Genomic DNA, 288,358 nt, shown 5'->3' with positions numbered 1-288,358 from the left:
TTACAGAATTTTTGGTCTTGTTCTTTCCAAACTCATGATGGTGACCAACCACATCCATTAAATGTGACTCTTCATGATGGTTGAATGACGACAACACTTTTTCTATTGCGATTTTAAAGCATTCATGATACTGCATATTATTTAATAAAGCAATTTCAGTGGACTCTAGCATACATTCTTGGCAGACATTTTCCAGTGTGCTTGCTGTCTGAAGACTGGCTAGAGCACTGCAGAGTTCAGCTTCGCTATTCTTCTCCCTCAAGTTTCTTTCAACATCCATTTCATATCCTGAAGTCTTAATGGAAATTCTTTGAATCCTTAGATAGCAGTCATGGCAGCATATTTCCATTGCAACACAATCTCCAGATTTCACAGAATGATCTGTAAATCATAAAGGAATGACAATTGAAATACAAACTAATGCTATTCAAGTGTGTTTTGTAAAGTATTTAATAAAGAGTTTTCTTCCACTTGTTGGAGAATATAATTCATCTGTAAAACTTAATGCAGTTCAACAACACTTGACAAGCAGCTTTCAATAAACAGATCTACACTACACAAATATTTTATTTTAGCCATTGCTTGAGTATATTTATATAATATTGAGTCAAAATTAGTTATTTATAAAGAATAGTGTACTTAGTAATAATCCATCAAACTTGTCTAATTGATAAGTGATGTTCAAACTCAGACAAGTAATGGAAACAAAAGACCGAGTTGAATCTAGACATCACAAGTTAGTATTTGTGTAAAAATTACTTCAAAATCATATTTTAATGAAGTAGTTTAAAATGATAACAGCAAGGAAAGATGAGAAATGGGATGAGAGGCATTTAAACAGGTACTTAGCTATATAATACCCCTCTTTTTGTGACATTTGCATTTCAGTCTTTATCCAGGATAACCACCAAGTTCCCATAATCCAATTTCAACTTAATTCCTCAAGAAACGGAGCAAGCACAAAGGGCTATTATATTTATTAAATAATCCATTATAGAAAGCTCCAGGCATTACTAGAGGTTAGGTCTGTACTAACTGCTTACTAATCCAGAAGACTAAGGGGAGGCCTAAAAACAGCTGCACCAAGGTTGCAACCGTTTCAAAGGAAGCTGTTTCAAGGAATGGGTCCTTAAAGTGCTTCAATTAATTTGTATACACATGCGATTCAAAATTAACAATATATTCCTAAACACATTTTCTTGAGTTTAGATTCAGTATGTTTACTATCAGATTTCTGTGGCTTCCACCTGAGTGGTATTTTGGAAAACCTTGAAGACCTGATTGTTTGCCAGGTCTTTAACTAGATGGGTGTGTACTTTGTTGCTTTCCGGATTTTGTCATGTTTGTATTTTGAGTTCACTATTTTATTGTTGTATCAGTTTTATTGTTTTATAGTCTCATGCTTCATGTGAACCAACCAGAGTTGTTGGCAGTCAGCCAGTGTAAATAGGAATAAAACAATTATAACTTTTTTTGCTGACTAAAACCCACAAATACCTAAGTTATGAATAACTCTAGTTATGTATGAAAACAGATTATAAAGTTCCAGCTACAAGATTGAGTTAGAAGTAAAGAACATTGATAAAAGGGAAACCTATCTCTCAGTCATTCCAAATTCTTTATCACTCTCTCGAGTCCTAACGAAATATTTCGTTATGATTGCTCTTACTAAAACTATTCTAAATCTACACAAACTTAACTTCATTATTTGATCAAGAAATGACACTAATCTATTTCTGTAAAAGCAATGAAATCTTAATAAGATATGTAGTGTAATTAAGGGAAAATGACAATAAAATTTAGCTTAATCCAAGTCATAGGAAGATGCAACTCAAAACAGGAGGACAAATAGACTGTTAGATAGGTAGGAAATAAACCTTAAGTTCAAGAAACTTAAGGCTCTATAATTAGGGATAGTTATTAGTTCTGAAATTCTTTTAGTTATGGTTTCCTACCATAATTTAGGTAATAATAAATATTACTTATTATTACCTAAATAATAATTACCTAATTATTAATAATAAATAAACCTGCATAATGCAGGTAATTTCCTGCAATATATATTCTTATTTTATAGATCCCCAGGTATGTTTTAGTTTTACCTGAATAGGTGAAATTTGACAAGTTCACTATTTTCTACAATGGAGTTATTCATTACTTTTTTTCTTTTTCTTTAAAGAATAAAATTGTGTATTATAGGTTAAGTTCTGCTAAATCAGGTCCACTATGTGGAGTGTGTCTGGAAAGAGAAGAGAATTGAAGATATCAGCTATATGTGCAAGGCACCTCAACAATTGACCTGATTAAGAATGGTAGGTTGAAGCTAGGTTACTGATCACCTAACTCTCAGGGAGAAGATTTATTCTTTTATACAGAAAGCATAATCTTCTCTTGGAGGTTTTAATCCTTTGAAGTTAGATAACATCTTCAAAACAAAATAAAAGAATAACAGTCAAAGGGAAAGTCTAAATTATTTAAATTACCAGAAGGCAATTATATATTAAATAATTTTCCTTATATTCCAGTGTTTTGGTTCCTTTGGTTGGGGGAAAAGTGAAAAGAAAAACATTTTCTTTCATTAGAGAATAAACCCTGTTGGAGTCTCTTTTCCTTTTTTAATATTTTAAGTATCAGAATATCTAAAATTTGGCACGCTCTCCATAATCTGTGAAGCATGATGACTTTTCATTGTTCTCCTGTGATAACATAGATATACATGTGTGCAAGTATGTAACATAAAGTCACAGATCTACACCAAAGTCCCAAAGTTTGTGCGGCATTTATTTGACTGATTTGATGTCTGAATGCTGGATGCTGACAATACACCAAAACAATTTTTAAAAATGGCATAAGTCAAACAAGCAACAGAATCAGATTCAAACAAAGAAGAGAAAGCAGAGCAAAATGGTGAACCTGGCAACACCCCAAACAAACACCAATAATTGACCTCCAACAAATGGGGTACCAGCCACCCTGGGAAAACATGACTCTTTAAAATGCTAACGGAGTAGGTGCTATATAGATCTCAGGGAGAACCTTTATTTTTATTAAGTTCATGTAATCAAATGACATTGTATCTACGTATAATTTATATGATTAATTTCATTTTTGTCCATTTTAACCAAAAAAAGAGAACATTCACTCTTGGTTTTAAATAGAAAGAAAGACATACCAAGGAGACCTTGTACAGGATAGACTGCTTGCTCCCAACAGGTGTCCACATTTGGACTTGTAGAAAGAGTAAGTTCATCATCAAGGTGCAGTGTAAACCAGACTACAACAGCATCTAGTATTCCATCTTTAATAATGGGTATATTTATCTTGGATGGCTTACTAGTGGACAATTGTTTTAGCTCCTGGTCAAGTATAAAATGAAAACATGACGGTAAATTACAGTTCATTGTTAATCACTTTCTACCCCTGAACAAAACTTCGCAAGTATAGAATTTATTACAAAAAAGTAAATAGTAATAAGTCAAGTACAATATGTAATGAAATTTTTTAAAAAGAAATATAAACAATTCTTACTCACATTCTTAATATTGGAATAGATACATTGCCATATAAAATATGATCCAGTTTTTTCCAAGGAGTATAGAGCCATACCTAGAGTGCAGCTATGTAGTAGTCTCTAACCAACCTTGGTTGACTTGGGAAAGTTTTGCAGGGTTGAATTTGCTTATAACCACTAAGAAAAACCAAAGCTGTAGGCTAGATTGTAAGTCAAAGGAATATTCCCTAAGAAGATAGCAGCCTAATATTTCTGTGTTGTTCCTCAAAAAACAAGAGATGTGTTTATGGAGACATCAGAAAAATGTTACTTTATTTCTCTGAAGATCATCATAACCAGCTGAATACCTACTAATAAAACAAATATATTGAATATAATATCCAGCTGAATGTGTACAAACAAAACAAATATATTGATCTGCGAAACCCGCATAACCTAAGAATTGTGCTACTAGATTAAAGATGTTTCAACTGGTGAAGAAAGCTAAAAACTCAGTGACAATGATACTGACTGACTATATTATTGACTGACTATGTTGACTATACAATAATACCTGGGTTCCCAAATATAATTTGCATATGCCATTATTTGGCTGTCTTCGATCAGGGTGAGGGAAAAACACACCTAATTGTAATAAGACTTATGGACTGTACTTCTAGATGTTGAAATATTTCTCATAAGATCTACTTATCTGCCTAAGCTGAAGTGTTCTGCTTTACTCCAATTATTAATCTTAGATGTCAGGTTATGAGTAGGTGGATCTACTGATGCAAACCATTATGATTCCCATTTAAACATAAGAACCTTGCTTATGATAGAGAAAACATTCATCCTCTTTTAAGGCTGATTATTGGCTCATACTACATGCAATGATTATAGTTACTTTACATATTTTTTTTCCTTCAAAGAAATAAATGACTTGGTACAATTGTTTGAGCTTTCAAATTATTCTTTTTTTTAATATACAATGACCTGTACACATCTTCCATTACTTTATATTTTAGGTGTTTCCACCTCCCTGTTTTTCTATGCCGAAGTTATATTGCTGATTAAGCTTACATTTGGATTCCACAATTTTACTTTGATTAAATTTTGCCTTAAATATAAGAACTGATTTAAGTATCTCTTTTATTTGAGCAATGTTAATGTCATTAATACCATTAATATCAAGAGGTAACAGTAGCTGCGTGCCCAGAAAATGCTATTGTGATAGCTCACAAATAGATTCTACAAGATTAGGACAGAATTGGGTAAAGATCAGTAAAATTTTACTTATTAAGTCATTCATCTAAAACATGCATACAATGCTAATAATCCAAATATGACATTCAGATAAATGTTAAAATATTGTATGGAATAAATTTATCATCCTAATGAAATTCATTTTTCAATTCTATAATAAAAAAAACTAGTAATTTTTAGTATTTTCTTGTGCCAGTAAATTACCTGCAAATTATTAAAATTGACTGTCAGAACTTGAAAAATGTCTGTTAGAGCTTTATAACCACCAGGTATTCTGCTGAGTTTTTCAGTAGTGTAAGGTTCAAGGGTTTCACTGGACTTTAGAGGAGCAGAAGTTGGACTGCAAAATTTCAGTGTTTCTGGCAAACAGACACCAGCAATTTCTTTTACCTCCACTCTGAAAAAAGGAAATGATAAAGATTATAGTTGACAAGACAAATTGAAGCATACTTTATTTTCATTATAAATAATTTATTCTTCAATTAGATATGGTGTTTTGCATGTTAAAAAGTCTTATTTGGAAGTTTTGATAGCTGAAAAGCTGGAGGTTAATACTACAGTTTGGACTTTCAGGGGAGATCAGGTTTACAGTAAGGATGAAATATCTTTTTCCCTCAAGTCTGTTGTTAGAAATCTGATTTAGGTTATCTTTACTTACTGTATTTTTCGCCCTATAAGACGCACTTTTTTACTCCAAAAAAGAAGGGCGAGGCTCCGCTGGTTCAGAGCCCATCCGCGGGGGGGGGAGGGATCCCCCTCGCGTTCCTCATCTTCCTGGATGGGCTGGTAAGGGGACAGAAAAGGTTGTTCTCCAGTTGGGACGGAGAGAGGGACAGACAGACAGAGACACTCACAGAGAGAGAGAGACACACACACACAGAGTGAGTGATTGAGTGAGTGACAGACAGACAGACAGACACATATACACAGAGTGACAGACAGAGAGGAAGGGAGGAGAGAGAAACACAGAGAGATAGAGAGAGAGGGAGGGAGGGAGGGAGGGAGGGAGAGTGAGAGACAGACACACACACACATACAGAGTGACCGATGGAGGAGGGAGGAGAGAGAGAGACAGAGATACAGAGATACAGAGACAGACAGACACACAGAAAGAATGACAGAGAGAGACAGAGGGGGGGAGGGAGAGAGAGACAAAGAGCTACACACAGAGAGACAGACAGACACACAGAGAAACAGAAAGAGAAAGAGAGGCAGAAAAAATGAAAAAAGAAAAGAAAAAAAAGAAAGTGGGAGAGAGAGATGAAAGAAACAAACAAAGAAAGAAAACTTATGGCCACAATTGAGCCCAAAATTGAGTGGCAATTGAGCCCAAAAATCTTTTTTTTCTAGATTTTCCTCCTTTAAAATTGGGTGCGTCATATATTCCGGAGCGTCTTATATTCCAGAGCGTCTTATAGGGCGAAAAATACGGTAAATATAGCTGGTGGGAGTAGATTCCAGAAATTGGGAGAGAAATGAACATATCCTTTTCTGTTTTTAAATCTCTCTGACTAGGATAGGATAGGATTTCAATCTCATGTGCAAATCTAATCATGATTTGTAGGAGTATATACTCAACTGGACCTTAAACAGAACATTTTCCTTAGCCTTCCATTTTCTACTCATTGTCTTCAAGTAGCATAATTTGTAACTTGTACCCCTTAATATATTGTAAATCAATGACATTATTTAAAAGTAAAGCACTTTCTGTTTTTTGTCTAAAGAGTAAAGATTTTTTCCCCAACAGTAAAAAATATACCTATGATGTCTGCGTATCTCTTTGCATTCCACTGCCATGCCCCACATAGTAGCTCCTGCTGGAATAACTTTACCATAGTTTTTAGAATTATCTCTACCATTCTTGGGCTGTAAAATAGATTAAAAATGGTGTAACAAGATTTATTTACTGATCATGTATTAAGAAACAATACTCATATTTTAGCTTATAGAGTGCAAAAATGTCCCAAAGCAACTTTTCAGATTAACAAAAAATTTGTACAGGCATAAGACTTCATGAACTTTATAATATAAAAATAATGTATCTTTTTTATCAGGCCTTAGATAGTTAAGCTACTAAGATACTAACCTCTGGTGGTAAAAGTAAGTGTTCCCAAGCATGAATCAAACTTTCTACAATTCCCTCACCAAATAATCCAGAATCCACTGTTTCGGTGATAACAAGGGAAACTCTATTAAATACAAAAATATAGTTATAACAAGAAGTCTTAAACAGTTCAAAACTTAAATTCAATTATTCGAAATTAACAGTCCTTTCTTAGACAACTGAGTTGTGATCATCTCGCAAGTGAGCTTCTTCAATAAAATATGTCCCTTTACTTCTTATGTACCTGCTCTTAGTATTTTAATATAAAGTATCAAAATAGCAGTAGATGTTTGAAATTGGAGGCAAGATGAAAACAGTATAATTGGTACCCTTTTTACTTTAGATTTTACATAATATAATTTTATTTAAATTGTTCTTTAGCCACTAAATTCAAAATAAATGATTGTGAATTCAATATACCAGCTACTGAGTAAATATACTTCAGCTGCAGAATACAATGCTATTGTCAGGTTTCCTAAAAATGCTGTAATTGATTCATGAGTATCGAGTCAAGTTTCAATACAAAACTAGTCATTTATTAGAAGCATCATAGGCAAGATCTTTTCACAGTGGGATCTAAGCTTTATTTGAGTTATAGCTGACATTTACCCGTTCCTTCCCACCCGTCTGTGTCATAAATCACATTCCCCAATGAGGTGCACTCCTCCCAAGCCTGCTGCAGTAATCTGAGATCCGACTTCAGCCGACAGTATGCTTGGAATGCGCTTCCCCCTTCTCTTACTATGGCAATGTTAGGAGTTGACAGCTATTTCAGTAAAATATTAAAACTTAAAAAAATCAATTTCAATAGAAAGATAACACTTCATACAATATTTGCTCTTGCTATTTTGGAAAATATGAATAATATTATTCATAATGTTAGCAATGAATACAATATTACTTTAATTCAAAATAACAGAACAAAATATAAGATACAACCTTTCAGGTATGTGCTTTGGAATTTCTATATCAAAGGATTTCATGTGAAGAAGTTTGATTTCTCCATCCAAATTGTTTGCAGCTAGCACTTCACAAGCCAATTCATACATGGTCTTTGACAATTCACAAGCATAGACAGGAGATGCTCCAGACTTTTTAGCAAGCATACTGAAAAATCAGAAGATATTTCATAGATTTTTAAATATTTTTTTCGTTAAACAAAATACTAATAATAATTTAACTTTCATGTAATTTCTGTATAAAATATTTGATACTTATTTTTAAAAGACCTGGGGTGAGCATAAAATTCAGGTAATAAGAAATAATGTCATTAATTTCTTAAACTTTTTAAAACAAGAAAAAAGCTAGTTGTATCAAACACCATTTTAAACCAAAATAAAACCAGGATGATGATGAGTCTTGTTTAGTTGTAACCTCTCCTACTTTATTTGCTATGGAGATAAGACTCTGAAACTTTGTAACAGATGGGGATGCCAGGATAGCTAAAAAAACCTGTAAAAAACCAATATATTCAATCCTGCCACAAAGGTTGTGTTGTGGCCCAGCAGTGACCGGCTGAGCTGTTGGTGGACTCTGACAGCAATGACCATTTTGGGACTGCTCTGGAGGATGAGGAAGACTCTGGAGGGTGTTTGGAGTCAGAGCAGGAACTAGAGAGACCTGTTGGCCACCAGGTGGCATCTGAGTCAGGGATCAGTGAGGAGGAACAGAGGGAGGTTGTCCCTGATGTGCATGTGCGTAGAGCTGAGAGGAGAAGGGAGCAGCTGTGGAGAGGACGTCATAGAAGGAAATAGGGACAGCTGGCTAAGGTTGTTGCCCCTCCCAAAGAGTTTATAGAGTGAAGCGACAGGAGGGGAATCTTTGCAGGAAACAAAAGTCCATTTTACTAGCCATTGAGGAAGCATTCCGTAAGTTTAATCTTGGTTTCTTGAAGATAGCGTTCTAGGCTCCTAGCCAAGGGGTGGCTTTATCTACGTAATTAGTCGTGGCAGACAGCCAAGCCTGTGTCTGCATATTCATTAGAATCACGAGACAGAACAGTTTGTGGGGCTATAATAGTTGAAGCCTCTTAGCATCTGTTTGGAAGTATTCTAATAATATGCCATGTGAGTGCCATTTGGATTTTTTTTTAAATTGAACTTGGATCATTGAAATAAACATGACAATATTTGTATCGTAATTTTCAACAAACCTGAGAATTCCCGTTCCTGTTCCAATATCAAGCACACTTCTATAACCTGAATGAACTGCTTTCTGGATTGCTTTTTGATACCGCAAGTTTCTACTGTAATCATTAAGCATAATGAAATGCCACCGTTCTACCACCCAGTTGGCAACCCGATAAAAGTTCTCCTTTGCATCAGGAAAGTCAGGGTTTAACTTCACAGCTTTATGAAAATATGCAGCTGCTTCATCTCTGAAGCCCAGCCTAACAGGAAAAAAAATTACACAATCAATAAAAGCATAAATGTTTAATTTTTGGAACAACAGAACGCTGAGAAAATCTATATTTGTAGTGTGAAGACATATAGCAGTTTAAATTATTGAAAAGTGCAGATAATTATGGTTTACTGTTGGAAATAAACAAATGACACATGTACTGTGTAAATAAATCTACAAGTGTTTACAGGTAGTCCTTACTTAATGACTGCCCTGTTTAGCGATTGTTTGACGTTATAACAGTGTTGAAAAAGTAAATTTATTACTAGTCCTTGCATTTATGACCATCACTGTGTCCTTGTAGTCACATGATCCAAGATTTGGGTGTTTTGTAACCAGAAGATGCTTATGAGTACTGCAGCATCTTGCAATTTGCAATGTGTGCTTTACAGTCAGCTTCCAACAAGGCAATGGAGAAAGAAGTTGTAATCACATGATATTTTGCTTAATGAACATGGGGACTCACTTAATGACTGCAGAAGTGAGACTGAAACTCTATCACAGTGATGTGTTGACTCATTTAATTACCATGTTGCTTGGTAACCAGTTGCCAGTCCCAGTTATGCCTGTTAAGCAAGGACTACCTATATGATAAATTATCTCAATAATACTGAGTCCAAATATAGCATTTTGCTCTTGTGAAATCTTGAGTTGATAACAAACTACTGAGATACAGAGTTATTCATTTCCATTATGGAAGTTGACCTGGGAAAAACAGAAGATCCCTATACAAAAAATAGTCATGAGGATGAATCTTAAAATTAAACATAAAATACAATGGATACCAAGCAGCAGTCTAGAAATTATATTTAATGGTACCTTTGTATTAAGACCATGATGGCAAATCTATGCCACATGTGCCAGAGATGGCACGCAGAGCCCTCTCTGCTGGCACACACACTGTCACCCTAGGTCAGATGGCCGTGGCGTTTCTTTCGTGAGCTTCTGTTTCACTATAAACAGAAGCTCACGAAAGAAAAAGATCTTACCTCTTGCTGCACTGCCGGTGTTAGGATGCCCCACCTCCCACCAGCCAGCTGGTTTTGGGTCTCTGCTGCGCATTCATGTCCACGTATATGGCCAGGCCTGGCCACATTCATGCACATGCACCTTTCAGTTTGGGCATTTGTGCGTGCACAGTTTGGGCACTCGGTGTCTAAAAGGTTCGCCATCACTGTATTAAGAGTTTACTCTAATGAGTGAGCTAACAGACAAAAGAGAACTGCCAGACTCATATGCTTGTAAATACTTACACATGTAGAATTAAGAACACATATTCAGTTAAAACCTTTGTAATATATTTACACTGAAGTTCCTTGACTCAGAAACTTTATGTGCATTAGAATATTTAGTCAAATTACGGCTAATTAAGTATAACTTCACACCTGAAAAGATGTTCCCCCATACTGTTGTATATGACTTCATCATTAGGATATAATTCCAGGGCATGCTCATAGCAATCAAATAAATCTTGAATTCGTGCAAGAGAATCCAGTTCTTCTGCCCATTTAAAAAGGGTAAATTGAAATGTTTCCTAAAAAAACAAAAAAAATGTTCATAAATTTAGGGATTTATATGCAATATATCCAGTACGTAAATGTGCATCGGTGGGTTGTGTGCCAGTTACACTCATTCCTGGACTGATCACATCCACCCAACCCACTAGAGGAGGGAGGCAGAGTGTGTTGCATGTCCCGTCTCCTAAGGATGTACATCTGGCGGAGCCCAGAAGAAAGGCCTTCCCTGTGGTTGCTCCCTCCCCTTTGGAATATCCCTTTAGAAATTAGATTGGCTCCCACTTTGACAGTCATTTCATAAAGCCCTGAAGACCTGTTGTTGCCAGCGAGTCTGGGGAATCCAGAATGAGACGGAGCCCATCAAGTGGAAATTTGACCATGTGTTGTCACCACGGGTGGGTGGATATTATTTTCTTCTATAATTTTATTGTTTATAAGCAGCTATATAAATTTTCAAATAAATAAATCAATAAATCACAATGACCAGTGTAGTATACATGTGGCTCACATATTTATATAGGATAGGGGAAATATAAGCAGAAAATATCTCACCTTAACATCATTTTTCAATTCAGGAGCTATGTTTAACACCAAGAGATAGTGAGCATATGCAGTTCCAAAGTCGTGATTCTCCAGACAATGTTGAGCACTTTGCAAGGATCTGGAGACTAATTCACGCCGGCCAGTTTCTTGACTAACTTTGTGTCTATGCCGAGATTTGCTTTTAGTGTTAGGCATTTTTAATTAAAAGCAATTCCACTTTATCCTGCAAAGATAAAATTAACCTTTATTCTATGATTATGACCTGTTCTGTCCCGTGATTCTAATGAATATGCAGACACAGGCTTGGCTGTCTGCCACGACTAATTACATAGATAAAGCCACCCCTTGGCTAGGAGCCTAGAACGCTATCTTCAAGAAACCAAGATTAGACTTACGGAATGCTTTCTCAACGGCTAGTAAAATGGACTTTTGTTTCCTGCAAAGATTCCCCTCCTGTCGCTCCACTCTAGAAACTCTTTGGGAGGGGCCACACCCTTAGCCAGCTGTCGCTACTTTCTTCTATGATGTCTTCTCCACAGCTGTTCCTTTCTCCTCTCAGCTCTACCTACAGGCACATCAGGGACAACCTCCCTCTGTTCCTCTTCACTGCTCCCTGACTCAGATGCCACCTGGTGGCCAACAGGCCTCTCTAGTTCCTGCTCTGACTCCAAACACCCTCCAGAGTCTTCCTCATCCTCCAGAGCAGTCCCATAATGGTCTGAGCTGTCAGAGTCCACCAACAGCTCAACCGGCCGCTGCTGGGCCACAACATGACCAAATTGTATAATTTTATGACCATTTTAAAAATCAAAGTTATTTTGTCCCCACTGCAATTATTCATAAAAAAGGATCTATAGGTTAATTTGTACTATTTTGAACAGCATTGCCATTCTGTTCCTAACAATAGGAATGGAGAGGACTCAAAATATAGCATAATTCCTGTTTCTGTAAATGCATGAATGCAAGACAGTGATTGTCTTTAGAACATCATTTGTGTAAGAAAGGTACGTATTACCTTATTTAGCTTGGCTAGCAGTATTGAATGAAAATAATTCAACATCTGATTTGTAGTTCAGATAGTCCTTTGTTTATGACAGCAACTGGGATTGGGATTGCTGTTGCTAAGTGATGAACTCATAAAGTGCAGTATCACATGACAGCATCATTTTGTGATGACAATGATGGTTACCACTATAATCTCAAAATGCATAGGTTGCGGGAAACAGCTCCAGGTAATGACTGTGGGGGTGCCCTGGGGGATGGCAGAGGACCTTGGAAGCCCTGTGCAGGCTGCACGTGAGTGAAGGAAGTTAGAAGAAGATGCGGTGCCATGTGAGCGAAGAGTAGTCTGAGGAAGGATGTAACTTTGGGGCACTGCAACTGTCACAACTGCAAGTTGGTAACCAAGTGCCTGAATCATGTCACCGTGGGCATTGTGTAACGGCCACAACTTTGAGGACCAATTATAAGTATCACTCATTTAGGCTATGGCAACTATAAATGGTCGCTGAATGAATGCTTGTAAGTGAGGATTACTTGTAATAAAATTTACACGTAGCTTGAATTTTAATTTGAATTCATATTCAATATACTTTCATTGTGAGCTTTTCTATCAAATCTAATCAATCAATCTTTATTCTGTCATAAACCAGCAAATAAAACACAAGAGTCAGAATTAAGATAAAAGGAAAAATAACTATCTGAAAATGTTAAGTATTAATACTTTGGGGTACATTGCAGATTATAAAACAGTACTTGGTCAGGGAAATAATATCAGATGGATCCAAAAATAACATATCGCGATAAAAAAAATCTGAATGACCAGGATATTTAGTAGGGAATAGAAATAATTCGGGATCAGCACTTGCAGAGAAAGGGCAATACAAAATGACATGTTCCATCAGTTCAATTATTCCTCCACCACATGGACACTGTCTCTGATGAAAGGGGATTTTTTCTTTGTATCTTTCTTCAGTAACAGCTGTTGGGAGTGCACTGAATTTGGCTAAGAATAATATTGATATATCTATCTGGTTAGAGAAGTTATGCAGAGTATCCAGGGGTGGGTTGCTGTCGGCATTACTGCTGGTTCGGCGTGCAAAATATTTTGTGCGCATGCTTCGCTTGTGCGTCAAATGCATGCTCTGTGTGCATGTGCATTTGCACCTAAAAAGGTCTGCGCATATGCGCACAATGTTCGAAAAGGGAAAAAAAATAAAATGTGCAATGAAGATTGTTCTGCGCATGTGCAGAACCAAAAATCAAAATGGCGCCGCCAATAGAACCAATTCAGGGGCGTGGCCGGCCAAGTTACTACCTTCTCAGCCGAACCGGTCCAAACCGGTAGGAACCCACCACTGAGAGTATCTGAAGAAGATGTTTGTGGATATTGCTGGAAAAGTTGCTTGCAGTTTTAAATCAATGGCCCAGCTTTTCTGCTTAAAATGTTAAGCAAATTAGCCCTAAACTCTACTATTATTAGCTGCATCAAATTAAGTGCCCATCATGTTGACAAAATACCGTGTTTCCCCGAAAATACGACCTGTCTTGAAACTAAAGCCTTGCCACATTTTTCGCATGGGCAAAAATATAAGCCCACCCCCGAAAATAAACCCCATGGACAACCCCCCCCTCCGGCCAGGCAGAGCACCGCTCATTGACATAGCAGTATCCTGAAGGCGCCAAGCCGCAGGAGCCGGGGGGGGGGGAGAAAGCTGCTCACATTGCTTGTCGCCTTCAGGATACTGCTAGGTTGGGGAGTGGCGTTCTGCCTGGCCGGAGGGGCGAGTTGCCGGGCGGCTGCTCTCTACGGAACTGGCTCCCGAAGAGCCGGGCACAGCCTCAGGGGCGAAGCAGCCATGAGGTGATCAAGCTCATGAGCAGCTGCCCGGCCAAACCCCCTCTCCAGCCGGGCAGAGTTCCATGCACTGACCTAGGGGGTATCCCTAATGTGCCGTGCCGCGGAAGCTGGGAGTGGGCAGAGCGCCACGTGGTTTGGTGCCTTAGGGATACCCTCTAGGTCAGTGAATGGCGCTCTGCCCGGCTGGAGAGGGGGTTTGCAGGGCAGTTGCTCGTGAGCTTGGTCACCTCATGGCTGCTTCGCCCCTGAGGCTGTGCCCGGCTCTTTGGGAGCCAGTTCGCGAGCAGCCGCCCGGCAACCCCAAAACAATAAGCCCTCCCCTATAATAAGCCCAAGGCCATATTTTGTAAGTAAAAAGAAAATAAGACCCTGTTGTATTTTTGGGGAAACACAGTATATTAAATGAACAGATTAGAAATCACTAAAATCTGTTCAAGGAATTTCAGGAATCTTTGAAAAATACCCAAGACTGGCAAAAGAAATAAATTGATTAGATTATGTGATTAGGGTAAACCCAATGTCTTCTTTTGGGATCGATTAAGTGATCACCTTTTATGACCCAGCAAGCAAAGTCAATGGGAAAGCCAGATTCACTTAACAACTGTGTTACTAACTTAATAACTGCAGTGATTCACTTAACAATTGAGGCAAGAAAAGTCATAGTAAAACTCACTTAATAGACTTAGAATAACTTTTGTCACTTTAAATGTACATTAATCAGCATAACCAATTTCGTTGTATTTCAGTACAATGACAATAAAGATTATACTTACTTATACTTATACTCATACATTAAAATGCAATTTTGTTGCATACAGCTCTCAAAGGGTCACCACCTCCAATATCTGTCTCACTTAACATAAATTTTGGGCTCAATTGTGTTCGTAAATCAAGGACTAACTGTACTGAAGATAAACTGAAACATGGCTTTTAAGACATACTTCTAAAGGACCAGAGTAGATCTGGTCCGAGGCGACAACAAATTGTATTCTTCCCAGCAGCAACCAATCTGCCCTTACTAGATAAATAAATAAGACAAATAGGCAAGACATGTTTCATAGGTATTACCTATTTGATGGAATTACATGACAAGTGGTCCCAAATTTTCTAAGATTTAAAACTTGAAAAGTTAACATCTATACCTGAAATTTAAATTATATTGGAACACATAAACCCAAACAACAAAAGCTCTTTCAGTGTCCTACATTGTTTTTAAAAGTGAAAAGGGATCCTAGGGAAGAAAAAGGGTTGGGAATATTGCTATGTATAGCAATATTGTATAGAACCCCACGAAACTACGAAAGGCAGAATATAAGCCTAACCAATCGCAGTGCAATAACATGTAAAGTTTGTGTTTGTGAGGTTAACAAGACCTTTGCGCCTGGTATTTTCAATTTCCCTGGTGAAAAAGATGCCACGTAGTAATTCCGGAGCAGAATTCATCATTGGGTAAATCTACCAATTTATTAATATTTATTCAGAAATGCTAGTCTTACATGAAGGCCCTCGCACGCAAATCGCCCTCCCGCCCCGTGCAAAAACGAAGGACGCGGAACCTTACTTAACCTTTCAAACTGTTGACAGTTCAAGGCGAAGAGGAAGGGGGACCAAGATCTCCGCTTCTCGCTTACAAAAAAAAGCAACGCCGCGAGAGCAACCACTCTCTCGTGTCATGCATACACGCGTTTACGGCAGCCAGTGTAACGTTCCCGAATCACCCCGCGCTTCGCCAGAGCTTCCTCGGACAACACTGGCAGGTTCCGGGAAGAGAACCAGCCCAGGCAAGAGGAGGAATCAGGGCGCAACCGCCCACTTTCCCACGCACGTTCTCCGCTCCACCTCGATCTCTCGCCCCCTCCGCGCTGTGCGTTGTAGAAAGCGGAGCTCAGAGAGCCCGTCCGCTTTGAACGAGGAGCCGGCGGAGGCCTCTGTGAGGCGGGGGAAAGGGCGGCGCCACATGCTGCGTGGTCTCGCGGCGCCTGCCGTCATCGCCGTCCTGGCCGCCGTGCTTAGGAAAAGAATGTGGTGGTCTTAGTGCCTCTCTCTCTCTCTCTCACAGACACACAGTGCGGTTCTACGTGCGTCGATCCGTAGTTGTATTTAGTGACTTATTTAAGGCTTATTTCTCGGTAGATTCGCACACACGTACACGCGCGCGCCCTCATGCACGCTCATAAATCAGCCCCCAATGCAAGGGACTTACTCCAGAGTTTTAGGGTGTACCTTCCAGGATGAATTAAAATTGTAGGGCTACCACCAGTTGCGAGAGCTTCATTATTTTTTAATTTTATTTATTTCGTCAAAGCATGTATTAGATAACATAAGTATAAACCTGGTTTTGGATACATGAAATGGATACGAAATAAAAAGAAACGTTAGGACAGGGACGGTAGGCACGTTGGTGCGCTTATGCACCCCCCTTGATTAAAAGAGCAAGATTCGGAAAGCTGGTTTTATTCAGTGTAACTGAGGGGGGGGGGGAAGAGAAGTAAAGTGAAGTTTTGAATTCATTTATTTAGAAATCACCCTAATTTAATGGACAGACGCCAAGAATTGCAGCCCAACGGCCCGCTACCGCCGTTCATTGTTTCGGCTGCATAAGAAACAGAACGACGTTGGTGTGAAGGGCCGACGAGAGCGTCGCCGTTTTGTTTCTTGCGGCTTGTTCTAATCTTCTAAACCATCCCAGCCAGGCAGCTGGGAGAACCGCGGAGTCCCAAAGCAGCGGCTGAAGCTGACGCCCTGCTCCAGGCCCAAGGGAGGCTCCTCCGTTACCCTGAGGAGCGTGAGAGCGGCAAGACCCGGGCGGCTGAAGGGAGGAGCCGAGCCAGAAAAGCTCGGCGTCGGATTGGAAAAAAACTTGGAAAAACCGGAGGCGGGAAGGCCGGGAGTGGAGAATCAGCCTGGGAAGGAGGCGGGACCGAAGGAGGGAATGCAGATGCGGGCCAGCCTTAGTCGCCTCTTCCAGCCAGTCCGCGGTGGGAGGCTCGTCCGGGGAGCTTCTTCGGAGAAGTCCAGCTTCTTCTGCCTCGACTTCCAGCGGAGCACCCGAGGCGGTCCAAGGGTGCGTCGTGGAGCTGGTGGCGGGTTTCTCAATGACCAACTTCTTCCCCGCCAGTCTCCTTCCTGTGGCGTTGCTCGTCGTCGAAGCCCTCCGGTTCTCCCGCATTTCTTCTAAAGGGGTTGGGATAGTCCTCGGCGGCTGTCGGCTTTGCCCGGGTGAGGCGCTGTAGGGACCGGTTCTGGTCTGGAGGAGAAGGCGAGCGTGCTCCTCCTGCAGCCTCTCGGAGAAGGATTACATAGGCTGAAGTATTTTGGTCTAACCCTGCCGCCGCCTCAGCAGCAGCCATGGGACTGCAGCCTTTGGAGTTCAGCGATTGCTACCTGGACAGCCCTTGGTTCCGGGAAAGGATACGGGCTCACGAAGCGGAGCTGGAGAAAACCAACAAATTCATCAAAGAGCTGCTCAAGGATGGCAAGACGCTGATCGCCGCCACCAAGAGTGAGTCAAAAAGTTGGGAGAGGCGGGATCCAAAAGTATGTGCGGGGCGGGAGGGGGGGGAAGAAAGGCTGGATTTGGCACTAAGAGGCGCAAAGCAAATAGCCGACTTTGCGACCAGATTCCCTGGCGCATGTGTCCCGGTAATCTTTTCTTGCCCCTACAAGGTCTGGGGGGCGCCGAAAGCGCGATTAGCTGTTTGGATTATTTCTCCCGACTCCTCCTCTTGCCTGGGCCAAAACAGCAGATGGGAGCGCAGTTTGAGAAGAGTCTTGGGTTTCTTGAAGGATTGAAGCTCAGAGTAGATAGAAAAAGACGGCACTAAGAATGGCTAAGGCAGGGATCGTGTAAGGGGAAAGGGGGGCTCCCCAAATTCACGAGCATTCGGCGCTTTTACGCTAATGACCAAACCGATCAGCTTTGATATCGACAGCAATGCATACACAAATTCATACGGATTAATATTGAATTTAAGAAAAAGTTGCAGCTTTCCGACTAACATGTTTGATAATTTACATAGCATAAACTATGCATTTTGCTATTATACATTGAAATCCTGAAGTATACATTGAAATCCGTCTCGAAGCCGCGCAGCCTCTGGATAGGGGAACACAGGAATCCCACAAAATTTAATGTTTCCTCATATTAAACTTATTATTTTGGGCTTATCAGTATGCCTTGAACTCCTGTAGCACTTCGAATTATATTTCACTTTAAAAAAATCAAACATTCATTATTGAATATATATATATATATATTCCCACAGCTGCCTTTTCTGATTGTCAATTATAGGCCCTTGGTGCTGTAATCAGAGTTTACGAGATACATATTTATGCACAATATGATTTTATAGCTTGATTTATTCTTCAGTATTTGTATTGTGTAATCATTGTGTAATCATTAATTACTTGATTTAAATATTTTTGGAGTACACATGGTGGCTTCTTACTTTGCATTCATTGTAACAACCCAGATATGTTTAACTTAGGTCTGAAACCAGGAAACCAAATATTGTGAGGAAATTCAACAGATTATATAAAGTAAATATATCCACTTTTGTTTAAGGTAATCCTGTATATATATATCTGCTGTATCTTGTGTATATTCACATTTGTTTCATGTAATTTAAATGGATCTGTAAATGTTCTATGTGTTTGGTGTTTATATGGTGTTGGTTATGCTTGCTGGGTTTCAGGGAATAATACAGGTTTCTAATCCCTGAATATTTTGCTTAAAAGAATAAACCTTAAATAAAAATGTTCTTATCAAGTTTTCCTGGGTGTTTGGGCTCCATTCTGCTGCATTTGTGAGGCTGTAGAATGATGAAGCTATGCAAATCTCAGCCTTGTCAATCTTATTTCTAATTGTATCTTTAATGGCTTTTTAAAAATTAAACACACTTATTGCTTTTTTCTTCCTTGTCTTGTGTTCTATAGAAACATGGGTGTATTCCTTAAAACTGGAACTTTGATTTCTGTCAGGGTATGCTGTGATACTGAAGATTAGCTCATATCTGAGTTAATGATTTCCTGATTACAGCGTTGTATCAATTCAATAGTATGGATCAGATAATTGTTAATGGGAAACTATTTGTTCTAATTGTACAACAAATTGTAAACTTTCCTTACAAGTTTCTACTCTCCTTTCCTCTTACAACACAGTTTTGAGTTATACAATATATAGTTTTGCCCTGAACAACTGCAGGATTGCAATTGGGTTGTTCTTGCACTAGCTTAACATCCCAGATATTGTACTGAGTTAATTAAACATTAAGCCTTTTAGTCTCTGCAAGCAATTACATCCATCATTTCTGTTGTTATTTGCATCCATTTGTAAATTTGAGGAAGAGCCCTAAATAAACAACAAAACAGATTGGAGTGGAATAGAGCTCCACTAATAAAATATAGCTCCACTAAAACATTATTACTTGCTGGATATTCAAATACACTATAACAGAACTTTGGTTTAGCAAAATAGTTTTTAATACTTATTTCGGTTTTTCAGTAATGAAGAAGGAGAAGGATGTACATTTTTATATTAGTGTTTGTTGATATTGGTAAAAGATAAAATGTTTTTTTCTTTCCCTTTTGTTCTTATTTACACTTTGGTTCACCGTTCTAAATATTATACCTCCTGGTATTTTTCAGGAGTGTTCTTAATCACAATCTTGCATAATATTATGCAAGTACTCTATATAATATATAAGTATATATAAAGTACTCTATATAATTGCTATAGAACAGATGCATGAAAAATAATATTTCTAAAACTTGAGGATAATATACGTTTATTCTTTTTTTAGAATTCTTTCTGAGACATGGAAAAACACATGACATATTTAACAGACAATGTAAATATTAACACTGTCCTGTTGCATCTAAATAACACTTTTATATCCATAATGTTTAGGGCCTATAACTTCTGTTTTTAATAGTTTTTATCAAAAAACAGTAAAAGAGAATACAAACTAAACTCAGAAAAAGAAAGAATAAAGAGAAAATAAAATGTGCAAAGAAAGAAAAGAGAAAAGAAATATTAAACAACTGACTTCTCATCTTCATCAGAACAAGTACAGGAAGAATTAATAATTTTTCATCCCCTATATGATAACAATATTTATAAGAAATATTTCTTCTTCCCATAACCCATATTTATCCATATGCGAATCCATAGATGCAAAAACTCCCAGGTACACAAATATGTCTTATTTTAATGTTGATCAAACAAACCAACTTCATATTCTTTCCTTTTCTTCCAATCTTAATCTTTAATTTATTCAAATATTGTCATAGAATTTGATCTCTCTTCAGTTTTTCTTTTTCCATCTCAAAGGTTTCATCAAGACTTTAACCAACTTTTTTGTAAGTCCAGTAAGAAGTCCTCATCTAGTCATTCTCTTAACTTGTCATTTGTATTTCCACTTTAATCTGTTTCTGATCCATATTTTAAAGTATTTCTTCAATTTCCTTATGTTCTGATTTTTCTGCTTCAGGAAAACATTTCACTTCTTTATTCTGAAACTCCTTTTTCTAAAAATGTACTTCACCTCTTTTTTGCAAGATTTTTTACCCTATCTCTCTTACTTCTGTCATATTTTCTTTAACTCCCTTTTTTGGAAATAGTCTATCCATAGAAGCATCATTGCTGACATTGTAACTGCTGTTTTCTAATCCATTCTTCAAAGATCTGGAGTATTTCAAATATCACAGCATTTTCTATCAGTTTATAAAAACATAAGCCAGGCTTTTCATCCCCCACTTTTTTTCTTTCATCCTGGAATCTTTCGTTCCAATTTCTGAACTCATAAAGTCATGAATTTTTGTTAGGGTAGACTAAACAATTTAGCTCCCACTGTTTCTATGGCAGTGTGTGTTTATTTAATTGCTTCCAAAATTTTATAGTAAGAGTTCTAATAATTCAAATTTGTCTAGTATTTTAATTCATTTATAACTTATATCAAAATCTTACTTAGGTTTTTGACATTCATTTCCACTTCTTTACATTCTTAAGCATTCATTTATTGAAGGGTAAGGTAAATTTACAGGTAATTTTTCAAACTTGTCAATTTGAAGTTCTCTGTGTTCCTTAAAATAGTTAGATTCCAAAAAGTGAGGTTAATGAAACCAATATCCTTTCAAAGGCTCTGCCACGGTTGAAAGCATGTTGGCTTCCCTTTGTCTCCTACCTGTAGATTCAAAACTTGGGGGGAAACTGCTGTCTTGTCTGTTCATAAGGAGCAGCTGCCCAGAGCACAAATTAGTTATCTGCTTTTTAAGAGAGGTTCTGTGGGAACGATGTACTCTTCGATCCTTTAGTCTTGACCTGAGATGTTGTGTCAGCTGATAATGAAGATGCTTAGCTCTCTATTCTTCCCATGGAAGTATTTTCACTTGTAGTTAGTCAAAGATCCCATTTTCCCATTGCCTAGTGGCAGCTCTTACAGTTGGTGCAGTTACTCCTTGGGATCCAGTAATGGGTTATGAGTCTCCTATGATTTCCCATTTCAATTTTTTGATGACAAATGGCTTTATGAGCTTTTTAAAGTATCTCCAAAGTAAGCAGGGCATGAACTAGATTCTTTCCTTTCCTTTAAGGTTTAAAGGCAAAATTATCTCTCTAATTACTTACAATGAAACCTTGCTTGTCGACTTGAATGTTCACTCAAGCCTTTGGTGAGAATGACTAAGGCCTCCTTTTAATTTAGGTTGTTTTCTTTTGCTTCTACCTAGTTTTTTCTTCTGCCATCTATCATTTTTGTTTCTTTTTGTTTTTATTGTCATTTTTAATGTCTTAAATCATTTGTAAAGGGTCCAGAGCCACTGGAAATTGGTGACATATATTTTAATAACAATGCTTTTCCTAAATGAAGGGTTGAAAACATAGATTTTTCTAGCATTGCGTTCCTGACTGAAGAGACACTGTCCTACTGTTGTACAGAGATAATTCATAGTACTTAATAACATGTGGAAACATTTCCTTAAGGAATCTGTTGTATAGTTCAGTAATATAAAAGTGTGTTTTTCTATTTTTACATTTAGTTTTCAGAAGTAGGTTTAGAACAAAACTGAGAATTATGCAATAATAAATGGGAAGTTTAGCACTTCTAGAAATGTTTTTTGTAGAGCAACTTTTAAATTTGTATTTAGGACAGCATCTGTATACACCCACTTTTTGCTAACTTACTGAGTTCTTTCGTGAAATACTAGCTAAATGAAGACATTTCTTAGAAAAAGAGAGACCTGTGAATGGTTGATAATTAAAATAGTTGCTAAATAAGCAGTTACTGTGTTTAAGGCTTTATGCAGGCAAAATTCTTAGCTAATTTAAATGAGAACAAAAAGAAGCTTCTTAAAAATATAACGCACATTGTTCTTCCTGGGAGGTCAAGTACTTTATATGTAAATATGTACCTATTAATATGGAGAATTGGACCTCCATTTCCAGCTTTCTGTAGAAAAAGCAGACTTAGTCCTCATAATTGCAATGGGGTGGAAACATTGAGATGCATTTCTAGTGGAAACTCATAAACTAGAAGCAAAATACCTGATAATTTATTCAGCTTTGCTTTCCTTCCTTTGAATATAGTAATGTCTTTAACATGAAGCCATTCTGAATCAAGGAGATAGCAGTTCTTAAATTGATAAAACAGCAGGGAATGCTTCTCTATTCCTTTTCATATTTACATGAAGCTGCTGGATATGTTGATGATATCCAAGTTGTATATCTACAGACGGGGGCTCAGAAGGAGATTCAGTGGCAGTACAGTCCACTAAAGTACTAAATTTACAACCACAATTGGAACTGTAATTTTGGTCAGTAACCAATGCTGTTGTAAAGTAACACATCACATGTTTGCATCATTTAGCAATGGCAATCCCTATGGCTGTCTTGAAGTGAATCCTACTGGTCATTAACAGAGGATCCATCCTAATTCAAGCCATTCTGGGCTTGGTCCTTCTCAGCCCTAACTCTCAATGAGGTAAGAGATTACCAGCAACCCTACCTTCCTATTTCCCTCATCTATGCTTTTTTGACCACCTTGCATCTTGCCTCTCAGGACAGCAAGCAGCCTGAGAACAGTGGCTTTGGGTTGCTTTCCACATCCCAGGAAAGCTCAGTTGTCCCAGTCCAGTCCTAGTTGCCCTTGTTGCCCATTTGACTCCTGCATCCATCTTCTTTCTCCCACTGATGACAAGACATGCCCAACCTGGATGTTAGGTCATATGTGGCTGACTTTGCGTGGAAAAATGAAAAAGCACAAAGCAACTTAAAAGGGACTGCAGTGCATTCAAATGCTTCTTTGCACTGTTCCTTTTTCAGCCCTTTTCAGCCCCCCCCCCCACACTTTCCCTTTTTCTGCCACTCACAAGTCAGTCCATTCCTACCCAGGAACTCTTTGCCAAGAAATGTACCTTTCTCTACAAACAGCTTCCGGGCAGGGCTGGGGGTTGACTTTGTGCTGTGAAAAGGGGGGGAGAGGGAGGCTGCTGTTTGTTTGTTTTTTTAAGGCTGCTGTATTGGGTGGAAGAATACTCTCAAGAGGCAAGAGAAGGTAGAGTAAGGAGAAGTAAATTGGGAGAAGGATTGTAACAGTGAGCAGTAAAAACAATATTATGTGGAGCATTGAATGGGCTGTTCCAGGCAAGAAGGATCAGCAATTCAGTGCTATTCCCAATGTCTGTGAATCATACTTTGGTCTGTTACTGCTAAATGCAAGATATTTGTTCAGCAATGCTATATTCCTCTATTTAATCAAGGACAAAAAGGCAGTCCTAGTGTGTATTGCTGAAATCTGGGCAAGGGCAGGGGAAGTTGCTCTTTGGAAATTAGCCCAGGTTTTTTCTTCATTCTATTTAACCGTATTTAAAACTGCTGGGAAAGGTCGTCAGTCAGCTGAGATAAGATATCAGCAATATAGAATGGAATAGAATTCTTTATTGGCCCAATGTGATTGGATACACAAGGTACATTTTACATTTCTACCCGTGATTAAGAAAGGGCTTGAAGTGGGCTTTACATAGTGTCTGTGGAGAATAGGATGGGAGGAAACCAGTACAGATTAAATTTAATACAGAATGATGATTTATCAAATAATCATATGGATTAATTAAAACTTTGAAATCCTCACTTCTCTAGAAAGAACAGGATGAAGTCCAAGGGCTCTTCTGGGCATGGGTCCTACTTTAATAGTAAGTATAGGCTGTGACCAAGAATTTTATTGCTTTTCCCCCCCCTAAACATAGGCTAGTGCGCCAAATGTGGCCTTTTCTGAAATGAGATGCCCTCATACTTGCAAACAGCCGAATCTAAATGGACTCTGGGTGGTAGCATTACTACTATTGAGAATAACAGTTCAACAGCATCAAGAGTCGGTATAGGCAATCTTTGTTCGCAAAGGCCTCTTAATATTTTTTGGTGGGCCTAGAACTACAAAGTGTGTGGATCTATATTGCAGACCTTGAGTGGGGATCAGTTGGAAGAGGAACATGGGTTTTCATTGATATTTTAAAAGAGAAATACCTATCCTGTGGCTTAGATATGATTTCCTACGTCAAAACTTGTATTGCCAGCTTTCAGCTCTCATGATCAGAAGCTTTTCCAGAAACCATAAAAAGGGATTCAAACTAGTCCAACCTCTCTGTATTACCAGTCCCTACCCTGTCTGGGTGTTTGCAGAAAGTATCAGTTTAAGCTCTTGCATGTTGACTCATCGGGCCTTGTGAAAAGGTATAGCTTGTTATTTTTTAAAAAATCTGTTTGTTAACACTGTGTGGTGATCTGATAGTTAAGCAAGCTTGGCTTCCACAGGAACACTATGGTTGGCAGCATCTTGCCATCTAACGCCAGTAACCTGAAACTAACGTATACAAAAATTATGCCTAATAAATAAACCTCATTTATCAACATTATCAAAGGCATTTTAATGAGCTTTTTTGAGGCTCGTTTAATATTAACTCTTAATGAAGATATGTATATTTATTTAGATACAGGTTTTAATGATTGTTTAAAATATTTTCTCATTTCTTTCAGCAGAAATGAGTTAATAGCTTATTTTTAAAGCATTAACACTTTCATTTTCTTTACTAAGAAAGCAATATGTTTTTGTTATAATGAGAGTATCATTCATATAAAAATTGGGAGAAGAAAAGTTTTAGAATAAAAAAAGCTAAAGATAGCTCTTTCTAGACATATTTGTATTCTTGGGTTTTTTTCTATAAACAAAAAAGTTGCGTAATTTTTTCTCAGTTTATAATTTCTGTTGTGATCCAAGTATTTTGAATATCTTATTTTCTTCCAGAAATAAACTTCATTGCTTTCCCAATTGTTTCTGGGTTTCATTTTATTTAATTTTCAGCCGACTTGTTGATTATCTTAAGACCAGAAAGAAGTTTGCTTTGTCTCCCAACTATCCTAATGTGAAGTATAGACTTTTCCAAATTTATTTGGAAACAGTTGGCTTGGTTTTTTTTTTGATGTGGCAAGAAATTCTATGCTTTATTTTACCTTCGTATTTGTTTGATGTTTTGAGGATATTCAAGCATTTATTTGGATTTCAGAAAATGGTACTTCAGTCTTTCAGATTCAGTTTAATTCCTGTACGATTTCTTTTTTAAGCAGTTGTTGCTTCTGTTTTACCTACTGTATTTCCCTGAAAATAAGACCCCTGAAATATGGCCTGGGCCTTATTATTGGGGAGGGGGCTTATTATTTTGGAGCCAGCCTCTTTGGGAGCCCACTCGCAAGAGAGCAGCCACCCAGCAACCTCCCTCTCAAGCTGGGCAGAGCGCCACTCACTGACCCATTGGTATCCCAAAGGCGCCAAGCTGCGTGGGTGGGGGGACTGGCACTCGCACGCCTTGGCGGTTTCAGGATACTGCTGGTCGGTGAGTAGCACTTTGCCCAGCGGAGAGGGGGTTGCGCGAGTGCCTGTCCCTCCCCCACTCACGCGCCTCCCAGTCCTAACCACATCCTGGGCAGTTCTCTCGCCAGGGCCAGGACTTCTGCTGCTGCTCTGCAGGTGGCATGCATGCCATAGGTTTGCCAGCACGGGTCTATATTAATATAATTCATAACATTTCATCACCCTACATCCTGTCAGCAACCCCCAGCTTAGAATGTCCTCATAGGCCAGGGATCCAGGATAACTGGCAGAGCCAAGTTAGGCTGCTTTAAAAGAAAAGGAATGTGAGGTCCCTCTTCACCTCCAGCAGGGAAGTATTCAAAAGGGTGGAAAAGTAGACTCTTCTCTTGGAGCCGGCTAACTCAAATCCTTTGGCAGATGAAATCCAAAGTAGGTGTCTTCTGTTAAAGCGAGTGGGATGGGTTAATCTCATTAAGTTATATCTCTCCTTAGATATCCTGAACCCATGCCGTAAAGAGCTTTATAGGTAATAACCAACAGCTTGATTTGGACCTGGAAGCAAATTGGCAACCAGTGTGGAACAGCGATGTTACATTCACCACTAGAGGGATTTCCAGAACTATCTGCACTGCTGCATTCGGTACCAGTTGTACCTTCCAAATACCTTTCAAGTAATTGTACGATAGCGTGTTGCAGTAATCCAGCCAAGAGATGACCACATCTCTTGTGACTGCATGCTGAATGATAAAATGAAAGAGGCTGTGGATATTACAAATTGCATATAAGAGAAAGCAAAAAACTTTTACATTAAGGTCTCTGTGTGGCCTTTGTAAAAGGATTTCACAAATTTTCCAAGTTAATAAACAGTTTTGTGTAGTGAAGTACACTGGTTAAGGAATTAGGCTAGAAACTAGGAAATCATTAAAGCTGGTTGAGTGACTGTAGGCTGATCACTTTCTTCTCTCAGCTCTATTCACCTCACAAGATTGTTGTTCTGGAGCAAATCATAGAAGAAGGGCATATTAGGTACGTTCACCAACTTGAGTTATTTTTAAAAATAATAAACGCAGGCTAAACATTAAATAAACAAACAAATAATTGTTTATAAAACACAGGCATGGTTGTGCTGCTTGGTAGCATTATTTTTAAATAGATAGACCTCTGAATATTACATTATAAACAGAATAAATCCAATGTTGTTTGCCCTTTTGTGCAGTTGTAGCTGCAGATCAAGTGTAGATTTCATAGATTACTCTTTTCAGCATTACATAATTATTTTGTACAAATCCTGTACCTGAAAAATCCACAATTTTTAATATTTTGATGGATTCCTAGTGAAAAAAGTAGAACTTTAGCATACAATGATTGATGTTTTATTTATTTAAAAAATAACAAAATAGTTTAACAAGTATGTTAATAGTCAACATCAACTCCAGGAATGATGTTATGCTGGTCTGGAAATATGCAGTCCAGATTTCTGTTCTTTACTTAGTCACTCTGAAATACACAAATGTGATAAAAACAATTTGTACAGTTTTTCAAATAAAAAAAGTAGATAAAAAGTAGAGTAAAGTAAATAGATTTGAAGTGTAAAATGTTTTCCATGAATTGAAGGTTTATTATTTCCCCTCTCTGCTGTTCCCTATGCTAGATAATACACAAGGGGAGTTAAATGGCTGTCTGCTGGCTAAAAAGGTTCAGATCGTTGGAAATGAAGCCTTAATTTATCAGCCTTTCCCTTGCTTTAGCAACTCCTATCGCTACAAACTCACATTTTTTTCCATAAAGAAACACAATATATGATAACATAAGTATCTGATGATGAGAGCAATAAACAGATCATTATTGTTGAAGGTAAAATGAGTTACTCTAATATGTGTACTTATTGATATTTGAGAAGTTGTAGAGCAGTTCTCGTCAAGGAAATATTGAGCAGTGGACTTTGCGTTTTAAATATCTTCCACTCATTAAACATAAATGAGAGCAAAGATTAACAAAAAATAGTATTGTTACCTTTGACGGCTATGTTTCGCACTAGTACTGTCTCACCTCTGAATCCTAAAGGGATTGAGGTGTTAAAAGTAAATCCTAAACGTCTGGCAGAAGGACTTCATCCGTCATAAGAATTTATCCAGTTACATAGTTCCTAACTTGAATTGCATATAGGTATTTTACCTTTTTAGAAGATGAAAAGTCAAAAGGCTCTAAAAGAGACTGAAAAATGACCTGGAACATAATGAAATGGGTGGGGTGATTATTTGAAGGATAACTACTGTTATTCTGTTCATAAAGAGGAAGTATATGTCTGATGGAGGAAAAGCATAGAGGTGAAAGGAATGACCTAGGATTTCCAAAATATGGCTGTTTAATAAACTGGATGTTGTGATCTGAATATCCCAGAAACAGCAGAGATCCAGAAATCAGAAGGAAGGAAGGAAGGAAGCCACTGGCATCAGGAAATTGATTGGCCAATTGATCTGGCCAATGAGTTGGAAACTTTTACATTACCAAATTGAGAGAAATTTAAACCCATGATTCTGCCTTGGATTTTGCAGGCATTTTTTCTTATCTGCAGATATAAAAGCAGGACTTTCCTCATCTGATGTATTGTCAGACATACAATAAAGAAACACAAGGCTTACACAAAACTTTACAATATTATTTTGTGTTTTCTCTATAGTTTTGACAGACTGCAAGACTCACAAGTTTAGCCATATCTCAAAATTTGATTTTGCTTTTTGCTCTAAACTTTATTCCTTGTTTTGTTTGTGCTATCTTGTTAAGCATAGTGTAAAAAAATGATACCTCCTCTAAGTTGCTTGTAATGCTCTGGGTAATAATGCCTAACAGTTTAAGAACCCCTTGATATGAATGTGATGTGAAGCTAGTTAATCCATGGTTGTTAATATCTTGTGTAAACTCATCTTAATTGGGATCTGTCCACAAAATTTTAATTACATACTACACAAATCTGTAATTTATTATTACAAATAATAATAGTTAATATGTTTTTGCTTTGCTTTGCTTCCAGTGGAAGATAAGAAAGATGTCAGAAATGTAGACTAAGATTTCTCCCCAATTTTAAGTTGTTCCTTAGTAGAAGCCTTTAAATTATTTTTAGCCAATTCCATGAAATTCGGCAGAGTGGGCAAGCTGTTTAATGGAACTGAGAAGATACGCCTGTCCTTGGGAACAACATACTACCCAGAATTTGAATTGTTCGACTCTGCTGATCTTCAGTAAAGTCTTTAAAAAGTTGTTTTTCTCCTAAGCAATTGAAATTTAAATATGTTGTGGTTTGGCATTAGTGCTGATTTACATTGGCTTGCTGTGGTTCTTTTATGCTTATTGTTTATCTTTGTATTAAAACCAATGTCAGCTGTCCAGAGACACATTTTGTGATTTGGGCAGGTATACAAATTAAATAACATAATATAAACAAGTAAACTTTACGCATGGCAGGTAATACACTATGGATAGAATATATACTACAACATTCTGAATAGATACCAATATTACCTGGAAGTTTCTATAAAAACTTGCAACGTTCTTAATTGGCAGAGGCTTCGGATAAACAATTGTCAACCTTATTTTAAATATTGGAAACAGGAGAAAAGTTAGATGCAATCCTAAGCAGACTTTTGTGGAAGTAAATTGGGTAGTTATTAAAAGTGCCTAGGTAAAATGTTTATGTACTTTTCCAGGATAACAAGCAATTAGGAAAAAGTGGCACAGCTTTAATGTTGCATTATGCCTGGCAACTCTTCATGAATAATTATTCAATCTTCACTTCCACAAAAGTCTTAGAAATTTTTACATTACAGTTGAAAATATGTGTGAAATATTTCTAAAGAGTAAAGAACCTGCCCAATTTTGTCAGCCTCCAGTCTCCAACTTTACATAGTTAGATTTGCTAGGTTAGAACTTGGCTGCTAGATTTAAATTTTGCAGAATTCTCTCAGACTTAAATACAAAATAGCTAAGATAAAAATCTAGCTCATTGTTGTAAATGAGACTAAAGCTAAATTAAATAGTTAACTTATCTCAAAAGTGCTTTTTCAAAAGGCAACTGGCCTCTGTTTTTTTTTCTTGAAAAGGTTTCGTTTGTCATCCAAGAAATTTCTTCAGCTCTTCTTCAGAGCTGAAGAAGCTTCTTGAATGAGAAGGAAAATGTCTTCAAGGAAAAAAAACAAAGTCCAGTTACCTTTTGAAAAGCACTTTTGGGACAACTATGACCTGGTTGACTGAGAATCCCCATAAAGAGTTGACTGATCTCATTGTGAGGATGCACTTCCCTCCTAGATGACAACAATTTAAAAGCATTGTTTGTTCTTCCCGCTGTTCCCATCTTGTATATTGCTGCCCATTCATCACATGTCTTAGGATAACATACATGATTATACAAATAATGGTTCTTATAGAAAAACATATTGTGCCCAAGGCAGTTCAGAAAACTAGGTACAATCTAGATGAATCACCAAACCACTCAGGTCTTCAAGACAGGCTTAGTTGGAGCCATGCCTTCCAAAACCTGAATGTTCAGCTTCTGTAAGGCAATTGGTTAAATTTCAATACATTTGCTACTGAAAAAGGTATTGAATAAACAAGACATTTTTAGGGCAGAGGGGGCCCTAACAGGGAATGAAATAGGCCATTTTATCAGAAAGACTATCAGAATTGCATAATTTTATTTATAAGAACTACATATAAAGAATTGGAAGTCATAAAGTAGCATTATCAGTTGGGAGTTGTTAATAGGTTTGTTTTCTGTCTGACTCATTGCATGGACTTTTGGTTTCTTTTTCTAGCAAAAGTTTAGCAAAAGTAACTCATGTTTTTGGCAGTGTATGACTGATTTTGTATAATAAATAATATTGCAACAAATATTTTTGTTTTTCCTGTGGGCAACATCTTTATAGCTGGGCTACCAGCATTTTTAGCTAATGTAACTGAAATGTGAAATGTTAATATCAATTTTGAGAGCTGTACATAGTTTTCAGTCAATTTGGAGAAAGTTATCCAATGGAAAAATAAAAGATACAAAAATGTGGGGGAGGTAGATTATCTAGGGAAAAAGTGGTCCCACAAGTAACCCAGTCTTGCCCTATGGAGGGTGATAACCAGTACTGGCAAGTGCAGGAAATCAGAATTTTGGGCAGTTCAAATGAATATAAAGGTTTATCACATGTTAGTACTCTCTACAAAAATCTGAACCACTTATGGTCAAAGCAGAATGGCAGTACAAAGAGTCAACGGAATGCAAGGAGGGCTGTAGTTAGATCTCTTGTGGGCAGAAAGGAGCTTAAGACAGATGATGTGCTTGATCCCTTTCTTGGGCTCATCCTGCTCAACTTCTACAAGTAGCTTGAATTGTATCAAGAAGCCTATTGGGAGCCAGTGCAATTTGTGGAGTAGTGATATTACATGGACATAATAAGCTGCACTCAACCTGTGCCACAGCATTCTGTGCAAAATGACATTTTAATTATGAATGATTATATATTTCACAAGTTTTAGGTCTCAGTGCCTTCCTTTTAATTCCTAATCATAACTGAGCTTTTTCCTAATCATCATTGGCTTTTTACTACTTATGTAGGTTGTGTCAGTGTTCAGTCTATTCCGTCCTGTAATTTAACAACTAATGAATGGAAGAGATCATCTGTTGCTATGGGGTAGTATCAACAATATCCAGATCTACAGTGTGATCCTAAGCAAAATTAGCAGCGCAATGGAAATCTTGTTCCACTGCCCGCAGGCTTTCAAGATCTGAATAGGAGAAAACAGGATGAAGTTAAACTCAAGCAACATTGGGCTACTGTTAGCATAATAACATTTATGGCCAACTTCTGTCTTAAGGGAGAAAGGCTGCCCGAAAGAAGGAAGTTCACAACTTGGGATCCTCCTGAGTTCAGACTACCACTGGATAGGCAAGTATAGGCTGTGGCTGAGCAGTTGTTTGCCTAGTTTTGGTTGAAGCTCCAGTTGTGACTAGACGAAAACATGTGAACTTTTGCAATAGAAATCCATGACCTCATCATCACACAATTAGAATACTGCTGCTCTAAAGACCACGTGAAGTTATAGTTCGTACAAAAGGCGACACAATATCCATGGGCAAAGTCAACCAGAAGGACTTTATATCTGCACTTTGGTCTTGCTAATAGGCTTCCAAGTGCAATTCAGAATTCTGGTTTCGACCTATAGAGTTTTTTATGTTTTAGCCTCAAGCTAGCACCAGCCATCGTCTGCTAGTACGTTATATATCTCAAGGGAAAAAAGCTTGAGGATCCCATATTTTAGCAAATGACAAAGGGAAACTGGACAATTTTTGTGTGTGTAATGGTTTTATAAAATAGCCTCTCAAATTGCCATCCATAAAATGGATGGTATCAGAGGACCTTTAGTAGTTCACATAATTTTGCTGGCATTGGTTTATTTTGAACCATGTGGTTTTCTTTATAAATTTGGTAGGTGCAATGATTATTATTTAGGTGAATTGCAATTATATTATAAATTGTTATAATATACCTAGTTTTTTCCAAAGATGTTTTGATACTGCAGATGCTGATTTTAGATTTATTGCATATGCTTTTACCATTAATAAAATTGTGTTACAATATGGAGGTTTTTAAGTTTATTGTATCTCTTGGAGTTGGAGGGATATAAATCTAGTAAATAAATATGTAAATAATCTTTGCTAAATAGCATTTACTAGGCAGCAAAAAAATAAGGGAAAGTTATTACCTTGAAATGCTCTGTTATTTATTGATTACTGACAAAATCTAATTGGATAATCAAGCAAATAAAGCATATTGTTTTGTTTTATGGCACTCCCTTCTTTTAGGGGTGATAAGTTCAAAGATGTCCTTACTATCTCCCTACTTCCAGCCACTCCATAACTCTTGATCACAAATAATCATACTTGAAAGAAGAAACAAAATATTGCCCTTGATAAAGTGCAAGCTTGCTAAGTAATGATTTGAATTGATAATATGTTTTGCTTTAACTTTGCCATTTGTGCAATTTGAGAAAAATGTAGTTAACTGCATTGAGAATTTGATGAGCTATAATTAAGAGGATTATAACAATCTACAATTACAGCATTCTTTGTTCTCTTTTAGCATTCCCATAGAACAAGTTTTATTCAGCTCTATTTTCAGCTTCCGATCAGAGGTTGCCATCCCTTTTATTTTCTGGATGTTTTCCTTGGCAGCCTGTGAAGACACCCAACTCTTGTGTGGGAAGTATCATATCTTATATCAAGGTCTCTATTAAGGGACACAATTTGCAGATTACTGTCATGCATTTCTAATAGGTCCTTGATATTTCAACTAAAACAGTTACCTTAGCCTTTAATTGTGTATTTACCATGTTTGTTGTTGGTAATGGTCAATTCTCACATATAGTCTTGCATAATTTTAAGTGCAAAATCTTATATATTAACTCAGACTGTTTCACTAGAATATTTTGAGTTGAATATATTCTTTCTAAAGAAGGTAAATATTTTTAGGGTTCCACCAAAGCAAGTATATAGTTTCCATATTTTTGTAAAAGCTAACTTAGTGGACCAGAGGAATGCCGTCAATACAGTTTACTTGGACTTCAGTAAGGCATTTGATAAGGTAGACCATAACCTACCACTAGATAAAGTAGAAGAATGTGGGAACTAATGGGGAACTCATCAAATTTGAAGATGGCACCAAGCTGACAGGAATAGCCAACACTCCAGAAGATAGGCTAAAGATACAGAAGGATCTTGACAAACTTGAACATGGGGCACTATCAAAGTCAATGGGGAAGCCAGATTCACGTAACAATGGTGTTACTAATTTAATTACTTCAGTGATTCACTTAACAACAATGGCAAGAAAAGTTGTAAAATGGGGTCAAACTCACTTAATTGTTTCATTTAACAAAGGAAAATGAATTGTGCTCAACTGTGGTCATGAGTTGAGGACTACCTGTAGTAGAAATACAATTTTGGGGCCAGTAAGCTTTAAGCTTCTTCATAAATGCTTAAAGCAGGGGTGTCCAAACTTGAGAACTTTTAAGACTTGTGGACTTCAACTCCCAGAATTCCCCAGGCTGGTTGGGGAATTCTGGGAGTTGAAGTCCACAAGTCTTAAAGTTCTCAAGTTTGGACACCCCTGGCTTAAAGGTTTGCATAATGACAATGTTCTACATTGCTACAAAACAATGAAATGACATACATTTTGTATTTGGAATATCGAAAACTCAATAGTATAACAGCATATCTATAATACCTAGACACACAAACATACAACATGCATGTTTGTACTATTGCCATTATAGGAAATAATTTGAAAACGGTAGAGCAATTACTGCAGGCAGGCAGTAATAAAATGGTTCTCATTTTTGAAACAAGCACTTTAAAACATTCCCATTCTTACACCTTCTGTTCTCTTCACCTGAACCACAGAACACTGAGCTTTTTCTTGTCAGTATGCTTAATAGAAAATTACGACTCCACAGATAAAATAAAGAAGATATAACAGGGCTGAGTATTTGCTAAAATGTGACTTGAGGAAGCATGTTTACAACAATCTGTTGTTGGCAGAAAATTCTTAATGTGTGTTTAACCACTGTGCCACAGATAACCGGTTGTGAGTCCCTGTGTGTGAAGTGGGGCCCGGGGAAGCAGTTGGGCTTGCTAATTGTATACCTGGCTCCTCGCTATGCATCAGCAGCTCTGCCCGAGCTCCTTGGGGTGATCGCCGAGATGGCAGTTGAAACGCCTAGACTATTGGTCATGGGTGACTTCAACCTGCCATCGGTAGGGGAGGCATCCGAAGTAGCTTGGGAGTTCATGGCTTCCATGACGGCCATGGACCTGATCCAAATAATTCAGGCCCCCACACATGAGGGAGGACACACACTTGATCTTATTTTTGTCTCTGGCCAATGGAGGAGTGATCTGGGAGTAGGGGATTTAGCTATCACCCCCCTGTCATGGTCTGATCACTCACTGCTCCGGCTCGACTTTCCAGCCGCTACTCCCCACCGCGGGGAGGCGGAACCAGAGTGCCCAAGATGGTTCCGCCCCAGGCGCCTGATGGAACCTGATAGGTTCCAGACGGAGCTCGGGCCATTTCCTGTAGCCCTGACCCACACCCGTTCGGAGGACCTAGTGGTTGCATGGAATAGTGCGGCCGCTGAGGCCTTGGACCGGGTGGCGCCTTTGCGGCCTCTCTTGCGGCAGCGAACCACCCAGGCTCCTTGGTTCACCGAGGAGCTGAGGGTGATGAAGCGCCACAAGAGACGCCTAGAGAGCAGATGGAGATCATCACGCTCTGAGTCTGACCGAACTCAGGTAAGAGCCCATTTACGGACTTACCTTGTGGCGTTAAGAGTGGCCAAGTGTCAGTATTGTGCCAGTCTTATTGCGTCCGCAGATAACCGCCCTGCCGCCCTGTTTGGGGTGACCCGCTCCCTCCTCCAACAGAGGCCGCGGGAAGCTCCTCTGCAGGGCAGAGCAGAGCAGAGGAATTTGGGGAGTATCTGCAGGACAAAATCGCTCAGATTCGAAGCGAGTTGGTCCCTACTAGTGGTCTGGAAGGGACGTCGGAGGCGGGTCCTGAGGTCCCATTCTGGGAGGAGTTTGACTCTGTTACTTCCGAAGATATGGACAGGTTGCGTAGGCGACTGCGAGCCACCACATGTTTATTGGACCCGTGTCCCTCCTGGCTTGTACTGGCATCCTGGGAGGTCACACGAGGCTGGCTCCAGGAGTTAGTCAACGCTTCCTTGAGTGAGGGGTTTCTGCCGGCTACCCTGAAAGAGGCGGTGGTGAGGCCCTTCCTCAAGAAGCCTTCCCTGGACCCAGCTCTGTTAGCCAACTACCGTCCCGTCTCCAACCTTTGCTTTCTGGCGAAGGTTGTAGAGAGTGTGGTGGCACAACAGTTTCCGCGCCACTTGGAGGAAAATGATTATCTGGACCCGCGCCAGTCCGGTTTCCGGCCCGGCCACAGCACCGAGACGGCATTGGTCGCGTTGGTGGATGATCTCTGGAGGGCCAGAGATGGGGGTTGCTCCTCCATCCTGGTCCTATTAGATCTCTCGGCGGCTTTCGATACCATCGACCATGGTATACTATTGCATCGACTGGGGGGGTTGGGGGTGAGGGGCACCGTTTTGCGGTGGTTCTCCTCCTACCTCTCTGGCCGAGTGCAATTTGTATGGGCAGGGGGGCAGAGGTCGACCTCGAGGCCGCTCTCTTGTGGGGTGCCACAAGGGTCGGTCCTCTCGCCTCTCCTGTTCAATACATATATGAAGCCGCTGGCCAAGATCATTTGTGGGTTTGTGGTAGACTACCATCTGTACGCGGATGATACCCAGCTGTACATTTCTACCCCAAACCACCCCAACGATGCTATCGAAGTGATGTCCCGGTGTCTGGAAGCCGTACGGATCTGGATGGGAAGTAACAGACTCAAACTCAACCCGTCCAAGACTGAGTGGCTGTGGCTACCGGCGCCCCGGTTCAACCAGCTTACTCCATCACTGGCCATTGGGGGTGAACGTCTGGCCCCTGTGGATCGGGTGCGCAATTTGGGCGTCCTTCTGGATACCCGGCTGTCCATGGATGACCATGTGACAGCCGTGGCCAGGGGAGCGTTCCACCAGGTTCGCCTGGTGCGCCAATTGCGTCCCCTATTGGACCAGAGCGCCCTTCGCACAGTCACTCATGTGCTTGTGACGTCCCGGCTAGACTACTGTAACGCTCTCTACATGGGGCTCCCCTTGAGATGCACCCAAAGGCTGCAGCTGGTTCAGAATGCGGCCGCGCGGGCAGTCTCGGGAGTCTCTAGCTACTCCCACGTAACACCTCTCCTGCGCGGGCTACACTGGCTACCTGTGGCTTTTCGGGTGCGCTTCAAGGTGTTGACCATCATTTTTAAGGCGCTCCATGGCACAGGACCTAGTTATTTGCGGGATCGTATCCTGCCCCATACATCCCTCCGGCCGATTCGCTCACACAGAGAGGGACTCCTCCGGGTGCCGTCCACTAGGCTGTGCCAGCGGGCGACGCCTAGGGGAAGGGCCTTCTCTATGATGGGCCCGACCCTCTGGAATGACCTTCCCCCCAACATTAGAATGACTACGGATCTCCGCTCCTTCCGTCAGAAACTTAAAACCCACCTATTCCAGCTAGCCGGCTTGGCCTAATTCCACCTATCCCACCTCAGTTCTATTTCTAAATTTTAAAGATTGGTTTTAAGGTCTGTTTTTTTAATTTTTATAAATTGTACAGGGGTTGTTTAATTTGATTTTTACCTATGTGTATGATCGTTTGTATGTTTTAAATTTATTCCTGTACACCGCCCCGAGTCCCTCCGGGGAGAGGGGGCGGTCTAGAAATTTAATAAATTATTATTATTATTAAGGTTAATTATGCCTTTCGTATAGTCTATTCATTTTAGAAGGAAAATAATGTGAGATCTATATGTTTTTGTGATATTTTCTGAAATAATAATTACATTCCTTTGTAGACAAATGTATGAAAAATAACCAAAAATTAAAAAGCAGTCAATACATACTTTTAATCAAATTACAGGAGAAATAATTAAACTTTAAAAAATATTTGATGGTGGGGGACCACATCCCCGGTTACATCTACCCATCCCATTGCCAGAAAGGCAAGGTACATCTAATAAGGAATATTCATCTGATGGGACCCAAGAAGAGAGCCTTTTCTGCTCTTTGTAACCTCATTTCCCTGCAATTTAGATTGGCATCTAAGGAAGGACTTAGTCGTATCATTTTGGCTGTTTTTTGTATTTTGTGTGGGTTTTAACTTTGTGAGCCACATATGTGATATGAATGGTTAACTAAATCAAACAAATAAATAGATATACACATAAACTTAAAATTACAAAAGACCCATTCTAGAAGTAATAGCATAAACCTCAGACCAGGACACTGAACACATTCCTTTGATATTTATGCCAAGTTGATTTATTATACAAAATGTACACTTTTCTGCCCCTAGCTGTGACCTTTAAGGACTGGGAAATCTGTTTCTTCATACTTATCCCTATCTTACCCCCTTCTTTCTAGTGCTTACACTTCATTAAGTGCTGCTGGAATTAGTAGTAGCCTGGTAATTGCTCCCTTTTCTGAGTTGTTTCTCTGACTCTCAGTCCTTATCAGTTTATAGGGGGGAGAATACAATTAGTTGCTGTTAGCTGACTGTAACTAAGCTGCATCTGTGGAAGATTCCTGCGAGTATAGGATTCTGTTACTACTTTGTCAGTTGTAGTAGCTTCTGAGGTTTTTGACTCACTCCACCATCTATTTTCAACTCGTGTCTTTCAGGCATGATTGCATTTTGGTTTTCCAGTGCACTCTCGTTTCTCTCTTTCACCAACATCCACACCCTGCACTTTCAGTGTTTCTCTTGTTTTCCTGAAGTACAACTGATGCCCTTTGCTCTGTTAAAGTCCAATGAGCACAATCCATAAGGAAGGAAAACTCAGGTCAGCAGTTTTGAGTCAAAAGACAGTCTCTTGTATGTGTATTTTCCACTCTTTACTGTTGGAGACTTATCTTGTAATTACTGCATTATTGGCGCCTATAACTATTTTCTCTTGTATAAATATAATTATGGGCTATATTTCTTACTTGGTTTGGCTTTGCTTTTTTTCCCTAGCAAAACCTTTAATAACAACTGCTATAATTAGGCAAATGAATTTATTGTAGTTTTTTATTGTTTGAATACGACCAAATAAATGTATTGTCAAAAATGTGGAATTTATGTTTTATTAACTATGGATAATATTAGTGCACATTAGAACCACAAGCTGGTTTAGTTATATATAAACTAATAAACTTGATAGTATTAGTGTAATGTGTTTGGCTACCTTTGCCAATGTTCAGAAGCTGCAGTTAATATTAAATATGGCTGGTCCTATAATGACTGGGACAATTGAATTAACATAGATTACATCAATATTGAGGCTACATTCCTCAAATATGTATCTGACTAAAATTCAGTCACTGCTTTTGACCAAAAATGCCATTATATTTTGGTCCCCAAATTGTCTGAAAAGGTGCTTGTACTATATAATGTTAAGATTAATTAAGAATGACATGTGGAACGGGCGCGCAATTTGGGCGTCCTCCTGGATGCTCGGCTGTCCATGGATGACCATGTGACAGCCGTGGCAAGGGGGGCGTTCCACCAGGTTCGCCTGGTGCGCCAATTGTGCCCCCTATTGAACCGGGATGCCTTACGCACAGTCACTCATGCGCTGGTGACGTCTCGCCTGGACTACTGCAATGCTCTCTACATGGGGCTTCCCTTGAGATGCACCCGGAGACTGCAGTTGGTCCAGAATGCGGCCGTGCGGGTGATTATGGGGAGTACAAGGTACTCTCATGTGACACCTCTCCTGCGCGAGCTGCACTGGCTTCCTGTGGTCTATCGGATGCGTTTCAAGGTTTTGATTACGATCTTTAAAGCGCTCCATGGCACAGGACCTAGCTACCTGCGGGATCGCATCCTGCCCCATACATCCCTACGACCAATTCGCTCGCACAGAGAGGGACTTCTCCAGGTGCCGTCTACCAAACAGTGTCGGGGGGCGACGCCTAGGAGCAGAGCCTTCTCTGTGACGGGCCCAGCCCTGTGGAATGACCTTCCCCCTGATATCAGGACTACCTCTGACCTCCGCTCCTTCCGTGCAAAGCTCAAGACCCACCTCTTCCAATTAGCTGGCCTGGCTCAACCATAGTTTTACCTTATCGCTCCTGATGGGCTTTTTAAATTTTGTAATTTAATTGAGGGTGTTTTAAATTGTCAATTTTAAATTCTATTTTATATATTTGTTACCTCCTCCATGTATATGTGTACGTACGTGTATGTGTTTATTTTTATATGTATATGTATTATTCATTTGTATATTTTATGTGTTTTTATTGTACGCCCCCCCGAGTCCTTTAGGAGAGGGTGCGGCTAACAAATAAAAATTTATTATTATTATTATTATTATTATTATTATTATTATTATTATTATTATTATTATTATTATTATTAAAAATGTGTCTGCATGCTGAGAAGATCTAGATAGATACTATAGGATGGTCTTCTAGGATGTACCCCATTAAGAACTTCATATGCAAAAATATTTTCTTAATTATAATTATGCTGACCTGTTATTATTAACAGAAAACATTTTTTATAATTTGGTTTTATTGATAGCTATCTTTTTATTTTTATTTTTGTACTACCTCTCCAATGGCTCAAGGTGGTTTATGTAAATTAAACCATAAACACATAAAAACAAGACAGCTTTGTTGATCGTCATAAAGATCACATTTAGTTTATTTCATCACATTTAAATTATTTCATATAAACTACATATTATTAAAAGCCAGTACTTCTATATCATGTCAAGAAAACTGTATTAATGTCATTGAGAAGTTACCTGGAGTAGAATCAAGGTACTTTTATCGTACAACAAAAGGCAGCACTTAACTAACTTTGTTGATCTTGAAAAGCCAAGAAAGATTTGATCTGACTAGTACATAAAGGAAAAGTACCAAGAGAAGAGAAGACTGCATGGGTATTTGCCAAGGGTTTCCAAGTATCTTAAAGTCTGCCATGTTGAAATGGTACAAAATTGCTTCCAGTGTTTTAGAAGCTGTTACAAGGATTAGGTGAAATTATATAGATTATGGTTGATTGTAAGTAAAAATGCCAATCTAATTGCTATTCAACAAGGGAAAAGATTTCATCAGAATGTGAAGATTCTCCTTGAGTGGAGTTCTTGAACTGATCTAAATAACTAGTTGCTGTGAAACTTGTTGCAATTCAGAAATTATTAGCTTTTTTATCTATAGATCTTGCTCCATCTCATTATTTACATACATACTTCACAACAGAAGCTAAAAATTCTATAATAAGAAAGAAATATTCATGTTAAAATGTGCAATATTTTACACTGTTTCCTTTATGGAATCTGAATTTCATGAGCACAAATTATAATAAATCAATTGTTTTAAGTAGGCAAAAAAATCTGTATGGGTGTGATTGCCATGGCAGCATGGAATTTAAGTCTGTATAGTATAATAACATGGCAGAATGTCAGGAATTTTGCCGTCTATGAAAAAAAAACTGAGATTTTTTGAGCTAAAATATTTAACAAGTTCAACTCTAATTTAAACTATTAAATTCTATAAAATACCTGGCACTGCTTATATATGTTCGGGTATTCCTACATACCATCTTTTTGACAGATATATAACTCTTCAAACAACTATATTTAAAAGGCAAGATAATTTCAGTTGCCTTCTTACTTCAGAAGACACTATAAGAGTGCCTTTTGATTTGCACCAAAAGCTTTACTATAAAGTGTAAACCAATGCAGCACCCACAACACTAGTGTTATATGACTGTTACAGCTTTCAGCTGGCAGTTACAACTGGCTGCATTTTTAAAATAAATATGTCTGTGGCACTCAGTGCCTAATCTACGAGATTGTGTACTACAAATATAGTGATATCGACAGATTAAGCTCTAATGTGCCTTTTGGAGCAAAAATAAGACCCTGTTTTATTTCTGGGAAATACAGTAACATTATCAATGTTAGAAGGGAGTGGTGATTGTTTTCATTCTATGGCTTGTTAGTGTTGGTGGGGTGGTCTTGATGGCCCCTTGAATGGGATCAAGGAGCCATCAAGTCTAACTCTACCAACATTGACAGGACAAGCCACTGTACATAGAGAAAGATTCATTCTCTAGCCCCACCATTTTTCATTCTCAAAATGACATTTAAGACAGCTGTGGTTTGTACATACACTATAGGATATACTTAAGGATACTTCATATAGCTTCCACTTGATGTGTGCCTTCTGAGCAGCTGACCTCTGATGAATTGTGAATGTTAAATACATGTGATTCTGAGCCAGAGAACAATTTAAGGGGGAAGTAATGAACAAGTTCTTAATATAGCCAAACTGAATTCATAGTATCACCCGATAATTACAAATGATGCTTTTAGTCAATAAAAGGGCTTTTTAAAGGTATTTTTATTAATGTGTTTTTCCCGTTCACTCATGTCCAATTCTTAGAGATTGCCTTGACAAATTTTCCTTGTAGTTTTCTTGGCAAGGTTTTACAGAAGTGCATTGCCTCCTTCTTAAGTCTAAAAGAAGTCATACAGCTGTTTTGTGCCAAAGGCAGGTCTTCCAGTTTCTAACCCGATGCCTTGACAACTACATCTGATTTGCTACCTAATTCATAATACATTCACATACTTATCACAGGGTGGCTTTGATTTAAATCAAGTCGATTTAAATCATGATTTAAATCACTAGTAAAAAGGCTTGATTTAAATAAACTTGATTTAAATAATATTTTTTAAAGAGCAACTGTCATCTCTGTCCTGCAGCGGATCCTCTTCTGACCTTCTGTTGACTCACCAACAGTCCCAATATTGCAGAATATATAGTGTCATGCTACACAACTTAGCTCCATTTCATGCTGAATAAACTAAATTATTAATGTATCTTAAATAGAACACTGTCTTGAGATTTTTTTTACTGGAAAAGCATTTTATTAAAATAAATTTGATAAAATAAAAAAAATCAATTTAAATAGAAAAAAAATGCATTTATATATATATATATATTTAAAAAACTATTGGTTTTTATCCACCCTGCTTTATCACAATTAAAATTTCTGTTCCATTTATGCCCTCATGGAACTTCTATAGATGATTGAATATGCATATATTAAGTACAAATTATGGAATATATTTTGTCCAGAGAGCTTCAAAAGTTACTGAACAGTAAATAACAGTGTGAAATATTTTTCTTTCACCCACTTTCTCCCTCTCACACTTATACACAAGATTATAATACCATAAGTTTATTTAATCAATACAGTTGCCCGAACAAAATTAACATAGAAACAAAAACCATAGAAAGTCCTTTAAATAATGAAGAGTCAAAATTTAGGGGGTTTTGTTGTTGTTGTATCTTAATTATGTATTAAATTCTTGTATAAAATTGAAAAGCACTATCATGCATTTTCTTTTTTCTTTTCAGATCTTTCAGCTGCCCAAAGAAAGTTTTCTCGTTCACTGAGAGATTTCAGGTTTGAATGTATTGGTGATGCTGAAACAGATGATGAAAGATTCATAGGTATGTCAGTATAAGAAAATTTATACAGGTACTCCTCGTTTAACAACCAATCCGTTAGCAGCCTTTTGAAATTTCAACAGATCCCCCAAAAGCTTCTTATGATCTGGTTCCAGAGTGCCTGTGAATACACATATACTATAGTTACATGACTGCATTGTGGGGACCTGTATTCTGTGGTTACATGACCATGGTTTGCAAAAAAAAAATTGCCAGTTTCTATCCTTCTTAGTTTATTTCTAGCAGAAAAACATGCCCAGGAATATATGGATTTATTTAACAACCATGGTGTTTGCTTAACAGCTGTGGGGCTTGCTAATGACCTTGGCATTTGCTTAACTACCACTGCAAAAGAAGACATAAAATCAGATCACTTGGCTGCCTTGATTTATGAATGTCATTATAACAAAACAAAATCCAGGCTTTATATGTTTGTAAGTGGAGGACTACCTAGATGAAATCTCAAATTTTAATTTTTTATATTTTATTTGTTGCATATAGTATCTGATATTTATTCCTGTTACAGATGCATCCCTGCATGAATTCTCTAACTTTCTTAAAAATTTAGAAGAACAAAGAGAAATAATGGTGAGTTCTATTTGATAAAATATAGCAGTATGTAAACTGTCAGTTCTGCATATTTCTCATTAGTTTTCAAACTCCAAAAGTTTCTTATATATCCATTTAAATCTCTTGAAGAAAATCTTTTAATTTAACCTAATTTCTCCAAAAATTTCAACATATAACAATACTTGGCCAAGCTTGCCTACATTCAGAAACCAAGAAGGATTGGGCTTGGTTAATCCTTGGATGGGAGAACTCCAAAAAGCATCAGGGTCTATGCATTCGTTGAACCCAGATCATGTAGGTTGTTTTAGGGCTCAGTAAGCTGTATTGGTAGTAGTTTTTACACAATTTAACCAGACGTTCCCCAATCAATATCATCTCCAGGTCTGAGATTACAGTACTGTTCCTATCATTCTATAGCTAGTCCTTTCTCATGTGTTAGTTTCTATAGCTTCCTACCCAAGCAATGAAATAATTTGAAGAAATTTTGATCCTTGCAAATTGGTGTCCTCCAAATATAACCTACCTTGGAATGTTGGACTGATCTATCAACCTTTTTCCTTTGAGAATATACAGAAAGTACAGATCAGAAGTTCATTATGCATTTTCTCACTAGTGAAAATATTTTAGTACTTCACTGCACCATTCAAAATAAGTTTTAGTAATATGACAGGTGATTCAGTGGGAGTTTCTGTCAGTCTAAAGCTGCTGTTTCATTTCATGAATTGTTGTTGTGTGATTCCTGACAAAGACGTCTCTCTTATGCAAACATTTACACCCGAATGCTTAGAAAGTATTTTTATACCTATCTTGGAACAAAGAAAGAAATGTGAAATTTTGTTTTGAGCTGAACTCTTCCAATGCAAATATGTACTTTTATAAGATCGTGAATTGCTTGATAAAATGTATAGAGAAATCCTTTGCTCTCTGTTTTCATGTGGTAATATTCCATGCAACTGGGAAAATGTAATTGCTGTCTCATACACATTTAGATAAAAGTAATCCATGTTTGCTTCTTAACTCTTGGCATTTGACATTTCCCAGAGAAATTAAGCAGGATCAGGCTAAAGACTATCCGGGAATTTTGGAGGAGGGGGGCAAGTTCTCAGAAAAAGCAGTGGCAAATTATATCTTTATGTTGTAACCCTTCCCTTCCACCAAATCTTGACTATTTTTGTTTGGTCACTGATTTGAGCTCAACTTGAGAGACACTTTTCTTTTTAGATCTGCATAGAATTGTGACAATAGTCTTCCTAAAAACATTCAGAAAGAAATCAACAGTATAATCAGTTATTTAAAAAAACTGAGGCAAGGTTCATCTTCAAAGCAGAAATCCTAAATCTATTTTCAAGTGTTACAGAATTCTCCAGACAATAATAAAATCCACTTCAACAGTGTGAATGTTTGCTTTCATTCATTAAATCTATCACGTGTCTCTCTAGGTGTGATTAAGGCTATCTATATTTATTTAGTCATAGAGATGAAAGTTTTTGCCTAATCTTTATCATCATCATCATCATACCCCCAAACTTAATAATTGTCAATAAGTCAGGCAATAAAGCCTGGATAGTGGATGTTGCAGTACATGGACATAGCAGAATAGAAGAGGAGGTACAAAATACTAACACCTACCAATAGAAGAAGAGTGACTGTGTCAAAAGAAAGCAAAGATAGTACCAATAGTGATAGGTGCCTTGGCTATACTACCAAAACATCTAGAATGCCACTTGAATACTTTCTACCAGTATTGGTAGAATCTACCATCACTCAATTGCTAAAGGCAGTTTTATTTGGAACATCTTACATCCTATTGGAATACTTTTAACACCACATGCCTATCCCAGGTTCTTGGGAAGGACTCGATAAGTGGATAAAAATGCCAAATCCAGTCTATAAACATCTGGTTGACTCTGTGACCAACCATAATTTATTGAATTTATATGCCATCCAACTTAATAACTTTGGGTGCTTCACAATGATCAAACAAAGAATTACATTAAATTAAGAAAACATAAAAGATAGACATACAGAATGGCAACTGTCTGAAACAAAAACTTGAATGAAAAGCCATATCTTTGTGGATCTTCTAAAAAACAGCAGACGGGGGACATATCTGGAACATGCAGCAAATGTCATTCCAGGAATTCAGTTGTGTCTCATTATAAGTAATTAAGCAAAATATGTTCTGATGCACTTGATATATATCATAAATGCATTATTGTCAAAAAAAGTTATTAGAACATAGGAATGTATATCCTAGCCAAAACTATTTGAAGTCTGTTATATTTCCATCTGAGATAAATTTACAACTGATAGAATAATTTATATACATGTATGCTGTTTTTCTTGTGTCAGTGGTAGTTTATTAATAGAAGTTGATGTGGATTTATTTTTTAAACATGATATTTTCATTTGGAAAACACAGTCTAATGTTTTCTTCCTACTGTAGAATAATCTTAAGTATAGTTGTATTTATTTTCTTCTTCCTTGAAAGGCCCTAAGTGTAACTGAAACTCTTATCAAGCCTCTGGAAAAATTCAGAAAAGAACAACTTGGAGCAGTAAAGGTTTGTTAATTACTTTTGCTTTTGTAGCTTCATTTTCATTTTATCTGTTTTGTTTTGCAAGTGAAATGGTAAAAATTTAACTTGAGTTGAAGATTATAGTTTCTTCAGTACTTTATAGATACATGTGCATTAAGTTCAGTTAATATTTAATTAGAGATTTTATATATTCTTACAAAGCAATAACACTTAGACTTATATATCACTTCGCAATGCTTTACAGCACTCTCTCAGCGGTTTACAGAGTAAGCACACTGGCTCCAACACTGGGTCCTCATTTCTCCGACCTCGGAAGAATGCAAGGCAGAGTCAACCTTGAGCCATTAGGATCAAACTTCTGGCTGCGGGCAGAGTTAGCCTGCAATACTGCATTCTAATCACTGCGCCATCACAGCACTGCATTTTTGCTTTTCTATTCAGAACTGTTTGCAAACTTGCCCAGACTCCTCCATCTATTAACTAAGGCCTACAAAGTGATTTCAAAAAATTGATAGCCTCTCTGTTATGTTTTATATTTTATTGAACAGAAACAACTTATACCAAACTTAGATATTGTAGCTTTGTTATAAACTGCAGTATTCTTGTAAAAATTTCATTTGTGCAAAAACATGTATTTATAATAATACATGTTAAAAATGACAAAAACCAACCAATTTACAAAGTTTATGTTTCATGCCTAATTAATATAATATTTCTTTATCTTTACATTTGAAATATTTTAGGAAGAAAAAAAGAGGTTTGATAAAGAAACAGAAAAGAACTACAGTTCACTGGAAAAACATTTAAACATGTCAGCTAAGAAGAAAGAAGTACAAATATTGGAGGTATCACTTACACTATAGTGTCAAACCTCTGTCTGTTGTAAGCATTTGCAATAATAATACTTTTGACATAAGTTGCTAGCAGCAGTTTTTCCATTCTGAGTTGGAAGCAGGGAATAAATAGCTGAAATCTGAGACTTTCTATTGATAATAAATATTATTTGTTTAATAAACACAATTAATTTGCAGTAAAGTCCCCAATGTAGAAGATGACCAGGCAGAGCCCATAGCAGGGTCAAATGCGTTATCAGTTTGGAGTCATTACGTTCCCAGAAGAGACTTAAGTCCAGCCCTCCTCATGAATTCCATTAACACTTACTTAGTGCCAATTTGGCTTCACTGTTACTAGACCAGATTTTTGCGTCTAGGTAGCATGAAATAAAATGGCAGGGCTTTGAACTCTACTTCTGTTACTGGTTCCTTGCGCCGACACCTACCCTGTTTCCCCCAAAATAAGACCTCCCCGGATAATAAATCCAATCGGGCTTTTGAGTGCATGAGCTAAAATAAGCTCTTCCCTGAAAATAAGCCCTCCCCCAAAATATACACAACAGCTGCCATGAGGTGAGCATGCTCGCCACCTCAAAAATAATAAGACCTCCCCGATAATAAAGCCAAGGGCTTATTTGGGGGGGGGGTTTCAAAAGAAAATAAGACCCTGTCTTATTTTACTTGCATTTTGAATCCTGGAAAATACGCATACAATATAAGTAGTGGTGCCATGTTTTCCCGAAAATAAGATAGGGAAACACTGTACCAGTATTTATATTATATGTGTGTTTTCCAGGATTCATAATGCAAGTATATTAGATTGCTGTTTTTGATTATATGTTAGTCATTGTAATTTATTGTGTGAATGCAGGTTATGCATTTTAATAAAATGAAATATGAGGTCTGATAGTGAGTTTTCGGTGGAAATTATACCTCTTTTAATACACTGTTTCGATGCTTTACCATCATTTGGTTTAATTCATTGAGGAAAACAAAAATAGTTTAAGCCTAAACCATGATAACTTTCCTGTCTATTAATTTGTCAGTTTCCCCTCATTTGCTGTAAAACATTTTAAGAGAATTTTAACTTTTGCCACCTGAAATCCTTTGGCCATGACGTTTGGTGTGTATAATTATTTTTAAATTCATGCAAATGATTCTGTGTTAGATTGTGATCCTCAACGTAAATTTCTGTATAGAATATCTGAATCTTAAAAGAACAAAACTATGTTTTTTTTTAATGCAGGCAGACTACCAAATAGAGCAAAACAGAAAACATTTCTATGAACTGTTACTTGTATATGTGTGTAAACTGCAAGAGATACAAGAAAGAAAGAAATTTGAGTTTGTAGAACCTGTAAGTAAAATATTAAAAACATTTCTGAAAGAAGATAAATTTTAGAATAGAAAACAAGTAAAAGTAGATTTAGAAATAAGTAAACATTTGCACTGTACTGTACTTTGCTATTTTAGTGAAGAACATTTAATTACAGTATTCTGTGAATTATGAATGTACAGATTGTTATTTTTAGTGACTAAACAGTGGAATTCTATGATATGCTGTAAAGTCCCATTGAAGGCAGGACTTAATTTATTTAAAATTAAGAGGAAAGTAAAAGAAATTGAAAAGAAATCACTCCTCTGCCATATAAGCTAAAAAGAAAAATCTTATTGTGTTTTAGGTCTTGTTGTTTTTTCAGGGCATGTTCACATTCTATCATCAAGGTTATGAACTTGCCAAAGATTTTAACCATTACAAAATGGATCTGCAGATCAATATCCAGAATGTAAGTGAAGTTATCCTTCGAGGGTAAACTATGTCCATCTTTAACTCTGACCCTACTATTTCAATTTTGTATTTCTGTAATGCATGATGATTTTCTACAGAACTATAGAAATGTAATGCCATCTGCAGGCTAATATGCTACATGACTTGTTAAAACTTTCTGCGCATTTTGTATAAACAATTGAAAATAGTGAAATTATTAACTCTATTAATGTTTAATAAATAATGTTGCATTATTTTTAAGTGTGGAAATATATATTAAATAATTTTGTTGGCGGTTCCATACATTGGACATTGTGTATCAAATTAATTGGAAATTGTGATGTAAACTGTAAAAAAATTAATTTTCTTTATGGAAGATTGGTTTTATAATCAATTATCTATGATGCTTATGTTCATATTTTTGTATGAAATCAAAAGCACAGCGCCTAACAGCCTTTAGAAACTCAAATATTAAGACAGTTTTTATATATAGTATTGCCTTGTATTGTCTTACTTCATTACATTATATTATATGTTTGCTAAATTAATGTAAATTATTAATTATTTATATAATCCAAATTCAGGAGGAATTAGTACTGGTAACACTGTTATCAATTTGATAGGCTTTCATATGTGGGTTAGACCCAATAATGTCTTCAAAATGCATATCATCCACTCAAAATGTCTGTGGAGATTCTCATTCATCCAGGTCATGGTTGTTCCAAAAATTCTTTTCCAAAAGACAACTGTACTTTATTAAGTTTTTTTTCCTTTGAAAACATTTCACTTCTTATCCAAGAATTTCTTCAGTTCATGAACTTCAATTCAGTTCAGTTAGTTGGGTGACTTTGGTCTAGGAATTTATTGTCAACCCTAGGAAAAAGGCAAAGGAAAACCACTTCCAAAAATGTCAAAAAAAAAAAACCCACACCCTGAATGAACTTCATTAGGTATGAAAATCTGCTGGGTGATTTTTGGCCAATCACTTTCTCTCAGACCAACTTATCTCACAAGGTTATTATTATGGGGAATATAGGAGGAGGAAGTAATATTGAGTTGTTTGTAATAGAAGTGGTATATAATGTAAATTTAAAAAATGCAGTCTCCAAGAATTAAACACACACACACACACACACGTTTACGTAGATTTTAAAGCAACAAAGCCAACATTCCACACACACACACACACACAAACCTATATTTATAGAAAAACAGCAGCTCCAATCACGCTTTGCTCGCACAAGCACAAAGCCAAAGGTACCAGCCTGAAGATGACAAGTGTGACCTCGTCGAAACGTTGCCAAGATACTGTCAATCTTACATGGGAAAAGACCCGAATACGCCAAGACTTGTGTGTGTGTCTGTGTGTGTGTGTGTCTGTGTGTGTGTGTTGCATTTGTGCTGATAAATAAAGGGAGACTAATATAGATCTATTTCAAGCTATTCAGCTCTCATCAGCTAGCCATACCCTTACTGGGAATTGAACCTGGGCTGTATTACATATCAGGCAGTTGCATTAGCCACTAATCCACAGGCTCTCCTCCTTTATCAGCTAAGTCAGGGAAATAGATATGCATTGTGTCACAACCCCTGGTGTGCCCAAATATGGGAGGGAGCATACTGCTTCCCTTTTTCTGTCTTTCGGCTCACCCTAGGAGCCATCCATGTTTGTTCTGGATGGCTGTCAAGGCTTCTTTTATAGGCACTTGGGTGAAGAGGGATATGACATCGGAACTCACGAGTAGGTCGCTGGGTTGTAGGTTTTGTTTCTTTATTGTTTCTATGAAGTGGAGTGAGTTTTGTACGTGTGAGGTGATGGATTCTGCTTAGGGTTGGAGTTGTTTGGCGAGGAATTTGGCAAGATTCTGTAGAGGTGAGCCTATGGAGCTGACTATGGGTCTGAGTGGTATATAAAAGAAGAAGCCTATAAAAGAAGCCTTGACAGCCATCCAGAACAAACACAACCCCACTAAACACATCCTGGACCTGACCAACCACTGCCTAACCAACACATACTTCATCCATAATGGAAAAGATACAAATAGATAGAAGGAGCACCAATGGGATCACCCCTCTCACCTGTCATTGCAAACTTATACATGGAACATTTTGAAACCAACGTCTTAGACAAATATGAACACAAACCCAAACTCTGGCTTAGATATGTTGATGACACTTTCGTGATTTGGCCACACGGGAAAGAAAAACTGGACAACTTCCTCACACATCTCAACAGCCTACACCCCAAAATACAAATCACCATGGAAAGAGAAGCAAACAACCAACTTCCCTTTCTGGATGTCCTAATCTACAAAAAAAACCAATGGCTCCCTAAGATACACCATCTACCAGAAAAAAACACACACCAACCACTACTTAAATGCACAATCCCATCACCACCCTGCACAGATCAACTCTAGCCAAGACCTTCATCTCCAGAACCAAACGCCTAGCTGACAAAGACCACCTGAAAATTGAATTACACAAACTCACAAATGTATTAATCTCCAACGGATTCCAAAGGAAAACAATCACCAACCTAAGGAGACTCCCCCAAAAAACCAAGACACAAAACAGGACAATGGCATCGCCCTCCTCCCTTACGTTAAAAGCACCACAGATAAAATCAGCAAAATTCTCCACAAGCACAATATCAAGACAGCCTTCACCACTGACCAAAAAATAGCCAACATCTTAAGAAACCCCAAAGACAAAATCCAGCTAGAAAACCAAGGAGTCTACGAAATACCATGCAAAATCTGCCCGGCAACATATATAGGACAAACAAACAGGAGAACAAATGCACGCATCACAGAACACAAAAACGCAGTAAGAAAAAAAGAAAAAACTTCCTCCCTTTTCCAGCACCTTAAAGCTACAGGACATGAAATCAACTTTGAAGGAGCCAGGTTAATCTCCAAAACAGAACACCTCAACAAGAGAATAATTATGGAAGCCATCGAAATAGAGAAACACCCCCACAACATGAATAAACGTGATGATACCTCCCGCCTACCAAACATCTGGAAACCAGCACTAGTCAACAAACGAACACCACCCACCACCCAGGCCGTTACAATACAAAACAACAATGCACACACACCAGCACCAATCAGTACCAATCTACCAATCATGATACTACCACACAACCAATCATTCCACTTACTGAAACAAAGCCAGCACTTTATTTATATTTATAGATAGATAGATGATGATAGATAGATGATAGATAGATAGATAGATAGATAGATAGATAGATAGATAGATAGATAGATGATAGATAGATAGATAGATAGATAGATAGATAGATAGATAGATAGATAGATAGATAGATAGATAGATGATAGAAAGATATAGAGAGAGAGGGGGGGAAGAGAGAGAGAGAGGCATATTGATATAGACACACACACACACACACACACACACACACATTTCCTACCATCTCCAGTTAGTAAGTTTCAGCAACCAGTGTGAAACTTTGGAAGAGTTGTAATCTTCCATGTTTCTGTTATAGGGGAAATGGTATTTAGTATATTTGTAGCCATATACAATTGACAAAGAGATATTAAATTCCAGAGGTGGTTGTTTTAATTTTTTAAAAATAGAATTACATGTTTATGGTTTTCTACTGTAAATTTTAAAATCTTTTCTTGCAGACAAGAACTCGTTTTGAGGGAACAAGGTCAGAAGTGGAAGACCTCATGAACAAAATCAAGCAAAATCCCAAAAAACACAAAAGAGCAAATCAATTTGCAATGGAAGGTTATCTTTACGTGCAGGAAAAAAGTAAGCTATTTGCAATGGAAGGTTATCTTTACGTGCAGGAAAAAAGTAAGCTATTTGTTTAGTTTCATGGTAAGAATTTGTAAACATGTATATAAGTTGTTTAGCAATGTTTTTTATCTGCTAAAAGAAATTGAATAAACTGTGATTACATATGGCCAAGCCTTTCTTAATGACTGTTCTGCTTAGTGAGTTAAATTTAAGACAGATCTGAAAAATTAACTTTATGATTGCTCCTCATATTTACAATCATTGCAGCATTCCGGTAGTTATGTGATTGAAATGTGGGAGCTTTGAAATCAGTTGGCGTTTTACACTGTTGAAGCACCCCACAGTCATGTGCTTTCCATTTGTGTACTTCACAATCACCTTCCAACAAGCACAATCAAGGGAAGTGACAATAAAATCACGAGTCGCAGTCTCAATTTATGACCATGTGTGATTTGCTTAATAACTGCAAAAGAAGTGATATCATAAGTCCATCGTGGTCACATTCTGTTTCGCTTAATGCCCTCATAATTTAGCAATAGTGATGCTAGTTCTAGTTGTAGTTAAATGCAAACTACCTCCATAGGTTTTTTTTTCTCTTTTCATTTTAGTTCTGTACATTTGCTCTATTTCATTTCCCATGTTCTTATAATAATTTTACATTTTCTATTGCTTTTGCACTTGTGATTCTATTAACCAGAATACATACATTGGATGTATTCATTTGTTTGTTTTGGATTCATATGTAAGAATATGAAAAATAGGCTGAATGGAAAAACATCTGTATATAACTAACAATTTGAAGTTTTAATTATTACTGTTTTGTGAAGGACCTGCACCATTTGGTTCCAGTTGGATAAAACATTATTGCATGTATAAGAAGGAATCAAAAAAGTTTACTATGTTACCTTTTGAACACAGATCAGGAGGAAAAAGTGTGAGTATATTTCATATCAAAATAACCATAAAAGAGATAAAATATGTTCTGTATTGCTTCTCTGTGTAGTTGACATTTTCTTTTAAGTATAGTTAGATACAATATTGGGAATTACAAATAATAAGTAGGGAAGGTTCTGAAATGGATTTTTGGAGAGTGTTAACAAAATACCCATATTTTATCCATAGTAATTAATTAATACCAAAGATATTTGAAAGCTTATTTGAAACAATAACTTTCTAGAAAGGCACAAAATTACATTCCATTGACCAGTTCTTTATTACATTCATTATATTTATTCAAATATACAGTACCTTTGCACAATATATCTTTTTTCAGGAAACCTGTTCATATTAGTGATTTTCAAGTTCAAAAAACTGTTTGAATATTCCAGAATAGGCAGAATTTCAGTTTTCTTACCATATTTATCTTCCCATGTCCTCTCTAAATTATCAGTATAGCAATAACAATAGTATTTCACTATATAGTGCTTTACAGCCCTCTAAGTGGTTTACAGAGTCAGCATATTGCCGCAACAATTTGGGTTCTCATTTTACTGACATCAGAAGAATGGAAGGCTGAGTCAACCTTAAACCAGTGAGGATCAAACTCCTGGCAGTGATCGGAATTTCAAAATTAGCCTATAATACTGCATTCTAACCACTGCGCCACTATGGCTCATTGTATAGGCTACTGTATTGGTAGCAATCAAGGCAGAGTGATTTTTGTTGAAGTTTTGGTGAAAAGATTCTTCCTCTTCTATGCCCAATATCTTAAAAGGTCACTCAGCCAATTTAACTTGAGTGTCATACAAGATGATGAGGAACATTTTCTGAAGTACCCCATCTGTTACTCAGTAAAATATTTTGTTACCCCTGAGAAATTAATTTGATAATAAAGTGAATTCTAGGCTTGCATTATATATTCAATTCCAAAAATTCTACAATATTGATGGATGCTTTCATTCTAAAAACAGTAACAATAATTAAACTTCTGTTATTAATCACATTTTTCCTGACATTTTTAGTAATAGTCTCTTATGATATTCATGTAATTAATTTATTTCAGGGTGAATTGGAAGTCTATCTACTTCAGAACTGTACTAAAAGGAATACTGATTCTATAGATAGGCGATTTTGTTTTGATATGGAAGTAACAGAGAGGTAAGTCGGTCAGGTGTATCTTAATATTACTTTTAAGTGAATTTATTTGAACTTACTACCTACACAGTTCATTTGATACAACCATTCTTATAAGATGACCTTATAAGACCCTCTGATCATACAAACATAGATTTGAAAGGCACCTTAAAATCTATTTAGCAGTCCTGCATAAAGTGCAAGAAATCTAGAAAAAGTGCAGGAAAAAAGGAAGAAATACAAAGCAAAATAAAAGAAGGTTCAGAGATTAGATGAAATAAAAATAAATTAAATGTAAATGACATCAATATCGTTGACTTATCCATTTTCATACCTTTCTGTTCTTTCAAATTATACTTTGTATTTTTCTTAATTTATATTGCATTTCTATATTTATATTTTTCAATTTCAATAAACGTTACTATTAACTGCACCACCAAGACTCCTCCTAATATTTGAGCTCATATACTCTATTTGGTTTAAAATGTCTTTTGGAATTGACTTTAATTAACTTTAGGCAAGGCTAGCCATAATTTCAGGTTCAGATGAAATGACTTGTTTCATATATTATGCTAAACCATTGTTTCTAATGACTCTGTGTGTGTGTGTGTGTGTGTGTGTATGCTAGGTTTTATTTATTTATTTATTTATTATTCGTATTTATAGACCGCCCCCTCTCCCGAAAGGGACTCGGAGCGGTGTACAGTCACTAAAATGCATTATAAAATATATACATAAAACAGTTAAATAATTAAATACGTAGGTGGAGGAGGTTGCAAGACTGTATATAGAATAATAAATATAGTACATTAAAAGCTTATTAAGACCCCAAACCCAATTAAAATGAATAAATCCCCGGGAGGTAAAACTAAGAAAGTGCCAGGCCAGCTGATTGAAATAGGTGAGTCTTTAACTTTTGCCGGAAGGAACGGAGGTCGGTGGTAGTTCGAATGTCTGGGGGGAGGTCATTCCAGAGGGTTGGGCCCATCACAGAGAAGGATCTACTCCTAGGTGTCGCCCGCTGGCATTGCCTAGCAGACGGCACCAGGAGGAGCCCCTCCCTGTGTGAGCGGATAGGTCGCAGGGACGTGTGTGGTAGGATGCGATCCTGCAGATACCTAGGTCCTATGCCATGGAGCGCTTTAAAGATGGTAATCAATACCTTGAAACGCACCCGAAAGGCCACAGGTAGCCAGTGCAGCTCGCGCAGGAGAGGTGTTACGTGGGAGTAGCGAGTACTTCCCATAATAACCCGCGCGGCTGCGTTCTGAACTAGCTGCAGTCTCTGGATGCATCCCAAGGGAAGCCCCATGTAGAGAGCATTGCAGTAGTCCAGGCGAGACGTCACCAGCGCATGAGTGACCGTGCGCAGGGCACTCCGGTCCAGTAGGGGGCGCAATTGGCGCACCAGGCGAACCTGGTGGAACGCCCCCCCTTGCCACGGCTGCCACATGGTCCTCCATTGACAGCCGGGCATCGAGGAGGACGCCCAAATTGCGCGCCCGCTCCACAGGGGACAGCTGTTCGCCCCCTATGGCCAGCGATGGGGTCAGCTGGCTGAACCGAGGCGCCGGTACCCACAGCCACTCAGTCTTGGAGGGGTTGAGTTTGAGTCTGTTGTCCCCCATCCAGACCCTTGTGTGCTTTTTTTTGGCTTGTGTGCTTTTTTTTCTTTCACCTAGCACTATGAACTACATTACAATTTCAAAGACATCTGATAGTTTTAAAGATGGTTATGATGCATTTGTAGAGTGTAGTGATGAAAATATTACACTGCATGAAAATGAGTGTTCAGTTGTGATTTAAATAACTTTAAGTATTCTGCTTTTCCAGACCTGGTATGCCTTTCACCCTGCAAGCATTCTCAGAAGAGGACAGGAACATGTGGTTTGAAGCCTTAGATGGGAAGGAAACTGTAAGATAATTATGATTTTTACAAATAAGTAAACACAAAGAGAGACTATTAATGCAACACAGACTATATTTATTATTAATTGTATAGTTTTGTGACATAACTTATGCATTATATGCGTAAACAAAAAACAAAACATGTCACTGTTAAATACTAATGTGTGTCTACTGGCATATAATTTTATGGATCAGTTGCATGGAACTTTCCAATTTAAAACTACATATGTGTATAATTGTATGTACATCTGGGCATGTGCCTCTGTTTATGTGTTTTTAAATGTACATATGGAAATACATACAAAAAATACATCTAGTAATAAATGAATTTTCCTTGTAAGAGGAAAAGCTATAATGTATAAATAGAACATAGACTAAAAGTGTGAAAATTTGTTACTGGATTTTCTGAATTAAAAATTTCCAGAACTGTCACAGCATATTTTTGTGACTGTCATTTTTGAAGAAAATTATCCTAAAGTAAATTTGTTTAGAAATGAAGTTTAGATAACATTGGACAACAAAGATTTTGCTTCCAGAATGCTTTTGGGTGTATCTTGCAGAGTTTTGGTTACTAATCAAGAAAATAACGTGTAATTTAACCTAACATATTGTTTTATAGAAGTGTGTTTTTACATAATGACAGTGTACACTCTTCAGTACCTATTGACTTTGCTCCACTAATGAAAGAAACATACAAAAATAACATGGAATTGTTGTTGAAGAATAACCAGTATGCTAAGTATAACTGGAGGTTTTGTCAAAAGCTTTAAGAATTTAGAGGCGGGATAAGACATCTCTGGTTTGTAAGGCTAATCCAATTTGTTTTGTCTGTCCAACTCAGAGGACTTCAACTAAGCACAGTCTCTTTTTTATTTGAGAGTGTTTACATCTGCAGTGTTAGCAAAATTAATACCCCAAAAGATGCCATGTAATTGCTGACACTTAAAAGCAGTTTCTCCTCAAATTCCAGATGATGTCTGTAGGACGGTTTGGATTGGCCTCTGCCTGTAATGCCATTATTTGGATTATGGAGGGGAATTTTGAATCCAGTCCTCTGGCTTGATCCTGATGTAATTTGCATTGGTCAGCTATACCATTCACAACTACACTTATTTATGCATGTAGAAACAGATGAAAATTAGAAATACTTAGTTACAAGAAATTAATGGACCAAGTTGTATTTTGATTCAATGCTAAAAAACTCATTTTTTGTCTTTTAAGGGAGTGTGGAGTTCTTCCTTACCCAGATGTTTAATTGCTTGTATCTTGAGTGCAGTTAGAAGTTTACCTTTCTTTTTGTTTTATTTTGTTAGGTGTTTCTCAATTTGAACAAGGCTAATACACAAAAAGAGGGAAGTAAGTACTAGAGATAAAACAATATTAAATTAAAATTAAATTTTCCAGAATAATTTCTGAAAATAACTTTTATTCTGTATTTTTTAAAAGGTGTGAGCTACCCAGAGTTACTTACTTGTCATTTGGGTGGCTAAATAAATTTGTTAAACAAACAAATAAACAAGCTTTATTCTGTCTTGTGTACAAGTAGTCCTCACTTATAATTACAATTGAGCCCAAAATTTCTGCTTTTAAGTGAGACATTTGTTAGGTGACTTTTGCCCCATATTATAACCTTTTTTTGCCAAATTTGTTATGTGAATTACTGCAGTTGTTAAGTTAGTTACATGGTTGTTAAGTGAATCTGGGTTTCCGATTGACTTTGCTTGTCAGAAGGTTGTAAAAGGGGGTCACATGATCCCAGGACACGGCAACCATTATAAATGAGAGTCGGTTGTCAAGCATCCAAATTTTGATCATGTGACCATGGGGATGCTGCAATGGTGACAAGTGTGAAAAATGGTCATAAGTCACTTTTTTTGTAAGTGTCTTTGTAACTTTGAACAGTCACTAAATGAACTGTTGTAAGTTGATGACTACCTATACTGTTTCCAGCTATGAGATTAAAAAAACTCATTTGAAATAAAATTGTGTTCCAATTTTATCCAACACTAGCTTCAGGCTGTGTTTTAGAAAAAGCTCTGATGTCCCCTCTGATTGAAATCTAAATCTATCTAAATTTCAGTTCATAATTTTGAGGTTCCACTAAATATCAGTGGAAATAAACAAGTGATCATTTTATTGTTGTTGTTTACTATAGCAGGATAAAAGTGCAAAAATAGTATCTTTTAGATAAGTGCTCATTAATGAAGAATCTTTTGTTTTTTATGCATATTTCAACTTTCTTTTCAAAGTAACATTTTTATTTTGTGATACAGCTAGGTATAATATAAACAGAGGGAGAAAACAAGTGGATGGAGTTGTTTGTATAATAAACCCTATGCCCATATGTTGGGTTAATAGATATTGCTTTTAAAACTTTTCCTCCACTTCAGTGGTAAAAGTGAAAAAAGCTATTGTTTGAATAGCTATAGCTACAAGTATTTATATAGGTGATCTTTTATTGTAACATGGAACATATTTCATTAGATCTGAAATCTCTTCAATTTTTTTGTCTTCTCAGGTGCGCAGCTAGATAAGATTGGATTCACAATTCTCAAAAAATGCATTAGTGCTATTGAAAGAAGAGGTAAAGACAAGGATTCATGGGTTGAACAAAAAGAAATAATCTTTCATCTTGGCTATAATGAATCTTCTAATATTCATACCCGGGGAGGATGGGACGAGAGAGTGGAAAAGTGGGAACATTACAACTTCTACTCAGTTTTGCTGTTTCATGAGTATAATCCTAATGGTTTTCTTGCTATGGCTGCCTTTTTAAGGCACCAAGTGGTAAATCATGAACAGGGAACTTTTCCATCCCCACATACTGGTCTCCATGGCCATCTTTATGTTTTATAGTGTTCCTACAACATACAAATGTATCTTTCTTTCATGATGACCGAGAGGGAAGGAGATTAGGTTTCTTTTTTTACAGCAATCCTGCTCAAAGTCATGGGATTCTTGGGAGGAAGGAAGAAGATTTGTAATATCCTCTTTTCTCCAGCACTTTTGAACAGGCACGGTGGCAGAGAAGGAACCCAAAGCCTTCAGACTGTTTGGGGGGAGGGGGGATTTGACTTCCCCCTTCTTCTCAGCAACGTTGTTTGCAGATCATGCTTTTCTCTTTTCAAAAAAGCAGACTTCACAGAGTTGCTGACTTACATGCATATTTTATACAGATATTTTACACAACTGGAACAGAACATTCATCTTGTTACCGTTGCCATCTGTGTATCACAGCAAAGGGAGTCACGCTGTCCACCTATGAAATGAGCGCAAAATGTATGAAAAGATGACTTAGGAAAGGGACAAAATAGCATTTTGCAGAATTGCACATAGCATTCCAATATATTCCTCTCCTGAGAATTCATAGTTACACTTCCCATGTATTTGTTTTAAAAGCTTTTATGCATTTTCGACACTTGTTATAATAATTCATTGCTGGAAAGATAGATGGCAGCAGTAAGCTATCGTTCCTTGAAGATCTACAGCAAGATTTGCACTAGTGAGGAATTGAAAGGAACATAATAAAAATCTTGAAACTGCTTTTGGAAATAGCTCTACAAGATAACTAAGGACTGTCATAAGGATTAAAATATTCGTTCTACAAAATATGTTATTAGAATAAGAGTTGAGCTTTTGTGACTTTCTAGGACAGTAGTTTGTATCTTATCAACCATTGGCCACTGTATAGGCAAATTGGGAAGTCTAATAACTGAATGGCTATAGATTGGTTTTGCTGCTTTAGGAGAAGGTAGCAGTAAATTTGAGGTAATCTCCTAAATCATATTCACATATAAGCTTTACATCTAGGAAATGCCAGTAATATTTGGGAGCATACAAGATTCTTTAAATGACAAATAATGTTATGTTGATGAGATCAACCAAAATCTGTAATATATTGTTGCTTATTTTTTTACATTTTTTTATTTTATTCAAAAGATTAAAATTCATAACCCAAAAGAAAAAAAATAACAGAGACAAAAGAGCTAGACAAAAATATTTAAAAAGTGAAGTAAAATATGTAAATTAAAATAAAGGACAAAAACGTGTATTCTCTGTTACCTATTATTGCTTATTTCCACTAAGAATTCTGACTATCATCAGGTCAATAGTTGACTTTTGTTAGTATTCAACCTTTTTACCATATCTTCATGTTTTCAAATGTTTGAAGCTGTGATATACTGAGATTCTCACTCAAAGTAGATTCAATAATGTCAACAATGTTGTCTCAATTGCTTACCAATACCTGAGTGATAGTGAATAACCTGAGTGATAGTGAGTAATGGATCATGTCCAGGATATTGTGTTGCACTTGCAGTGGATATCACCAGAAATTAAGAATTTTTATTTTTAATATGTTGTTCTACTAAGGGTTCTCCTAAAGGAAATAATGAAACACTAGCACCTGCCCAGGACAAAGGAACAATGAGACCTTTGATGTTGTCATTGACTTGGGAGAAGTAGTAGTTCTGTCCCTTTAAGAGTAGAATATGTTAGTGTGAATAACAGCAAATAATAATGGACAATCCTATTAATAGCTAGAAGTTTTGGTGTCTAAAATGGTGCTTTAGAATGTAACAGCTTGAAGAATTAGGTGTTTTTGCGGGGAGCTAGGAAAGGCAAAAGGAGGTAATACAGTGAAGAAATCGTTATTTCTGCAGTGGTTAAACTCTCTTACCATGTGTTAATAATTTGTGTCTGCTGGACTGTCTCCCAACCAGCACTATACTGTATTTTCTGGGAGAGTCTCCAGGGATTTAATTTTGATTGTTTTCAGTTGCCTAGATTCTGAAAAGGAATAAACAAAGTAATACTTTTTTCTGTTGGTCTTAGCTGCATTGAATTGTTAGAAAATGGAAAGGCAGAAATTATATATTTTATAGAAATATCATGAAGAGATGAAGTATAGGAAGTTTCAGCTACTTTAGGCAGAAACAGACATTTGGAAATCTCATCGTCTTTTTTTAGTTTGCATTACCATTCTATATGTTTATAGCTGCAAGCAAATATTTTTATAGTTCAGTTCTCTGCAACAGACAGGGGTCAACCAGTGACCAGGGCTTCACTTATACTTTGGCCGAGGAAATTGAAGGCTGCAAAGTAGTGGGAGGAAAATATGGGTGAAGTTGGGATTTGGAGAAAGTTTTATTTTTAAAAGCCGTGGTAGTTCTGTGATTAGAATGCAGTATTTCAGACAATTCTGCCGACTGCTAGCAGTTTGATTCTGACCAGCTCAAGATTGACTCACTTCCATCCTTCTGAGATTGATAAAATGAGCCAGATTGTTGGGGGCAATCTGCTGGCTCTATAAATCGCTTAGAGAGGACTCTAAAGATACTGTGAAGCGGTATATAAGTCTAAATGCTATTGCTATTATAATTGTTCTTTTAAAACTGATACTTTTTAAAATGTCAGGAAAATATGTGTTCAGTTATCAATAGTTCTGCTCAGAAAAGGTTTTGCAGGATAAAACATGAACAGGGCTGTAAGTGGTCCCCCTGCTGTACAAGATTTGGTTGGCAAGTCCGTTTAGTGCAGCCCATGCACTTATTCCTCCTTCCTCCTATTTATTAAGAATATAGATTCATTAGGCTGCGCCAAGGGTGGTGTTGAATTTATGCTCTTTTTAGATTATGTGCCTGGAAAATGAGCTGCTTTGGATATAAAGCTTACCTTTATCTTTATAAACATAGCAAAGATTTCTGTTGCCACAACCAAATCTCTGGCAATGAACTCTTTGCCTTTGAAAGGAAAGAAAGAGCTTCAAAGTAACATGTTTTCATAAGTTTTCAGGAACAAAAATAATTAAGGTTTATATGAAATAATTTTATTTCTTTTCATAATGCTAAAAGTGTTTAACTTTTCTATTATCTTATTAAAATAAACTTTTTTATGTACAAGAAATTAAAGTTTGTTAAATTTCCTAATAATTGTATTTTAGGAGTGTTAAATTACTTTGCGAACCTCAGAATTAGTGTGATTTATAACAAGGCCTATGTTACTACCAGATTTAATATTATATGCTTGTGGCTTGATCCATAATACTATTTTCTTTTGTCTTTACTATTAGCAATTCAGGAAATACATAGCCTGAAAACATACAGATTTATTATATTTTCTAACAGTTTCTTGGAACTATTAAGATTGTGCTATAGAAAAATGGTTAGAAATTATGAGACCTATGTCACTAGTATTAGTGGTTCCATGTTATAAAACCCAACTGAAAAAGCTGAAAATATAAATACTGCAATTATTATAACTCTGGTTGAAAAGAAGAGAGCATGGATAATTGCTTTGGCAACACCAAGGGATAGTAGAATGGAAGACCAAATGTTGCAGAAGATCACAGTATCAATATCTGAAAACTGAAGTTGAAAGATTATGGCATAAACCGGTCATGGTGGTCCCAGTAGTTATTGGCACACTAGGTGCCATACCAAAAAATCTTGGGCACTTTGACAAAATTTCTGTCTGTCTTTTACAAAGGCTACACTAGGACTACACATATACTACATTGATAGATTATGACATCCTGGACCTAGACTCTTGGGAAGAACTAAATGTGTAGGAAGGCCAACGCCAGCTAAAGAACTGCCAGCTGTGATTTCATGTTGTATAGATACAATAACAACAGCAACTACAATGCTCTTCATAGGCAAGATGTAATTGAGGTTTCACTGGTTAGGTAGTCCCTTATGTTTGGGAGTATCTTCTAGATTAATATTTATTTTCTTAGGTCTAATAAAAATCTTAAATTGTCCTAATTTAAATTATGGACTAACCAGGGAGAAAAATATTGTACCTATGTTAACTGGTATATTGAACTAAAAGTGTTTTCATTGATGCATGGGTGCATTTGAATTCTTCAAAGATTTCATTATCATGTTATCTTAGCTCTTATATTCAATTATACTTAATACATTAAAAAACCCTACACTATATAGGATTTTGTCTCCACAGTAGCCAAAAAGATGGTTATGCGAAGCTTTATGCATTCTTCTGTTCCTAGAAGCTAATTCTCTAACAGTTTTTAGTTGTCAGTGGATTAATTGTTTTAAATCTATTCATCATTCCCAAACCAGATTAAATGCTTATAATAAATACGACTTATTTATGTTTAATAACTTTATTAATTCTTTTGTGTCTCTATTAGGTATAAATGATCAAGGACTGTATAGAGTTGTGGGGGTGAGTTCAAAAGTCCAGAGACTTCTGAATTTGTTGATGGGTATGCTCCTTTTTAAAATCTGCTTCTATCATTATATATATGCATACTTTCCTTTTTTATTGTTTTCCCCCCAATTTTTAGTTTTCTCTTTAAATCATGTCAAGATGGTAAAGCAACGTTATTTGAGGCAATAGGCTTTTTTAATGGATGCTGAGAGGTCATAATTTAATACAAAGCTTAAGATTTCCATTATGTCCTTTTAATTCACCAAAGTTAAAAAAAATATCTGAAAATATATGAAAATCTAAAAGATTTAAGCTATTTGCAGATTTCTCCTTAATTATGAGAGGACAAAATTTTGATGAAATGAAAACAGTATATTTAGATATTTTTAAAGTAGATAAAACAATATTTTAAGCATACTGAAATTTGTCTCATTTCAGTGCAAATGTATTTAAATGTACATTGTCTGTATGTGTTTAATCCTTATTTTGAGTTCTAGTTATTTTTCTAGGAAATTATAGATTATCATCCCTTTGATAAAATTTTCATTTAATTCTGACAACAAATATAACTGCCATTCTTCCTATTGTTAGAGTGAAATTATTATCTATCCACACCGTAATAGTCAACACTGCAAAATTTTCAGATTTCTTGTACACAATTTTTGGCAGTACATGCAATCAGATCAGACTGGATTACTTGAGCTTTCCATTTCCAAACCTGTCATTTGATAGAATCACTGGTCTGACTCTCAACGATTCATTGATATTCAGAGAAGCTAGTTTGCAACAGGCTCCTCTCCAGGAGCATGGGTAGCTCCATCTGTGCTGATAACACAGTGTTCTTTGGCAGATAAAACTAGAGGAAACTAGCAAATGAATTCATCTCATTACCCCAGACATTATGTGGATGGCAAAGTACTTTATTTTACTGTATGCGCTGCTGTCAAATCCTTGCCACTTGTATGATGCTGACTGTCTCTGCTGAAAATATGACAGATATTATACAGTGTACTGTCTTTTTGCCGTATTAATTTGGCAAGATGATCGGCTAATTATTAATTAACTATCTTTAATTGCTATTGGCAATTACATCGAATTTAAGAAAGGTATATAGACCTCAATATTTCTTATAGCTTCAGAATTAGGAAGTAAAAGGAAAAGCTATTGAGACAAAATGCATGAATCCTGTTATGAAAACCTGGTGTTTTCATAAAATCCAATTTAATCTACTGTTTTGTTGGAGAAAGTCATTCAAACAGTTTAAATTTAAATAGCTGAGGGCTGTTTAGTACAGTGGTTTGAGGCATTAGGAATGAAAATGGAAGACCATGAATTCAAGTCTCACCTTAGGCACAAAGTCAGCTGGGTGATCTTCGGCCAATCTCTCTCAGTCCTGGGAAGAATGCAAAGGCAAATCACTTCCAGGAAGAAAAAAAAACTTCAGGAACTAATCCAGGCAATTACCAGGAATCGACACTGACTTGAAATTACACACACAAGAATCCTTTTACACACATATTTTAGAATGTAATTTATTTCCTTGTATTTTATTGCATATGTATCAAATAGAAGCTTATTTTGGAGTTCTGTTTTATAAAGAATATTAGCCACTATCCTATGGCCTTTTTCTGAAAGCCATGGGTCTTAGGTCATTCAATTTTAAAGCTCATTTTTTATGGAAAGACAGGAAACCAAATCCTGTTCTGCTACTGCATCATGTTTCAGCACATTGTTCTGCTTTACAAAAACTTACCTGGATAGTCATGCAATCGTAAGAAAGATCTCATCTCCTACCTTAGCTCCCCCAAATTGTGAATCTCAAGCTCATCAAAATTTTCAAGCAGAAAGGAATGTTGTGAAAAAGAAAAAATAAAGTTAGGGATAGAAAACGCATAAAATGGACGTGCATGTTTAAATAATTTATCTACTGAAAAGAATATTACGGTTACAAGAATTAAATGGATCTGATTGTTAGATAAATACTGTAACATTCTTCATAAGTGCCCCTGTCATTGCATATGGGAGTTTTAAGCATGGATTACAACCTTGTCAGGAGCTTCTTACCGCTGAGAACATTTTTTGTATTTATTTATTTATTTATTAAATTTATTTGCCACCCATCTACTCTGGGAAGCTTATGACAGTAAAAAAATGTGGGGGGACGGGACAAAACATGTAAAAATAATAGTAAAGGAACAAAATCATAAAAGTAAACAATGGAAGTTCGGCAGCAAATAGAAGTTCTGTAGCAAAGAAGCAACTATAGAGAACATCTTGGCTGAAAATTCCATTCATTGCCAAAATCTTGCAAGGTGAGAAACACCTTGATTTTTTTTGGTGGCTAAGATAGGTGTGATTCTCTAGGCTAGGCTAATTGTTTCACGGGATCTAATACACAGTGTAGTAAGAACATGCACTCTGATCTCCGGTCACTTATTTGCCTAGTTTCAAGGCCTGACTTTTTAGGGTGGTTGTGAGGGAGCTGTATCAAATGTTAGACACTTTGTGAAGACCAACTATACTCTTCTTTTAAACTCTAAAGTGGCCTCACCTTAATGTCTTTTTATCTACACTCTATTGCAGTGATGGCGAACCTATGGCATGCGTGCCACAGGTGGCACGCGGAGCCATTTGTCAGGGCACGCAAGGCGCTGCCCTGTCAGCTGGCCAGCGCGCATGCGCGCGCTGGCCAGCTGAGTTCACCCTTTTTAAAAGCTATTTTTCGGCCTCCCCAGGCTCCAGAGGCTTTATAGGAGCCTGGGGAGGGCGAAAACAGCCTCTCCCACCCCCCCAGAATCCCTCCGGAGGTGTCAGGGAAGCCTCCAGACAGTCCCTGAAGCCTTCGGAGTGCTCAAAACGACCCTACGAGCAAACCAGAAGTGACATCCGATTTGCTCAGAGGGTCATTTTGAGCGCTCCGAAGGCGTCAGGGAAGCCTCCGGACGGTCCCTGAAGCCTTCGGAGCGCTCAAAAAGTCATTTTGCAGTATACAATAGATATTTATCTGCTGTTCTGGATTGAGGAAAAAATCTCTCTTTTGTCTGATGGATAGGCTTCAGGGACTGTCCGGAGCCTTCGCTGATGCCTCTGGAGGGCATCCGGGAGGGCGGCGGAAGCTGTTTTCGCCCTCCCCAGGCTCCTATAAAGCCTCTGGAGCCTGGGGAGGGCAAAAAAAGCATGTAAAAATGGGAGGGGGAGCGCCTGTATTGCTCGCATGTGCACTGGGGGCCACATATTGCATTATGGGTGGCACGCCCGCACACGACCCCCCTGCGCTCCCCCCACTTATGGCACGCGAGCCAAAAAAGGTTTGCCATCGCTGCTCTATTGGGATCTTAGAGTCTGGCTACAGACTCTTGGAATTTAATGCCTGCAAGAAAGTCATTTTGCAGTATACAATAGATATTTATCTGCTGTTCTGGATTGAGGAAAAAAATCTCTCTTTTGTCTGATGCATAAAAGAGATGTATCAATAATATCAATCAATGTATATTAATTTCATTGACAAAATGTATTGTAACCATAGAGTCAAAACCATAGAATCCACAAGAAGTCACTCTACAAACTAGTTTGAATTCTGCAACCCTGTATCTTTTCCACACAAGGGAGCATTCAGCATTGCATATTAAATGTTGAACTTCAAAATGTTACTTTTTTAAAGTATTGCTTTTCATTCTGTATTAATGAGTGCCATTTGTCCCAGAATATAAGTATTTTATAGCCAAATATAATATAACCCCATACATAATGCACAGAGACCACAATAGACAATAGCTGTAAATTTGATTTTTGAAATGGTCTTTTCTGTACTTGTACAATTCTCCCACTACTTTGTAGTTTCTACTTCTCTATGCATAGAAGATAAGAAACAGAATCTTGAAGGTGTATGGCTTATTCTCTTCATTAACAGAACTTTATGATTTGATTTATTGATGCCTTCATAAGCTCAGTTATACTGTATAGTGCCTGGAATCTAAATTATAACTGATCAAGGTTACCTGCTTGTGTTTATTTTCTAGATGCAAAAACATGTGATGAAGTTGATTTGGAAGGTAATACAGAATGGGAAGTGAAGACAATAACAAGTACAGTGAAACAATACTTAAGGTACGATTAAATATGTTCCATTTCTGTAATTTCATTGAAACTATAAGAGATGGTGAATATCACATTTTTTGAATAATTCAAATGTAAAGAATTTTAGGAAGCATGTAGAATATTATTTTCTGGAATTCTTCACAATCCTGTCAGATGACCTGAAATGACCTGGGAGGAAGTTTAGACTGGAGGGGAGGGATCAGCAACATGTCAAGCTGCTGCAGAGTTGCCCTTTCTGTAGCAATGCATGGGCACATTTTTTCTTTATAGCCTCAGCTGATTTATTGACACAATATTTCTTTTGGCTTATTCTGCCACCCTCAGTTTGTCCTGTCCTGTGATTGGAGAGTTGTACTGCTAATGGAAAGGTTAATGGTTAAGCTCCTTCACATAACTTTCTTTTCAACAGTACTTTGGTTTAGAAAGAAAAAGAAGTGGATTGTAATTTTCAGAGTGCAATCTGTGGAAATAGTCATAACAAATTTTTATGTTTTGAAAAAAAAATACATCCTTTAAAGAATTGATTGTTCTCTGTATGGTAATCATACCTTTATATTTCCTGGCTCTGGTGGCAGAAACTCCAAGGTTTTCCTCATATGCAATATGGAATACAACCCAGACAAATATTTTATGGAATGATGATTCCCCCCCCCCCTAGTTCTTATAAAAGGCATCCTAAGTAGAAAGTAAAAGTAAACAAGTAAACAGTGCAAAATTAAAATGAATACATTGTAGTATGATAATATATATAGTCCCCCCCCCCTTTTTAGAATGTTTGTATTTAAAATTGATTGTACAGTTAAATGATCTCCCCTCCCCTTAATTATTCCAATGTTTTTGTTTTAACAGAAGCCTGCCAGAGCCCTTAATGACGTATGAGTTACATGGAGAGTTCATCACTCCTGCTAGTAAATATATGACTTACAGATTTTATCTCTTTTAAAATAATAATTATTGGAAATCAGGGAAATCCAGTTAGGAAACGTAATAGTCAAAATATTTTCCAAAAACCATCATATATTTCTGGTCCTCCTACAAATGCATACAGTATTCAGAATGTTAAAAACTTTCGACACAGTACAAAACCTCACTGCAAACTATTATACAATCTATATATTTAATTCATATATAAAACCAAGTGTATTGGGCTATATGCAAGGATGTTGCAATATAATATACACATATTAGCATCTTATGAAAATAATATGAAATGGGCAATGAGAAATCTCCCAGAATGTAATGTAGTTGAATTACATAGAAGCTAGAACTTTGTATTAAGAATCTTTCAAAAAGACTGCCTACAAATCCATATTTAACTAAAGAAGAAGAATTATTTTAGGATTCAGTTTCCCCTGTCCCCCTCCCCCATACGAAAAGCCGTATTGTACTGTATTGGGGGGGGGGGGACTGCCCTAGATATTGATTGGCTGATTGTGATGTTAACATGAAAAGCTCAATTACAATACTCAAAATATTTAAACCTACCTTTTATGAGAGAAGCGAATATCATCAGTTTCCCTATGACTATAACTATTTTAAGGGGAAGGCTAAAGAGTTTTATGACTTAAAGAAGCAGTGGTCAGCTAGCAGCAAGGAAGAGAGCAGAATATGTTATGATTTGAAAGAGAAAGGAACCTGAAGCACGATATTTGGAGGATATGAAGAAAGAAAGATCTGTAAAAACAAGGATCTATAAAAGGCGGATTTGAAGGACTCCGCATTTAATCTTGTAGATGCTTGGAGGAAGAAGGTAAAAAGGATAATGATACTAAAGGATATGGGAGATAAATGGTTGGAGTGGATAGTGTGTATTTATTTAATTCAAGATATTTATTCACCATTTTATTTTATTTTTTATTTTAATACTGCTCGTTTCACTATCAAGTGACTCTTGCTACTTAATTGTATACAAATCTATATAGGTTTAGCAATTCTCATTTTTTACCATAATTGTTCATCATTTCATTTCCATTATGCCCCATGTAGGGACTGTGACATGTCTGTATTATCTCAGTGTAATGCACTTCAGCAAATTGTTTAAATATTATAGTCAGGGTGGTTTTCAGGAAATAGAACTGATGCTTGGTTGTATATTAAGGAAGGTCATATACAAGGCCAAGAGAATAAAAAGTTACCCTCTTACGATAAATGTTCTATAGCTAGCAACTTTAATATAGTACTGAAGTTTCCTAGCATCTGGAGAGGTGGAAAAAGTGTCAAAAAAGGATTTACCTTCGTATTTTTAAATATGCACAGGTAGCAAAAAAGAAAATTAAAATGTTTATACATAAGTTTCAGCATAGGTTGCGCCAAGTGCATAATATGAATTATTGTTTTTTTCTTTTATTTAGAAAGTGGTAGCCCGGAGTCCCGTTTTAAAGTTATTCACTCCTTGGTTCATAAACTTCCAGAAAAGAACAAAGAAATGCTTGATATTGTTGTGAAACACTTAGCAAAGTAAGCCTCTTGTATTGTACTTCGATGTTTACATTTTTTTCTTTTGCAGTTCCTGAAAGCTGATTATGTTCGGAAATGTATTTTTATATTTCATATAAACAGCAAAAACAAATGTTTGCTTTTTGCCTTGTTGTATAATGCATATCTATTTTAGAAATTTAATCTGGACGATTGAATATATGATAGATAGATAGATAGATAGATAGATAGATAGATAGATAGATAGATAGATAGATAGATAGATAGATAGATAGATAGATAGATAGATAGATGATAGATAGATAGATAGATAGATAGATAGATAGATAGATAGATAGATAGATAGATAGATAGAGATAGATAGATAGATAGATAGATAGATAGATAGATAGATAGATAGGTAGATAGGTAGATAGATAGATAATCTATCTTTATCTACTGTCTGTCCGTCCATCCATCCATCCATCCATCCATCCATCCATCCATCCATCCATCTATCTATCTATCTATTCATCTGATAGTTGCCCACTCTTACTGACTAAGCACTGTTAATGCAGAGGAAAATATTAAGTAATAGCTAAAATTATAAGAGACAGTAGAGAAAGAAAAGAAACATTGCCAAATTGTTGCCATTTATACCAATATTCATTTTGCATACCTCTCCATACCTCAATGTACATCTGTCATGCTGGTAATTTAGTTTGTGTTCATTCTGTTTATTCAGCATAGGTAACCCTTTTTCTTCTTGTTTTACAACATATATCTTAGCCTGATTTTCAGGATTTTAATTTTTAGATTGGTGCATCCCGTTATCTGATTTATGTAATTACATTGCAAATCATTGACATACTACAAACAACACAACATGGTCTCCGTGCAACAATATATGCAATGCACACAAACAACACATATTGATATCCAAAAATAACACTGTTCTAATGATAACACAAGCATTTCCTTATATAATTATTCCCTAAAAAACTAAGGAAAGATCAAGCATCCATGTCTTAATTTCTGCTCACAGTTGAACCATTTGCCAAGCATTTTGTTTATTCTTATACATGCTTACATTCCATTGAGTAAACTGCTCTTACTGTACTCAGCAACAGACATTCAGCTCAATGTTCAGATATTTCCAGTACTTTCTTTAACTACATCCTTTGGGATTATGTTTTTTGGGGGGGGCTATATACATTATTCAATATCTTTTTTTTATTTTATACGGCTTTTATTCTCTTAAACACTTCTGTTCAACTCTTCCATAGATTCCATATTTTTTGTTTTGAATCTTTTTCATACAGAAATTGTACTTCCTGTGAACATTCTACTTTTTAAAAAAAAAATTCATTTCTTTCCTTCTCTTCCACGCCTATTTTACTCAATATGTGCCATTGTCAAAATGAAAATGCGATCTGTATCATGTGCCTGCTTAATTAATTTTAAAGTACTTTATGGCACAGTATCAGGTATATTTGGTAACATCTTTCCAGGATTGAACCTGTTTATCCAAGCCACATATCTAGGGAGGCCTTGTTGAGAATCGCCCTGTCTTCACAAAAGCACGTGATGGATGATCTAAGTGGCAGGTTTTTTCCATGATAGTAGAACAACAAAGCTGGCTCAGGAATTCTGGGAGTTGAAGTCCACAAGTCTTCAAGGTTGGAGACCCCTGGTTCAGACTATTTGGAGATTGAAGCACACCATAAATAAACCTCATTTGTTTTGGTAAACCTCACATAGAATCATCACCATCATTTCTTTATCATTGGAATTAGTACTGCTGCACCACTCAAAATCTTATCAGGTGAATCTCAGACAAAGAAATTCCTTCTTTCTTGTGTCTTGTTAGTATGCACCAGTTTTTCTTACTGTTTCTCATTCAAGCTATGTTATTACAAATAGATCTGGAATCCACATCTAAATATCCATAGCGACTATATCCAGGGAATAGCCAGTGAGTTAGAAAAACACACTGGCATCACACTGGTTATCTCTGTACTTATATTCAATCCGGTGCCTCCTGTCATTCCACAACCATTTTCATAATCACTTCTTGCTCTCTCAGATTCTTCCCCAATTACATAATTGTGAATAGAAAGTCCATAGGGCAACTTCAGCAAAACTCCAATTAGCTGTCCAATTAAATCTGCTCTGCCAATCAGTCCTGCCTCCCTTCTTGAACTTGCTGTATACTATTTGCTACACTCCATCCATTTTACCTCCTCCACCCATTGTTTCTCTTTTCCTCTTCCTAAGGATTTCTCAATAGGGCCACTGACTTCAAAGAGGAAGGAAACAGGATTTTTCCCAGCTACACTAAAAGCATTAGAAAAGTCTTTTCATTTATCCAAAAACTTTACCAACAGCGGATAGGTTTCTTTTTTCGTTTTACTTTTTAATTGAGGTTCTTTATTTCAAGTTCTTTATTGTTTGCTACTGTTAAATTCCAAGTCACTGTCTTCCATCTGCCGTGGTTGTCTCTTAACGTGGGCCATAGAAATTGTTCTACATAACTCATCATGACTCTAGTCAGATACGTAGTTCTTGTATGAAAACAGTAATTGGGAAAGGAATTTCTGTTGTGCAGTTATCTGGATATCACATTATCATGGTGCTTAGCCATGACAATTTGAGCTGTCCCTAGCCAATATCATTGCAGGGACCTCACTTAACTTCCATCTTCCTCCCCTATTGACTTCACTGGGAAGCTGGAAAGAAAGGTCACCAATCACAATTACGTGACTGCAGGTTCACTTTGATGGCCAGAACTTCAAGAACTGGTCATGAGTACCACTTGTTCAGCACTGTTATAAGTTTGAACAGTTGCTAAACCAGTGGTCATTAAATAAGGATTACCTATATACTTAGATTAATTGCACATGTGTTACATACAGCATTCCCTGATACACGTAAAGACATTATCTTTTTCTTTTGACACATTTTCACCAATATGCCACAGTGCAACCAAACTCTAGTTTTAACTCCAAACATGTTGTTTCCACTATACTATGTTCCTCCTTTTTCTAATCTGAGGCTAATTTGCAAGCTAGATATTGTTGCCTACATATATAGTACATGGTGCTACATATAATATAAGAATACACAAATCAGGATATAATCCGTTATCTTCATTAACAGTATTGCTTTTAATTAAAGTAAAAAATGTTTTCACCTCAGAATGATATAAAATAATTATTAGCATTTACTAAAAACATTTTTGAGACAAAAAAAAAACCCGAAAAGCTTTTTTTTTCTGTTAATATTTTTTTTAATAATAGTTTGAAATTTTAGGTACTTCCATCTATCAACTGAGGTTTATTATTTTAAGAAAAGACAAAAAATTCATCCTGAATAATTTCAAAAGTTTAATGATTGAAGAAATGTAATTTTATTTTTTCATTTTGAAGTAGCTATCGTCATAATGCTGTTTGTTTTTGTTTCTTTCTGTTTTTGAAAAGTGTATCTGATCATGCTAAGAAAAATCTTATGACTGTGGCAAATTTAGGAGTTGTATTTGGACCAACATTAATGAGGCCGCAAGAAGAAACAGTGGCTGGTCTTATGGATCTGAAATTTCAAAATATTGTGGTAGAGATCCTAATTGAAAACCATGAAAAGGTAAGTATGAGAAGTGGAAAAGAGATTTGATATCAAATTCCTGTGAGATAATTTATGATTTTCTCAACTTCCTTACTTCCATAACATAGGAAGCAGAATCATGTTAATTTTAATAGATTTTCAGCATTTGTAAGGAAAAAGTGACATTTTCAGCCTTTGTAAGAATTATGAAATTCAGTTTGTCCTTTAAATCTTTCCCGTTCATTCCCATGTGAAAAACATTGCAGTGAAATTCCACTCTCTAGGGGTATAAAAAAGATGCTGATGGTTCTTATTTCTTCATATAGCTAGATTGGCAGAATCTTTACATACTGTTTTGTAGAAAAATGCAAAAATGCAAAATCTGTATGGAAAGGGAAGGAGATGGACTATACTATCAATGTCTAATAAAGAGGATGGCTTTTTGATTAGGAGAATCTTTTTCTGCATTGCTTCCTTGTGAGATATACACCACATAACAATTATTTTGTTGTTTTGTTAATAAGTTTATTAATTAAATCTCTAGTCTGCAGTTAAAGCAGTTATACTAGCCTGACACATATGAACATTTTGGGAAAAGAATGGATTTTGTCCCATTCAGTTTCTGAAATGTATATGGTTACCTGCCTAATGACTACTTTATTCTGAAATCTGCAATCTCTTTTTTTTTCCTGTTTGACTTTAAAATAGATCATCCTTTTATCAGCCTGTGACTTTCTAGTATCTCTGTCATTTATCTCTCTGACCCCCAATATTAACTCTTCAGCTTATCTTATCTGCAAATAGTACCTATCAGAATTTTTCAAATATTTAGAGTTATTCCCCCTCCCCCCCACCCCCGAATATATTTCAGTAAAGGTTCGGTGCAGTAAACACATAGCAATTCAAAGTTTGGCAGATGTGAAAATAAAAAGTCCTGAAAAAGTTGAAACTTGTTTTCAAAATAGTTGTCCTGTTGTAAAGTTGTCTCAAAATGCAAAACAATAATTAGCTCCTGTGAAATTCATAGGAAATGAAATATTAACTGAATCTTGATAGATTCATCAAGGCATGATACGAACAATTCAGTCATAAATTGATAATATTCACGAATCACTGATTTGGACAATGGTAAGAATAGCATCATTCGTTTACCCGTAAGAGTTGATTAGCACAGGCTTAATAAACAAATGTTTCCAAGTGCCTTCATTGCTCCCTTCATTTCCACATTATTTATTTATAGATTGAATAAATGGTAGAAAACCAAATTTTTCATTGGTTTAAGGTTTTATATTGCTTTTTAACTTTTATTGTTTAAAGTTGCAGTCTCAATTTTTTTAACCTCTATTCTAAAAAATAAAGATGCACAGAAAAAAGAATGAAAACGTGGGTTTGCTTCTATAGCCATATCTTTATACTTCGTCAAGGTTCTGAGAAGTATAACTTAATATGTATTAATGTCTTTAAATCATTTCATGTTTCTACTGTTGCTTCTGCACTTGCCAGAAAGTGTCAGCTTGTTCAGTTGACTCCTCTCTCCCCCACACACAGTCCTGCTGCTTTCCAGACTGGCAAAAAGCTTGCTTTCAGTACAGTGGAAACTACTAGATTCATTCTAGTCAGACTGGCAGACAGATGTCTATGGAAGCATCACATCAAGGGAGGCTTAAAATGTTTCACTTGTAACAATTTATTTTAATTTCCTACATACATGTAATAACAGAGAGGTGGCAGTAGAAGCAAATGTATTTTCCACTGGTCTTATTTATTATAGTAAAGAAATTCTCCTTTTTCTTGGTAGTCTAAAACAATCCTTCCTTCCTTCCTTCCCTCCCTCCCTCCCTTCCTCCTGTGACATAAAGTTAGTTAATGATAGTATTTATAACTATTTTTTACTGTTGTAAATATAATACCTTACATGCATTAAATGCTGCCTTAAATTCCGCATAGTCCAACACCCAATATTGAAATTCAAAATTGTGATTTAATCTAATCAGATTACCTACAAGTATTATGGCTGCCATGATGGACGGGAAATGGTTTTTCTTGTAGGTTTTTATTATATGATGTAAACCATTTGGACTCACCTATTTGTGAGTTGGGATGCTATATAAACTCAATAAATAAATACATACATACATATGCATGCATACATGCATGCATGTGAGAAAAGTTCATCTAACAGTCAGGGCTTTTAATCCCATTGCCATATTGTTTTTGAGAATTTCAATAATATATTTGTGATTAAGAATTATAGTGTGGGATATCACACTGATGTGCATACTACAGTTTTTATATATTCGGTAAAGTTTATCAAACAAACATTTTGTCCTTGTTCTAAGAAAGGTTAATGTGGCTTTATGAATATGAAGGCATATATTATATTCTGTTAAATATTACATTGCTTTAGTTTCTTCATATGTAGAATATTTAATATTTAAATTAAATTAATAATCCACAATGTTCAGGATACAAAGTGAAGTTGATTCAAAAATGGCTATTTTTTCATGGTGTTAGTTGATGTTGATTTTTCCTGAATTTGTATTTTTTCATCCATGTACGATGAATTACTCTGCATTTTGGATGATACTGGTACTTAAAAGAATTTAATATTTAAGCCAAGTAGAATACATGAAACCAGAACTGGGGGTGGGGAAAGGGAAGGAAAAAAAAGGGGGGAAAATGATTAATTATTTCATTTAGTAGAATGTCTATTTCTGTTATATGTGGCAGTAATTATATATTCCTTTTGTCCAACTCTTTTTGTGAAAAGCACATCAAGCAGATTTTCCATATGCTTTTTATATTGGACAGTGTTTCTTTATAAAATAAAGACCATACTGTAAAGCATGTTTTTTATATCTTCATCATGTGGTTTAAATAAAATGTGTTACAGTAGAATGCAGAGTCAAACTTAAAAGCTAAAAGCCTAGTTAAGTAGTTTTAGAATGGTTCATCTGTTAAACCAATAATCGCTTTTATAAAAGAGCTTTATGTTATCCATATGTTTTAGCAGATTTATTTACATATTCTTAAAATAACTATGTGCAAAATAGTGTTCTTTTTTCCACAATTAAGGTAACCTAAGAACAGAAAATTTGCTCAGTAACACTGAGTAATAATTACCTATTTTTTAAAATCTTATTTAAAATTGTATGTCAGATCAATAAAATATATTCATAACACAAGTTCTACTTGTATGTTAGTTTCACCCCAAATATGCCTGAAAATCATTTGTAAGCTAAATATCAATCATTAAACATAATACAGGCTAGACAATTTTCATAAATGGTTGACCTAAAGCAGGGGTGTCAAACTCGCAGCCTATGGGCAGCATGCATCACACGCTGGGACGCCCATACCTAATTTAGCAAAGGGGAAAACTCATAGCATGTCACGTGACAATGCCATAATGATACGAGTTTCACACTCCTAATCTAAAGAAACAGCATTTTTAATATGCTCTTCTTTATTAAGTATTTTTTCTTATAAGTTCTAATATATTTACTATTGGAGGCAATGATGGTGCTATTTTCTTTATTTAAAAAAAATCAGACCTGTGAAATTTCATGATGGTCTATGAAATCTAAAAAGCACTCAAAATAAACTAGAATAAAAATTTTAGTAGGTATTTAAATTAATTTGAAATCGGCCTGTCCTAGAATATTAATGGCCATTCTTTTCTTCCCAAACATGATTAGATTCATTGTAAATCAGTTGAATTTTGAATTTGAACTTATTTTTTCCCCCTAAATGAATTGCATCAGTTAATGGAAGGGGTTTTTTTCTCTACAGTAATTCTCAACAATATGTACCAAGTCAAATCCCTCATGTTCCCTTATCCCTTTGAATATTTGATAATTAATGGATTATTTTATTTTGAACTGACCTGATTTGCTGTGAAAAAAGAGCTGCAGGAACATCAAAATACTCTAAAGCAGGGGTGTCCAAACTTGGGAACTTTAAGACATGCTGGCTGGGGAATTCTGGGAGTTGAAGTCCACAAGTCTTAAAGTTCCCAAGTTTGGACACCCCTGCTCTAAAGAAAAGAATGAATATCCATACCTGAAAGAGACCAATGACTAAAATCACTGCAACGCAAAAGTTCTGGTCTCTTTTCCAGTTGGCTGTTAAATTAGTAGTCAGCCAGCAGGGTCAATAGGCGTGAAAAGCTTTGTGGCTTTCTCTTCTGTTCCAGTGGAGTGGTGTAAGTTTCACATCCTTGTTCAGCAAACCTTTGGTCTCTGAGTATTGCAGCTAGGGAAGGTTCTGTCAGAATTTGTACAGCTAAGGAAGAATTTTCAGTAGGACATCCATCCCAGCATATGTTCCTGGATGCAGTTCTTATCCTTTAAACATTGCAATAACAGCATTGTTGGGAATCTCTGCGCTCTTCAGAACAACGCCAACAAATTTTCTTATTTTATTGGTCTATCTTCATTTCTTTAGTTTGGCTGTGTATTTTTCTATAGTTGAAAAGAAGACTGTCTTCTGACATTATAGGCCATTTGGGTAATGATTCTTCCTACTAATTAGTAGAGCATATGTTCCCCATTTTTTTCCAAACTCCACAAATTACAGAATTAAGTTGCCTTCCAAGTATGAACATTCTGTTTGTCTAATATGCCTGAGAGAGGTCCATGTCCCCGAAAATTGATCTTATTGCTCACCTGCCTTCAGTGCACTTCTGTCATGGAAACTGATTCCATAAAAAAGTTGTTCAGTTCTAGGAAATTAGTATTCATTTTGCTGTACTGTATTTTGCAATTAAAATAAACACATATTTTCCCCATTTTTATCTGTTTTAGTCATTTAAAATTCTTGAAAAAGCTGTGGTTAACAACTGTGTGCCGATGTTGCCCCAAAGTATACTTCGCATTTCTTGGAAAAGTAGATTTTCCATGTTGAAAAAAACTTTTTTTCAACATGCTTTTTTTTCTCCTTTATATTATTAACAATAGTAGGGAATACCAAGAATTTGATTTTTCTGTTAATGTTGTTTAGGCCTTAGGCAGCATGCAGTGGTCCCAGTTAAAATTTGAGAATAGGACTACTCTTGAGAATATTTGAATCAAGAATTGTCAAATGTTCTATATAATTATTGTATATTTCAAATTCCTTTGTGCTTTTGATGATTTCTTGATGTTGATGCTAATGGACAGGTAAGAATTATATCAATGAGATTATAAGAAGAAAAAGAATGCTTTGGGCTTTATTAGGGTGAGTCCCCTGTTCCTTAAAGTTTAGTTTCCATACATCTTAGCACTTCTATGGAGAGGTTTTTTCTCTATAAAAAAGCTATAGTGTTACAAATTGCTTTAGCTACGACTACTGCAATGGCTGCTCAGATTGTTTCAGAGCAAACCTGATGTTTTTATTTTTATCTTCAATGTTTTAAAGTCAGATATTGTATGATTTTGCTATGATGCTCTTGGGAACCATGACATAGCCCTTTAGAGTAGTTAGTCTTGTACTATTCTTCCATTTAACAAGACAGTAGCTCCTTTGAACTATTCTTACAAGAGTTATTTTGAACTTGCAATGTCACTGTTTTGCAATTCACTCTATCCATCCATCCATCCATCCATCCATCCATCCATCCATCCATCCATCCATCTATCTACCTATCTAGTATTAATTTTTTACCACTTTAAACAAATTATTATAGTTAAGTATAAAAGTTTTTCGCCATTCTATTTCCTATTGTTACAACAGTGTAATGCAGTTTTCAATACTATGTATATTTATTATTATTTATGGAGATTTTACGTCATCCAGGTCATGGTTGTCCCAAAGGTCCTTTTTTAAAAAGCAGCTGTACTTTCTTGTTTCCTTTGAAGACATTTCACTCTCGTTTGTCCTTGTTCTAAGAAGAATTAATGTAGCTTTATGAATGCAAGTGCATAAGAAGTGAAATGTCTTCAAAGAAAAACAAAGAAGTCCAGTTGCCTCTCGAAAAGGCATCTTTGGGATATTTGTTGTTAGTTTTCTCATTTTGATTCCTTTTTGATGGTAATTCCATATGACCACCATACAATGAGAGTAGTACAATATACTTTACATGAGGCTACCTTTGAAAGCCATTCTAAAACTGCAGTTGTTGTAGACATCAGGCTACTTACTGTCAAATGAAAACTTTCACAGTGATATAACATATGTGCTATAGGCCCTGCAGAAGCTTTGGTGCATTTATGGTGCAATTCAAAGCCAGCTTTTACTTAAGAAGCCTTTTATGGCTTGATTCCCAAGTATTTTCAGAATCACCATCTCTGAAATTGACCCCATCCAGTACATTTTATTTTATTCATTCTCCATTTGAGGAAGATTAGGGAGACCATTGTGGATAAACAGTGTAATTCAGTGGTCTCTGTTTAATAGAATAGCCCCTACCAATGTTTGACTAGCACTACTCTGACAATTTTTTGAAACTGGTTAAAACTACTTTTTTAAAGACTACGATAATGAACTGTCGTCATAGGGGTAAGCAGAATACAATTACAGTCTTTTAAAACTCTGTTTATTTTAATGTTAAGATGCTAAGTATTGGGAATACAGATGTATACAAAATAAATAAGTAAATCTAATGCAACCTGTCAGAGAACAATTAACAATAAAAGAATACAGAAAACTTACCTGGTTCATGTTGATTAAAAATGTCATATGCTCAGCAAAGAAGACAATCGCTTTTTATTTACAATCCATTAGCAATATATAAAAATGATATTACAACACAATAAATATAACAGTGATATAAAAATAATAAAATAAAGCTTAAACAAAAAAGCTTGAAGTAATTAATAGTGTGATAGAAATATTAAGATAAAGTCTGCAAGACATGGCTATTGTTAAAAAATAAGCTACCATGTTGCAATTGGAACCAGGAGTTCAATCACTTACCAAAACAGTCGTAAAACAATGTGTCACATGACCACACTGTTTGACAACACAAATTCCAGTACTAAATTGTGTCATTAAGTGAAAACATCACACGATCATTACTGTCTCCCAACTTCCCCATAGAAATGGTGATCATGTGACTATGGATGCTGCAACCAACCTATGTATGAGTACTAGTTGTAGCTGCCACGTCTGAATGATCTCTGAACGATTATTAAGTAAGGAACATATGTAATAGCCAAAGTTGATTTCCTAGGATAAAATGGATAATCTACTTAGAGAAGTAATTTAGATTTCTAACAATTGCTATTAGTTTGCCCTCCATTTATTGCATAGAGGGCACTCTAGTTATGAATGTGGAATAGATTCAATTTCTATACCATAACATGCACTAATATGAATTTATTAGGGAATACTGATGTATCTACAAGTTGTTGCTCTTTTAATTTGATGATTTTGGTGAAGATGAAGTGTCTCCTATGAGGTGAAGGTGAAGTGTGGGAAATATCAGGAAATGGAGCCGGAGAAGATTATTGAGCTGTAATGGAGGTGGAAAATTCTGGTTATGTGGGAATCTAGGTCTGTATCCTCCATTGAAGTCTAACTGAATTTATCAGGGGTGAGACTTAGATATTAGACGTAAAGATTTAATTTTGAAAAATAAAAGTTCAGTAAACTAAACTGAGTTTGATTTTTTTTCCTTTGGGAAGATTGAAGTTAAGAAATGATCCAAAGATATTCCCCCAAAAAATTTGCTCCCACCAACATCTGATGAGACAGAACCTCACATGAGCCCAAAAGAAATTCAGCCTAATTCCAACCAGATAAGATGAAATAAGGAACCTGAGTTTTAGTCTTTAAACACCCCTATCAATAGCCTTCAAAAAATCCTTTTTGCATATAGAGGAGATCCACATCTTGTTTTAATCTTGTCCCACCCCCAATTATTGATACCGCGGTTTAAAAAATCCTTTTAAGGTCTTAGGCAATAAACATCAGCTGTGGTTAAGATGAATGGAAATGATCATTTATTTATCTTATGAAGATTTATGTTCTGGAGTAATGAGAAATGAATGTCTGCATGCACCCACCTACCCATATATTTTGGGAGGCCATCACTTTTGAAAAAAACATAATCCTTTGGTTTTTTTAAAAAAAAATTTATAATAGTAACAATTTGGAGAAATGTGAGGGAGAAGAGAAGAACATTGAATGACAGACTTGGTTCCCATCTAAACGCAAAAAGTGTTTGGTAGAGATAAAGCTATCTATGTAAAAAGCATGAGGTTCACTTGTCCTCAAAAGATTTTAAGGAAAGATACTGAATCTCTGTGATTCAATTTCATTCTTATTTCTAGTTTAAAGTGACTAGCAAAAAAAAACCCCACATTAGGAAAAATATATTTGAGCTTAAAAGCCTAGGAAACTAAATCTTATAGCAGTGTAGAATTTTAGAACTATAAAGGACACTTTTTCAAGTGCCATGTGAAAAATCCCTCTTCTTGGTTTTAAATCCCACCTAATAAAATTATGCACTAGATATATTGTGCACTAGGGTAACTGCTTCTTAAAAATAGAACAAACAAACAAACAAACAAACAAACAGTACACAAATAGGAAATCAGTGTCTGTCTTGTTACTATGATTCTTCATTTCAGTAAGATTTAATTCCTTCTTCCCAATTGGAAAAGGAATATTTGGCAAAATCAGTGTGAAAAAATAAGTAGGCTAAGCTTTAGTTATACATTACTTTCCTCAATTTTAAGAATTATAACAAAAGACTTGAGCAAAGTTCATAGGTTGGGTAAATTATAGAGCTTATCTCTTGTCTTAGTTCATAATTCTAGCAACATAGTTGAAAATTCTTTGGTCTGTGAATTTAAGTGTTTTGCAGTGAATATTTATGTTTATTTTAATTTTGACTTATTTAAAATAATCATTTCAAAATGAGGGAAATTGAATATGTCAAAGGCAAATTATTTCTTGGAAATGGCTTACAGGATCTATACAAGTTGTCCTTCACAGTAAATCAGTGTGTTTTATATTGCTCTTTCCAGATTTTCCACATGCTGCCTGATGCTTATTTCCCTGAGCCTACCCCTGTGCCAGTCTCTCCTCCAAATGCCCCACCACGACAATCAAGACGACAGGGGCAACGTAATAAGAGGCCTGTTGCTGTATATAATCTCTGTCTAGAGCTGGATGACAGTAAGCTGTTCATTATATTTTATATCTTGGCAAGATGGAATTGCAATATATCTTCTGCAATAGCGTTCATTTTGTTATTTTTGTTTCTGAAAGTTAGAAAATGGAGGCAGGGTTCTGATAGAATGCATTTTATAATATCCTGTGTACATAACTTTAGGACAATGTATATGTTTTTACTAAATTTTTAACTGATTTAACATATTTGACCTCTGACAATAATTATAGGTTGTATGATAAATGGAATAAAATGAGAACCCAAAGCAAAGCTTTTTAGTGAGTTTGAAGAGACAACTCTAGCAGTAATAGCATTATATAATTACATATACAGTAAGTTACCAAAATTGGAAAAAGGTTAGAATTCATTGTGCAAATAAGATGTAATCATTTTTCAGAATGCAAAGATTACATTTGCAATTTTTTCATTAAAAATACTTTTGCAGTGATACAATATGTAGAGATATAAAATGACGGACAAGTGTACAAACTGACTGACTCATTTTCCTCATAAGAAGTATATCAGCAGTACTCCAAACTATTATGGTTGATTGCACAGTCAGCCAGATGTTTAGATTGGATTTGTCATTTTTGACCTGTTAAGACTCCCAAGGATCTGCGACAGACTTAATTTATTTAATAATATTAAAGATATTGTCGCAGGATGTAAGCTGTCATAGGATGTAAGCTGTTCCAAGTAAAGTTTCCTTTTGTAATTGACTAATGGTGATTTTGTCACTGCCGATGGTATTCAAGTAGTGCTCTGATTGTTTTGAGATTGCACCCAAGGCACTTATTACTATTAGTGCTAGCTTCCTTTTGCTACTTGTATGCTACTACTATTTGAAAGCTTTTGTGATTTTTTCCCCACGTCTTTTTTTTTTTCTATTCTGCTGTCTCAAGGAATTGAAGTGTTAAATTTTTTTGGTCTTTTTTATTGACAATTGTTAAGTCTTGGATATTGTGTGGCAGAAGATGTTTGTCTGTTTGAAAAGTTCCAGAGCATATTAGCTTCTTCATTTTCTATTACCTTATCTATTTGTGTGCCCGCCAGTTCTTGCTTCTTGCTATTTCTTGCGTATAATTCCAATGTACCAATGTACAGCAAAACCAGATATAAAAATAGATTTATATACATTTCCCTCTTAAAAAGTGGGCAATGGCTATGATCTCCAACCTTTCATCTTGGTGGCCATGTGAGTGGCAGGTGCATGCACAGAGCTCCATTGTACGAGTGGCAGGCATGTGCATTCTCCACTCACTAATGGAGCTTGATTCATGAGTGGAGGGCACTTGCGCTCAAAGCTCTACTCGCACTCACATACGAAGCTCCATTCGTGTGAGCGGAGAATACTCGAACAGAAAGCGCTTCTGCTCTTGTGTAAAGCTCCATTCGTGCAAGTGGAGCTTTGTATGCAAGCGCAAACACTCTTTGCTCAAATGTCTCCACTCAAGCAAGTGGAGTTTCGCGTGTTCTTGTCCATTGCTCGTGCAGCCTGGTTTGAAACAGGCCATGATCTGGTAATAAGCTGTGTCCTGGGGGATGGGACACCTGCTTTATGGTATTATTATTATGATTGGTTGCACAAAATCAGCAAGATGTTTACACTGGCTTTGGCATTTTTATCCACTGATTGCGTCTTTCTAAGGACCTGGCATAGGCAGATGTTATTGTTTGATGGTGTTAGATGTACCATTATTAAATGGGTAATATAAAGTTAGATTCACAATCAAACACTGGTGAAAACTCTCCATTTACTTATTCATTTATTTATTGTAAAAGAGTGTTCAGGTCTGTTAAATATCAAGTTCTATAGAATAGAATAGAATAGAATAGAATAGAATAGAATAGAATAGAATAGAATAGAATAGAATAGAATAGAATAGAATAGAATAGAATAGAATAGAATAGAATAGGAATAGAATAGAACAGAACAGAACAGAACAGAACAGAACAGAATAGAATACTTTACTGGCCAAGTGTGATTAGACACACAATGAATTTGTCTTCAATGCAGAAGCTCTCAGTATACATAAAAGTTATAAGTTAGAAATCATGAAAAGTCATAAAATACATTCATCATAAATCATAAGATACAACATTTAGTGATAGTCATAGGATACTAAATAACATAAATTATATTAGGAAACTAAATAGAACAATATAAATCATAAAAATACAAGCAACAAAGTTACAGTCATAAGTAGAAAAGAAGATAGGTAATAGGAAAGATGAGAATAATAGTAATACAGCCAGGGGTGGGTTCCTACACAAACTGGTATCGGTTTGCTTGCTCACACGCTTTGCTTTGTACCATCCCCTTGCAAAATCAATGAATCAGAGTTTCTTCTTTGCAATGACTGAACAAAACACCTATTTGTTTCAGTTTTAAAATCCTATAAGATCTTAACCCACTCATTTTCCAAAACCCCTCATCTTAAGGGTCCCAGTCGGTGGTGGGATATGACCGGTACACCCCAGTACGGGTGTACCGGTGCCTGCTGGGAGCACCAGGTACCGTTCCAGTACGGTGCTCCAGAGGACCCACCTGTCCACCCTCCTTACCTGTATTTGAGCCGATTGTGGCTTTCGTGCATGTGCACGGAGCGTATGGCGCCTGTGCAATGCTCCACCTAGCAGCTGGAGCGTCACCGGCAGTAAGTATGCATGTGCGTGTGCACATGATGGACGCTGTTGCAGCATACCGGTTGCAACGGGATCTAGAACCCACCACTGGTCCCAGTGGTTCTTGCTAGGTTTAAGTCCAAAACACTGGCAGATTTCCAATGAATAATTTTGGCACCTTGGTTGTAACACTGATTACAGTCAGTGTGAAATTTTGCTGCAGCCACTGATCAAGTGGTCAGCTGTTTCAAGCTTCTCACTACAAAGGTGAATGTGTAAACTGCCCAGAGTCACTTAGGTGAGATGGGCGGTGTAGAAATTTGATAAATAACCAAATTAGTTTATTGTTTTGTTACATGAAGAATTTTTGCATTCATCAAAATAGTTGGCAAAGTAAGCTAATAAAATAAAATCTTCAGTTCCTTTCTTTAACACTCCTGATCTTAACCAGCTCCATGTGTGGTATTTATTGGCTTTTCCACATTTATATACACCTCAGGCATTTCTTCACAGCTGGGCATTTAGTTTATTAGTATTCTTTCTAGACTTTTGGTATTTGTTTATTTATTTCTTACATTAATTAAGTAAATCTCTTCATAAAGAAAAATGGGCTCAATCCCCAGAAATATTGCAGGCAGTTTAATTTTAGTGATTATGCAAATAGATGACATGTAGCAATCAACTTTTACTTACTGAGATGTATTTATTGATGAACAAATGGTACAAATTCTAAGCATATAACAAATATTATAAACTGTTAGCTTTTATATATAAATACAAGCGATGCCTTTTGTCTTCCATATTTTTCATTTTGTACTTAAACAGCAGATCCAAACTTGTCCTCCAGAAAATCGGTATATGTGTGTGTATGTGTGTATGTGCATGTGTGTATGTATATATGTATGTATTATACATACATGTGGAGTAGGAAAAGTACTAGATATGTGGTGATGTGTTTTTAAAGATTGTACTGTAATAAATGTTTAAAAGAAATAGATTTTAAAATAGGTTCTGCACTGAACTTGTTAGAACCATCATAAGCTTCCAACAGGACATCTGTAGTTCTGTTAGAGCAAAAATAAAAAGCATGGTGGCATCTTAAAAACTATGTTATTTGTCATGGCATGAAAGCTCATTCCACAATAAATCTGTTGATCTTTAATTCTCCATAATATTGTTTATTCGTGTTTTTTTTAATTAAGATATCACATTTCATGGCAGCTTTACTTGCTTGCCATAAGTTTTGAAGTTAAATGCCAATAGTTTGAGGATGCCAATAAAAACCCAAACATACTTTGGAAAGAATAAGTGGCCTATCACTGTTCAGATTTTTAGACATCTTAAAACAAGATCAGGCTAGAGATTTTAAACTGTCATTAATAGAATTGTTAACAGCAATATACAATTGTTAATAGCAATATTGAAATCCCCACTGAGTTTCTTTAGTAATCTCAGATGGCATGTTAAATTCTTTATACAGCCACAAAGAACAGATTTCCTTTTATAGCCTTTAGGTGAACCTCCTGTCTAGCAGTGTTGGTTCCTGTATAGCAGTGAATTGTAACACTGGACAAAATAGTACAATTTGGGATAGGTTTATATATTTCCCCAAGATGAAGTAAATGGCTCTAATTTGTCCTGTTCCAATTTAGTTTGTAAATGGCAGTGCAGCAGCCTAACCACACAAAAAAAGGGATTAAAAAATAAACTTCACTTCCTTGCATAAAGTCTTAGAGTTAGGAAGAAGGTATATAAAGCAAGAGATCCTCAAACCTCCATAGTTGCTTACTTCAGAGAGCTCAAGAGTAGTTGAGGCGCATGAGAAATGAATATAGTTAGATTATAGAATAAAATACAAAAATATGAAAGTAAATAATAGGACACAGTGTGGAGGACAAGGGGAAAGAAAGGTGAGGGGGAAGGGAGAAAAGGAAAGTGTTGCCTTCTGACTCTCTCTATTGCAGTAGAATAATGCAAATCTTTCAATTTACCTACCTGTATTAACATCCAGATGAGATTATTCAAAAATAAAACTTACATCATGGCACCAGGATGTCCATGTATTTTGATTCAATCACATTTTGTACAAATACTCCTGAATGATATAGATCTATGCCTATTCACATAGGATTTCTCTTCTCAAAAGAAGAGAAAAAGAGACCATTACCAGCATTCCGAGATATTGGGGAGGGATCTATTTTTCCTATTACTTAATATATATTTTTTATCTTCTGGGTGCTCCAGTAGATAAAATTTTGACTTGTCATTTTAATCTCAAGCTAGTGTGGAATTCATCTTACCCTGCTTTTATCTTGTTTCTTTTTATATGATAACCACTAGATCTATCATATCTTTGACATTTTAATTATGTGGTCTAAAATAATACCCTGGTGCAGTATCTGATTCTGCTGTGAACTGTTTTCCGCAGCTTGATAAGTTTGTGAGGTTTTGATCCTTTATTTTTAGCTACCTCAATGAGAAGTTCACGTAGGAGGATGCTGCACATCTCTTTGCTAGCTATTCCTTTAGCATGCTTTCCTTAAGATGCTAATATGGATTTTCCTTGCAGTAGAACAGAAGTGCACTGGAAGCAAAGCTGAGATTTAGGAAGAAAGGAAAGTAGAGCTTTAACATCTAAGCAAAACTAGAAACTACAAAGTACCAAACCGATTAGATTCCTTTTGGGGAGAGTGTGGCTTAATATTTCAGTGTTCAACCATATTCTTTTATTATCTTGTGTAGAGGATGGAATCTACTTTGGGCATGTGTGGGAAAAACTGCAACACTGCAGTTGTAGGAAGTGACACATAAAGTCTAGTAAATAATAGTAAAAATATTAATTCTTTAAATATAAGACTTTTAGAATGCGCTTAAAACATTATTTTACTATTTAATGTGTAAGTTAATACTGCATCTTCTCACAAAATTCTACATTATGAAACATAACATGGGCCCACTGCCTGTGGGGACCCAGCGGGGCAGGATGTGGTAGGAATAGGCAGAGGGCATGCTGCAATAGACATAACTTCAGGACTAGGTCATATCTGTCTTTTGGAGATTATTTGCACTATCACTCAAAAATCTGTAGTAATTTGAAAACTACCTGTGCTTGGGTTGGTTCATTTTATATCTTGAAATCCGTTTTTTCCCCTCTTGCACAATTTTTTATCTTTTGTTGTATGTTATTAACATATTCTATAAGAAAAGAATTAGATGAAAATATATATTAATGGCTATAGGTAAGGAGATCCTGTGGATTTTACTCCACTAGTCGTTGCTGACTATAGGGGGGGGAGTGCTCATCTCTGTTTCAAGGCCCTTGAGCCAGTGCTGTCTGAAGTTATTCCATGGTCATGTGGCCAGCATGATGTCATGGAGCACTGTTATGTTCCCATTGAAGTGGTACCTATTTATCTACTTGCGTTTGCATGCTTTCAAACTTCTAGGTTGACAGAAGCTGGAGTGAAGATAGGAACTCACCCATCACATGGTGCTTGGGTCTGAAACCTGGGCTGCTGGCTTTCCAGTTGGCAAGTCCACTGTCTTAACTACTGAGGCACTGCACCACCCTATGTTAATGGCTATATTACCATTTATTTTACTCAGGAATTTTTATATGCTTATATGCTGCTCTAAGCTTTATTAACTAATGGTAGAGAGTAAAAGTATATAAATTTTTGAATTTTGTATGCACAAAGGCTCACTTAAATGAGATATTTGCTAAAATATGTAAAGTAGATAATAGTTCTTTAACACTTCCTTGAAAAGGATTTTTGCTTTAATGAAGGAGCTGGCCATCTGGTGTCGTCCTGCAAAAAAGAAAAAAAAAAGAATGCCCTGATTTATTTTTTATATTATAATGCACTGTTTTTTGCAATGCAACTTTTTTATACTAATAATAATAATAAAAAGAAGTCATTTGCCTAATTTAATTACTTATTTACCTATGGCTCAAGGAACACTGAGTTTAAGAATAATTCTAAAAATTAAAATGATTTCCAAGCTTTCTTTATCATTGCAGAAATAGTTTTATAGTTAATACTAGTGCATGTATATATAATTATTATATTTATACCTGTCCTAGCCACTGAGCCACAAAAGAACTATATTTTTTCCCACTGTGCTTAAAGGCAGCATATAGAATCAGATATAGTGACTTTTGAATATGACCAGACCAGAATACCTGTTTATTTAAGGAATAGTAAAGCAACTAATAATAATTTTGATTCAAATTGCCAATAACAGCTGTTTATAATTTAAAATACACTTTTTTTAACTTTTTATTCTCTCTTACTTTGTATTGTTCCTCATAACTGGTATTTCTACCATTCTGTTCTAATTCTAGCTGAGTTACAGTATATATATTTTGCTATTACATTTATCTAAATAAAAATATTAGAAAGATAAGCTTCAGATCAAATTTTGAAGTGCTGTGTGCTTTTAAATGGTAAGAGAATGAATTCCTTAAAAACTACCCAGAAGTCTTTTGCAAGGTATCTGTAAAAAGATTTTGTTACAGTATTGATGTTTTGATTACACATTGGAATATGTAAACATTGTTTCAACTTGAATTAATTTAATGCAGCCAATTTGTACATTCTAGTGATAATTGTCAAGAGGAAAATAATCAGGTAAAAGCATGTTGCTAAGCCTGAAGTTAAGATGATTATTTTGGATATTAAAATGAGTGTATAAACGGCTGGCTGTCCAGTTATATAACAAAGGTTATATATTAAAAATGTATACAGGATTCTTTTTCACTTCCAATGTACAGCAGTTCCATACGTTTTTTAAAAGAGGTAGCCCTCAATTTACAGCCATTCATTTAGTGACCAACAGCACTGAAAAATGTGACTTATGACCATTTTTCACATTTACAAACATTGCAACAGCCCCTTAGTCATGTGATTAGAATTCAGACACTTGGCAACTGGCATGTATTTATGATGATTGTAGTGTCCTGGGGTCATGTGATCACCTTTTGCAACCTCTGACAAGCAAAATCAATGGACAAGATTCACTTAACAACCAAGTTACTAATTTAACAGCTGCAGTGATTCACTTATCAACTGTGGCAAGAAAGATCATAAAATTGGGCAAATCTCATTTAACAACAGTTTTGCTTAGCAACAGAAATGTTGGTCTCAATTGTAGCCATAAGCCTAGGACTGCCTGTATGCATTTATCTTAAATGGCTTACAAGTTAATATAATTCAAATGACTGGAATCCTTAAAGCATTTAAAGAGCCATGGTGGTGCAGTGGTTAGAATGCAATACTGCAGGCTACTTCTGCTGACTGCTGGCTGACTGCAATATGGGAGTTCGAATCTCACCAGACTCAAGGTTTACCAGCCTTCCGAGATCGGTAAAATGCGGACCCAGATTATTGAGGGCAATATGCTGACTCTGTAAACCGCTTAGAGAGGGCTGTAAAGCACTGTGAAGCGCTATATAAGTCAAAATGCTATTGCTATTTTCACAAAAGTTAGATTTCAGAGGAATGTTGGGTGACTTATATTTTGCATAATAACTATGCTATATTTTTAAAATGGAAGCAGTTAAATTATATTTATTTTTCAGGTGACAATCTTAGCCCTGCCAAAGAATGCACACGCTCAGGTAGCATGGATTCCCTGTCTTCTCAGTCTCCCACAACCGCTGCTCCTACCAGCCCTCAAGACACAGAGAAAAATAATCTCATAACTGACAGTGGTAATTCGTAAGTACTTATTTTTTTGTTTGAAAACCTATCTGCTGTACCAAAAACTTGTAAAGTACAGATTTCTTGTTTTCTTAAAGTATTTGTAAGTACCAGAAATGTGGAAAGCAATTTTATTAGTTCCTTTTTAGGTTCAATACAACAGAGTTTAACTTATTTCTTTAGATTTAATTATTAAAAATGATATTGCAAATTCTTGATTGCTTAGAGTCCCTTCAAAATTTCTTTTAAAACATTTAATTTTGTTTTAAAAAGGGACGTTACTTGCATTTTAAACATATAGATAGTCAACAGTAGCTGAAATTATATTGGGTTCTTTTAGAAGTTTGTAGTGTATCGTCTTGCATAGAGGGGAGCCCCTTAAAGTTAGATGTTTACTTCATAATTTCTCATCTCTTTGGCAGAGGAAGGTAAACGTTCTGTGTATCTATTCAGTCCAGTCCCCCTGATCCCTCACCAATATATTTAATACCGTAAGTGTTTTCTTCCTAATTGTCACAGCAGGAGATATCAGTTAGATGGTCTTTACTGGTTTTGGAAAAGCTAAACAGGATTATGCCTGTTAAATTCACGTAGAAGAGACCACCAGAAAATCCAGAGTTATGAGCTATACTGTACAGTTCTCCTCTCCTACTCTCCTCCCCCCCCCAAAAAAAGGTTAAGGTAATCACTTCTATATTGTTTCCAAGAAAGCTTTATGGACATACCCATGTAATCCCCAGGATTTATGTTCCTTTCAACATTTCAACCTGAGTCCTAATTAATCCATAGGTTTTCACAGGAATTTTTGTCCCATTAACATTTTGATTACTAATAATTTGCATTTAGGAAATTTCGTCAGGATGTTCCTATTTTAGAAATTACAGAGAAGCACAATGTATTTTTGTGATTAACATGAAGCTTTTAAGGAGAAATAAAGCATTTCCTGCAGAGCAATGTTTTTTTCTTCCCGCACCCAGTAATATTCAATCTAAAAATTCACCTCTGTGTGCAATCATTTGAAAAAGAAAAAAGTGGAATCACAGTGACAGCCACAGAGGAAGATTGAAGACTTTGCAGTTGCATAGACTTTTTTGTAGTGCAGCCCAGGGTAAGATTCTATTCTGGGTTAAGCTTTACATGAAAAGTGCAATTCACTTTTAAAAGGAGTGAACCTTTTACTGCCATTCAGAACACCCAGAAGAAAACCTGCCTAAGCTCGTTGCTTATTAAAATTTTACATTACAATTATGATAAAGATCTCATCTGATTATGCTTTTAGGCCTTCTAAAAGCATTCTCCTCCTTCCGCCATCTCTATAGTCAGTGTAATTCATACTTGACAAATTTCCTATATAACTTTTTGCCTCATATCATATACAGATTTTGGTTGACAAGTGTTTATGTCATTCAAAATAAGACAAATGAAATCCATGTATTTAATACAGTATATTATGAGATTTCAATTAAAACATGTAAAAATTTTATTCAATAATATTCAGTATATTGTTCAACATATATAATATTCAGTACACTAAATATTTTGGACACTTGAACTTCAGTAATATTAATTCCATTTTCAGCATATTGTTAATGTTTAAATTTCAACATGATAAAAATTGGAAGATGCCATATGATTAAAATTTGGTAGTTTAAGACAATGCACCAAATTAATGACACACTATCAAATAATGTTAGAAGAAAAAAATATATTAAAAAAAAAGCAATGATCTGTACAGTGTGGCTTAATTCAAGTTTCATACAGTTGAATGGAATGTACTACAAAGCACGCAAACATGCTATAAATGAGCTAGCATACAGTACATAATATTCTTTAAGGTTTCATTGCCACGGAGTTGAAAATGTATGTAACTCAACTCAGTACTGATGAAAGTCAAGGAATATATTACGTTTTTAAAAAAAATATCAATGTGGCTAACAATGTTTTTATATAAAACTAGGATATAAATTACAAGCACAGTTTGAAAAAAAAATAGCTGTAGAATTTGTAGAAGTCTACATTTGATAGAAGAGATTCATGTTTACAAAATCTTTTACATGCCCTATCTTGGGAGAACAGAATTGGTCTATCTCCAACATGGTGAAGAAATGATGGTCTTGTCCAGAAGGGGAACATTCAACAGGGCCTTTTCTGGACAATTTAACATGATTCAGGCTACTAACAGGAAAGGGAGTTCTTTAATTCGGCATGCCCTAAGTGTGGTAGCACTCTAAAAAGATCAACACCAGCTCCTAAAATTATAGTACCTAGTGCAGATCTTAGATCAGTTTTCCTAGGATTGTTCGATCACATCCTTTTTTTCACATTTTACACCAGTTATAACTTTCATATACTTTTCAAGCATAATCCCTTGTGGGGTCTATAACAGTAATCAAAAAAGGATGTTAGCACGGCTAAGCATTACCAATGTTGAGCTACCAGCTCAAAAAGAATTTTGCAAGGGTGCCCAGCTGACACCTTGAGTCCAATGACAACTGAAATCAGGTCAAATTCCCAGATTGTGAGCCTGCTGTTTCCAGATGTACAGCCCTTTTAAAATCAGGCTGAACCTCAGTCCCTCTATTCCAGTTCTTCTTTACCATCAGCACTTCTGTCTTAGCAAAAGGTGAAAAAGCATTTTTTAAAGAAATTATAATTACATTATCATTACAACTCTGTTTTCCTTTTTCATTTTTATTCCTGCTAGTTAATAATTATTGTGCTGAAGCTAGTTTTTAGGAACCACTTTTTTGGGAAGGTAGTGCTCTGCGATGTCATGAGGGCCACATAACCATGGAAACGTCTTCGGACAGCACTGACAAAATGGCCTTTAATAAAAAAAAAATCTTTTTTTTAGTAAAAGTTATAAATCCGATGTATTGTTGTTAAAAGTATGTGCTCCAAAACCCCATTCTTGCCCTTTGAAGTACTTAAAGTATTTTCCTACCTTTTTTCTTTCATTACTGAAGAACAGTTTTTTTTTAAATACTAATTTATATACATCTTACATTTTATATCATATCTATTTATACTATATAGAGCAGTTTTTAAATCTCTCTCTCTCTCTCTCACACACACACACACACACACACACACACACACACACACACACACACACATAAAAGGCAAGTACACTCATCAAGAAATTTCCAGAACTCCAAAGCCTACAAACTTGAAATTTGGCATGGATGTTCCTCTTGGCTTCTAGGTGCTTGCTAAGAAAGGATTTGTCAAAATGACCATGAGATCATTAGTATTTCTTATACAGTAATTAACACCCTCTGATGTTAAGGAGTTAGACATTCTATTCCCTCTCCCCACCTGAAAAGAACTCTGTTTCAACTGCCAGTTGCCTTGTCTTAACACTCTCTGATGCTAAGGAGTTAGACATTGTACTCCCTCTCCCCACCGGAAAAGAACTCTGTTCCAACTGCCAGTTGCCTCACATTCCGTTACCTCAGTTCAAACTGGCAGACATTCTACTCCTTCACTCAGTTGCGGTCTGGGGCTCCTTACAGCACTAAACGTTGGTATCACCAAAATGTCTATGGCTTCCACCTATGGAACTGCTTCTGAATTCAAGGCGGCAGGAGCGATATTCCCTTATGCGTTTCTATCGCCGACCACCACTGAGCCAATGGATTGAACTGGAGTAAACCGAATTTCTGCTGCATTGCCTGATCACATAGTTTTGTCGCTAAGCACTGGTATCCAGCTAGTTCTTGATATATGCCCTTTCCATGATTAAGTTGAAATTTAAGATATGAAGATTGAAAAAATAAGTAATCAGTAGTTTGCTATGATAAAAAAATGCATAACTAGATAAAACAAATAATTGTATCATTTTTTAACAGAATTAAAATGTTTAACTTTTTCAAACTTCTCAAGAAGAATACCAATAATATACATCAACTTTATATTAATTTTAGATTTTTTTTTAATTTCTTGCTCTTATAAAGTTTTATGGTGTTTTATGGGTAAGAAAGTCCTTATTGGATTGGTTTCAGCTTTAGCTGTTTACTATATTTGTACTAGTTAGTGTCTGTTTATCGATCTTTCTGTCTGTACTCAATCCATCCATCTCTATGCTTAAATAGATTAAGAAATAGGTATGAAATATTGTCATGAGTATACCTGGAATTTATCAACAATATGCTATTGCAATGTAGACTGATCATACTGTAGATACATGCATATTTTAATTTTTGTATGTAATGGATCTTGTCTGTCTTAATTTCCTTTTTAATCAAAATAAATAGCCACTGACGTTAAAATATAAAATCCAATTATTGCCCAAGTAATATTGGTTAAAGAAAAGTCATTATCTTATTTATTTATTTATTTATTTATTGTTTTATTTGACAGCATATGTTCCCACTCAATGTAAAATACTTTACATGCAAGAAACATTTATATCTTTGTTCCTTTATTTAGGTTTAATAGAATTGTGGAATTGTGTGCCTTCTGTAAACAAAGACAGGTTATGCTGTTCTATGGAACAAAATACACTTGCCCAAAAGTTGGTGTAAAATCTTTCCTTGGCCTTTGTCTTCCGCTTTCCTTGCTCACTGATTCTTGAGATAAAGGAATTCTATTTAGCAAGGTTACCTTGGCAACAAGTCAGATAATATCCAATAAACTTTCTTTTCCAGTATTTAGTTGCTGAATATCAGTTAAGAGTCTAATTTAATTTTGTCAAGTTTCCAAGTTGTCCTTTTGAAAATGGAATTATACCTTATAATTTTTCCTTGTCAAAGAAAAATGACCAGCAAATAGTATTTTCTTCTTTAATAGTTTTCCACATTCATCCTTAATTACTATTTTTTTCATATAAGCTACCATATTGCTTTTTAATACTTTACTTTACTATAATATTTATCTTCATGAATTACCAATTCATAAGCCAAGTACAGAAACTTAATTTACTTTTTCTAATTGCTGAATCTCAATCTTCTATTTTAAAAGGGAAGTGGGGGTATTTTTTCTAATAAATATTTGATAGAAGACAGACTCTTTTCACACAAAAAGATTTCACAATACTTTCCCCCCCCCAAAAAAAAAGGGTTTTCTTTGGCTTATTGTTAACTATGAACATTACATAAGAAGTAAAATAAAAATAGAATAGAATAAAAATAATAAAATAAAATAAAAAGCTTGAGTGCACACTTGCCATTTTGACTTTTCCCTGAACTTCTCATATATATCCGGAAACATACTTTTCCCACTAGTCTAATAAGGTTAAATATTTCATAAAGCCAAGCTAATGTTTGATACCGTGTTTCCCCGAAAATATGACCTGTCCTGAAACTAACGCCTTGCCACATTTTTCGCATATACAAAAATATAAGCCCACCCCTGAAAATAAGTCCCCTGGACAACCCCTCCCTCCGGCCAGGCAGAGCACTGCTCACCGACCTAGCGGTATCCCAAAGGCGCCAAGCCACGGGAGCTGGGGGGAAAGGCACTCACGTTACTTGGTGCCTTCAGGATACCACTAGGTTGGGAAGCGGCAGAGAGTCTTCCGTACAGAGAGTCTTCTGTACAGAGAGTCTTCCAGACAGAGAGTCTTCCAGCAGCCAGCCCACAACCATAGAGCGCACTCCTAGAGCGGCCGCTGCTGGAAGACTCGTCAGCTGAGTTTTGGAGTTTGGAAGCCGGAGAAGAAGTTATGGTCAGAGCGCGGCGGAGGCAGAAAAGGTGCTCACGCAACCCCCCTCTCCAGCCAGGCAGAGCTCCATGCACTGACCTAGGAGGTATCCCAAATGTTCCAAGCCACGGGAGCTGGGGAGTGGGCTGAGCGCCACGTGCCTTGGCGCCTTAGGGATACTCCCTAGGTTAGTGAATGGTGCTCTGCCCTGCTGGAGAGGGAGTTTGCCGGGTGGCTGCTCATGAGCGTGGTCACCTCATGGCTGCTTCGCCCCTAAGGCTATGCCCAGCTCTTCGGGAGCCAGTTCGCAAGGGAGCAGCTGCCCGGCAACCCCAAAACAATAAGCCCTCCCCCTATAATAAACTCAAGGCCATATTTTGTGGGGCAAAAGAATTTTTGGGGAAACACGGTAGATGTTTTAGAACACATATTATAATGACTGAAGTTAATAATATCATTGATTTTACAGATTTTAGAACTAAATAGAGGTTGCATTAAAATAATAAATTATTCTCATAAAATTATTTCAGATCCAGTGAGGTTCATTCATCAATGGTTTCCTGGATAAATCTAAAGTCAAGTACAGCACAAAGTCCAGTTACAACAAACCTATCATTTTTATTTCCGTCCTCTGCTACAGAGACTGACAGACCAGTTGGAAGGTAATACTGGAATATTAATTTATTTTCACTGTACTTTATCTCTTATTACATAACAGAAACAGGATTGCTCTTTTCTGTTCTAACAATTAGCATAGACATAATTGTTTTTTGATAGTTAAACTGTTTATGGTCATAATATGTTCCCATTCATAATTCAAAGCAGAATAGACATAGACTTTAAGGACAAGGTTCAACTCTGGTCACATTGAATGAAATTTTTTCTCTCAGGATACAATAATATATTAAAGACTATAATTTGCTTGTAATTTCCCAGCCAGTCCACTGAAAAGCCCTCTGATCAGTCATGTCTTAGTAAAAAAAAAAAAAATGGAAGTCATCCCCGTAGTATGCAGGACTGAGAAAGGAGGGTGAGAATACTGAATTGTATACCAGAGAATGGGAAATTAAGATAATGGAATATTTTCCTGAAAAAAATCTTTCTTATAGATAAAATAAGGAGGCCTTTATTTTGTTACGACAGAAAGACAATGAGATCAAATAAATTTTACCAAATGTTGCTAAGGATTTAAAAATGTTGCATTTTAAATTCCATAGTTGGAGGTAATTGCTGAAATGAAAAATGGTATAAAAATTGAATAGTATAATATAACACGAGGCAACGTCTTCATTAGTCCTTCATTAATGAGCTTTAGTTTTCACTTAATGATGGTAAGTAGGACTGGAATTTCCAGTACTAAATGATATGGTCGTAAACTCAGGTATCACGCGACCCTGCTGCATTAAGTGATTGCAACTTCTGATCTCCAGCCAGCTTTCCCATTGACTTGGTGGGAAACTGGCAGGGAATGTTGCAAATCATGGTTGCATGACCACAAGATATTGCAATATTGTAATCAAGAGGTGGGGGCCGATTACCCAGATTGTTATCACATGACCATTTGAGACCTGCACCAGCCAGAACCTCAAGAGCTAGTCATAATTACTACAGTGCTCTTGCCAGTTGGAACACGTTGTTAAGTGAGCATTACCTGTACTGACTTCATATATTTAATGGGAAAAATCTTTATATGTTTAAATGTTCCTTTTGCAAGTACTAGGATGTTTTTTTATATATTCATATAAATATGACATTTATAATTTTAAGAGAAAATGATTATAATGGTTTTCAGTTTCTTCATGCTTAACAGCCAAAATACTATTTTTATTTAATGTGTCAAGTGCTACAGTGAGTATATCCTAATCAGTCTTTAATACAAATTTGATTTTTAGCTACAGTTAGTATCAAAAAAACTATGCAATTACAACTACACCAACTAAAATGTAGAAATCATTTTATTGACCTTCAGCAAACAGGCTCCTGCATACTTCGTCATTTGCTTTAGGGAAAGCTAATTATGGGCAAATCCATAAAAGAAAATGGATGAATAATGCTGAAAGATGTGCATAGCATGAGTGAAGCCCATGCTTCACTCAAAACATTAATCCTCCCCTGAATAAAAAAAAATTAACACTACCATCAATTGAGACAGCAGCAATTCCATGTTTCAAATGACACTTGAAACAAATAGGATTATTGATTAGCCACAGAAAATGCACTGATAATTTCAGCAGACCAAGAAATGCATTCATAGATAGATGAAGTCTTTGAACCATAGGTTTCTTCTTGCGCTGGTCTTGCATCTTCTGCATTAACTACTGATTATTGTTTTTGTAGATAAATACACACACATACACATCGACAATGGCTCTTTTCTTGTATGACTGGAATCAATATTATTTCCTTTTATTGTCATGTAAAATTGAGGGCTTGTAAATAATTGTGCAACTTTCTCCCCCCAACATTGTCAATAGAAAAGCCAGGGCCGTATATCCATGTGAAGCAGAGCATAGTTCTGAGCTGTCTTTTCAAACCGGTGCAGTTTTTGAAGATGGTAAGTAGTTATCACTTTTATAATCCTACAAATATGGCCATCTTTTAGAAAGTGGACATGTAAATATCACATGGTCTCCCTAAATGGTGATTGGCACAATACATGCAGCATCCATTGTAAGCATATGTGTTCCTGAGCCAATGTCTGGTGAAGCTTAAAAAAAATCGCCTTAAGACAATCTGTGCACAGCTTGGATTTAATCTTATTTGAACATTTAAGGGAACATAAGGAATTTTTTCATGCAACTGGCCGGTGGATCAAAGTAGAACTTGAGAGATACAAAGAATTTAATTGGAGATCCACATTAGCCATGGTTTTTTACCTCTTACTTTGTTGCTACATTGTAAAAATACATTGTAAGGATGCAGTTTTTCTATTTACATTTCCTTTTAACGTACAGCAGTTTTTCGTAATCTAGCCCTCTTAATCTGTAGATTTCTAATCATTAGCCACTAAAATGGAAATCCGGAGAGCTTTTGAAGCAAAATATCTGTAGGATACTAATTTGGGAAAGGCTTAGTGAAACTTGGTAAAAATGAACTACATTTTTGAACATACAATGGTACTTTGATAAAATCAATATTCATTCAATAAATAGGGCTTTATCTTACACATTTAATAATATGTAAGAACTAGGTTTGGGAAAGTGTGGAGTCACTTCTCATACTACATAGACTATAATGAGAAATCCACGGTACAAATTCAGTCATGTTGAATGAACCAGATTAAAGAACATCTCTATTGACCCTTTGATTATGATAAGGTCAAGAAACAGAATTCCTGGATTTCAGGAATGCACATTATAGTTATAAAATAGAATAATAGAAAGTAGGAAGCCATATTATTTTGAACTAAATCAAGGAGTTTATTTGAAATCCAATAAATTTAGGAATTATTTTTCTTATTATTTTATTTTAATTATTTAATTATTTTAATTATTTTAAGAGTTTTTTTCTCATTGTTTCCATGTTCTCAGAGCTGAATTGTTATATTTTTCCCTTAATGGTTCATTACTCCCTTCCCAGATTCCAAGGCCAGTTCTTCAGTTGTTTATTGGAAATCTTGTAGTTCTAATATTTTCTATCAACTCCAAGTTACTTCTTGTTGTGATAAGTACATGCTCACATAGGATTCCTTTTATACAATATTGAGTTGTACTTCTCAAATCCCATTCTTTCATAGAATGAAAGAAATACCTTGGATTTGAGTAAAGAAAAAATGGAACCAAAACAGAATATGCTTTTCAACCCTGACAACTTTTCAAAATAATTGTTTTCAGGTACTATGTAAAGGAATAAATTGATTATTTCACAGTATTAAGAAAGGAGGAGTAGATTGTCCCAAAGATGCTTTTTCAAAAGTCAATTGGACTTACTTTATTTCTCATCCAAGAAGCTTCTTTGGTTCTTGCTGAATGGTAGAGAATGGAAGAATTATTCCTTGCAGTTGGCCTGGTTGTTAGCACTCTTTGAGTGCTAAAATAGATAATTGAGAATCTCCATAGACAAGGAGTGGGTTGATGATGGTAATATAGAAGATCCTTAGGTCAATCTAAAGTAATATAATTTTTATAGCTTTATTAGAGCATAGATATGAGCAAAGATATGGTTTCCTAAAAAAATATGCACCCCAGACTTTCATAAATATAGGAAAGTGTTAGGGTGTATATATAAGAAGAATGTTTGTCCCACACGCTACAGGGGAGATATGATCCAGGTCCCCTTCTTGAAACAGTATAATCTGATGGGACCACAGGGCATGCCTTCTCCATTATGGCACCTGTCCTGTGGAACAGTGTTACACCCTGAGATTGACTAATTTTGACCTTCCTAGTCTTTAGGAAGGCCTTGAAAACTAGATGGTCCTTCAGGATGTGGATCGGGATGTTGATATCCTATAAGGTGTGAAATAACTCGTGTCCCCCAATTGAATGCATTACTCTTGTGACTTGTTAGTTGTTTTACAGAGTTTATTATATTTTGTTTATTTTTATATGTGTGTGTGTGTGTGTGCGAGAGAGAGAGAGAGAGAGAGAGAGAGAGAGAGAGAGAGAGAGAGAGAGAGAGAGAGAGAGAGAGAGAGAGTGTTTGGCAGCTGTATAAGTATTTTCAATCTATCAATCAATCAAAATAGCATTCCATCTAAGTTTAAAGTCAGCTTATGTTTCTAAATCCTGAGCTTACTTAGCATTTATCCCAGAAGCAATAAGAATGTCCTGCATGGGTAGTTCTACTTTTATTTTGTCACAGAATATTTTATTTTTTGTGTTGCAAAAAGAAAACATTTCATAAGAGAAAACCAACATCCAGGATGACTTGATCTACTAACCACAAGCAGCAACTCTTCTTTTAATTCAAATGTTCAACCGTTGTCTTAAAGGTGGCATTTCCAACTTACATCATTCAGCTTGCAACTGAAGAAGGTGCTTCTGGAACATAGGGCAATTATATAATATGATGCTTTTTTTTCTCAAAGAAGCTACATTCCTTCGTTATACTTGTCTTCTGCCAGAAAAGATGGCAATTGGCTCAAATACAAGAGAAAGCTAACACTTCTATATCTGTAGACTTAACTCCCTTTTTGGCAGTTGTTAACTGGTGGATAGCAGCAGAAACAGTAATGAATTACACATCAACTGTTTGCATGCCTCTCTTTTTTTTAATGTAAAATCCTGAATGCAAGCTATAACACATTGGTAACTTTATAATGAGGAAAAAGTCAGGGTGGTAGTGAGCATTAAGGGGAGAAAAATTCTTTCTGATAAAGAATATTTTGTGACTAACCATACTCATCCAATATCTGTTACATTATATCAATGCCCAAACTATTACCGGTATATCTCAGAATTGCTTTGTGCTCCAAGTGGGTGCCTACACTGAGGTAATAGATTAGATAAGATTATAGCTTGATTGATTAGCCTATAGGCCATATCAAAACACAAGGTTCAATAGATTTTCCCATTCCTGACTGACTTCATGAGTTGTTGTTTGGAGAGTCAGCTGAGGTCCCATGATGATAGGATGGTTTTGGCTAAGGAAATGATGGAAACATGAGGCTAATTTTGCTTTTGTTCTGGTGGTCTCAGATTCTGGTGGTCTCAGATTGGCCATTTTAAAAAGTATCTACTATCATTTATCTTCCAGGAAATTGTTTTGAATCAGTCTTTCCCTGTATTTCCCAATATGGTCCCTGACTTCCTACTGGGCATTATTCTTTTACCTCAAAAATAGAAATAAGAAAAGTTTCTCATGAACTTAATCTTTTCATCATCCTAAGACTTGGCAAAGTATTTACATTTTTTTAAAACAAGTTAAGGCGGATTAAAAAAACTTGGAAATGATCCATTTTTTTCTGCATGAACAGAGAAAAGGGAGCAGAGGAAAAAAACAAACATATTTAAAACAGAAATATGCATCCACCCTGTGGTTGAAATAAGTGAACTTCATTTAGTCATTTTGCCACACACTGTATTATTTTTGCTTATAGTAGATTAAAAAATACCCTTTTCTATTATTATTCCTTCTTCTGTTCTCTTCTGTTCTTAGTCTGTTTACCATTAAGAAAACAGGGACGCTATAGTTGGATCTTGTCAAAAATTACCTTATAGACAGATTGCCTCTGAATCAAAAGTAATAAAAGAGGAATTAAATATGTATTTAGTTGCTTCAAAGAGTTCTCTTAAAAGCAAGTTTAGTTTAAAGGTGTGGTTTCTTGGCATGTGAATTGAAACTCCTGTAGTCAAATCTATGTACAAAATTGTTGTTGAAACATGTGGCTCACATAGGAGGAATTTAACAGAATGCTTTCAGGCATGTCAAACCTTGTGTCTTCCTCAAAAGAAGAAAGGGAAATGCATTTAAGGCCCTATTTAAATTCTCCCTTTGGAAAATAGGAGTTTGCATCCTTGCACTTGTTTCCACATCATTAAAATTACACCAAAAAGCCTTCAACCTTTGATTCAAGCTACTTCAGCAATGCCTTCAGGAAAAGATGGCTGTCACAAATGAGATTAAGAAGCAAAGAGACTTTCCAAATGTCACATGAAGTTTTTATGCAAGACCTTAATAGCCTAGGATAAGCTGTGTTATGTTTCCCTGTGTTACCAGAACTACGTTACTGAATAAAAAGAAAGCTTGTGCTTCATAGATAGCCAAGGGCCACTTTTTAAGCCTTTTGAAAGGTAGGATTTAGCACACGCTTGTGGCATCAGGCTTTCTTTTAGCATGGTGGTTTAATTTATCCCTTGTCCACACGGCTTGGTTTTTAATCTGGTAATTACTTAAGGCAGAGATAGATTGTATCATTGCAGTCTTATCTTGCCAAACTTCTTGGAAAGCCAAAAATAAGAAATGGGTTCTTTCCTGTGTTTAGAGACAATTTTGAAAACTTACCTTCTTATTTATTATTTATTAAATTTATATGCCACACATCTCATTGTTGCAGTGGTGATAAAGTGATAAAAAGGTTAAAAAAAGAAGGTGATTGGGGGACGGACGGAGATCTTTTCTGTATCACGTCAGTCAGTCCCAGCATAGAGCACCTCTATCAGGATTCCAGGTCAGCAGACAAAGCCAGGTTTTAAGGCTGTTCTAGAAGACTAGAAGTGTGGAGGCCAATTTCTACTCCAGCAGGAGAATATTCTAGAGGGCAAGGACCACAGCAGAAAAGCTCTTCTCCTCAACCCCTCCAACCAAAATTCTTTGGCAAACAGGATTCAGAGTAGGATTCTTTCACTGAAGCAAGTGTTACAGCCAATCATGTTGAAGTGAGTAGGATATGGGTTGTATTCACTTACATTCCTTGCAAATGTGAGCACGCATGGGCACAGCTTTCTGCGCATGCGCTTTGGCTTTAAAAAGTGCCTATATGGGATGCCATAGAGCCGGGGCGGGTGGCCAGGGCCACCCACGATTTCCGCTACCAGTTCAGGCAAATCGGTCCGAACCAGAAGAATACTGCCTCTGGAGTAGGCCTTTCAGATAGCCTAGATCCACGGCTTGCCTATACTTACCCACTAATGCATATTGTTTTCTAGTTCAGTTTTCCCCCTAAATCCCAAAGCCTTTACCTCACCTTAAAGTTGTTTTTGGCAGCACATGTAAACATTTTTCAAGACATTCTGTTTCTCAAGGGACAGTATAATTATATGCTAATCTATCACTTTATCAGCTCCAGCTTGGAGTGTTTATTTTGTTCTGTTGAATATATTATTCAAACCATTCAGCCCTTTGGCTTCGATAAGGTCACCTTTCTTGTCTCAATTGTGACAGGATTGGACAGCTTTGCTTCAAATTGATCTGCTTATTTTAAGTTCTACGGAGGCATCATGCTTCTTTATATCCAGTTAAAGATATCAGGGTAAATCCTCTTTGAAGGTTGCATCTTTGATATATCTTTCCATCTTCAAGACGACTTTGTCATCTAATCTTGAAAAAGTGTTTCATTTGTTAGGGGTGCCTGTTGCCTTTTATGCTGATGGGCTTGCTTTTTTTCTGACAGTATCTGGATTTGCTTACCACTATCATGGAAACATTATATAATCAAAGCATTTCTCTAAATGGATAAAACTTATTATGTTTTAAGTGATAAGACGAACATGTTTCTGTGGGCATAAAAAGACACTTTATAACAGTAACAGTTTCTTTCTGTATTGCTTGACTGATATCATGAAGTCAATTCAAACATAATCACTCTGCCTTAGGTATGTGCTCTTTCTTCTGTTCTTGTGTAATATGAACACCTGTCCTCATGTGCTGACCGGAGAATTTACTGTCATCCAAATACATTTTAATTGATGCTCTTCATTCAGTATCCATTCATATACTCCACCTACGCTTACCATTTGCAAGTGTTTATGCTTATAGATACTTGGACTTCATGGTGCTTCAGTAGACTCAAGCAAATGAGGCGAATGTTGGATGACACTTTGTATATGTACATGTGATTTTTCTTACCAAAATATCACCTCCAGAGGTTCCGACTGGGCAGAAAAATATGAGAATGTACAATGATGACTTAAAATAGCACAGTCACAAGACTTTTCCTTTTCCTTCACAAATCTGTCCGCATCATTGTATCTACGTGTATATTATTTTAAGGTTTTTTTCCCCCCCTGAATAGAATTGAATCAGCTATGGGAAAGATCCTTTGAGTAATTCCCATTCAGTATAAATTGTGTGGAATATCAATAGAATGGCCTTTTCTATATTGTGAAAGAAAAACAAAGAACATGCTGTAGTTTCTCTTACATGGTCTGGATCTTCTGACATTTTCTTCATACCATGAAAGGAATCAAAGCCTAAAGGGCAAGATAAAAAGCACTGATTTTTAAAAGGACCACTACATCCTTTTTGAGCGTGAAATACTTTTAAAACAAGCTCTTAATGTCCTGTGTTCTAGACAGCTGTTGCTCATAGGAATCCACAGTTTTATTCCCATCAGTGTATTAAAGTATAATAGGTGAAGTAAACAAACAAAATTTACTGCAGTCATTGATCAGGCACAAAGAAAGAAAAAACACAGTTTCCAAAACAGTAAGTAAAAACCACATAATAATTAAACTGGTGTGGAGAAAACATAACAGATATTGCTAACTGTAAAAAATGCAGCCACATTTATGGCAATAAAATCATATTAATTGGATAGTAACAGTTATATATAAAAAAGATCTGGTAATCTGGATATCTAGCCAAATTGAGAATTAGTATCTGCAGCTCGGCATCTTTATAAAGGAAGAATTACAGCAAAATGGGTCAGGAGCAACTTCACCACAGGGCCAAAATCTTTTGTTTCAGATGGGATACCCTGCAACTTCCCAGAAGTATAGCTGTTGGGAGGATTTGCCTAAGTTTGACTCTTTGAATTTGGATCGTGTGATTTGGCAAACTTGGAAAAAGGTAAATGACTATCAAGGAACACATCTTGGAGTATGGCAGTGAGGTCTGATTGGCTTCCTAATCCTGGACGTGTTGTTTAAAGGCTAACCCTAAGGTTAGGATTATATTAAGCAAAAAAGCATAGCACTTCAGTATTTCATGCAGTGTCCTACCCCAGAATTAAACAAAGTCAACACTAAAAGTCAGAAAAGCTCATGAGAAAAGAAATCGACTTAACAGGTAACAGAGGATGAATGTCCAAATATAAGCTTAAGTATTGATCCCACCAGCCTCATGAACAAGACCACAATTGGAACAGATTGTGGGACTTGAAATTTGTTATTTAAGAATTTAGATGGCACCCTTTAAAAGATTGGAAGAGCCATATGGTCCCAATTAGGTTCTGAACAAAAGTTGGGCCTGTAAATTGGCTGAAAATAGTGCACTAGATATGAATAATGCATTGCTTGTATAAGTCAAGACTTGTCTGCATTTTGGAAGACCTAATCCACATGTGCGCTGCATTTATTAATAGCATGACATGCTGTCTGTAAATTCTCAAAAAGGTGTTACCAAAGAAGACTTTTAGAGCGCTTGCTTAGTACATACTGGCAAATCTTAGCTTCAAGCTGTCAAATCTAAACCAAATCACAGTATCCAAAGAGTCTAACCTGGGCAAATTTAATGTCCTTCCAATAGCTTTCCTGAGGGGAAATTACAGGATGTCTGATATTTTTTTTTGAATAATTATGTTTAAGTGCTGATGCACTACAATATGCAGGTAAACATGTAAATCTTGATTTAGATCATTTTGTGTCTGAGATAACAGCACTGCATCATTTGCATTTAGGAGAACTGCGGTGTTGCTATCATTCAGTTTTGGAGGACGATGAACTAGATTATTTATCTTAGCCACAAGAGGACTCAGACATAGCCTGGATATTAGTGAAGCCAAGATACATCTTTTCTTCTACCGACAAAAAACTCCTTAGCAGCAGAGATAAAAATAAAGTGGCTTTAATGAATATGTTTTTAATAATTTCAAGTGTAGTAAGTAGAATATTTTAATATCAAAGAGAATTGTTAATTAATCTGTGATATTTACCAAATCTGTAAAACCATTTGTCCTTTAATAGTCCTTGAGAAAAGGACTGCATCTTTTCCTGATGCCTCTCTGCCCATCTACTTAGAATTCATTCAGATACCACAAAACCAGTTAATAGGGTATCACTAAACTTCCATATGCTTTAATAAGCCTTTAAATGAAGAATTGAGAGAATAATGCATCTTTTCTATTGCTCTACCAATAACTTAAAATATCAAACTGACAGTGCATCCATCAAATTGACATACTGCCGATAACAGCCACTTAATATAACCATTAAATTACTGACTGACATGAATCACCACATCCATAAAGGAAGATTCTTTCCTGTCCATTTTTTCCTCCATATACTACTATCTTTTTAATCTCTCCTGTATTTATTCTCCATTCTTTAACATATTTCATATGAGAAAATATTGACCGGAATCAGGTAATATCTTCATTCTCTTTTAGCTAGTTTACCCATTATTATTGTTCAGGAGGGTTGGATTGAGGGCTGGACTTGGGTTCAAAGAAACAAATAAAAAGGGAGAATTTGGATACCGCCACTATTCAGGATTGGTACAATTTCTATGCATTTTTAATTTCTTTTAAGATACATTCCATAGAAAGATCCAATGTATGATTTTGCAACCAACAATATAATGTATGTGTTATTATACCAAAGGAAAATTATTCTTTATTTATTCAGTATTAGCATTTGAACATGACATCAAAAGAAGAGAATCCCAAGACAAATCAATGACTTTTCTTTAAGCAGCTACAAGTCAGTCTGCTACCACTATAGTTTATTCTTGTTATATTTTATTCTGAAAAGAGAATCTGTTCCACTTTGCAAAGGGAAAGAAAAAAGTGCTCAATTGCTTCCTCTTGAGACATTTCATTTATAATTCATTTTTGCTGGGTATTTAAAGTGCTTGAACTGTTGTCTTTTTCAAGTCTTTTAATAACTTAGCTTTAATATCTTAAATATAACTGGAAAATTTGAGTCATGCTCCAAATCTCTCTCAGAGATACAGTGAATACTTCATAAGCAAAAGGGTCCAGTGGCAATCATTAGATTTTTCAAATAACATAGTATAAGTGCTCCAAATTCAAAGTATTCTAAAATATTTTGATTTGCAACAGTATTGTGATATATTAGGCCCACTGATTTTTATCTTACCATTTAGATCTGCAAGTACTACCGAGTCTGAATATTTATGTTGTTTTTTAAAGTATTTTAGTTATCAGGAATCTGATATCTCTGTTGTCAACTAATATGTTTTATTGAAATGCATAAGCTTTCATGAGTTGCAGCTCACTTCATCAGAATGGCTAGATAGACCCAGCTTTAACGTGGATAAAAGAATGGATATTATTGAGAAATACAAGGTTATTGTCATTGAAGGAACATGAGATGCAACTGGGTTGGCACGCGTTTTTATGGTATGGGAAAAACAGACTACATGGTTATTTTCAGAGACACTATGTAAGAAATGGTTTATATACAATATGGGAAAAGGTGAAAGAAAAGCATTATATGGAAAAACCAATGTGGCTTTCAATGGTGGAACACACCCGAATATTAATAGTATGAGAAATGTTATTAGATATAAAGATATATTAACAGTAAGGGGAGAACTAAAACAGAAGAAAGAATTAGAAGAACAAAGGATTGATATAGGATGGTTTAAAGAAATGCAAATACAAACAACTTATGAGAAGGACGTTAAAGAGTATGGTTTTAATATGGAAAATTTGGAACTAGATAAGATACTTATGGGAGCGGATGAAAAAATGATTTAAAAACTGTATAGTTACTCAGAATAAACTTAAAAGAAGAAGACGTTAAAGAAACAATGATAAGATGGGCAAAAACCTTTGGATACATAATAGAACTAGAAAAATGGCAACAATTATAGGAAAGGAACTATAAATTGACAATGGCGACAGCATATAAAGAGAATTTGTATAAAATGTATTGTAGATAGCACATGCAATCAGCCAAATGTTGGAAGAAAGTATTTTGTATGAAAATATAAAGTTGGGATTGCTGAAATGCTACCCTGAGAACTCATCAGAGAAAGTAAATAAGCAAGGGCAACAACAGAAAGGAGGAAGGATGAGGAGAGAAAGGAAGAAAGGATAAAGCAGAGGAAGTAAGGGAGGGGAACTAAGAGTAGGAGAGAGGGTAAGAAGAAGGAGAAGAAAGGAGGGGGAGAAAGGGGAAGAAGGAGAGGAGGAAAGAAGAAGGCAAAGAAGGGTGGTTGAGAAGAGAAGGAGCAAAATAAGGGGTGGCAAGAAAGTGACCCAAACTATATTCTATATATTTGTAAGAAAAGAACAATAAAGATTAACGATAAATAGATAAATGTTAAAAGCAATTATAAGAGTGTATATTTGTGAATGAATTTAAAAGAGAAAAATAAACTTTCTAGAAGAAGAAAAAAAGAATGGCTAGATAGACAGATATAAGATTTAAATCGGGCTAAATCCCTGATGAGGAAAAAGGTTTGAGATTAGGATTATGGCATGTAAAACAGATTACATCTGTCCGACAGATTACTAATTAATAATAGTAATGTGTTTAAAACTCATTGTGTTTATTGACATGTTCTATGATTGCCAAAAACTTTAGATATATGCAAGTTCAGCAGTTTCTTGCTAAGCGGTGAACTTAATCCTGCTTTTCCAAAACAGTTTCCAATACTACTTTGGCCTCATTTGAGACCTGGTGTCAAACTTCTGTTCATTAATTCCTTGAGGAAAAATTGTCCAGTTTGTTCTACATAAAATCCAGAAGGTACATTGTTTGCAGATGATAGAATATATCACATATGATGGAGAGTACGTGTAGATTCCTTTAATCTTGTACATGTATTTGTTTGGTGATCATGTTGCTGGTGTAGATCAAGTAGCAAGTAGATCTTTGGGATTGTGCTGCTGTCTCCTTCATGTTTGTTGTGAGAATCTACTTCAGGTTCACTATGCATCTGATAAAATGAGCTGAATATTATAAAAGCTTATGCCTTTTAATAAAATAAACTCTGTTAGTTGGAAAATATGAACTTCTTCCTCTTAATTTTTTGCCACATAGATTTATATGATCCTTCTCTCATACAATTTCAACCATATATCCCTATCCCTCACTATACCTTTATCATTAATTCCTAGAAAATGGAAATTCAAAGATTGATTTTAATTTGTTTATGTGAAATATTGGTTGAACAATTTTGGAAAATTTTATAAATTATGGATTAACCCAATTAACATGCATTTTTCTTCTCTTTTTCTATGTTCTTCAGTGCACCTTTCACGAGAACCTGGCTGGTTAGAAGGAACTCTAAATGGGAAGAGAGGACTCATTCCGCAAAACTATGTCCAGTTTCTTTAGTTTTCTTCTGAATGCTTGGAAGGTGTACATGGTATCCATGGCTATAGACAAATAGACTCTGTATATTGCTTTTCTTGGCTTCAGAAACTTAATCAATAAAAAATTGAGATTAATATCTTAATCTGTATAAAGATTTAACAGTGCAGTTGCATGTAATTTTATATGGAGTAGGAGACGGAGAGAGAGAGAGAAACAGAAGGAAATTTAATTTTATAAATAATACTTTGTAAAGATTTAGAGTTATATGTATGTTTGCATGTTTGTAAGAACTTGAATCGAAAAGCCGTTTAAATTGTTATCCAAATACCACTTTAAAAATACCATAAAACTGTTAAATCTGCTTTTGTATTTTAAATTTGAGAGGTATAAAACTTTGGAAAGTGGACTCGAACAACTTCTTTGCAAATACAAACAAAAACAGTTGGGAAAGATTCATATGGCCAATTCATTGTGAAGGTTGTAATTGATCTAAAAAAGGCAAAGTTCTTAAAACTGAGCACAAGTTCAAATGACTTCAGGAATGCAGCCACGTAACCTACTTTGCAGCAGTATGGAAGTACTTTGCTGTTGCCTTCTGGGGATTTCATTTTTTTTTTAAATTTCTGCTGTAATCTCCAATCCAATCCCTGAAGGACTCCATCTGAGTACTCACCAGGCTGGATCCAGTGTATTAATTGTGAATGGTCCTTTCGTTTGAAAATAAATCAGCTGGGAAAAAAGGATGCATTTAAAATCTACAGAAGGGATGAATCAAATGTAATCTTCAAATGTCCAAAGTATGAAAATAAATCTATATAAATTATGCAGTTTCAGTTAAATGTGTATATACTGTGGAATGCAAAAGCTTAGGCAACACTGCATGTTTTGGTTAATAACTAGGTGGACAAAAGTTGATGTAACTTCTACAGCCAAAGCTAAATAAGTATTTTACAGAAAATTTAAATGCAGGCTTATTATATATGCATCTGTTTACAAATTCAAAGACAATGAAACTGATTATGGTAGGTGCAGAAGTTTGGATGTTCTTTCAGTCAGAGCTTTGTAACACCACCTTCAAACAATTTTCAGATGTAGACAACTTTAATTTTTTCTCTTTGTGCCTCTGAAGCGTATATTATTCCTTGTAGAATTATTGTAGCTCAGAAATTTTCTCAGGATTTCCTACATGCATTGCAAGTTTGAGAACACCTTACAGATTTTCCATTAGAATGAAGTCTGGAGAATGTGAAGGTACTTGAAGAAACTTTCATAGTAATTTACAGTCAATTTGAGGATGTATGTCAGATTATTACCTTATTGAAATATCCATCTTCAATTTAGTTTCAATTTCTTTTATGACTGGATATTATCTTATGGATTATGTTGATGGATAATTGAAAGTTCTACCCTCCAATATTCACTGTTTTATTCTGTGTAATCAACTACACACAAATACTAAGCATGCATTCAGTTTAGAGACCTATATATCATGTATAACTTTGTATTATGCAGAGATTGGGTCAACTTCTCTTCACTAAGGATTCATTAAAATATAACTTAACCAGGGTTGCGAATTCTTTTTATGATCCCCTGAGAACCATTGATTAAAATGAAATATAAACTGTAACTATTGATTTAAGAACTTTTTCTTTACTGTCTTCAAAAGCAGTTTTTACAAGTTTCCAATCAGTTGGTGAAATTCAGGACTTTTTCTTCATATTCAACCAAGAAGTTTTTAAGTCCTAAGGATAATGTAAAGCAACTGAATGGATGGTGACTACTTAATTCTTTTTCTTGTAGTGTGTTGTAAATCTTGTGTTGTCAGATTTTCCAAACAAAAGATGAAAAATTCAGACAACTGAGTATTTTATTATTAAATAATAATGTAGTATTTGTTATATTAATTTTACATTCTTGAATAATGGTTTCTACCAATGTGTACATCAATTGATGTTAAATTGCCTGATCAGTAAATTCTTAGTGATTTTCAGCCAGAACTGTACTGTTCAGTTGAAAAATGCTGATTCTGAGATTGAATGGATCACTTTGGAATTCCAGGCATCAGCACGCTACAACTATTTATGCTATAAATACAATTTGGAGCAAGAAAAAAAGCCATATCTTTTTTTTCATCTTGCATGTAAATCTGAAAAAAAAAAAAAAACCCACCGTGGCTGCTTTTGTCAATACCAGAAAGATGTTCTGCTTGTACAGTTTCTAAAGCACTACTGTTGAATCATTTTTTACTTATGCAGACTGCATAAACCTACAATGAAGTAAAGGATATTTAAACATGTATCAAGATTGTAATAAAGATAGCTATAGTTCATCCTCAATAAAGCTGGTTACCACGCACACATTAGTAGGAAGTAAATATGCATTTGCTTCAGAGGTGGGTGGCTAATTTTTTTACTACTGGTTCGGGCGTGCTCGACACTTCTGCGCATGCACAGAAGCGTCCAGGCGGGTGGGTGGAGCCTCCTGCCGCCACTACTACTGGTTTGGCCGATCCGGGCCGAACCAGCAGCAACCCATCTCTGATTTGCTTCATAATCAGAAATTGGATTGCATGACCTATGCATTTTACTGGACTGCACAATAAAACTGTGTTGTAATGAAGAAAATTTGGAACATACCATTTTTAAATAAATTCATAGGAGTACAAGTTCCTTGCTATTGTTACCCTTAATCAAATTAAAATAGTTTGAAAAACAAATCCTAGCTAATGATACTTTTACACTCTTTTCTTTAATTCGAAGGTTTAACCGACAATCATTGGCTGCTCTTTTGTCCAAAACTGTACAGCACTCTTACACAAATTATTTCCAGATGACACAGTTGTGATCCAACATAGTGTTGCTTTTTTTAGTCCAACTGGAACTCTCCCAGACTGTGGGGCATTAATATAGTTCTTAGTATCTAAAGCTATAATCGGTACCAGATAGCTTAAAGGTGATTCTACTTGGGAGATCATCAAGCAGTTTGGAAATATTACCCAAAACAGCAGAGATGCCTGTGGAATAATGTAATGGAAATCAGGTTGTCTGTTTGAACTATTAAGAGGGGCAGTTGAGATGACACAGTTCTGAGTTTCTTCATGTATCTCCTCTTCTTCTTTTTCCCAGTAGGATTATACTCAAGGGACGTAGAATCCCTGTGATGCCCTCGGTTAACACAAAACAGTATGCTCATAGTTTCCTCATGCAGGCATGATTAATCAAGATTCTTTGAGTGATGTGTAAGAAACTACAGTCCTTTTCACAATTTCATGGAATAGTTGAGAATGAGGGAAACAAGCATCATTCTACTCTCCCTCATGTTTGGGGTAGAGTACTTTAGATGCCAATTAGGCATCATTTAGTGACATCTTTCCAATGAAAGGATCCAATTCAAGAGTTGAAAATAATAGCTGTTTCTCAGTGAGGCAGTGTTATTAGAAACAAGCAGAAATAGGCTTCTACTCGAATGCTGGATCCAAGCGGAACTTGCTTTTTCCTCAGAATGTATTAGAGCAGGGGTGTCCAAACTTGGGAACTTTAAGACTTGTGTCTTAAAGTGACTTAAGTCTTAAAGTTCCCAAGTTTGGACACCCCTGTATTAGAGCTATTAATATGTAAGCATAAATTTTAAGTGTTTCTTATATACTATTACTTTTGGAAATGGTGTGGTGCTTGGGTAATTATGAGGGGCCAAGGCTCATGAGCTTTCCCTGCATAGGAACTAGAACCAGAGAGATCAAAGAATTGCTGCATAATATAACTGCTGTAATAAATGTTTATGCTGTGGGAGCCACACAGTCCATTACAGGCAATACTCGACTTACACATTTAGTGACCATTTGAAGTTACAATGGCACTGAAAAAAGTGACTTATGACCATTTTTCACACAACTGTTGCAGCAGCCCCATGGTCACGTGACCAAAATTCAGACCAACTGACTCATATTTATGACAATTTTAGTGTCCTGGGGTCATATGATCAGCCTTGGCAACCTGATAAACAGCCAATAGGGAAGCCAAATTCACTTAACAGCTATGTTATTAACTTAACAATTGCACTGATACAGAATGATAGTGTTGGAAGAGACCTTGCAGGTCTTCTAGTCCAATGCCCTGCACAAGCAGGAGACACTATATCATGGAAAATGGCTGCCAATTTTTTCTTAAAACCTCCAGTGATGAAGCATCCAAAACTTCTAAAGGCAAGCTCTTTCACTGATTGTTGTCACTGTCAAGAAATTCCTCCTTAGTTCCAGGTTGGTTCTCGCCTTGATTGGTTTCCATCCGTTGCTTCTTGTCCGCTTCTGGTGCTTTGGGGAATAGTTTGCTATTATGTCACACCTAATCCTCCTTTTCATTAGACTAGATATACCCAATTCCTGCTATTGTTCTTCATTATTTAGCCGCCAGTCCCCTAATCATCTTTGTTGCTCTTCTCTGAACTCTTTCCAGAATCTCAATATCTTTTTTTATATTGTGATGACCAAAACTGGATGCAGTATTCCAAAAATGGCCTTACCAAAGCATTATAAAGTGGTATTAATACTTCATGTGGTCTTGATTTTATCCCTTTGTTAATGCAGCCTAGGATTGCATTGGCTTTTTTGGTGGATGTAGCACACTGCTGGCTCATATTTAAGTGATTGTTGGATTCTAAGATCCCTCTTGCAGTTACTGCTATTGAGCCATGTTCTCCCTATTTTGTACCTGTTCATTTGGTTTTCCTTGCCTAACTGTAAAACTTCTCACCATTGAATTTCTTTTTGTTAGATAGGCCCCAGTGTTCAAGTCTGTGAAGGTTCTTCTGGATCTTTAGCCTATCTTCTAAGATGCTTGCTATTCCCTGGCGCTCAAAGGAACTTTGAAAGATTTGGTTCAATGGTTCCGAGATCACATCTGTCCTCTCCTTCAGAACTCTAGGATGTAATCCATCTGGTCCTGGTGATTTGAAATAGGGAGGACAAGTGTTCTCTTACCATTTTCTTGCTTATTTTAATTTGTATTCCTAGTCCATCTTACCTTTTTTGGTACGTTGGGCTATTTATTTATTTATTTGCGTGAAGAGAGCTCCAAATAATGAATTAAACAGCTCTGCTTTTTCCCTTCTGCCTATCACTTCCTTGCCATCTTCTCTCATTAGTGAACTGTTTCTTTGACTTTTCTTGTTTTTCATATGTTGAAACTTTTATTATTATTTTTGACATTTGTTACAAGTCTTGGTTCATTCTGAGATTTAGCTTTCTTGACTTCATCTTTGCAGATTTGGGCTATAGGCTGGTATTCTGCCTGAGTTATGTATCTTTCTTTCCATTTTGTATAATTACCCTTTTTGTCTTTCACTTTATCAGTGAGTTCTTTATGCAGCCATGCTAGTTTCTTCTTGGATTTCTTATTTTTTCGGTGGTATTGTGGTGGGTTGGGCTTTTATAATCAAATTTTTCAGTGTTTCCCAATCTTCTTGAATTGTTTTTCTCTTTAAGATTTTCATCCATGGTATCCTTTCCAAACTCAAAGTTTGTTGAACCAATTCTTTTAAAGTCTAAGACACTAGTTTGATTTGGTTGTCTTGCTTGTGTCTACTTTATATGGAATTCCAATATAACATGGTCATAGTCCCATGAAGTACCTGCAACTTCAACCCCCTCTATCATTTCATCTCTGTTAGTAAGAATTAAGTCCAGTATAGGAGCCCCTAGTACCCATCTACCTTTTGGATGACAAAGTTATCAGCTAGACTCATAAGGAACCTGTTCGATCTCCCACCTCATTCAGTTTGTTTCCCAGTAGATGTTAGGGTAGTCAAAGTCCACCATTACTACTGTGATGTGTTTCATACATTACTGAATAGCAAAAAGGTTCATCTATTTTGTCTGTTTGGTTGGGTGACCTATAGTATACACCTACGGCAGTGATGGCTAACCTTTTTTGGATCGTGTGCCAAAAGCGGGGGGAGCACAAGGGGGTCATCGTGGGCGTGCCACACCCATAATGCTATGTGTGCAACCCGTGTGCACTTGTGTGCAGCCCCAGTGCACATATGTACACGACTAGCAGCCCCCACTTTTGGCACACTTTTTACCCTCCCCAGGCACCAGAGGCTTTCTAGGAGCCTGGGAAGGGTGAAAGCAGCCTCCTCCCCGGAGGTCCTTTGGAAGCTCCAGGAGCTTCCCTGAAGCTTCCGGAGGGTGAAAAACGGCCGTACAAGCAACCTGGAAGTTCGGGAATGGTGACTTCCGGGCTGCCTGTAGGACCGTTTTTCACCCTCCGGAGCCTTCAGGAGGCTTCCTTGAAGTCTCCGGAGCATGAAAAATGGCCCTACAGACAAACCAGAAGTAACAGTTCGTGAACTTCCGGGTTGCTCGTACGGCTGTTTTTCACCCTGAAGCCTCCGGAGGGTGAAAAATGGCCCTATGGGCAACCTGGAAGTGACTTCAGGGAAGCCTCTGGAGGGCAAAAAATGGCAGAAAAAGAAGGCCGAAATCAGCTGGCCAACGTGCGCATGCGCGCTGGAGCTGAAAGGGCAATACCTGGCATGCCGTAACAAATGGCTCCCTATGCCACCTGTGGCATGTGTGCCATAGGCTCGCCATCACGGACCTATGGCAACATCATTCTTTTTTTCTTTTTATATTCATAGGAATTTAAGTAGGCTTTCATTCTTAAGTTATATGCATAGTGATTTCTTACATATAATGCAATTCGGCCTCTTGTTTCTTTTGAACAGTTTATATCCTTCCAGCGGTACATTCCAGTCATGAGTTTCATCCCACCAAGTTTTGGTAATAGCAACTATATCATACTTGCCCTCATATGATGGTTCTTCAAGTTTACCCTGTTTATTCCCCATACCTTGAGTGTTAATCTATAGGCATCTGAGTTCTTTACAACTGACCTTGGCTATGCTTCCTACATCTGCCTTACATCAGGATTTTTCTTCCTTCCCATCAATCCCTACTTCCTTGCTTAATTGGTTGTCTTGGAGTTTATATTTTGGATTAGGCCCTAAAGATTGGTCACCCCACCTCTCATTTTTAGTTTAAAATTCTTCGAATAAGCTGAGCCAGTTGTTTTCCAAATACGGTTCTTCCCGGTTCTTGTGAAGTGCAACCCATCCCTTTCCAGAATCCTTTCATGTAGTTAATGCAGTGGTGTAGGAATTTGAAGTTCTCTTAGTTGGCACTATCCCTTAAGCCAGTGGTTTATTTGTAAATCCTTTGTTCCCTCATTGGATGTTGAGCTTTTGTTGAAAATCCAGATAAAAACAAACCCACAGCTGTGAAAGGTCGTAAAATGGGGCAAAATTCACTTTACAGCTGTCTCACTTAGCAATAGAAATTTTGGGCTCAATTTGGTTGTACATCAAGGATGACCTGTATAATGTAAACAAATTTGGAGCTTGCTTTAATTGTTAGGGCTTACACAATTTTGATACTGCTGGGGATCACTAAAATAAATCTGGCCTTCTACCTTGCTAGAGATATGCATTTTACTAAGTCATAAGTAGAGGAAAATTCCTAACTTCCCAATTTGTCAAATTGAAATAGAGAATTTTTTCATACTGTCCTCTACTTTTTTCTAGTACTACATTGTTAGCATAACAATTGTCCTACAATGGGTCAGAGATCATAATCACCATGGCCACTGGTTAATTTTCAGAATGTAAAGAGGGAATTCTTGGCTATTGCCAGGTGAGGAAGCATTTAAAATCTTCTAAAAGGCAGGAAGGTAATGCAGTCTTGGAACAATGAAGGTGCAATTCATTGAGAATAGTGAATATATAACTAGTGTTTCTGATTTTCATTTACATTATTGAAACAAACATACATTCAACAAGGCTGTGGATGATTCCAAATTTCTAATATGTATCTGTGTGAGGCTACCTCTATTATGGTTGCTTCACATACCATACTAAATCATTTTGCAGTTTCTTTGATTTGGCTTATCATAGGTTGCTCCAGTCATCAGTGCTTTTTTCACTATAGCTTGTTCTGTGGTGTGAACAGAGGTACTTCAAAAACCTTTTGCCTTGTTCAGACATAGCAACATAAATTGTACTGGCAATCAGGGAAAGCAGAATAGAGCATTGTATATAATCATCCGCCTATGGTGTCCAATTGAGAATTCATGTTAATTCCATACAGTTAAGGAAAATCTCTACAACTACTTTTTGCTCCATGTAATTCAGAAGCCTGGAAAATTGGGATTCTATGTCACTTCCATAGCTAGGTAGAAGTGATGCTGTGTAGTTGCCATTACCTTTCTTTATAAAGAGGGTAGGACAGTGCCAAAAATAGGATAAAGGACAATTTGCATATCCACTGCGCTGTCCTTATACTTGAACATAGCTAATCCAGTTTTGTTTGTAAAAAAAATATCTTCCCCACCCACAATGAGTTATGACCAACAATGAGTTACTGATATATCAGTACAGCCAATCTTCTGGCTCTCTAATTGGGTATCTACTCAGAAGTTCTACTCCTTAAAAAAAAAAAGCTCCAAATGAGGGGTTGTAACTGCCACAGCAGAATTGCCCTTATTGTGCATTTTAAAGAAGTATTCAGTACAGCAGAACGAGATGGAGCATATTACAAAAGCAGGAATTCAGATATGTAGAAGACACAAGAGTGTTGTAAAAAAGCATCATGGACATAATATATTGCACTTTAGTGAATCTCTGCCTAAAGAAAGAGATGCATAATCAGATTACTCTGATTTATATCAAAGCACAAGAAATTACTATGATCACACCATTTTAATTTGTGTATGTTTATACAACTTATAAAAATTATGTACTTAAAGACAACATAAAGGCCAAACAGTAATTTTGTATTTATTCAAAAGGTTTAAACATACAGAAGCAAGCTCCTAATTATTAATGCATCATTATGCATAGATGTTGCTGTTTTATACTGTAGTGCTGGCTGCTTTTTTTTCATCCAGTAATAATAGGACACAACCACCAAGAACTTCTCCTGCACAAGTGCTAAGTTCTTGGTGTAATGTGCTCTTCAGCTCTACCAACTTTGAAACATTACTCTGAAAACCCTGGCATTATAACTGCTACCTAACAAGTTAGTCATCTGCCAGATAAAATTGCACCCTTCTTTCTTTCTCCCCTCTATCAAAAATGTCACATCTTTAATAGACAATTAAAAGTGCATTAAATGTAGAATGGTTTAAATTCCGAAAGGTTTCTAAAAGTCAGTGAAAATACCACCCTGTGATTAGATTTTTGCATTATTGATTATAAAGTATATTTTATTTTAAGATTTTGATATTGCAAGCTTTTAGTCCTTTTTCAGTTTTGTTCTGTGCAACAGAATGGTTACACACTGCAATGCAATATTATTCTTGAAATACACACTGCAGTAAATTAAAACTATTTTACATTTATATAAATACAGTGTTCTTGCTGTATAATTTCAGTCATTGCCACAAAATCATTACACTCAATCAACACAATTATTTTCACATTTTGAAGTTGTTTATCTTATTTTGCAGGAGACAAATATCTATTTCCTTCTAAAATATAATGTACTCCTGATAGCTTCCTTTCATTTGAAGTTCATTTTAATGATTTCTAAGCAATAATCAATGGTTTCATGAACAGGTGATTAAAGAATTTATTATAATCTGCATACTTTTCCTGCAAAGATAGCTATTTTGCATAAAGTTATAAATTGTTTTAAAACTAATTTAGTGTTTTATTCATGACAGTTCTGAGATTTATGAATTGTACCACAATTAAATGCCATAAGGTACAAAAAATACGAGTAACCAGACAACTGACATCTACCAGTGGACTTAAAAAATGAAAATAATATGGCTTTAATATTTTAGTCAAGCAAAGTTACTTGGAGATAGAAAAACATTTAGTAACTTTGCTAATAAAAAAACAGCTGCATCATTTACCACAAACCTGGGTATTTAAAATTCCAATTTCAGTAAGTTTTTTTTACAAAAAAAAAACTTAATAAAAAGGATATTTAATATAAACGATCATGTTGCATGCTATATATTTTTTATCACTGTAGAAATTCAGTTTCATATTGCTGTGCAGTCCAAAGAGTTGATAAATGATTTTGCTTTTCAAAACTGCAAATGATTTTATTAAATTGCATTCATTTCAGCTGGAATTAAGTTCAGCTAGTAGTGTCAGGATTCAACCCAATATATATGGCTGTGTGATGTATATCTTCTTCCATAGATTCTCATTCAGAAAACTGTATGGCTCAAAAAGGTCAAGTTGAATTGAATTCAGTTCTGCTTCTCTACCACTGGAATTAACAATACTGGCAGATCAGCAGATCAGATTTTCCCTTCCCCTATAAAGCTGGTTCGGATGGGTGAAGATCCTTAGAGAGATCTGGGGATGCAGAGAGAAACTGGCTTGAGAAATCCACTTGCGATGGTTTTATTTAAATGTTATGGATGCAAGATGGAAATGCAAATATCTGTTCAAGTTTCAAAAACTTCATGAATGATTAAGATCCAAGGAATGACTTGGGCTTCTATGTGTGCTCCATAACTGTTTTTGAAACAGTACTTTTAAAAAATTATGTGTAAATTAGATTTGCTGTTAATTGCAGCAGGTTCCAAGGAACTTATCCAAACTTTAAGCACGCCTAAAACAAAACACCTTTGGATCCTAGATTTGGTTATTAATTACATGGTGTTAAGCATGGTTGCTAAGAAGAAATTCCACGGGGACCTATTCTCAAGTAATTGTACATAGGATTTCAACCTAAAAGATCCTTTATTTTTCTCAAAGAAGTTATCTAAACTTTCTTTTACACAAAGATAACTGACAATTATTGTTTTGTTTTTAAGAATTATGCTACATATTTAAATTATTCATATAGTAATGATCATCACAAGAAAGACACTGTTGCCATGACATAGTTTTGAGAGAAATCCAGATTTTGAAAAATTGTCTCTCTATTTGGGGGCTCATTTTTAAGAGTAGTTAAATCGCAATCCTATACACAGTTACTGAGTTACTGATTTGCCCAACAATAAGTAGCGTTAATTAGGCCCTAATTATCATTCCAAATGTGTCTAGGATATGGGATAATTTTTATTTCCACCTATATACTCAGATTTGTTGTCCACACTTTTGGACTGTTAATGAGCCTTTGCTTGGAGGACAATGTGTTTGAGAGGGTCTTGTTTAAATTTGCCTGTGTGTAGGACGGTGACCTTCAGAGTGAACAGGTTGGGGAGCAGAATCTCATTTGATCCCGAGATGATAGTCTTTGGAAAAAAAAACTGGGCACAATTCACCATATAGCTGACTTAAGCAGGCTCCATTGAAATAGGAACCAAATTATCTGCACAGCTTTATTAGCTTTAATGAAACGTAGAAAATCATGTCTTGATGGAGTCTATCCTTGTTAACATTTATCCTGTTAGATAAAATGTGTGTATAAAGCTGCAAACACAGCAAGAGGCTTGAAGCAGACTCATTGTGCTCAAATGATGTAAAAAGTAGTAGACAAATGCTGAGGAAGTTGGATGGAAAAAGAACAACTGGAAACAATTATGGGTGGTTATTTACAACAGACATTGTGAGATAGATATGATGCTAAAAAGGCACAGCTTTCCCTTTCTTAAATACACTGTAAACGGTTCATTATGCATGCAGAACAATTCACTTTACAAAAAAGAAAAAGAAAAAAAACCCTTGTGTTTAGACAAAAAAGAGTAATTAAATAGTCTCCAGCAAAATAGAATTCTTCCAAAAATACTTTCCCATTCATCCTATTAACCATTAAAGATTTTAGGTCTCATTTACAAAAGTTCCTTATACCATTTTTTCAGGTCCTTCAATTTATACATACAGCATTGTACAGTACAGCAAAAGACTGCAAAAAATTATTGGTAAAGCCAGCACAATATACTATAAATTGAAACGGAGGCATTTGTTTTAACATCTTATCCTTTCAGGTTAAATAATAAATGAACACTTAACACAGTGTAGATCATCTATGATGGATAACATGGGATAACAAATGCCGCAAGTGAATATACCAAGATTATTCCACACCAAAATGTTCCATTATCTATGTTACATATCCAGGAATTTGATTTTGTTTCTACGTATGTGTCTGTGTTTTGTGTATAGTACAAGAATTAATGCCCCATATTGACTTTATTTATGTGCAAACCAACGGTAAGCTTTTTAAATGTTCATAATAGTTCTTAAACCCTTTCAAAACAAGCAAACAATACCAGAAACTACATGACATAATTAAAATGTTCTTCTGTTAATATATCAAAATCAAGGAGTTATTTGACTAGATATGGCTTTTCATCCAGAGGAACAGGAATATTTCTTTTTTTTTTTTCTTTTTTAAATGCTGGGAGTATTTGGGGTGGCCTGGTGTTCATAAACCTCTTGGCTATTTTGTCTTACCAAGTTCATATAAGATGCTTGTTTTCCATTCTCCAAACCTTCATATTGTCTTTAGACGACTGAGACACCGTTGAACGATTTTGAATAGCACACTTTAAATGTGGCTTCTTGGCTCCTTCATGGGTGTGGAATAGCGCAGGGGAACTTAAGGCAAAGTTTTCTTTTTTTTCCATTAAGACATGTTCTGTCACTTCCGGTGGAAGTAGAGAGGCTTGGCATTCCCAGATTCCACTTTGGGTAACTGGTCACTGATGATTTCTACCAGCATGGCTGGAAACTCCACTTTGAGAGCTTGAGACTCTCGGAAGGTGTAGAAGCAAAATTCCAGCAAATCGCTAACAAGCTGAAATGGAATGGGAGGGGGAAAAAAGTTAAGAATGGTGAGCATTAAAGGATGTTGAGAATAGTTCATAATACTGAACAGGCAATGTAGAACAGTAGTACAAAAGATGAAACGTTACGGCTGTGCAAATACTTGGAAAAAAAGATGCGGCGAAACACCTGAGAGCACATCTGAGACACTTTTCTTCAAACCCTGAAGTCTCTTCTTTTTCCAGGATTGCACGTTTGTTGGAAGTCTGCTTGTGAATCTTTATAACCTGCGTGAATTTGCACGGCATTCCCTCGCATGTGAAAACAACCAAAAGCAGTTTTCAAAGCAGCAACACAAACCTTGACAAAAACCAGCTGTTTTAATGATTTGAAAATGGCTGCTTTGTAGTTGCTCCAGCCTTTTGCGAACCACCTCTTTCAAAGCAAAAAAGGGGGAAAAAAGCCTTGCAATGTTATTTTCCAAATTTCTGTAAAAAGTAAAAAAAAAAATTACTTCTGCTTCAGTTTCACTGAAAGAAACTAGCATATAATTTACTCTGGTTTAGCAAACATCTTGGCTTTACAAGCATGCACGGGAAGTCAAGCAGAAGGAGAAAATGGAATTCTTCAAACAGAGTGTTGGTGCCCCTTTACAAAGGCTATTTTTTTTCCTACATAAAAATTTTGCCACATCCATTTTCCTTCTGTGTGTGCTTTTTATGTATAAAGTGAGTGACATAAACCTGTGAAACTGCCTCAAATTATCCTAGGGTTATAGTCTTTACTTATAGACTCATTTTTTATACAAACATTGAAGGCAAGATTTAGAAAACTTATTAAACTACATCGAGTTTACAACCATTTCCTTTATCCTCAGGAGCTTCTCTTTGTTCTAAATAATGTTTCTCTTTCATTGGCCTTTTACTAATGGATCACACAAAAAAGTAATGGAAAATCCATGAAATATGCACAACAGTACTATAAGCTGTTCTAAGTTATATACAATTAGCTAACAATCCGGAGCATGCCCCATTTCCATTAGTTTTATCTCCTGTAACCTTGTTCCAACATTTAGAAAATACGTTTGAACTTTCAGTCAGATGTGCAGGGCTCCCCACGGCTTTTTGGATCATGGTCAAAGTTGGGATTGGCATCCTCATCATCAAATTGCTTCTAGGAAGGAGGTGTACCCACACTCTAAATGAACTTTTCTATTGGACATGGGTCAGTCACAAAGCACCTATTTTAGTTAAGTGGAGAAATTCCTAAAGCCAGAAGCATCAAAAATAAAGCTGGTTTTTTAAACCATTTGCTTCCCAAAAAATACAGTTCTAAGAAGGTGAACAGAATCAGTGTCTTTACAGATCTATCAAACTCTTGATTCCCTCATTCTATTTCTTTGTGTTAATCCAGATTCCTGGCTTCCTTGAAAGCTGCATTGCCATACATCTGGCAAACTTATTTTTTTTTTCTATCTTGGACATATAATAGTTTTCATATTGCTAGATATTATTACACAAATTTATTTCTGCAAGGTGCTTTGCTATAACTACTAGGTTTAAGACTGAATTTCTGGCGATGAAAGAAGGCCAGCATAGAAGCAACTTAAGGAAAAAGAAAAAAGGAAGGGAAGGGAAAAAGATAAAAGGAATGTTAAAAAGAAAAAAAATAAAGAGGGTACAAAAAATAGGAATGGGGCATGAAACGAAGGGATGCTGGGCACATAGAAGAAAAGGACAGAAGACAACATTTGTGAAGGAAGGAATAAGAAGGATCATGCAAAGAGACAGTACATATTCTGTTTGTACAAGAGTCTAACTGAGTTGTGGGCAAAGTTAATGTACTGTGTGCAGTTAAAAATGTTTTTAACTCAAATCAGTTCCAGACAGCCGTGTCATGCTAACATGAAAAAAAAGCTAATAGATGGTTGACCATTTTTTCCCTTGCTCTTGGCAAAAATAAAGCAAAACAGCTGCTTTGGTTATTCTAATTACCCTGCTACCAATCCAGGCAACTGAAAATTGTAGTAAAACAAGTAACTAGATGATGGAGGCATACAGTATATCTCCATTTATTGCCTCTTTCTTGATCAACTAGTAAGAAGTTACACGAAGTGAGAAGATCAACTTCAGAAAGCATATATCTTCAAATTTAATGGACTGGGGCAAAAATCTGATATTATGATCTGAGATTGGAATCCAATCTCTGGCTCAAGAGGAAGATGTCCAGTGAATTATGTCACTCTGGGATGCTGCCTTAGGAGCGATGGATTGTGTTCCAAGTATAGCAGAATGGTTATATATATTTACTGTAACGAATTTGTTAAAGGCATGGACTTCCAGGTTTATAATGATTCGTTATAATTATGTAACTGTCAGTTGCAAGGAATCAGGACCATTCAGAAGGTAGCAGCATAGAAAATTTATTCAAGCTATAGTATTTCTATATTTCAACACTAGTAAATTGATACCCAATAAAGGTCAATCAAATTCAGGAGCGATTGGACTTGAGCACTTGTAGGAATGCAAGGATTCTAAGCTGATGGTGCACTTAAATCCCCTCTCCCCAACTCTGCCTGCTCTTCTTCTAACACAACTTTACATTTTAGAGATAAGTTTCCATATATTTCACAATTTATTATTTAATTACAAATTTGTGAAAAATTGTTAGAATTAATTGCGTTTTGAAAGGCTAGGGTTTTTTTTTATTTAAAAAATACAACAATTCCTTCCTAATCATTTTTATAACTATAGAAAATCCCACAATGATATAACTACATTTCTCCAAGATGGCAAACTCAACCTAACTGGCCTGAAAAGAAATGGTTGAAATCTGTCTCTGCTTCTCACAGCGTAGTGAATTATCTGACCTAGTTTGTGAAATGGAAATAAGCTTCACACAGCAATATGTATTCAAATCACATAATGCTTCTAATAGCACCTTATTAAAATTTTATTTCTTTATTTAACTAAGAACATACTACTCTCTCAATTTAATTTTTGTTTTTATCGGCTAGGGTTTTTTTTTTGTTAAAAGGTGAGATTTAAAAAAAAACCTGAGAGATCAAGAAGGAATTCGCAGAAAATGAATAATTTTCCCAATTCTCTATCAACATAAATAATAATTAGTTTAACTGAATTGCATAACAGTAACAATGGGTTTCACTATTTGCAATAATTCAACAATCTTAAAGTTAAATAATTATCATTGTAAGGTTTATCTTGTCATTTTAAAAGGTCATACTTATGAGGAAATCATATTAGGCTTGATAGCTAAATTCTGCTTTCTAAATCAGGGATCATATCTTAAAGACAAGAGGCTAGGGAAAAAGTTACTTTGAAGGAGTGTTAGGACATTTTATCTGCTTGTGAATTTTCTGAATCGCTATTGTGTGACAAAGAATTTTGTGCAGCAAGTAAGACTATTCTTAGCTTCTTATAATCGCAAAAGGAATTTGACTGGATTATCTATTCAACTACCTAAAACTATTTTAACAAAGCTCCCTGACAGTTCTAATTCCTAACTTCTGGGCTGGTACACTGCAATTCTAATCCTAACCAAAAGTTTGTGATTTTGTGTCTAGAAATTTGGTATTTCATATATACTTGCATGGGCACATTTCATTAGTATTTTTAAGACAAAAATCAGTGCCAGCGTATATAGCAAACAGGAATCAGACAAACTATCTCACAGCAATTTTGTTTTGGTTATTTGTGTCTTGTTTTTGGAGAGAATTTTCCACACAAAAATCCCCACCAAAATCAAAACAACTACTCCCCCAACCTCTAATTTTTTCTCCTCTGAACAGAAAAAGAAACTAATTCTTTAAAATTTATTTTATTTGTATATCTTTTATGCCAGTTTATTGATACAAACTGTTAACAAAGATACTGAATTTCAAAATTAATTAAGCTTGACTTGCTGTATCATAAAAAAATGCAGTAGAGGCTTTCACTGTACTACCCAAGTACCATTTTTGTGTGGCGAAGCTTTGGAAGCTTCTACGATATGTGCAAATGTACAGATATGAGATACTTCTCCCAAGGTTTTTATAATTAGAGTTCCCAACCTTTCCAGCTTTGTGGACCGACATGGAGGTGGAGAGGGGTTGGCCAGTGGCGGATTAAGGCTCATTGGTGCCCTAAGCACTGACAAATCTTGGTGCCCCTCCTTTCTACATACTGTACAAATCTTCATTGGTTTTTACTTTCTTTCTCAACTTTGTGGTACCCCCTTTGGGCCTGGTGCCCTTAGCACATGCTTAGTCTGCTTAATGGCTAATACACCACTGGGGATGGCAAGTGAGCAGCTCCGCCATTTGTGCAAATCGAACATGCTCACTCATGCTTACCCATTGCTTGTGCAACTAAGATGTGTGCGCGTGCACATCTGCCACTTCTACAGCCCAATTCCGAAGGGCTCAATGCACAGTAGTGGGCTGCAGCCCAACGAGTTAGGAACTACATCAGTTTAAATTTGACTCCATCAGTGATATTACTTTGTATCTGAAGTAAAAGTGTTTGGGGTTTTTTGTTTTTGTTTTTTTAAATAGAAAATAGGGAGTCTATAAATAAATGTGCTGGTGTTTTACAATTTTAATCCGCCTACCTTTTCTTTTCAGGATCTTTTTCCTTAGCTTGGCATTTTTTGGCCTTCACATATGTTTCCTATGAGGAGAACACCAACTATAACAACTAATGTAAAAATTTCCTATTGTTGTTACTGCCTAAATTACAAATTATTATATTTATACTTTGCTATTGTATTTAAAGTAGCTCAGTTCCTTCTTTGCACAATTTAGTCTCCAAGGGCATATTTTCCCCTACATGACCTTTGGATTATTCTACTCAGTTTATTAAATGATATAATTGTAGAGAGCCACCGGAAGCACTATGTATTACTTTTTGAAATATGTATCTTAAACCAAATGGATGGACAAGGGCTTTATGTAATTTTCTCAAATATATTTCCAATCTAAGATCGGTCTTCTCATTTTCAAAATTATCCTGTAACACAAGTATTTTGAAGAGATGATACTTTCAATCAGTGTTTTCTATAGCCAAGTTGAGATGAGGCAGAATGTTTGCTTATTTGTCTTATTAAACCAATTCATATAGCTACCTCTCATACAAACAAGTGACTAGACAGTGTTCAACAGAGCTAAAAACAGTTGAAACACATTAAAAACTATAAAACCAAACTAAAACTCTTTTCTTATATAACCAGAGTAATGTTGAAAATGAGAAAAGTGATCTTCTGAGGTTGGAATGATAGATGATCGATGATAGATAGATAGATAGATAGATAGATAGATAGATAGATAGATAGATAGATAGATAGATAGATTAATAAACCCTTTTGTTATAAATATATGTATATTTAAATAGAGTATTACCACAAAGGAAACTACTTTAAGAGCATTATCCAGGCATTCCAAGGAGTTAAAGTAATACGCCTACAGGAGCGTTGATTTCTTCCTAGAGGCTTGTTAAAACAAGTCCAAATATGCATAAAAATAGAAATATTCTAATTACTAATGTAAATGAGAATATATTATTGACATGGAATTATAATATTAAACATGATGCACATCCATACTCCACTCCAAGTCTCAACCAGCTTCCTACAGAATCTATGTTTATATATCGTTGGATAGACTGAATTAAACAAAGCAGTAATTGAAAACGGTGAATCTGAAATTCTACTAGGTTTAATCCAAAAATGCTAATCTGGTTTGCAGAGCAGGATAACGTTGAACAACAACAACAACAACAAAAACCCAATGATTCCCCTCCTCAAAGCAAATGCAACTCTCTAAAGAATGAGCTGTTGCTGCAGTACTAATAATACTTTTAACTCCCACCAAGATTTTTCAGTGTTTTAATTAACAGCACATTACTCAACAAATAATTCCATATGTATGTTCTGTAAACAAACCTCAGGCTTTCATACAGACCTGACCTGAAATGCACCATAATGTATTGCATCTTCATAAATAAGCCAGTTAAGTACAAAGAGGCATATTTATATGCAACCTTGGCATACCAAGACCAAACTTTCTGAGCGGTATATTAAAAGTATATTTCATTGCGTTTATGCTAGTAAGAATGGAGCAGAAATTTTCCATATTGCTTTACTAAGATATTTTAATAGCTTTTAAAAGATATTTGTAAATATCCTCATAACTGGCAGTTCAACAAACGTGCTAAATAATAAATCCTACTGGAAAATTAAAAAAAACATAATTATTTTAGTATTATAGTCATGTGGCAGACTCATTATGTTCAAAGCTTTTTGTAAGATCTTTGGAATACTGAAGATGCTGTTTCACAAGTTACTACACTCAGGAAGGAGCTCTCAAAAGATTATGGTGTACAGAAACAAACATAGATTCTATATTAAGAAAAGCAATGAAGAACTTGTTTCCGTACATGCCACATTTTTTAAGAGTTTAGAAACATGTCACATTTTAATGCAATTCTAAACAAAGGATTTCAACTGATTTTCAGTGACTTAAAAGGTTAATTCTGGGAACTCGTTTGTGAATTGTCCTCATCCACGCACCCATGAAAGGGACTGGCTGACAGCATCCAATGACCCAAAGTAATTTTCTGTATTTTTGGCTGCAGAATTTTGGTCTTGAGACTTATTTACTCTCCTGTTTTCCTTATAGATCGGAAACAGAAGTGAAATAACTAATATGGTTGAAATCCAAAACTTATTTTCTATGTTCCCATAATGTTTAGTAAGGGAAGTGGGCGCATTCTTTGTTTTGATTGGTAACTATCTATTCCTCCTTCATTTTATTGGTTATTACCAAGAAAGCCCTAGTGAAATAGAGGTAGAGAAAAGAGATATGAAAATATTTAGCTTTGCTAATTTTTTCCATAACAAAGATTTTGCCATATAATGCACAGGTACAGTATATGTGGTATCTTGCTCAATAGTGGTGACTGTGAGAGGGATTTTGGAGTCCTAGTGGACAATTACTTAAATATGAGCCAGCAGTGTGCTGCAGCTGCCAAAAAAGCCAACACAGTGTTAATACCACTTTATAATGCCTTGGTAAGGCCACACTTGGAATACTGCATCCAATTTTGGTCACCAGGATGTAAAAAAGATGTTGAGACTCTAGAAAGAGTGCAGAGAAGAGCAACAAAGATTAGGGAACTCAAGGATAGATATAAAGAGCGGTTGCTGGAACTGGATATGTCTAGTCTTATGAAAAGAAGGACTAGGGTTGACAGGATAGCAGTGCTCCAATATCTCAGGGGCTGCCACAAAGAAGAGGGAGTCAAGCTATTCTCCAAAGCACCCACGCGGGTAGAACAAGAAGCAATTTTGGAAAAACTAATCAAATAGAGAAGCAACTTAGAACAAAGGAGAAATTTCCTGACAGTCTGAACAATTAATCAGTAACAACTTGCCTCCAGAAGTATAAATGCTCCAACACTGGAGGTTTTTAAGAAGCGATTAGATAACCATTTGTCTGAAGCAGTATAGGGTTTCCTGCCTAGGCAGGGGGTTGGACTAGAAGACGTTCAAGGTCCCTTCCAATTCTTTCATTCTGTTCTGTTCTGCTAATGAAGCTATTACTGCGGTGCTAACTTCATATAACATGGGTTAATATCTGATACCATTTCTAAGAATTAGAGCTTCAAGGAGATCTGATTCTTCTTCATAATACTTCCTTCTGTATTGTAACTTAAATTACTTACATCATGAATAGAGTCCAGGAGCTTTGTCAGTTGATAAAATCGCTGCCAACTTTGCCCAGAATTATTTGGATGTTTAGTTACCATTTTTCTAAGTTCTTTAATGTAATTTGCCCTCATTTCTTCAAACGCAGCTTGGCTCCTGAGCCCATCCTTGGGAACTACAACAAAAGAAAGTAAAACGTGTATTATTCAACCTTTCATCAAATGTAAAAGAAAACTTGATTGTTCAAGTGAGGCCAATTCTTAATGATCAGACTCAAAATTTGGTATAATGCTATTTCCATATTTCTTGTGCATTTTGTATGTTGGCAATTGTATAAGTCCTTTAACTTGTGCAAAGTGATCCTTATAGATGAATTTACAGAAAGAGATTATCTGGGGTATTTAATAACACAATCAAAGTTTTGGGGTTTGCTTGCTAATGCTCTCTTTTACAGAAACACACATCACATAGGCATGAAATATCTTTTACAATACCAAATCTTTTATAATGTTCCTAAACTTTAGCAATTTTTATTATAGTCTTGTTTATGAAATCATTTCCAATATGTACAACTACTTTTGGAGTAAAATTGGTAACATTCTTAAAGATGGAAGAAACATAATATTTACGTCTATTTATTGTACTAAAATAAAGCTTTTGAACCAGGATTATTTTGCAACTTAATTTTTTTAGGTTGCAAACATGGTATTAGTGGAAATTTTACTTTATTTATCAAATTTAAAGACTGCCCATCTCACCCTAAGTGGTGTACAGTCAAAAACAAAACCATATAAAAATACAATATCTCAATAGGATGAAACCGGGAAACAATGTTTCCCAGAAAATAAGAACTCCCTGGATAATAAGCCCATTTGGGCTTTTGAGTGCACGCGCTAAAGTAAGTCGTGCCCTGAAAATGAGCCCTCCCCGAAAATATTGCAACACAGCAGCAGGCATGAGGTGACCATGCTCACTGCCTCCTGCACCTCAAAAATAATAAGACCTCCCCAAAAATAAGGCCAGGTGCTTATTTTGGGGGGGGGGGGGTTCCAAAGAAAATAAGACCCTGTCTTAATTTCAGGGAAACACAGTAAAATAAAAGTTAAAAAGGTGAGGAGGACTTTAAGGTGTTAACTAACACCAAGATTGGGGTTCTTCTGTGAACTCCATAAAAGTCAACAGTTTTAAAACATTTTTGAAAATCCAGGACAGTGGGCCCCATGTCACTTGTAGGGAGGGGATGATGTTCCAAAGGGCATAGGCAACAGCTGGAGAGGCTGTTTTCTTGTACCCCACTAGTCAAAGTTATTTAATTGATGAGATCTGGAACATACCTTCTCTGCCTAACTGGAGGAAGTGATTAGATGTAAATGAAGAAAAACTAGTTCCGCAGATAAGATGGTTAAGTAGCTAAACAAATCAATTAATTGGTTAAATATCTAAAATCGAATTATTCACAACAGAAACAATTTTTTTACAATGTTTTTTCCCTAAAATACTTAATCAGAGTTGGCATTTTCTTCTTCTTTAAAGCATTTTCATGCTATTTTCCTTCCCAGAATGACAGTGCCATTAAATAACCACATACAATTATATGGCACATTGAATAGGTTGCCCCTAGAGTGCATAGAAATATCTTTCAAATTAACAAACTTTGATATACAGTATCTATTTGAATTTATTTAATTATTTAAATGTCCTCTTAAAGATTGTGTATTTTTCTGAATTGGGGTAAATCAAGATAAGCAATATGAAACTTTAGGATTACTTTGCTTTTTATAAGCCCAGGAACATCTTCTAATAACCATACTCATATATTTAAATCTACAAAGTCTAGAAGCATTAGATAGTTTTGAAAAAAATAAAAGTAGTGATCAGATAAAGGGCATCCAACCCCAACTAGAGCAATTTGTGGTGCTATCCTACTGATAACAGATTTTTCTTTCTGTACTGTTAATAGCAGTAATTAGAAAATTGTTGTATAGCAATGCAAAGATGAATGCTGCTATTGTGTCAAACACTTTTTAAAACTTAGACACCAGTACCAACCAACATTCTAAAATAATTTTGAAACAATACAGATTGAATTGAATATTTTATTTGGCCAAGTTTGATGAAGATATACAAGGAATTTGACTCTGGTTCAGAAGCTCTCAGTGCACATGCTAAGCAACAGAATAATGTTGATAATAATTATAGTAATACCAATAAGAGGGGGAGTAAAGATGATAAGAAGGATAAATATGTGGAAATGAATTCCTAGTACAGGATTCGGTAATGATATCAGAAGCTACTTAATACAAAGTATTAGGAAGTATAATAACAGTATTCTCAAACCTAGGTTTCATATATTGTTTGTGTGAATCTCAGTGGTATAAAAACTCTGAAAATCAATCCTCCTCTTGGTGAATTTACAAAAGATAGCGTGGAGCTAGGAAATGTAGAATGATAGAAAAGATACGTTCTTGCCTTGATCCAAAATAGCTTATCTTTGTGTGTGTGTGTGTGTGTGTGTGTGTGTGTTCGCGCATAACTCTGGAACGCCTCGAGCAATTTCAACCAAACTTGGTACTCTTTGGAAACAAATACTGTGGGGTAAGACACCCTAATACCCCTCGAAGCATGTGTTCTGTTAAGATACAGCCTGTTGGGCCGTACTGCCGTACTGACTTCTACTATGCACTGAAGTGGAGTTGCCATGGTAATGGCTTCACAGTACTCCACAAGGGGGCTCTCTCTGGTAAGGGGAAAAATCCAACATTAGAAATTATGTTTGGTCCGAACATTTCCCCCCTATAAATAAATATCCAGGCAACGGTGGGTTATTGTCTAGTCTTATATAAAAAGCCAATTGCAATGTTCTAAAAGTTAGACAGGCAATCTAGAATCACCTAGGATATTTTTAGATTACTTCCAGTTTCATGAGGAGAATCACTGAAATTGTCTCCATAGAGATTTCCAAACAAACCCTCCAATGAATTTTATATAATCAATACTGGCAACATAACTTCAATAATAGAATGTACTTTTCTGATGTTCAATTACACAAACAAATTACTTCCCTCCTGTAAACCTGGATTCTTATTTCTAATTCAACATTCTTCTGTCATTATCAACTGCAAACAAAACTCCATATATAGATGGTGCTACAGTTTGATATAATCAAGACAAATAATTTGCAACTTCATTGAATAGAAGTTTCATGTTAAAATGATCTAATGTCAAACTCGTGTCATCACGGCAGTATCACGTGATGTATTAGGACTTTTCCCTTCACTAAACCGGGTGTGGCCAGTGTGTGACGCCTCCAGCTTGCGGGCCATAAGTTTGACAGCCCTGATCTAAAGAGAGAAAACTGGTATGAAACAAAATAAGCAATATATTATAACATGGGAGTTTTACGTTTGTTCACTACTTAGTGCTGGAGCGTGACGTCTAAAAACTCAGTCTAAAAACCCATACCCTTTCTCATTTTTTCCATATTATTCAATGAATACCCCCTGTGTTTGTTTGTTTGCTTTTAAAGAAAAGCTGAACTTTTAAAATAGTATTCCACAATGATGATGACATTTAAAGAGAGATTCAGAAGCTCATCAGCTGTTCCAAAAGAGCAATAATGTTCTAAATGTTTATCTAAATAATTTAGCATCTGGAGGCAAGCAAATAGCTGCTTGGGGAGCTGTTGTTAGATCATTTCAGTTTGGGAGAAGATGCTAATGGTGGTAAATGGCACTTTATACATTTAACAGGAATCTATATGGACCACTCTTTGGAAAAGGGAGAACAGAAGTAACAGTTAGCTTACACCAGGGGTCCTCAAACTTTTTGAACAGGGAGCCAATTCGCCATCCCTCACACTGTTGGGGGGTCGGACCAGCTGTGTGGGCATGGCTAGATGGTCATGTGACTGGGTAGGTGTGGCTAAATGGTCATGTGGCTGAGTCGGCATGTCCAATTTAGCAGTCCATTTTGCCTTTGTCCTTGCTGTATTTGCTCAACCCAAGGAATGTATTTACTTAAGACCCCCCCCCCCCCGGAAAGAAAAACAACACAAACTTTCTTGCCGCTTGCCTAACTTCATTACAACAGCAGCTTCAGGCTTCTTAAAATAGGCCATTAAAAATAATAAATAATAAAACAAACAGGATTTCCTTCAGAATAATTCCTGATCATATGTTTCAGATGACCACACAATAAACCAGACCGAGAACTACACCAATTAAGACTGCAACTAAAAACCCCAAGATGGGCATTGAAAGATAATGGAAGCAGGTGGAAGAAGGTGAGAATCAACACACACACACACACACACACACACCCTCCAATGATGAATTAAGGAGGGATAATCGTCCCTCAGACTGTTGGGGGCCGGAATATAGTTTGAAAAAAATGAACAAATTCCTGTGAACACTGCAAATATCTTCATTTTTAGTTGCAAAAAAAATGAAATAATGCAATATTTAAAATGAAGAACAATTTTAACCAACATAAATATATTATTAATTCAATAGGAAGTGTGGACCTGCTTATTTGGAATTACAGGGCTAAAGGTCTTTTAAGCCTGGAGAATTCACAAACTGATTTGCTTTTTTCCACACTTGTGCACGTATATACACACACATGTATATCTACCAAGATTGATCAGCCACCATTTTGGTGGATTTACTTTATATGTGGTAAGAATCAAAGCAATGGGTGAATTCTCCTTCAGGCATTATACTGCGATTGCATTTGAATTATTGTTAGCCAATTTCAGCTGATTTTGAAAAAGCTTGGAGATGTGGTGACATGTCCCCCACCCATCCCCCCACTCACCCACTCATTCACTTTTAAAGGGCTACTTAAAAACAGCCCCTTCCCTAATCACTCACTGGCCGTGGATGACATGGCTATGAAAAACATCTGAAAGATTGATTTAATGACTTTTAAAGACTTTTAATGACTTTTAAAGATTTTTACTGGATCACATGGCTGTGAAAAACATCTGAAAGGCTGTTTTTAAAGACTTTTAAAGATTTTAAAAGACCTTTAAAGACTTTTAATGACTTTTAAAGACTTTTAATAGATCACATGGCTGTGAAAAACAGCTGAAAGGCTGTTTTAAAGACTTTCAAAGAACTTCTTTACAAGCTGGCAGCTGCTATTCATCCCACCACTCCACGGGCTAGATACTTTGCATTGGCAGGCTGTATCCAGCCCGTGGGCCATAGTTTGAGGATGCCTAGCTTACACTGATACTTTTCTGAAGGAAAGGGCAGGGTATATATAAGGAAACACTTTTATTTTTACAAGCATTCTATAAAACTCAATGAGGGTATGAACTTGTTGCTTTTGTATAAGTCCCTAAGCAGTGACTATCAGAATGACAGGATTCCTGCTTTTTTAATGAGTCTAGGTTCTGATTTCTGTTTATTCTACGATTATTGTCTGTCACAATTGGTTTTGGACAATGGGAATAATCTAATTAGAGAAAATGCAGGAAGTCAACTTGCATCTATGCAGACTCTAAGATCAATGTTATTTCCAAAAATGGTTCCATTTTTGATGTGTCAGTAAGGAGAGCAGTACAATTAATTACCTTGTTCTCTATCAACCTCACAAACATCATAAAAATAGTTGGGTTATCATATCATTTCCTGGTCTTTTGTCTCTTTTTTGCTCAACCAAGTATTCTTGCTATCCAATATGTTTTAACTAAGTTGTCATACTTTTACTGTTGACCTATAGAATGCATTGAAATTCCGTACCACACTATTCATCATTTTAACTAATTACCCAAAATAGTTTTCATGGAAAAAATGTTTGAATATATACAATATAATACTCTATGTATAATAATAATAATATAATATAATATAATATAATAATATAATAATATAATTGCTTTTAATGTATGTATATTTGTTTTCGTAGATTTTCACGGGTGTTGGTGTGCTGGTCTTGGAGCTGATAAGGAGGAGAGCCTGTGGCTTAGTGGCTAACAAATCTGCCTAATATGTAACACAGCCCAGGTTCAAATCCCAGTAAGGGTATGGCTAGCTTATGAGAGCTAAATAGCTTGAAATATATCTATACTAGTCTCCCCTTATTTATTTATCAGCACAAATCCAACACAAATTTAAAAAGGCAACATTAAAAATAAAAATATGGTTTTCTGCCTGGATGGTCCTCTGTAATGAGCCGAAGGACAGAAAGGGGGAGTAGTGAGCTCCCTCCCATATTTGGGCATACCAGGGGTTGTAACACAAATACATACCTATTTCCCTGGCTCAGCTGATAAGGAGGAGAGCCTGTGGCTTAGTGGCTAACAAATCTGCCTAATATGTAACACAGCCCAGGTTCAAATCCCAGTAAGAGTCCCTCCGGGGAGAGGGGGCGGTCTAGAAATCTAATAATAATAATAATAATAATAATAATAATAATAATAATAATAATAATAATAATAATAATAATAATAATGGTATGGCTAGCTGATGAGAGCTAAATAGCTTGAAATAGATCTATACTAGTCTCCCTTTATTTATTTATCAGCACAAATACAACACACACACAGACACACACACACACACACACACACACATATGCATGGACGCACGCACGCATGCATGCATGATGGTGATATCAAATAGTTCATTTATATATGTATGTATCCATGTGTATGTATGTATATGTGTGTGTATACACACACACACACACCAACAAAACTGCATCAAATACTGTGCTTTTTAAAAATCAAATGGATCTACTGAATATCCAAATGGTATCATACTTCAGTAATATATATCTAATCATTTCACTATTTATATATAACCAACTAAATGTGATTAAACAAGTATATTTTCCCCTCTTTTTACTTGTCCATTGATGGTTCAGTCAGCAGAGAGATGGATATAAGTTTTAAGTTTAAACAATGAGATTAAATATACAACCCATTTTATAAATATGTCTATGTTCTATATACAATTTAGATAAAATTGGCACAAAATAAGAGTGAAATGATGTTTTGTATATTTTTCTAAAGACAAATCTGTAAATTATTACACTAGCAGCCACAGAATTAAATCTGTAAAAACTGATAATCAGAAACACAATCAAAACTCTACATTTTGGGATGTAAGCCGACTGGCTTCTCATTTTGATCATTACATTTGGCACTTAGCTATCTTTCCTCTTCTGTAGACCAGAGAGGGGGGGGGGATGATTGAGATATAATAAGTGGTTTCTTCTATGCTAATTGAAAGAAGTTTCCTTACTGTGGCTACTATTCAAGTTTTTAAACAGTTTCCAGAATCTGGTCACATGATTAAACAACAACCAATTAAAACAAGCAGTTGCTAAGAAAATAGAATGATCATAAGTTCAAATCATATGGTCATTAAGCAAATTACAGAGTTATAATTGCAAACCCACTCTCCCAATTTCAAGATCCATCTTGTCCTGGGCACTCTTTTTTGAACTATTACCATCTGGCAGACGGTGCAGGACAATAAAAACAAGGACAAATAGGCTGAAAAACAACTTCTACCCTAGACCAGTAACTATACTGAATTCTACTAAATAGTGCAATATTAATGCAATATCAGGGGGTTTCAATTCAGTTGCATAGAATGTAAAGAATGTGTGTTTTTCTTTTTTTTATCTATGATGTACACTGAAGATGGCATTTAATTTTGTTGTACAAGGTACAATGACAATAAAGTAAACTTTAAAAGGAAACAATGCTGCAAACCGGCAAAAAAAGTTGCAAATCATAGTCACAGGACGATGGGCTTCTGCAACTGTCAAAAATGTCAGCCAGTGCCAAACATCAAATATGTGGCCATGTGGCTGTGTGGGGCGCTTATGCAACATTTGACCAGGGCCTGAAGGGCTTCACTAGCCATTGACCACCCTTTCTGAGGCCACTGTAACTCTGAACAGCAATTAAAATGGCCATCGTAAGTCAACGACTACCCGTACTGCATGTGGTGTACATGTAAAACAACTTAAGAATACTGAAAACACACAGTAGTATTCAGATAGTATATGTGCAATTAAACCATATATATTATTACTAGATATAATTCCTAAACTTAAGAAAATATCACAAAACACCCACAATTTACTAAAATACTGTGTCCACAAGAATGCAAGGAAAGACCTACCACAACACTGGAAAAATTATATGTTACCAATAATAGCAGACTGGAAACTTAAAATATAAATATGCAGTAATGGAAAAATTAACAACATATATTCTGAAGCTTAACTGAAGTTCAAGCAAGAATTGTAAGCTTCCTTGCATACCATGTAGAGGCAAATATAAATATATTTTAAGGAGTTTTTAAAGAATTAAAAGCAGAAATGACAAAATGCTTTAATGAGCACAGCATAGGGGCAGTTAGGAAATTAAGATTTATTTATATTATTTTACAAACCTCCCCCCCCTCCCTTTCTTCCAAAATTTGGGGATTCAAATCCTTTCCCCTTTCTTTTTTGACTTAGCCATTCATTATTTTTTCTTTATTTTAAAAGAGTACTATTTGGATAAAATTAAAAAAATGGCTTATTAAGCTTCCTTTCCTTATCTCCTGTCTGCCCTATATCAACTTAGTTTTGTAAGTAATTTATTTCAGGTTATGGTTTCAGTGAAGGAAACAGATTCTAATATTTTGCTAAACTTTCAGTGTTGACATCAAACATGTTAAACACAATCTAAGATAAGTGTTTCTGTCCCATAAATACTGTATATAACTTAGAACACCAATTATAAGGTATAAGTATTGTAATTCAATATATAATCAAACTATAATGCAGTATTTTTCAGTTTTAAGATGGGTGAACTTCAAATTCCAGAATTTCCCAGCCAGCAGTAGATTGGCTGGAATCCTGGGAGTTGAAGTCCACCCATCTTAAAGCTGCCAAGTTGAGAAGCACTGCTATAAGGAGTAGTAGAAGAGATTTATTTATTTGTATCCCTCCTTTATTATTTTTACTCAATCCCGTGGACCTTTTCAGCACACCTATTTTCCTCACAATGACGACCCCAGGAGGTGGGCTGGATTGAGAGAGAGTTAATGGCCCAAAGTCACCCAGTTTGGCTTTCATGACTAAGATAGAACCAGCATATCAGGACATTCTAAAGAGTAAATTTTAACCATGTAGATTATTCATGCACAACCCTGATAAAAATCATATTGTAAACAAATTGTTAAATAAACAAACAAGCTTTTTTACTAGTTTATGTGGCATATATAATATTCCTTGTAATTTTACCCAAACACTTTGTATAATAATAATAATAATAATAATAATAATAATAATAATAATAATAATAATAATAATAATAATAATAATAATAATAATAATAATAAACAGTTATTTCTTAGCCGCACCCTCTCCCGAAGGACTCGGGGCGGCGTACAACAAAACATAGGAAATAAATATATCGACATACATATAACAAAACATATACCAAGACATATACACGACATATACAAGGAGGAGGTGAAGTGATAGATAAAAACAAGTAAAAACACAATGTTTAAAAACCCCTAAATAAATTGAATGCAATTAAAATACCCCAAATAAAAAAACCCGTCAGGAGCGATATAGTTGGATCAAAGTTGAGCATTAGATTAGTGAACGGATCAAATCACACAATAAACTTGATAGATAAATGGAGGTATACTGAAAAACAGAAAGCCTCTTGTTGTCAATCATCTTCTAATACTTGGGTGGGCCATTCTGAAGATCATCTTTGAATATAAGCTTATCGCAAAAGCAAATTCATTTAGGTGAAGATTTTCTTTAATTCGAGAAACCCACATTCTACATATGTTGGAGGGCATAATGGGAATTGTGAGAGGATATTTTACCGAGTGTGTGTGTCTGTGTGTCTGTGTCTGTCTCTCTCTTTGTGTGTGTAGAGTTCAAGCATATATGCAAACTTCCAAACAAAATATTGGATTGCAACTTGTGTTTTAGTAATAACATACACGAATCTCACAGGCTATAATGCTAGACTTTACTTTGAAGCATGCAGAATTTCATTTTATAAATCAAGCAAATTAATCTTATAGAAATGCAAATTATCATGCCATGAAGAGAAACTGGGCATGTGCCATGTTGAATTCAGCTTTAATACACTTAGGGTTTCAAAAGTAAAAACAAAAACAGATTTATGCTGTGCAGAAGAGCATAATGCCATAATGCCATCTTACTGTGGGCTGCAAATTATAACAGGATTTGGTAGATCTCAGTACTGAAGCTAGGATGTCTGTTCTCAATTACCAGCCCCTTTTAGGAGCCTGCGAACTATAGTTTGAAGTAACTTCAAAGCTATCACACAATGCATTAAAGTAATCAATCCCGCTTTTCAAAAAATGCTATAGATGTTAAGCCTAAAACACTGAAGACCCTTCCAGTACTTAAAATCAAAATTCTTTTATTTTCTTTTTTAATTTATTGGATGCTGATTAGTCAGTTATTACAATAATATACGATATTATATTATTTAAAAATTGTGACTGGAACCGTCAGGAAAATCACCTGTGCTTAACAGCAACAAAACTTTCATTATGGTGTATTCTTCAAAGCTAAGCTGCAGACGAACAAATTGAAGGCTGATCTGGTGCATTCCTTGGCATAATTCGAACATTGCAGATTGCCGCATCCTTTCTCTGTAAAAGACAAGGCACAGGTAAAATAAAGATATGCTGAAGCTTTCAAATGTTTTATTGTTTAATGTTTCATATTATCTCTTTGATATGCCCTTTAGTGCCTAGAATTGCTACAGTGAGACAGATGACCACGTGCATCGATTTAATGATTTATTCTAATTAAGGTAAAAATAAATTATGCTGCTGTCATCATTAGACAAAGAAGATAAAGACTTTTCCTCAAGGATCGTTTTCATCTCATTAATAACTGTATAGACAACACTCAGAGTTTGGTTAACATGATAAAACACTGACTAAAGTATGATCCTGTCAAAATTAATCCCTCATAAGTGTCAATGGATTCTCTTTAGAGAGAAGCATGCAAAAGCTTTTCTCATGAAGGTTGCTAAATATTTGGCGGGCTGCTTAAGTGACTCAGAAACATTTTGAATGAAAATGTTCTTTTCAATCCAGTTCAATGCCCAGTTGTGGAATAGCGAATGTTTTGGGTACTCTATGGGAATTTTTTTGTGAATCAAAAAAAGGGAGTGGAGAATCATTTGGATCTGCAGTATGTTTTGAATAAAGGATTTATTTCACACTAAAAGGTAAAGGTTCCCCTCGCACATATATGCTAATCATTCCTGACTCTATGGGGCGGTGCTCATCTACGTTTCAAAGCTGAAGAGCCAGTGCTGTCTGAAGACGTGTCCGTGGTAATGTGGCCGGCATGACTAAACGCTGACGGTGTATGGGATGCTGTTACCTTTCCACCAAAGGTGGTTCCCATTTTTTCGACTTGCCTTTTTTACGTGCTTTCGAACTGCTAGTTTGGCAGAAGTATTTCACAATGCTCCTATCCAGATATGATTGGTCATTGGTTGGATTAGGAAGATTAGAGTCCTGTTTTTAAACAGCCTAAGAACTACAGTATGAGATATTTTATTTAATATTTCCTCAAAACCACTATAAAGAGTTTTAGGTGGCTGCAAACTGAAGTTCATTTGATAACACCCAGTTTTATCTTCTTTTTTTAAGAAATCACGCTGAGATATTGGATGTCTTCAACTGACTATATGACAACTAGATGAGATTATAGAATTCAGAAAAAAACTAAACAAACATAATCAGGAATAAAACAAAATAATAAATCCTACAAATATGATAGAGGCTGAGGTGAATCAAATATGATGCAGAAGTGTATCAGGGATGGGTTGTTGCCGGCATTACTGCCAGTTTGGCATGCAAAAAAATTTGCGCGCACACACACATTTGCACCTAAAAAGCTCTGTGCATGCGCACAACATTAGAAAAGGTTCTATTGCCACCGCCAATAGAACCAGGGGCATGGCAGGCCAAGTTACTACCTACTTGGCCGAAACAGTCCGAACTGGTAGGAACCCACCTCTGAAATGCATCAATGAACACATTAACTCCAAGCCCTGGAACAGAACCAGATCTTAAAGAGCTTTTCAGAACTCCAGGGGAAAGGGCACTCTTTAAATCTGTAGGGCAATGCTTTTCTACAAGGCCAAGGCAGCAATGGAGAAGACACTTTTTTAAGGCCCTGCAAAATGACAATGTTTCATAGAATGGACTTGGACTGCACTTGCTTTGCCAGGACATAAATGAACAACAGATCAACAATCTGTGTCATGAAGGGCTTAGCAGGTGATGATCAGCTTCTTGAATTGCACACAGAAGTCCACTGGCAACCCATGCTTCTCACATAGCAGTGACACATGGGTATAACACCTAGTGCCTGTTACTGCTTATGCTGCTTCATTTTGTAATTGTAGCTTCAAGGAAAGTTCTCTGTAGATCACATTGCAATAGTCCAATCAAAAGGTGACCAGATTGTGAGTGACCATCTGAAGGACCTCTCAGTCGAACAAAGCAGCACCTCGTACACAAGATGAACCTGTGTAAATCCTCTTGGCCACAGTTGTGAGTCCAGAGGTCTCTCAACTTGTGCACCAGCCTTAAATGGGAAGGTGCACCACCATCCAAGATCATATACCTGAACTGGGGAGAAGGGAACAACTAAAGGCACTCAGTCTTATTAGGACTGAGCCAAAGTCTATTTCTCCCAATACTTGAACAACCTCCAGGCATCGGATTAATGCATTGACAGCTTCACCTGTCAACCCCAAGTTGAGATATAGAGCTAGTATCAGTACACTGAACAAACAGATAAAGTCATCCAACTTTAACTAAAGAAAAAATTCAATAAAGAATTATGCTCTGCTCTACTCTCTTCTCTTCTAGTCTATTCACTGTTTCATGTAGATATCAAACAGCAAAGAGAACAGTGTTGAATCCTGAACGGCTATATAGACAGATTATGGGCATGCCCTCTGCTTCTCTACCCATATAAAGTTTAATATTAAGTTCATTTTTCTAACTAGAATGAAAGCTCACATATGAACAGAAGATGGCAATTGTAATAGAATTATAAAATAAAAGTTAGTATTTTGATTCCATAGAGAAGTAATGTATTTTTCATCAGCCAAAGCAAAAATTGAAATAAAATAAATCCAAAGGTTGGCCTATGAGTCAAACACCAATTATACCAATTCATTGATTTCTGCACCATCCTAGTACAATGTGAAAACATAAAGAGAAAAGAAATCATACAAGCTATTTATTTAGAAAATTTATATTGCTGCCTACTTGCACATGGAAACGGAAGGCGGCTTACAGGACATAAAAACACAATATAAAAGAAATAATAATAATAATAATTAATAATTAATATTAATAATAATAATAATAATAATAATAATAATAATAATAATAATAATAATAATAATAATAATAATAATAATAATAATAAAAAAATCCCCCTACCCCATCCCCTACCCTAGCAACAACATAATTCCTTCCAGAATCAGATAATGCATAATTCCTTTGAGAGGAGTGAAGATTGAACTTTTTAAGGAGTTAGTAACTTACATGGAAAGGACAGTTGCACATTAATGTCACTGTTGAAATGAAAGTAATTCCTCAATTACAGCAACTGTCCGAATGGGCAGTATTAACATAACCCACTACATACAGTGTAAGGACTATAATAGCCACTATGAAGGACTGATAGGGAAAATACTAGCAGAGAGGATCCATGAGTACTGATCAGTAGTCAGGATACATGATAAAACGCTTTAGTTTCATAGCTCTTGGACAGACTCAACCATTGTTCCAAATGAGAAACTGTGAGCATCCTAGACCAAATTAAAACCATAAACACTACAGAATTCCCGGAAGCTTAGCATTCAGACCAATCAGCAATCAACAAATACATAGAGATAAATGTATCACATCATGTGATGAAAAAGTTCAGAAGGAAATAAGACCAGAGCGCATCCTCAATCAGTAAACTACACTGAATCATGCTAGCATAATGAGTGACATAGAAATTTGATAAATAAATAAATTAAGCTAGAATTACGACTAGTTAAACAATCAAGCAGAAAATTATATACTAATCAAGAAACTTCCATAGAAAAAGCAATAATCTCACAAATATTGGGAGGGCAAGCTACTATATATAAACAGGAAGCAAACCCCACATTCACTAGGACTGCTGTTATTAGTTAGTTAAGTAATGAAATGTTTGCAAGCCTACAGCCAAGATCAGAGAGTCCCAAGAGTTGCACAGATTAAGCCTGAGCTACATATATTCTCTTCTCTTTCTGCACTGGAGGCTTCAAATGCATAAGTATTTCTGAAAACTAGGAGATAAAATTCTTGGATAAGCATGTGTTAAAATAGAATAAACAATAGAAACATATTTGCTGTTTTGAAGAATTTGTTAAAATGTAGTTATCACTTCCTGGGTGGAACAATGAAAACAAAATAAAACAAAACAAAACCAGCATAGGTTTGAAGTTTGGTAGGAGACAGCTTCAGAACTTTCACAATTATCTGCATTGCTTATTCTCAAATGAGGATGATATGTTATACATTGACTTCTGTCATATATTGAATATATTCTCCTACAGATAGAATGATGTAATCTTTTTTTAAAATAAATTTAAAATTGATTTTTACAAATATTTTGGGGAAAAGGGTACATAAGTAAGGAGAAAAATTTTGACAGCTACATCATACGGAAGGTGGTGGTCCCCCGGGATTTCGTATCTCTCTCTTATTTTTGTATATATCAAAATATCATTATTAAATACATATTAGCAGTAAAAATTTACTTCAAATTCTTTAACATCTACAATCATTTACTTTGTATCACTTCTAACCATTTCATTGTATCAACAATTACAATGTAGTTTCAGTTCATTTCTGTGACCTAAGTTTCATTGCTGCCTCGTCCCCCGTCTGCTAGCAGAGCCATGGCCCCTCCCCCTTTCATGTCTTGTGTACTGTCTCTTGTTTCATCTAGGAGAGTCTTGTGTGTTTCCATGAAGGCTTCCGCCTCCATCACTGTATTGATTCTCACTCTACCACCCTCCCAGAAAATCAACAACCCTTCTGGTATTAGCCATCTAAACCAGATATTTTTTTCATACAGTTTTTTAGCTAAAGAGGAAAAAAATTTTCCTCTTATCTCTTACTTTCTTTGGTATCTGTTTTAAAATGGTTATTTCTTTATCCTTATATCTTAAAGGTTCCCCCCTTTGAACCCCTAGGATCTCATCTCTTGTAGTCTTTCTAAAAATTTAACATGAACTTCCCTTGGAACATTGTGTGTTCTAGCATATGCTGAGTTAATTCTATATATCAGATCAATATCCCACCCTAGCTGTTGTTTATCTCTTTTAATATAGTCTGCTAACATTGTTATCATAGTCTCCCTCAAATCTTCACCCTCCTTTTCAGGTATATTTTGAAAGCTAAGAAAGAAAGACATCCTTTCAAATTCCATTTTTTCCATGTAGTTTTCAATTCCAACATTTTCTTTTTGTAGTGCCTTCATCTCTTCTCTCATCCCCACAGCACTCTCCTCCAGGACGTCTATCTTTTGTCTATTTTGCGAAGTTTGTTGTTGATTTTCTCTGAGTTGTTCATTTAAGTCCGCCAACTGCTTTTTAATTTCGTCCTGTCCCTTTATGACCGTCTGGAACATTTGTTGAAACATTTCTTGAGACAGCTGTTCCCCCTCAGAAGCTTTAGGTTGTAAAAAAGAAGATAATTGTGTTTGTTGGGGAGCAGGGCTTGAGACAGAAGATGTTGGGGCCGAAGCTGGTTTAGAGGGGGGGGGCTTCTTAGCAGGCATTACAAAACTCAGAGAAAGTTATAAGTCTAGTCAAAAAGGTGGCGTCTGCAGAAATGCACCGTCAGGCGAGATCACAGGCAGGCAAAATCCAATGTGGGATATTAATCTTTCAATACAGCTCCACGCCAGTTGAGATTAATTTTTTCCAGTCCAAAGAAGAATATATGAAGAGATGCCTCTAGGATTCACTGGGGTATGATAATTCCAACCCAGAATTTTTTTAAAAAGAGACAGTTCATTTATAGCGGCAATAGAAAAGGGGGAAGAAACGCCATTTTGGCTCAACCCTCCCAGGGGATCAGAGAACAACAGTTCAAAAAGTTTCCATGTATAGTTTATAAAGTCAGCTCACATTCTTTCTTTCGCAATTGTTCTAGAATGTCATCGTCCCATTGCTTGAAAAAAGTGAATATCAAAAGAGGTTTTTTTCCCAATTCTCTCTCTCTCCTCCGAGAGAGAGATCGTATAAAACCGCTTTTCCAGGAGGGGGGGAAACCCCTCTCCAATCTTTACACTTTTCCAAGATCGAAGAGTCTTAAGAAAGCTACTAATCCTTATTTACTTATTTGTTCAAAAAAGAAGAGACCCCGGGGGAACTCCCCTCTCACCGCATTTCAGCTGTTGCCTTCACATGTAGCATTTCTTCTGATCCCCTCAGGACGAAGGCATGCGCGCACACCCCCTATGCCTCCCAGCACCTAGGGCAATGCCGGCAGCCCCCCTGCAGCCACCGCCGCTCCAGAGCGCTCCAGCAAGCAGCCCCTTCGGCAGGGTGCCCCTACAAGGCACCCTGTGCCCCCCTAGATCAGGGGGAGCCCACCAAGATGGCGAACGGCGGACGATATATCCATTGTCCTCAGAAACCAGAATCAGAATCAGAATGATGTAATCTTGACTATGTTTTCAAATACGAAACCTATTTCTATCTAGGCTTAAAATTACATTAGGTGGCATCAATCATCACAGCAGCTTAATCTGCTGGCTTTTCTATAGCAGGTAAGCCTTTGACCTTCTTATCTTCCATCCTTCTTCAATTCCGTTGAGAGTTTTTTGCACTGAGTACAACTGCCACTGTTCTTTCCTCAGCTCACTTCTTCAGGTAGCACCCAATAATTTATTTACAGCAGTCTTATCACTTGATCATGAACTATTAAGATTTACTAGTCCATACTGGGTTTTGCTAAAGCCAACAATCTACCTTCAACACCAAGGTTTCCATCTCCATTTAATCTGATAGTAATCAGCTACATTTCCTCCCCCCCCCCCATTCTTTTTTCCAACTCTGTGTATGTGAGTTTACAACCCTTTTCCAGTACCTTATGAAAATCTAAACTATCTTCTATTCCCAGCATTTTATCCACAACTGAACATACGTTTAGTACTTTTTAAGGTGTTTGGATAAACACATGAAGGATAAGCATGATGTGATGGTATACAGTACATTATATAATGCACTGAAGAATTCAGAAACTTGGATAAACAGATGCCAATTAAATAATCAGCAAAACTGAACCACTGATAATCCAGCTCTTAATTTGGAGTAGAGATGTTATTACACAAGTAATTTCTGGCAAGGTATCTCCTAATAAATAAATGATCCCTTGCCTATATTATTTCTAAGGCCTACTTTTCTGACTTGGATTGAGTTGTATTACATTAGCATATTTTTTTCTGATATACTGTAATTCCTAACTCAAAAGTAAGATACAGCTTAATATTTTTTATAATTTTACTCAAAATTAACACTTAAATTTGGTGTTTTAAAGAATGATTATAATTATAAAAATATCACATATACTGACATTTTCAGTTAGTCCCCAGATTATAATTGTAATTCTTTCAGATTAAATTTGTTTCCTGTACATCACTCCATATTCATTCATAACATGCTCAATACAGTTCTTTGAAACAACACATGTTTTAAAAAATACATCACTTAGTGCTTTTTTCCCTTTTACCGGTATTAAAAAACTCCTACTTTCCAGTATTTTCAACAGAGTTTAAAGCATTATTTCAATTACATAATGAAAATGGATTTCATCCCACCTATAAAATTTAATCTTGCACTATTCATTTATTCCATATAGATGCTTCAGCAACCATAAATGTTCTCTTGGTTATTCTCTAGAATAGAAACTAGAAAATATAACAGCAGAAAAATCTACTTAGGGTTGATTATTTCACTTATTGTCAATTATGTACTACACTGAGTTTTGCAAGAACATAATATTAAATAAAGCAGAATAAACTGTAATGCTACGTAGAGATGCAACTACATTTGAAAACAAAATGTAACAACATATGAGGGACACGAGGGCTCAGTAGTTAAAGCTGCTGAGCTTGAAATCTGACAGCAGATTTCTGCCAAGTTCTGCCCGATGAGTTGAGGTTCCTTCACTTGTGCCAGTTCCTGGCCATCTAGCACTTCATAAGTATGCAAATGCAAGTAGATTAATAGTATTATGACCCAAGTCACACACATGGCAATAAGTACTAGTAGAGTATGTTTACTGCACAACTCTAACTTATCATAGCAATATCTCCCAAAATCTCCCAAGTCACAAATTCTGCTCCCAAGCAGTTCAGTGAGTAAGTTCAAGCAGTACATTCTTGAGCAAACACAAATCCCAAGGAAGCTTCCTGGGGCAAGTCTAAATCCAGATGCAAATCCAAGTCCAGGTCCAGGAAAAGCCAACAAAACAACCCAAGGATCATAATGCAAAACCAGGATACCGGAAGCATGGAGCGGAGGATGATGAGCAGGAAAATTAGTGGTTACTGCTCCCTCCCACGTGCCCGACTAAGTAATCCACAAGCAGGTGTGGATTAGGAGGGGCAAGGCTACTTCCTCGCAAGCAGCCTTGCTGACATCCTCTGAGCTTCCCATTTCGCCGTTCTTCGTGTCTGTGGCTCAGGTGGGGGTGAGCTGTTCCTCATCAGAGGCAGCCTGTTACTAATCCTCAGTTTAACTGGTGGCAACCATGCCTCTTCTTCCTGTTCTTGAGTAGGTGGCTGTCCATCCAGTTGATTGCACCCCTGATGCCTAATGGACCTGAGAATGTATCATCTTCTGTCCCCGGGCTAAGAGTTCCTGGGCTAAGTGTTCTTCTATCCCCAGGTTAAGTGTTCCTGGGGATCTGGAGTATGGTTCCAGCTCATCCTCTTCCAAGTCAGTAACTGATATGAACATTGTAATAGATACCATTTTGGTGGGAAGGCAACAGTGTTCTGTACACTTCAGCATATAGTCACACTGACCACATGACCATGGAAATGTCTTCGGACAACACTAGCTTTCTCAGCTAAGAACTGGAGATCAGCACTGGCCCCTAGAATCACAGATGACTGGACAGGGGAAATTTCACCTTTACCAACATATATGTTATAAAACCCAGTTTAGCAATAAGACAAATTATGTCTGCTGATTGAGTATTAATCCCCTTCTGAGAATGCAAGAATAGCCTAACATAAAGCAATAGAAGGGATTATGCCTTTACACCACAATTTTATATATGTGGACGTGTAATATTTCTACAACAGCAATAGCACACGAGCTCTGAAGAACTGGGCATAGGTTGGAAAGATAAAGGAGCACCTTAAACTAAATGTAGCACCCTTATTTCTGCTCTAGGAGGTCATCAATGGGCACTGGTTATATCTCTTTTCCATATCTGCCTACTATATTAGCTTTATGTTATTAATTAGAGTGACATATCAGTAAATATGAATTGGTATATGAAATCTCATACCAGAGCTCTGTGATCTTTTGTATGCTTTTACACAGTGCTTGCAGGATTTCAAATGAGAATAGACAGGCACTTTGTATTATAACACAATCTACCAACTTACGTAACTGATAAAGCTCCCATAAAAATTGTAGAAAATGATACACCTATTTTTATCTTATACGGTAATTTGCAGATCTTTTTTCTAATGAAACTGAAAATTTTTAAATATAAAATGAAATGTTTTCTTAACTTTTTATAATTACATACATTTTATAATTGCCTATGGATGAAGACTATGTAATTGTGAACCACTTGGAAATGCATTTTCTCAAGATATAGAAGCGATTTCCATAATAACGGGACTTCTGTATTGCTGATTGTGAAAACTGACGTCATTATTACTGTAGCCTTGAATGGACCAAGTTGAACATTGTCTAAAAGACCATAGCTGGGGCAAAATTTTGTTCTAGGGCACTATATGTATATGCAAGTAACTTAAGTCCTCAACTTTAAAGCCAGGAGGAAAAAATAATATATTTGTTCAGAAAGAAATTTCCATTTTATAACAAACACTTAATTCAGAATTAGCTGATATATTGCATATGCTTTTCCTGACTCATATCTGCAGAAACACACTAGGGTAGCAGTATCCAGTTTTGGGGATGTAACAAACAAATGTGGAGTAGTTGGGTATGGATAATTACCCAATACTCATATATCAGAAGGTACACAAAGCACTGGGCTAGAGACCCCCAGTACTTAATTTTCCAACAATGCTTTTGAGATTGAGATGACGGCTGAGAGGCATTGTGAAAAATATCAATTAGATTAATGCTTTACTTTACAGCAAATCAATTTTCCCCAAATTAAAAGAACCTTAGCAGACACAGTAAAGCATGTTGATAGGTAATTTACTAAAATCAGGAACATGTTGGGGGCCCAAGCAGTACAAATATAGTTTGACGGTGTGAAATGTTAGAAAACTTCTGTTAAGCCTATTTATTCTGTTTGCACTGTATTTGCAACTATCCCTGGGTGATAATGAAACACATAAACCTTTAGATTCTAAGAATGCTAATAAAAGCAAAATTCTTCAAGTCAAGTCTGAGAGTATTTGTTTGACATAATACAATAGTTCAGGTCATAAATTCTTATAGAAATCTCAATGCAGGTTGAACAATGGCACTGCAGCCCTTGTCCTCTGTATATCATGTTACGTGATTTCATATGATTGTCAAGAGTGATGAGTCTTCTTCTCTACAAGTAAACTCTTCCATATGAGCTGAAAATCTGCATTATCCAATTTCTAGCTCACATAGAAGTCTTCACATGCACAATTGCTTTCTACTGCAGATAACTATCTTGTATTCATGGAGATGTCTTTATAACAACTACAGCTGGATACTGAATAATTGGGGAAATGCCCATACGCTTCCTATGTTGAATTCTACATTGGAATGCAATCCTTCATCATGACTACAATAATATGTAAACCAATAAAGAAGAGGAAGAGGAATGAAGAAAACATGAAAATTCAGTTGAAAGCATTTGGTAAAAATACAAAGAATGAAAAATAACAAACCTACGGCTAAAGGGGGAAAACCAATGCAGTCAAACCTCAAAAATTTGTTATCAATTATTTTATTTTTCATAGAAAAAGCAACAAGGGAGATGTGGTGAACTAGATTGCCAATAGGAACAATTGATTAAAGAATAAAAGCAGTGCAAGCTTAAGAGGAATTGATCACAGTATTTTGAGGTTCGCCATATTCTCAAAAAAGAAATTGGAGCATAGTTGTACATGCACCCAAGATTTTAAATAAACCAATTTCATTAGGTTTATAGAATTATAAATTGAGTCCTTATGGACAAAAATCCAAAAGAAGTCCAGCAAAGTTGGAAACTTCTGAATAGTAAGATACTAGAAGTCTAATTTATAGCATTTCAAAAAGAATGATGTTAAAAAGGACATTAATTAGAATTGGAATGTAAGTGTAATAATTAAAGATGGCTATCAGCAAATACATAATATTCACGGAAAACAAGTTAGAAAGGCTAAACCACCAAAGCAGCCTAGGCTTGCAAGGGAAGCTAAAAGCAATAAAAGTGGCTTTTTCAACTATGACAATAGTAAAAGAAAGAAAAAGGAAGAAAGGAAGAGGCCTACTCCTAGGAGAAAATGGTAGGATAGTAAATAGATAGACAGCGAACAAGCTCTTCAGTTCCTAATTTGCTTTAGTCTCTCCCTCCCCCCAATGTACTCAAATAAAACTGCTCAGAACCACTAACAGACAGAGGGAACGAAAAATCAAGGGTAAATTAAATTAGTTTTAGGAAATATTAGCTGTTATGGATGAATTCAAATCTCCAGAACAAGAGCAATTACATCAAAAATTGTAAAGGAACTTGTAGATGTAACTAGAGTTCCTTCCTGTGAATTTTAGAAATCATGGCAAATGACATGGCACAGATAGGTAACTGTTGTTCTACTCTTAAAAAGAAAAAAGAAACAATATAAACCAGGTCAGCTTGACAGTGACACTGAAAAAAATCCAGAAACAAATCATTAAACAATTGGTTGGTGAGAATTTAGAAAGGAATGCATTTCTTGGCAGGAGCCAGGAAAGAATGATGCCAAACCATCCTGATCTCTTTCTTCCTTTCTCTCTCTCTCTCTCTCTCTCTCTCTCTCTCTCTCTCTCTCTCTCTCTCTCTCCCCCTATCCTCCCTCTCTCGATCTCTCTTGGTAAGCAATTGCCTGGGAAATAGAGTGGATGTAGTATTTTTTCCTCTATCCTGAATTATATATATTTTAATTGTTAACTCTTTTACAATTTTATTGTACACCACCCAGAGTCACTTTTTCATGAGATGGCCAGTCATATAAATACATTAATTAATGGATCAACATCAATAAAGCTTGGTAAAGTCTGCCACTTGTACTAGGGAAGAGGGCCCTGTTTTAGCTACTTTAAATTGATTCAAAATTGTTTGAATAAGCATATAAAGTATTGATCAAATTATAGGTTAAGCTGGAAGGAATGATAAGCTGTTAGGTTCTGTTCTAGGTCTTATGTTCTTCAACATATTTATCAATGACCTGAATGAGGGTTTGGAAATATTATTATCATATTTACAGATGACACAAAGAGAGGGGCAATGGAAAATATCATAGAAGGCAGTATCGTGTTGCTGGAAAAACCTTGGAATAGGGTGGGAATAACAGGCAGTAATCAGTCACTATTAAATTTGGTCAGGGCAAATGTGATGTCTAATATTTGGACAGGAAAAAGCAGAAGCATGAATGTAGAACAGGGGACCATACAGGCAAAAAAAAAAAGATCAAAAACTGGATTGTTTTTTATGTAAGGAAAAAGAAGGTGTTTCACTTCTTATTCAATGGCCATTAGCCGTTGTAAACATCTTCTTTTTCCTCAAATTAAAAAAAAAAACAGTCCAATTGCCTTTGGAAAAAAAAAACACCTTTCAGACAATTGATTAGACTAGATTAAACTATTTAAATTAGCACTTTTCAAACATACTTCGCCAAAGTGGCCAATATCAAAAAGAGGGCTGTGAAAATATCTACAGAGCCCTCAGATCCTGGATATAAATTGTTTCAACTTCTGCCATCAAAATGACATTATAGGGCACTGCATACCAGAACAACTAGACACAAGGACAATTTTTTCCTGAATGCCATCACTCTGCTTAACAACTAATTCTCACAACACTGTCAAACAATTTACTCCCACTTATGACTATAACCATGTTGTTTGTATCTTTCAATTTATATTGTTTTATTTGGTTACTAGTATGATTTGATAAGCTTATTAGTAACCTTGACTATCACTAAATATTGTATCTTTTTATTCTTGATAAATATATTTTATTCTCCTTATGTACACTGAGAGCATATGCACCAAATACAAATTTCTTGTGCGTCAATCACACTTGGCCAATAAAGAATTCTATTCTATTCTATTATATCCCTCCCCCCAAAGGATCGATGGGACTATCCATTCATGTTGCTGTTATTTGTAGTGGTATTCGTTAAAATAGTATTTATCAAATTATTTTCATATAATAACTGTTTGAGGATGAATGAAAAACTGAAAATTCATGAAGGGGCCAACGAAGTGAAAAGTTTGGGGATCACTTGGAAGATTTGGAATCAAATCTCATGGGACCTGTGCATAAAATATGAAAACTTTACAATACAATTTAGTCCCAACCTACAATGTTTACAACACCAAACCAATAGTATGACAGGCAAGCAACAGCATGTTAAATTATTCCCGCTATCCAAGTGCTAGCAATATGTAGCACACAAAGTTCAAAAATGATTCTTTTTTTGTGATCGTGATAGTTTGCAGAACATCTAGCAATGTCTCAGGAAACTGTAGATTTCCAAGAAACTCAGTTGAGAAAGGCTGATCTAGATAATATGTTGCCCTGTTACTTTTATAAAAATAGTGCGATAAAGAAACATTCTGGATTTCTGGTACTTAGACTTCAGTCTTAGCTCCAATAAACTTCTAATTATCTAAATATTTTATTAACAACTTAACAGGCACAACCATTGGAGGTTCACCTATATTAGGCTTTAGGTAAGTAGAAGGAAAAAATAGCCATGTATTTTAACATAATGCAAAATTTCATTTACACAAAATTCATCTCAATCCAGTGCAATTAATATATAATAGATCTCCAGTGTCAGATCAATTTGACTGCACCAAGCAACTCTTACAAGTATGATTGAGGGTTTTTAGTTTTCATAAACAGCATCTGAGGAACTATTAAACGTATTCTGCAAGTAACTCTGATTTTTTTTCCTCCACTCTTAGGGCACAAAAGGTAGTTTAATAACCTAAAACAATTTTGAGAGTAATTTGCAATATGATATCTGTTGCTGTTGTTCCATTAAAAAGCAGAATAATAATTTCATCAAAGTAGCTCACTTCCTTCACATGAGCTTCAGCAGTGTTTTTTATTTGAATCCTTGTTTTTATGGTACAAGCATGGCTAATATAGCCAAGATTTTATGCTTCTAGTTCGAAAAGGAAGGAGCCTGCAGCAATGAAATAAATGGCACTTACAATTATTGCTGTATGATATAAAAAAGGCTTCTTCCAAAATTAGTAATTATAATTGTAATGAATTTACACTGAGCTCCTATGTAGTACTCCTAACAAGAACAATTTCTCTCAATAAACTTTTTAAAAAAATAATGCAAACATTCTCAAATTGTGAAAAAGTAAATAGATACAATGAATATTCTTTTTCTTTATATTAGTTATCTGTCAAAGCCAATTAAATGTTGAAGCTTTGGAAACACGTACAATGACAGATGCAAATTAAAGATAAGGGCAAGAAAAACACATGTGAGAAAGATGTTTCCATATGCTCATTTCCCAGTATTTGTATTCCTTCACAGCTTTGCATTCTATAAGTATCACATTTTAACAGAGCTTTATTTTATAAACTTCCTTGGAAAAACAAGCATTTATTGGATAACTTACTCATTAAAGACCAAGTCAGGAGCAAAATAAAGAAACTGGCTATTTGTATGTCTGTATGATCTCCAGCTCAAGGCAAATGATGATAAACACATCCAAGAATACTGTATTAAAGTAATTTGGTCCTCAAGAGGCAAGTTTCTAAATCCTGAAGAGAGAAAGAAAATAAAGATTAGTAAATCTTTAGTAGCAAAAGAACTCCTTAACATTCAGAAATACAAACATCTATAGATTTAGTCCTGTCAGGAATCATAAATTCTAATTTTAAAACTTTACCTTATTGATGTGAAAAATATTTCCTCATGAAGTCTCCCAAAAGTCCTTTTTCAGGATGCAACAAGAAAGTCCAATTGCTTCCAGAAAAAGCACCTTTGGGATAACCATTACCTGGATGACTACAAATCTCTACAGATTCACGAAGCCTCCTATGCATGGAACAATTATTTTGCAGTGATCTGTGTCCGGACTGAAAATCTATATTTCAGGCCACACAATTTGGGGAAGGATCAGAAATAAGCCAGGCAGATTGGTGATAGATCACAATTAAGGAGAGGTTAGAAAAGGAAAGCATTAAAAAGATATGGGGAGAGCAGGAAGCTCTGTTGGATATGTGGTGCTGGAAATCAGTCATAACCACTGTTAGTGTCCTTGGCTTTATCTGCAACATTTAAAATCCACCCTCTTTTGATTTTCTCAGTGCCTTCCTTTCCATACCTCCCCTTAGTGATCACCAAGGTTCTTGGAATAAGAAAAAGAAAGACAGACTGGAAATTCCATAAGTGAAGCCAAAAATATTGTTGATAACATCTGTAGGATAAGGGGAGGGAGGGAAAGAAATGAACTGGGGAACATCAGCTGGAAGGCTGGATACTGGCCATACACTGTGGAGGGAAGAGAATGGTAAGGTGTATTAACCTTGCTCTACTCTGCCATGTAAAACCTTTCTGAATTTGTTCGAGCTAAAATAAGTAACCACCAAATTTCTGAATTTGTTCAGCTCACTGTAGCTGGCTCAGAATGATTTTGCAGAATTTAGGAAATGTAATAAATTATTATATAATAATTTAATTATGTAACACAAATACATACCTATTTCCCTGGCTCAACTGATAAGGAGGAGAGCCTGTGGCTTAGTGGCTAAGACTCCTGCCTAAGATATAATACAGCCCAGGTTCAAATCCCAGTAAGGGTATGGCTAGCTGATGACAGCTAATTAGCTCGAAATAGATCTATACTAGTCTCCCTTTATTTATTTATCAGTACAAAAACAACATATATATATATATATATATCCCTTACCAATAATAAACTATCAAGTATCTTCAATAGAAAATAGGATGGCTTTTAAATATATATATATATTTATTTATATATATATTCTATATATTTTCTATAGAAGATACCTGATAGTTTATTATTGGTAAGGGAAACTCGGTCACATATCAGATTAGTACACTGTTATTTCACAGATTTCCTGGCAAACTCTGGCTTCTATAATAGAGGCCTGGTTATTAATATTGTGAGCTATACTTCAGGAAAAGTCTGAAAACTGGTTATACTCAAAGACGCATGAAAATATAAGATTTATAATAAGAAGGGGCCAGAAAGTTCTGTTCACACTGCTATATTCTTATATGTTCTAAGGAAATATTTATAACTTGTATAACAACAACAATAACAACAACAACATGTATTTTGAAAATACTCTGAGCATATATCTATATTTATGGATATAAGTAGTATCATGCAGCAAATGTACCCTTTATAAAACCTCCAGATATTTTTAGATATTTTAACCTCCAGAAGACAATGCCTCTTCTGAGAATTTAGATCCCCAACCCACATGAAGGAAAACTATACACATGTTTTCTAATGATGAATGTATTCTTGATACAAAAGAAGTCCTAACACATTCTTTTGAGCAACGCATACCTTAAACTCAGAATGCCCATATTAAAAAGTAAGAGCAGTCTTACAGAGTTTCATTACCTGGGAGGATCTTTGCCCATTTCACCACCTGAATCATCTGCTTGCCAGCGAGACGATTTAAAGTGGAGAGCAGGTGTTCCGCTGTGTCTGGTTTTGAACTATCATATCCTGCATACACAATTTCAGGCTCGATGTTTTCTAGAACCATAGCAGGCGAGGGAGTAAGTGCTGGTGAAACTGCAGATAAGTGAGGAACAAGTGCTGTGTTCACAGAAGGTTCTTTTGCTGGGGCAATATAGGTAAGCCCTTCTTCTGGACTTTGTGGTGGCTGCTGCTGCTGCTGCTGAGGTGGCTCTTCGTGGATACCTTTTAACTTGCCCAATTTTTTCGACTTCCGGGCTGTAGCAAAGATGAATCATAAAATGGGGATAAGAATGTAGTTGTGTCATACAACACCATAAACTATCCATCTTTTTTTTAAACCACGTAAAACACACAAATGGCACTGGGAAAAACCAGGTCAGTAATTGAATAATTATATAATATATAATTAGCATTAGCACTTGGAGCAACAAAGATAATTAGGGGACTGGAGACTAAAACATATGAAGAATGGTTGCAGGAACTGGATATGTTTAGTTTAATGAAAATAAGGACTAGGGGAGACATGATAGCTGTGTTCCAATATCTCAGGGGTTTCCACAAAGAAGAGGGAGTCAAATTATTCTCCAAGGCACATGAGGGTAGAACAAGAAGCAATGGGTGGAAACTAATCAAGGAGAAAAGCAACTTAGAACTGAGGAGAAATTTCCTGACAGTTAGAAAAATTAATCAGTGGAACAGCTTGCCTCCAGAAGTTGTGAATGCCCCAACACTGGAAGTCTTTAAGAAGATGTTGGATAGCCATCTGTCTGAAACGGTATAGGGTTTCCTGCCTAGGCAGGGGGTTGGACTAGAAGACCTCCAAGGTCCCTTCCAACTCTACCATTGTATTGTATTATATCACTTCACAGTGCTTTACAGCCTTCTCTAAGCAGTTTAGAATCAACCTATCGCCCCAAACAATCTGGGTCCTCATTTCACTGCTGGCAGTTGGCAGTTAGCAGAAGTAGCCTGCAGTGCTGCATTCTAACCACTGCGCCACCACACCTCTTAATAATAACTGAAACTCTTAATAATAATAGAAATATATTTTGAAGCAGGAAATTGCATACAGTATTTCCCAAGTATATCTTACTATGTATCTCATATGGATTCAGCAAAGCATGGTTATTCTGTTAAATGCAAGCCACCATCATAAGCCATTTAAGTTCCCTTTATTAATTGAATCACTTATTATTTTCTCGCTCTTTTGTTTTGTAATATTCTCAGCTAAGCTTTTTCTCGACTAGTTTTGAAATTGCACTTTATGATTCCTTTAAAATAATTAACAGAAACATTGTTAACTGCAGCAACTCAAGTAACAGCTATCAAAATTATACTTTAAATAATTCATATTTATTACCTTCTAATATCATTAGTAACCTGGGTCACAAACTAAAAACTTCCATTTTTTTCTTTTAAACAAAAGTTAATGTATTCTGCAAATATTACTGTAGAACATTTGCACAACTGCATAACTTTTGTTTTCTTGAATGGCAAACAAGTCTGCATTATTGATTATTTTATATAAACTCAATTACAATGATCTAGATACACAGATATGAATATGTTTTTGGTATTATCTTATAAATTATTTTTTAAATAAAAAATATAAGTATTTTTATATTTCCTTATTGACATTCCATTCATAGTATAAACTCCACAAACCTGAGTTTATATTAATTTTATTTAAATGCATCAATTGCCATATAAAATATTTTTTCAAAGAAACAGTGATAACTGATATATTTATTATGTTCAGAGGTGTCATTTAAAATGCATTCTATCCAGCTGTAATATACTTTGGTCTATACCTCAATGGGTTCAAACCCCTGGGCCACGGACTGGTATCCTGTTTCCCTGAAAATAAGACCTCCCCAGATAATAAGCCCAATCAGGCTTTTGAGTGCATGCGCTAAAATAAGCCCCTCCCTGAAAATAAGCCCTCCCCAAAAATATTGCAGCACAGCAGCAGCCATGAGGTGACCATGCTCATCGCCTCCTGCACCTCAAAAATAATAAGACACCCCCCCAAAAAAAATAATAATAATGCCAAGTGCTTATTTTGGGGAAAACACTATGTAATGTTAAAGTTCTTGATTTAAAGAGAAACTAAAACATAATGAAACATGTGTCTTGAATTTAGAAAAGCAAATTTTAGTAAATTTGGAGCCAGGTTAAATACGATCTCATAGCAGGAAAAATTAATGGGAAAAAGAACTCAGGATCAGTTGCATTCCTCAATAAAGAACTAATAGTTAAACCACAATTCCATACAATATCAATGGAGAAAAACAAATGGAACAAAAAAAATAACTCAAAGTGGTTACACAGAAAACTTGAAAATAAGATAGAGAGAGGAAATAAAAGGGGACTAAATCAGAAAGAAAGAATACAAGTTGGTAGAACAAAAGAGGTGCCTATTAATCATATCATTTTCATAATATAATATATGATTTATTTAGACACAGTACATATAAAACATTTGACAAAGTATCCCATCACATACTGATTAGCAAGCTACTTAACTGTTAACCATATGGCATGACAATTAAGTGGATAAGTATTTAGCTCAAAAGTCCTTCTCCATGGATTCTCATCAAATTAAAGAAAAGTATCAAATGGAGTGCTCTAAAGGTCATTACTGGATAATTTCATTATTTATAGCTTGGATGAAGAAGTGGAAAGAATTCTTATGAAATTTGCAAAAATTGAATGAAATAAAGGAGGAAGTAATAAAATCAATAGGTTCAATAAATGGGCTAAACGTAAGAATGAAATTTAAAATGGACATGTTCAATATTTTCTACTAAGGAAATAAACATCAAATGCTGAGTTACTGGATAGGAAATATCATACAGTAATGATTTTTTTTAAAAAAATTAAACAATAATTTGTTATAATAACAATTTGTGCCAAATTGGGCCACTGACGGCTGCAAAATAAATAAATAAATGTTAGGTTTCACCAAGGAATGATACCCAAATCTCGAGAAATAATTTATTTTCCCCTTATCAAAGTTAATTTATTTTCCCTTATCAAAGTTTATTTCGTAGAACTATGTTCTAGGAAAGATTCAGAGAAATTGGACAGAGCAATCGAATGATAAGGGAACAACAACTGATTTATGAAGAGGTACCCAAGAGGCTGAGTATTTTCCCTCAGGAAATGATAAGTGAGAGTAGATATAATAGCACTCTTCAAATACATGAAAGGGAGTCGCATAAAAGAAGATCAAGACCTGTTTTATCTTCTTCCAGAGTAGAGAGCACTGAAAAATGGATTTAGGTTCTTGGAAAAGAAGTTCTTGTTGAATGTTAGAAGAAAGTTCCTAAAGGTAAGAACCGTTCAACATTGTAAGCAATTACCCAGGAATGGGCTCTCCTTCAGCAGATATGTTCAAGTAGAAAAGCTAGGCAGCCATTTCTCCAAACACTTTAATTTTGATGCCTGCACTTAGCAGGAGAGTAGACTCAGTGGCCTAAATGGCCCCTTCTAACTTCCAAGATATATTCTTTTCATTATTACGATTCTTGGCACATTCAGCCAGAATTTTTTATTGGATTTGGCATTTTTATTCACCTATCAAATCCTTTCCAAGGACCTGGAAGATGCTGCTGTTTGGTGGTGTTAAAGGGCTCTCTTTCAATTAATTATTAGTTATTTATTAACATAAGTTTATCTGAAAAATTAACATGCACTTTGACTATACAGAATGTGAGCCTCTTTTCACATTGCATAAGCTATTTTTATTTAATGAAAAGTATACATAAATATAGATCTTTGCATGCATCATTATCCATTCACTCTGGAATAATATAATTATAATATAATTCAATTGATGAAACCAACTGATTAATCCGAATCATATTCATATGAAATGTATGAATAATTGCTAAATGTAAACTATTTTTATGTGTTAGCATACTATGTCAATATGAATAGAAATACACTTTTAAATTATTTAAGCAAGCTTTCTGAATTTTAAAAGCATACCCCCAAGTTCAGCAAAACAAACAGATCTTTTATTACATCCACCTTCACCCCACTTTCATTTTCCGGCACTGTTCTCTAGCTAGCTTATGCATTGTCAGCCAACTCTCCTGCTAACTTTGTTCAAACAATTTTGTCTCAACCAGAGCCAAGAATGGTCCATTCTCTTTTCAACTTGCTCTCTTGTTGCTTCCACACCCAAATGTTCCCTTTGGCTGAACTTTACAAGTCCTAAAAACCAATCCCTATTTTTCATTCTAACCTCAAGATTCTCTTGCTCCACTCCTTGATTCCACCTCTTTTGCTGAAGAGTAACTTTTATTTTTCTTTTCTTTTTCTATTCTACAATAATAATGATTCTTCTACCCATTTTAAGCCAGCTATAGTTTAAATACCTTACAACTGCTCATGTCTGAGTGATATATAAAAAGTACACTTTGCAGAAAATGCAGACAAAATATTTTCTTTAGAGCTAAAAGAAGCTTTTACAATAAGTAACTACTTACTACCACAGTTACCATTTCTGTGCTTCAAAAATATAGATTACAATTATTTGGCAAAAGGGGATATAAAAATGGCAATTATTGTCAACTACAGCATTGTGATCATCTGGAGTTCTGAAGCATAGATATGGTAGTACAATTCATCATAGTTTTTGTGCAAGACAAAAAAAAAAACCCTCTAGAAACTTCATTATTTGAATTGCAAGCTGAGAAGAAAGTACTATAGATGGGGGCGGGGGGCGGGGAATCAGCTACTCTATAGGGCAAACATGAATAGGGAAAAAAGATATTAAATTGCAAAGAAATGAAGAGAAGCCTGTATGTTTCTGTGATGTACTATACTGAAATATCAGAACACAAGAATAGAAAAATACAACTTTTTAAAGAGAGTATTGAAATCAATATGTGTTATTTTACGTAATTCAGTTATACTCTGTATTTACATAAATTTGGGTAGCTGCTTTTCATGGCAATGTAGGAGGAGAACTATATCAAACTATGGGGCCAAAAGCCAGAAGTCAAATAGGATCATTTCTGGCTAGCAAATTTTATTAAAAGATATAAGCTTTATGAGCTGTTAGTGAAGTCAATCACAGCTTATTAATGTTAAAAGTAAAGGTTCCCCTCGCAGATGTGTGCTAGTTGTTCCCGACTCTAGGGGGCGGTGCTCATCTCCATTTCAAAGCAAAAATGCTAGTGCTATCCGAAGATATTTCTATGGTCATGTGGCCGGCATGACTAAATGCCAAAAGCACACGGAACGCTGTTACCTTCCCACCAAAGGTGGTCCCTATTTTTCTACTTGCATTTTTTACATGCTTTCGAACTGCTAGGTTGGCAGAAGCTGGGACAAGTAAAAGGAGCTCACTCTGTTACGCGGCACTAGGGATTCAAACCGCTGAACTGCTACCCTCCTGATCGACAAGCTCAGCGTCTTAGCCACTGAGCCACCCCGCCCCTTTTAACATTAATAAACATTACCTTTATTAATGTTAGGCCTTTTAATAAAATGTATTAGAAAGGTGCTGCAAGAATCCCTTGATGAATGTGTGCATGAAGCAACTAAGGAAACATATATCACAACATCATCCATCTCTTTTGTACACAACACACGCATGCACATATGGAAAGGACAAATCTTGCATTGCAATGCTACAATGTAACTTTCATCAATCTGATGAAGCTTCTGGATTCAACTGTTGCTTTTAATGAGCAACATATTTCCCCACCCCCCGCTTCTTCCCCTCTTCTGAAGGATGCTTCATACAAATGCCCAAACAGAAAGGATCCAGAAGTAAGGACATTCTGCATTATGATAATCTCCAATTTCATTCAAATTTTTAAGAAGAGATTGGACAACCATTTGTCTGAAATGGTATAGGTTTCAGGTTGGACTTGAAGGGGGGTTGGACCTGAAGACTTCCAAGGTCCCTTCCAACACTGTTATTCTATTATGTTCTATTCATCTTTTTTAAAATTGGCAAATCTTCAATGATCCAGTTCACTTAAAAAAAGATACGTGACTAAAAGTTATGATACTTATTTAACAGGATAAATATGAAATCATATAAATAAGATACTATAATTATGCAATTAAATCATACATTTTCCATATTTTTACTGCAATTAATTTTTTGTAAGTTGGAACATAGCAGGAGATCTGGAAGATAATGTATATTTTTCTCTGGTTAAACCTGATATTTTATTGGAATGTTTTCACTGCACTACCACAAAAACAATAAAGCAAGAAAAAAATCTCTTCAACATGACCCATCCAATACCTTCAGTCCAATTAGATGCCTGCTATTCCACTGAAATTTCAGTTATCATCTAACTCTCATCGTTGTTATTCCGAATTATGATTTATTTTTTTAAAATGAGAATGACAGTAAGATTTTACGATGTTTTATCAAATGTCTTTTTCCCAGTAAAGGAATTCAGGACAGAGCTTCCAAGCTCATCCATTTAATACTGGTTTAAAAAGAATCATGTAACATATATTTGCCAAATAAATAATAATAATATTAGAAAGTACTAATATTCATAGTTTACTTACCTCCTAAATTCATTCCAGCTTGAAGACACTTCTGTAACCTGCAAGCTGGACAGTTTTTTCTTCGAATTTTGTCAATTATACAGTCATTCCGTCCCGCACATAAATAATTGTGCTGCCCTGCAATAAATAAAAGACAGAATATAATAAATTCTATTTTAACAATATACAATAAATAAACTGTCCACAACACAGACTCACAGCTCTAAACATGAAAGAATTCCGCTCCCAACTTTTATAACCTTTATTATTTTTAAATCTGCCAGAGGTATTTTAAAATAACTGCTCATAACATTTTCGAAAACACAATATTCAATGTGTTCAATAAATAAATAAATAAATAAGTCACACCCACATCCACATATTTAAAATCAGTGAACTAAAGGGTAAAACCTTATTTACTTCTTTTGTAATGTATTCCAGATGGAATTTTATAAAATTCAAGAATTTATTATGATACAAACTTCGATGAACTCAAGTTCATTCAGATCATCACACGATACTATCAAAAATAAAGCTGTCTGAAGAGGTATAAAAGGCTTTGTACGACAAAGCAAGTTATACATTAAATCTGGTCAAAAACATGAAGGAGGATAGAAAATGTATGATGCTTTGGGACACTGGTGTTGGAGAAGAATCTTGAAAATACCACTGTATAACTGTGCAAATAAATTAATGGATAATTGAACAAATCAACCCAGAGATCTAACTACAGAAACAAATGCTCAAATTATCATATTATCAAATTATCATATAGGTCGTTGATGTTTAGTCACAGCTTTGAACAGTGACTGATGGGGATTAAAAAGTAACTTTGTGACCAATGCCTGCATTTACAACCTACAGCCTAGGGGTGAAATCAAATTACCTTCACTACCAGTTTGCAAATGTGAGTGCATAAAAAACTGGGTGTGATGACATCCGGATGGGTGGGAGGACAGAGCCTGCTACTGAGTGCGCCTGCAAAGGTAAGTAGAACAGCGAGGGGGGGGGGGAATTCGCTATGCCACTTGATTTAGATTATGTAGAAAGCAGGAAATCCGACAATTCTAGCTAATATAAATGGCTTGTCACAGTTGATCGTCGGAAATACCGGTTCGCCTGATCATAGCATTTTTTACTACCAGTTTAGGTGAACCAGTCCGAACCAGTAGCATTTTCCCCCTGCTACGGTCACTTAGAACACATTGTATGCAATTGGTTTCTGCAACTTAGTCATTAGGCAAAGTGGTCACGAAGTGACAATTTTGTGATTCTGACTATGCCTACGAGTTTAGTTCCGCTTTTGTCTTTAAAGCATCAAAAATATATGATCCCAAACAGCTATTGAACCCAAACACCAGGGAAGATTTCTGGAATTTGACTCATGAAGAAACTGGACAAAAGGACATATCCTTTCCCCTACATCCCTTAAGAATGCTAACTCCAGGACTGGAATAATTAGCAAGAAGGAAATGGATGTTTGTATTTATATTAACTGAAAAGGAAGAGATTACAGGAAAGTGATCTTGCACTGGGGAATGTGCATTAAAAGGAATGCTCCAGTACCTGCTGTTTGCCTCGTACACTTGCAGATAGAAGCTACAAGCATTTTATATTTGCTTCCCTATTTTTCCTCCAGCAACACATGCACTGGGGATTAAAAAAAGTTAAGATGACAATCACAAATGAATATCCAAAGCCATACCCTTTTGTACGTGCATGTACTGTTCAAATTATGGGTATAATAAGAAAGTACAGAAACTTACTTCTTCCATAACACTAGAACTTAAAGTTATATAGACTAAATAATTAATAAGAAAGTAAACTACAGCACTCTTCACAATACATAGAGTTATTTTACATACAAAGATGAAAGATGTTCTAATGTGTTTGATCTAATGCGGCTTTCCAGTTGGAAAAATAATTGTTTACAAAAATTAAACACAACAAACTCATTAGTTTTAATCATCAGCCTAAAATTTAATTTTGGGCATGTCTATCTCTGTGATATCCTGGACAAAAATCACACTATGCAAAAATCACACTATGCATCATCATCATCATCATCATCATTAGGTCTGTGGAGAGCACATTGGGCAGTAGCTCTTCATTAGTGATGTGATCCTTGTAAGAGCCACAGAGGATTTTTCTCAAGCAATGTTGTTGGAAAACATTTAATCATCTTGATTGTACACTTCCACATTTCACAAGCATATTGCATGACAAATATGGTATGACAAACTCCTGAACAGTTTTATCTTTGTAGTAATACTCATGGCTCCCAAATTGGGCAGGTACACACTGAAACATGACCACTGCATTCTAATTCAATAGTTAATTTCCATATCTGCATCTCCATTGATAGACAAAATGCAACCAAGATAAATAAATTGTTGGATTTGTTCTATAGCCAGGCCACAGACTGTTACAGGACTATTATATTATCCTGAGCACTTCCAACTTGCATAAATGGTAGAATAGAGTAACGGAGTTGGAAAGGACATTAGAGGTCTTCTAGTTCAGGCCCCTGCTTAGGCAGGATACCCTATACCATTTCAGACAAATGGTCTTGGTCTTCTCAAAATTCATATGTAAGCCAATCTTCCTGGTGTCATTATCTAAACTGGTGGTCATTTCTTGCATTTTTGTTTTACCACGCAATGCAATGTCATCCACAAAATCTAACTCTGTTGTCCAAAATCTAAATGAGCTGTTGTTCATGGGATGCCAAAGCTTTGTTATCACTCTACGCATAATAAAGTTCATGGTGAGGAGAAACAAGAATGGCAATGGTGTACACTTATTCCTGTATTGACGTTAAACAAGGTTCTGTTTCTAGATTCCATTCATATATAACAGCTGGAATTATAATACAGACTCTTAAAGATGTTGATAAAAACATTGAGGACTAGCATAGGATTTTACGATATTTCATAATGATTCTCAATAAATCGCGTCAAATGCCCTTTTAAAGTCAATAAAATTGATTACTACTGGCTTCTGGAATTCAATACTCTGTTCAATGATATTTCTTAAGGTCAGGATCAGATTGTTACAAGAGCATCCTTTCTTGAGTTTTGGTTGTTCTTCACGCAGGTGTGTATCCGCGTGATGCTGCAATCTACTGAGCAACACAAGGCACAGAACTTTTCCAGGGACTGATAGCAACGTTACACCTCTTCAGTTGTTAGAATCACTGAGGTTCCATTTCTTTGGTACTTTAATGATTACTCTCTATTCCAATCTTCTGGGACACATTCCTGTCATCAACCATGAGCTCTTGCACCAGACTACCTCCATCATGTTGTAAGAGTTCTGCAGATAGCTGATCTAAGCAAGCTGGTTTGCCATTCTTTAACAATTGTATTGTGTCCTGAACTTCAGTAATTGTAATTGGTTCCATATTGACATTAGTTTCCACTGGTTGTGCAATTTGGAAAAATTATACACTATTGATGGACTAGGTTGGTTCAATACGTCACTAAAATGTTCAACCTAATGTTTATCTTGTTCTTTTTTTACTAAGTAGCATTTTCGCATATTTAACTTTAATTAGGAAGTTGCTGTTGGTTCTAATTCTTCTCAGTTCACAGTCAAGACAAAATAGTGAAATGGAATACATATACAATAAATATTCACATTATATTTATAGCATAAAAATATAATGAGCCTTGAACTGAACAAGGCATCTATTGGCTAAATACATCCAGGTGAAGCCTTTGTGAAATGTTTATTGAAAGGACATTTTCTTCTAAGTTTTACAAAGTTTCCATCTTTTAAAACTGTATAAATCATTATGTGCCAAATTAAGCCTTCCTTTAAAATGTCACATGGATATATCTGCTGACAAGCTCTTTAAGAGGTTTCAGTTCTGTAGGGCAAATTTACATTTTGTTGATTGGAGAATATTCTAAGAATATTTTAACACATATTTTTAATGTGTATCAAGTTATGATTTTTGACAGCAATATAGGATTAATTGACGTATGCCCCACTGCCAATATTGAAAAATTATTAGAATTCAATTAAACTTATAAATAATGAATATTTAACTACAGAATAATTAGAAGAAAAAATAAAACATTGTAATCACTAAATCCAGCATAGTTGCCCACTTTTTCTCTTTCAATTGAAGGGCATGGAAATAATATGAAATTCAAAAGGGGAGATGCTTTATTATAGAATCGCATATTGATTGAGTATAAATAAAGGACATTATGTTTGTAAATTCAATATTGGGGGGTGGGGACGTTGAAGAATCCAAAACAGTATGATCAACACGAGTAACTTCTTCTTGGTATACAATTCACCAAATTTGTGATAAACTTTAAAGACACAGACCAAAATATTGAAAGATACAGCTTCAAATATAATAGTAACCGTACTATTGGTACCTCCCCAAAAAGGGGGTATCATTTTTGTGTTCAATGCAATAAATGAACAAATTATACAGGTTTTGCTCTATTGTCATTTCTATTCATTTAGTGATGAAGTGCAGGAAATATTCAAATAGCCATTACAACTGCAATGGCTGCTTTGTAGCTGTAGTTGTTATTAATTATAAACCCGATATTCCACTATATTGATACCTCAATTTAATGGACCAATTGATGACTGGAGTGAAGACAACAAAAGGAATATCTCTTAAATATCAAATTACATCATTTCCAGCAGTTTGCATCATTCCAAATTATGTAAACAACACATTCACGCAACATGCATTATTTGGGAATAATATCATTATGCCAGTAATGTAAATATCCACAAATAACATACAATTACTATAAAATTAATACAAGCTTAAAGATTTAGCAATATATCGCTGATCACATAAAATAATCAGAATGTGCCTAATTTTTCAGTCCTAATGTTTTGTCGATTATATGTATTAAATCATTGGGATAAGTTTCTAGTGGATACCCAGTTTTTTTTTCCTTTTCTTTTTCAGATGCTATTTGGCTGAGGCATGCACACACACATATGTGTTTCTTTTTTCAATTGCAGGAAAATTTACCTCCCAGATTTTTTGCTTGTTTATTTTTGCTAAGCGATAGAAGAATTCTGTAGAACCAAAGCCAGGCTCTATCTTCACATCCATAAGCTTGTTTCGTGCTTATAAATAAACATTAGTAACAGCTTCTTGGCTATATTAACTTCACATAACTTAACAATGGGTCTCATTTCACATTTGAAATGGCTTTTTGAATTATTTGCCCGGAAGAATGAAATAAAAATACGCTGTCAAAAATCAATGATAAGAAGCCAGCTGGGGGAACAGAAGCAGAAGCTTTTTGGTCTTTTAAGCATACTTGACCCATACAATTTTCAGTGGGGCAGCATCCCTGGCAGTCTAACCAAGCCAGGGGTGTCCAAACTTGGGAACTTTAAGACTTGTGGACTTCAACTCCCAGAATTCCCCAGCCATCAGCCGATGGCTGGGGAATTCTGGGAGTTGAAGTCCACAAGTCTTAAAGTTCCCAAGTTTGGACACCCCTGAACTAAGCTAACTTAAATAATTCTAACTATTGTTGTACATACTCAGCTAACTCTGGACCTACCTTTTTTTTTTTTTTTTTGGTTATCCAATTGCTTATGAAATAAATTTTGCTGGCAGCTTTCAGGTCATCATCTCCATTCAAAACAGTGCTATTATACTGCCACACACTTGCAAGCTCTCTAATCACTAAAGTAGACAGGTAAGGAATAGATGGGTTGGAAAGGTTATTTGAGCTGTGGTTCAGAAGCTCTGTGTTTTGAAGTAAGAGCAAAAGGTACATACCTGTATGTTAAATTCAAAGTCCTAGCTCTTGAAACATTGTCGAAATAATTTCTTTATGTTATTGAAAATACCTTTAATAAATGTATTAAAAAGGTTACTGTATTACTGAGCAACTATAAAAGTTTTCCACATTGCATGTCTCTAGGATGGGGGCATGCTCTGTTGACCGCTGCGTTTTAATCTTTATAAAGTCTGTTTTATATACTAAAGAGTTTTCTTTTTTTCTTCCCTCTTTTAGCAGTTGCCAACTGCCCAGCAACAGCAGCCTATGTTTGCATTCACTATTTTAGGCTACATCACATGTCAATTATATAACCTTGTTTTACTGCTCGCAAACTGGTTAGAACAATCTGGGAAATAAATTAGCGCAGCCCCTAAAAACATTTTGCAATGCAAATTCAACGGCATGTTCAAACCCCAGCCATATTATAAAATATTGCATCTATATTCAGTTTTTTCACCATGACTGGTTACTTATTGTTAGAGCAAACTAGACCTTGTGATAATTAACTTTTCCAATTCTGTTTAAGCCTGAACAGTCTGATTGTAAACTAGTAAGTAATTGTAAACTAGTAAGTAATAAGCCACTTCTCTTGGGTTTACGTATGAAAATTGGATGAAATGTATCTGCGAATGATTGATCACAATATATATGTGTGGAACTGGGGGAAAAAAGAATTGTTGAGCTTTCAACACTTTATACTAGCATACTAGGTGTAAGTGAAGGCCACAACTGGGGCAAAACAAAAAAAACATTACTTAAGTACAAGTGTTATTTTAAATATAAAAGAAAATAAAGTTACTATATTTAAATAATGTAACTCATTTTCATTTTTCCAAAATTTACACTTTTTTTCTGTTCGTATAGTAGCCTTCCAACACCAACATTCTTTCCACTCACTGGTACATGTAGCTACAAAATATAACAGGCAGCCTAAGCAAGCAATACTAGTCAACCGAATCTTAGGAATCCTTTGCTTCTATTTCATTCACAATAGATTCATTCAAAAACCTGTCAATTTATTTCCAGTTTATCAATCTATAGCATCAAAACTCATTTATTCCCACAAAGCACCAATACTTTCCTTCCTGTTTAAACATGAATATTTGAATAGGCAGTCCTTATCACTGGATGGTCCTAGATTGACAAAGTATAGCTTTGCAAACAAAAATAAATTCCTGCAGCTATATCATCATTCTTCCTTAAAAGTTCTTTCCCCTAGAGTCATGATGGTGAACCTATGGCAGGCATGCCACAGGTGACACGTATAGTCCTCTCTGTCGGCAAGCAAGCCATTGCCTAGCTCAGCTCCAACACGCATGCATGCATGCCTCTCGCTGGCCATCTGATTTTCAGGTCCTGGTGCGCATGCGGGAGACATCACACGTGCATGGGGGGGATTGTGCATGCATGCACAGGGAGCTTCAGGGAGGCCTGCTCAGCCCAAAATGGGACGCGGTACAGGAGGCTTCAGGGAGATCTACTAGGCCCAAAACGGGGAGCAGTGGAGGGTCGTACGCATGCACATGGGGCAGGGGAAATGTAGGTGGCAGGGGAGCATGGAGGGGTCATAGACACATGCACAGGGGGTGACATGCATTGCATTGTGTGTGTGGGCACATGTGTGCGTGCTGTTGCATACGTGCATGTGATTTTGGCACATGAGGACAAAAAGGTTGGCCATCACTGCCCTAGAGGGAAAAAGATGGCATAGCTACAAGCTGTAAAGTCTTTCAGTAAAATTCTGTGAAAGATGTGGGGACAATGGCATAAGCTTTCCACTGTTTGGCTTCTGATTCTTTCACCTCAAGAGATGAAAGTGGAGATCCTCAGTGACAAGTCTTCTGGATGGCTTCCCATCATTATAGGTAGCTTGCCCAAAGAAGCCTGGATGGCCTTCATACTATCCATTTTAGGAAAATGGTAAGTATGTTTTTATTTTGCTCCTATTTTGGGTTCCAGTACTTATTGAACTGCCTGATTTTTATTTCCTATGGTTTTTTTAAAAAATCTTGGGAATTGGCTCTGAAGTTTTATGTGGTCTATTCAATTTTATTTTTATAAAATTTATATATATATCAAGGTTCCGACTAACGAATCCAAGCAAATTAGAACTCTAAGACCCGAATCTTCCTCAAACTTCTTTATTGGATACATCATATTGCCACCATCAATTGTAAAACCAACTCTAAATATTCCCTGCAGTTTCAGTATAATTAAAATAGTAAATGATCCCTTTCCCAAGTGTCACTGGTCACATTGTCCAATTAGGTTAGCATGGGCTTGAACTAGACGAGGGGTGTTTTGCTGCCGGCATTACTGCCAGTTTGGTGTGTGCATGCACATTTGCACAAAAATAGGTCTGTATATGCAGAAAACGTTAACAAATAAAAAATTTGCAATGAAAATTGTTTTGCGCATGTGCAGAACCAAAAATCAAGATGGCGGCACTGTAGGAGAACCATTCAGCTTGCCAGTTCCAGCGACCCAGGCCGCCAAACCACTACTGGTTCGGCAGAACCAATCCGAACCAGTAGGAACCCACCACTGAACTAGACAACCTCTAAGATCCCTTCCAATTCTATTATTCTGTTCTAAATGTGACCTGTTAGCTGAAAGGAAGGTATTCTCTTTCTCTGAAGTATCATAACTAGGGCTTGGTACAAGTATTATTAGGTCAATTTAACAAGCATTATAAAAAGAGCAGTGCAGATTGTAGTGAGAAATTGATTATACTCCCTTCTGGGGATAGGGGCAATTTTCCTCTTTATAGGTATATTATTGAATCTTTCTTTCTTGTAGGACATTAGATCAAACAAGTTTAAAGGTTATCCTTGTTTTTAGATATTAGCTAGACATGTTCCAAACAAACCTGCCCCGTGCAAACAGCATTTGTACCTAAGTCATATTAAATATCTGAAGCTGTAAACGTTCATTGCTTTAACTCCAACCAAGCAATTAAATAGAGTTGATAAGCCAAAAAAAAATTAAATGTAGATCAACTCTGACTTTCATATCAGCACAAAGTTATCTTGCAAAGTCAAGCAACATGGGAAGACGTTAGTATGAACAAATTACAGGTGGTGAAGGAATATGCATGAGACGAAACCGGATTCCAGTCTTATTGGAGATTTAGATACCTATTGGGCTATTTGCAACAGAGTACATGGAAACTTGGATTGGACAGCTTCAACAGAACACACGTCATAATAATAGCAAATTTGCGCCCTGTATAACAGATGGCTCATGACCCGAGTTCTAAATATTCCTGTTGCATCTGGGACATAATTATTGCCATCTCAGAGAATAGCATTTCAGAGTTTGTGGACCCAGGTGGTGCTGGCCCTTGTTGTGCTTGCCAGATTGCTGGGCCTTGCAGAGAAACACTGAGATATTTAAAAACTTTTGATTGATTGGTACTAAAACTACTGATGACTGATAATTGACGAAGATTTTAGTTTCATTGTACCTGTCAACCAGTCTTTCCTCTCTGTAACAGTGGGCAAGACTCTAAGACTCACTTGTATCGTTGAGATATTAACACTTCATAAAATGAACAAAAGAAATTGGTTGGTCAGCACTGGGATACAACTTGTCAAACTTCTACTAATAATGAATATAAAGTTAAAATAAGAGAAGCAAGATGTATCCTTGTTTCACTCTTTGTCTGATAATCGAAACCTAAGAAGTAATTAAAACCTAAGAAGTAAGAAATTAAAACCTAAGAAATAAGAAAGAATGTACTGCTGAGATTATCATACAGTGAAAGACAAGATATTCAGAATTCTTGTCTACCTTGCATTAATTCATTACAAGGCCATGTTGGATTCATAAGAATTTCATCAAAATTCTCTTTTGAAATACATTTCAGAATGATTTTTTTCTTTATCAGTTTGAACAAGAAGGTAGGAAAAGGGTAGGATATTTTATCTGCAGAGCATACAACGCAAATATCAAACTGTTTATATTACAAACAGTTCATATTATAGCTTCTTGGATGAGAAGCTAAACGTCTTCAAAGAAAACCGAGCTGAAGAAGCTTTGATGCAGTAGGTAACTATGTTTTGTTTTCTCTTATGTGAACAAAGAAGTGCATGTCTGTAGAGACCACTGCTTCTACGGTGGATTTCTTTGAACCATACCTATCCAATTCTCAAGTTCAAAAAGACTTTCAGAAAGCAAAGTAAAGGTAGCTATTATTTGATCTTTTGTTTGATTAAAGGCATGAAGTATTTTGATCTGAAAAGATTCCAAGACTCATTTCAAGTTAGAGAAATCATTTGTATCATTCACTTCATTATTTACACTAGAGTAGTTAATGTCTGACTTCTTACTACATTAACATACCAAAGAAATATAAACTGAGAAAGGCTGAACCATAACGTTGTTGTCAATCACCTTGAACTGTGAGTTGGGAAGCATATAAATTGAATCAATCAATAAATGATATATTTAATGATATTGCAATCAAAACATTACAAGCCCTTCAGAATAACCATCTTTTGAGATGGTTTTCGAGGATGTCCAGCTATCAAAGGCCCTTCTTTCCAATACGCAAAATTGGGAAGCCTTCTGCATTGCACTCAAGCAACCTAAACCCCGTCTCAAGTGCTACATTTGGCACCCACTCTCTCAGTGTTTAAACAAGCAGATACTGTTTTCTGAGGTTTTCGCGGGTGTTTGTATGTACGTCTTTGGTTGTTCGGGTTTTCTCCCGCGTAGAATTGGAAGTATCTTCACGTGATACTTCCAATTCTACGCGGGAGAAAACCCGAACAACCAAAGACGTACAAGCAGATACTGGTATACACATTTCTTTAGCCACTTTTAATTGTTAAATAAAGTTAATACCAAAGTTATTGTTAATTAAATCTGTGTTTTTATATTTTTATATGGTTTTGATTTTTTTTGCAAATATCTCCTTAAATGTACACATCCCTTGTGTATTCTCTAAAATAGATAAGCAAGACATAATACCTAACTAAATAATCTTATTGTCTGATAATTGTGAATCTATACTGTTGACTCCAATTACAGAAAACACTATTTGTCTTTGAAACAAACACCAGCTATGCAAATGTAATATCTTGCACGTAAATAAATCCCAATACATTCTGCAATATTGGACCTTGTGTCTGAACTTATTCTATTATAATATTTTGACCAATATTATATAAAGCTGGGTGTGGTTCACTGTGAAGTTAAAAATAGATTTGTTACTAAAAATAATTCCATGGCAAGTAATATTAGATCTCATTAGAAATAGGTCAGCTAATAAAAATGGCTGCATTATAACATTAAGTAAAATACATTCTGTTAAGTTACATTAAACATGTTGTCTAGATCAGGTTAGCCCAAAATTTAAAGCAAAAAAGAAACTTAGAAAACAAACTATAATGAAATATGGAAAATATTTCATTTAGCTGATCAGAATATAAATAAGCAGGAAAACAAAAAAAAGTAATGTGATGTTTTAAAATATGAATATAGTCAATCCAACATTAAAAAAATTTAAAAACATATAAAGGCATAATTTATGTACTTCATTCCAAAAAAAAATATCAAATTATATATAATTGCTAGGAAAAAAGATATAAAATAGGAAAAGTTTGGTAATAACACATTGCTCATACACATATAGAAGCAAGTTGTTGTTCACCAATAATTACATTACTTTAAATACTTGTCTGTAAATACACTAAATTCACTACTTGAATTGCAGGTGCAGGTAGCTTCCAGAAATGCAAAGAATTTAAAATCCTTCATGTGTAAATAATGATTGTAAACTTCCACAGTTCAAAAACAGCAGGGAATTTCAAGAAGCCTGACACTCTTGACAAATCAGCCACCAACAGACACATAGACATTAGCAACATTTATAGACTATGCAAAAAAGACTATCACCCAGTCCAAAAAGACCCAAAGCACCTTTCCACCAGCTATCAGCACCCAGTTCAGCATAGATTAACTGAGGTTAACATCAAACCATCAATCAAGTAAACAATATCCCAATCAAGAAACTTAAAGAAGCCAAAAGCAAACAGCCCAACTGAAGAATCTCTAAGACCACTCCCACAAACTAACACTAATGATGTTACCTAGTTTGGGTAATGAAACATCTGCAAGAAAACAAGCAAGCTCTGAGAGGTACCACTTGAGAAAAAAAGAATTAATAACATCTGTACCTACATTCCTTTCATGAATAGCCAAAGTCTTCAGTACGGAATTCATAGGACCTTCCAGATTTGATATGAGGCATGTATTTTTTAGTGTGGGGCAGCTAATAAGACCAGTTAGATAAATAATCAGAGAAACCCATCAGCAAGTAAAAATGCAATCATTCAACACTGGATATACTCCATTGATATTAAACACAATGCATTCTTCTGTTATACGTACCTATGTTTTCCCCAAAAATAAGACAGGGTCTTATTTTCTTTTGACCTCTGAAATAAGCACTTGGCCTTATTTTGGGGGAGATCTTATTATTTTTGAGGTGTAGGAAGAGACAAGCATGGTCACCACATGGCACCTGCTGTGTTGCAATATTTTCGAGGAGGGCTTATTTTTGGGGGGTAGGGCTTATTTTAGCACATGCGCTCAAAAGCCTGATTGGGCTTATTATCTGGGAAGGTCTTATTTTCAGGGAAACAGGGTATTTTCAAATTAGAAAGAAACCAACATAAGTGTAAATAAACAGAAAATATAGTATTTTCTGCTTGTAAACTTAGTAAGTTATAGCAACAGCACGACAAGCCACCCAGCCTCCTCCTGCGAGTGGTGGCATGGCACTTCGAACCACATAGTGTCATGCTGTGAGCAGCGGCACCAGTGCAATGAGCCATGCAGCAACTGGCCACAAGTGGCTACAAAAGAAGTCGGACACCAGATGCTTATTTTGGGGCCCATAAGAAAATAAACCAGGTCTTATTTTCTGGGAAACATGGCACTATATGTGAGTTTGCCCTTGAAGACCATGCAGAAACTTCAACTGGTCCAAAATCCAGCAGCATATGCAATTCTGGAGGGAACATGGTTACTATGAGTTGCATTAACTACCTTTTTAAAAAGGTGTAATTCAAAGCAATGATTATCACTTCTAAAGCCTTGTATAATACAGGGCCAGATTATTTGTGGGCCCACATAATTCTAAGGACATACAACATACTTGTCCCATGAAGTCAGATAGGTAGGCATCCTCCAGGTCCTAAATACAAAATAATGCCATCTGGTGGGATCTAGAAACCAAGGCTTTTCTACAGTGGCTATTCCTATTCTTACAGAATAGCCTCTCCCTGGATTTTTGGAAAGTCATTAAGACCTAGCTTATCCCTCAGGTTTTAGGCCAGCATTTTATAAATGTTTCAGATTTTTTAACTTTGTGTATTTTATTATTTTTATATTTGACTGTTAATTACCTATTGTTATGTGATATTATTTATAGCATTATGTGGTTATTACTATTATGGGTGACTACATGACTTTTAAAAAAATGTAATCAGGTAAAAAATAGAACTTAAAATAAATAAATGTATTATCTTCAAGCAAGATTCGTGTTAACCACATATTCCTGTAACTATATATCCATTGTAACTGTATATTATAAAATGGGGCTTAGCTGAAAACACTGGAACATCACAAGATATCCTTTGACTAATTAAAATGGACAGATTTGGGGTTTTAAGGTGGAGTTTTAATGAATTTTAACGTATGTGTATACTGAACAAAGATGTAATTAGGATTGATATTGAGTGATTGCTATATGAAGCATAATGCCTTAAAGAAAATTAAAGAACAAGTTCCTAAAAGAAGCAGAAAAATCAAGAGTGAGTACATAATTCCAAGTCTGTATTTAATTTGTGATGGATACTCTCAGTTGTTTCACAAAAGAGATTGTAACACTTATTTTCACTGTTGCTGTGAAGTGTTTAATTAACCCTTGCCCAGGGTAGAATGATCAATATGTCCTTTGTAAACACAGTGGGGCAAATACATGTTTCTCATTCCTCTAAACAGACATTATTTAGCTTAGAACAGTACATTTAACCAGATTAATTGAATTTGATCTGTACCAGTCGTACTGCCCCCCACCCCCCACCCCCCACCCCGGTCCAGTATTATGGAAATAGCATTTCTGTCAATTTAGGAGACTTGCAAGTTAAGGTGACTTTCAGTGAAACCTAAGTGATTCTTAATGCTAAGAACTGATAAAGGAAAAAGAAGTTAACAGAGAAAATTAGTTTTATAAAGTTCTAGAAAGAATTGCAATTAGCTAACTGAAATAACTAACAATGTATAATATTATTTGGAAACTATAGGAACTATAGAAGCAGACAAACCAGCTTTGAAAACCACTCCTGTGGAAGAACATAAAAACAGTTTGACCAAGTACGGGTAATCTTTGCTTAACAATTATTTATTCAGCAACCATTCAAAATGACAATGGTGCCAAACAAACGGACTTATGACCTATACCCCAAAGTTATAGCCATTTCAGCTTCCCCATGGTCACATTCTAAAAGTATAGGAGCTTGTCAGTCCGCCCACCCTTATGACTGACTGCAGAAATACTGTAACTAGCCCATATTTGCTCTCCCTTCATATCAGCGTCTACCGGTCTGCCACCACATAAAAGCTACCACAATGCTGAAGGCCCCGGGCCTACTCCCACTCCACATACCTGGAGACTTTGACCAGTTGTAGGACCAGCAGCCCATGTAAATTGTTCCACTTATCTTTGTGTTTTTCTGTGCTGCTGGCAGGTATACCCAGTCAATACAGAGCACCACCTTTCTGCATGCCATCGTGTAAGCAGAATGCAAGCAGCACAATTATTGCAATCATTGGGAAGTCTCTTTTCAAATCACAGGTACTGCTGGGCTCTGTAGCCACTGAGGCCTCCCAGTCCTCTGTAGGTTTCTATAGCCTAGTGGCCCCTGTAGCCTACAATGGGTCTCACAGGGCCTCCCCCCAACCCTCATAATCTGCTTGACAAACTCACAATCACTTAACTGGCAGTGGCAAAGCTGAGAATGCAGTTGTTGAGCAAAATGGTTACATAACATCTCAATTAATACTTTGGTCAACAACTGAAGATTCCAGGCACAATTGTGAGCTGAGGATTACCTGTAAGGAGGATACAAGAGAACCTTTAAAAATAGTTTTGGTTGGACAAAATGTCAGCTTTTAAGTTGTAATTTTTAAAAATTCCATTCATTGATTTCTAACACGTTTTCATAAATTTGCTAACATTTAAATTTATATAGCCATGAAAATATATAAAGTTATTTATATCTGTTATGATGAAAGTGGAAGTCACTTCTTTGTATATTTCTTTTTTCCTTCTTTATTATATTCTTATTTTTTTCATTCATCTCTCTTTTTCTATTGTTTCCACTGTTTAGTCTTTCTTTCTCTTCTATTTCTTTAAATTTAGCATGTATTATACGTCACTGTTATAATTAAAATTCTTAATAAAATAATAGCAGCTAGACAGACAGACAGTCAGGTAAGCTATAAGAAAGAAACAGCATGGGCATGTTTATTATTCTCTTAACGGAATATTGGCTTGCTCTCTTGCCTTTTTAAAGTTCACATGTGTCTGAAACTATGAATGCTTTTATTAGTTTTTGTCTGCACTGTCTTAAAACATAATATCAGAACAAATAAGCATCATCATTTTCAGTTTCAGCTAGCATTGCTAAGGATAGAATCAGGTCTTAGATGTCAAACAGCCTGATAAAAGTACCTTATTTCTTAACAGCTGTGATAAAAGAAATAAGAGAATTTCTGTTTTCATATAACAAATTATATTAAGGAGAAATATGTAGCAGCAATATACAAAAACATTTCACTTGTTTAATGTTTATAGATAGCCGTCGACTTACAACCTCAATTGGGATCAGAATTCCATTTTGTTCCATTCCTAAGGAAGTTAAATAAATTGGGCCTAATTGTGTTATCTTTTTCTGATGGTCATAATGTTCAAAATATAGTTAACATGTTCATACAGTGCACTAAATCCACTCAAATTAAGGAAAGTTGGATTAGCAAATTTTTTAAAAAAACAGACTTCACCAGATACAACTATGCTTAGAATATCTGCAATGAAAATTAATAGATCTTAATTTTACACATAATTCAATACAATGAACCACATTTTAGTCAACTCTGTATTCACTACTGTAAATTTTCCAACATTTCCAGAATATACTAAAACAGGTTGCTATGATAAATGGCGAATAGCCTACGTGTGTGTTTGAAAGACTGCATCTAAAACAGATTCTATGATAATACTAGAAAGCCAAATAAATAAATATTGAATTCCAAGGGGATACTGGCCTTGAAAAGTGAATTAAAGAAACTGCAGACTTTAATGGAAAAATACTAGTTCCATTAGTGCTGAAGTAAAAGGAGAATATAAAGAAGTATAATATAAAAGATCGTGCTAATAAATGATTCAGATAAAAATAATACATTACAGAAAGCAGCAGGTAAGGATAATTTAAATCAACCTTCTTTTAAATCTGTCTTTTAAGAAATAGAAGAAAAATAGAATTAGTAAGTTTTTAATATTACTTCTACCCAATTTTTACATAGAGCATCCTAAAATATAATGTGTAACATTGATTAATTATGTCCTATCAAATCCATATTTCCCAAGACTTCTCAAGAGAGCAGGATTTTTTTGCAAAATACATCCAAAATATTTTATTTTCAGCTTGGATAATTGTACCTCAACTAAGAGCATTGATTTGTTGAATGATTCATTTGTTTATTTCCTTGATTAGTCAAGATATTCTCAGGAGTCTAGTCCAGCATCAAAGTTCAAAAACATCAATATTCTTTCTGTCTTGCTACTTCAAAGTTCCTTTTTTGCTTTCATAAACTGTCATAGGGAAAACCATTGCCCGCCCAGTTTTGATCTTTGTAGATAAGGAGATAGCACGATATTTAAAAATTGTCACCTACAAATTGCTAATATGCAGCATATTACAACACCGACATTTATTTTCAATTTTGATACATGAACACTACTTCCTTTGTAAGCATTTGGATGCCACACCATGAAGAGTAGCAAGGCATTAACCTTTCACATAAAACCAATTATGACATTAAAATATTTATACTTTTCTTAAGTAAAAATAATGTTTGGTTTTGAAATAAATTTTAGCATTAAAATAAACAGTTACTCTAGAAGAGGGATGACAAACTCTATTTCATTGAGGGCCGTATCAGGGTTGTGTTTGACCTTGGGGTGGGGGGGCATGTCCAGGGTGGGTGTGGCCAGCTTGATATCACTTGTGTCAGTGGCACGAGTGGTCTGACTGCTCTGCCAGCCAAAAATGGACTCCTGATCTCCATTTTCGGCTGGGACAATCTCCTGCAGCCCTCTGCCAGAGAAAACAGACCTTGGGAGAGCTGGCTGCAAGTGGCCCTCGTAAGTTCCTTTTTCAGCTGGAATGGCCTCTTGCAACCCTCTGCCAGCAAAAACAGTTTGGGATCTAAACACCCAGCGGGCTAGATCCAATCCAGGAGCCTTGAGTTTGACACCCTTTCTATAGAAAGTTCTAATCTGGCATATATATGTAAGATCAGCTGTGACAACATTGAAATCCTTACTTGCAATTTTGACTACTCAGAATTGGAAATAGTATCTAGACGTGACTAGTTTTGGAGAACAAGCTAAGCTATCACAAAATGTATTTGGTTGTGCTTGTATGTTCTCCAAATGCAATCACTGTTACATTTAGTCATGATTTATAGTTTAACCTATTGAATGAGATCATCCAATTGTGCTTTATTCAGTATGATTTGTTGAATAGTTCATAGCTAGATATGTTTTAGCGGTCAGTACCATCACAGGGAATCATCTTTTTCTTCCAAAAGACAAACCAATAGCAAAACTGGATATATTTTAATTATAAACAGATTAAGACAGCTAATTATTTTTTTAAAAAAAATAAATAATTAAGTATGAAATTGCAATCTCAAGTAGACTTATTTTAAATGGGAAATGCTGAACTATCTTGTGAGTAAATATCTATAAGAACAGAACACAGTCCACATTAAATATATACAAAATTAAGGTTATATATTCACTTATCCCATCTCAATTAATAATATACTTCTTTACACTAGCATAGTTTATTTATCTCATAAGTAGCTAAATATTCATAGCTCCCAATATTGATCTTTTACATAACATGAAACAGATGATTTGCACTGCATAATCTTAGAGAAATTTAACACTTTTACAGGTAAGTTGGTTCCTTAATTATATTTCTGAATATAGCTACATGGTCTTAATTTTTTTACTTGTTGCAAAAAGTAGAAGCTAAAGCAGATGAGAAAGAAGCCCAGTCAAAAGTGACCTGGTACGATACCTTGCCGTTACGCTGCAGGGGCAATATAATTGCCAAACTATCAAATTTGGTCAAAATACATGGAAGCATTTTGTAGCTTACATCTGAAAGTATCTCCAGATGTATAAAAAACATTATCAAGTTGCAAAGATGCTGGGTGTTTATACAAACACAGCAACCACCTTAATTATCCCTTAAAATATTAGCAACAGACAAATATGTTTCCACATGCTTTGATGCAGATGTTTTTCCAGTCCCACTGACACATTATCAACCAAACTTCTATATACAAGTCAGGTAATCCAATATTAATCACAGCTTTTCTTGTTAGCACTAAAAGACCAGTAGCCAGATGAAGTTGTCATAACAATTTTATATTAAACTTTGAGTTTGTAATTCATTTATAATTTTGATTAAAATATTCCATCAGAGATCTTCATTAATCTCTGAGATTACAGTCCATCTACCTACATGAGACTCTTTGCTTTATGTAGACATGTTGCTTTGTCTCAATGGGGGAAAGTATTGACAGGGAGGGGAATTATTTCACTTTTATAAACATCAAAGGAAAGTAAATTCGCATGGATCAGTTACTTTGTTTTGACAGAACTGACTTCTGCACTAAACACCACTTTACTCAAACTTATGTTTTATCATTTTATCACCACTTCCCATGCAATCCCAATGGAAAAATAGAAAACATTTACATTAGAAAAACAAGAAACAGAGAGTTTTTAAAAACCAAATTAGGTTATACTGTATATTCTCTCTTATACCCATGAATTTCTAGATTTCCATAGGCAAGCAGAATTAAATAACGTAACCAACTATAATCTAACACAGGCGTCTCCAACTTTAGCAACTTTAAGACTTGTAGACTTCAACTCCCAGCAAAGCTGGTTGAGGAATTTTGGGAGTTGATGTTCACAAGTCTTAAAGTTGTCAAGGTTGGAGACCCCTGATTAACGGATAAGTCTAGAAAAAGGAAGGCTCGTTATGTTGATGAAAAACAGGAACACAACTGGGAATGACAGGAAAATTGTTGAAATAAAGACACTGTCAAGTGAAGAAAGGGCAACTGAAGTGAAAAGGCAAGTGTAATACAGAATTCAGCAAATCATTTTCTGACAGAAATATTGTTTACTTGAATGCTTTACTGCATGCAGCCTATTTCAGTCACCTGAATTCCAGATTGCCTTTATGGAAACTTCACTCCTCTCCAAACTAATCAACTTCTTTTTTAAAACAGGAATGTAAATGCTTAAAAGGGTGGCTCATAGCTGTATAACTGTCGTGCCTAAATTAGCTTTCAACTATATTTGTTATTATTTATGTATTTCAGAAGAACAGTTGGATGCATCATCTGCTTGTCTTTATACAGAATTTCATAAACTACATAGCTTATGAAAGGTTTGGACATGTTTATTTGTAGCTGTAGAGAATTTTTGCTTTAGATCTGGCAGAAGACATAAATCAGGTTTCAAATAACTAGAATTGTGAAAGCAAATTAAAATACAATACAATACAATACAATACAATACAATAGTAGAGTTGGAAGGGACCTTGGAGGTCTTCTAGTCCAACCCCCTGCCTAGGCAGGAAACCCTATACTGTTTCAGACAAATAGCTATCCAACATCTTCTTAAAGACTTCCAGTGTTGGGGCATTCACAACTTCTGGAAGCAAGCTGTTCCACTGATGATCAGCTTAACAACATCAACAGACTTTAATCAGGTATTCTCTGATAAAGGTGCATGCACTACTTGAATAATTTTTGAACAATAAATTTAACATATTTTAAAGTTAAAGGCAATGAAATTCTATATAACTATATCAGAAAAAATATAAAATGGGGACCCACATGAGGATTTACCTTCCACTGCTCTCTTAAAGAAGACTTTGCAACTGCCACACGTCACTACTCCATAATGGCAGCCGGAGGCTTCATCTCCACACACCAAACACACTTTAGAAGGTCTTGAAGATCCAGTTGAAACATTTCTCAATGATGAACTAGGGGGAAATATAATAGGACTCATTAATATAAAATTCCCTTGATACAAATTCCATTTTGTTATTCAATTTCTAATCCCATAATATTGAGGCTTTACCTCAACACTTTTTTAAAAAAAATTAAGGAGCTTCATTTCTTTTAGTAATATGTGTGTAACTTGGCTGTTCTTTATAGTACTTGATATATTTAATTTTGTGGTTTAAAATACTCACTGATGCTCATCAGTGTGAAATTTTTTATCTACCAACCTTCCCTTAGAATCTAGGTGTATTTGATCGTATTACCAAGGCAAAAATAGTAATCTATCAAAAATGCATTTACTATTTTATAGTAGGCTATTCATTATGAAAAAGATAACACAAAAACCAGGGAAATATTTTTATAAAGATCAAACATATTTAATTATCCAGTAGATGTCAAGATTTTGGGAGGTTGCTTTTGGCATTTATCAGAATAGACTGAAATGGATATTATTTCAGAGTAGAACATTTTAAGGATTGCTGAACAAAGGTTTTTTTTTAAAGAATATCCATTACTCTTAGGCCCAATTAAAACTCTATATGTAGACCCATAACATTTTATAACATAATATATTCTCCAGATATATTCTTATTTTTTTCAGTTTTTCTTCATTGTCTTAAGAAATTAAATTGTTGCAATTTCGTTAATGTCAGTAATAGGAATTTTATTATTTCTTACCAATACCCTGGCATCCTTAATATATAGGCTGAAATATTTTAAGAAACCCATATCTGCTGAAAAGTCAAATCCTTACTTTAATATTGTATATAACCCAATGATTCAGCATATTAAAAAAAATATTTGCCCTAAGGGGAAAATGAGAATTTATTTAAGAAGGCATAGATCAGTAAAAGTGTCATGTTTATTTTCTTATTTTCTGAGAGCTTAAAAGTAGCACGAATAAACATTTATTTACTTTATGAACTATTTTGAAAGAAAGATAAAGTCAGGCTAAACCACTATTGGTTGGATTCACACATAGTAATACAGTTATGATTCATATATCACAATACCTAAGTTCAAACAACATGTATTTTCCAACTGGCCTATCAGGAGGCTGCTGCCAAATAAGTCCCCTTGTGAGCCTCTTAATGCTCTCAATTCTTATCCCAGGGCAGCAGTTCTACCCTATACTGCCTATTATAGAATACAAGACAAAAAGGCAAAGTATATTAGGAAAGACCTTGAAGAGCTAGTAAATAGATCTTTCTTTCATTCTTTTTTTTAATTTACTATTGAAAATGTTAAATACAATATAATTTAATTTAGGAATGCAAATTTATCAGAAAAAGAAAAGGGATAGAATAAAAAGTGCAAAGTAAAAATAAAAATAGAAAAGTCTTTATTACATAAAAAAGTAAAAATAAAACTTTATCCCTTATAAAATAACAACAAATATCTCTTCTTCCCATAGCCCAGTTCTTTGACAGGCAAAAACATGCATCATTAACTTTTTAGTCCTGGTGTGCAAAAAATCCATAAAGCAGGGGTGTCCAAACTTGGCAACTTTAAGACTTGTGGACTTCAACTCTGCTGGCTCTGCTGGCTGGAAAATTCTGGGAGTTGAAGTCCACAAGTCTTAAAGTTGCCAAGTTTGGACACCCCTGCCATAAAGGGTTATCACTTCAGCTGCAGAAGAGTGTCCAAGCACATTTGAATCAGGCTAGTTAATTTGTTTTCCTTAATCGGGCATTTCTAAAGCTCAACAGGTATCTTTCTCTGATTTGAATCCTGGTCCTAACAACATTTTTCCTCTTTCCACAAAAAACAATCCTAGGATTCAATTATGTTGGAGTAAAAAACAACAAACAACTAGGTAATAGCATAAATAATTGGAGGGCAGAGAAAGAACTGAAGTGTTTCAAACATAGCTTTTGAAAGGGACTATGATCTGAGAGTCTTTAAATGCATTTCCATTTTCCTAAAACTACAGAACTTTTATCTCACAGACATGAATCACTTACATAAGAAAGGGGAAATGCATATTCCCCTTTCTCCATTGAGCAGAAGTAGAAGACGGAAGAGCATGATTGGAGTTAGGAGAAGACCAAACTGGGTAACGAGATGAAAAGAAAGAGACAGATGCAGGAAAAGGGGATGGGACGAATTAGGCCTATATAAAATAGGTTTAAATTCAACTAGTCATTTCAACAGCTATCTGTTCCCATTTCTTTCTTTTTCTTTTTAAGAATATTACATTCCTGTAAGCCAAGGTTAGAAGTATTCCAATTAATAGGTGTTGTTGAAATAAAATGTTAAGTGTCTTTGGGAAATAATAAGGATATCTTTAACATGTCACTGATGTGTTCACAACAGAACATTAAAACACAAGCAGGAGTTTAGAATCATAAGGAATGGGCTCAGACAATAAGTTACAACTAAACAGAAACCTTTTGTAGCTTACTGTGGTCTATTAAGATGAAGCAACTCACTGTTACCATCCCCAGTTATATCACTGAAATAATTCACATGTTGTATTAAACGATGGGATAGGCTGTTTGGTTTTGGTGCAGTGTAGTTTGCTGACTCTGTTTGGCAAATCATTGCTCATGGTTTAGTTCAGGGATGTCAAACTCAAGGCATGTGGGGCCTGGATCTGGCTCATGGGGTGCTTAGATCTGGCCCACAGGGCCGCCCTGGAAACAGCGAAGGACTGGCCTGCAGTGCCTCTGCCAGGGAAAATGGAGCTCGGGAGGGCCGCTCTCTTTTTGCTGGCAGAGGGTTGGAGGAGGCCAACACAGCCAAATATGGAACTCGGGGGCCCGTTTTCACTGGCAGAGCGCTCGGGCCAGCATAGCTCCCCCCCGAAATGAGTGATGTTGAACTGGCCACATCCACCCTGACCAAACCCTCACAAGGTCAAACACAATCCGGATGCAGCCCTCAATGAAATTGACTTTGACATCCCTGGTTTGGGTTTATATATATATAAATTTGTGTTACAACCCCTGGTATACCCAAATATGGGAGGGAGCTCACTACTAGCCCAGGTTCAAATCCCAGTAGGGGTGTGGCTAGCTGATGAGAGCTAAATAGCTTGAAATAGATCTACACTAGTCTCCCTTTATTTATTTATCAGCACAAATACAACACACACACACACACACATACATATATATAAACATCAGCAGCTACTAACTCATGGCAAGATCACTACAGATCTATTCAACATAATAAGCTAATTACTTCTTCTATTTACATGACATTAAGTCAGGAAAAACATAATTAGTAATATGTGGTAATGAGTATTAACTGAGGTAGTGGGGAAACAAATTTTCAGCTAATCATTAAATGACAAATGAAATGCTTCAGTTTGTGACTTTTGATTCTAGACTTCTTGAAATATAGGAATTTTGCTATATGCTGCAAGTTGGCTTAATAAGCAGGATCTCTAAAGCTTTTTCTTCTTTTCAAGATCTTGAATCCAACAGTTACTTTTATTATGAAACAATTAATAAAACAGCACATTTTTGACCACATAATAAGTCTGCACAATCAATGCAATTTTTAATAAGCAAATCATATTATTCAACAGAGAAATTATTTGATATATGACTGCTGTTCAAAAATATTAGCCAAAAGCTCCATTTTTCTTGGTTCTTTTACTCCGGTTATAGATTCTTTATTATAGACTAATCATAAGCAGCTGCCTGTCAAATAATTTATGGTTACACTGAGTGAGGCCAGCCAAAAAGAGATCAGGTATTTTATCCTAGATCAGGTCACAAATATCAATTTGTTTAGGTTTTAACATGCATGTCATTTCTCTGGCATTTTGAATGAAACTGCATTCGATGAATTAATCTGCCACTGGTAATAATGCCACTTACCCTGCCTTGCTGTCTTAATCTATGGCACTTAGTCTGTCATATTTGTACATTTATTATGGATTGCCATAACATGCATGCTGATGTGCATGAACAAGCCATAATCACATTAAATTCTTCACGTGGATATCATGACATCATCACTCAAAGGACACAAGTTAGAAGTTCCATCATATAAGTAAATTATGTCATTTGAATAATAAAACCTTATTTGTCTTCCCTGCTTTGAGGAAAATGGCTTGTTTCTTATATACCGGTAGTTTGGGGAGGAATGTATATATGTTTATAAATAATTTTAATGTTGGAAGCTACCCAGAGCTCTGTTTTATTACAGGACAGGAGGCAAATGAATTCAATAAATAAATACATTGTAGAAGTAAGCAATATTTTATTTAATAGCGAGGTACTGAATTCAAATAATCTAACTGACTGTCATTAAATATACTTTCATACTTGTTTCAAGCAACAAATCTGCAATTCTATTTTTATTACTGTAGGTCAAATAACATTTCAGGCAAAAGCCACTGGAACAGAATATCGAAGGGTATCCTTATATCATAATCAGAGCATGTAGTTGGACAGTGGCAATAAAAATATACAACTGTTTCTGTGTACAATTCCTATATAAGTCTTTAGATAAAGCACACATAAAAACAATTCAATATCAGAACCTATTGAAGTCTTCTATTGCATAGGGCAATGGTTCTCAACCTGTAGGTCGGGACCCCTTTGGGGGTTGAACGACCCTTTCACTGGGGTTGCCTAAGACCATCGGAAAATACATATTTTTGAAAAAATACGGAAAACATAAAATAATTTTATGGTTGGGGGTCACCACAACATGAGGAACTGTATTAAAGGGTCATGGCATTAGGAAGGTTGAGACCCACTAACATAGGGAATTAGATATAGGTAATTAAGTATATTATGAGTATTACTTCTAGCATTATTATATTTATTTATGGGCCACTGTCAATTCAAAAAGGTGTGTCTCTGTGTGTGTGTTGCTTGACAGCTAAAACATTTATGAACAAAGCATATTTCCCCATATATAAAGTACATGTGTGAAGATTCCAAAAGATGACCTAATTAATTTATGAGCCTCGAGACAAAGTTCAAAAGAAATCCATTCATTTATTAGGATCAACATTTTAGCATGCTCTTCTGTGGAGCTGAAAATGATTTCTACTTAATTGTGTTTGAACTTTACCCCTGTATCCCCCCCTTCTCTCTGTGTCATAAATCACATCTACCAACAAGGTGCTGCGGCAGGCTATGAACATGCCAGCTGTAGGAATATGAGACCTGACTCTGGCCAAAGGTATGCATGGAATTCTCCTCCCTTTCCTCCATTTTTCTATGTCAACTTGATAGTAGTAATGGAAATGCTTTACAAGTTGACAACATGTACATAAAGAGTGTATGATAACATATTTAGAAACGAAGTAAATTCTAAGGAAGATTTCAACTGAATAGCATTACTTCTAGTGTGTAAAAAAATATTTCCCAAGTAATGCAGACAATGAACTGCATTATCAGTATTTTCAATTAGCCTAATGCCTCTGTCTATATATTTACTTTCAACATAGTAGTAAAAACAGTGTTAAAGTAATTTATAATTATTTGCTATATGAGATATCTATAGTAGCTTATTTATGGAAGCAATGCTATATGAAGGAGTCAGAGAAGACTTACTGAATTAATGGTGATTCTTTAAATATTATATGTGTTAAAAACGAAGTTGTATGTGTGTTTAAGAAATAATGAGTTACAATTGTCTAATAGTATTGTGATATGCATAGATTTTATGTAGTACCTTGTATTTTTCTTCTTAAGGTCATCAATTGCCCATATTTTTAGAAAGTGAATAACTATAACCATCATGTTCAATGATATAAAACTGTAACTTGGACAATCTAACAGAAAATATATTTTAGTCTTTCCATTTTACTTTCAACGACGTTTGTTCCTTTAAATTTTGAACCATGAAGTAATACATACCTGAAATTCTTGCTTTTGAGTCCAAATTACTAAATAAACTTGTTAAAAATTACTGTTTGTTGTATAAACCTAAATGAATAATTATGAGTTTCAACTCTCTACATCAGTAACAGTAATTAATAAATGCAAAGAATGTGAGGAAACTCACAGCCTGGCAAATTTGCATAGTTAGGTGACAAATGAACAAAAAGAAATAATTTGATATGGAGCAAAATGAAATGAAATGAACAGAGCGATGCATAGATTTTCATAGGTTAATAAATAGATGTTGTTACTTAATTTTATTGAAAGTGTATGTAATTCACAACGAAAATATTTCAAACTGTATGCAAACTACAGTTATTCACCAGGCTAGCTAAACAACGGGAAAGGGAAACATTTTCTTGTCTTTTTTCTTACTGCATGACACATAATTTCTTTCCCTCACTTACATTGCAATCATATGGGTTTTAAGAACAGAAATCACCAGATACCCTGTTTCATCTTCTAAGACAGAAATTGGCTCTGGATGCAGTGTGGAACCTTCACATGCTCCCCAATTTCCAATGTACAAAGTTAATTTAGACTCTTACATAAACTAAGTTATCTGGAAGAGCTGCGTCATGCCTTAAAATGGGCAACAGTGAGAAGTCAGGGACCAAACATTAAACACAGGGTATTATTTCTCTTAAATGTATTCTCAACAATTTCGTGACTAGATATGGGATGAAATAATAGTTCCTAGCAAGAAATTTCTATAACACACAACTTTCAATTTCTAAACCCATGAAATTTTACATAGCTGATAGGATTTCTTTGGCAGTCAGATGAGACCTTCTGTTCAGAACAGCATATCTATTATTTTACTATTATTATAAAATGCCAATTCACATTCAATTGAGCACCTAATGTTGCTTTCCTGATGCTTTATAGATTATACTCTTCCTGTATTTCTTTTTAAATATGCTGCTGTGTGTGGTATTGTGTTATGGCCAGTGGGATGAATTTGTATGCACACAAATGCACACACAAACATACATAGAGTGAGAAAACTTTAAAAAGTTTGTGAAAAGTTTTAGACAGTGACAAGTGCACTCAACTCTTGATCTGGAATTAAAACCAAGTTGTTAAATGAAATCTAAACTTTCTCTTAGATAACATTTGTTTTGTTTTTTAAAAAAACCCATACTGTTCTCTTCCTTCCACCACCAACTTTTTTCAACTTACTGTCTCAATGTTTTTTTTAATGAGTTTCAAAGGCCAAAAGTTAAACATTTTTGTCCATAAATTAGACAATGTACAGAACTTAGGAAGAGCCTAAAAAGGTTTTGTAAATGTAGATAATGTGTAAATTGGATTTTCTAAAATTCTCAAGGCTCTTTATGTAAAGTGTAACCTTGTACTCAAGAGGCTTTCTCTAATTGTCCAATGATTGTGTTCATGGAACATATATTGATGTCTGATGTTTAAAAGGTAAAGGTTCCCCTTGCACATATGTGCTAGTTGTTCCCAACTCTAGGGGCTGGTGCTCATCTCCGTTTCAAAGCCAAAGAGTTTTGATAATGTGGCCGGCATGACTAAATGCCAATGGCGCACGGAACGCTGTTACCTTCCCATCAAAGGTGGTTCCTATTTTTCTACTTGCATTTTTACATGCTTTTGAACTGCTAGGTTAGCAGAAGCTGAGATGAGTAATGGGAGCTCATTCCGTTAAGCGGTGCTAAGGATTCGAACTTTCAACCTTTCAACCTTTAAGATCCACAAGCTCAGCATCTTAGCCACTGAGCCACTGTGTCCCTTCTGTCTGATGTTTATTTATTATTTAAAATATCTGTATAATATTTATCATTTTTGAAAATGCCAAAGATATCCTAAAACAGTTACCCTAAGCTACAGCTCATATCATTACAACTCAGCCAATGAAAATGGCAGGCTGGAGAATGTGGAATATTTTCCAGATGAAAAAATGTTGAGCTGACCAATTTCAATTTGAACCTCAAATATTTGCGACCCTCCTTTTAATAATCTCTAAAATTAAAAAGACCTTTTTATAAAAGTAGGCACAGTATTGCCCTCATAATCATACAGAACAATTTCTATTCCTGGAGATATTTATGAAATTATTTGAAGAAGCTACATTTGCCAGTTAAAGTATGAGAAATGAGCAAAGCAACTGGCACAATATTTTTAATAAAGTTTTGATATAAACTCTCCCAAGAACAATATTAGTATCAAAGTATCTTAGTTACTTTTTTTTTATAAGGGACGCAATGGCTCAGTGGCTAAGACATTGAGCTTGTCGATCAGAAAGGTCTGCAGTTAGGTGGATGGAATCCCTAGCACCGCGTAACAAAGTGAGCTCCTGTAACTTGTCCCAGCTTCTAAAATCCAAGTAGAAAAATAGGGGCCACCTTTGGTGAGAAGGTAACAGCATTCCGTGCACCATCGGCATTTAGTCATGCCGGCCACATGACCATGGAGACTTCTTCGGACAGCGCTGTCTCTTTGGCTTTGAAGCGGAGATGAGCACTGCTTCCTAGAGCCAGGAATGACTAGCACATATGTACGAGGGGAACCTTTACCTTTACCTATCTTTGTTAACTTCAGACTACACATTTCATTTTTCTTAAATAGAAATAAATAGCATTAGTGAAAAAATAACATTGAACTTTCAACTACTTTTAGTTTCACCACCTGACTATGTAAGGACAAAGGAGAAGAACAAATCTCATTTTGCCTCCCACTTCTTGCCATGTACCAACCAAGATCAATTGGCATAGCTATCTAACCTTTCCTATAGGTTACTGATAAAAAAAGAATGGATCTTCCTTTCACTGAAGTTAGAAATGGAAGGGAAGGGGTAGGAAAAAATATTGGTTCTAGAAAAAAACAAGAGAAACAAAAAGAAAGGAAGAAATGATGGATTTGGTAAGGCTTTGATAAGGCGAGGAGGAAGCTTGGGCAAAATCAACAAGACTGGATAATAGGTGGATTTTAAGCATCCATAAAGTTTAAGAGATGGGGACCTAGTGATAGGAAAGCAGCACTGGCAGATCAAGAGTTGCTTTGGATAGTGAAATGGATTGCAGATGAATTTAATAAATAAATAGATTATCTCTAATCTGGAGATAGATAGTGAGTGGATCCTATTTATTTATTTATTTATTTATTTATTTATTTATTTATTTATTTATTTATTTCATTTAGCTGCTCACCTTACCACAGGGCAGCTCTCAGTGGCTTGCCTGCATAAGAGTGTACACTAGAGGAGAATATATGGGAGTGGGGAGCAATTTCCTACATGATTGGCAGAGAGGGATATGATGATAGGCAATGGATTGGCAATATCAAGATGAGAAAGATACCAGATTTTTTTTCTAGTCCGCCTGCTTCATTCTCAGGTCCCAGGTACTGTATATTGGTGGCCTTGGTGTCAAAGTTCTGTTGTTCAATGCCAAGACTGTTTGAAATAAGACTACGTTCCTTCACAATTTAGTATTGAGAAACACCAGATCTAGATATGTTGATGAGATCTGATTGGGCAACGAATATTGGGAAAGTTACTCTATTGGACATTTGCCCTCCAAGTTTTCAAGTACTTCAACAATTACAATTTCAAAGATTGAATTAAATACTAGCTATTACCCCAAGTGACTGGAAGCAGAGACAAGCTAGAGAATCTTCTGTTGTAATACCCTACTTATGACTGCCTTTGAAAATTACCACCAAATTGCAGTTGGCACATACTGAAGCAGCCCACATGCAGGTAAGAAGTATTTCAATAGTGTAACAACACATAGTGTAACAATACATTGGTTTACGAAAACTAGTTCAAGATATTATCTTATTTATATCACTTGGATCTGGGTTACCCAATCACTTTGAACTAGAATCTATCTACCCTATTTTGTACAGAAATATAGGATGAAAGGAATAGGTTTCATTCTGTGGGGGGGAGATTCTGGGAGCAGAGAAATGGGTATTGGCCAGATTCAGGGCTCTTTTTCAAGAAACCTGGATGTCTACAATATTGTTAATATTCAAGACAGTTGAGAAATCTGTTCTTTCAAAAAGCATAAGAATATTGAGAAATACCTGATCTAGCTTTTATTTTTTAGGAAAAAAAATAACCCTTTCTAAACATATACTATTTTATTTATGGCTTTCAATGTTTCATTTATAATTATTTAACTTCGGGGAGCTTCCAGACTTATTTCAAAGTGACTAGAATATAAATGAGGTAAATAAACAGCAGTTTTTAAACAACATTTCTATTTTTGCCATTATTATAAACCTTTAAAATTATGAATGCCCAGTAGTTTAAAATGTTCCTTGAGTATTTTTATGATTCGTTAAAACAAAGGTACTTGATTGCCCAAATATTGACCTGAATAACTGCATATAGTTCATGTTCTTATAATTCAACAACAACAAAAAATGTACATTCAGTTTGGCAGATAGACTTACCTCCCGTGCTTTTTCTGAAGGTAATACAGGTCACAGTACATACTCTGCTATGTAACTGCAATTATTTTTCCTTTACTTACCCTTTCCAATAACTCAAGGCCATAGACTAGGTTAATGAATTAAACAGGAACATCTATCCCAAACTTAATTTGAACAAGTAGGCAGCTCTATCCAAATAATGTGAATAGTGTACCTTATAAGTAACAGAATGATGACATAATAGAAATGTTACCATGGAGCATTTCAGCTGACAGAATTATTGACAGACAGACCCAAATTTGATCCTATAACATTATCCTGCGACATGTGTATTCTCTGTCATTCATGCCACAATTATGTTTTCCAAGATAAAAATAAGATGTGATATTTATGATTCATAAACAGAAAAGTAAAACACAATATACATGCAAAACTCTTCAATGCAATTAAAGAATATGCTTAGTTCCACCAATTCCTATGGTGTTCACTCTGGAGTTTAATTGTATTGCAGTTCATTTTATAGATAAATTATGGTGTAAATTTTCAGTAGTGTAAGTGTATTGATTCAGTATAATATATTGGAATCAAAAGCCTTAAACATACCTGCCCCTATGAACAATTCAGCTTAAATTGTTCAGCTCAGCCAACAAATATTAGAACATAAAATAGCAGGGTTGGAAGGGACCTTGAAGATCTTCTAGTCCAGCCCCCTGTTCAAGCAGGAGACTTTGTATTATGTCAGATACAGTGACGTGCAGTGAGGTTTAAGGCTGGTGAGGCTGGTGACGTCATCAGCGTGAGCCATGGTCCCCTTCATGTTGACTCAGGAAGGAGGGGAATGGGACCACGTCAGCCTCCCTCCTGCGCACGTCCCATTCCCCGCCTTCCTATGTCAACATGAAGGGGACCGCGGCTCATGCTCCGCGATCCCCTTCATGTTGACTCAGGAGTCAGGAAGGAGGGGAATTCCCCTCCTTCCTGACTCCTGAGTCAACATGAAGGGGACCGCGGAGCGCGCTCCGAGGGACCGCGGCTCACACTCTATGATCCCTCCTCCGCGATCCCTCCAGCCTCCCTCCTGTGCATGTCCCATTCCCCGCCTTCTTCCTAAGTCAACATGAAGGGGACCACGGAGCGCGCTCCGCGGGACCACGGATCACGCTCCACGATCCCCTTCATGTTGACTCAGGAGTCAGGAAGGAGGGGAATTCCCCTCCTTCCTGACTCGGGATGAAGGGGACCGCAGCTCACGCTCCACGATCCCCTTCATCATGACTTAGGAAGGCAGGGAATGGGACGTGCGCAGGAGGGAGGCTGAGGCTAGAGGAGCCTCCTGCACACGTGGTATCATTCCCCTCCTTCCTGACTCCTGAGTCAACATGAAGGGGACCACGGAGCGCTCCAATTCCCGACCACGTGTGCAGAAGGCTCCTCAGTGCCTTTTCCCTTTCCCCCCTTTTTAAAATTTTTTTCATGATGAGAGCGGTGAGGCTCTGCCTCCCCTGCCTCCCCTGACCGCACGTCCCTGGTCAGATAAATGGTTATCCAATCTTTTCTTGAAAACCTCCAATGATGGAGTACCCACAATTTCTGGACATAAGCCATTCCACTAATTAATTGTTCTCACTGTCAGGAAATATCTATTCTAGTTTGGATCTCTCTTTAATGATCTTCTACTCTAATTACTCCTTATCCTGACCTCAAGTACTTTGGAGAATAAGTCAACTCCCTCTTTTCACAAATACTGGAAGAGTGCTTTAATAGACTCATTTCATAATATTGGGTGCTTTTCAAAAAATTAGCAATTTAAGTAATGAAAAAAATGGATCTTACATTTAAATAAAAATGTAAATTATTTTAGTTAAAAATCAACAGAATCAATTTTTTGTTCTCAAAATTTAAAAATGGCCCAAATACTTTATTTTGGTGGAATAGCAAACCCATTTTTATATAGTTCACCTATAAACAATCATATTGATTATTTGGTTATACTTTTCATTTTATACGTTTTAATTTTTTAAATGTAATTCTAGCCATTGACAAGGACTGCTTGATTTATTACATTTACCTACTGATTTCATATATTTTGACAACTACAGATAAAATGTACATATATACATCACATACACACACACACACACACACACACACACACAGTATGAAAAATAATTATATTCAACACATTATAAAATATGTAATAAATCCAACTCCTAATGAATATAACAGGCTGAAAATTATCATTAAATATGTTGGCCATGTATCTGACTGGAGTTTAAATCCCCCAAACAGCAAAAGTTTGGGACATATAACCTAAAGTGATGACAAGAACTGACAAAGTTCAAATTCCCCTTGACAGAATTGTCAAGACTGAACTAGAAAAGTTCACAACTTGAATCTATCAGTTTTCTAACACATAGTTGAAATTCATTGAGTTTCTTAACACTATTGCCATACAGTGCTAAAGATAAAATTCTTGCATAGGAAACAAAAAAAAAAACATTCTATCATAATAAAAATTAGAAAATAAATCTTTGCTTTTGGACATACTTAATTTGTGGCCACCTGAAAAGGTAATAAATCACAATCTAATAAGATAGGTTTATCTTGGAAAGTCACTTTGGGTATACAAAGCTTTCATATTCAAATCATTTTAACGCAAAATGCCTGTTTCAGTGTGAAATCATTAGCAGTGAAAAAGTTGTTTAAGTTGAAAAAATGTAGAGAAACAATGTAGAGATTTCATTTATTTGAGATTTAGGGCATTCACCAAATAATAGGAAATGCAATCAATATGTATGTCACATACAGGTCAGAAGTTTTGGAATTGAAAATAGTTAAAATATGAAATACTTCGTACAATATGGAGGTCACTATTGGTTATGGTGAATAAATTTTGGAAAGCTATGAATTGAAAAGGCAAAAGATGTATATGATCTGAAGAGAAACTAGAATATATAGTTAGTGAACAGATCCAGCAAATGATGTTGTTTGTTATTAAGAATGATCAAGCAAAGTTTATTAAAAAAAAACCTAGACATACAGTAGGTAATAAGAGATTAGTTGTAGATATAATAGACTTAAATAAAGATCAATTTGTAATCTTATCATTAGATTCTGAAAAAGCCTTTGATAAAATAGATTAGCAGTTCATGCTTACTGTAGTAAATAGATTTTGGACTTTCTTTGGAATTCATAAAATGGATTAAGATACTATATGAGTCACAGACATCTAAAGTAGCTGTTAATGGCATGTTGTTTGTATTTTTCCATTATTCAGAGGAACTGAATAATAAGGATGTCCACCTACATTCTTATTTTTTTAATATCTGGTGGTACCCTTGGCTTGTGCTATTAGACAACCCAGAGAGATCTCTGTAATAGTACATGACTCGGATGACCATTACTGATTTTATTTGACAACATTATTTTATTTATTTTTAATACTACTATTCCAGTATTGATGGAAACACTATAAACACTGGAATCCAACTTGGCACAAATGATCTGTCCCAAAAAGATGTACTTTCTATGAAGAATGATTTCCAGAGTTTGGGGTATGAACTTAGTAGTATAGGTTGTAGGCTTATCTTTTCAAAGGTTTTACCAGTATATAAGGAACAAAAAGGGAAGGGCCAGTGTGTAGCAGAGTTTAATGTATGGCTAAAGGAGTGGTGTAAAAGGGAAGGCTTTGGTTTTATTAGTCATGATGTCTGCAGCTGGTCCAATGAAAAACTGTACAAAAGAAATGGTTTGCACCCATCCAAGAGGGGGACTGAGTTACTTGGCATTAAATTCACAGATTTTCTATATAAACATTTAAACTGAACAGCGGGGACAGAGAATTAATTGATACAAAACATTTCTGTCCCCAGCAATCTAAAATTCATAGGGTTATCAGTGCATGTAACCCAGATGTTTGTGCAGGTAAGATTATCACTCCCGCTGTCAAGTAAAACCAAGCATTTAATGGTGAGTGCCATACCATGTGCATGAATCATACAAGTGGCAAGAAAATAGGGGCAGTCAGGTATAACACAGGTTATATAGACAGTAAACACAGGGTCAATCAAAATCGACTCAAGTCTCTATACACCAATGCACAGAGTATGAGGAATAAACAGGGCGAATTAGAAATTCAAGTAAAAGAGGGCAGATACGACATTATTGCCATTACAGAAACTTGGTGGGATGAAACCGACAAATGGAACATACAGCTAGAAGGATTTAAATTATTTAAAAGAAATAGACCAAATAAAAGAGGAGGTGGAGTTGCACTATATATAAGAAATAATTACCTCTCTACAGAAATAGAGCACAACAATGATGAGAACTATGGACAGTACTGTCCTGACTCAGCATATCTCAACCTGGATTAAAAATGGGGGGGGGGGATTTCCAAATTTCTAAATGTAAAATTGAGATATACCCTCTGATAGAAATGCAATGTGATTGCGTAGTTCTCTCTTATGCTTGTCTTCATGTTTCTCATAATTCCCACATCTGATGATGACAACATATGGTTTTCAAAAATAAACAGGCCTCTGCCACAATTCAATTTTATCATAAAATGCCTCTATATTATCAAGTAATTACATGCTATAATAAAAATGATCCAAATTTCATTCCAGATGTTATGTGAACAATGCCAAAAGTGCTGAACACTTCTGCATATTTAGCTAGCAAAAAGCAAACATGTTAATTAATATTCTTTATTTTATAATTAAGCCAATCCAGTACATTTTTACCCAAAATTGAAATGAAAGGGTATTTCAGAAATCCTGTTCTGAATTAAAATTAATTAAATCATAAATCAAACAAATCAAGTATAGGACCATGTACCAAATATTAATGAAATAGTAAAGAAGCAAATATAGAAATCATGGACTCAACTCAAGAGTGCTTATCTGGTAGCTAGAATTCTGCTAATATGATTTTTAGAAAAGTTTCCAATGATAGCTAGTTTTTATCTCATTCTTAAGTCAAAGCAAACGGTTTCTAAAAGTGCTGGAAATTATCCAGCAACATGAACTCACTGTCATAAAGTCAATGAATATAATTCCCTCTAACAGCTTTGCTTGCCACTAGACTCTCTATCCATGCCCAGACCATACCCCTGGATCTAATCCAATAAAAATCAGTGTTGTGAAAGTCTCACCTGCAGCTATAAAGTTTTATGAATCAAATATGAGAGTAGGTGGGTTACCCACTCCCACTCCTGGTATACAAAGACACAGACACAACCCTCACACCCATACAATCATGCTTTCCTAGTATGCACTTGCTTCAAAATCATTAATCAGACCTAAAAAGCTTCTGCCAACCTACTGGCATACGGGTATGTCACTGGGCATTATAGGAGAATTTTGAATCTTATATGGACTGACACAAACAGAATAGAAAGATAAAGGAAAAAATATAGAATTTCAAGATCACAATTTTATTAATGTAGGTTGGATGTTAAACATTGTGCAACTGAGGATGGAGAATAATTCCTAATGTTCAGTGCTCAACTACCCATTTAAACAGATTTGGTTTTAGACAGTAAATCAATTTCCCCAAATAAATTGTTAGATTCACTACCCACTTTGTAATCATTTCCTTAAGAAAGGGAGAGGCTTTGCAGTACAGAAAATTCTTTGTCAAAAATGACTCATGAACACACATGAATTTTGTCCTAGATAACACTTTGACATGATATTTGTATGAATGTATGCATAGGAAAGTTACAATAGAGCTCATATGCACCATCCTAGCTCATTTGACCAGGAAGAGGAGGATACTTTTTTTCTGATTTTCTTTTCTTCTAACCCCCAGCCAGATTCTTTAGTCATTCATTCATTCTCAGCATCCACTCTCGGTGGCTTACAATATCTAAATATACAATTTTATACATGAAACAGAATGAAATAGCCTGGATTAAAACACTGCTAACAATTTTAGAAAAAACACAAGAGGAATCCGCCATCACAAACTTCATGCCCATGAACACAGCTATGTTTTAAGGGCTTTACATAAAACCAGAAGAAAAGGTGACATTTCTATTTTCAAACTGATCCATTCCTTTGTCAGCTTCCTCCCTTGTATTAATTTTGATCTGGTTCTGTTTTGCCTGTAGATATTTATTACTGTCTGATGAACAGACCACCAGACAGAATCTTAAGAATTTGGCATACTTTCTTTCCAAATTCCATCTAGTTGGGGGGGGGGGCACATGCAGTGCTAAATTTCTGCTTTGGAGATCTGCTCAATCCCCACACCCCCGGCTCATAATTATCTAAACTTTTTCCAGGAATTCCCCAATACCTACAGTCTAATAAGCAAATGCTTCTCTGATTCAGAAATTTCTTTAGAGCATATTACCCTTGGCTTTTACCATAAATGTAACCAATTTCCAGCTAAATATTAATGATAAAAGTTCTCACTCTGAGGTTTGAATTAAAAACATGTATATTCTAATATTCTATATATTCTAATCAAACTGGCACAGAATATTATCTTCCAGTGTTCTATAAAAGGCAATCATAAAATTCATGGTGTATCCCAGAAAACATCATCAAATGGTAAATTATTGCCTGTCGAAAGTAGAAATGTCATTAAATACCATAAATGTGCTTTACACATTTACACATGAAATTCCCAAAATTTCAGGCACAATTAATTTCAAAGAAATCATATGGTCTGAAAAACACTCAATAAAGCTTTCTTTTTTCATAAAACCTTTAGACCTGGGATGGTGAACCTGTGGAACGTAGAGCTCTCTCTGCGGGCACGTGAGCCGTGACCCAGCTCAGCTCCACCACGCATGTGCATGCGCCTCCTGCCATCCAGCTGATTTTCAGGTCTCTGCCATGCATGCGCAAGATATGCATGCATGTGGGGGGTCACATGGGCATTTGGGGGGCAGGAGGAGTGTGGGAGTGCAGCACCCGCAGTGCCCCATTTTTGGTCCCAGGAGACTTTAGGGAAGCCTGAAGGGTATAGGGATTGTGCATGCATGCGTGGGAGGGTAGGACATGCATGTGGGTTATGCACACATGTGCAGGGGGGAAGGGCATGCATGGGGGTGTTGTGCATGCATTAAATTATGGGTGAGGCACACGCATGCACGCTGTCGCACTTGCACGCTTGCTTTAGGCACGTGAGGACAAAAAGGTTAGCCATCACTGCTTTAGACTCTCTTCGCTCTTCCTACAAATGCCTCCTTTAAAACAATCACGTACTATTATTTGTGACCCCTTAACCGGTAGAAAATATAAACTACAAGACAGATATATCTGATTAGGTTCATGTACTTTTCCAAAATACTTTAAATTAATTACATTGTGTTTATATAGTTTTGAAGTTGTACAAATTCAGCTAGTGTTTTGCCCTTGAGAGTTTTAATTGGATTTACAAAGTATTCCCATTTAATGGGAATGATGTAAGGACTTCATTGTTAAATTTCAGCCCATTTCTATTGATATAAATCATAGAACTTTCTCTTACATTTATAAAGCATGATTTCATAAAGTTGCTAGAAGCAAGGGGAAGATACAATTCTTGATAATAACAGAGTGAACCTAGACTTAGGAAATATTTATTGAATCTAAAGTAAGTTCAAATCACAATGTAATAATGCACAATAAGGATTTTTTAAAAAAAAACATGGTCTGTTTCAATGTTTAGGATCAGGGCAGTTTATATTAAAGGGCAGCTATAAAATTTTTATAGCATAAATAATCATTAATATAAACTGTATCTGGGGTTTCTTTCCCCTAATAAACTGAACATTGTCATTACACTTTGCTCGTTTTTCGAACACAAAACATGCATTGTTACCCTGGAATGCAAAAGCGGCATAACAGGATTATGCCCAATAACATAAGGAGATTACTTCTTAGAGAAACTTCAATGAATCATTCAATTCTTTAGATTCTTCTCATTTAATATGCTGATATTATTTGACCTTGGAAGAAGAAAAACCCTGTGATCAAAGGAAAAGGAAAAGTGGCCTCTGGAATTCTCAACACCGCCATTTTTCTATTGTACAGACTTTGAATAAGCAATTCTAACTTTATATTTAATATTTATTTTGAAACAAATTAAGCTACTACATTTGAATCCAGACTAAGCCTGGTGCTGTAGATTATAGATATCAATTTACCACCAATATACTTTATTGATTAGCTATAAAGCCATATCAGAATATAAAGTATTTAACAAAATAAAGTAAAAGGAATAACGAAAGGAAATAGAAAGCATATTTCTATATTATCGCTACAATTACCTAAGTCAGATCCAGACATAGAATTCAATCACACTGTTCACATATGGATCATGTTATATTTACATATATTTACATATATCTGAATTCTGACCACACCTAAAATATGTTTTAATGTATGGATTCCTGTAATGTATGATACATGGCATTAATATCTCTCTTTCTTGTAAACAACAGGCATTCCAGTCACCTTTCAGCCATATCTTTACTGAGCTCTTTGGATCACCACTTTGGATCAATTAAATAGTTTCTAATATTTATGTGTACATCATCTGGTGATGTCCATGTCTATAGCTGTTGGGAGTTTGATGTTGATAATTTTATCCTACATTAGCAATGAATATATATATATTTGTATTTGTGCTGATAAATAAATAAAGGGAGACTAGTATAGATCTATTTCAAGCTATTTAGCTCTCATCAGTTAGCCATACCCTTACTGGGATTTGAACCTGGGTATGCTAACTAGCTTGAAATAGATCTATACTAGTCTCCCTTTATTTATTTATCAGCACAAATACAACACAAATATAAAAAGGCAACATTAAAAATAAAAATATGGTTTTCTGCCTGGATGGTTTTCTGTAATGAGCCGAAGGACAGAAAGGGGGAGTAGTGAGCTCCCTCCCATATTTGGGCATACTAGGGGTTGTAACACAAATACATATATATTATTGTGGCTTGAGTAGTTTGATTTTTCTCACCAAAAATATTCAATTCTAGTCCCTTTCAATGTATTAATACCTAAGATGTCAACAAATAGTTGATTCATTTAATCTTTTACTGCATTGAGCTGTCCCACATTAATGCTTTTTATGATCTACATTCCCACTGCCATATAATTTCATCTGCTGCAGAATTATTTTCTTTATTCTGTCTAAGTGATTTTCATGGCAGAATACAGGAGTAATTTACCATTATTTTCTCCAGCATATTAAGAAATCATGCTTTTCCTGTTGCCATTATTGGAATCATCTACGTACTTCTAATCTCTACCAGGATTGTTGCTACCTTTTATACCTGATTGATTTTTTTAATTGGAACAGCTGGGATAACATAATAAAAGTTAGATATAGATGAAAATGAAAAATAAATTACAGACATAGATTAATTTTAAGATAATCAAGTACATTCAGGAAAAAAACAGATGGTTCATCCACAATAGGGATCAATATTAATTTGTACAAGTACCACTAATGTTTATTTGGTCAATGACTAACAAAATGTAAAAATATATAACCTAAAGGTAAAATAAAAAATTGAGTGATACAATTTTGTAAATGGTCCCAAGAAAAGTCAAATCTATACAATAGCTTGCATTACTAACATATAGCATAACATTCATAGAAGGTGAAAGTTAATACCAGACCTATTTTTTTGATTGACTGATATATAGATAGAGAAACAGATGTATGGATAGATTGCCTGACTTATAATATGGCTGCAGAGAGTATGTATTTGACCAGTGAGAATGGCAGAATTTGAGGGCTGTCTTATGTCTTTTCATATTTGAATTGTAATGAAACCATGAAGGACATCAGTCTTTTAAAAAAACAGTGTTCTGAACTCTTTCTCCTTCAGCCTAAGCTCTGAAATCCACACAAGGAAAGGTCCTACTTGACATCCATGTCTGCAGCTAATAAGGAGAACTTATTAGCAGTGAAAACTACTAGTACCCATTGTTATTTTTGCTGAACTACAAAAGTTCAACTATTTGTCATTAATAAAAATAAATACAAAGACCAGAATACAGACAATGATCCCAACTATAGCATTCCTACTTAAAAAGAGGAAAAACTAGAACATGCTACAGTTCATGCACTAATTTTGAAGCATTCTTGTTTGAAAAGCAATATGTTTTATTTAAATAATATAACTTCACATTCTCTACGATTTACATTGGACAACAGTTCAACATTCTCCTCTTACTTTCTTTTCTTACTAACAAAACAGGTTGCTCTTGGCATTTCTGCCTGCAGACTATAGATGTACTATATATATCAGGGAAAGAAAAGTATTGCCTTAAGCAAAGATTGCTGTTCATGCTAAACTGTATTTTGTTTGATAATCTACACATTTTGCATGCATCCTCAGAGATTTCTGACATGATTTTGAAAAGTAACTTTACATAGCAGTAGAAAGTTGAAGAAATAATCATTTGTGATGTATATTATTTTTTAAGAAAGTGGAAAGTTTAAACATTTTGTGATGTGCACATGATTTTTCAAAATCAGTTCTGTAGACTCCAGTGGCTATTTCTAAGTAGCCTGTAGATAATATGTTCAGCCAAAAGTAGGTTATGTGAAAATTAAACAACCATTGCAATGTATTTGGGTGATATTAAAAGTGGAGATTTTCTTCCATTCAAACTAAGTAGATATTTAAAAATACAATTTCAAAGTTCACCCTAATATGAACAAACATTTTTCTTTTGCTGCAGATATGTTTTGGGAAAACAAACATTTTGCTACTTCGAATATTCCTACTGGAAAAGGACTAAAAATTCCTACCCTATTGGGAAAAGAGCAAAATCTAAATATCCTGCCCTAGTCAAACATATTATAATGCAATCTAAGATGGCAACACTTCTGTGTGAATAAATTGTTGCTGCAGATATCTATATCCGAGCCCCAAACATTCTCTCCAAACTAAATATGCTCATTCTCTCAGGGACCTTATCAACAAAGTGAATATTTGTAACCAGACAATAGATATCATGAAAGCAGTTTGGTTAAAGCATCAGGCTAGAAACCAGAAGACTGTGAATTCTTGTCCCCCCCCTCTCTCTCCCTCCCCTCTCAACCCTAGAAACCAGGCAATGACAAACTACTGCCAAAAAAAACTTTAGAAACTAATTCAGACCGTCTCCTGGAGTCAAAAACTGATTTAAAGGTGCACACATAGTTGTCATAAACCATTAGCTCTAAAGTGTATTTTCCTCCAAGTATGGTCACATAACAGCATAGTTAAAGGTAAATGGGACTTTATTATATAATGAAGCATTAATTAACATTGGATATATGCTATTAATTCCGCCCATTCTGATGGAGAAGGCACATTATAACTAGTTAGCTATATTCTTAGAAGAGTCATGTCAATATTTTGAGGTTGCAGGAATAGAAACCTTACAAACTTGGCCAGGGCATAAGATGCCAGTAGGATCAGAATGTTGGACTTTCTCAGGACAATTATTCTGAGAGTCTACAGACCACTTCACAAAACCTGTCTCCCAATGATTCTTGCTATTGCAATAGCAATTAAATGTCTTACTGATTTAACACCAATTGCAGATCCTCATCCTTGTCCTATGTTCAAGATGTTTCTTTCTATAGTAGTAGAAACTATTTTTGAAATTTTAATTATTTGTGTGTGATAAATGGCTGATTAGAGAGCATCTGTGTGTTTAACATAGAAACCCACCTAATTTACATATTACTGAGTCCTGAAGGAAGGATGGCCTTTTCTGAAATTTACTTAGCTGGCTTTCAACTGTGGCATCAGCCAAGACTTGAAAGCAGGTAGGAGTGTGGCAATTGTTATTAGGGAATCTCATGGCTTTCAGGGGTTCCGACTAACAGGTCATTAAGGTGTACTCTAGGGATTACTTGGGATTATTCATACATCAACCTCTCTGCTGCATAGGACCTTTCCTGCTTGAGTCCCTTGACTCAACTTCTATGCTCGCAGTGAGTTCCCAAATTTATGGCTCTGGGGAATTTTAATCTGTTTTCACTAGAATGTGATTGAGGTGCCTCAGGAATTCATAGCTTCTGTGAAAGCTATGGCCCTCTCCCAGATCATTCAGAGTGCAAGTCAATATAGTGTTTGCATTCTGGATTTGATGTTCCTGTCAAAGCAATATCAATGTGATCTGAAATTGGGAGTGCTCTCAATGTCCCGTCAAGGTCACATTATGCCCTGATTTCTATGGGATTCTCTAGTGCCATTACCCATTGTTCAGAGGTTGGACCCATTGGATTGGTCAACCTCCAGTGATTGGTGGACAGAGAGCAGTTTTTGAGGAGTTGGGCGTTTTCCCAGTTGGTCTGCTGCATGATTCATCTAAACATTGGTTGCTGCTTGGAATAAAGGAGCAGCTGACACCTTGGGTTGGATTGTGTACACCGAGATCTCTTGGGTCCTGGGCATTCCCTGTGGTTTAGAGAGGAGTTGATGGAGATGAAAGGTATGTCTAGAGCATCATGTCCACTCAACAATCCAACTAAACATATGTTAGACCCACTAATAAGACCTATTTTGTAATGTTAGAAAGCATCAGTACTTCTCTGCCCCTTATTGAATGCACAGCTCTGTGACATGGGGACTCCTAGGAAAGGGAATACATACACTCTCTTGCAGGCAGAGTGTTCAGCATTTGTTGGATAAAGTTGCTTGGATTCATTCCCACGTGGTCCTTCATGGCATGGGACTATACAATACAATACAATAGTAGAGTTGGAAGGGACCTTGGAGGTCTTCTAGTCCAACCCCCTGCCTAGGCAGGAAACCCTATACCGTTTCAGACAAATAGCTATCCAACATCTTCTTAAAGACTTCCCGTGTTGGGGCATTCACAACTTCTGGAGGCAAGCTGTTCCACTGATTAATTGTTCTCACTGTCAGGAAATTTCTCCTCAGTTCTAAGTTGCTTCTCTCCTTGATTAGTTTCCACCCATTGCTTCTTGTTCTACCCTCAGGTGCTTTGGAGAATAAAGGACTGTCACTATCCTCTCTAAGGGACCACCTCTTCCTGGTTATATTAGCCTGCCCAAGTAGATCTGGCAAAGAGAGCTGATTCCTAGCATCAGCTACTAATCTACATTTAGCAGGTCCCAGGAAACATGTCTTTTCTGCCATGGCATCTTATGGAACATTCTCTCACACTCCCCACTCCACCCCCCAAATTAGATTAACTCTCCCATCCCCGTTGATATACTGGAAAGTTCTAAAGATCTGGTTATGTCATCAGGCCTGGAGGTTCCCAGGGTAGCACAGACATGCTTAGATGGCTCCATTGTTGAGGCAGCCATTTTTATTTTCCCTTCACATAAGGGATATTTGGGGGGGGGGGTGTTATATTACTTATGTCTACTTTTTTATAATACTTTTTGGATTTTAATATTTTCTATATCTTTTGTTTTTAGATCTGTTACTGTCTTCAATGTTGTGTACCACACACAGTCATTTTTGACAAAACAAGTGGCTAAATAAATTTAAGAAAGAGGGTGAGGGTTAATCTAATAATTTACAACACTAGTGAAAAAAATATGGAGGGAAGGGGGAAAAGAATCTTCTTTAGCACAGCATATGATCCTCTTAAGAGGAAATAAATATATCTGCTAATTTTCAACAGATTGTTTTATTAAGTATCTTAACACAGAATATAAATGATCAAATTGTTATTTGTTAGAGTATATAACATTCATTATCTGTAAAAACAGCTACAATTGCTTCCCCACTGTTTTAATAATGAGGGGGAAAACAACTCCACAAATCAACATTTTGCAATCAGGCTTTAATTGCTCATTTTCTGAAACATTGGTGAACAATAATTATAAGAATATTTTGTTCATTAATATTCTTTTAACTTTGGAGAACCAACAAAAATACACACTTTCCTGTACAATTTCTTCATCATCATATAGATTTACAAACTACAAAATAGTGTTTATTAAATAACTGCTCTAAATATTATTTAGAGTGTTATACAATGCAATCCACTAGAGATGGTATTCAGCAGGTTCTGACCAGTTCTGGAGAACCTGTAGCAGCAATTTTGAGTAGTTCGGAGAACTGGCAAATACCACCTCTGATTGGCCGCGCCCCATCTATTCTCTGTTTCCCGAGTCCCAGCTTATCAGGAGGGAATGGGAATTTTGCAGTAATCTTCCCCTCGAGTGGGGACCTGCCACATCCACCAAGCCATGCCCACCAAGCCATGCCACGCCTACCAAGCCACACCCACAGAACCGGTAGTAAATTTTGAATCCCACCACTGAATCCACTTACACGTAAATCATACATTACCACGCATACAGTGAAATGTATCCATACATTTCATTGCACGTTCAAAGGTTGTTGTCCAAAAGGATTGTGACATGTGGATAAATCAAAGAAGCTTGTTACAATATTTCTAACTTCAGATAGTAATCACTGCATCTTAGTTCAATAGTGTTGATGAAGGCAGAAAGAACACACTGAGAACCAAGGTATACTTTAGATATTAGAATGATTGACAGATATCAGTACAATTACATTAATAATTCATCTGAATAACTGTTATAGTTAGGAAATAATTTTTTTTAAAAAAAAGGATAAAGGTATGCTCAGAGAAACAATAGTAATCCTGGAAGATATATTCCATACAAGATAGCAAAAGGGCAAAGACTGTATACCTTTGATACCTTCTTCACTTACACTTAAAAAAGAATGTTATGTGTACCATTCAATAATGCTTACTGTTATCAAAAATATAAGTAGGAAATAATAATAAAAACACTAACAAAATTAAAACTTTATCTAAAATGTTCAGGAACATAAAAAATTTTCTGGCAGCAAAGTAACAGTGACATTAACGTCTATGAAATCTTACGGTATACATGTTCTTCCAATTATGAGGTTAATCACTACAGCCTAAATTATTCTACTCAATGCATTGAAAATTGAGAGTGACTCTGCTTATTTAATAATTTATTTCTGTTATTTCTAATTGGATACAATACCTAAGACCTTTTGTAAATATTATGAAAAGTACATTTAATTAATACTGATCTCTTATGTAACACAGTCATCAGTCTTTTGTTGTTACTCTAAATATAAAAGAAAATACTTGAACATAGTGCATTATGACATGAAATAGTGTATTGATATACCCAGCATACAGCACCTTACAGCCTACAGGTAAGCAGAAAGGTTAACCAAATGGTAGTTTCAAGAAACATGACAGTGTTTCTTAATAAAATGGTGGTGCCATTTTGTGCAACTAGCTTATTTTGAGCTTACTACTTCATCATTTCATCTGTTCTTTCTGGCTCTACTTTGGTCAATTTGATTTTACTTCTTCTTTGTATCAAGAATATGCATAAAAATAAACCTATTATTTAATAGCAATAGCACTTAGACTTATATACCACTTTCCAGTGCTTTACAGCCCTCTCTAAGACAGAGTCAGCATATTGCCCACAACAATCTGGTTCGTCATTTTACCCACCTCGGAAAAATGGAAGGCTGAATCAACTTTGAGCCTGGTGAGATTTGAACTGTCAAATTGCAGGCAGCCGGTAGTCAGCAGAATAACCTGCAATACTGCACTCTAACCACTGCACCACTGTGGCTCATTGAAGGCCAATATTATTACAGTATTCTATGTCCAAGGGACACAAGGATGGGATAGCGACCCCAATAATAATAGACCTTCAGGCTGTATTACCAACTTCTTCTTAAAGTGTCCCAATTTTTAGCATCTTTCCAAATGTCAGGGACAAACGTGCAGTCAACGTATTTTTCCAAGGTGCAGCATTCATTGGGAGAGTTTTCTGCACTCTCCTCTGCCCAAGTGGACAAATGATTACATCTAACTCCTCTAAATAGAAAGATAACATATAGCATATAACCAGCAGGATCTGCACATCGCCTGTTTTCCTTATTACCTTCTGAGACTAATCCAGTTAGCAACTCTAGAACACAAAGTTGAAAGAGATCTCCTAAATCAGCAAATGTATTCAGCATATTTACTAACATTCTGAAGAGTTATGATGTTACTAGAGTCATATCATTTTTGCTATAATCCCAATGGCAATTTTACATACATCTCAGCTAAATATTTTCCTACCTAATAAACATGCAAATTAGTAGACCCATTTAAGAACAAACCACATTGCCATTTTTAAAAAAATCTGGTGTTATGCTCCATTTGTTTCTCTGTGTCTTGTTGTTTACTTATTTAGTAATGGTTGCACATCTCCAAAACCTTATGCTTATGTATGTTTTGAAATTTCACATGGCTACATTAAGCACACTAAATTTAGAGAATATTTCTTTTCAAGTGAAACCGAGTAGGCATAATCAGTCTATTATTGATATAACTGAGCTTTATTTCTACTGTAGTGAATTGTTTCAGTTTTTGCCTCATTCTTCTGCAGCTCAGTTAGAATAAGGAATGCACTCAATACTGCCAAGTTCCTTCATAATGCTCAAAATAGATTTCAGCTTTGTGGGAGAAGAAAAAAATTATTTGAGCACCTTTAAACAGCAGAATTACTTTCATGGGCATTAGTCTATGAAAAAAAAAAGAATGTATGTATATATGTATGCATGCATCTATATTTGTACAAAGCAGGCAGACTGGATTAGGGTTCAGCAATAAAAAACCTGAGTTTTTATGCAGCCAGTATATTTGTGAACTGCAACAGTTCACTTATTTTACTAGTGTGGAAAACAAATTAACATAATGTAACATTCCAGAATTACATCTCTCACTTTTATATTTGTTTGATATCAGTTCGCCCCTGCCCTCCTAGGTAAATTAATGCATTCTTTTATTTTTATATTGCCTCATTGCTGGAAGGTTCATTGACATTACTTGAGCGCCTGTAAAATTTCAGGTTGGATCAAAGATAATGTGCCATGATTAAATATTTGAAATTTTAGCACCATGAAACAATAGCATTTTAACTGGTTTCTGGAGGAAATAACCCTAAAGGGCAGATATACTATTACTATTAATGAATCTATATATAGTTTTTTTCTCTTGCTCTCACTCCTTAGTAAGTTTTGCTTTGCTTTGCTTTTCCCAAATTCACATGACTTTTTAAGACGCTTAGATATTTTCAAATATGACTGTCTAAAGATATTTGTATTTACTTAACAATGAAAACGTTGTTATTAGGCACATGTACATTAGGATATGGTCTCAAATATTGAAGTGAATTCTATGCTGGAAATTAATATTGAGAATTTAGGCATAGTTAAATAGTTCAGTAACTTCCAGTTCCTTCCTGTACTTACTACCTAGTAAACACAGTTTATTCAACTCCTGTGCTACCTGCATTACAAATGTCACTGAAATTAAATTCAGGCTCTTTAAACCTTTCTTGTTTGGTCCATCATTATTACAAAATGGTGCATATACAATTAATTGTATGTACATGCTTGTAGTTATCAGTCAGAATATATTATATTATTATCAGCATAAAATATGCATTGTCCCCATGGCAACATAAGGAAGGGGTGCAAACTCAATTTCATTGAGGGCCACATCAGGGTTGTGTTTGACCTCGGGGGTATCAAGGGGAGCATAGTCAGTTTGACATCACTCATGTCTGGAGTTGCCTGTGGTGGCCCGATTGCTTTGCCAGTGAAAATGGACTCCCGAGCTCCGTTTTCAGCTGGGACGGCCTCTTGCAACCCTCTGCCAATTCTTCACTGTTTCCAGAGTGCTCCCCCCCAGACCAGATCTAAGCAACCAGTAGGCCATATCTGGCACCACTCAAGCACATGCAGGCCTTGAGTTTGACATCCCTGACATGAGGTGTTCCATGGGGCAAGTCCTGCAAGAGAGAAGACATGCTTCCTGGGACTTGCCAGGTGGCACTGTTTTAATAGAAGGACCTACCAGGGGTGTCAAACTGGTGGCCCACATGTCCATCCCAGCTACGCAAATGCGAAAAACGTCACAAAATGTCACGTAACGGCAACATGATGCAGCGAATTTGACACCTGTGACCTAGATCATGCTCAGTCTGTGGTGGAAAGAACAGAAATAACTGCAGACAGACAGTTCCACAAATAAACTAGCCTTGTGCTGCACCCAAAAGTCCACAGGGAGCGATGCAGTTCACAGAGTAGTTCTATTACAGGGGTATATCAAGGTGTGCTTTTAACTAACTGGACTAGATTATTATGAAGTTACCAATTCTTTATATAGGTTTAATCCCCAGTGAGTGGACAGTAATGTTAGAACGAAGACGTTCATCAGCAAAAGGGGAATGTAATGAGCTTTATTTCAAAACTGCCTATTGAAGTATTTTGAAACTCATATTTACAAACTGTCATAACAAGAACTTATTCTTTAGTTCTTGCTTTAGTTGTTTTCTTTTACTTTTCCAGTTTTTTTTTATTTTATTAAATAGAACGTATTTAGTAAAATAATCACAATGCCTGTATTCCTCCAAGTACTGTACATGGCTAGACTCCAGATTGAATAGCTGTCCTCAAATGCCTTCCAATGAGCTCTGCCAGATTCTGCAGTTCAGAAGTAATTTAAAAGCAGAAAGCTGTAGCAAATGAGACCTAATGGAAAACAGGGAATGCTTTAGTTCATGCTAGCTGTTTGCAGAAGAGAAATGGAATACCACAAAGGAGGGAAAAAGGGAAGTGCCAAAACACAGTTCGTTTACCACACAGGGTTAGATTCCACATGAAATTTTTTTTTAAAGTAGCTAAGATTCATTAGCAATCTGAATAGTACTTTATTGTTGAGGTTCATTACAAGACTGAATAATGACTTTTATTGTGGGAAATGAAGTGATACATTCCTGAAGTAGGGATCATATTCATACCATTTATTGTAACAGTAATGCCTAATTGTTAAATTATATATGCTGCAAGTGAACATATAAATGCATACAATCGGTACTCAAAGATACAATTAATATAGGAATATGTGAAGCTATCTTACACCCAGTAAAATATTAATCTCTATGTTATTATTCTTTTATCTACATGCAAATCAACTGCTGTATCTGAGCTCCAAATCTTCCCAAAACACGAACTAAACTTTACCTTTTTGGAAATGTGGATATGCTCTAGCCCTATCTCATTTATTTTATTAACATTTCAATTAAAATGATAAAAACTAATACAAAAAACAAGAAAGAAAAGAAAGTATAGAAAATAATGAAAAATTGAAATATAGGAAAAAAAATAAGAATATAGTGAACAAAATTATATAAATAAATTATTATTTATTTTATAACCTTGGTCAAATAAACCACCTTTATTATTTCCTTTATTTTAAACAATTGTGATTTTTAATTCTTTAAACTAGAGAAGCAGTTTTCATTACATTTTCATTTTTTCAAAAATGAAAAAAATGTTTTCATTTTTTCTTGGCCTTGTTCACAAATTCTTCAAAGCTGTAGCAAGCCTCTTTTGTAAATCTAAGAAAATTATTCAGGTACTCTTTTGGTTTGTTATTTGTACATCCATATTCATTTTTAAGACATCAACTGGGTTGTTGTTGTTTTTTGCTTGTCCTGTCTATCTTTTTTCATATAATTCTTGTACCCTGTCATTTTTAAATCCACTTTCAGATCAGTCACAATCTTGTCAGATATAACTTGTTGCTCTTTCATAATATCTTTTAAACAGTTTATCTATAAAGGCATACATTCTTAAAATTAACCTCTGAGTCCATTGTTTAAAAATATCCTTTGATATGTCCAGTGTTAAAATATTTTGCTTCGTTCTGTATTAGTAACTGAAGTTTACGTGTTCTTCTCCTTTAATTGTAATGTTTAGTGCCTTCCCTGTAATGTCCAACCTTCAAAGTCTCATCCTACCATTTTATGTAAAAAAAAAATCAAAACAAAAGCATTTAACTATGGAAAGAGCATACAATTAATTCCAAAATTTTGCTTCAAATCCATCCTGACCCTTAGTTCATTTGTAATTTCCAAAATCAGTGTTAATCACTCTTTTGCTATTTATTCCAAAATAATTTTTATGTCCTTAAACTTGAATTTAAAACTTATTTCGCTAAGGAATGAAGGAAAGTCTGTCTAAATTGTTAATTCAAAGGTTCCTAATACTGAAACACAGCTAACAAGCAATATCCAAAAGCGATTATAAAAAGAAGCATGCGAAACTACTGCCCTTTTTGAATGTCCCAACCACGGTTTCAGTAAGATGACTATTCCCTCATCTCTCAAAGCTCTAAGTCTACTAGAGACTGCTGTCTGTCTGCTTGCAAGGAGCAACTGTAAGAAGCACCAGTGGGCAATCTCAACTCCCCTCCTTATTCAGAGAGGAATTACAAAGTGCCGGTCTATTTGCCAGGTCTTCATTCCATAGCAGTCATCAGCTCCACTTTTTAGCAAAGCCATCTTCAGTTCACCATTTCTTTCCCAGATAACCAGGGATTTCTTTGCAATTGGTTCTGGATGTGTTCTGTGTATATTGTGCAACAGTGTGCATCATTTGTTGCAATGATTGCAATTATTGCAATGATTGCATGTTGCAAATTTGTTGCAATGATTGCATGTTGCAATCTTCTTTCTATGTCAAAAATATAGACACATAAACAAGCAAAATATGATACAGAGAAAATAATATATTACTTAAATATTATTTCCATCCATCTACTCCTTTCTCTCCTCATAAACTGTAGTCCAGTTTAACTGTGGTATGATACCATCAAAATATTGATGAGCAGGAAGTATTATGGTGTAAGAAAAAGCCAGTTATAAAATATACTTTCATCTGCTTTGTCATCATCCTTTTTCAGTTCCTATCTTTATGACTTAGTTGCTTTGAGCTAATAAATGGTTGTAATAAATGAAAGGTCAATTAATCATCAATGTCATGTTATCTCTCAATCTGTCTTGGAATCATTATGCCTAGCCCCTTATTAGCATTGACTGAAGGGAATTAAGATGGGATGGAGTGATTCATAACACTTGCAGTTTTGGAGTTCATCAGATTGGAGATGCAATCTCACAAACCAAGTGAAGCATAGATTGTATTGTTATGCCATCTACTCTACTACCATACCCTCCTTTTCTCCAAGCAAAAAAGCTTCAGAGGTCGTAAAGGATGGAAATCATATTTTTGGAGCCTGATTAGAAGAAGTGTGAATGTGCATTAATGGATGAAAATGAAAATTCCAATCATTTAAGCAGAAATCTGCTCAAAGGAATTCCAATTATTGAAAGAATTGGAAGACTAAGGAATTCCAATTGCTGAAATTCCAAAACGTTCTGGAAAAATAGTATCACAGATAATTTGAATGATGCAATATGATACTATGAAATGACACGTTTGAAGTATTTATTATACCTCCGACAAAGTTACTTGGAAAAATGGTATGGCTGTCTGACAAAGAATCCTATGAAGGGCAAGCAGCCATCAATTTTTACTGAACATCACAGTGGTTGCCAGGTGTTTGTTTGTTTATTTGTTTTGTTTTGTTGGCAAAGGAGATATATTTAGGGAGTCACCAGCCCTTTTCCACTTGAATAGTTTAGCTTTCATTTTTCAAAAAAATATTTGAAATCATTACACCACTGTTCAATAAACCAATAGCTACATTGCTTGAAAATGTTGCAATAACTGCCATGCTACAAATATAAGCTTTTAAGAGTATCATTCGACTTGCATTGTAGAGAATGTTCACTTAAGCTGCAATGCTGATGAAGCTTATCAGGCACTTGCTCACACATAAACACCCCAAATTAATAATTTAGGCAAATTACTTCTGTTAAGAAAGGTCTCCTACTTAAGCTAAAGTAATCATTTATTCAAAAGCCATTTTTAATATCAAGCCCTAAATCTAGAACATGTTATGCTTATCTTCTAGATATAATGGTGTTCCTGTGTTGTAGATATAAAGCATCAACTGCATATACAGTACAATATTAAAATACAAAATATAATACAATTAATATCAAAACTAAAAATCATAAAATGCAGAACTAACAAATTTCTTTCCCACATATGAATAAAAAACAACAACTAACATTTTAAATTGTGTTTGAAAACAAACACTGAACACAAGTAAATTAAAGGATATGAGCAAACGTAAAGATCTTAATTTAAATGTAAAGATCTTAAGAAAGGCGATCTACTGCATGGACAGAGGTTCATAGTCAGAATGCTTCTAGACATTTTATTATGGCCTTTATGTAGTTGTCCAGACAAAAGTTATTACAGATAAAAACCAGCAATTTACATTGGGTTTGGAAACATTATGACTAATTAACCACTAATGTAATATGACTTAAATGCATTCTTTGTTACTAAATTTGCTGCCCTGTTTTGGACCAGCTGCAGTTTCCAGACTGAGAAAAAAGGTAGCACCATGTATTACATAACAATACAATACAATGATCTCTATTGCTTGGGCAATGGGAACATTAATCTTTCTAATTAAATTGTTTGAGGAATAGAAGCGTGCCTATGGTTCCCTGTGACTGAATCTTAGCTCATGTATCACAATAAAGTGAAGATTTTTATTTTAATCCCATCACAGATTCTGGAAAGAATACTTCTCTTAGAAATGAAACTGTTTATAGAAATCCATAGCAGCTACAATTCATGAACTGTACAAAAAAGAAAAGCCCAACATAGGCATAGCAGTTTTTTCATTTCCCAGTTATCATGGAATCAGTACTGGAAGGTCAAAAGTTAACAGCTCATTAATGTTTAAATGAACGAAGCATGTTATCAGCTTCAGCTTAGAAAGAAAATGTATCTATGTTGCTTACATTGTTCAATTAAAAGAACCCCCATAAACCAACATGGAGCTATTTTCAATCTAAACAACTATTTTTTTAAAAAAATGAAATGAAAACACAATAGAAGATAATGATGATCAGGAAGACTAATCATTTCACTAGAATAACTAGCCTAGAAAATAACAGTGATGAATGACTCAATTTCTATTCCATCTTCCCTTTAAATGCAAAATAATGGACATGAATATTTGCACTGAAATAGTACTTTAAGTATACGTTACCTTAGAATACACATTCCTAAATGTATCTGCGTCTCAAAACAATTTATTTAAATGGACGTTATATGTTTAAACTAAATCATGTCAGTGTATTTAGATGGAATAGAATTCCAGAAAAGTCTAATCGGCACCATACCGTGTGAGATGTGAACAGAATTTACAGTCAACAGATTCTGCGAATATCTTTATTTGAAAACAACAATCCAATATTCATTTTACAAAAAGAATAACCACAAATGATTTTACAACTGCTTGCTTTGGTTGTAATTAAAGCATATTTTCAAACTTTCACATTTCACATGAAAATCCTGCTTTGGTTTCAGCAGTTACTGCCAGATCCCTATAGACGTATTTTACTGAACTAGGTCACCCAACTCAGTTCTGAGCACCACGTGTTTACAGGATTTTGCTAGCTTGCTAGGCACTTAAAATGTTTGGATTTTCCTCAGCTTATTCAGGAAGAAAGGATCATGTGCACTTTTCTTCTACAGTACAAAATGGTCTGCATCAGCATGTGCTTCAGCCATCAAATTTGTTTCCTATGGGTATTTTTTACAGATAGAAGAAATTATATGTCAACCTGCCCCTTTCTGTAGTACTGTGCGACTTGCATCAAATACTTAAGTACTGTCCAGGTTTTACAAACATACACCTAATACTGTCTTTTGTTTAACATATTTATCCCAAAGAAACAAGTATCAGAAACATTGTACCATCACTAGGGATGATCCTTAAATATAAAAGTTTATTCAGTGATACATGCATGTCCAACTTGAGGAACACAAAAGTAATTCTTATGGAATTAATATAATCATTCCAGATATCATTGTGCAAGAAGTCTATTTGCTCTAGAAATGCAAATTTCCAGAGTCTATTTCTACAAGAGAATTGTGAATTGTGCCAGGAACTCAAATGTCAGCAAGTATCATCATATTTATAAAAATTAACCTGAACTACAAAGCAGAGAACATCCTGGTTTTTGAAAGTTTTACTCAAAATCCTTTGATGTAGAATTAGAAGCAACTATGTCCTACTACTACGCTTTGCCCTAGGTTTGAAACTTAGTATCTAAAATATGTTTTCAAAGTTAATTTCTGAAAATAATTTTGTTGTGTTATATGAATACATAGCAATAGTCCAATATTTGCTCTACAGGCATAGAAATTTATAATCAACGTGTTCTTAACATTTTAAAGTATTCATCCCAAAATATATACATGATCTAAATATCAATATAAGAAACTGTTATTCAAAACATTTTAGAAGAAATAACAATAGTCTGAAAAGTATTACTTGTCTTTTAAGAATAGTAATTATCTATAGCATTTGATGATAATCCAAAATAGATACAGCATGCAAATAATTGCAGCACTACATATATATCAGATAGAGACTCTCAGTAAGTATTGGACAAGCCTGCAGTTTTCTTGGCAAGATTTTCAGAAATAGTTATTGCCTTCTTCCTATGATTGAAAATGAGTGAGTAGACAAAAGTCATCCAACTGGCTTCATACTTAAGGCAAGACTATACTTCATAATCTCCCAATTTCTGGTTTACTGGCCCAACTGCTACATCAACCTGTCTCTCTAGATATACTGTCACATATATGTTTAAAAGAAGTATATTAATATTCTGTGGTAAACAGTTGTAATTGCAGCAATGGGCAATGGCTCCAATCACTATGGATGACTCTCAAATGTAAAAGTTTATTTAGTGACATATGCAAGTCAAACGTGAGGCTCACAAAAGTAATTCTTATTGAAATAATATGATTCCAGATATTATTACATAGATGATTCAAAAAAGATGAATTAATATAATCATTCCATATATCATTATGCAAGAAATCTACTTGCTCCAGAAATTCATAGTTCCAGAGTCTATTTCTACCACAGAGATGACCAAGCTTAATATCACACACTGTATAATCCTGAAGAATGATTTATGCTTTTTCAGGGTAATTAGGATGCCCTATAGTAAATTAAGTACATTTAAACTATTATTTTAATAAATATAAAAAAGTAGCTTAAGTAAGAAATATCTTATAGCTTTGGATGTCATATTTATAAATATGCTTATGCTTGTATATTTGCTATTAGACCAAGTGAAGAAGCTTCATCACTATGTCCTCCCTCTGTGGATGCTTAGGATTTCTTACCAATTTGTTTTGATCACATTCAAACAGATTTATACTGAGTTCTTGAAAAGAATGGTCAAATATTTAGTGAGCTTCCACTGTTATAAGTGCTTGCAAATACACTTGGATAATGTAAGTGCATAAGGTTCGCATTAATTTGATTTAATTTGATTTATTTAATTTAGGTACTGCCAGAATCCAGACAACTCTGGGTGTTTCAAATATAACTGCAATAAAATAACAATATGAATACTAAGATAACTACATAATTAAGGAACATGAAAAAATAAAGAATAAGAACAAGATAGTAGTCTGGCCACCAATAAACAAAAAATATCATACAGGAGGCTCTATTCATCCTAGCCCTGTGATAGCGAACCTATGGCATGGGTGCCCGAAGTGCCATGGGCAGCCATGTCACCTGGCACATACAGCATCACCCGTTCCTCTTCCAGGTTTCTAGCGTGCATTCACACACGATGATCAGCTGGCCTTTGTGCATGCGGCAGTGCCAAAAACTGGAAGAACTGGCCTTCCATTTTCCAGCGTGAGCATGCATGCCGGCCAGCTGATCGGCATGTGCGCATGTGCAACCGTAACCGGAAGACTTGCTGGAACCAGAAATTCATTTTCCAGCTCCTCTTCCAGGTCGCATCCCAGATAAGCAAGTGCACAAAGCGCTCCCTTTTCGGCACTCTGTGCTGAAAAGGTTTGCCATCACTGTCCTTGCCCAAAGCTTAGGAAATAAGGCCTTTGAAGAGTCCTTAACTTATTATGGAGTTTGAAAAAACTTTTATTTATTGAATACTGACATTCTTTTTTCTATTACAACTAGTGATAAATGAAGCAATAAGCAAAAGAAAATCTTCATAAAAATAATTTGTGAATGATTATGGTACATGTGCAAATAGAGTTCAATTCTAAATTAGCAAAAAGATTAATTGAAGCTTTTATAATGTTATCTTCTGCATCTGAATTTCTAGTTTGATGAAAAAAATCATCCTAGATCAGTGGTTCTCAACCTTTCCAATGCTGCGAACTTTTAATACGGTTTCTCATGTTGTGGTGACCCCCAACCATAAAATTGGTGTCTCGGTTCCTAAGACCATCGAAAATATGTGTTTTCTGATGGTCTTAGGCAACCCCTGTGAAAGGGTCGTTCGACCCCCCCAAAGGGGTCCCGCCCCACAGGTTGAGAACCACTGTCCTAGATGTAACTTGATGTAACTGATTAGCTTTTCTATATTATGAGCAGGATGATAGCAATAGGAACAATAACAGTATAACTTAGCTTAATTATAAAAAAGTATACATTAAGCATCTTCAAGCATTAAACTGTTACAAGTTTTCTTGAAAAAAAAATTGCAAGAATAATTGAACATTTTTCAAGAAAAGGGGCAGCGATGGCAAGCAGGAGTTAAAGCTGAAAAAAGTACATAAGTACATAGCTTTGAGGAGACACAAGAGTTTCATTTCGTTGAGGTTGTTAATTGGAACCCTCACAATGTTTTTGTTTTATTCACATTTATTTTTTTAACATTTTCCAGAACATTTTTTTTTGCCTTGAGTGATATGAAAAATAACTATAAGAAAACTTTGATAAGTATAGTTATATTATAACCATAGCTATAACAGGTAACCTTTACTGTTACTTTATAAACTTTTTGATAAACTGTGTAATAAAAAAAATCTTTATTCAACATTTTAAAAGTAGCTCCTTTTTTTTTTCATTAAACTTGTTTAACACACAAAGAGAAAAAATGAAACTGTAACTCTTGATTACTCGCCAATTTACAGTATTAAAAAAAGAATCTGAGCCACAGGTTGGCAGCTTTCCATATTTACAGTAAGCATCTAATGTTTCTCCCTGACAAAGGACAAAGGATTCCGTTATTTGTGTTTGGTGCAAACCTGGAGGACTGGATTGTATCTTGTCCTTGAACGAGATAATCAATATCAATTTTTTAAAAATAGCACCAAGTAATTGTTTTATTCGTTATTATTTTTGATCTTACGTACATCAGTAGGATATTACTCAAACTGGGGACAGAGAATAAACCATTTGCATAGTAAGAAGACCAACATTTTGAATTAATAAAAATATATCGTATTTTTCAGAGTATAAGATGCACCAGGATTTTGAAGAGATACATTTTAAAAAGTTTCTGCACTCTGCAGACCACCCAAACCCTCTGCACGCCTCATTTTTGGTGAAAAACGGGGCATACAGAGAGTTTGAGAGGCCTGCAAAGTGCTCCTGGGGGCTGGGGGGGGCAAAAATGAGCAAAAAACGATCCATTTTCCACAAAAATGGGCACGTGTAACCTTTAGGAGACTTGTAGAGTGTTCCTGAGGGCTGGAGTGCAAAAAAGAACAAAAAACAGACCCAAAACCCTCTGCAGGCCTCCCAAACCCTATGCACATCCATTTTTATGAAGGGGGCAGGGTTTCGGGAGGCCAAAAATGCTGCATTCAGTGTATAAGACGCACCCAGATTTTTGTCCTCTTTTTTGGGGAAAAAAGGTGCATCTTATACTCTGAAAAATATATTACTTTACCACAATATCAACTAGATATTCCCTTCTAAAATTACCACTTGCCACTATTAATTCCCCCATAATCTATTTGCAAAAAAGTGCTAGCAATACCTAATAATTCTTCCATTGCAACATCATTTTAATGAAAGACGCCCTTAGACATTATAAATAAGCCCAGTTTCTAGGGGAAGATACCAAGACTTCCTGCTTGATTCAATATTCTATGCCATAAAGCTGAGTAAACCTAGTTCAAACAAATATATGTTTTTATAAATTTCCAAATGAAGCAGGAAAAACGCCATGGAAATTTGCCACTTAGGAAACCAAAAGCAATTTATACTTTCTTCAGCTTTCTATAAACTAGAGAACCTAAATCTTGAAGGTATCCTCCCAATCGCCTTTAAAAACCACAATAAAACTGCAACACTAAGATGATATATGAGGAGATTATTAATAGAGTTATACATCTAAATCTATGTATTTAAATGAACACTTTTTTTTCCTCTTGGTTCCATCCATGATTTGGAGTCGAACCTCTGCATAGCACTCAAAGGTCAGTTGCAGCTGTCGGTTTAAAATACTGGTTGTGAAAATGAAATGCAACCTTGCTCATTCTGAGCATTATAATTTACCAACACAACAACTGGAGGACAAAGTGAGATTATATTGCTAACTGCCTGTGTAGTCAGGAAAGCATTCTCAATTTTGAATACAGGGAAATAAACCAACTCACTAATAGACAAAAGTGAGGTGCAAATGCAGGTTAGGAATATGAGAGAATATAGGAAAGAAAAGGCATGGGATGGAATACAGAGCTGTTGAATGAGGCAGCAACAGATCCAGAAATTATTTTTAGGACTTGCCGTCCTGGCAGGAGACATGTGATATAGTTCTGAAGCCTGGAAGTTACAAAAGCAAATTAGTTCAATGTCAAGTATTTAGGATTCTCATTTTGCCAGCTGGTATCCTCCAATTATTTCAGAAGCTAGTTTTCTTTTAAAATAATCTCAATAATGCCAGGGAGACACCAGAAGTGGAAAGGAAAGAAAGAAATTGACAGTTGATCTTATCTGAACGGTTATTTTAGGAGGTTCGCAGGAATAGCCAGGATTGGGTATTCAGATGTCCAATTGGCCTCGAGACAGAGTTAAACTGAAGCCACGCCTCTGTGCTCCTTGCTTCTGGCCCCCAGTTTCAACCAATCACGTCCACTGAAAAACACCTGAAAACAAGTCATAAGGGAACACACCCTCCCCCCTAGAGCCCCCACCCCACGGACCAATCTTAGGGCGGCAACCTGGCTAATCCTGCGAACCTCCTAAAATAACATTTCAGGCAAGACCAACTGTCATTTTCTGGAGGAATTCACAGATGAGCCAGGATTGGGACATACCCAAGTTAACGTCCCTCCGGGGGGGGCACTATTGGTCCTGGGTCCCTCATGTGCTACCACCTGTTGTAAACCCTGCAACCAAAGACACAGATGCAGACTCATAGGCGTCCAACCTGTAGTGCCTGATAAAGGGAGACGGGGAAGCCCATATAGGGGCTCTGCAAATTGGTGTCTGTGTTAGCCCAGGCCACCGAAGTGGCCGCACTCCTGGTGGAGTGTGCCGTGATGCCCTATGGGACCAGCAGGTGCTTAGCCTCATAGGCCAGTGCAATGGCCAATTTGATCCACCTCCCAATAGCAGAGGAAGATACCCATTTCCCCAAGGAGTGGGGGTAAAAGGAAACGAAGAGCGTCTCAGGCTTCCTGAAACCCTCCGTACGCCTCAGATAGATCCGTAAGGCACGCTTGATATCCAGCTGGTGCCAAAGACATTCCCTATCCTGGGATGGGGACGGGCAAAAGTCTGGCAAAACTACCTCCTGTGACCTATGAAAAATGGACATGACCTTGGGAATAAACGTCGGGTCCAGTTATAGGACGATCCAATTCTCATGGAAAACGCATACGTCCGACCTGGAGGACAATGCTCCCAACTCGGAAATACGATGGGCAAAAGTGACCACCACAAGGAACACCATGTTCAAGATCATAAACTTCAGGCCCACCATCCTCAGTGGTTCGAATAGTGCACCAGTCATGGCTTGGAGAACCGTAGGGAGACTCCACATGGGGAACCTATGCACCACAGGGGGATGAAGGTTGCTTGTGCCCCTCAGAAATCTCCTAACCAACGGAAGCTGGGAAAGCAGTTGGTTCCCCTCCCCCTGAATAACCGTAGACAGGGCAGCTACCTGTATCCTAAGTGTGCCATGTGAGAGCCCCTTATCTAACCCATCTTGGAGGAATTCCAAGGCCTGTGGTACCGAAACGGGGGTCTGATCCTGACATGCAGCACCATTCTGCAAATGACTGCCAGGTGGAATCATAGATCCTAGTAGTGGAACCTCTACGCGAGGCCTCAATGGTCGAGATTACCCTTTGGGAAAGCTGAGTGTCCCTCAGACGTTCCCCCTCAATCTCCATATGGCCAGCTGCAGCCACTGCAGCTCGTGATGCACCGGGCCCTCTGCCGGAGATCTATCTGCCTCCCCGGAATTCTCCATGGTCGCACCACTGACAGGCACATGAAGTCCGCAAACCACGCCCGGCGCGGCCAGTAAGGTGCCACTAGGATGAGCTCCGCCCTCTCTGAAACCACCTTCTGAACTACCCCAGGGAAGAGGGGAAGGGGAGAAAAAGCATAGAGCAGGCTGTCTGGCCACGGCATCCAAAGAGCATCGACCCCCTCCATCCCACGAGCCAGGAACCGGGAAAAGAACCGCTCCACCTGAGCATTCTGCAGTGTTGTGAACAGGTCCACCTCCAGACAGCCGAACCTAGAACAGATGGTCTGGAACAGCTCCGGAAGCAGACTCCAATCTCCACGGTTGACCGTGGACCGACTGAGCCAGTCGGCCTGGTGTTTATTCACTCCCGTGATGTGCTGTACCCATAGCTATCAAAGATGTCGTTCTACGCAGGTGCTGAGTGCCATCGCCTCAGTCCAAAGAGCCCTGGAGTGCGTGCTCCCTTGCCGATTGATATGGGCCTTCACTGCTACGTTGTCTGTCAGCACCAAAATGTCCCCGTCTCGAACGCTATCCTTGAAGTGCCACAGCGCCAAGTGGATCGCCGCAGCTCCAGCCAATTGATATTGTGCTGGAGGTCTGCCCAAGTCCAACAGCCCTGCATCATCTGAGACTCCATGAGAGCCCCCCCCCATACAAGCTGTCGTCTGTCGTCAGAGTGAGGCGTTCTGGCTCCCTGAACTCGCAACCCTTGTGCAGAGCCAGGGAGAGCCACCACTTCAACGACAGTTATATCTGCGGTGTCACCGGAACCCTTGTCTCGGAATTGCTGGAGTTGGACCTCTGATGTGGCATGAGACGCCACTGGAGTGCCCTCGTGTGCAGACGTGCCCATGGCACCATATCTATGCAAGAAATGAATTTCCCCAGCAGGCTGGAGAGTACCGCTATGGGAACATAACGCTAACGTCTAACTTGTCTAACTAAAGCTAACAAACTAACATTACGGTCATGGGACAGGAACACCTTTCCCAATGGGGAATCTATAACAGTCCCCAGATGCAAAATCCTTGTGTTGGGAACCAGGGAACTCTTCCCTAAATTTACTAAGAACCCCAAACGTTGAAGTGTAGACATCACCAATGAAATGTCCTCCCTCATGGGCTCGAATGACCCCGCCTGGACTAGGATATCATCGAGATAACATTGGACCCTGACTGAGCGCTCAAGAAGGGAAGCTGCCACCGGGATATGCTCCTGGATCTGTTGGAGCCAGAGGATAGCCGTGTGGCTAAAGAACGATGCCGATGCCGTGGCCTTGATGGCCCATGCAGTAGACTGGAATGTCTTGTGAAGAGCCAGGGGCTTCTGCAGGCTCAGCACACTCGACCTGAGCCACTACAGCCTCCCTTGGTCACTCATGTACGTATATACACAGTTTACATATACAACGAAATTCACATAACACCCAGAGACCAGGCCCAACACACATAACAATCCCTAAACACATTCCCACCCACTCAAAAAATTCCCCGCCCCTAAACCACCCAAGCAACTAGGTTACTAACTTATCAACTACTGTTATTCACTTGACCACTGTGGCAAGAAAGGGGGTAAAATGGGGCAAAACTGACTTAGCAAATGTCTCGCTAACCACAGAAATATTGGGATCGGTTGTCGTCATAAATCAGGGACTATCTGTATAGCCTGACTTCAGGAAATATATATTCTTATATCTTCCCAACTTCTATATATGTACACAATAATTCTCCATTGAGATAAGAGGTATCATACTACCTTGGAGGAATGGAAGAAACTACTTGTTGCAATTACCTGCTGTGATCTAACATTAACTCTTATGTTATTGCTTCATCTCATCCCACCCCCACAAGAACCAACAAATGGAAGCAATAAAAAAAATCAAAAAAGCAGAACTGCAAGAATAACATTTCAAGATCTTCATCTTTATCAATCAAAATATCATGAATTCTCTGTTCAAATACTCCAAAGATGAAAAAAAATGAAAATTATCCCTTTAATGATTATATGACTACCATAAATTCCGTATTTAAAGTTTAAAGGACCCTAGGTGTATCTCTTAAAAAGCAGTAAGATACAAGGGAAAGGGCAAGCAAATAAAATGTACTCTGAACATTAAGTACAAAATGTACTCTTTCTGATTTTCCCCCCCCAGCTCTCTAATGTGGCCTTCAAAAGCAAAGGATCATATCAGCTTGCCCAGTACAGCGCTCTCTGTGTGGTACTTTCTAAAGGTGCCAACATCTGCAGTGCAAAAGTCACAGAAGAACCTCCTACTTATCCTTATAGCAGAGGTATAGCCAAGGTTGGAGACCCCTACCTTATAGAATCCTTATTCTATTAAGGATCTATTCTATTAAGTCCATAGCTGAGACACACTCCATTCCTCAATCAGAGTGTCCACAAAGAAAAAAGCAGCATAATGCTATGTCAATATAACTCCTGCCCTTTGCAAATACACTATGATAATGTATGTATGTATAAAAGGGGCAGAGCCTACGTCACAGAGCTGCTTTCATTATATTCACAAATGAATCAAGTCTATTCTTAAGTATGAAACTACACTTCCTATTCCTGTTTGGGGAAAGATGGGAAGACGATGAGAACATATTCAGGCAGTCCTCAACTTAAAACAGTTCAGGATGAGTGAGTGTTCGAAGATTCAACGGCGCTGACAAAAGTGACTTATGACCATTTTTCATACTTATGACCATTGCAGCATTCCCATAGTCATGGGATCCAAATTCAGATAGTTGGCAACTGATTCGTATTTATGACAGTTGCAATGTCCCAGGGTTAAGTAATCACCTTTTGCTTAATTGTGTCATAAGTTGAAGATTACCTGTAATGGGCAGAAGGAAAGTTGACACTGAACAGAATGGCCAGAGGTTCTCCAGAAATTGAGTGTCAAGCTTGGAAGACATCTTTTATAGTGGGCCTCAAGCCTGCCACATATTCTACTGTGGGAAATTGGGAGAGGGGATTGTATGGCGTATGGGAGGTATGTAGCCAGAATAACATTCTTTCTGAGTCAAGGTCAACTTGCCCCTGCACCTGGAGTGGAGTGACTGGGAGGAATCTTTCTCTGGACAGTGACTGATTGAACCATGTGATGTGTGGGTGCTGGGGCAGGATCTTGAACTTTCAACTGGGTGGGTAAAACCTGGACGCTTTCAGATTCAGGTTTTCCCAGATGTGCCAACATGACTGTTCTAATAAATTGGAACTTTGAGGACTCCCTAGCCTCGGATTCTTATTTCATGGAGGATGCTATTTGGAACTCTAACACTGAGTCTGGAGAAATCTGCATGAGACACCCAGAATTGTGCTGTCACTACTTAAGGTTGTGTCTAGATAGGCTCTTACAATTTAACCCCTATGCCTGAATCACATACTTTTATAACAGATCAAGAATAAATTTATAGATCATATAGTTCATTCGTACTTTTCCCTCATACTTCCATTATTTTTCCTTCCAGATAAAAAGTTACAATGGAACAGTACAAAGTGCCTTTACCTTGGTGATTTAAGGAGCTTCCTTAGGCCAAGACTCATTACAAAGAGATTTCATCATGAGGTAGCTATTTGTAAGTCAGTTGATTGATTCATCTGATTCAGGACGGCCTTTGCCAATATTAGTGGGCATCAGTTTGTTTATACCACTTGGCTCATTATTCTGTATATACTCTTTTGCTCATTAGTTAACTTAAAAATATTTAAACTCCTAGAAATCAACAATAGAATTAAATTCCAAAAATAATTTTAAAACAACAACCAGAAACTATACAAAACCAATATGAGTTTCACTTGATATAGAACTATATTATCTTAAGAGATAACATTTTAAACATCTGTATTCATTATTTCTATTTAAAAAGAAATCTGAGAGAATCTGTTAAGAATTAGTTCATATATATCTGTGAAATTGAGACCAACAGGTATGAATAATACAATTTTAACTCAAACATTTCTTAAAGAATCTTTATAGTGACACAATTTGTCCCACACTTTTAAACTATTTGTTGAAACAAGAAACATAATTTCCAGTATTTTCTTACATAAATCTGACAGTTAACAACAAAACTAAATTAAATTCTTTTGTTCCACCTTTTCATACATGAGAGGAAGGGGAGTATAGTTTAGCATTCATTATTAAAATGTGTTGGGCGCTTTCTCTGATTTCTTCAAAACCGTCCAACAAAAATGTGCATTATCATCAGAGATGACAAAATCCACTAACTTGATGGCAACCCATGAACAAAATTTAGAAAAGTTTTCGTTAATATGAGGAAATTTTAAGAGAGTGTAGTAACATCTATGAATTATTTCATAATAAATTGTTAATGATTTCTTCAAATATATTTAAAGTCTTTACCCTAAAGTACTCCAATGTAATTCATCAAAATCAAATTCTTACTCCATCTAAAGGTTTTTAACAGACCCAATATTATCTGCAATAAGAGTTCCATATAATGATTAATTTTCTGTTCTTGGAGATGCAATGAGAATAATGCTTCAGGCAAACACATTTTTGCAATGTCCTAAAAAGATTATCTCATTACTGTATATGAACTTTACCGAGATAGATTGAAATATTTTTGGATGTCTACACTAAATTTGTTTTCATAAATGCACGTATGTGTGAATGCACACACACCACAAATATTCATATTTGTATTTGAATGGAGAGATTTTATGAGCCTAAGAAGAAATGTTAAATCTATGTCATTCGAAACCAACTTAAAACATGTCAGAAATTTAATTTAAAAATTTAATTAAATTTTTTTTTGTATATCCACCTACCCTTTTCCCCCCAAAATTTTAAAAACCAATAAAATTCTTTCAGAGAAAAAAAAAGAAATTTAATTAAAAATACCATTTTATTTCAAATATGTAACAAACATTGTGTCAGGCCTGCAGTTATATTCCTTTTTAGGATCTTTGGCCTGCCACACTCTTTATTATTTCATTATGCTGTTTCATTAGTGTAGTAATTGGGAGGGGGAATAGAAAGGAGTAGAATTGTGGAATGTGTTGTTGTCAGTTCTTTTCTAGAAGCCCAAGGTCATCTTTTGTCTCCACATCTTTGCATCTGACCGGAACCAGCTGGGTGGAAATGCCAGCGTGAGCGAAGAAGATTGGACCATATGATGGATTTATGGGTGTGTGGATAAGATCATGAACTTTCAACCAGGTGGAATCCCAGGAAGCTTTTAGATTTGGGATTCCACAGTTTGTGCCAACATGTCTGTCTTATTAAATTGGAACTTTAAGGATAGCTCTGCCTTGGACTCTGATTTAATTCTACATGATATTTGGATGCTGACACATTGTTTTCTAGCAATATACATTTCATCTGAGTCACATATACATTCCATAGTATTAGGATATGATAGTCATAGATGGCTGCAATGGAATGCTTTGTGTGGCAATATGTGCACCTATCCAGAAAAATGCTAGAAATAACGTTTGGTATTAGAAAGCATCCTGGAAGACTAGAAAAAGGAATTTAAAGCAAACTTCTAATTTAACTTCTGACAAAATGGCTAATTTATTATTGACTATTCACGACATGGCTGTCAGATTGTGAACAGGCCTGCCTGCCTGACTGCCTCTATCTATCTATCTATCTATCTATCTATCTATCTATCTATCTATCTATCTATCTATCTATCTATCTATCTATCATCTATCTATCATCTATCTATCAATCTATCTATCTATCATCACCTCCCTCTTCTGAAGACTATCAGAAGCAGCATAAGTAGCAACATAAAATTGAAACATCAAAGTCAGTAATGTAAACAAAATAGATTTGATTGAAGTAGCAGAATCTTGGATGACTTTTCAAAAGTATTGAATGATCTTAATATCTGGAAGTAGGTTACTTCAAAAGCAGATAGATGTCTCTGAAAATGCTTGAGCAAAGATCCGTGGGACTGACATTCCCTCAAATTTGGGGCTTTCATGAGCCTCATGTACTAGATTTCACAGAGAAATCACCCCAGAACAGATTATTTCAGAATCATTCAGGCTAAGAGCCATGTAGCGCTCTAAATAACCAGCACTATGAACTGCATCCAGATTTTTCTAGTAGTATAAAGGCCCTACAGAAGCATATCTATCATTTGCTGTTTGAAAAGATCTGAGTCCAATAGAACTCCTGCACAGTAGTGATACTCAATATAATAGGTATATCAAACCTCGCCTATGCTGGTGGATTATCTATCCCAGCACTTTCATAGTTAACTCACAGAAAGGAGGAACGAGGTCTTTAGCACCTCTTAATGGAATTCCTGAGGACTTGACCTTTTGTGTCTCTCTATCATCAGATGGAATTAATTACTCAGAAGAAAGATACACAAAACACTGTTTCTCACTTCTAATCCTCATAGTCAGAAAATAAAGATACCATGAAGATATCAGAAGCCACCAAGAGATCAAGCAGGACTATGTTCTGGTTCTGACAGAAATCACTAATAAAAGCTACCAAAGAATTTTTGTTTCCATAACAGATCTGATCCTGACCAAAAACAATCTAATCAATCCATTTTATATATAAACCTTACCCAAAGTCACCCTGGATAGTGAAATGGATGACATATAAATTCAACAAACAAACAAACAAACAAACAATCTAAGTGTTAGATACTTGCCCTAACTTCAGTGGTTTCCATCAAGGTCCTCCGTTCCGGTGGGAACAGAGGTTTAATCCTATTGGTCGAAGGGCTGCTGTCACACTCAACCTTCACTGGATTGTTCTCACTTGTACTTAATAAAGAGCTGTTGTTACCTTTAAGCCTGTGTGTGCCTGTCCATTACCCAATCTAACAGTAAGTTGTTCGGTTATCTATAATTTCTTGGAAAGAAAGGACACCAATGCTTCTTTCAAGGCAGGAAAATTACCTCTACCTGTACCCCTGTGTTTTCAAAATTTCATATCCAGTCCAAACAATCTCCTATCTCTGGTTTTCACTGGCAAGAAATTATCCTGACCTGCAATCTTTTCCATCCTAGCTGAAAATGGTGACAAGTAAAACATAGGCACATCTGCATGCAGAGAACTTCCATGTCTATTCAGATTCTCAGTCACTCTGGTCATGGTTGCGAAAGAAAGCATCTTAGAGATCTTCCAATTAGAATCAGAATTTAATGCTTCAATTCTAGGTTTTCCCCAAAACTTTGTTGTTGTTGTTGTTCTTGGCATCATTAATCAAAGAGCCTATATTCTACCCAGGTTCAAGTTACATTGCGTTATTCTCTTTTTCATCAACTTACATTTGATGTCAACTTATCTATGTATTTTCATGGACTGCTGCTTTTTATAATCATTTGACGTCCTAATCCAAAATTTATTTGTAATGGTAATATTTCTTTGGCTTGTTTAATATTTTCCTGTTTGTGTGAGTGATATATCTCACACAGCTGCTTCTTTCCTAAAACTGTTGAAGTTTCAGCATCCAAAGAATAGATATTTAAGGAAGGTCCCAGCTGAACAAGATGAAAGCAAGCATGGATGGAAAGAAGAAGCAAAAAGATGGAAAGCCATTAAAACCCATTTTTCCCCCAGCCATTTTGGGCAGTTGAGTAGAATTCCCTTTTGGTTGTTATGTTACAGTGCTTACCCAGAATTTTATATTTTCAACTTTTTATTGTACTTGTATTAATGCTATAATGTTTTTGTGCTGTACACTGCTTAAAGTCATTTTTTGAGATGGTTATCCTACAAATTTAGTTAATGAATACAGTAATACAGATAACTGATTTTTCTCTCTTGCTTGAAAGAAGGGAGAATTATAATCTTGAGAACTCTAATTTTTTTCTGTAGTGTCAAGATCCAAACAAGGGGCAAAGCTTCCATTGTTGGCTCACCCTCACTATTAGATCATTAGATCATACCAAGCTCACCCATTTTTAGTCTTCTGTGAGAAGCACAAGGATTCATCTTCCTTCATTCATGCCTTGTTAGCTTTAAATAGCTGCTGGCAGGTTTAACACCAGTCTTGTCTTGCCCATTCAGACTGTTGCTCTGGAAACAGCCATGGAGCATCAGATATAATCAATTGCTGTTGTTCCTCTATATTAATTTTTTCATCATCTTCAGATGTACCTTTGGAAAGCATATTCCTATCCTACTATAACAAGACAGGCATCTAGTTGAAGCCTACATGGCTGAGCATACATCTATACCAAGAACCTAAACAGAATTTATTTCTCAGTAAGGTTCTCTTATGTATCTTTATGAAAAAAGTTTTTTTTTTCAATCAGTTTTTGCACACTAAAAATATGTTAGAAATGAGTACCAGAGGACAAGAATTACGGAGAAAGTAAAACATTTAACTACTAGTCCCTATCTGTCCAAAACCAGATAGCTAATCAGCAACATTATTACATCAAGTATAGTTTGGTGAACAAGAAAAGAAAGAATCAACAAATTCAGAGTTACAGCTACTAAGAATCAATCAAATCCAATTTTACAAAGTATATAACCAACCAAGTGCCATTGTGGAACAAAAGTACTGTATACCATGATGATAGTAAGAAAACCATAATATAGTTTTAACTCAGGTATTATCTATAATTAAGTAAATTATGACAATTCTTTTTTATCTGAATTATAATATATTATCCATATTACTAATATATTATGTCACTATTAGCAATGAAGGAAAGGGTATTTTTTCAACTTTTTCTGTCCAGTATTATTATTTTTCACTTCACCCATAAATAATATAAACTATGTTATTATTATAATCCAGAAATGAATGTGTCATTCTAGTACATTTTTAAAATAACTATAATAGTTAATGAGTATTCGAGCCATCAAGATAAGATACAATACACTACTAGATTGGAATATTAGAAGCTAAAAAGAATCTTAAAATTGTCTTCAAACAAATTGTTAATTAATTAGCATTAGCAATCAATGATACATCTCTCGGTAAAGACACAGTGAAGAAGGCCTAAAATAATCAATAGGCTAATAACTTTTGGAATTAGTCAGGGATTTAAACCTGCCGTTTTCAGTCCATCCATGTATGGTTCTCCTCCTGCCTTCTAAAAAAACCATCTGGACAGAATCACACAGTCAAACATTAGCAATTGAATATTCTTCTCTTTTGGCTAGCAAGATATACAAAACTGTTTTCTTTTAAGATAAACCTGAAAAAGAGTAGGAACCAAATAAACTCTCTGGGGAACGTCTTGAAAAGATTAATATTATATAATCCTAGGAACCTATCCACATCTTGTGCTGAAATGTTTACTAAACTTCTTCTTACCATAACAAATTATCTGCCAGAAAAGACTTTGAAGGTCAACCTGGGCAACAATTAAAAGTAATGGAAAGTATTCAACCCTAAGGCAGAGTTACAATATCTTGCATGCTGTGCTGTATACTTTATTACTTTCACTTTTTAATTATTCATTGAAACCTCTGTTATATTCCATACAGCAACCTCAGGTTCTTCAGATTTCCATTTGAAATGCTCTTTTCAGCTCAAGGGCATACATCTATATTTCCATTTGCTAAATATAATATAGTTTGGGATAGAGAAATAACAACAGGTTCATTAGTTACTCTTTCCTTCTACAGCTATCCCAAGACTATTCCATAGAACTAATAAAGAAATGTGGATCCACATTTTTCTACTGCAGTTTTACCAAGGGGGAGAAAAAATCCGTTTTCTACCAGCTTTTTCTTTTTCTTTGCCAACCGGGGTCATTTTTATTCTTGTCTCATTTGCAGTAGCATCTCACATTAGCACTTTTTTTAAAAAAGGAACTCAGTGAGTTCATACCAGGAGATAGCTTCATAAAATAACATTTAAGCTTAGCTGCCATTTTCAGCTAAGTCAGTAAAAGAAATCTAAAATACTTAAAGAAAGGAATAAGGCATGGGTAGACTTAATGGAGGCATTATATAGAACTTGTAAATTTTAATTAACGCCACTGGAAAACACATATAAATTAACTGGAAACTGAAGTAAAGCAAATTTCAAAATGTAGTATTTTTTAAAATATACTGTATTTTGTTCTAACGCTATATTATATAATCATACGGTAGTAATAAAGTATTTCCACAGAGATAGTGGCACAATTATTAGCAAATTTCACACCACTACGAAAAAGAGTAAGATAAGGCTGTGTAAATAAGAAGTATTTCCAGATTTGCTATGAGAGCTTCATATCAAGATACAAAAAACCACAGTATGCTTTCCATCTGCATTTCTCATACATAGTTATGTTAGAAATATTGCATTATGTACTCTGAGGCCAATGGATTAAATGTAGACTTGGAGTTTCTTTTTTTCTGCATGAATTGAAACCCCCACTAACCACAGCTGGACACCATCAGTTGCACAACTTTCTATCCATAATGCAAATCAAAAATAATCCTTTTGTTAGTTAAAACAGGTTGTCAAAGTCAAGGCCCATAGGATGCTTAGATCTGGTCCGCAGGCCCACCCTAGAAACAATGAAGGACTGGCCCACAGTGCCTCTGCCAGAGAAAATGGAGCCCAGGAGGGCTGCGTGTGGGCCTCCCAAACTCTGTTTTTGCTGGCAGAGGGTTGCAAGAGGACATCCAAGTCAAAAACGAAACTTGATCGGGAGCCCATTTTCACTGGCAGAGCACTTCAGCCACCACAGGCTCCCCCAACATGAGTGACATTAAGCTGACCATGCCCACCCTGGCCACACACACTCCGGCCCCCATGTCAAACACAACCCAGATACAGCCCTCAATGAAATTGAGTTTGACACCCCTGGGTTAAAAGGTAAAGAAGGAGAATCTTCTCCAAAAGTCTAGAAAATTGTAGTCCTGCTTATGGAAGTGCTATTGTCCCACCTCAAAATATTAATGGTAGCTCCAGGTTAGCAAAGATTATCCTGTTCTGACACAGCTTCTCCTGAAAGACATTATTAGACAAAAAGAATCCAACTAAATTCTATTTAAATCCAGCATTTTTGTCTCTCACCAAACAAAATGTCTCTGAGATGTATGCAAAAGTAGACATGTACCATTTTCCTACAATTAATAGTCTCTAATCCAAAGGTAAAACTGGGTATAAAAACTAAGAGTCTTCATACTTCTACACTCTAAGAATTTTTCCAATCTAATTAAAGCTACTCTAGATAGAGACACATGTACCTTGTGATAATAATTTCCACGGGTTAAATATGCATTGGTTCTGCCTATCCCAAATCTCTTTCCAAGCAGTTTCACCAATTGAGATCTGGTCCCTGTCTTTTGGGAAAGAGGAAGTATTTCTTGCTGATGATTTGATAATTGCCTTTAAGGTAAAGAACCCCATTCTGAATTGGTTTGGTAGCAGGGTATCTTATGATCATTGGTTGTCCTCTTTTAAACTTTACCTAATGTATCATTTTTCAAAAGTTGCAACTAGCCATATTTCTGAGGTGAACATATCACATATTCATATAAAATATACAACCTTATAACCTGCAAGCCACCCAGAGTCATTTTTAGGAGAGATGGGCAGCATAATACATACATACATAGACTCATTCATATACAATAGATAAATAAATAATTTTTGAAAAAATGTACAACCTTGACAGTTTTTATTATTTGGTATATTTAAAAATAATCCAAAATAAAATAACTATATAATGTAAACATACAAAATAAACAAATAAAATCCAAGAAAGTAGAAAAACAAATATCACTTAAACAGTCACCTTGCAGGCTCTTTTGACAGATTAGTAATGGGCAGAACAGATCTCACCAGTGTATATATAAGTAACTTTTCCCCCCAATGTATATTTCATGCTTACTTGACCTGAACCACATTTGCCATTTAGCTGACCATTCACCTTGTTTAAAAAGATCTTTCCAGAAATCTCTTGTGGTTTTTATTACCTAAGAGTATTTTTAGTGTCCTATACAAACTTGGCTATCATACTGGCTACCCTTCAGTCAAGAACACTTATGAAGAAGTTAAAAAGTACCACTCTCAAATTTCTGATAGACTTTGCTTCTTCTTTTACTTCCTTAAGAATGTCCATTTATTTCTCTTCCTGCTTTCTATATTTTAACTTGATACAATTCTATACATGAAAATCCTTTTTCATCAATGTTGATTTAAAGTTTTGGATGAGGAACATTTTTTTAAATAATCCCAATATAGAATGTCCTGCTTTTCTGTGTCCTCATCATCTGACATTCCTCTCCAGTCAATGACCCTCACCCGCTAAGGAAGGTGATCCAGGGGCATCACCCTCACCAGAATGACGGATCACATCTGACGCCTTATTTACCAGTGACTAGGCTCGGATGAAGTTGGGATTTTGGGGGGACCTGATCCCTTTTATCTTGATGTTTCATGCCTGAGGCAATGCCATGGGATATAGCTGAGGCAATTAACTTCTGAATGTTGGGAGGCAAATTTTGTAAGGCCTCATAATCCTCATCCCTGTCCACAGCATCAGGACATTCAGATTGAGGGGCCAAAGTGGGGTGAGGAATCAGAAAATCTCTTGATGATCCCTAATAGCTGTAGGTGAAACAGAGGGGGGGGTGAAATGTCCATTCTAAAACTCCTGCCCTCCCGGGCTGGATATGGGACCAATGAGGATCCAGGACTAGAAGCTCTGGAGGGGGACTTGTCTCCGTGTTCCTGCTGCACCTGGAGCAAATGTTTCGTTCGGGCCGCACATTTTTCCAGTGCCCACTGTCTTCGCTGCTTGTCTCACAGCATGGCCCTGGAAGGCCTCTGTGCCGCTGTAGCCTTGGCCCTGGGCCTAGCCCTGGAACCGAAGCCTCAGAGCCCTGAGGTTCTGACAGTTCCTTGGCCTTGGTATCCATGTGTCTGATCTCCCTATAAGGCATGCTCCAATGCCAACCCTGTGGTGTAATTCGCACAATGGGTTTCCTTCCCCTAAACAATCTATGGCCAAAAAACTCTTAAACCATCCAAATCTGCGCTGTCCTATTCTATCATTAATTTTTGAGCCTCGTGGCTTGTACAAAATGACCATTGTTTTACCTGAAGGGTCGTTTTCAGGGCACTGTGAGGGAGAGTTCAAGCAAGCAAGGGTTAAATACAGCCAATCTGCCCAGAATTGAATTAAAACTGTAAGCCACGCCTCTGGTGCTGACCATCTTCAGATTTTTTCAATGAAGGCATGGAGCTGTTGTGCACTGAAAAGTTCAACAACAAGTCTAAGAACCATATCCAATGTCAGAACAATATCCAAATGGAAACTCCAGAATGCTGCATGGAAAAACAGCGGAAATAGACCCCAGGGTGGGGTTGGACTCTTCTTCGCAGTGCCCTGAAAATGACCCTTCAGGTAAGACAATGATCATTTTCCAGGGCGCCGCTCTGGAGAGTCCAAGCAAGGGACATACCCAAGCTAAATGTCACTAGGGCGGGAAGCAGTCGCATTCAGGGTCTCTCCGCAGGTATGAATGCCCTGGAGAACTTGCCTCCCAAAAGCCCCCTCAGCTGAAGCAAATTTGTACAATTTGCAATTTCGAACAAACAGAGATAAGGAAGTCCAAGTAGCCACTCTGCAAATCCCTTCAATCGGCGCTTGTGTCGCCCAGGCCACCGAGGTGGTGGCACTTCTCGTAGAATGTGCCGTGATGTGCCTAGGCACAGGTTTGGACTGGAGAACATGAGCGAGGGTAATGCAGGCTCTCAACCAACATCCGATGATAGAGGAGGAAACCTTGCGGCCTTGGGAAGTTGGTTGGAAAGAAACGAAGAGCGATTTGGAATGCTGAAACACAGCTCTGCGCTTGACGTGTTTGCGGAGCATCCTACAGACATCAAGCATGTGCCACCGCTTCTCCCTTGGGTGTCTGGGACACGGACAAAAATCTGGGAGAATGACCTCCTGGGCCCGGTGGAACCAGGAGTTGATCTTAGGGATGAACATTGGGTCCAGCCTGAGGACCACCCTGTCCTATTGTATCAAACACAAGTCCTCCCGAACCGATAGGGCTGCCAGCTCTGAGATACGCTGCGCAGAAGTGATGGCAATTAAAAAGGTGGTCTTAAAGGTCAAATGCTTAAGGCTGGCTGACCGAAGCAGTTCAAACAGTGGACTGATCAAGGCATGGAGGACCACGTTGAGGTCCCATGAGGGGTGTCTGTGGACCACCGGAGGCCTCAGATTGGTTGTGCCCCTTAGAAAACTATGGATAGTAGGATGATGTCCAAGGGAGGAGTGTTCATCAGGAGCAAGTATTGTGGAAATCGCGGCCACCTGATGTCATAGTGCGTTGAGCGCCAGGCCTTTGTCAAGTCCATCTTGCAAGAAGTCCAAGATGATCAGAATCGTAGCTGAAGTCGCTGATACGTCATGAGAGGTGCACCAGGCATCGAATGACTTGCAGGTGGCATCGTAGATACGGGTCGTGGAAGGCGCCTGGATGACTGGATGGTGTGGATGACCTTGGTAGAAAAACTGCCGCTGCTCAGGAGATTCCTCTCAAGTGCCAGATGGCCAGCTGTAGCCACTGGGGCTCTGTATGTTGAAGAGCCCCCTGGCTGAGAGAGACCTCATGCGAGGAATCCGCAAAGGAGGGTCGATGGAGAGACTCACCAGATCGGCAAACCAGGTCCTCCTGGGCCAGAACGGGGCCACAAGCAAGATCTTCGCTTCCTCCGACAGGATCTTCCGGGTGACTCTGGGAAGAAGAGGCAATGGCGGGAACACATACATCAGTCCCCACAGCCATGGGCAGTGCAGAGCGTTGACTTCTTTGGCTTGCGGATCGTAAAAACTCGTGAAGAACCTGGGAAGGTGCATGTTGGCCGGAGTGGCAAACAGGTCGACTAGCAGAGGGCCAAACCTCTGGGACCGGCGGTGGAACAGTTGCGTATGTAGTTGCCACTCCGAGTGAATGACCATGGCCCTGCTTAGCCAGTCCACCTGGATATTGCTTACTCCGGAGATGTCCTCCGCCTATATCGATTGGAGGTGTTTCTCCGCCTACTGACCCAGGGCATCGGCTTCTGTCATCAGGGATCTGGAGCGAGTGCCCCCCTAGTGGTTGATGTGCACCTTTGTTGCTACATTGTCTTTAGCACTCTCACGTGATGTCCCTGAACGTTGTGGCGGAAATGGATGAGGGCCAACCTGACTGCTCTCAGCTCTAGCCAATTGATGCTGTGAGAGGCTTTGGCCGAAGACCACCTGCCCTGCGCGATTTGATTGCAGAAGTGGGCTCCCCAGCTGTAAAGGCTGGCATCCGTCGTGATGGTGAGATGGGCCGGTTCCCTGAACAGAGTGCCCCTCGCCAGGGCTGGAGACAGCCACCACTTGAGGAATTGACATAACTTCGGGGAAACCAATATCAACCTTGTCGAGCTGCTTTCGTTGATCCTCTGGTAGGGCATCAGGAACCACTGCAAGGGACGAGAATGGAGTCTTGCCCACGGAATGATGGACAGGCAAGATATCATCTTCCCTAGGAGTTGTGACAACTGCACGACCTTGGCATGAGGGAATCACTGCACTTGTAGGACCCTTTCTTTGAGGCTTGCTACCCACTCCAGGGACAGGAAGACCTGGCAGGTGATGGTGTCGATGATGGCGCCCAGGTGCTGCAACCTGGTCATTGGTTGAAGATGACTTTTCTCCAAATTTACGGATACGCCGTGGTCCTGAAGGACCTTCATAGTGTACCTCAGGTCTTGAATCGCCTGCTGTGACGATGACAACTGGATGAGGACATAGTCTAGGTAGCAATGAAGCCACACTGGACGAGATCTGAGAAAGGCTGCCACTGCTGCAAGGATCTTTATAAACGTCCTGGGGGCCGATGATAGGCCGAACAGCAAGGCCTGGTACTGATAGTGGCGGCCGGCATAAACGAATCTCACCTGCAGTGAGCTTCATGAATGGGGACGTGGAGGTAGGCCTCTTTGAGATCTATGGAGGTTAAGGTGTCTCCTGGCCTTGTTTTCCACAAGGACCGGATCCAGGACCTCCCCGAAAAGCTTATCCCCTTTAAAGGGGGCAAAAACAAGCTTCCACTTGGAATGCATATCGACGCTCCAGTGCCTGAGCCACAAGAGGCGACGGGTAGTGACATTGGACGCCAAGGCCCTGGATCAAACTTGGCGGTGCTCAGAGTGGCATTGGTGGTATACTCAGTAGCTTCCATGATTTTATTGACATCATGCCTTAATTTGGTATCTCCGGCTGGAAGTTTGGTGAGCAATTGTCTCAACCAGAGAAGGGCGGCCCTAGAAAGGAAGGACGCAGAGGTTTTAATCACCTCTGCCTGATGAGTTTTATGGCAGGCATTTTCTGTTTTCTTGTCCTCTGCCTTTAGTCCCTCCATGAGATCAGGGGGCAGCACAGAGGATGAGGTAAGTGCTGCCACAGGAGGATCAATGGGAGGCAATTTAAGCAAGTCTTCCCGACTGGCATCTAAAAATGATAGAAGAAAGCCAACTCTGTAGTTCTGTTGATATTGTTGATCTTAAAAAAATGGGAAAAATTAAAAAATCAAATTAAAAAAAATAATTTTGTTAAAAAGTTTAAAGTATTATATAGATCACTAGTGGATTTGCCAAAGTATCTTTCATCCTATCTCCCCAGCCCACACATTCACTTCATTATGAAGACAGCATAATATAGCAATAGCAATTAGACTTAAATACCGCTTTACAGTGCTTTACAGCCCGCTCTAAGCAGTTTACACAATCAGCATATTGCCCCCAACCAACAATTTGGGTCTTCATTTTACCCACCTCGGAAAGTTGAGTCAATCTTGAGCCTGGTGAGATTTGAACTGCCAAATTACAGGCAGCCGACCGTCAGCAGAAGTAGCCTGCACTCTACACTCTAACCACTGCACCACTGAAAATAACAATTTTGCTGAAAACCTCTAATTTTGGAGAATTTTGGATGAAGGGAGACTATATTATGACTAACCTGGTAAAAATTAAGGAAAGGAGGATAACAAGCAGATTTTGAATAGTACAAATGTGTACCATTTGTTCTTCACTTTTTATAACTATTCTTAGTGATTAACTGAGCATATTATATTCAAATTCCCACTAACACATTTCAGAATTTAGTTTTAATTACCTCTATTTATATACTGGATTTTTTCCCCATTATTTCAATTTCCAAAGAAGGCAGAATATCCTTTAAAGACTATGTCATCCAACAATTCCGCTTTTTCCTGACTACATCATGTTATTCTCTTCAGGACTTGTGCCTTCCACCTTTAGATCAGGTGTGACCAATTCACAGCCACAGAAGTATGCTGCCCTGGACAACTAACAATGCGGTCCCATAAGATTGTAACTTCTAACGTTATTATGTAACATATACATTAACTATATGCATCTCAAGACAATGCTTCATTCAATGAGGCCCAGGAAAGCCAAAAGTTTGGACACGCGTGTTTTAAATGAACAGATACATGCTAAGCTTATAGAGATCAGTCCCTTCATTGCCATCGGCTTCTTGCTAGAGCTGAAAGAGAATGACTGGCCCAAGATCATCCAACTGACTTTAGGCCAGTGATGGCAAACCTATGGCACGCGTGCCACAGGTGGCATGCGGAGCCATTTGTCAGGGCACGCGAGGCGCTGCCCTGTCAGCTGGCCAGCATGCATGCACGCACAGCTAAGTTCACCGTTTTTAAAAGCCATTTTTTCGCCCTCCCCAGGCTCCAGAGGCTTTATAGGAGCCTGGGGAGGGCAAAAAGAGCCCCCCACCCCCCGGAGGCCCTCCGGAGGCTTCAGGGACCGCTTCAGGCTTCCCTGGCGCCTTCGGAGTGCTTAAAACGACCCTCCGAGCAAACCGGAAGTTGCTCGGAGGGTCGTTTTGAGCGCTCCGAAGGCATCAGGGAATCCTCCAGATGGTCCCTGAAGCCTTCGGAACACTTAAAACGACCCTCCAAGCAAACCGGAATTGACTTCCGGTTTGCTCGGCTCGGAGGGTCGTTTTGAGCGCTCCGAAGGCGTCAGGGAAGCCTCCAGACGGTCCCTGAAGCCTTCGGAACGCTTAAAACGACCATCCGAGCAAACCGGAAGTGACTTCCGATTTGCTCGGAGGGTCGTTTTGAGTGCTCCGAAGGCGACAGGGAAGCCTCCGGATGGTCCCTGAAGCCTTCAGAGCGCTTAAAACAACCCTCCGAGCAAACCGGAAGTGACTTCCGGTTTGCTCAGAGGGTCGTTTTAAGTGTTCCGAAGCGTTCAGGGAAGCATCCGGATGATCCCTGAAGCCTCCGGAGGGCCTCTAGGGGGGCGGGGGAGGCTCTTTTCACCCTCCCCAGGCTCCTATAAAGCCTCTGGAGCCTGGGGAGGGCGAAAAAAGCATGTAAAAATGGGGGGTCGCACCTGTTGTGTGTGCATGCGCACTGGGGGGGTCGCACATTGCATTATGGGTGCAGCACGCACGCACACGACCCCCCTGCGCTCCCCCCACTTGTGGCTCGCAAGCCAAAAAAGGTTCGCCATCGCTGCTTTAGGCCAACAGTAGAGTAGAGCTCAGGGTGTCCTGGTTTCTAGCCTAGTGCCTTAACTAGTTCTTGTTGTAACCTACAATGCATTTGAAAATAATTTGGTAAATATAATGTTGGGATTTCAATACAAAAAAATAGTACTATCACGAACAAGATTAATAAATAATTTAAGACAACTGAGATCTAGTTGAAGCACTATTTTCTAATTCAGCAATATTTTTACCTTCTTGTCTCTTAATCCCTCTTCTCTTCAAGGAATATAGTTTTCAAAGCTGGCAAAGATATTTATGAAAAATTACATTTTTCCCTTATGCCTTGGTGATAATTAACCCAAAAATTGAGATAACATTGGAAGCTCAAAACTCTTGTTGTATATTATTGGTCCTAAGCAACAGCAGAGGTTTTCAGTAGATAAAAATGTTTTCAAATTTGGGTTGCATCCTGAACAGAAACTGTTTTAGTATTGGAGTTATAATGAGCCAAAATAAGGAAATCTACAAGCTACAGGAATCCAAACTAAATGGAGAGCGGTTGCTAGGTTTACATTAGTGTGACCCGCTTCAGTGGCACAAGCAAAATTAAGGCAGTTCACTAGGGAAGTGTTTAGCTGTGCCTTCAAATATATACATGCAAACAAACACACACATAAAGCCAGAAAACCACACAAATGCATGCTTTTTTGAAGTGTCTCTTCGGAAAAAAATAATGTTCACTTACATGATATTAGGAACCATTTATAAAAATTTTTATTCTTAAGTATACTTTTCTAGTAACTAGAAGCCCTTGTAATATGATCATGGAATGTGAAATCAATTTTTAAAATAAAGTAATATCATTTACTTGAAAGACACAAACTAATTCAGAAGAAGACATTGTACAAGTGATTTTCATTTAACTCTCTCTCTCTCTTTCTCTCTCTCCCCTCTATGGGCGTGTGTGTTTGTGTATGGGTGTGCGTGCACATCCTGTTATCAGGCACCGTGCGAGCTAAAGAATGACATGGAAGGTGCTGATGTGAAAACCCAGAAGTTCCTCACAATCTATGGAAGTTTCCACCCCAAGTTCTACAACCAGAGACTGTACACCAGGCAGAAAGAGTGGTGTATGTGTGGACCAGTGACTGTCAGTCATTATTCTGGATGAAGCCCAAAGCATCCAGCAGTACATCAGTAAGATGGCAACCCAAGTGAAGTGCTGAGAAAATGCCTGGGGCATCAGCAGACGTGGGAGGAACATAGAGGAAATGCCATGACCAGACAAGAACTTGCATGGAATGTACCACAATAGCTAGCTACCGTCTCAGACCTGGGAAATTCTACCAGTGGCTGCACTAGCCAATCAACCAGTCATTTTGGTAGTAGACAAGCAGCAGAAGACAGCGGTGGTGACAGATGTAGTGGTGCCAAGTGAAAGCAATATCAAGAAGGAGACTAAGAAGCTGGAGAAAAAGAAAGAAGAACTAGAAAGGATGTGGAAAGTAAAAACCAAAGTGATTCCACTAGTGGTAAGAACATTCAGAGCTGTAAGAATGCTTCTCACTAAGTTAAGATAGTGGTTCCAACTGATTTTAGAAACATCAAAGCTCTCAGTTCAGAAAAGCTAAGATATTAATGCAGAAACCTCAAAGTCCTGGACCTCTGGTAGAGGACTCAAGACTGAGGAAGATACATACCACCCATAAAGGCGAGAAGTGCATTTGTGTGTCTGTCTGTGTGTATGTGTCGGGACAAAAAGGGGAACCAAGATAGAAGGAGGGAAAAAAAGAGAAAATTAATTTGGAATGTGTATATACTTTTTATTCAAATTAAATTAGAGGAATGAATCAGTTTATATAGAAAATAGGAATACCACATAAAGCAGTGTAAAAATAGGAATACCACATACATTAGTGTTTTATTTTTAAGAGTTCACAAAAGTCTTTTTCCAATAGGTATATACAAAACAGACTTTAGAGCATAAAACAAGTATATAACTAAAATTATAGCCATGTTAACCCACAACAAATGAAATAAACTGTATTCTTTTGGTAACTAATTAACCATTGACCTTTTAAAAACTCTTACAGGCAATCTGCTTCCTTCCTTCCAACTGCTGGTGCATTGATTCAGCATGAATAAAAATGGAAATCTATTTTAATCTGTATCCAATAAACTTTGAGACCTTAAGGGATGCAAAATAAAGAACAGTTTCTCTGGAAAGTTTCCAGTTCAAAGCTCTCAACATCAGTGATCAATAATACAGATGTGCAGAGATACGTTCACCTTGGCAATCATTTCTAACTTGACTAGGTTAGTACTACATTGGCTAGGAATGAGGTAAGCTGGAGCCCATCATAGTCTGGAACTTAATTATTCAAATAGACTCCACATATGTGGACACAGGCTCCAATTTGATATTCCTTTAATATAAAGAAAATCCTCCAGTGGTAAACTTTCAAACTTTATAATCCAATAAGTGAACTTCTGGATTTTCATTGAAATATTTGCTTCTGTGCCTGACAATGCAAGCCTTCTACACAAACGCAGTTGACTGAAGCAAAGCCAAACTCTTACCTAAATACAATTGTGTAATTCAATACAGTTTATAGCTTTCAACCTTACTCTTCAACTACGCATTTGTAAAGGAAAAGGATCCTTATACACATTCCTCATTTCAGATAACTAGTTTCCAGCTGGAGAGGTACTTAGATTTCACGCACATTTTTTAAAAGAACTACTTAAATAGATGCTCAAATGCATACATGCTGACATAAAAACACTTTCCTGAATTGGCACTAATTAACACAATGAGATATTTTTCTGAACTGTCTTACATACCTAACATCTTTCTATGCCAGTTTTTTTTCTGTGAACCAACTGTGTCACCGCCCATGTCTCTGGATTTCCGGAGGAAGACTAAGCGTAACTTAAAGCCATTAAAAAGTTGGCAGACTAACAAAGAATACAAATGATTTGGGAGTGGGGGAACATAAATAAAAGAACTGGAAATTTTAAAGTTACTGATAAAGTTAAGCAGTTACTAAGTACATCATGTATATAGCAGATTCCTTGAATTCTGCTGAAGCAAACTTTATTTTTCAGGAATTTGTTTGGGTCTCAGATGTTGCGTCGTCACTGACTATCTCTAGAATCTAAAAATCAATATGGACATTCTCATTTGGCAGTTATTGTAAATGCAATTCCCTCAGCAAGGCCCATGGGAGTCAGCCAGCATAAGCACACAGATCTTCTTTCGACAAGAACAAGTAATATTTTCAAAATAAAGTCTATCGTTCCTCTAAGCAATCTATAAAAGGGAAGCATTCCTGCATGCAATTTCCATTTCTGCAGGGCACAGGTATTTCAATTTGTATAGTTTTATGAAAATGATAAGCTTCAGAAAGAAGTTGTAACAGCCATAGGGGAAAAAAGTATCCAGAACCAGGGAACAAATATGACAGCATACCACATTAGGGTTTGTAACAGCCTCTTAATAATGCTTTTATAAAGCAGTTTTTAAATGATTGGCTAATATAATTGCCCGGTTGTCGAATTTGGGGTAAAAGTCAAAACCTGCTTTTTTTTTTAAGTGAAGAACAATATCCAAACCAAGAGACCATTGTTGCCCTGCTCTGTTTTTTTTTTTCAACTTGTGCACACTCCAGTTAAATATTTGCAGACTTTGCAACATTGCAAATATCTGCTTGAAAGAACAGGGAATTGCAACTATAATTCCAGTTGTTCCTTGGGCATGAAGTAGGGCAACAGAAAATGCAGAAACCTCATAAAAATTAAAACTCATGGCATCATTGTTTGATAGCTGCCCTGGGACTACAAAGGTTGGGGGGAAATACATTCTCTGGGCTCAGATATAAGGCAGGATATCAAAGTCTCTTTTGGTAAGAAGTTTTTTTTTTTCTGAACGGAATTCTGAGTAAGTAGTATGGTGGATTTGAAACCCATCTGGTTCGTCTATCTCTTAAGAATGTGGGTTCTTATCTGAAGCCTTACTTTTCTCTTCCTTCATCACACTTTTTTTTCCTTTTGTACCAGAAGATTGTAAACCTATACAAACCTATGGTACATATTATATACAATACATTATGCTTTACATTTTGTACAATGATTGGTGTATCAAAGGTGATTTATCAAATAAATAATTATAATCAAAAAATATAAATATATGTATTTGGGAATCAATAAATCAATATATATTTATGTTTAGTGTATTTTGCAATGTATAACCTGATTTTTTTCCCCAGGAACTTCAGATGGTGTATACAAACTCTCCATAACAAAAATTCAGTTAGCTGTGTTGGGCTGAAACAATTGTCACCCAGTTAACTACCATAGTTTATGGTGGCCTGGAACCTGTGTCCCTAACCACCTCGTCCCAACATTTGTAATTGTTACAGAATACAGTAGCTGGGATTACAGATTATTGTCCAGTCCTCTGACAGATATTTCACTGTCTTGTTTGCAGGTACATGAGTTTTCCCGAAGCTATGCAAAACACCAATCTCTTCTGTTTTATTTTATTTTTTTCAAGCAACTAAGACATTTTCCTAAATCACTTTTGGAAAATTAAGTGTCTGGTATTTTCACAAGTTTAGAGCTGTGTTCACTCAGGTGCACATTTTAATAAAACACTGCATTTTGATTTTTCATATATTGTTTAATAATTAAAATGACATGCATAACATTTTCTGGCTTTAAGCCTTATAGGATAAGCAAAGTAAAGTCTTTCAAAAGCTTACAAAGGCTTCGGGAATCAGAAATGGAAACATTATTTGGAATCTCACTGAGAATTAAGTAAACAAAAAATATTAGCAGCATTATAAAAGCTATAATGGCCAGAGTTCACAATCCAGTTTCCAAACTGATGCTGTAGTTCAGGGGTCTCCAACCTGGCAACTTTAAGATGTGTGGACTTCAACTCCCAGAATTCAAAGCTGGCTGAGGAACTCTGGGAGTTGGAGTCCACACGTCTTAAAATTGCCAAGGTTGGAAATCCCTGCTGTAGTTTAATATATTACTGAAGAGCATTTATGCCAGTGTTTCTCAACCTTATCAACTTTAAGATACGTTTGTGAACTTAACTCCTAGAATTTTCCAGCAAGCACAACTTTAAACATGGTTTTAGGCTTTTGGCCTGGCACGCATCATCTTCTATCTCACATATTCTTTCTTTTGCTTCCTTCTCTTATCAGCTGACAGTTTCCTGGATTTCCTGGCATGACAACCTATATGAATATAATTACGGCTTCAATGGGAATGACTATAGCTGAATGTTTAAGTGCCTATACTTCAGGATATGTTTAAAAACTGTAAATAGTATATTAATAACGATGCTTGTCTTCTAGTGAAGATGAAAACACGCAGAGATTCCTCTTGTTCATTGCGTGCTTTGAACTTTTAGTTTTATAAAAAAGAATAGTCATGAAAAAGCGCTTAATGAAATTATGTACCTATTCAATTACAAGGCCTCGGAAGGCCATTAAAAATAATTGTGAAGAAAAGTCAAAGCGTTTCCTGGAATGATGGACAGTTTTTAGTTTTATAGAAAATTCAAACAGAGCAGAAAATATTGCACTTATGTTTCCACGTTCTATCCCAGTTTTGCATATATTACAGTACAACTTTTAATTCCCTTGGCATCTTACACCAAAGTAAAAGGAATAATACAGTTTCTAATGCAGAAAAGTTATGAATATACCTAAAAACTAATAAATAAAAAATACAAATGTATAAAACGTTTCATAAGAAAAATCATCTATCTTACAAAATTTCATTAATATAAATAGAAAAATCACTGTAATCTAGTAAATCGGTTTTTAGTTAGTTAGTTAAATCTGAATTTCATGATTCAAAACAATAAATAGTAGAAAAACTGCCTACCAAAACATGAAGCCTACTTTTATTAATTTTTCTTCTTAATTTTTCCATGAACCAAGAAGAATAAAATCTCTAATTATTCTACATGCACGACTCATCACAATTCTGGCTAAAGAAAAGTGTTTAAAAACATAATTTCTAACGATTTCACGCCTAAGATCAAAAATCATTATTTCAGCTCAAATAACTATTGTTTTTCTTGTTGTATGGTGTCCATCATCGGACATTGGCGATCATGTCAGCAATCCAATTTTTGTCAACAACTGTATGAAAAAGTGCTGCTGAGTTTTGTCCAAACCAGTCCCTTAGGTTTTGAAGCCATGATATAACTAATTATCAAATAACTATAGGAAGTGGTAATCCAGGTTTGCATATCCTTCTGTCCAACCCAAGGAGACCTGGTTAATAATGAGAAATAAATTTTTATTGCTTAATTTTTCTACGGGATATTTTCCATTTTACAATGCAAATTTTCATTTCCTTTTGATGCAATTTTAATGCTTATAAAAATTAGATTGCTCCAGACACCTATTTTGTTTCAGAATTAAACCTGGATTATTTTATGTGTCAGGACCGTCAAATTCGCAGCCCGTAGCCAAGAGGCATCACGTGCTGACCACACCCATGCCTGGTTTAGCAAAGGAGAAAAAAATTCCGATACGTCAGGTGATACCACCATGACGACACGAGTTTGACTGATGTAAGTAATCACATCTCTTTTGGTGTTAACATTAGGGTGCCTTTATTTTTTTATTTACTAAATTCAGACAAGTATGTTGTAGAATTTTTATCACTTTTAAACCTAAATGAAGTGGTCTTAATTATATTGGAGAAAAGTTATAAGATAGTTAGGCATCACGTAAAACACAGTGTAGCATAATAGCTTTGCTCACTAAAAATTCCAAAGGTATTGGAAATTTTTCTGGTTCAGTCTTTTCCCAGAAAATCACCTCGTCAAATTAGATGCCCTAAATTCAGAGGAATTAGTATGGTCATAGAGGACTGCCAAATATTTGGCAGACATTTGGTTGCCAAAATCTAGACAACCACTGCATGAGAATAGATCATTTTCAGTGTCCCTGTTCTGCCATCTAGTGATCCTTTGGAGTTTTGCATTCAAGAACTGATACCTTTAAGGACATATTCCAGGTCCTTGTTTCCAGGATGAATTATACAAAGATGGTAAAAAAAAGCTTGAGCTTTCTATGTATCTAATTTTAGCTTTCCAGTAAGCATAATACATTAATTATTTTAGTATATTTCATTCTGAAAAGCGTATACATATTTATTTTTGTTTTTTTGCTAGCAAAAATATTTTGCATGCTTATTTCAGGACTCATCTCATCAGAAAGTACTAGCAAGCTCAATATAATTACCACAGCCAAATCATTTGATCAATCACTAAATAATCCTTCAAATCAAGGAACTAAAGCAAATTCAACCTACCATACTATATAATCTCCATGTACTTAAATGTTACCAGGAGTATTACAGAATTTAATTAATGTATATAGATATAGAATCACAGAATGACAAAGTTGGAAGATCTTATGGTACAAGATGCAACCTCAATCCAAATAAAAATCACATGGCAATTCAGCTTCTGCTGAAACACATACAATGAAAAGAAGTCCATCATATTTAACCACTGAAGCTTGCTGTTATTTTATGGAAGTTAAACTGGGATCTTGTTCCTACAACTTAATATATGTTCAGGCACAATGCTAAAATATAACCATAACAAAGCTAAATCCAAAATAATGACATCATTAATGTATCAACATACATGTAATCCTCACTTAGTGACCACAACTGATACCTTTAACTTAGTTATCAAGCAAAGCGGTCACTACCTGAAACGGCAACTCTACTTATCATCTTACTTCAGCTTTCCTTTGCTTTACAGACTTGTGAAAGTAATGAATGTGAGGATTGGTTGTAAAGTAATTTCTTCATCACGCTCATAATTTTGAACACTTCACTAAATGATACAGTCACTAAGTACCTGTATATTGTAGCAAAAAGGCACTGCACAATCCAATTGCAAGCTACCACAAACAACAAAAATAATCAGATACATTTTGGACAAAATTTTCAATCTTGTGATATTGAAGTATAGAATATTTAAAAAGTTCATTTTACTCTGCTACATAAAAGTAATACTAGTATAAAAGTAAATGGCGAGATCCTAACTATACCATTCAGACATTCATTCAAATGTTCTGAGAAACAATTTAACAGAATAAGTCAAAAGAAATTTCTTAAATGCATATAGAAACCCAGTGACTGCATTAATGTCTTCCTCAAAGAAGAAGTAATATATGCTTCATGCATCCTATGAAGAGATAGATAAAATAAAACTAAGAATAAAATTACATTTGTCACTTGAAGTGCTTATGTTTAGGTTTTTCTGTTTAAGTTATAAAAGATGTGAAAGATCTGTTATACCAGTATAACATAACTTAATAGTAAAGTGATCCACTAGCATATTTTTCATTATAAATAGATAAGTGAAAAAATATTAATATGTATAATAAAATATGAAAAGCACATGAAGAAGAAAAAACCTTTATAAAATCTTTGGTTTTAATTTTTTTTCAAAGTGTTAAAACATTAGTAGAGACAGAAATATAAGAATAAGATTCCAAGAGCTTTAATAAGGTGAAATAATTGCAAAGTTAGGTACTCGGAGAAGATATCAAAAGATACTCTTCAATTCTGAATGCATTCTCATTCTCTCTTTCTCTCTCTCTCTCTCTCTCTCTCTCTCTCTCTCTCTCTCTCACACACACACACACACACACACACACACACTCTGAAGGCAGAAATAGATTTTTTTTTAATTTAAAAAATTAGATTTCAAAAAATGAGCATTCTTCAACTAGGAAGTAGAGAGAAGTAAAAAGAATGGATGCAACAGTAAAAAATAAAAAGCTCAAATCCAAAAGTAGGATTATAAATCAGTGCTGATTAAGAGTAATGGAACTAAAGCTATAACTAGTTATCTGTAATACTCCAATTACACATTGTGTAAAATAAAGTAGTAGAAATTGACCATTGGCTTACCTGAAGGGTCCTTTTCTGTACACCGCGGGAGAGTCCAAGCAATGGGTTAATTCAGTCTGCTTGCCCTTAGGACTGAGGAACTATTTTTCCTTAAGCCACACCTCCTCCTGGTGTGCTCAATCCCCCAGAATTCTTTGAAGGAGTCAGTTCGTGCGGACGGAGCGAAGCGTCCAAGATGATGTACTGTTGACACGAGGAACCCGAATCCCGGCCTTGAGAGCCAGGGTGGGTTGGACTCTCCCGCGGTGTACAGAAAAGGACCCTTCAGGTAAGCCAATGGTCATTTTCCTGTACACCGCTTGGAGAGTCCAAGCAATGGGACATACCAAAGTTATTGTCCATCTGGGTGGGCAGAAGAAGGCTCCCGGGATTCGGTCTCTGACACAACCGCCTGGAGCACACGCCTGCCGAAAGACGCCTCAGCCGAGGCGAAAATGTCCAGTTTATAGTGTCGCACAAATGGAGAAGGAGAGGACCACGTAGCGGCCCTGCAGATGTCCAGGATCGAGGCCTGGGTGGCCCAGGCCGCTGAAGTAGCAGCACTTCGTGTGGAGTGTGCAGTGATGCCGCGCGGAACGGCTTTGGATTGACTTTCATAGGCAGTCGCAATGCAAGCGCGAAGCCACCTGCCAATTGTGGAGGAAGTGACCTTCTTCCCTAGGGAACCGGGCTGGAAGGAGAGGAAAAGAGCCTCTGATTTCCTGAATTCCGCAGTACGAGCGATGTAGACCTTCAGGGCCCTCCTGACATCAAGATTGTGCCAGGATCGCTCTCTGGGATGCGACGGATGAGGACAAAAATTTGGCAACACAATGTCTTGCGCTCTATGGAACCATGAGTTTACTTTGGGGGTAAAGGTCGGGTCCAGCCTCAAAATGACCCTGTCAGGGTGGATGACGCACAGATCCTGGCGAACAGAGAGAGCCGCCAGCTCCGAAATCCGGCGAGCTGACGTGATGGCAATCAAGAAGGCCGTCTTCAGCGTCAGGAATCGAAGAGAAGTAGTGCGTAAAGGCTCGAATGGAGGGCCAGAGAGGGCCCGCAGGACCACGGACAGCTGCCAAGTAGGATAGCGATGAACGGTGGGAGGGCGAAGGTTAGAAGCGCCCTTGAGGAAAAGACGCACCTTCGGGATTTTGCTGAGAGGCAAAAGGTGGTCGCCCGACCAGACAGTAGACAAAGCCGCCACTTGGCGTCGAAGGGTGTTCGGGGCCAGGCCCTTGTTGAGTCCCGCTTGAAGGAAGTCAAGCACTCTGGGAACAGGCGCGGTCGTCGGCTCGATGAGCAGCTCCTCACACCACTTGGCGAAGGCGGCCCAGGACGCATCATAAATCCTAGTGGTTGAAGGGCGTCTAGCCGCCTGAATGGTGTTCACTACCTCCTCCGACAGGCCTTGGTCTTTTAGTTGGTCCCCCTCAAGTGCCAGACGGCCAACTGGAGCCACTGGGGCTCTGGGTGAATCACGGCCCCCTGGCTGAGGGAGATCTGGTCCGGAGGAATGCGCCACGGAGGAGACACCGACAGGTGGACAAGGTCGGCAAACCACGACCTGCGGGCCCAATGCGGGGCCACGAGAAGGACCTCTGCTCCCTCTGCGATGACTTTGGAGATGAATTGAGGAAGGAGAGGCAGGGGAGGGAAGGCATACAGTAGCTCGCGGGGCCACTTGCAACGCAGTGCGTCTGTCCCCTCCGCCCCCGGGGTGAAGAACCGGGAGCAGAAGCGGTCGAGCTGCTTGTTGTCCCTTGACGCAAACAGGTCTACGGCCGGAGTCCCGAATCTGTCGGACATCTGGTGGAACAGGCGAGGGTCCAGTTTCCACTCCGCAGGATCTATGGTCGTCCTGCTCAGCCAGTCGGCCTGTGTGTTGTCCACTCCGGAGATATGGTCGGAGCGAAGGGATTCCAGATGGCGCTCCGCCCAGCGTCCCAGGGACTCCGCCTCTCTCATCAGTGCTCTGGATCTGGTGCCGCCCTGACGGTTGATGTGGGCCTTGGTGGCCACATTGTCCGTCATCAGAAGCCATGTTGACGATGGATGGGCCGGCTGAAATGTCGCAGGGCCAGGCGAGCAGCTCTCAGTTCCAGCAGGTTGATGCTGTAGCTGGATTCCACTTGGGACCACTTGCCTTGAACAACCAGGGACCCCATGTGGGCTCCCCAGCCGGAGAGGCTGGCGTCTGTGGTGATGATCAACCTCTCGGGTTCCTTGAATAGGTGGCCCTTGAGGATGGCCGGAGACACCCACCAGCGGAGAGACCTCTTCACGTCCGGGGGAACTCGAATCGGCCTGGTAGAGTTGCTCCTGGATGCCCTCTGGTGCGGCAGCAGCAGCCACTGAAGAGACCTGGAATGCAGGCGGGCCCACGGCACGATGGAAATGCAGGAGATCATTTTTCCCAGCAGCTGCGACAGAAGGACCACTGGAGCCTGCCTCAAGCTCAACACCTTGTGGGTCATGGACCTTAGACCGGTCAACCTGTCTCGGGAAAGGAAAACCCTGCACAAGTTGGTATCTATCACCGCCCCCAGGTGTACAAGTCTGTTGGTTGGAGTGAGATGGCTCTTCTCTATGTTTAGAGTGAAGCCGTGATTTCTGAGGGATCTCATAGTGGTTTGGAGATCCCGAAGGGCCTGCTGCCTGGACGACGACTGGATCAGGATGTCGTCCAGGTAGCACTGGAGCCTTATGGGCCTGCGTCTTAGCTGAGCCGCCACTACCGCCAGCACTTTGGTAAACGTCCGAGGAGCGGACGAGAGGCCGAATGGAAGAGCTTTGTACTGGAAGTGGCGACCCGCATAATAGAAGCGCAGGAACTTCCTGTGCTGAGGACGGATGGGGATGTGGAGGTATGCCTCTTTGAGATCTATAGATGTGAGAAGATCTCCCTGTCGAATCCCCGCCAGAATGGACTGCAGAGACTGCATCTTGAACCTCCGGTAGGCGATATGCCTGTTGAGGTTCTTGAGGTCCAAGATGGCTCTCCACCCCCCCGAGTTCTTTGGTACCAGGAAGAGGATGGAGTAAAACCCCTTCCCCTCTTCGCCTTGGGGAACTGGTTCCACGGCCCTGATGTCCAGGAGATGACGGACTTCCTGGTCCATACGCTGCCTCTTTTGGGGGCAGGACGGGACAGGGCATCGGATGAAGGTCCGAGGGGGAAGGGACAGGAATTCCAAGGAGAGGCCTTCCCTGACTGTCTGCAGAACCCAAGCATCCTCGGTGTTCTGGGCCCAATGGGAGGCGAACAGCTGTAGGCGACCCCCGATGGGCGCCAAGCCCTGGCAGTCACTTTGACTTACGGAACGGCCTGTTGGAGGCCCCACCGCGGTTATACTTGCGGAAGCCGAACTGCTGCCTGCCTCTGTCCCGAAAGGGCGCTCTGTCTTGGGACCTGTCGCCCTGCTGGCCGAAGGACCTATTAGAGGGAGAGAAGGAAGAGGCAGAGGTGGAAGGCTCGGAGGCACGAAAGGACTGCCTCCTAGAGTAGGGAGCGGCCTTACGTTCCTGCTTTTTATTTAGAGAAGGTAGGATCTTCCTCTTGTCCTTGGACTCAATGAGGAGAGGATCCAGGGACTCGCCAAACAATTTGGACCCCTTAAAGGGGGCGGAAGCCAGTTTCCATTTGTTTTTCTGGTCCGCTTGCCAATGTCGGAGCCAGATCAGTCGACGGGAAGTTATGTTAGAACCGAGGGCCCTGGAGGCAAATTTGGTGGCATTGAGGGACGCGTCAGCGGCATACTGGGAGGCCGCGATTATTTTTGACACGTCCTGGTGGAGACGGATGTCTCCCGCCGGGAGCTTGTTTAGGAGCTCGCGCAGCCAGATCACAGAAGCCCTATTAAAAAAGGAAGCGGAAGAAGAGGCCCTGATGGCCCAGGCAGCCGCCAGATGGGTCTTGTGGCACGCCTTTTCCGCCTTCTTGTCCTCCGCCTTAAGGCCTTCCAGGAGGTCGGCCGGTAGCGAGGAGTTGGAAGTGAGCGCAGCGATGGGCGGGTCGACAGTGGGAAGGGCCAGAAGGTCCTCCAACACTGGCTCCATAGTATAAAGCTTCCTATCTACCCCACTGGGAGAGGATTGCGTGGCTGGCTGAGCCCACTGGCGCTGGATTAAGTCGAGGAACAGCCCCGGGACCGGAACCAGCTCTTGCTGGGGCGCTGGCACATCAAACATGACCGCATTGGGATTAGCCGGAGGGGCATCATCCGCCGGCGCGGTCGGCTTGGGCTTGATCCCCACCCTGGTGGCAGCCTTGACCTTGTGAAGGACCGATTTAAAAAGGCTGGGCTTGAAGAGACCCGCAAAGGCGGGCGCTTCGGGGGGAAGGTCCTCGTCGTCCGAGAGGCCTAGCACCTCCGGGTCAGGGTCCTCAATGGCAGAGGCCTCGCTGACCACCGAGGATTCCAGGGAAGGATGGCGAGCACGCTTGCTTGGGGGCGGAGCTGCCTGATCGGGCTTGGGACCCTTAGGGGCCGCTGCGGTAGGGCTTTTAAATTTCATGGCCTCCGTGATGCCCTTGGCAATGGCGCGGGCCATTAGCTCCTGCATGCGGGGCGATAACTCCTCAGAGTCAGAATCGGGATCCAAGCCCTCTTCTAGGGGGGGTGAAGCCTCACCCTGCATATCGTCTATGCTAGCATCCCCAGGGGGAGGAACTTGTTCACAGGCCCAAGAAGGGACCGGGGAAGCCGGCTCTGCAAATGACCTATTAGGGGATAGGTCCTGGGATTCCACCTCCTCGGCGAGGACCGACTGGAGATCTTCCCGGGAGGGAGGGGCTCCTGAAAGGGACTGCACCCTGTCTGCCTGGCGTCTGGCCTTCTCGAATTGCTTGTCAAGGGCCCGCTGGCGCCTTTCAGCATCCTTGGCCTCAGCTACCGAAGGGGTTCTGGAACGCTGTTTCCCAGAGCTACCCCCACCACTCTTGCCCGCACCCCCACTCCCCGAAGAGGAGGAACCCTTGCTAGGGGCCTGCGAGAGGCTCGGCCTAGCGTCTTGGGAATCGGGAGGACTGGGCAGGTCCATAGTCAATGACCACACAAGATGGAGCAAGGCTATGATAAGGCAGAAGGATAGATATAGACTGGGTGCTGTAATGGGAAACAAAACGAAATGATCGTTAAAATTGCCATATATACAATTAATCGAATCAATACTATGAAATCATCCCATGTTTCACACCAGTCGGAGGCCCAGGGGTAGGATTGGGGCCTGCACCGAGGTGCAAGGCTCCGCAGGAGAAGCAGGGAGGAGAATGACTATAGAAAAAATCTTCAGGCCTGCGCTTACTTAGGCCTCCTCCCTGAGCCGGTATGATGACCGTTGGAATGGCACAGGAACCAGCGCCGCTCGCAAAAATAGACAAATGGCGAAGGTGGCGATCCTAGCCCGAGAAACCCTTGCTAGGCCCTGCCACCTCCAGCGGCCTCCTGACAACGAGGCTGATGCAAAATGGCGGCCATGGCTGGGCGCGCTATTTTCGCGCCTAAAAATGGCCGCCGCAACAGCGTGGGGCTAAGGGAGAGCGAGGGGCGAACGCGCCTCGCAATGGCGACGATCGCCCACTCCTCCCTGCGGCAGAGGTCCTCTAGCAGGCCGGGGAGCGAAAAAACTTCGACGAAAATAACAAACGAGGGGCCTGGGGACTTAGGAACCTCGCCGCTGCAGCCGCGCCGTTTTAAACGACAAGCGGCAGGCCTCCGAAGCCGTCCCAAGAGGATCGGCTGAGGGGCACCCCCCACCACCTTGTAGCTTACCTCCTGGCCTTCAAGTGCAGATTCTATTGAAGAAAGTCGCAGAATTGAAGAGAGAAACGTCTCACGAGGTTGGGGAATATTAGAGAAAAAACTTTAAACGCAATTAGAGAGTCCAAGCCAAAAAAAAAAAGATCAATTTAGCTCAGAGCTCTAACTAAATACGTCCAAACGGGCTGACTGAGGAAGAATTCTGGGGGATTGAGCACACCAGGAGGAGGTGTGGCTTAAGGAAAAATAGTTCCTCAGTCCTAAGGGCAAGCAGACTGAATTAACCCATTGCTTGGACTCTCCAAGCGGTGTACAGGAAAATGTGCCATTTCTGTTAATAAGTAGATTTGGAAGGCAGGAGTTTCAGGCAGAAATTACCACTATGAAAAGGTGTACAGGTAGTTTAGTGACGGTTCAAAGTTACAATAGCACTGAAAAATGTGACTTATGACTGTTTTCACAGTTTTGGCCTTTGCAGTATCCCCATGATCATGTGATCAAAATTCAGATGCTTGGCAACTGTTTCATATTTATGACCGCTGCAGTGACCCAAGGCCCTGTGATCCTTCTGACAAGCAAAGTCAAAGGGGAAATCAGATTCACTTAAGAACTGGGTTACTAAATTATCAACTGCAGTTATTCACTTAACAACTGTGGTAAGAAAAGTCGTAAAAAGGGGCCAAAGTCGCTTAATAAATGTATCAGTTAACAACATAAATTCTGGACTCAACTGGTCATACATTGAGGATTACCTATAATTGATCTTTTTCTTTTCTACTTTAGATCATTCTCTCATAAAACTATCCAGAAACTTCATGAAGTACCATATTTTTCGGAGTATAAGATGCACATCCCCTCCCGAAAACAGAGCGTGGAAATGTAGGTGCGCCTTATACACCAAATACACCCATTTTTGGCCTCCCGAAGCCCTGCCCCCACATCCCATTTTTGTGAAAAACGGGTTGTTTTTCTCAAAAATGGAGGCGTTTTTGCTTTTCTCCAGCCCTCAGAAGCACTCTGCAGGCTTCAGCAGGGCTGGGGAAAGGGGTGTTTTTGCCTTCCCCCAGCCTGCTGAAGCCTGCAGAGTGCTCTTGGGGGCCGGGGAGGACAAAAACTTTTTTTCTTACTTACCTCTTTGAAACCTTGGTGCATCTTATACACCAGTGCCTCTTATAGTCCGAAAAATATGGTATATAGAATCTCACTGAGTGAAGAAACTACTTGGCAATTAAGAGCATCATAGTCAGTAAAAAAGTATTTTCCAACACTGAACATGGTCTCTTTTTCTCTATTGTCTCAGACTGGCTTTTCATTTTAAGTATGCCTTAACATTAAATTGCATATATTGGTGTTTCACATGTTAAACACATGTTATAAAGGTTCCAGTGAGAAATATATTAATGAAATCTGGGGAAAAAAATCTAACGAAGTAATAGAAGAGAAAGCCAACCACTGGAGAGTAAAGAAAAAGCCAGAAACAGCAATACAAAGGGAAGGTCTTTGCTATCATGTCACTGGAAATATGAAATACATCAAAATACGTTATTAGTAGTCACCATGTAGTATAATACAAAAGAAATCTTTATACCACTATTATGATTGTAAAATGGTTTCATAGAATTTAGAAGAGCAAGCCTTGATTAAACTGGGTTATGGTTCTAGTTTCCTATGTAGAATTATTATTTTTTTATATGAAAACAATAATCACATAATGTTGTAAATGAGCAAAACTGCTCTGTCCTACAGTCCTTAATTAAAGCTATTAATCTTTTTATTTCCAGAAGACATCTGAAAATGCCTGGTTAATAACAATCCTTGCAGTAAAAACAGGGAAATAATGTTGCTGAAGTATTTGGCAACTCATTTTTAAATTTAGCCAGGGAAGTATTATGCGGTACCACCGCTAAACAATTATGAAAACAATTATTAATTTTTTAAAAAGCATTTTAATAACACATATTGCAATGTATATAAATAATCAGTTCTGAAAAAACAGTAGCATCAAAAACAATCTTACAGCAAAGGGTTTTCTTCCCCCTCTTTAGATATTCAGTAATAAAGCAAACCTACCTTGACACATTTTCTGGAATGTATTCTAGAACTGGATACCCATCACTTCTTCTGCCAGACAACTCCGAATGCGATTTCCAGGACTCCACTAGAGGAAATGAGCTCATATGCTGAAAGGGTTGCTCTCTACCAACAGGCCGTGATAAAGCTATTCTGCCTTGAGCACCAATCCTATAGTGAAATGACTGTCCGCCAGAATTGACTCCAACAATGGCAGAGGACGGTAGAGCACTCTCTTGATAATAGTTGTTCTCTTCAGGCTCCTGTTTAATTCCTATAGATAGACCTGAATTTGAAAACACACTAGCTTCACATGTGCTTTCAAAGGATGAAACGGGTGGTCCTAAAATCCCAGAAAGAGAATAGTAGTCTTTATCATCCATGAAAGAAAAATATGATCCATCCATAAATGGAAAGGGATTTGCTATGTGATTCCCTTTAAAAGAAGCACCAGAACAAGAATGTTTAGCTGATTCTTGCTTTATTGATACTGAAAATGGGGGATCAGAATTGATTTTGTTATTTTCTCCAAGGCATGAGCTACTAAACATCCCATCTGGTTCAGGTTTTATAAACTGAGCAACAGTCATCTGATTAGCTACTTCATTGATAGGGATGGCATTTTCTATTTCCTCTATTTTAGGAAATATGATTTCAGAAGCACCTTTATTCTCTTTTGAATCTGGACTAGGAACCATGTCTTGAGTTGCACCAGGTCCAACCGATGTACTAGATGCTGGAAACGTCACTGCACCATTTACAGGGCTACACATTGAAGATCCCACAGTGCTTACTGCAGGACTAGAAAGAGTGGATCTATTGTTGGCATTGGAAGGGCTGGCAATAGAGCACCTTGAGTTCATATTTGCAGGGCTGGATACTGAAGATCTCATTGTAATGTTATTAGGACTTGAAACTGGAGATTTCACACTACAATGACTAGGAGGGCTTGAAATAGGTGATTTCATGCTACTTAAAGGACTAGAAAGAGGAGATCCTACATTGCTAGTATGTGGAGGACTATGTAACATTGAACCTCGGTTTTCAATGTTAGGTGAACATGGCAAAGGTGTTCCCTGGTTTACTGGACTATTTACGGTGAAATTTGCAAAGTTAGTGGGAGTAGTTGATGATACAGAACTAATTCCAGGAGGACTGCATACTGAAGGAGTCATGCTTTGAGGACTACAATCGGAAGAATTCTTCTCATGGCACACTCTAGGACTTTTGATGATAGATGGTACAATGCCACCATTCACAGAGCTTGCACAGTCTGATATTAGAGGTCTCAAGGACCTACTTGGGGTGTTCAAGGGAGAGGTACGATGGCCATTCTCCTTATAGAGTTTTACTAATTGCTCAACATTTTGATACATCTTTGCAGAAGTCAAGTTTCCTTGATGACTGTGCTGATCATAGGTAAAATCGGCATCTCTTACAGAATCCATGTATAAACCCATTGATTCAGCTACCGTTGCAGAAAGTTCCTTGGAGTCTATCTCAGTTTTTATATCACAGGGTAAAATAGCCGGCTGACTATGATCTGGATGAAGACATGAAATTAACTCAGGTTTTTCTTTGTTGCTTCCTTGAGAACTGACATTTGGAAATGTGCCAGAAACACAGCTCACATTTACGATCTCCATGTAATTATTACTCTCTTCGGACTGTTCTTCTGGTCCTTTAGGAGTGTACTCCATAGATTGGGAACCTTGACTCCAGCGCCTCTCCATATCTAGGCTTTTCGAGTAACTGCGATAGCCTTTGGTCTCCATATCTAAAAAAAGAAAACATCAAATTTTTAGGTAAATATACATGTGCATATAGCAATTTTCTCACGTATTAAAGAATGATGGCTGCATTCCTAGACATGATTAAGTAAGGGTAAAACTTACTAAACATAGTGACAATTATTTCAAATAGATGAACATCTGACTTGCTGTTTATGCTCTCGTTCAGTAGCTAACAATAAAAAATACCAAAATTATTATCTTGTAATAAATGGGGAGCTTGTAAAAAATTATAAGCCCCCCAAAATGTAAATTTTGTAGAGTTATTTCATATTCTACGCTACTGACAGTAAATAAAATGACCTCAGAGTACATTTCATTTTTAAGTTTGGTGCTTTTTTTTTTTTTAGCAAAGGATGATATTTAGTTGTATTAAAAATGTACACTGCTAACAAGTATTACATTTTAATATTTCCCACACAGTAAGAATCTCTTTCTTCCACAATCCATCCTCCATTTAAAAAAATCTTATAATAAAGATTTCAAAAGCAAATGATGCCCTACATTTTCCATAATTTCTTAACAACAGAATAACAACCTTTTAAAAGCATATATCCATGTTGATGTTGCTCAATAATATGCAAAATAAACATAACATTATTTGGAGCCGAATGGAGAAAATTATTATTTCATAAAAATGCAAAGCTGTGTTTATGAAATATTTGTATTTCACTCAGTCGTGCAAGGAAGGTATGCTACAGATCCTGTCAGTCAAAGGATTTTTACTGGTGGGGTCTTGGAAGAGAGCTTTCTCTGCCACTGCCCCCTCATTATGGACCACCTTCCCCCCAGAAGTTAGGAGGGTTCCCACTCTTCTGGTCTTCCATAAAGGGGTCAAAACTTGGCTCTGCAATCGTGGGATTGGCTGGCACCCCGAGAGCCCTCTCTCTCTCTGCCTTTATTAAGCAATAGCAATAGCACTTAGACTTATATATTGGTTCACAGTGCTTTATAGCCCTCTCTAAGTCAGCATATTGCCCCCAACAATCTCGGTCCTCATTTTACCAACCTCAGATGGAAGGCTGAGTCAACCTTGAGCCTGGTGAGATTCAATCTGCCAAACTTCTGGCAGCCGGTGATCAGCAGAAGTAGCCTGCAGTACTGCATTCTAAACACTGCACTACCACAGCTTCAAGACGCTCAATGGGCATCTTGGTTTTTTTTAATTTCTTTGAAATTTTATACCTCATAATTCTAAAAAAAAAATTTAAATTAATTTTAATATTCTGATGCTAACTTTGTATGCTGTTTTATTTGTTGATTATACTCTACACTGCCTATAGCCCCTCCTTGAGTGAGAAAACAGTGGCCTAAAAAACATGAAATATTAATTAATCAATTAATTAAAGATTTATAACATTGTTATTTTGGTTAAACAGATTAACTATTTTATATAATATATGGTTCATTCCAACTTTGGACAGCCCAGAATGTCCTATAAAGAATTTCCTTTCAATGTTTACTAGAGTTTCCAAAGACTCGACTTCTTATTTTAAACATGTAAAACATAAACTTATACTATATCATTTAAAAGAAGCATTCACCAAAGAAACACCACACTGTATGCTGAAGAAAAGTGTTTTAGAATCTGTCAGTCAGTCTGTTTGTCTGTCTGTCTGTCTGGAAGAGATAGATAGCTAGATAGCTAGATAGCTAGATAGCTAGATAGCTAGATAGCTAGATAGATAGAACCAATAAGAGTGCCACATTACTCCCTTTAGTACAACACTGTACATGCCATGAAACATTTCCTGAATTTAGTATTTTACTACAGATATGCAAATAATTTGAATATAATTTAGCAGTAAAACAGTCCCACACCTTATAGTGAAATCCTTTACTGCTGACCGAGTTGCCCCTTTCTCAGCCTCAAATAATGCTATTATCCCAAAACAACAAAATAACTCCCCGTTTTACACAGGTGTCTCAACAACAGCAGCAGCTGTCCCAAACGGGATCCTGAAAGCACAAACAAGCAATTACAATTTGTCCCATTACTCCCAGAATATGCCCAAATTATTACTCCCTGTTTAAATGCTTTATCGCTTTTATCAATCTGAATTTCACTATACATCAAAATAGTTTGCTTTCTGAAGGATCCTGAATTCTTATCTAAATGTCTATATAGACAATCTAACAAACCTGTAAACTCAACAGGCAGTGGGGCAACACAATTAACCCTTAACAATTAACCCAGATAGACAAGCAAGTCACCAGAATATAAACTGACAGCAAAGAGCACTCCTTACTAGCACTGATGATGTTACCTAGTTAGGTTAATGAAACATCTGCAAGAAAACAAGCAAGCTCAGAGAGCACCAAGGACCCCTCACAATTAACCCCATGCCTTCAAATTCATGACCTTTCATATCTAAGGCAGAATCTTTATATGTATGTTTACATTTGAAAGCAGTGATATAGTCTTAAGAACTTAAGATTCACTCTTAAGAACTGAAATTATTAAGCTATATTCACCTGAGAAGATACCGTAAAGCAGGAATATCAAACTGAAGGCCCGCGGGCTGGATTCAGCCCATGGGGTGCTTAAATCTGGCCCACAAGATTAGCCTGAAAATTTCAAAGGACCGGCCACGGTGCCTCTGCCAGCCAAAAGCAGCCATGTGGTCTGTTTTTGGCCTTCACTGCCTCCTGCGGCACTCTGCCGGCCAAAAACGGGCCGCACGGAGGGCCCCCTGTATCCTGTTTTGGCCAGCAAAGTCCTGCAGGAGGCATCTGTCCCATCACCCCTCCCTCTCCGTACCAGATCCCCCAGCCCAAGGAGAAGAACTACAACACTGATCCGGCCTTTGAATAAATCCGGTTTGACACCCCTGCTGTAAAGCCTTCTGCAGGTCAAAGAAATTTAATCATCTATAAACATTAGCTTTCACACACATTTTATTTTAATTAAGGAGCAGTATTAGTCAAGGAGTGGAGATCCATTAGGGATAGCTGTAACACCAGCAAAGAAATTTGGAAAAACAAGATATGTAAATATAGCAAGATGTAGATTTACATTTTTAATACAATTGAGCCCTAAATTTGTTTTAAACAAAACAACATTCATAGTTTACTTTAAACTGCTGACAATTAAATCAGAATACAAATTGATCAGCATACATTCTCCATTACAGCAAACACATGGAAAACATATTTTGGGAAATGAATCCTTGTTGCCTATACACTGGTTACCATAGCCAAATATGTATCAAAACTAAATTGAGTTTCTGCTGTTTATCAATCAATTACCAACTTTTAAAATCTTTTTAGCCCATCTGATATTTAAACTTTTGGTGACCTTTAAGAAGTAATCATAGAAGTTGCATGAATCAGGAAGAGTACAGGCAATCTTTGACTTATGACCACAACTGTGCCCAAAATTTCTGTTGCTAAGTGAGACAGTGGTTAATTGAATTTGGCCCCATTTTACAACTTTTTGCAGTTGTTTAAATTGAATTTCTGCAGCCGTTAAGTTAGCAAAAGGGTTCTTAAGTGGATCTGGCTTTCCCATTGACTTTGTTTTTCAGATGGTCGCAAAAGGGGATCACATGATCCTGGGACACTGCAACCGTCATAAATACGAGTCAGTTGCCAAGCATCTGAATTTTGACCATGTGACAATGGGGATGCTGCAACAGTTGTAAGTGCGAAAAATAGTCATAAGTTACTTTTTAAAACGGTGTTGTTAACTTGGTCACTAAACGAACTGTTGTAAGTTGAGGACTACCTGTACCAAAATATTTAGTACTTGTTTGTATCCATGTGGCAATAATTCTCCATTGGTTGATTGAAGTTTTTTATTTACTATTGTTCTTCAAAACAATTAGGAAACTATGGAAATAATATCCAACAATATGAAAATATACAAGATTGGAAAGACTACCACAAAACGGATACACATACGCATCACTAATAGGCAAGCAAAGTGCAGAAAGTAAGTTTATAACAGCCCAGTCTCTATTCTTCACATAATTAAGGAACTGTTCTATATTACAAAATCCAGAAATAAACTCTATTCATTCCATGGATGTTACTTCTATCGGATTGCAGCTGAAAACTGGTGTATAATTTTCCAATTGAGCAGCAAAAAATAGCTACATCAAAAGATGTATGTATCACTGTTATACAAGAGAATTGAAGTAATGACACTGAAAAAGAACTTGCAATATTCTAATATTAATAAATTCACAAATACATTTTATTGTAAATCTTTAAGACGTAGTTATCCAAAAAATAAGCAGTTCAAGTGAACTAGTTACTTTTATATTCTTCTTTGGATAAATGTTTTCTATTGACGTTTCATTTTGCCAAATTCACACCTTCTCCTGCAAGCATTAGTTTATTTTCTCTTTAGTTGCCTTGACATAGTCTTGATCACATGCTTTCAGTTATTTTATTCAGTTTTTTCTCTTTAATATAAATCTTAATTATGTGAAGTAATAGAAATTATTCACTTGAATATAAACACATTGAAAAACAGTTTTCACAGTCATATGATTGCCCCAATCTGACAAATACATCGTTCTATCTCCAGCAAATAAAAGACATCTTTATGTGACTGTAATTTTTTTTTTGAAAAATGGTAAACAAGAAAAACATTTCTGTAACTTTACAAAAAGCATGTAAAAGATTATTCACATAAATTACTAATAACAAACTTATTCACTCACATTAAGCCACTTGTAGAAAATCATGGCATATCTCTCTATCAAATGTGAATTACATCATTCTTTTTACATCATTTACATCTTTTCACATCATCACCGGGGTTTAAAAAAAATTAAACAGGATAGTAAGGGGAAAAGTTGAATATTAACTTAATGAAACTATTTGAATGATTTATTTACAAAAATGACTTTTCATAAGGAATACATATCATTCTTTACTAAGGAAATTTACTCAGAAATATCAGCTGTCTACCTCAATGTAATGCACATAAAATTGAGAAACTACTTATGATATTGGTTAATGGTTACACTGGTTATTAGTATTAATTCAGCTGAACTTTAATATTTTTATTGTATTTATTTCTCTGTCCGCTTGCTACTGGTAATTACAGTTTGATCAGGCAAAGGCATCAATGTATCCTTTTGTTTTGTTTTGTTTTTTAAACCCAGGGCTCTTATTTTAGAACAAAAACTCCTAATATTATGAATTCTGAACTCATGCAACATGCAGACTTTTATCTGGCCTATAATGCAAATAATTTAAGATAAAAAGTATGTATTTGTAATATGCTCTAAAATATTTAGTTGGAAGTGTTTACGACATAGATGCCTACCTTATAGTAATGGCTTCAGCAACCTAAATATTGCAATCCTTTCCCACAGACTTTAGGACAATCTAGTTATGTGATAACCACTACCTTAGAACATGCCTAACCAACAGGCTGAAAATAACCTGCCACCATGTTATCCAGTGAATTTTATTACTAGCCCTACCCACACAATTCTTTGTAGTCTCATGTAATTCAAGATACTGATAATTACTTTCCTAAGAACTCAGATCCTTGCACGCTGGGCACTGTCTTACTTTTCTACCCCATCCCGGTGTAGCATCTTGTTATCAAGGAACAATAAAAGTGTCCATGTATGTGATTTATATATAGGCCTATATAACATTAATACTAACACAAATATGAGTTAACCCCAGGTTTCCAAGAAAGGAAATCCACACACATTTTTGACCATTCCATTGATTTTAACAGTACAAATGACCAAATTGAAACATTTTTGCAGTATCTACAAGCAATAAAACGCATACAGTACTGACAACTTAATTACCGTTTCTTCATTTTGAAAAATTAATAAATTTGCGTAATTATTCAAAACAATATCCCATAACATCATCTGGCTTATCTATGGGTGCATCTGCAATAGAACCCGAATGCTATCTACTGGCATGATAAAATAATGCAAATGTAATTGCTAAAGTAAGGTTCAAAATACAATGCCAAGTTATCAAACTTACCAAATTAGAGTTTTTAAAATTCTAATTTGGCAGTTTTAAAAGATGCTGCCTTTTCATCTTGAAAGAAAAGTAGATTATACATCTAATAAATTAAAAATGTTTCAGAATACCTTTCTGCACACAAATTCAATTGCAATGAATTCTACAGAGTTTTCAAGCCATTTCCAGTTTACTTAAACTGAAATCAAGAAAGCTATTCAAATATCATTTTGAAATTTAGAAACGGTGCATGCAACTATAAAAGAATTACAGTCTGCATAGGAATACATGAAAGAGTTACAAATTCAAGGACTATATGCTAGCCTTTATTTTGCATTACTAGCTGAGCTGCTAACTCAGCTTCTACTATTCTTTAATATTTTAAAATTTCCTCTGTCTAGAGAGTCCATTGGAGTAGGGAAACTAATAAATTTAAACAAGTAATAACATAGCAGAAAATCCACCCTGAAGCTCTCAACATAACCTACTTCCCAAAGAAGCATAGAGCCCCATCCAGCATTACTTGACAGCTTCACACCCAGACAAAAGCATCCTAAAACCAATCGTTTCTGCCTTCACGTTCTCTGTGCGTGGACTGTCATCTAACACATTCTAGCTTTCCAAACACCTATTCTGACACTTGCATTTTAGCTGAAAACCCAACTTTTTAAAAATGAGCTATTGTGGGAGATACTTTTCTCCTGAGGATCTCATAGTAGGGGAATCTGCAGAATAACTGCCGGGAGTTAAAATTAGACAGTCTTGGAAGATCACCTGATGCAAAAAATAATAATAATTGCCCAGTTCTGAGACAGGTATAAATATCTCAAGCCATCCTCTGTTAATTTTCCAACTCCTTAACCTTGAGACGATTTCTTTGGCTTGCAGATCAACCCCTGGCTACAATTTCAACAATCAGAAATAATTTCCCCACTACGCTAGAAATATATCTGCCCTCTGCCTCCCGACCGCTATCCCTCACCTCTTTCCTCCAAGTGTCATCCACCTAAAGTCCACATCCACGAACAAAAATAGCCAAGCTCGGAACTGGAAAGGGAACGAGGACCAATTTATTCTTCATAACGGATTCTTAATTTCAAATTTGCCTGGTCCACCGACACCGTGCAGGGCAGAGGGAAAGGGAAAGGGGGGGGGGAGCGCTAAGGTGCCAAGTCCTTTTAAAAACATGTCACATGCTCAGATAAAGTTCAGATGAGGTTCCTCCTCTCTCTCTCTTCTATTGGCCGACGAGAAAAGCGGAGCCTCGCTATCGGAGTCCGTAGCGAACTTCCATTGGACGAGCCCTTTTGTCAGTCACCCGGCAGGCGACATGACTGATACAAAGTTGCTGCGACACAAGCTAGAAAATGTATCTCTTCTTAAAGCTGTAGAAGCCTCTGTAGCAGAGCGCCTCGCGTCGCTTTCCGGGGGAGGGGGGGGGGAGCTGTAAGTTCCCTCCCACCCCACCCAATCAATGCCAGGAAAAGTGAGATTTAGGAATCGATCTTTGAAAGACGAACAACTTTCACGAGAGCAATAACAACGGAGGGATAAAGGCAGCTTCTACAAGGGAAACCCGCTCAATCCGGCCTCTGAACGGGAGTTAGAACTAGATCCCACGCCCTCAAGTTGGCAGCCCTTCCTAAATTGCATCCGTCTAACCGTTTCCTCTTTAAATAAATAAAAAAACCCATGCTGAGATCCGAACAGGGAGGGTTCGCTTCCCAAGCCCGCCCTGCCCGCCCCTCGAGACACGATCTCTACCTGTATCAAGGTAAGCGCCTGGGGAACCCCGTCCCACTTAAGCCCACGCGCGGAAGCAAGGACACGCAAGCTTTCATCTCATGCAGCGAAAGATCGCCACGCTTTAACAGGGCAGCAAATAATCCATCTTGTCAGAGCAATAAGCAGCTTCTCTTCCCCCCCTCCCCACATTAAAACACACACACACACACCAAAAAAGCAAACAGAAACCTTATTAAGAGGCTCAAGGACTTGCCCTCTAGTTCTCAAGATTGGATTTTATTGCGTCTAGTAGGTTCTTCGCCAACTGCTTATTTGGATTTTTTTTTTAAAGTTGCACAGACTGATAAGCAAGGGCCATAAAAATTAACTCCCAAACTCTAACCCCTTTTAGCAGGTCTTGGAAACATTTCATCACACGCTCCATCTTTGTGGCCGGAGTTTCTATATATATAGAAAGACAATGACACCCTCTCCTTCCTTTTATTCGACTGGCAGGAATGCCGCAGGTTTTCGAGCTTCACGGAAAACTGTCTCAACTCCATGACACCCCCCCCCCCATTTTTTTTGACACCCCACCCAAACGGCAGCGGTGTTAATGTTTCCCCCTCCCTCCTTCCGCCGGGAGACAGCTCTTTCCCCCTCCCCTCCGTTTGCGTACACACCCTTCTCGATCCAGTTTCCCTTGATAAAAACGCCCCAGCTTCCCCCTCCCCAAAAAACAATAGCCTAGAGAAATAAAGTTTAAATGACATTCAAAGCAAGCCAAGCTGCAGTAGCCCACCCATCCATGGCACGCGAGACATCAACCACTCTAAAATAACTCTTTTCCAAAGGCAAAAACGCGCTTAGCGATTTTTTTTAAGGAAAAAAAACCCAACCCTCCCTCTCTCGGCCTGATTTTTCTTCTTTTTACAAAGGGGGGGGGGTTGTTCTCCAGCTACTCCAAAATATAGATTGACTGAGATGTCACGTGCCCTTAATGTTTTCAGCCTTTTAATATATATTGATCCGCGGATTTGTTTTGGGTTTTTTTTCTTTTTTGCAGCCTGGATCAACTGAACAGCGAGCTACTTTAGTTCTGTGGCCCCAAAGGCCGAAATGCTCTTGCGTTGCCTTTCTCTCTCTCTCTCCCTCTCCCTCTATTTCTCCTCCCCGCCCGCTAAGTTTTAAATTGGATTAAGCGAGGACTGGCAATGACCTGGAAGTGCCTCTTCTGCATATTTTGGCTCCGAGAAGGCACTTCATCTGACCGTGGCTCCCTATTAATCCTTCTTTTATTCTCCGCCGTATGACATTTTAATTCTTCCCCAGAAGAAGAACCCTCCCTCGGTCACTCCAGCTCTTTTTACCTGTCCGCCTTCGGGCCTCAGGTCAAAAAGATGGTGTGGCTTTTAGGGTTTTGGTCCCCCCTCCCCCACCCACCCCTGGACTCACCTTCATTTTTCTATCTCCGTTTCGACTTGCAATGGCCGGAGGAACAAGTCCCTCCGGGTCCGCTCCAGAAAAGCGGCCGATTAGGGAAAGAGTAGCAAGGAAGAAGGTGGAATCCGGAGGAAATCGGAGCTTAAATCCGCGAAGGAGCTTGCTGGGGACTCCCGAAGCGGCGTCTTCACAAAATCAAAAATGAAAAATAATAATAATTAAAAATAGATCAAAAAGCAATCCCGCCAATCTTCTCTCAGGCGACCCGGGGCCGTTCATTCAACTGGAAGCGGAGAAGTCCACTTGGTTGAGCCTTCCTGGGTGACAGCTCTCCGCAAGGAGGACCGGCTGAAGGGGTCGTTCCCGGCTGTCACATCGCCGGCCGCGGCTGGAAAGCGTCGGGGAGAAAAAGGCTGGAGAGCTTCGGATCTGGCCGAGGTTTCAAATTCTTATACGGGGAAGGTGGGGGAAAAAGGCGGAAATCCACCAACTTCCAGGTAAAACTCCCGTCTGCGCCTGCAGCGCCACTGCCGCCGCGGGAAGAGGTGGGTGAGCGGGCGGGCGAGCGAACGAGCGAGCGAGAGCGCAGCTTGGGAGGGTGTAAACTTTTCTCTCCCCTCCCCTGGCGTCTCTTCAGAGCAGCCCAGTCTGCGCGGGTGTCCTTCCTTCTTCACCTTCCTTCTGCCTCCGCCGCCGTTTTTTCCCCTCCTTCTTCCTCCTGCCCACTTCCCAGGATTTTCCTCTCACGCTCACGTTCTGCCGCTGGAGCTGGGTTCCCGGTTTGCGGGGCTGCTGTGGAAGAAGCGGGAGGAGGAGGAGGAGAGAGAGAGCGGGAGGGACAGCCAGCGCTCCCTCCCTCCCCCCCCCCTCTCTCTCCAGGCGCGGCGAGCGGCGGACGCTCAGAGCCAACGAGATGGCCTCTCCGCCTCCTTTTTCCCGCCCATCGGGCTCGAACGGGAGAGAAGGGAGGGGGCACAGAGAGAGAGCCACACGGACTGCCCGCCACCGGCTTTCCCGTCCAGTGTCTGGCTCGGGCTGAGCGGCTCGGGCTTGCTTTTGCGCACAGGCGGGGAGGGAGGCAGTGAGGGGAAACCCGGGAATCTACCAGGCCAGAGAGTAGACGGAGTCGTATATTTGGGGGGGGGGGGGGACGGGGGACGCTGCCGCTGCTAAGAGAGGCGAAAAGGTGGCTGCCCGCGGCCTTTGCTCTGGGTAACTGCTATCTGGCCGCTACTTCCCTCCAGCTGCTTCTTTCCCTCCACCTTTGCTCCACTCAGCGACGCACACAACAGGTTTTTGTTTCCTTTTCAACCCTCCTCCTCCCTGCCCGTGTTTATACACGTGCCGGCTGGAGGTAAAAGAGAGAGAGAGAGAGAGAGAGAGAGAGACGCGGCTCACAGGCTTATAAAGTTTATAAAGGCTGCTTTTAGTACCCGGCGCGGAAGAGATTCGCAGGGATTCGTTGCTTCAGTTCTCACAGATCCAAGAAGATGGGTGGTTTTGGTGCCAACCTGTGTTTTTTAAGAGTTCGGTTAGAGAAGAGCGTTTATGAGTTGAACTTGGGTTAGAAAAAAAGGAGAGGGAATAAAGAGGAGGGGTCTTAAAGGGAGGGGCAAGGATAGGGAGCCACCCCTCCCTTAAAACATTTTTCTCCCATTTATGACAGTTTCAAGTTAACAGCTGCTTGTCTTAAAAAGGCAATGAAGAAATGCTTCTCTGATACCCCACTTAAAATCATTTTAGTTTTAAGGGGGGATCAAGTGTTTCCAAATCTGTTGGACTAGAAGACCTCCAAGGTCCCTTCCAAATCTGTTATTCAGTGGTCACAAATGCCTTGTATTCTAATTATCAGATGCATTTAAACAGCCACATGTGTTTTATGATCCTCAGAAGTGCAGTTATTGGTGTTCCTGTTAGTGAACAGTATCACAGGTTAAATGCTCATATGACGGCATGAGTGCAATCAAGACTTTTCCCCCATTATTTTTTATATGAATTACTTCCATATATAGGTGATCCTCATTTAGCTACTGTCTTGGACAGCAACCATTCACAATGAGGATGCTGATGAAAAAGTGACATTGTAACCAGTCCTCACCTTTATGACCTTCACAGGTTTATAAAACAAAGGAAAGCCGAAGATAGCAAGCATAGTCCCAGTTTTCCTTAGAGATCACTCTGTTAACATCTGAGTTGCTGATCTAATTGCAGTCACTAAATAAGGATTATTGTACCCTTTCAAATCATGGTTGGATAAACTGCATCGTAACAGTAAAAAGGAGAGTGTTGGTGAAAAAAAACGTGACACTGTTCCTTGAATTTAAAGGGTGGATTCAAATCCATTCTTTTAATTAATAAGAATTCTGTTGAGAATCCCTAGCTACCATTTAGGAATATTTTAATTGCAAGGTTTGGGACTTCTCAGCCACTGTTTAGGAATATTTTAATTGCAGGGGTATTATTTAAATCAAGCAATTACTGTTAATGAGCTGGTAAGGTAGGATGAGCAGCAGGAAGTGAGGCTGCCTATCAGAGATAGCTTTCTGCATCAGGGTTGCCTTTGATCTTGATGCCTCAGTGATGGAGGCACTGCTCCTGGGTTGGCATTGCCAGGAAGATTGGAGAGTTCCCTTTGTACTGTATTACCTGTATGTCCTACTAATGAAAAAAAGATAGTCTAGATCAGTGATTCCCGGCCATGGTAACTTCACGATGTGTGTGGACTTCAACTCTCCCAGTTAGCATGCCATCTAGGGAATTCTGGGAGTTGAAGTCCACCCCTTTAAATAGAATAGAATAGAATTCTTTATTGGCCAAGTGTGATTGGATACACAAGGAATTTGTCTTTGGTGCATATGCTCTCAGTGTACATAAGGAGAATAAAATACATTCATCAAGAATTAAAAGATATACAACACTTAGTGATAGTCAAAGTTACTAATAAGCTATTAAATTGTATTAGGAAACAAATAAAAACTATGAATTGAAAGATACAAGCAACATGGTTATAGTAATAAATTGGAAGAGATAGATACTAGCAAGGAAGAGAAGAGTAATAGTAATACAGTCTTAGTAAATTATTTGACAGTGTTGTGGCAATTAGTTGTGAAGCAGAGTGATGAAGTTGCGAAGACTGAGAACACTGATGAAGATAACACTTCTGGTTGACTAAGAATATAGGAATTATGGGTCACATTAGAACACAAGTGTCAAACGCATGGCGTCACCTTGCCATCACGTGATGTTTTGTGAAGTTTTTCCCATTCACGGAGCTGGGGTGGACGTGGCCTGCGTGTGACACAACCGGCCTGTGGGCCACCAGTTTGATACCCCTGTACTAGAAGATGCCAGGTTGAAAAAAAACAACACCATTTTTAAAAAGTATATTATAAATACAGTACATGTTCCCAAGATGCTGTTTTTTTTTCAGGCTTTAACAGTGCTGTCAGGCTCTAATGTATACATTGTGAGCAGAACTGCTAAGTTTATGGTTAAGGCCTTTGAGCTAAGAACTCGTTATATCAAACAGATTGAGATTCTTGTAAGGTGATGCATTTATCTGAATGCTGATTCTTTTTTATTCACCACATAGGCATTTTTTTACCCTATTTTCTTTTATTTATTTTACTCAGGAATTAGATCCTATATTTTATTTTATTTTATCTTTTGATGTGATCTTAAGATCAATCAATTAATAAACTATTACCACTACTGCCAATGCTCTCATTTTTCCTCCCTCTCTACTGTCAAGTGAACCAAAATGGTGGAAAAAAAGAGAGAACATTATCTACGACAGCCAGAATAATGTAGAGTTTAGCATTTTATTTATTTATTTTTAGCCTGCTTTTATTATTTTTACATATAAATCAAGGTGGCAAAAAACACCTTTGTCCTCCTACCCACACAGAAAATATTACATTTGATAATCCAGGTTTATCAGAAGAATTTGGAGGCTGGATTGATATATATATAAAGTGCAAGAAGAAAGCAGATAAGGGTAGATTTTTCTCCACATATAGGCAGTCCTCACTTAGCAATGGTATTTGGAGCTGGCAACCCTGTCACTAAGCGAAGCAGTCATAAAGCATGTCACAGGACCGTGGCAATTTAAGATGACAACTGTGGCAGTCCCAGTTGCCATTGTTAGGCAAGCCCTGTGCAGTCACAGCGTGGCCCAATCATGCAGTTGCCATTTGTGACTTCATCGTGGCTTCTCCATTGACTTTGCTTGTTGGAAGCTGGCAATGAAGGTCACAAATGACATTCATGTGACTGAGATGCAGCAAATGTCATAATTGTGAGCCGGTTGCCAAGTGTTCCAATTATGATCACATGACTGGAGAAATGCTACAACAGGAACCAGTTGTCAGTCCTCATTCAACGGCCTTAAAACTTCAAACAGTCACTGAACAAGTGGTCGTTCACCAAGGACTACCAGTAGTATGAAAACTTGGACTCATTCAGTCAGGCAGGTTAACCAGCAGAGAACAATCTTCCACGTGATATTTAGATGGTGACATTTTAAAAAAGAGAAATAGGCATAACCATGAAGGCTAAGTCTAGTAGTCTTATTAGTTTGATTTTAATCCCAATGCTATACTTTTATATGATAAAGTATCTGATTTAACAGCATAGGATGCTAGTTTAACACAGCCCTGCCCTGTTCTGGTACATTTCGAGAACATGTTATATGAGTTAAAGTCCAATCTATCTAGAGAACACCAGTTTGTGAACCATAATCTTTAGTACAATCTTTTAATGATCTGGTAGGTACATAGATAAGAAGAGAGAGAGAGAGGTGATAGCTAGATATCTATCTATCTATCTATCTATCATCTATCTATCTATCATCTATCTATCTATCTATCTATCTATCTATCTATCTATCTATCTATCTATCTATCTATCATCTACCTACCTACCTACCTACCTACCTACCTACCTACCTATCTATCTATCTAACTATCTATCCCTCTATCTATATCTCTATCTAGATAGGCAGGCGGGCAGGCAGGCAGGCAAACACAACTTTTAAGATATGGCTTGATATTCCTTTTATTTTAGTATCACAACATTGAAAGTAAAATGCAAGTAATCCATGGGTATATTTTTGTTGGAATACAAAATTCATGAGACTCTGACGTAAAATCTGAAAAATTAGAAGGAAGATGTTTTACTGGAATCTTTGTGCTAAACAATCAATTAAGAATTAAAACAGTTGATTTTAAACTATTTTTAAAGATTTTGGGAGATTGCCTTCTGAGTTCAACTTGGCTTCAGTATATGCTTGGCACAGTATATACTTGGCACATGAAACATGTATTAAGTAAACAGTACAACCTGGATTTCTTTAGCAACCTCTGAGGTACACTAGTCACAATTTTAACTTCTATAAGAAATCTGTGCTTGAACAAACCCAAATGTTCAATTTTATAAGGCATTAAAAAGTGATATAAAGGTTAATATTTTTGACAGGAGTCTGTTCTTCCAGCTTGCTGTTTAGCTCCTGGACGTTTCGTTACCAAACTAGGTAATTTCAGTTGGGGTTTGGGATGAAGTATCTTGTTTGTTTATATAGAACATAGGTGATTAGTTGGTCTTGTGACTGGTTGAATCACAAGACTGAGTCACAAGACCAACCAACCACTCAGGGCCAATATAAACAAGCAAGACACTTCACCCCAAATCCCAACTGAAGATGATACCCAGTTTGATAATGAAAAGTCAGCACACACACACACACACACACACACACACACACACACACACACACACGTGAAAGGAAGAACTGGACTACCCCTTTTCAGCAGACCAATGGGCCCAGGTACTAAAAAATGTCAGCAATGCTACTTATTTAAAAAATAAAACTAATTCATCAATAAATGTTATCTTGCAAGTATCCCTAACTGCTTCATGTGAACTTTCTCAGCATAGAAAGTAGAAGTATCCATGACCCAAGGAAAGACACCAAGCAACTGTCACCATATGTCATTGCATCAATTGGAGCCATGAAAAGTGACATTAGAATGAGCTGAGAAGACCATTTCTTGTAGGATGCAAGAAGCAGCTATTTTTGCACTTGGCAGTTTGGTGGTACTAATTGCTGGTTACATTGAACTCTAATTGTACTGGAACATTATTGTATTTAATGTGACTTTTATGCATATTTTAAATGATTAATAATAGAGATGAGATTTTCAAATACAGAATAGCTATGCATTCATGTTGATGACAATTATGAGCAAATAATAACTCAACACAATGGATAGGAAGTCAACCCTATCAAATAGTAGTGTTGCCCAAACGATCATTTGTGGTTGATAAAGTGATAAAGGGAATGCAGAACTACTGTGTCAGGAATATTGTGTTTATGCCACTGACGTTCAAGGATAGGGTGAATGCTAGGGACATAACTTAAGGGTTTACAATGTAGCTATATTATTCAGAATGTTTATGTACAATCTCATCATACACTTTAACAAACACAAAGCCTGTTTCCACTGAAAAATAAATAAACCAGTTGAAAGAGTTTTTTTAAAAAAATACTTCCTGCCTAGAGAAAGCACATCAATTTTATAGGGCAAGCATTTTGGAGGCACAAGCTCCATAAGCAGAGCATTCCCTGATCATTTCACATCTCACACCTGACTGCGGAAGGATATGAAAAAGAGCATGAGCACACGACTTTAACTTTTTAATACACTAACACAAAAAATATGCCTTTATATAAGAAGAAAGACATCAAAGAGATTATAAATTTCAGTGTACTTTTTGCAAAAGAGAAAAGATACATAAGAAGCCGTGGTGGGATTCAAATTTTTTTACTACCGGTTCTGTGGGTGTGGCTTGGTGGGCAGGCAGGGGAAGGATACTGTAAAATCTCCATTTCCTCCTCACTCCATGGGAAGATTACTGCAAACTCCCCATTTCCTCCCGATCAGCTGGGACTCAGGAGTCAGAGAATAGATGGGGGTGGGGCCAGTCAGAGAACTGGTATTTACCGGTTCTCCAAACTACTCAAAATTTCTGCTACTGGTTCTCCAGAACTGATCAGAACCTGCTGAATACCTCCTCTGATACTCTGATAAGAAGTATCTGGGCATGCAACTCAGAATAATGCTTAAAGGATTACAGTTGCAAGGGAAAGTGTAGATTCTTTTTTCCAAAGAGGAAGGCATAGATTTTGAATATTTTTTGTCTACCATTTATGAAATAATTTACAGGTGGTGGTCCTGGTGACCATGAATTATATACTTGGAAGAACTTCAGCAGAAGTTCTTCCAAAAGGGCATCTAGCAGTGTAGCTAATACCTAAATACAGACGGATGCATATTATTAGATTTTAATCCCTCTTCTTTTTCTTACAAATAGCAACCAGGTGAGGTTAGTTCCAAGAGAATAACTGGTTCAAAATCACCCAGACAGCTTATAGGTCTAAAGGAAAGCCAGGACTAACAGTCTCCCGGTTTCTAAGCTGACATCTTAACCACTACACCAATTTTTAAATAATTACCATTACCAACAATAGTTGACGTAGTGATTATATGTGTTGACCACAATGGTGACACTCCCCTTGTCTCATTGCTTCCTCTGCCCATTTTCCTTTTTTCCTCAATGGCAGGCGCTAGCTGGCAATTTCACATGGAAAAATCTCGTGTGGACTGTCACTGTTCACTACAGTCTCAAAAGCCTGAGAATATAAGCGATCTGAATTCCTTTTGATCTACTCACATTTTAGATTGGACTCCAGCCGGTAAACAAATTGGTTTTATATATTATTGACAGCACGAGTAGTGCATTTCTGGAACAGGCATAATGGTGCATAACCCATAATGAAAAATAAATTATAAATCAAGCACTAATAAACAAAAACATTTTATTAACCTTGGATCAGAAGACAATAGTGAGTAAATTGAACCTGTACCAGAATGAGGCAGATGTTTATGTATTTAATATAATTATACACCTGCCTTTCATAAGTTGGCAAGAGATTATGAAATTAAAATAAAACTGCTAATAATGAAATCCAAATGAATTTGCCTAAAGATTATCATGCAATGTAATAACAGCAATGGTGGCAAAGAAATAAGAAAACTTAATCTAATGAATATTTGAGGAAAATAAAATAAAGTCATGCCATATTTCAATGAAGGAGGCTACCAATTAGGCACTAGTACAGGAAAAGCTGTATGTTATATTGCTAAATAGGGACGTAGTGGTTCAGTGGCTTGGACGCTGAGCTTGTTGATCAGAAAGGTTGGCAGTTCGAATCCCTAGTGCCACATAATGGAGTGAGCTCCCATTATTTGTCCCAACTTCTGCCAACCTAGCAGTTTGAAAGTATGTAAAAATGCAACTAGAAAAATAGGGACCACCTTTGGTGGGAAGTTAACAGCATTCCATGCTCCTTTGGCATTTAGTCATGCTGGCCACATGACAGCCATTATGGATGACTTTCAACCAAACCACTAAAAGAACAAAAAAAAATGCTATAGGGAATCATTGAGGAGTTTAGGTAGGTCCATGCAGTATTTTTTCCTAATACTTCAAATTATATATACTTTCTGGTTATAGCAAAAGTGAAAAGGAAGCATAGTGTGGTCCTTGAAATATGTTTGAAGAGAAACATCTAAACATGATTTCTCATTCAAAAAACAAAAAGTATCCATGTGTTTTGAATATGCTTCCTGCAGCTATGCAATAAGATACAAATCCTTAAAGCATTATTTCCAAGAAGATCAAGAGCAACAATAGATGCATTTCAGATGAGAACTTCTCTTCCTGTTCATTAGATTATAAGAAAGGATAACTTTATGAAATGCATGACATGGAACACAACAGTCACACCAATATAGGTCACACTATGTTTGACACCATCTTTGTTCCTCGAAACAGATATACCATAAATGTGCAATGGATAAGCACAATTGTGCTAAAGTTTGGCAGTGTCTCATTATCTATGTGCCATACAGCTAGAGTGAATTTATATTGGAGATAGTAGAGTAACCCTATCGCCTATGTCTACTGTATATATTCACCAGTAATGTGACTTATTCTGAGAAATGTAAGGAGATGAAGTTTTAAGTGGGATCCAGTTCAGGCATTCTCTATTTCATTCTTGCTTGATGAAAATCTATTATACACAACACTAGAGTTCTAAGCATATTTTCTTTAACTTTTGTTACTGATTAATTTCTAAGGGTGGAGAAAGGGAAGCACCATGACTCACTAGAAATTTTTATTTATGATCTTCAGGCTTTTGCTCCTGTTTTCAGAATATAAACTGCTTATGATAATTGTAAATAATAGAGGATTCTGTTTATATGCAAAAGTGATAAAGTTCTCAATATATTCCAGAAGCAGGAAGAAGAAACATACCAACCGAAAATTTTAACTACATTTTCACCTCAGTTTTTAATTTTGCTTTCTGTCCTTTTATATGGCTTTTGTCTGTAAACTGCCCAAAGTAATTCAGAGAGTGAGATGAGTGTGTGTAATTTTGATGTATAAATAAATAAACCAAAAGGTGTTGGACTTTTAGTACAATAAAGAATGTTTAATATATTCCAGGATCAAAACTTAAACTGATTCTAAGGCATAAATTCTGAATTAAACGGAATCTAAAATACAGTTGTATTGTAGTCTCTCTTTTTGTTTTAAATCTTAATAGGTCACTTCATAGGGGAAACTGACGTTGAGCAAATGCAATCTTCTTATTATATTGAAATCAGCTAGAAATCAGCTCCAAGTACACACTTTCATCTTGTTAAATAGAATAAAAAGATAAATAGGTAAACACATTATGTGCTGTAAAAGTTTATATCAAATTCACATTAATATTTAATCCACACTCTATTTTTAACCACTTGCACCAAAACTTCAGCTACATACTTGAATGATTTAGCTGACTTACAGGACATGCTTCCTTTTAGCCTAGTTTCTTTCTCTCAACTGTCTCCTGCCAGTGCTCTTTAATGGCCTGAGCAATAAATGTGGTTGAACCACTTTCAAATACTGTACAGTAACATTGCTAATGCATACTGATGCTAACCATGAGTTTGTGCTGGGGGGCAGAACATGACATTTGAAAAACATATTTCACACATATTTTACTGTTCCATTTTATGTAAGGAGTCCCACGTTACAGTTCGGACAATGTGCCATATGTTTGAAATACAAAGATTTGCTGATGTTGATGGCAAATACTCCGTGGAATAAACTCAGTAAAGGTAGACTTTGTAGAACAATAAAGAGTAATCACACCAGGAGAAAAGAATTACAGGCTTAGAAGAAACAGAAGCCGAAAGAGAGTGATGGGTCACATACACAGAAGCAGTCAGATTTTTTTCCTTCAGGATGCGTTTCTCATGCTGAAGAGCAACAATTTGTCCTAAGGCTTACGTAGGTGTGGGTGGAAAGTGATTTATTACTACTGATCACTCGAGGCTCTCTGGCTTGAAGAGAGTTACTTAAAGATTTTATCAACTGGAATAAAACTCAGAGTTATTGCAGTTAGCAGCCCTCATGGTTTACTACAAAGGAACAGGAGGGACCTGAGTCTTGAGAAAAAGGAACAATATTTTTCTCAAGGTTCAGGTTCAAAGGCAAAAGAACCTGACAAATGTCATTAAAACACACTGATACACATAAGTGTTTATTATTGTTAGTTCATTATTATGAAAACACACCCTAAAATATAGAATTTTGATTTCAATTTGGTAAAAATCAGGCATGAAATCCTCTTACCTTCACTACCGGTTCAGAACTGGAATGCGCAGAGCGTCTATGGTGACCTCTGGGCAAGTGGGCGGAGCCTCCTGCTGCCACCACTACTGGTTCGCCTAAACCGGGGCGGACCGGCAGAATGTCACCTTTGGTAAGAATCTGCTTATCTGAGTTTCTAGTATTCATTGCATGCCACTATCCAATTTTTAAAAAATTAAGCCAACGCCTTTAAAATAAAACAGGTTATGGAGCTGGAGTTGAATACAGCATTGAGGTAGATATTTTATTATATACGGGAAATAACAACCATCTAATTATAGCTTAATAATAATGACTAAAAAAACTGAAACTAACTTTCCCAAACATTCATAGCATTCAGGAAAGGAGATTTACATACACTGTTTTCTAATCCATGCTAATTATACTCATTACATACATCCCTACGACCAATCCGCTCACACAGAGAGGGACTTCTCCAGGTGCCGTCCACTAAACAGTGCCGGGGGGCGACACCTAGGAGCAGAGCCTTCTCTGTGATGGGCCCAGCCCTGTGGAATGACCTCCCCCGTGACATCAGGATTACCTCCGATCTCCGCTCCTTCCGTGTAAAGCTTAAGACCCACCTTTTTGAACTATCTGGCCTGGCTCAACCGTAGTCTTTCTTATCCTCCTGACAGTCCTTTTAAATTTTAATTAATTGTGTTATTATTACGGGGTATTTTAATAGCTGGTTTTTAATATTCTGATTGTGATGTAATTGTTACCTCCTCCGTGCATGTATGTCTCTGTATATGTGTGTATTTAGATGTTTATGTGTTTTATGTTTTTATCTGTTTTACTGTACGCCGCCCTGAGTCCTTTGTGGAGAGGGAGCGGCTAACAAATTAAAATTATTATTATTATTATTATTATTATTATTATTATTATTATTATTATTATTATTATTATTAGATCGGAAGTCTTTAAGAAGATGTTGGGTAGCCATCTGTCTGAAACGGTATAGGGTTTCCTGCCTAGGCAGGGGGTTGGACTAGAAGACCTCCAAGGTCCCTTCCAACTCTACTATTGTATTGTATTGTATATCAAGTAATGCAATATAATATGCATTTGGTGGATGACAAAATCCTAAATTCACACGATATTGCAATTAGTCTTATATAAATATATAATTGAAAACGTTTAGTTAATTTAGAATGATTAGCAAGGTTGGGTGCCATCATTGTCTCCCTGAGTTTTTGGCCTATCCTACCATCATACTTTGTGTGATGATCAATTTATACATGAACTCAGCATTTCAATATATAATGGAGAAGGTTGGAAAAGTCTGGATAAGTATTTGTACAATTAGATACTGTAATATAAACATTTTTGACACTTATATTAAAACATAAATATACATGTCTCATAACATGTGCCTATACTACTATCTAATACAATAGTAATAGTGATATAGACATTATATTAAAGCATGTGCAGTAAATTCATAGAAATGAATGCAGAGAACAGAGTTAATATCAACAAGGCAAAGAAAATAGACAAAAGGAGCCAGACAGATTAGATAATAGGCAGAAAACAATGAAGGCTTTATTATAAATCCCTCTGGAATTAATGGCAATCTTTACACTGATATTAGAGAGTCTGTGGATTATGCACAAAAGACAATTAATTTGGAAAGCTTTGTGAAAGCAAGGGTGAGTTAAACAATTTTTTTGAAAAGCAAAAGAGAGAGAGAGAGAGAGAGAGAGAGAGAGACTAGGACAAATCCCTTACATAAAATAAAATTAAAAAGTAACCTGTGTTAGCAGTGTGGCACAGTGCAAAGGTATATAATTTGTCCCAATTTTAATTATGTTTATTATGTTTCTTAAAAAAAGAAAATGACATACATGTTTTAAAATCAATGGTAGACACACAGAAACAAAAGTTCACACCAATGCAAACACATACATTTTACTGGTGCAGCCAAAGCCCAGCCGAATTGCCTAAGTACTGAAGGAGTTTATCCTGCCTCTAAACTCGGAGGGCGAAGTTGATTTATAGCTTCAGTGGTATATGAATCTAACATTTACTACCAATGTGAAATTAATTTCTGAGTAAAAAATACAGAATATGTTGATTATAAAATATTTTTAAAAGCCCTTCCCAGAAAATCTTTCATTTAAACTCTACAGTGGAGAGAAGCAGCATCTGGTAGGTGGATTTTGCAATAAATATTGGGAGATGGGGCTGATTTCAGAGGGCAAATCCGCTTTATATAAAGTGGCCAGGACAATGTCACATATGCAGACAGCTTCACAGGGAAAAACAAGTACATTTATATTTGGCAGGTAATTATTTTTAAAATATGATCTACTTTGGTTTATACTAATTCTTTTGTATGCACATCTCAAAATGTTTGAAAGCAAACTACCCGGGCATTTTCAGCAAGGACACACTAAGGATTGCATGTGGTCTTGGATCTCAGGTTGCTCACTTCTGTTATCATATACATGGAACTCAAATATCTCTATGATCCTCTTCATTATCCTCATAACACTCGACAATCATATGGTGACTATTTCCTCCTTCCTTGCTTGTTTCCTTTATGTCTGTTCTCTAAAATCCAAGGCAAATCTCCATAAAAAGAGGCAATTCTCTTACCCAGAAAAAGCACCCTGTGAAGGCAACAGAGACAAGGAAGAAAGAAGCAAAAAAAAAAAAAAAAGCTCATTCATTTGTATTATATTTTTAAGGTGACCAACCGTCCTCCTTTAGGGAGGACAGTCCTTCTTTTGTAAGTTCTGTCCTCCCTCGAAAAGTGTCCTCCTACATGTCCTCCTTTTTGATATTTGAAGGCTAATCTGTTGCGCGTTATGTGACGTATTTTATTAAACAGTTTTTAATGGTGTTTTTTTTTACTTCATCGCAAGTATATTGAACAGATATTGAATCTTGTGTTGAATTTTTATCTAAAGAAATGCTAGACATTAAAATAGATGACAATTGTCTCTTTGAAGAAATTAGAAGACTGAATGTATATTTAAATTCTGAAAAATTAATACAATGGGAAAATCAACATGTTGAAATTGATAAAAGATGGGTGGATATTTTCAGCCATTTCAAAAATGAACATATTCCATGTGAACATTTATTTATACTTGTTCAATTTACGTTGTGCTGCCCTGGAACTAATGCAGCAGTTGAAAGAGTTTTTTTCAATTGCCAATGATTTTTCGACAAGTGAGAAATCGAGATTGAATGTTGATACTCTAGCTGCAGCACTTGCCGTAAAATTCAATATGAAGGATATTTCTTGTTCAGATAGTTCCAATATATTGTTAGAAGATGACACATTGACAAAAAATATTAATTCAATGGAAAAGTGCTCATTTAAATAATAATTAACAGGCATGTAAGCATAATTACAATATAAAATGTTGCAAATGTTTTTATTATGCATATATCATATTTTGTATTATTTTGTATTATTGTTGCAATGAATAAAATATTTCTTTTATTTAGGATATATTTTTTCCAATTTATTTGTCCTCCTTTTCATTGTAAAAAAGTTGGTCACCTTAATATTTTCCTCCATGTGTCTTATTTATTCCTGAAGAAAATATCTGATTTCTGGGTTTTGGTTTGCTATTCATGTCAAAGATCTACATTCCCACCTAATCACAGTCATGAAGTTCAGCAGAGAACATGGCTAAGTGAATTCCACAGCTTAATTAAATTCACAGGATTGTTTTGAGAGCAACATCAATAACTATGCAGTAGAAATTAATCATTCGTTCTAATAGTGATTTCAGGTGAGAAACACTGAGAGAAAAAGAAGCCTAATTAAAATCATTGAGAAAGAAGAAAGGGGGAGTAATTCAGGAGTAAGTAGAACATTTTAAAAAATTAATAGGTGGCAATACCTGTAAGAGAAACCTATATGCACAGCATAATATTTTGACAGTGAAAAAATAATGGGATACAGCAATACTTTGTAATTTATAGTGCAGTCTTGTGTATATATTCTTAGAAATAACTTTCAGTGGGTTTTGTGAAACTGGCTTTTATATTATTCTTTCTTTCACAGGATTGAGTAGGGGGGAAAAGGTATTATCTGTTCTCCTGACAAAGTTGAAACAAGAATTTTGTGGAAACCTTTGCAAGATAATATTGAAATGGGATGAAAAGCTATACATATTTGAATAAGCTTCTGTAAGATTTTTTATTAAAAGGCTTTATGTACAGAATGTCCTATTATGCATGTAATAATAAAATATTGTTGCCTGTTTACATGACCAAATTTGAGTAAAGTAGTAAGTAAAACTATTTTTGATAAAAGGTTAGAAGTGAAGGACTAAGGAACCTGAAACACTAAAATTTTACCCCTGCATTATTTATTGTTTATTGTGAATACTATATAAGTAGAAGTAAGCAAAGCTGCCCATTATATTACTTCGCTCCTCTACCTAAAATAGAAAAAAAATGTATATTTATTGCCAATTATTTTAATTATGAGATTTTGAAATGGTTTGCATCATTTGCTTTCCTGTGTGTCTTATTTTAATTGCAGATCATACAGGGAATCTTCTACTTCTGATCACAATTGAGCCCAAAATTTACGTTGCTAAATAAGACAGTTATTAAGTGAGTTTTGCTCCATTTTACAACTTTTCTTGCCACAATTGTTAAGTGAATCATTGCAGTTGTGAAATTAGTAAGACTAGTAACATGGTTGTTAAATGAATCCGGCTTCCCAGATTCTTTGCTAATCAGAAGGTCACGAAAGGTAATCACCCTGGGACACTGCAACCATCATAAATATGAACCATGGGGATGCTGCAATGGTCATAAGTGTGAAAAAATGGTCATAAGCTACTTTTTTCAATGCCGTCGTAACTTCAGAAGGTCACTAAATGAACCTTTGAAAGTTGAGGACTATCTGCAGTTACTTTTAATAAAATTATTTTAAAATGAGAAAGAGAAATTCCAAAACTCTTTTAAAATGAAAACATGGGAATTCAAATCAAAATGGCATATCTTTGCTAAAATACTTGCTGGAAGTTTTGAAATGTCTAGAGCAGGGGTGTCCAAACTTGGGAACTTTAAGGCTTGTGGACTTCAACTCCCAGAATTCCCCAGCCAGCCGGCTGGGGAATTCTGGGAGTTGAAGTCCACAAGCCTTAAAGTTCCCAAGTTTGGATACCCCTGCTCTAAAGGAAATAAGACATATGAGATATATCTGCTGACTTGCCATGACTGGATTGCACTGCATCCATTTTATGTTAATCTAGCAAAATTAAATTATCCTGATCTCTTAAGTATTCTGTTTTGGACTGGTCAGATGGAAAAAAAACATTGTTAAGAGAGCTTCAATAAAGCACATTTCATTAAAATTCTGATCAGAAGCTGCATATTACAAATATATCCATGAAAAATTTAAGTATAGCAGCACATTTGGGTTGGTGAGGTTTGTTTTTTTTAAACATGCAGTGTATATGATTTCTAAGAATTATGTCCCTCTGGAATAGATGTGGAAACAAAAAAAAATGTTATCACATTCAAGAGACGGTTATATCTTGTGATTTATCTCCTGATATTTAGTGCAGAAGTTCAAGTATGAAAGTGGGTTTTTTTTCCAATTGGAAAAGCTAACACCCTTTTATAGATATTAAACTTAATGCTCCATAGTGATTCCTGAATATATAATTTTGTCCCAGTGATGAGTTCCGGATCACGTTCCAACCCTTACGGTTGGAACGGGCCCGGCGGCGTCCACATGGCATCCACGTGCACATGCGTGCAGTGCATCCATGCGT

The 288,358-nt window shown here is 36.8% G+C and overlaps 3 protein-coding genes and 1 long non-coding RNA gene across 9 annotated transcripts in view; 1 reads left to right on the top strand and 3 right to left on the bottom strand.

Annotated features, from left to right (window-relative positions):
- Positions 1 to 13,929, bottom strand: part of LOC309395183 — a 20,459-nt gene extending 6,530 nt beyond the window's left edge. The window contains exon 1 of the long non-coding RNA XR_014175861.1: positions 13,831 to 13,929. This is a non-coding gene — a long non-coding RNA (uncharacterized lncRNA). The remainder of the gene's footprint in view (positions 1 to 13,830) is intronic.
- PRMT9 (protein arginine methyltransferase 9) overlaps positions 1 to 16,149 on the bottom strand; it is a 22,679-nt gene extending 6,530 nt beyond the window's left edge. Inside the window, exons 1-10 of one of the 4 annotated variants that reach the window (XM_081959109.1) lie at positions 15,991 to 16,149; positions 11,327 to 11,540; positions 10,643 to 10,791; positions 9,010 to 9,246; positions 7,797 to 7,964; positions 6,840 to 6,942; positions 6,513 to 6,619; positions 4,958 to 5,150; positions 3,173 to 3,356; positions 1 to 381 (exon numbers count right to left, since the gene is read on the bottom strand). The exon at positions 1 to 381 is cut by the window's left edge and continues 313 nt beyond it. In XM_081959109.1, coding sequence (XP_081815235.1) covers positions 1 to 381; positions 3,173 to 3,356; positions 4,958 to 5,150; positions 6,513 to 6,619; positions 6,840 to 6,942; positions 7,797 to 7,964; positions 9,010 to 9,246; positions 10,643 to 10,791; positions 11,327 to 11,512 — 1,708 coding nt within the window. In that variant the 5' untranslated portion in view covers positions 11,513 to 11,540; positions 15,991 to 16,149. Of the gene's footprint in view, positions 382 to 3,172; positions 3,357 to 4,957; positions 5,151 to 6,512; positions 6,620 to 6,839; positions 6,943 to 7,796; positions 7,965 to 9,009; positions 9,247 to 10,642; positions 10,792 to 11,326; positions 11,541 to 15,738; positions 15,916 to 15,990 lie in introns of those variants that run through there. The other 3 variants (XM_081959111.1, XM_081959110.1, XM_081959108.1) reach the window with 3 other exon arrangements.
- A 500-nt stretch (positions 16,150 to 16,649) lies between these two features.
- ARHGAP10 (Rho GTPase activating protein 10) lies at positions 16,650 to 112,475 on the top strand. The gene is made up of 23 exons (XM_081959112.1): positions 16,650 to 17,679; positions 43,109 to 43,204; positions 43,728 to 43,789; positions 46,263 to 46,334; positions 47,054 to 47,155; positions 48,390 to 48,500; positions 48,826 to 48,930; positions 52,568 to 52,697; positions 53,513 to 53,619; positions 54,688 to 54,782; positions 56,592 to 56,673; positions 57,980 to 58,022; positions 59,185 to 59,250; positions 63,820 to 63,894; positions 67,859 to 67,946; positions 68,787 to 68,845; positions 70,289 to 70,394; positions 73,832 to 73,991; positions 82,904 to 83,054; positions 91,256 to 91,394; positions 97,551 to 97,682; positions 99,495 to 99,574; positions 110,842 to 112,475. The coding sequence occupies exons 1-23, from the start codon at positions 17,526 to 17,528 to the stop codon at positions 110,928 to 110,930; spliced, it is 2,304 nt and encodes a 767-aa protein (XP_081815238.1). The 5' UTR covers positions 16,650 to 17,525; the 3' UTR covers positions 110,931 to 112,475.
- Positions 112,476 to 119,647: 7,172 nt separating this feature from the next.
- Positions 119,648 to 272,715, bottom strand: NR3C2 (nuclear receptor subfamily 3 group C member 2). Of its 3 annotated transcripts, none has more exons than XM_081959639.1 (9): positions 271,851 to 272,715; positions 260,932 to 262,708; positions 185,061 to 185,212; positions 165,076 to 165,192; positions 158,443 to 158,781; positions 156,457 to 156,601; positions 141,867 to 141,997; positions 131,354 to 131,511; positions 119,648 to 123,666 (listed from the first exon to the last, which is right to left on the bottom strand). In XM_081959639.1, exons 2-9 carry the CDS (start codon positions 262,704 to 262,706, stop codon positions 123,511 to 123,513), a joined length of 2,973 nt encoding a protein of 990 aa, XP_081815765.1. In that variant the 5' UTR covers positions 262,707 to 262,708; positions 271,851 to 272,715; the 3' UTR covers positions 119,648 to 123,510. The 3 variants fall into 3 exon arrangements, with proteins under 3 accessions (XP_081815765.1, XP_081815767.1, XP_081815766.1); XM_081959641.1 differs by having other exon boundaries at positions 185,073 to 185,212; XM_081959640.1 differs by lacking the exon at positions 271,851 to 272,715 and adding an exon at positions 269,653 to 269,806.
- Positions 272,716 to 288,358: the final 15,643 nt, after the last annotated feature.

Source organism: Natrix helvetica (assembly GCF_964273705.1).
Source record: "Natrix helvetica genome assembly, chromosome: 7".
Lineage (NCBI taxonomy): Eukaryota > Metazoa > Chordata > Lepidosauria > Squamata > Natricidae > Natrix > Natrix helvetica.
Note: the sequence above shows the minus strand (reverse complement) of the source record. Positions and strands in the feature narration are given on the sequence as shown.

Excerpts from the sequence above, each read along its gene's own strand:
- ARHGAP10 (XM_081959112.1), top strand. The coding sequence starts at position 17,526 with ATGGGACTGCAGCCTTTGGAGTTCAGCGATTGCTACCTGGACAGCCCT. Across the intron at positions 53,620-54,687 it reads ACAGATCAGGAGGAAAAAGT|GGTGAATTGGAAGTCTATCT; the intron begins GTGAGTATATTT and ends AATTTATTTCAG. Across the intron at positions 83,055-91,255 it reads CTGTCTAGAGCTGGATGACA|GTGACAATCTTAGCCCTGCC; the intron begins GTAAGCTGTTCA and ends TTTATTTTTCAG.
- NR3C2 (XM_081959639.1), bottom strand. The coding sequence starts at position 262,706 with ATGGAGACCAAAGGCTATCGCAGTTACTCGAAAAGCCTAGATATGGAG. Across the intron at positions 158,782-165,075 it reads AGCTGGAATGAATTTAGGAG|CCCGGAAGTCGAAAAAATTG; the intron begins GTAAGTAAACTA and ends TCTTTGCTACAG. Across the intron at positions 131,512-141,866 it reads TTTGTTGCTGTTAAGCACAG|TTCCCAAGGATGGGCTCAGG; the intron begins GTGATTTTCCTG and ends CTTTTGTTGTAG.